Genomic DNA, 253,641 nt, shown 5'->3' on the forward strand with positions numbered 1-253,641 from the left:
TGCCTGTGGAGGGCCTTCTGCAAGGAATTGTGTCCATCTCATTCTCACCTTGGTAAGTCAAGCACAGCACTGCTGAACCACAGAGTGTGTGGTGTGTGGTTGGCCATTCCCACCTGGCATCTGGACCTTTCAAGCTGTTTCATCCTGTGCTCTTGCAGCACATGCTGGTATAGGCATGAAGATGGGTGGTCTTTGCTGCTGGGAGAGCAGCTACTGGGTCCAAAACGTAGGTCACTGCACACCAGACCTACAGTGTCAGAGGGCTTTGAGTCCACATGCTGTAGTTCTGCAGATCTGAGTCTAAGTGCTCCCAGAAACCTGAGCAGCAGAAGGCACTGGGCTGGTTTCTCCTTCCCTGCTTGCTGAGCTAGTAGCAACAGAGCCAATAAAGCTGAGTTCAGGGGGTGTAGGAGCTGCACCTCCTGTGAAACCTTATCAAGAACATCTCCTTTTGATGGAACTGAGTACCTCCTGTGCAGGTATAAGGGAGACCTTCTGCAGCATCCTTCTGCTTCAGGAACCGTGAAGGCTTTCCAGTGATGCATCTCAGGGGAGACCTGGTGATTGAGGCCACCTCCTAAAACAGGGCTCAGGCTTAAAGTGTGTTTGTGTGTGTACCCCATGAGTGGTGGGATGCTTTAGCTTGTGGGCTCTGCTGGGGATAAATCTGTCACACAGAGAAGCTTGTTAATGGCTTCCTCTCTCTGGCTTATTTATTACCTGGTGCCCCGTGGTGTGAATGGCTGCACTGATTCCAAGCAGGAGTTAACCAAACTGGGGCTACTTCCTAAAAATAGGAAAGGGGCAGGATGCTGGGGCCACAGAGGGAGGCTCTTACACAGGTGCTGGGCAGCTTTTTGTACTGGTGATGTTTGCCTTAGTTTCTAATTTTGATGCCTTTCTGCTGGAAGACTTCATTTAATGAGTAAATATCTGGGTTTATGTCAAGTTCCAACAGGCAGTGTTAAGATTCTTGCTGTCGCTGCTCAGTGCCAGCTCCTCTGAGGATGAGTTGGGTCCCTGCTGTACTTCATCCATAGCTTTGTGGGGTCTTCCTCCCAGAACACAAGCCCTGGGAGGCGTCAAGAGTAGCCATGATTCCCTGGAGTCCCAGCACACCATAGGGCTCTGCAGAGAGGAACCAGGCTGGAGAGCTGATCCTCCAACACAGGCTGCTGGAGAAGGTCAGTGATCTGCAAAGCCTGTCCTGGGCACCTTGCCACCCTTGCGTCACTGCTGATGTATGGCCATGACTGTCCCTAAGAACAGATGAGCTCAGCTCCCTGGCTCATCCCTCATCTTCCTGTCTACCCAGGGTCCAAACTGCAAAGTCTAGGTGGCTTCAGCCCATGGGGGCTGGTCCAGACAGCTAAGATGAGCACACTGTACTCCCCCAGACTGGCTCTGTGGCCCAGGACAACCAGCCCAGGGCATGGGTTGAAGCAGGATGCAGGCTGGCTTTAGAACAGGAGCTGAGGCTGCCCCGTGCCCTGTCCTGGACAGAGGAGGGCAGCTGCTGCTGCCTGTCACCCAGCAGTGTCCTGTTCCTGTCACTGCGTGGGGCACATCTCCATGCAGCAGCTGCCCCAGCCCTGCAGCTGGAGTTGCAGCAGTGCTGCAGTTGAAGTGCTGCTGTCAGCACATCCCTCCTGCCAGAGACAAAACCCTTGTGCTGATGGACTGGAAAGCACTGGATCAGGAGAGCTGGCCAGTTTCCCAGTAAGTGACTGTGTGCCTGTGGGACCCAGCTGTCCCCTGCTCAGCTCCCACCTGGTGAGTGGCAAACCCTGTCTCCCACGAGCGTGGGGATGAGCCTGCTTTGCTGTGAGATGGCCACCCACGGGTGAAATACCTGCTGGCTTCCAGAGCTACTTTCCTGAAGCACAGAGCACGAGTTTGGGTGCACAATTCCTGTCCTGACCAGTAGCCAACTGCACCTACCTGCGCCCTGACCACGGCGGGGGGGCTGGTTTAGCCCCCATGAGGGTACAGAGACACACTGGGGAGAGGACAGCAAAACAACAGACACCCTTCCCACACACAAAAAAAAAAAACCAAAACTGAAACCAAATCAAACAACAGCCCCCCCAAAAAAAACAAACATCAACTGGGGAGCTGTTAGTCAATTTGTGCTGCTGTTTTACCTACTGGACTGTGTGGAGGGCAGGGGGAGCTGATGCCAGGCTGTGCTTCTCCAGCACCGTGAGGAACCTGCCTCTCCCTGCAGCTATCTATCTTTTGAAGACACCTGAATTCCTGTCCCCGTGGCAAAGGAGGGAGCCCAAGCACTGCAGGACTTTAATCACAGTGAGAAGATCCACACAGGGAGAACTTGTCCTGCTAAATCCCTACACTGTTTGTGGGGGACAAGGAAGGGACACCCTTGGGGTGGGAGCCTGCACCAAAACGTGCCCCTTCCGTTTAGGCACAGCCAAACACCACATCTACGAAGGAGCCCTTTGTCATCAAATAAGGGGTCAGCAGGAGGTTCCCAGCGCAGGAAAACATCCTGGTTCTCTGTCCAGCCTGACTGTTAGAGTCTCCAATCTGCTCTGGAGCCTCACAGCGTGTGCACAGGTAGGGGTTAGGCTGCTTTGGATCTCTCAGCATGCTAGGGGCAGGGGGAGGTTGATCATATCCATGTTTGATTTGATGTCATAAGGGCTTACGCTGGAGCATTTCAGCTGCCTGGCTGCCAAAATGGCCCCATGGGGTTGCCGATGGGACCTGCCTGAGCCCCTTTTCTCCAGGGCTGAGTGAGAAGGGGCATAAAGCTGCACAGCAGCGTTGTAGCTCCCATGGGCACTCTTCAGTAGTCGCTTAAATTCCATCTCTGATCTCCCTACCCATTTGTTCCCTGTCGGCTGAAGCTCTGCTGCACCCTGTACCAGCTGCTGCAACCCTGCTCTGATGCCAAAGCTCCTCAGAAGCAAACTGCAAGAGGTCGATGGTCTGAAACCTTCTCTGTGCTCAAAAGCGGTTCTGAGAGCTGTGGCTCCTCCCAGGGTGACAATAAATCATTGCATCTAGAAAGGTTTGTGTGCAGGGCTGGGAGGGGGGAGGGAGAAGGAAGATCGGAGAGCAGAGCGGGGTGGTGCTGCCGGCTGGGCTGCACAACCTCCTCCCAGGCTGGGGGCCATGTAATGCCACGCATGGGGCAAGTGCTGGTCATCAGAGAAGCTCCAGGCACGGGACAAAGCATCCAAGGCACTGACGCTGCCTCCAGTGCTCAGGACTGGGTATGCTGGGAGGAGCAGCATGCTGAAGAAGGCAGCTGATGTCTGGGAGCAGGAGGGAGGATGGTGAAGTCTCAGCCCCAGTCCAGGGACCAGCGACCTGTCCTCAGGGCTGTCGCTTTAAATAACAAAAACCAACACCAGAGATGTGAACCCAGGGCAGCTTCTGGCCTTTATCCAAAAGCAGGAGGGGAAGCCAGGGAGCCAGCAGGTCCTCAGGTCAGGGTGAAACCAGAGGGGCACATAGGGAAGCTGGGACTATCCTCACCTCTGCCCCACCCACCCAGGGTGGCTGTGGAAGACAATCCATCCCTGCAGTTGTTTTTCCAGCTGAGCTAGTAGTAACTCCTGGCTCAGAGCATCCCCTGGACACACAGACAGGAGAAGACTGGGTGTCCCTGACAGACACCTTGTGGGGATGGGTGGTGGTGATGCTCCACTGAGGCCATGTCACCTTCCCTGGTCCTCACTGCACCACAGGAGTCGAGCTTTTTCCATGCTACAGCAGATCTGAGCTACTCAAAGACAGATTGTCAAACCTTGTCATTGTCTGGTATTTTCCCTCAGCCCCACCTCAGCTCACTGCCCTGCTGCTCTGCGGGGCTGGGACTGTTGGACCCTCCCTGGGAGTGACCCTCATGGTGTATCCCCCACAAGTGGCCTGCTCCCAGTTTCTCTCCCCAGGCCCTCGCTCTGGGGCTGCTGTTGTTGCTGCCTCAGCATGGGGCTGAGCCAGCCCAGCAGACAAAGCCCTGCTGGTTCTGCTGCAGCCTGGTGCATTAACACACTAATTATTAACTGCTATAAATCCTCCTTGTGAGGCTGAGCAGGAGCATCTCCTGTGCTAAAAATACACCAGCAAGGGAAGGAGGCACCAAAAACACAAGTGCCAGAGAAGCTTTTTTCATTTCTTAATATATTTCACGTTATTAATTGACGAGAAAAGTGCTTGCTGTGGGTATTAAGCAATTAAATCGCAGCTGCAGGCTGGAAATGCCAAATCGGGCACCATTTCCCCCAGATGCTGCTCCCTGTTTGGAGTGCAGCCTGCGCTGGCTGCCTGGGGTTGTGTCTTACCGGGGGGACTGAGGCGGTTTTGTGAAGAGGAGCACTTCCCCTGCTGGCCCTGCTGCAGCTCTGCCCCTAAACGCAGCTGGTGGAGGGCAGTGATGGAGCATAGAGACCAGTGAGGGTGTGGAGAGCACCGACTGGTGTAGGACAGTGGTGCTGTGCCATGCAGGGCACTGTGCAACCCCAAGAAGCCGCAGTAGGTGCCCCTCCAGCGCTGCTGCTGTGCGGAGGGGCAGGGACTGCCTGATGCTGTACGGGGACTCATCTGAAACCCAGAGTGACCCCCACCAGCTGCTGGGCCTGGTGGGGGATGGGATGGGGACAGAAACTCAAGGGCAGCTGTTTTAAACCTCTCAAAGCAGCCTCTCGGGGGTGCTGGGCAGGGCTGGAGCTGCTGCGCACAGCCCCAGGTCGTCTCGCCGGTAACCCGGACCGGCCGCACACAGGCTGCCGTCTGACCCCGGCTCCTGTTGGAAGGGGGGATCTGTTCTCAAACCTCAGCCTTCTCAGCGCTTCCGAACCGAGTCGCCAGTTCAGGCAAGGAAGGGGAAGCTCCTGCCCGCGGCTTGGGTGCGCCTCGTAAGGCTTCCGAGGCCGGGACACAGCCCCCGCAGGTAGGGCTCAGCGGGTGCCCAAGGGCAGCAGCAGGAGCCGGCGGGTCCCCGGGGGTGCCAGCTTGAAGCCAGCTAGAATGTTTTGGTGAGAAGAACTAGATTGCAGGCTGTGGGAGGGAAACAGTGGTGATGTCTGCTTCCCTCAGAAGTCTCTCTAAGGAGTTTGGGAAGAAGAAATGAAAACATTAGCTAACACTCTCGCCATTTCCACTCACTGCCTTGGGCTGCTGGCTGAGCTGCATCTCCCTAACACACCCTCCACTCACCTTTGCTTCTTAACCTCTTGGCCAAACCTCCATTCTTCCTTGGGACTGGGGTGAGGTTGAGAGGGGCAGGTGGGAGATGCAGGGCTGGTTGGGAGCCCCTCCTGGGGACTCAGGTTTCTGGGAGGGCTGCTGTGTTTCTGTATTACCTTTTACCTTGTCTATTTCTGTCTATACTGTAAATATCTGCTTGTGTATAGAGCCAAGCTGTAAATATAAGCTTCATTTATATTCCCAGAGCCGACTGAACCTAGTCTGGGTAATTTCCAAAGTGTGGGGGGGCAGGGAACACCCAAACCATCACAGCGGGGGAGGTGTCGGTGGGGGTCGCCGGCGCAGAGCTTCCCTGGCGCTCCCGCAGCCCCGCTCCGCGCTGCACGGTGCCATCTCCTGGCGGAACCTGGGAACTGCAGGGAGGAGAGCAGCGGGATGGAGTTGCAGGAGAGAGGAGCTGCAAGGGAGCTGCAGAAGAGCTTCAGGAGAAAGGAGCTGCAGAAAAGCTGCAGGAAAGAGAAGCTGCAGTGAAAGGCTTTCCTGCAAGACAAAAAGCACCAGTGGGGTGTACCCAGAGAGGGTCACTTCACCGTGAGCCATCGAATCATAGAATCATAGAATCAACCAGGTTGGAAGAGACCTCCAAGATCATCCAGTCCAACCTAGCACCCAGCCCTAGCCAGTCAACTAGACCATGGCACTAAGTGCCTCATCCAGGCTTTGCTTGAAGACCCCCAGGGACGGTGCCTCCACCACCTCCCTGGGCAGCCCATTCCAATGGGAAATCACTCTCTCTGTGAAGAACTTCTTCCTAACATCCAGCCTATACCTACCCTGGCACAACTTGAGACTGTGTCCCCTTGTTCTATTGCTGGTTGTCATCTCTCACCAGTGGGAATTTAAACCCCATGCAGTTACACTTCTCACCCCAAGAGATTTTGCTACCAAAGACACAGAAAATGCAAGTAAGGAGGTGGCCTCATGTTGCAGCTCAGCATGTTAAAAATGAAAGCTCAAAGCCTACTTGTTGAGAAGCTGTGGATACCCCATCCCTGGCCACATTCAAAGCCAGGTGGGATGGGGCTTTGAGCAGCCTGGTCTGATGATGTCTTTGCCCATGGCACAGGGCTAGATGTAGACAACTCTTAAGGTGCCTTCCAACCCACCCCATTCCACGACTGTTGCTGTGACCACCATTCAGACTGGCCCACCTCACAGGGGGCAGGGACAGAGTTAAGCCCAGTGTTAAGGGTTAACTCCTCCCAGGGGGTGGTCTGAACCTGATCCCAGGTGCAATGGTTAACCTCCTCCCACCTCCTGCTTTGTAATTCTGTAAAAGAGGAGGAACTTCTGTTTCTTCCTCCCTCTGCTCTGCTCCACCTGACCAGCACCCTGCTCCAGCTGCTCCTGCTTTGCCACATGGCCAGCCAGCCACGTGGAGGACCAACCACCTCCTCAATCTACCTCCATCTTGACATCAATCCGGTTTTGTATGTATTTTGTATTTTCTTTTTCCTTCCCTATACTTTTTTGTAACTCCTCTTACCTAAATATCATTTATTTGTTGTTAAAGTTTTCCTTTGAACTTCCAAATGGGAGCAAGACTATTCTTTGGGTGTTTTCTACCCTTTTTTACCCTTTCTTACTAAAACCTTTTGTACAGGGAGAAGGGAGAGGGAGAGGCATCCTAAAATATTTGTGCTTTGGGCTCTGGGAAGCTTAAACCAGGACAATACATAATTGGCACTCCACGTGTGGGGTTATAATATGAAATAATTATATTTAGACAAGATTTGGAAGTTAAAAATTGGATGTCTTAGCAGTTTTAATAATTCAGGCTTTTGGATGGCTCTTTTGGAGTTGGATATTCATAACCTACAACTACCTGAAGGGAGGCTGTAGCCAGGTGGGGGTTGGTCTCTTCTCCCAGGTAACCAGCAACAGAACAAGGGGACACAGTCTCAAGTTGTGCCAGGGGAAGTATGGGCTGGATGTTAGGAGGAAGTTGTTGCCAGAGTGATTGGCATTGGAATGGGCTGCCCAGGGAGGTGGTGGAGTCACCGTCCCTGGGGGTGTTGAAGCAAAGCCTGGATGAGGCACTCAGTGCCATGGTCTGGTTGAGTGGCTAGGGCTGGGTGCTAGGTTGGACTGGATGATCTTGGAGGTCTCTTCCAACCTGGTTGATTCTATGATCAAGTGGTCTGGATAGTAATTGAAATGATCCTTGACTGTTTCAAAGGGTTACCTGTGTGGTTGTACGTGTGTTAGTGAATTCTGCTGGGAATTTTTTCGGGTTTGGAAATCCATCTGATGTGTGGAATCACTCTGGAAATGAGAAAACCTCCAGGTGCAAACTTCTGGGGGGATAAATGGTATTTCCTAGCAGCGTGTGCATTGTGCTTACATGCAGTACGGGGAGGAATCCTCCCTATCTTAGCCTTGACCATGCGGCAGCCGCATACAGCAGTCGTGGGCCCTCAGCAGAGAAATCAGTAGTGGGGAGTTGGCATGCTCGGGAGCTGGCATTGCTGCCGGTGTGGGTGCAGCAGTGCTCAGACTGCCACTCGCAGCAGAGCTCCAGCCACGCTCGACTCCCCTTGCTGTGTACAGCGGCAACACGGCTCTGGCCACGGCGTGTCACTGCCCACGGCTGTTCCACGGCAGCCACACAAACCGCTGTCCCTACGCACTCCATCAATCAATCAATCTCTCTGGCTCCTGCCAGAAAGAGGCTACAGAAAATGGGCAGACCCCTCCCAGACTCCCAGGCTTGAGGTGAGGAGAAAGTTCTTCCCTGAGAGAGTCATTGGACACTGGAATGGGCTGCCCGGGGAGGTGGTGGAGTCACCGTCCCTGGAGCTGTTCAAGGCAGGACTGGACGTGGCACTTGGTGCCGTGGTCTGGCCTTGAGCTCTGTGGTAAAGGGTTGGACTTGATGATCTGTGAGGTCTCTTCCAACCCTGATGATACTGTGATACTGACTCGGATCCAGCTGCAGGCAGCTCTGGAGGAACAAGCACAGCCCAGCACCCCCCAGCTGATGGCAATGAATCTGATACTGAGGTAATCACAGGACACTACTATGCCTCGAAAGGACATCAGGCACACATGGCAGGATTAGGCAAGGGCAAATGGCCAGTTTCTATTGGCCTGGCTCTTGAGCTGCTGGGATGCAGGGGCAGAGACTGTGGAAATGGATCAGAGGGAAGCTAAGCAGCTGGGGAGGGGGGCGCCTCCAGGACTGAGAGGAGAATCACAGAATCAACCAGGTTGGAAGAGACCTCCAAGATCATCCAGTCCAACCTAGCACCCAGCCCTAGCCAGTCAACCAGACCATGGCACTGAGTGCCTCAGCCAGGCTTTGCTTCAACACCTCCAGGGAAGGTGACTCCACCACCTCCCTGGGCAGCCCATTCCAGGGCCAATTACTCTCCCTAGTGCATATTTCATTAAGAACGTTATCAGCTGTAAATGTTTCAAGGGAAAACAGTACCAAATGTTCCTTTAAAGCTACTCCTGTTAGTAAGCTCACTGAGTGCACAAGGCCTGTGGAGACTTTTGCAGAGAAAATTACTTGTGAAGCTCTGGCTTGCATGCATTTAAAGCTCTTTGGAGTCAATGTCTGCCTTTTTCTTCTGGTTTTGTAGACCACTTAGCCTTAGTAATCTAAACTTCATAACTTTGACATGGCCTTGCAAGATTACCTATGTACACGTGCAAAATGAACTGTTCACACAGTTGTAGTGATAAACAACAAACGCTGCCTTAAGGCAAGTCTACTTTTTATTTTGAGCTGTTTTTCCTATCTCTTACTCCCTCTGGAACAGATAGAATCAACAAGGTTGAAAGAGACCTCCAAAATCATCCAGTCCAAGATGTCTCCCAACCTTATCCAATCAACTAGACTATGGCACTAAGTGCCTCCTCCAGTCTTTTTTTGAACACCTCCAGAGATGACAACTCCATCACCTCCCTGGGCAGCCCAGTAATGGATTTAGACATAATGTAAATAAGGCATGAGTAGTCTAACACAAATGAGGAGGGATTGAGTAGGAAGATGAATCTGTAGACTGGAATACATCTTATGATGTGGGCGAGGTGCTGGAAAGCATAAAATCATGTATATGGCATAGAAATGATACCATATGTAACATCACCCTGACTGGTACAGCCTTAAGGAATGGAGACTTCTAACTGAGAGGAAAAATATGATGGGTTTCTTTGGGGAGCATATACAACTGGAATGGTAGTGAAAGTTGAAGAGCTTTGCTTTAACTTGGGGCTGTTTCTGTAGGCACACGCACCTAGAACCTGTGTACAACAACAAGAGATTTGCAGATGTCATCCTGTACGTTTTTGTGTTTTAAAAACAAAAGGTGCCCAAAAGCCTGCAGTGAGATCTTGAAAGACAAGGATGTAAGGGGGGAAAAAGCAGAACTCGTCAGTGCAGTGGAAAAGGGACTTAATTATCCTACAAGTATATCCGTTTTTCATCTGCATAAGTGATCCACTTCTCTTGGCCAAGGGCTCCCTCCTCTGGCCAGCCTGCTGCTCACCTCCACGCAGGATGGAGCGGGGCCAGGATGGCTAAGTCCTGGGCACAGCTTTGGGCTCTGCTGGAATGAACAGGTCGTTAGGATCACAGAGCCTCCCAGGTGAGGAGAAAGTTCTTCACTGAGAGAGTCATTGGACACTGGAATGGGCTGCCCGGGGAGGTGGTGGAGTCGCTGTCCCTGGGGCAGTTCAAGGCAGGATTGGACGTGGCACTTGGTGCCATGGTCTGGCCTTGAGCTCTGTGGTAAAGGGTTGGACTTGATGATCTGTGAGGTCTCTTCCAACCTTGGTGATACTGTGTGATATCAGTCCTGCATGGAAAGGGGCTGAGGAGAAAAAGGCATTATCCTCTTTCTTATACTGCTTTTGCAGCACGTAGCACAGAATGCCTGATCCAGGTATGGACTATTTACCCAGTAGTGATGGTGCCTAGCATGCATCAAAAAAAAACCAATGATCTCCCTTAAATGCACCTAATGCAATGTGGTTTGGCTCCAAGCATGTTTAATTCCAAGTGACAGGCTTTGGATTGTGCATGAATCCTCGACACAAAGGGTTAAACATTCAATCTGGTATAGTGTAGATAAGCAAGCATCACGTGGGCAACGTCACAGCAACTGCATGAACTATTAGATTTGCAGAAAATAAAAGAAAATAACCCCCAAACTAACAAAAAAACCAAAACCACAAGCAAGCAAACAACAAATAAACCCAAAAATGAATAAACAAAGGGCACAGAAACAAACATCACCAAAAAAACCCCACCAAACTCATAACCCCCTAAAACCAAAGGCTTTATCTTAACTCAAATCTTTCCACAAGTCTAGGTTAGAGCCTAGCCAGAAAGGGCCAAAATCAACTCATGTGGGCACACTTCATGTAATAATCACTTAGAACTATGACTGCTGTAGCAAGATTGCTGCACAGTGTTCTGTTGTCAGCTCCTCACTCAAAACATACCTGAAATAGGAAATTCAAGAAATAAGAGAAGGACAATAGCAAATCATAGAATCAACCAGACTGGAAGAGAACTCCAAGATCATCCAGTCCAACCTAGCACCCAGCCCTAGCCAGACAACCAGACCATGGCACTAAGTGCCTCATTCAGTTTTTTAGTTTAACACCTCCAGGGACAGTGGCTCCACCACCTCCCTGGGCAGCCCATTCCAATGCCAATCACTCTCTCTGCCAACAACTTCCTCCTAACATCCAGCCTAGACTTCCCCCAGCACAGCTTGAGACTGTGTCCCCTTGTTCTGTTGCTGGCTGCCTGGGAGAAGAGGCAAACCCCCACCTGGCTACAACCTCCCTTCAGGTAGTTGTAGACAGCAATGAGGTCCCCCCTAAGCCTCCTCTTCTCCAGGCTGCACACCCCCAGCTCCCTCAGCCTCTCCTCATAGGGTTTGTGCTCCAGGCCCTCACCAGCTTTGTTGCCCTTCTCTGGACACCTTCCAGCACCTCAACATCTTTCTTGAATTGAGGGGCCCAGAACTGGACACAGCACTCAAGGTGTGGCCTGACCAGTGCTGAGTACAGGGGCAGAATAACCTCCCTTGTCCTGCTGGCCACACTGTTCCTGATGCAGGCCAGGATGCCATTGGCTCTCTTGGCCACCTGGGCACACTGCTGGCTCATCTTCAGCTACTATCTACCAGTACCCCCAGGTCCCTTTCTTCCTGGCTGCTCTCCAGCCACTCTGTCCCCAGCCTGTAGCACTGCTTGAGGTTGTTGTATCCAAAGTCTTAATCTTTTAAGCCAGGCAGAATCAGTGTCATTCCCACAGGTATTGTCATGCTTTACTCAGGCTATGTCTGAAAGTTCAAAATTCCCCCCAGGAGCTAAGTAAACCATTTCTATCCCTTTCCCAGCCTGGACCTCAAATGGTACATTTTTTTGTGGCTGGAAATGCTGACCTGAAGGACATTTGCCTAGCATTACCCATCTTACCTAATTTTGCTTATATGTGTGGAGAAGTGCACTGTTTGCAAGGACTTTAATAGATATCCTTTTTCTTTTCATCTACTAATGTAATTTTTCCTAAAGGAGCATGAAGAAGACCTCTGAGAATCCACTAATTATTTGGCAAACATAGGGTGAAGGATGGGAGAGAGCTGAAAAAGGAGATTTTCATTAGATTCCAGAGACCTATTAGCAAATATGGCCATGAGCAAAGGTTACATAATAGATTAGAACAAGATTTCGTTGCATAAACGCTGTTACTGCATTTCAATCTGTCACAGAGTCAGCCCTGCAGATTATTGCAGCCAGAGCTAACCTAGAGCTTATAGTCCATCTTGCTAGACTGCCTTTGCTGCTGGGTACCCCTGAAATAGCCTTATTTCTTTGCTGTGGGGCTGCTCTGAAATCCCTGTCTTACTTTATAGGTCTTATTTATGCAAGCCTTATTTAACACACAGTGTGGTTGCTCTCAGTTTCTGTATGATTGGGAATGCCACCCTGGTACATTGGTCACATAATAGCTTGGTTTTGTTCCTTGGAGCTATATTCATTCAAAGTGCATGAGGGTCAGAAATGGTGCTCCCAGGATGAAGTGTTTTCCTCTTTTACAGTGTTTTCCCTGGTACTTTCCTCAGGTTGTGATGGTTTGGGTGTTACCCACACCCCCCTACACTCTGCAAACTCACCCAGACTAAACTCAGTGGCTCTGGAAATTGAATGAAGCTTTATATTTACAGCCTAGCACAATATACAAGCAGGTATTTACAATATATACAGCAGTACACAAGTTAAACGGTAAACACAGAAACACAACAGCCCTCCCAGAAACCTGAGTCCCCAGGAGGGGCTCCCAACCACCCTTCCACCTTCCTCCCACCCCTCTACCTTTCCTTAGATCTTGCCTTATGTTTAAGGTATTATGGAGTGTCAGCCAGGGGGCTTAGGAAGCAGATGGATTAATCACACAGAGGGTTAGGTTAGAGAGAGAAGTTCATCTCAAAGCCCAAACAGAGAGTGACTCTGTTATCTATGTTTATGTTCTTGTTCTTATGCATCTCAGCAGGCCTAGGAGTGAAGTAGACATTATTGTTTCCTTTTTGCAGCCTGTAATCTAATTCTTATCACCCTGTAATCTAATTCTTCTCACCAAAACATTCTAACTAGGCTCAAACTAGCTCACTGGTAGCCTACAACTACCTGAAGGGAGGCTGTAGCCAGGTAGGGTTGGTCTCTTCTCCCAGGCAACCAGCAATAGAACAAGGGGACACAGTCTCAAGTTGTGCTGGGGGAAGTCTAGGCTGGGTGTTAGGAGGAAGTTGTTGGCAGAGAGAGTGATTGGCATTGGAATGGGCTGCCCAGGAAGGTGGAGGAGTCACTGTCCCTGGGGGTGTTGAAGCAAAGCCTGGATGAGGCACTTGGTGCCATGGTCTATGACTGGCTAGGGCTGGGTGCTAGGTTGGACTGGATGATCTTGGAGGTCTCTTCCAAGCTGGTTGATTCTATGACACCATTTTCTCGATTGCCATCTGGGAACTCTGGCATCAAAGGTGAAGTTTCTCTTTAGATGTTTGACTCCCGTGAAGCAGAGCTAACGGTCTCTGCAGCAAGCTTTGATTGCAGCGCTCAGCCCTGGGCACCGGTTAGGATCTAGGAAAGCCTCTGATGCATTTGTTTCTATTTCTCAGCCAAAGAACGTTTTTTAACTGCACAGTTTGCAAGAGTACACTAAAAAGGTTCAGCCTGCAACGTGAGTGTGCTTCTGAGAACAGTTCAGATCAAAATGTAGTAATGCAGAACAGAATTGTTGGTGACTTCTCACAGTGTAGTGTTTTATAATCCTTTGTGCTGTGTTGGGGGTGGGGAAGAAGAGTTGGTTGGTTTGTCTCTGGGAGCAGGCCCTGAGAGCCCTTCAGACTTGCCTCCTTTGCAGTTGAGGGTAATGGAACACTAGACAGAAGCCTGGCAGTGAAATGCAGAGCAGAGCTAAATGTGTGATGAAATTCTGCACATGGCCCAAGCCCCTAGCACATTGTGCTAGTCTGAAGCAGGCTAGAACGTTTTGGTGACAAGAACTAGACCACAGGCTGTGAAAGGGAAACAGTGGTGATGTCTACTTCACTCATAGGCTTGCTGAGAGGTATAAGAACATAAGTCAAAACATTAGATAACACACTCTGCATCGCTCTCGCTGGGGCTGCTGGCTGAGCTGCATCTCTCTAACCTCACCCTCCGTTTTGGGCTAACCCACTTTGCTTCCTACCCCCCTGGCTGAGCCTCCATTCTTCCTTGGGACTGGGGTAAGGTTGAGAGGGGTAGGGGGAAGGTGAAGGGGTGGTTGAGAGCCCCTCCTGGGGACTCAGGTTTCTGGGAGGGCTGTTGTGTTTCTGTATTCCCTTTTACCTTGTCTATTTCTGTCTATACTGTAAATATCTGCTTGTGTATTGTGCCAGCTGTAAATATAAGCTGCATTCATATTTCCAGAGCTGGCTGAGTCTAGTCTGGGTGATTTCCAAAGTGTGTGTGTGGGGGGGGGGGGGGGGCAGGGAGCACCCAAACTATCACACACATGAAAGGCAGTTTAAAGCTACCCCAAACCTGGCTTGAAAGGTTATTTTTTGTGAACTGTTGTTCTGTTTTTTGCTCCTTGATGTTAAGCAACTGTAGAGGACAGGGGAGACATTCTGGTGGCTGTGCATGGGAGGAAATGAAACCTGGGAAAAGGAGAAGTGAGAGCAGAGTGCCCATGTGATAGCCACTTGATTTAAGATGAGATTTAAGGTCTCATGTCATGGCAGCCTTGGTTTATAACAAAGCATGCTTAAAAGAGGATATCTTTTTTGCATTCTGCATAATCAGCTGCTGGTCTGTTTGTTTGATAACACCACCAACAAAGTAATACTGCTGTGTAGAGATCTGCTAAGTCTCTGAAGTATGAGGGTGCTTATACCAGCAGGCAGCCTTGCAAACTGCCAAGGTAAAATAGAGCAAAAAGAACTGGTCTGCCTTGTTGAGGAAGCTGCTCCTAAATCCAAGCTGAAAAAAAGCAAGGAGTTGATGCAGCTCAGACCCCTCTGTTTTCACAGCATTAAAAAGCCTGGCAGCTTTCAGAAAGATCAATCCCACAACAAAGAGTACTAGGTCTGTGTTGCTTCTTGGGGGGGAAAAACTCATGTCAGGATTGTTAGAGATTCATTCCCAAGAAAGGTGAACGGAGATGACCTGGCAAATTTAATGGTGGCTCTGTGAAAGCAACAGATGTGATAAACCCACACAAATCATCTTCCTTGTCACAAGAAAACAAAATTGCAGAATAGAGGCTTATTCATAGACCATGCTTGCTCTAATTGGGCTAACCAGCAGTTATCTTCTCCCAGGCAGAAGCAGTCGTTGTGCTGGTCACTAGATATAAACACTCAAAGTGTCTAAAAGCTGTTTGGTTCTAAAAATAGACAGGCAGCTCCTCTGATTTGGTATATCCCTCATTAGATGTATAAAAGTAGGGGGAGTTCTGTTGATCTATCTTTGGTATATAATAGTGGAGTCGTTACAGAGCAAGGTTAGTGCTTTTAAACAGTGGCTTTCAGATGGGGGTGTTTAGCCTGGAGAAGAGGAGGCTCAGGGGGGACCTCATTGCTGTCTACAACTACCTGAAGTGAGGCTGTAGCCAGGTGGGGGTTGGTCTCTTCTTCCAGACAACCAGCAATAGAATAAGGGGACACAGTCTCAAGTTGTGCTGGGGGGAGATATAGGCTTGATATGAGGAGGAAGCTCATCAGAGAGTGATTTGCCATTGGAATGGGCTGATGGAGTTGCCATCCCTGAAGGTGTTCAAGAAAAGCCTGGATGAGGCACTTAGTGCCAAGGTGTAGTTGACTGGCTAGGGCTGGGTGCTAGGTTGGACTGGATGATCTTGGAAGTCTCTCCCAACCTGGTTGATTCTATGGTTCTCTTCCAACCTGGTTGATGCCATGATTCTCTGTGTTGTAGTACAATCTAGCAATAAGGATCTCTAGGGCAAGGGTTCAGTCTCAATTTTTGGAACACAGAGTGCTCCCTGCCTGAGATAAATAAACCACCCTGAGAACAAAGACTGGACCCCAGGCCCCTGTCCCCATATTGACTAATCACTAGAAAACATTGCCATGTTCTTTATTGCTTTCCCCCTCCTAATTAGCTACCTAAACACTACTTTGTGAGTCTAGTTCCTAGTCAGCAGTGGGAAGTTTGAGTATTTGAGATCATTTTCTCAGGTAACTGCTGGGCATGAGAAGATGTTCTGCAGTAGCAGATATCTTTAATAGGGTAAGCATTTATACAGAAAGAGCACTGCTTTCTGAAGCAGAGCATTGAAAACACCAGATGGATTCTCTCTGTAATTTATTGTGCTTATTTACAGCTGTTGTATGTTTAGGTATAATTTGATGCTTCTGTGGGTTTGTGTTGGGTATAGTAACAGAATTGCTTTCTTTCGAATGCTCTGTGCTAGAAATAATTGTGCTTTTTGGGTGTCAAATAGAAGGTGGTGGTCGGTTTTATGGGTTTAAATGGTCTTAAATGCATTTCATTTGAATCAGAGAATCAGCCAGGTTGGAAGAGACCTCCAGGATCATCCAGTCCATCCTAGCACCCAGCCCTAGCCACTCAACCAGACCATGGCACTAAGTGCCTCATCCAGGCTTGGCTTCAACACCTCCAGGGACAGTGACTCCACCACCTCCCTGGGCAGCCCATTCCAATGCCAATCACTCTCTCTGCCAACAACTTCCTCCTAACATCCAGCCTAGACTTCCCCCAGCACAACTTGAGACTGTGTCCCCTGGCTACAGCCTCCCTTCAGGTAGTTGTAGGCTACCAGTGTGCTAGTTTGAGCCTAGTTAGAATGTTTTGGTGAGAAGAATTAGATTACAGGCTGTGAAAAGGAAACAATAGTGATGTCTACTTCACTCCTAGGCTTGCTGAGATGCATAAGAACATAAACATAGATAACAGAGTCACTCTCTGTTTGGGCTTTGGGATCAACTTCTCTCTCTAACCTAACCTCAAGCATGTGTGAAAACCCTTGCTATGCTAACTCCTGTACTAGGCTGCCTGAAACTATTTTGGGTATCTGAACATGAGCACAAACTGAAAACATGGCACTGCATACAGAATGCTAATTCAGTAAGGGCTAGCAGTGCCCAAAGTGGAGAGCTTCTGGCTGGTTATAGGCATAGTAAAAGTTGGGTTTGATTATGGTGCATTAGTTAGCATCTTAAAGGCTGCTAAAGTGCTGTTGCTCTCCAGAAACCCTTGAAAATGCTTTACGGTGGAAATATCCAAGCCCTGATCCAAATTGACTGTGGCAGATGACATTCAGGCAAATGAGCAGTGTTACCCATGGCATGTTATTCCTGGAGGGCCCCATTATTGTTGGAGACCAGAACATATCCTAGAAGTGCATTAAGCTAAAATCACCCTGGCTGCAGGTGCAGTTTCACTGGCTTAAGTGGTTTTGAATCAACAGAGGGCAAGTATCACCCCTCCAGGGCTTGCTTAAAGAGCCCCCAGACAGATTTATGAGTCGACTGCAAGCAGCAGTGTTGTGAATCAGCTCAGAAAGGTGCTTCTAGCAGGGCACCCTCCCACCAGGAGCGCCTGAACCTCCTCAGAGTCTCAGTCTGTCAGCAGCAGAGCCCAGGAAGCTCAAGGAGTTCAGCAACTGCAGTCTGGGAAATGTCAAAGTCTCCTCCCTGACCACAGCATGAAAAGGTTGCTAGAAATGACAGCAGGCCAGGCAGTGCCAGAAAACAGTGCAAGGTTGTAAACAAGGAAAAGGAGCAAGATGAGGGCTCCAGTACAAGTTTTCAGATCTCAAGTGGAGGAACCAAGAGATCAAGATAGGTTTCTCACTCCATATCCTCTTCTGAAGATGGGTAGCTGGTTTGCCCAGAGAGGTGGTGGAGGCACCATCCCTTGAGGTCTTCAAGCAAAGCCTGGATGAGGCACTTAGTGCCATGGTCTGGTTGAGTGGCTAGGGCTGGGTGCTAGGTTGGACTGGATGATCTTGGAGGTCTCTTCCAACCTGGCTGATTCTCTGATTCTATGAAGTGCAGTTAGTGAATTTTGGGTTAGACAGAGGGCTCCTGGGGCAAGTTTGGAAGATGCATTTGAACAGAAGCATCATGCACCAAGCTGTTGCACAGCTACCCACTGGCACCCATGGAGCAATGCTGGGTTAGCTACAGGTGCCAGGGGTATGCCTCATCATGTCAGCCAAAGACCTTTTGTTGAAACAAGAAAAAAGCCAAATGCTATAGAGCTGCCCTCTTCTCTGCAGCATCATGGCAAGCCTGCATGGAGCCATTGTGGCTGTCAGGGAGTTCTCCTCCCCTTCTGCCCTGCTTGGAATCACCAGGTTAACTCAGATGGCTGGAAGCTGAGATGGAGTTGTATTTACAGCACATATTTACAAGCACATATACAGATATTTACAGTTACATACAAGTTAGATGTAATACAGAAGTCCAAAACCCCTCCCAATCAGCAAAACCACCCAGAAGGGCTCCCCCTTCTCCTTCCCACCCCATTTATCTCAGAAATAATAAATTAAAGCCTCGTTGAAGGCTTACATGATTAATCTGCAGAGAAAGGAGAGGAGAGATGCCAGAGCTGACAAGGGGGGCAGGTGGAAAATTATTAGATCAAGTTACATAGATTCAGGCAAATGAGTTAACAAAGCAAGCTGCAACCAGGCACAGACTGGGCTGCCCAGGGAGGTGGTGGAGTCACTGTCCTGGAGGTGTTCAGGAGAAGACTGGATGAGGCACTTGGTGCCATGGTCTGGTTGACTGGCTAGGGCTGGGTGCTAGGTTGGACTGGATGATCTTGGAGGTCTCTTCCAACCTGGTTCATTCTATGATGCAAGTCTCTTCTATGATGCAAGACTGAGGAACTTTGTTATTGTTTTGGCTTTATATATCTCTCAGCAATCTAATGGGTAATATAGACGTCATTATTACTTTCTTTTCACAGCTAATGAGCTAATTTCTCTCATTAAAATATTCCAATCAGCCTCACACCAGCACAGTCACCCATGAAGGATCTTGGTCTGTCAAGAATGCTGTTAAAATGCTCTGAAAGGGAGGGATTCAAAGACCTTCTCTGACTGGCTTTGCAGGAAGGATGCACAAGTGCCTACTCTGCTTCCTCACCTTAATCAATAGGGCAAGTGAAATACAAGAGCCAGAAAGCTGCTGCTGACTCCTGCATGGCTGTTAACTCCTGAAATGCCTCCTGACTTGGAGCCCAAGGGAGTGATTGCTCAGTGAGGGTGAGGGAGTGCATGTCTTAGGGACAAAGCCTGGAAGCACACAGACAATGACAGGTTTAGCAGCCCATTTTGAAGACTTGGGAATCAACCTCCTCTTCTGAAAAACCCTGGGAGAGGAGGCTTTTGGTGCCCATCTGCCAGCTGAACTAGACTTGATAGGAGGACACTAGGTGAAGAGTTAGAAGCAAAGTGACTGTTTTGTAGGAAAGTTATTAACTCATTCCTGAACAGAAAGAAACAGGACTTGAAAGGGTTGTGATGTTTTGGTGTTCTTCTCCTTCAGAGATCTGACCAGCCTGCCTGATGTGAAGCTTTAAATGGAAGGGAGGGGAATAGATCAGAAAGACATAGATAAAAGTGGCTTTCAACGCAGAGATAAGGAGCGGTGCTTGAGAAAGGACCAAGTGTTGCAGCTGGTAATGAGTGAAAGAGGAGATGCTGTATAGAAAGGAGCCACTGTGAATGAGGACAAGACTCTTGCTGTCCTTATCTGTCCTTGACATTCCCAGTGCACTATGGGTCATATCTGACAGCTTCAGGATGGGTCATATCTGACAGCTTCAGGGGACCCAGACACCTGTGTCCTTAAGGCAGTTTCTCTGCCATGGCAAGATGGGACCACAGATGCCCAACAGCAGCATCCTGCCAGTGCTCTCATGTGAGCCCCTCTGTCAAGCTGGGTGCAAGGGTTCCGTGCTACCATGTGTACAGTGAGAGACTGGCCACAGCCCCCTGCAACTTTTGGATCCCCCGTGTGGCACAGTAATACAGGGGTGCAGATGTTCCTTACATAGGTGGGCAGCTGTGAACCTAGAGGTGCTTGCACCAGGCTCATGAGGGAGGGCATGATTAGGAGTGCAGCTACCAGGGCGTGCGACTTGTAGGAGGACAGCCAGGACCAGAGCTGCAAGTACCCTGATGCTGATACATGGTTCTTGAAAGTCACTTTAGTTCAACTAAATCTGTTTTAGTCAGTGGAAGCAGGTTCTGCAAAACTCTGAGTAAGAGAAAATGGGTTGTAAATTGCTTCCCATCCTTGGCAAAGTAGGTAACTCTCCATAGCATACTGCTTCTGCCAGTTCTCCCTACTCAGCACACGCAAAACAAAACCAGTCTCACTTTTTCCAGTCTGTTGGGATGTCTTTGCTCCCATTTCATACTTATACAACGAAATCTGGGGGTCAGGGGGTGGGGGTGGTTTCTGATTGCTCTGGATGACCAGAACCAGTGACTGTTTCCTGCTGGTAATTTTGTATTTACACGAGGGTGGAAGCTGAACACATCCAGGGTGGCTTGGCCTGAGTGCTAATTCCTTTATATAGCTTTTATAATTTTTCTTTCCCCTTCACCATTTCTATTCCTCTCCCTCTTCTCCTCCTCTTCCTGCCCCTCTCTTCCTTCTCTCTCTGTGCATCCCTGGCAGCATTGCTAGCTCTGCACAGGCCCAGTTTCTCTAATCAGATGAAGCTGCAGGATTATCTCTCTCCCTCCCTGCTGGGCTCCATTTTATTTCCTCTCCAGACAAGGGGGCAGGCAGGAAGGGACGTCACATCTAGGCAGAGGAAGCCCCTCTCCCATTCCCCTGCCTTTGATGCTCTCTAGCAATCCCTCCTCCTTCCCCTTATATGCTCACCTTAGTGTCAACAGCATCAGACGGATCAAGGAGCCCAGGTCCTAAAGGAAATCTGAACTCCGTTTGCTTGCATTCTCCTCAGATTTCTGAGCATCTGTTTGAAGTACCCTCCAAGTCACTTGGACGGGGAAGCTGGATGTGCAACCTCTGAGTAAGGGCAAGGTAAGGACCACGGAAGTCCTGCATCACCCGTTTTCTCTCCTCCTGGAAGGACACCGAGTCCTCTCTTTTGCCAGCAGGTCTGTGAGAGTAACAAAGCAGATGAGGGGGACGGAGAGGAGCTGCAGAGAGACAGACCCAGGCTTCTGTAAGTGCTGTGCTGCGCTGGCAGCAGGGGGCTGATGGCTGGGCTGAAGAGCCCGGCAATTCAGAGCTTTCTCTTCTACTGAACTGATGGAAACGGTGGCTCCGAGCTTTCATTGGCATCGCCCCGGTTCTGTAGTTGTATTCTTTTGTGCTGGTGCCTTTCACCTCGATGTGCGTGCATGTGCCTTTTAGCCTTTCTGGAGTGTGGTTGGGAGCATTCCTTTGTGGAAGCAGAAGCCCCCAAAATCCCATTCATCTTATTGCTCTGCAACTTTGCAACCATGCTGCCTAATCACCTTTTCTGCCTGCGCTGGGGTTTCGCTACTAACAAAAACCAGACCGACAGGGGGAATTGTATCGCTTTAAATTGTTACCTCTTAAATACTAAGCTGCCAGAGAATGGTTCCCTTTTTTTTTCCCCCCCACCACGTGTGCATGTCTTCTTTAAATTCTTAAGTTAATATCCAAGAGAAGAGACAGGAATGAGTACTGTTTCAGTGCCTTCTGCAGGTTGGCTTTGTTTTGTGCTCTTGTTTCCTAGATCACTCACTATTTAGAAGGTCTAGCAAAAATCCTTCCCAAACCAACACATCTCTTTTACAAAGACAAAGGTTTTCTTTGGTTTGGCTTGCTGTTCTCTGAGTGTTTTCAATCAGAAGAGTGTTATGTGCGTATGTTGTAGTTTATAACCTCCTGTGAGCAATAGTAAGGATTTGTGCTGTTGCACCCCTAGATTTCAGGTATAGAAGTTGAAAAGGGAGGGGGAGAGCCAACAGTTATTTCTGTTTAGAGAACTCTAAGCGTGAAAGGTTATCTAACCATTGGACAAATACGTGCTGTAAGATCTTGATCTTGTGCATAAAGAAGATGGACCATATAAAGATCAAACTCTGCATCATTTCCAGTGACTCAAGCATCATAGCAATCATCTGATACAAAACTATTGCTGATTTCCTTGCACCAAGACATTAATTAAAGCTTGCAAGTAATTCCTTTTTCCTGTCTGCAGGACCTAGATTGCAGCTCAAAGACTTCTGCATTGAGTCTTTGTGTAAAAGAATTAGGTTTGGGGAAGGCTTTGGTTATAAAGCTGCAGCAGATGAGGATTTCATGTTTTGATGCTGTGGCTCAGTTACTCTGTTATGCACTCTTCTCTGATCATCCAGTTTGGCTGAATTTTACCATCCAGACACTTTAACTGTACTCTGGAGAGAGATGCAGTTTAGATAATCTGACAACTGGGTTGCATAAAGAGCAAGAGCAGTAAGCTGCATGTAGCCTTTTGAAGCCTGAGCTGGTTTATAATACCCAAAGTAATAATTGCCCATTAGATAACCAAATTCACAGTCTTTTATTCCATATTAAACCATACACATTCAAAATATACCTGAGAAATGAGAGTGTGTGAGGGAGAGTGAAACAGCTGGAAGTGGTTATTGATAATCATTATACTTCAGAAGTTTTTCCTTCTGTTAAGGGTAAAATTGAAGCAGCTTTAGGACACTATGTGGGCAGAGGTGTTTGCTGTACCAGTGAGATGTTGTTACACTTGTCTGAAGGCTTAGTTCTGTGCAGAAGAGGACCAAAATGCTCTTCCTTCTTCAGCAATTCTGGAGATTAAAGAGATTGGTTTCTCCATTCCTTTCCCCTGTAGTCAGTGCTGTAAAATGAGGCTGAAGTGTACAGGCAGGGATGGTCTCTTATATGTGCATATTGCACACTTAGACAGTTTGTAGGAGAATGCAGCCTGGGAAAGGTATTTTCAAGTGATATGTTAATGGGGTTAGTTCTCTCTGTTCTATAAAGGCCTTCCCAATTACTTGGAGGGAAAAAGCCAATCTTATTTTTGTTGTCACATGCCACAGTTTGATTGTTGCAAGTGACCCTCAAGTCACTTACTAAGACAAACAAATTCTGAGGCTTTGGCAGATGTATGCCACATGTCATTGCTGGCCCAACAACAGCAGTATAGCACGAATCAGAGACTGCAAATGATTTTACACTTTCCTTGTCAGCCTTGCACCTTTTTTTGCTTAGTTGATTGGTTTTTGGTTGCTTTCATTTGGCTGCAAATGATTTTACACTTTCCTTGTCAGCCTTGCACCTTTTTTTGGTTAGTTGGTTGGATTTTGGTTGCTTTCATTTGGCTGCAAATGATTTTACACTTTCCTTGTCAGCCTTGCACCTTTTTTTGTTTAGTTGGTTGGATTTTGGTTGTTTTCACTTGGTTGCAAATGATTTTACACTTTCCTTGTCAGCCTTGCACCTTTTGTTGGTTAGTTGATTGGGTTTTGGTTGCTTTCATTTGGCTGCAAATGATTTTACACTTTCCTTGTCAGCCTTGCACCTTTTTTGCTTGCTTGGTTGGTTTTTGGTTGCTTTCATTAGGCTGCAAATGATTTTACACTTTCCTTGTCAGCCTTGCACCTTTTTTGCTTGCTTGGTTGGTTTTTGGTTGCTTTCATTAGGCTGCAAATGATTTTACACTTTCCTTGTCAGCCTTGCACCTTTTTTTGGTTAGTTGATTGGGTTTTGGTTGTTTTCACTTCATTGCAAATGATTTTACACTTTCCTTGTCAGCCTTGCACCTTTTTTTTTGTTAGTTGGTTGGGTTTTGGTTGTTTTCATTTGGCTGCAAATGATTTTACACTTTCCTTGTCAGCCTTGCACCTTTTTTTTTTGTTTAGTTGGTTGTTTTTTGGCTGCTTTCATTTGGTTGGTTAAGCACCATAAAGTTAATGGCCTTTTGGTTAATTCCTGTAGCTTCCTTGTACAGTAGAAAGAGGTTTTTATCTGGTGTAAACTATCAATATGTATGCATTAACAGTGTCAGGCGTGAAAACACTTCCTTGGACTAATCAAATTCTGGAAGATTAGAGTCATCCAAACTCTGAATAGTATTTTCATTCCTTGAGGGAAGAGTTGGGGGTATGTCAGTGCTGAGAGAGATGTTTTCTAAGGGTCAAAAGAGGAGAATGAAAATGAACCTTGGAGTACAGGGGTCAGGAATATCTGTGCGTTGTTTATTATGAATGATGTGTAACTATTAATCTAACTTTATACGTAGGTATAGTTCACATGCCTGTTAAGAACTGTTTTGGGAAAGCAGCCTCTGACTCCTCAGTGGATGCTGGGAAAGGAGGTGATGGCTTTTGTTTTGCAAAAGCCATTAAAGTTCTTCTGAATGAAGTTCAACTCGGAGAAATCAGCACTAGAAACCACCCAACAAATCCCCTAAGGCATATATACCCAAAGCATGGGCGAAGGCACAGGCTTAAGTTCACACCAGCCCAGCCTTTGCTAATGCGGTGTTAAGTGTGAGCAATAAGCCCAATGAGTTCTATCCAAGTGTCATTCTGCACTGAAAAAGCATTGCTGGGAAGATCATCTTTCAGCTGGCCTGTCCCTGTGCTGTGTGCATCTTCCAAAGCTATTAATTCTTGCACAGTATTGGTTTCATGCAAACCAGAGAAAGGAGTGGGAGTAACTTTCTGTTTGCTGAATATTTGCTAATTAAGCTTTAGCAAGGGCACATCTGAGTGTGCAAATGGAGGGTAATGGGATTGAGCAGCTGTAAGAGCTTCCTTTGACTTGCAAAGCTTTACTCTAGTCGATGGTGCTTAAGGCTGACAGAACCCAGTTCATCTGAGCTGAACTGAAACATCTGACTTCATTTTCAGCTCAGACTAAGCAAAACTGGCATGATAATTGGAGAAATAATCATAGAATGGCCTGGGTTGGAAGGGACTTCTGAAGGTCACCTAGTCCAACCCTTTGCCCTGCAGTCAGCAAAGACATCCACAACTAGATCAGGTTGCTCAAAATGCAGTGAATGCAGGAAAGAAAACCCCCAACATTCTAACTGCCCTAAACTGGATATTATTTGTGTTTAGACTTAAAAAAACCCACCCAACCCACCCAACCAAAAACCCACCCAACCCCACAAAAAAAAACCCACCCAACCCAAACCCACCCAAACCCACCAAGAAACCCACAAAAAAACCCCCACCCAACCAATAAAACCACACTCCAAACAAACAAAACTCCTCAAACCCCTCAACAAACCCACAATGCTGGAGATACAACCATTGAGCAGCATCACAACATTCGTTTCATTAGTGGAAGCTGTACCTTTGACTGCAAAGAACCTACTGCTGTGCAGAGTTCAGGACTGAAGGAGGTGGCTAAGTACCTCTTGAAACAGTGTCAAAGAGAGAGATACAGGTCCTGTGGGCAAGATTTCATTCATTTCCAGTGCCCTCTATGCTTTTGTCGGTTTAATAACAAAAAAAAAAGTGCTAACTGGCTGGAAAGAAACTCTTGGAGTTCGCTGCTTGCCTCATCTATCACCTTGCCTGTAGAATCATCCTTCAGAAGTAGTCCTGGTTTACTTCATTTCAGTCAAAGGTACAGCTTCCACTAACGAAACGAATGTTGTGATGCTGCTAAATGGTTGGATCTCCAGCATTGTGGGTTTGTTGAGGGGTTTGGGGGTTTGAGGAGTTTTGTTTGGTTGGAGTGTGGTTTTATTGGTTGGGTGGGGTTTTTTTTTGGTGGGTTTGGGTTGGGTGGGGTTTTTTTTGTGGGGTTGGGTGGGTTTGGGTTGGGTGGGCTTTTGGTTGGGTTGATTTGGGTTGGGTGAGTTGTTTTGGTGGGTTTTTGGCGGGGTTGGGTGTTTTTTTTTTTTGGTGGGGTTGGGTGTTTTTTTTTTGGTGGGGTTGGGTGTTTTTTTTTTGGTGGGGTTGGGTGTTTTTTTTTGGTGGGGTTGGGTGGGTTGTTTTGGTGGGGTTGGGTGGGTTGTTTTGGTGGGGTTGGGTGGGTTGTTTTGGTGGGGTTGGGTGGGTTGTTTTGGTGTGGTTGGGTGTGTGGGGTTGGGGTTGGGTGGGTTGTTTTGGTGGGTTGGGGTTGGGTGGGTTGTTTTGGTGGGTTGGGGTTGGGTGGGTTGTTTTGGTGGGGTTGGGTGGGGGTTTTTGGTGGGTTTGGGTTGGGTGGGTTTTTTTGGTGGGTTTGGGTTGGGTGGTGTTTTGATTTGGTGGGCTTGGGTTGGGTGGGTTTTTTTGTTTGGTGGGTTTGGGTTGGGTGGCTTTTTGGTTTGGTGGGTTTTGGCTGAGCGGGGTTTTTTTTGGTTGGGTGTGGTGTTTGGTGGGGGATTTTTTTTTTGGTGGGTTTTGGTTGGTTGGGTGGCTTTTCTTTTTGTCTGATGGGTTTTGGTTGGGTGGGTTTGGTTTTTTTTTGTTTGGGTTTTGGATGGGGATTTTTTTTGTCTGGTTGGGTTTGTTTGTTTGTTGGGTGTTTTGAGGCTCAAGTTGAGAAACTATGAGAAAATTTCTGGCTGGCAACAAGAGATGAAAACAAACAATTAGGAAAACTATTAAAGAAAAACCACTGAACCATTTACTTTGAAAGGGACATTGGGAACTCACCAATTCCAACTCCCTGCTCAAAGCAGAGGTAGCTATGGGATCAGGTCAGATACCTTCAGATTCTGCCCACTTGGGTCATGAAATATGGTCAATCCAGTGTTTAAGAGGAAAGGAATTCCTCTAACAGACACTTAATTGTTTATAATCAGTATCTCACTGCTAGCAGTAAACAGCAGATGCTTAGGGTTACCCTTTAGCTGTCCATGTCATACAGGTGGGATCTCCTTCTCTGGTGATAACAGGAACCTGCATTATCTTGCAGGTCTTGAGTTTCTCCAGATTTGTACCTCAATATTGTGTGTTTATTCTTCATTTATTAGATTTGATACAGAAGCAGAGACTTCTGTAGTTCTCTTGGTTAATCTCAACCACAGAATGAAGGGAAGCTTCCTTGTGCACACAGACCAGGCTGCATAAACAATTTCTTGAGCAAGTTCTTCATATACTCAGATTCCACAAAACTTCCACAAGCTTTAGTCTGCTGCTCTGCTGTGTCTTGTTTTACCTCTCTGTAAAGTCTCTGATGTCAAACTATCTTTGGATAGTATCTTGTGACTGTCCTTTAGGCAAGCTCTAATGTTTATCTTCTCTAAGTCTACAGAGAGCTATAGTTGGGTAATGGGAATGTATAGCAATGCCATTAAACACAGTGGAGGGTCTTCTTTTTAGTCCCCTTCAATAGTCATTTGACTGTATGTGTGTAGCACCACTTCTCCCTCTTGGCAGAGATTCCCAGTCCGTCTCCAACTTAAATCTATACATAATAAAGACACCTTGCAGTGTGAACTGAAGGCTTCAGTTTGTCACAGAATCTCTCTGCCAGACAGATTTCCCTGAAAAATAAAACCTGAGTGCAGCACTGCAGGACAACATGAGCTGCACTTGTGACTGTGATGGTTTGGGTGTTCCCCACCCCTCCACACTTTGGAAATCACCCAGACTAGACTCAGCCAGCTCTGGAAATTGGATGCAGCTTATATTTACAGCTGAGCTCAATGTACAAGCAGAGATTTACAGTCTATACAGTTATAGACAGAAATAGACAAGGTAAAAGGTAATGCAGAAACACAACAGCCCTCCCAGAAACCTGAGTCCCCAGGAGGGGCTCCCAACTGCCCTTCCACCTTCTCCCACCCCTCTCAACCTTAGCCCAGTCCCAAGGAAGAATGGAAGTTTGGCCAGGGGGTTAGGAAGCAAAGTGGATTAATTAGACAGCAGAGAGGCTAGAGAGAAAAATGTAGCTTGGAGCTCCCAGGCAGAAGATGACAACTTCCCTTATCTATGTTTGGATTCTTGTTCTTGTACCTCTCAGCAAGCCTATGAGTGAAGTAGACCTCACCCTTGTTTCCCTTTCACAGCCTGTAATCTAGTTCTTCTCACCAAAACATCCTAGCTAACTTCAAACTAGCACAGTGACTTATAAAGTTGTGATGAGTCTACTTATGATAAGCAGTTGCTAGTTAATGTACTATGTATATATCTCTATATGGATATACATATATGCATGTTATTATCATACCCTTGAGATGGCCCACTCCCCTGAGCAGCCTATTCCAGTCTTTGATAACCTTTTTGGTAAAGAATTTTTTTCTTGATGTCCAACCTAAACCCTCCCTGGTGTAACTTTGTGCCATTTTCTAATAGCATTAACAACACAATGGCCAGAGACTCAAACTCATCTTTTCTTAGCTGTAAAGCAGTACCTGTAGCAGCACAAATTTCCCAGTTACCTCATGAAAACACCTAGACTTCACTTGGGAATATGTCCAGAGAAGGGCAACAAGGCTGGTGAGGGGCCTGGAACACAAACCCTATGAGGAGAGGCTGAGGGAGCTGGGGGTGTGCAGCCTGCAGAAGAGGAGGCTCAGGGGGGACCTCATTGCTGTCTACAACTACCTGAAGGGAGATTGTAGCCAGGTGGGGTTGGTCTCTTCTCCCAGGTAACCAGCAACAGAACAAGGGGACACAGTCTCAGGTTGTGCCAGGGGAGGTCTAGGCTGGATGTTAGGAGGAAGTTGTTGGCAGAGAGAGTGATTGGCATTGGAATGGGCTGCCCAGGGAGGTGGTGGAGTCACCATCCCTGGAGGTGTTCAAGCAAAGCCTGGATGAGGCACTTAGTGCCATGGTCTGGTTGACTGGCTAGGGCTGGGTGCTAGGTTGGACTGGATGATCTTGGAGGTCTCTTCCAACCTGGTTGATTCTATGATTCTATTCTATGTTTCTATGATCATGTGAATTAGAGGTACAATACATGCATATGACACCTGATTTGAGAAATCCTGTTAGTGCTAGGTTTATGTATTTGAAATCCTCAAGATTACTCATCCTCACTTGATGCTGAGAAGCTGGAGGAGGGAGTGCTTCAAACAGATGCATGGATAGTGTGTGAACTTCACCAGGGAGAGGAGTTCTCTGCAAGCTTAACAAGAGTTTTATGTAGAGATTCTCTATTTGGTTTGTTCCAAATGAAATATTAGAAAAGAAGAGCTAGAAAAGATTCTTCTCAATGCACTATAGTTAATGTTTCATTCTGGGGTTTCAGAGTGCTGTGCAGGCATGAATTAAGCTCTTGAATACCTACACTGGGGATTTCTACATCAAATCCCTGAATCACAAGTAAGTAAACTGAGTCACAGAGGGAATGACTTGCTCAAGGTCATACAGAGTGTCAGTAAGCATGAACAGAATTAGAAGGCAGTAATTTCTGCCCTTTCTGATTGTCAAGCAATTGCTTTTTATAAACTGGAAGTTAGTTTTCAGTCTGCAATCTAGAAATCAATCTTTTCCCTAGCCCTGCTGAGTTCAACTTCTGGAGGTAGATGGATTGCCTTTTTGAATCTTTGTCTTCTCCAGGGTTTTGTGTACAGTTCATAACCACTGCCATTTAAATAAAGAATTAATGTGCTGGGTTAGGAACTGGCTGGAGGGCCGGACCCAGAGAGTGGTGGTGAATGGAGCCACATCCAGCTGGCAGCTGTCACTAGTGGTGTCCCTCAGGGATCTGTACTGGGCCCCATCCTCTTTAACATCTTCATAGATGATCTGGATGAGGGCATGGAGTCAGTCATCAGCAAGTGTGCAGATGACACCAAGCTGGGGGCAGATGTGGCTGGGTTGGAGGGCAGAAGGGCTCTGCAGCGGGACCTTGACCGCCTGCACAGATGGGCAGAGTCCAATGGGATGGGGTTCAATAGCTCCAAGTGCTGGTGCTGCACTTTGGCCACAACAACCCCATGCAGAGATACAGGCTGGGGTGGGAGTGGCTGGAGAGCAGCCAGACAGAGAGGGATCTGGGGGTGCTGATTGATACCCGCCTGAACATGAGCCAGCAGTGTGCCCAGGTGGCCAAGAGAGCCAGTGGCATCCTGGCCTGCATCAGGAATGGTGTGGTCAGCAGGAGCAGGGAGGTCATTCTGCCCCTGTACTCTGCACTGGTTAGACCACACCTTGAGTGCTGTGTTCAGTTCTGGGCCCCCCAGTTTAGGAGGGACATTGAGATGCTTGAGCGTGTCCAGAGAAGGGCGACGAGGCTGGGGAGAGGCCTTGAGCACAGCCCTACGAGGAGAGGCTGAGGGAGCTGGGATTGGTTAGCCTGGAGAAGAGGAGGCTCAGGGGAGACCTTATTGCTGTCTACAACTACCTGAGGGGTGGTTGTGGCCAGGAGGAGGTTGCTCTCTTCTCTCAGGTGGCCAGCACCAGAACGAGAGGACACAGCCTCAGGCTGTGCCAGGGGAGATTTAGGCTGGAGGTGAGGAGAAAGTTCTTCACTGAGAGAGTCATTGGACACTGGAATGGGCTGCCCGGGGAGGTGGTGGAGTCGCCGTCCCTGGAGCTGTTCAAGGCAGGATTGGACGTGGCACTTGGTGCCATGGTCTGGCCTTGAGCTCTGTGGTAAAGGGTTGGACTTGATGATCTGTGAGGTCTCTTCCAACCCTGATGATACTGTGATACTGTGAACCTGGCAGCAGAACTAACAGTCTCATTTTGCTTAACTCTGTTCTGCTTAAACAGAAAGGCAATTCTACTAATGTAGCAGTTCTGGAGGCACACACTGTTCACTGTAAGCATGATTCTAGGTCACTGTTGCCTTCTGTCATAATATTGCTTGATTTTATTCATGTTTAAGCCCCAGCTGTTGGGAATAGCTGCTTACATGGCCACATCAGCATATTCTGTTTTAATGGAAATGTTTTAAGTCTTCTGACTGAAGACAAAAGTTTTCAAGAAGTGAGCTGTCTAATATTAACACTGAGCAACAAATATGACTGTGCAGCATCTCCTATTTTAGCTGTTTGGTACACTGTGGGCACCCTGTATGCTGGAATAGGGCTCTGTGCATGGAGGTACAGTGGGAGTAATGTTTTCCTTATAAGTTTGTTCTAAAATCTAAATCATGGAATCATAGAATCAACCAGGTTGGAAGAGACCTCCAAGATCATCCAGTCCAACCTAGCACCCAGCCCTAGCCACTCAACTAGACCATGGCACTAAGTGCCTCATCCAGGCTTTGCTTGAACACCTCCAGGGATGGTGACTCCACCACCTCCCTGGGCAGCCCACTCCAATGCCAATCACTCTCTCTGCCAATAACTTCCTCCTAACATCCAGCCTAGACCTGCCCTGGCACAACTTGAGACTGTGTCCCCTTGTTCTGTTGCTGCTTGCCTGGCAGAAGAGATCAACTCCCTCCTGGCTTAGGTTGGCCTAAGTTGGAAGGGACCCTAGAGATTGTCCTAAAAGATCATTGAGTTTTTGAGGCAAACAATTAAATACAGAGAAATGGTGAAGAGGACACATAGCTGAATCATGCAAGGTGTCAGGACTGCATCTCCTCACATGCTTCCCTTGTGATAGAGTGCACCCCTCTCTGGTTTCCCAATAATGTATTCACAGACCCATGTGAATTCTTCTGCCTGGGAATTCACCTGAACTTGTCATTTGTTTTCTTTGGTTCATCCTTCTCGGGCTTCTCCCTTGTAGCACTCTTCTTTTAGCATTTTTCCATTTCAGAATTTAGAGTTCCCAGTTCTTTGTTCCTGGCTGACTCTTCCCAGGGCTGTGTGCTGTCCCTTAAAAGTGAATGCTTGTCCCTCTTGCGTGACTTGTCTGATGCTGTTGGGATAACTGTGAGCAGAATGGCCTTGTCACCTCAAGGTGAATGCATCAGCAAATGTCTGAATCTGTTCTCTCTCTGACAAGGCCCTGTTGAGGTCTGTGATGGTCTGGGAGTTCCCAGCCTCCCCACGCTTTGGAAATCACCCAGACTAGACTCAGCCAGCTCTGGAAATTGAATGCAGCTTATATTTGCATCTTAGCTCAATATACAAGCAGATAGTTACAGCAGATACAGTTATGGACAGAAATAGACAAGGTGAAAGGTAATGCAGAAACACAACAGCCCTCCCAGAAACCTGAGTCCCCAGGAGGGGCTCCCAACTGCCCTTCCACCTTCTCCCACCCCTCTCAACCTTACCCCAGTCCCGTGGAAGAATGGAGGTTCGGCCAGGGGTTTAGAAAGCAAAGTGGATTAATCAGAGACAGCAGAGAGGCTAGAGAGAGAAATGCAGCTCAGCCATTTCCCCCTGAAGTACCTTATCTATGTTTGGATTCTTGTTCTTGTACCTCTCAGCAAGCCTATGAGTGAATTAGACCTCACCATTGTTTGTTTTTTCTCTTTCACAGCCTGTGATCTAATCCTTCTCACCAAAACATTCTACCTAGGCTCAAACTAGCACAAGATCACTACTAACTAGACTATTCATGACAACTCCAGCAACTGGAGGAAGAGGTCCTTAGCAAGGAGATAGGTGAAGTTCATTAATACATAGTAAAAAGGAGACTTTTTGCTTTACATCTTGTTGCCAATTAGTGCATAGAATCACAGAATCAACCAGGTTGGAAGAGACCTCCAAGATCATCCAGCCCAACCTAGCACCCAGCCCTAGGCAGTCAACTAGACCATGGCACTAAGTGCCTCATCCAGGCTTCTCTTGAAGACCTCAAGGGACGGTGCCTCCACCATCTCCATCTCTAGTGCAGAGATGTCTGTCCAGTGCTCTCTGCTCCTGATAGGGAGAAGACAATCATCTAGAGAAGCCAGGTAGATGAAGTGGCAATTAACAGAAATACAAGACAAGTCACCTGACATGTGATAAAACACACAGGATCTGTGCTTTTGCTGTGCAGCACACAGAGAGTCATAACTTTTCTGTTCTCATGTTTTCTAGCCTGGCCAATGTACTCCTCTTCCTACAAGTGGTTTATGGCCCTGGGGCCGTGCAGCGCTGTTCCCAGTGCTTCTAGTGATGCAGAGCTGAAAAACAACCCCATTCTTCCACATACACACAGTATGCCCTTGTCTGCTGTGTGTACCTGATGGTATTTGTAGGTCAGTCTGCCCCACAGATCTGTCTGACACTTATATGTCACAAAATATTTACAAGAGGGTGTATAGGGTTAACACTCCAGGGGGGGTGTAACCCTGAACCTGACCCTAGGGGTCTTGGCCCCTCCCCAGGGGTGGGCCACACTCCAGGTGATGGTTAGCCCACTTCCCCCACTTCCTGTGGTATAAAAGAGGAGCCCTTCCTGCTCCTCATCCTCTTTTGCCTTGGCTCCCTCTTGACACACACACACTGATACTGCATACCAGCACACCACGTGGCAGCCACGAGGCAGAGACACCATCACATTGCTCGGGTTGTATCCATCCCTTGTTGTATTTTGCTCTTTTCCCTTCCTTATCCTTTGTAAATTCCCCTACCTCCAATACCTTTTCTAAGTTATTGTTAAACTTTTCCTTTTTAACTTCCAAATCGAGTGAGATTGATTTATTTGGGTGTCCCTACCTTTCTCTCTCTCCCTGTCTTTTGGGAAAAGGAGGGGGAAGAGGGGAGGGCACTCTATAAATTCTATAAATTGTCATTGGGTCTATTAAATTTATTAGAGTCTCTGGGAACCTGCATTTGAACCCAAGACAGAGGGCATTAGCAGATTCAACTGAGCAAGACACAGTTAATTTACATTTCTATTCCAAAATCAAAAGACTAAAGATGGAGGGTGGATTAAAGGTTAAGTAATTGGGGTCTCAGCCTGGCTCTATAATAATATGGTTGCTTCAATAGACTTGTATTTATGGAATAAATACAAGTTCCCTGATGAGTGAAAACTTCTCCCTTACTGTAACTCCTCTATTTATTCCTTTCTCTTATACTTCACCAAAATAAAGTGACAATTAGTAACACCAAACCCCCCTAATCCCAGACACTTGAATCTCTAAGCTTTTTACCACGGCTAATCCTGTTTTGCCAATGCCTTCCAATTGGTTTGACTGCCCCCCAACCCAAAAGTAGATGTTAGTGATTATTCTTAATGGACTGTTTCAGAGGAGTTAGGGAGAGTCCATCAAGTCTCATAATGCTACCATGTTAATCTTTGTGTAAGCGCAAAACAGATCCTTCTTATCTTGTGCAAGTCTCCATGTGGGCAAGAAGGGAAAGACTTTTAGACATGACCATACACTATCTATGTTATTTTTTCCTGGCATAAGCCCTTTTAAACCAAGTACAGCTCTACAAGAAATTAATGTCTTATTAGATGATCTTTTTTATGTCATGTTACAGTGATAAATGCTTACCTTAGAGGTTCAGTCAAAGCTGTCATAAAGAAGACACATTGCTTAAAACAGCAGGCCTGAAAAGAACACAGCGTGGATATGCTGCACTACCTTTGGTACCCAAGGTAATTTGGCCATTTAGGCAAAGCTTTAGTTATTTCTCTGTATCCTGTCTTGTCCCAGGTAGGTGCCAGTGGTGTTTATGGCTAAGCGACAGCTGCTCCTGGGGTTGTAATTAAAGCTCTTCATTTTAATGGCTCTTGCCTTTTCAAACTTGGAACCGTGGTGTTGGCAGTAAGTTTAAACAGAGTTAAGAGCCACATATAGCATCTTTCTATTCAAATCAAGGTGTTAAGTTAATTGAAATCAAGCTACTCTCTTGAACACCTCTCTTGCCAGAGAGAGTGATTGGCATTGGAACAGGCTGCACAGGGAGGTGGTGGAGTCACCATCCCTGGAGGTGTTTAAAAGGAGGCTGGATGAGGCACTTAGTGCCCTGGTTTATTTAATTAGAAGGGTTGGGTGATGGGTTGGACTTGATGATCCTGGAGGCCTTTTCCAACCTGGTTAACCCTGTGATTCTTGTATAAAACATACATGTGTTTGTCTTGGAGTTCGGTGCCGCTGCAGAAATTCTGCACTTGTCTTATGAAGTGGCAGCAGAGTAATGCAAATGAAAGAGTGAGTCCTGGGCAAAGATCTGCTGTGAGTCCTTTGGAGAAGTGCTTGTGCTCATCATGGAGGGTCCTGGTGCTGAAATTGAAATCATCATCCAGAAATGTTGCTAGGGGTTCAGTCATCTAATTCTTCTGCAAAGCAAAGTAGGATGAAGAAACTGACTGCGACTATTACAGGTCTTACCGGTTCTTAAGAAGGAGGTCTTCAGTATGAGGGTGGTGAGGTTGTAATGTTCAGAAGTATAGGAAAAGTATTTTACTCAAATAGGTATATTGGAGATTCTGCATTGATTTAAGAGATTGTTGTTTGGAAATATCTTAGAAAACCTGCACCTGAGTACAGGAAAGCAAGTGGGAACTCAGAGGCAGATGTGCTGCTATGAATACACAGAAAATTGGTAGACAACTGCCCAGGGAGATTGTGGATGTCTCCTCCCTGAGGGTGTTCAAGGCCAGGTCAGATCTTGAGTGGTTGAATCTAATTGAGAGGTGTCCCTGCCTGTGGCAGAGAGGTTGGAGTAGATGATTTCTACAGAGAGGTTGGAGTAGATGATTTCTAAGGACCATTAGATCTCTCTAAAGATCTCTCTAAGGACCATTCCAGCCTAAGCCATTCTATGATTTGAGTGTTGAACATTACAGTTCTAAATAAAACCCAAAACACCAAAAGAAACCCCAACCAAACAAAAAAAACTAACAACCTAACAATTTTTGCTTTTGTCCCTTCCCAGATTCTGCAACTCACTTGTATTGTTCTATGTGTTAGGCAATCCATACTGTGCCACGGTATGTTTCCTTGCTGTAGTAACACAGCACTGCTCAAAGAGCACAGTCATGCTACTTGCTGAGTTATGGCACAGATCTGTGCTTGAGACAGAGAGTTGCCTTTCCCAAGACAAAGGATCCAGCAGTTCTGTTACTTTCATGGCACTTTGTAGTTTCTTTCTTTGCCTGTTGGAAGAAATGCAAGCATAGAATCATAGAATCAACCAGGTTGGAAGAGACCTCCAAGATCATCCAGTCCAACCTAGCACCCAGCCCTAGCCAGTCAACCAGACCATGGCACTAAGTGCCTCAGCCAGGCTTTGCTTGAACACCTCCAGGGACAGTGACTCCACCACCTCCCTGGGCAGCCCATTCCAATGCCAATCACTCTCTCTGCCAACAACTTCCTCCTAACATCCCCCACCACAACTTGAGACTGTGTCCCCTTGTTCTGTTGCTGCTTGCCTGGCAGAAGAGACCAACCCCCACTTAGCTACAATCTCCCTTCAGGTAGTTGTAGACAGCAATGAGGTCCCCCCTGAGCCTCCTCTTCTCCAGGCTGCACACCCCCAGCTCCCTCAGCCTCTCCTCATAGGGTTTGTGTTCCAGGCCCCTCACCAGCTTTGTTGCCCTTCTCTGGACACCTTCCAGCACCTCAACATCTCTCCTGAATGGAGGAGCCCAGAAATGGACACAGCACTCAAGGTGTGGCCTGACCAGTGCTGAGTACAGGGGCAGAATAACCTCCCTTGTCCTACTGGCCACACTGTTCCTGATGCAGGCCAGGATGCCATTGGCTCTCTTGGCCACCTGGGCACACTGCTGGATCATCTTCAGCTACTCTCTACCTGCACCCCCAGGTCCCTTTCTTCCTGGCTGCTCTCAGCCACTCAGTCCCCAGCCTGTAGTGCTGCTTGGGGTTGTTGTGGCCAAAGTGCAGAACCCTGCACTTGGCTTTGTTCAATCTCATCCCATTTGCCTCTGCCCACTCATGACTGGATTTCTTTTATAATTAACACACCATCTTATGTTAATATCCCATGGTCTAGCTGAGGATGTTGCTGCTGACTGCAACAGGGTTGGACTAGATGACCTTCAGAAGTCCCGTCCAACCCAGATTGTTCTATGACTGCTGCCCTCATCATGAAAACTGTTCTTTGGTTCATTAATGTCTTATATCACTCTTTTAAAGACTGCCAGTGCAGGAAAGAAAGCAATCCCTAGCAAATACACAGTGCAGGAGCTAAATATCATCATACTGAAACAGCACGTGGTGGTATTACACTACATGAAAGCTTGCTCTGTATACAGAAATGATGGCATGGAATTATTCCACTTTTTATCTACTTGTTGTCAAAACTGTAATTTAAAATTCATTCATGCAATACAAAAATGTTATTATTTTTTTAAATCATAGCTAATTTTCCAGTGAATCTCTTTCAATGGCTAACACACATGGTATTTAACAGCCCAGGACTACATTTACAAGTGTATTAAATAGGTCACAACTTTAATCATAAGTCATAACAAAATGCACATTTGTTGCTTTAAAGTAGTTCAGTGGAATTAGTGAAAGTAGCCTCGATCCCCTCATAAGCTATCTGAAGCTCAGCCAAAAATAGTGGATGTTAATTCCATTTCTATCCTAATCCTTTCTCTCCTTGTCTAACCATTTTCTGTATGTTCATAGCAGAGTATCTGCCTCGGCGTTCCCGCTTGCTTCCTTGTATTCAGGGGCAGGTTTTCTTTGATTGTTCCAAACAACAATCTCTTAAATCAATGCAGAATCTACACTATATGTATTTGAGTAAAATACTTTCCCTATACTTCTGAATATTGCTTTTTAAAAGGCAGAGTTAACCGAAGCAGTCATCTGCACCCAGCGTGCATTAAAAAGTTGTTCCAGGTCCATACGTCCCCATTAAGTCAGCTGTGTTGATAGCCATGTTTCACGTGGATAATCCATTCCTGAGTTAGCTGGTTTGCAAAATGCAATGGCATTGCATGACTGTAAAGCTAGAGGAGCTCCATCTTTTGAATTAGGGAGGTTTTGGACAGTTATCACACCATTCTCAGTACCATTTGCCCCGGCACCTTCCTGGTACGTGTGTTGGCGTTGCCTTTCATAGAATCATAGAATCAACCAGGTTGGAAGAGATCTCCAAGATCATCCAGCCCAACCGAGCACCCAGCCCCAGTCAGTCATCTAGACCATGGCACTAAGTGCCTCATCCAGGCTTTGCTTCAACACCTCCAGGGATGGTGACTCCACCACCTCCCTGGGCAGCCCATTCCAATGCCAATCACTCTCTCTGCCAACAACTTCCTCCTAACATCCAGCCTAGACCTCCCCCAGCACAACTTGAGACTGTGTCCCTTCTCAGAGTTCTGCAGTTGGATGCAGTCTGCACCAGCTGATGGCAGAAGGACAGCACCTATAGTGCATGTGCACACACTGCTGTCCCCCCTCTGCAGGGATGTCTATGTACAGGTAGGAATTCTTGTGTACCCCGGGGAACCACTGGCACCGTTGCTTGTGTGCAACCTTGAGCTCTGTGGTAAAGGGTTGGACTTGATGATCTATGAGGTCTCTTCCAACCTTGGTGATACTGTGAAATGTAGAGTCTGGGGAGGTGAGTGTGGGGTTACATGTCCTTTCCAAAGGGCATGAAGAAAGGCAGAGAAGAAGGGCACCACATGTACAGGTTTGCTCTGGGTTTGTGCCACTAGTGGGTTTGTGCTTCTGCAGAGGGTAGTGGTCTTCTGTTTCCTCCTTATCACGATGCTAGTGGTTGGTGTGGCTGGACTGATGATTTGATCTTGAGAGAGCTAATCTAGTTTAAGCAAAAAAATGATCAAAGTCAGCAAGTTGATGTAGTTTGCACAGCCTTGTGTCATCTCTAAAGGGATATGTTTGAAGCTTCCTTTCAACTGAGAACTCACACTTTGTGCCTGGAGATTTTCATTAGTAAATGTTGTTCAATCCTGGTGTGTGTGAGAGCCTTTGCAGGTGTTATCTTTTAAACGGATTAAATGGAAGATCTGCACCTTGCAGACAGCTATGCTCTGCTGTTTAATCCTATTGACTCCTTTGAACTCAACCTGGCAGGCTACGCCCACATGTGTAAGTGGCTGCAGGACAGAAGGTATGCTGGAGGAGAGAAGTGTTTCTAAACTGTCACTTCTCAAGTTCCTGCTTCTTTTCTCAGTGTTAATTGAGATCGTATGAGGGCTTTGGAAAAACACACAGAAATACCTTAATGGCCAATCCAGCAAGGAATGGGCACTTGTGACTGCAGCTGCACTCAGCAGTCCCTACGATCCAGGAATCTGAAATTCCACTCCTGAAGGAAAAGATGGGTTTGTGTTGCCTATAAATGCCACCAGCCTGTGGAGTCCCATAAGCTGATGGGTTTGTGTTGTCTACAGATGCCACCAGCCTGTGGAGTCCCATAAGCTGATGGGTTTGTGTTGCCTACAGATGCCACCAGCCTGTGGAGTCCCATAAGCTGATGGGTTTGTGTTGCCTACAGATGCCACCAGCCTGTGGAGTCCCATAAGCTGATGGGTTTGTGTTGCCTATAGATGCCACCAGCCTGTGGAGTCCCATAAGCTGATGGGTTTGTGTTGCCTATAAATGCCACCAGCCTGTGGAGTCCCATAAGCTGATGGGTTTGTGTTGCCTATAAATGCCACCAGCCTGTGGAGTCCCATAAGCTGATGGGTTTGTGTTGCCTACAGATGCCACCAGCCTGTGGAGTCCCATAAGCCAGAGAGGCAGTTTGGTATACAGAGCAGGCTTGGTTCAAGGGAAGTCTGTAGTGAGTTTAATTCTAACTGAACAGGCTCCCCAGGGAGGTCCTGGAGTTTCCTTCTCTGGAGACTTTCAGAACCTGTCTGGATGTGTTCTTCTGTGATCTGTGTTAGATAGTATTGTCCTGCTGCAGCAGGGGGGTTGGACTCAATGATCTCTTTGGGTCCCGTTCAACACCTAACATCCTATGATCAGTCCATGTGAAGGATGGGAAATTGCTTTTTGTCTGCATACAGTCCAAATCTGAGCAAACTTCACTGCTAGAGGATGCTGTTGCCAGTGGCAAGCCCCTATTACACAGCCCACAGTGAGAAGCTTCTCAAAGACCTGGTTGAAAACATGATTTCCTTTTTAATTGTCTTGTTCAATTTTATTTCATTGTGGAAACAGCCATGAGAAAATGGCAACCTGAACTTGCTGAAGTTAACAATGAAAATGAAATCACAGGTGTTTGCACTGATAGCTGCCTGGCCCAGCAGCAGAGCTCTTGGTTGGTGGATGGAACAAAAGGTGTACTCTTTATTTTGGTAGATGGCTCTCTGTATCCATAAATACCTTACTAGAAGGAATCACATGTTAAAAGCTTCTCACTGATAGGCTTGAATAGGCTGGAACACAAACCCTATGAGGAGAGGCTGAGGGAGCTGGGGGTGTTTAGCCTGGAGAAGAGGAGGCTCAGGGGGGACCTCATTGCTGTTTACAACTACCTGAAGGGAAGTTGCAGCCAGGCGGGGGTTGGTCTCTTCTCCCAGGCAAGCAGCAACAGAACAAGGGGACACAGCCTCAAGTTGTGCCAGGGGGAAGTCTAGGCTGGATGTTAGGAGGAAGTTGTTGGCAGAGAGAGTGATTGGCATTGGAATGGGCTGCCCAGGGAGGTGGTGGAGTCACCATCCCTGGAGGTGTTCAAGCAAAGCCTGGCTGAGGCACTTAGTGCCATGGTCTAGTTGACTGGCTAGGGCTGGGTGCTAGGTTGGACTGGATGATCTTGGAGGTCTCTTCCAACCTGGTTGATTCTATGATTCTATGAATGTGAGCCCTTGCAACCAGCAGCCTCTTGGTGTTATGAGTGAATGTCCCTATTACATTCACAGAGTGCTTTTGTCCACTTTTCTTGCTCCACATGTTTGTTTTTGTTTTGATGATACAGTTCACTGTGTTGTGAAGGCTTTTGTGAAGCTTTTGTGGAATTGTGAAAGTTTCTGATAGGAATCCCACTACTAGGCAGAGCTAAAGTAGATGCAGTAGAACTTGAGCTTAAATCAACAAATACATGCTTTAGATTTTTCTGTTCAGCAAAATGGGCTCTTCTAGGACAGGGATGTATTTATATATGTGTGTGTAGATAGATATAGGAGCATATCAACATAACTTTGTTGTACAACTGTTGCCAACTGACACCAAAGGTTTATGTGTATTCAATCCCTGGTGGTCTTCAAGCAAAGCCTGGATGAGGCACTTAGTGCCATGGTCTAGTTGATTGGTTAGGGCTGGGTGCTAGGTTGGACTGGATGATCTTGGAGGTCTCTTCCAACCTGGTTGATTCTATGATTCTATGATCTGTTTCAAGCAACAAAAATAGATCACTAAACCTGGTTAGATTGAAAAAAAATCTTCAGTTGCATCTTCTCTTAGATGTATAAGTGCTAACATAAATGTTAACATCACTTAGGACACTTTGGTAATCAACAGAAAGAGCTGCTTTCTAAGAGTAGAGGTGACTGGCTGAACTTAGAGCAAAGAACTGCAATACTTTCACTATTAGTGATCATCTTGTGAAATTAAATCCAAAGAAGCTTGTGGGGGTGGAGAAGGCATTGAAGTCACCTTTCAAATATGAGGGGCAGTGGTTTAGCAACTTCATCTGCCAGTTCCCTCAGGACCTTTGAGTAGATCTCATCAGGCCCCATGGATTTTTGCACGTTCAGATTCCTTAGGTGCTCATGAACATGGTCTTCTTCCAGTCCTTACTTTTGCCCTCTGGGACTTGGACATTGTGGTTGGAGTTCTTGCCATTGACAACTGAGGCAAAGAAGTCATTGAGCACCTCAGCCTTACCTGTATCCTTTGTCAGCAGCTCTCCATTTCCTTTCTAGAAGGGTCCCACATTCTCTTTAGCATTCTTTTTCTCACTAATATACTTGTAGAAGTTCTTCTTGTTCCCCTTGCTGTCCCTTGCCAGATTTAACTCCAACTGTGCTTTACCTTTCCTAACCTGAGCTCTGGTTGCACAAACAATTTCTTTGTATTCACCCCAGGTTCCCTGTCCTTGCTTCCACTCTCTGTGAGCTTTCTTCTTGCATCTAAGTGTGTCCAGGAGCTCTCTATTCATCCATGCAGGCCTCCTGGCATTCTTGCCTGCCTTCCTCTTTTTTGGGATGCATTGCTCCTGGGCCTGGAGGAGGTGATCCTTGAACTCTGACCAGTTTTCCTGGGCCCCTCTTTCTTCCACAGTGTTCTTCCATGGCACCCTACCAAGGAGATCCTTGGAGAGGTTGAAATCTGCTCTTCTGAAGTCCAGAGCAGTGAGTTTGCTATGCACCCTCCTTGAGGATCTTAAATTCTACTATTTCATGGTCACTACAGCCAAGGCTACCTTTCAGCTTCACTTCACTCACCAGCCCCTCCTTGTTGGTGAGGACTAAGTCCAGTGTACCACTTGGAGGAGGAAGTTATCATCAACACATTCCAGAAACCTCTTAGATTTCTGCTGTGTTGTCCTTCTGACAGATGTCAGGGTGGCTGAAGTCCCCCATGAGGACCAGAGCCTGTAAGCATGAAGCTTCTCCTATTTGCTTGTAAGGGGTCTCATCTGCTTCACCTTTCTGATCAGGAGGTCTGGAGCAGTCTCCTACTATGATATCACCTTCCCCTGCCTTCCCTTCAACCTTTACCCATAAGCTCTCTGGTTTTGCATTGCACATCCCCAGGTGGAGCTCCATGGACTCGAGTTTATCATTGCTGTAGAGGGCAACACCTCCTCCCCTTCTCCCCTGCCTGTCCCTCCTGGAGAGTCTATGCCCATCTATCCCCAGGCTCCAATCCTGAGCTCCATCCCTCCATGTCTCAGTGATGCCAATGACATCATAGCCCTGTAGGCTTGCACAGATTTGCAATTCTTCCTCTTTGGTCCCCATGCTCCTTGTGTTAGTGCAGAGGCATTTCAGTTGTGCCTTTATTGGAGCTGACTTACGGAGACTGATTTTCCCTTACCCTGTTCTTTGGGCACTCTTTTCTCAGTCTGTCCTTCAGCCCTAGGCTCAGATCCAACCTGTCCATGCTCAGGCACCTCTGTAGCTATCAACCTATCTCCATCCCTCATGTCATCACTACCATGTGATGTTTTCCTGTTGGCAGCTACTACCTGAAGTGGATCTGGCTCATTTCTGCAAGACTTCCACTGCGTTATTTTGCCCCCAGCATGCTTCTAGGCAGCAGGTTGAGAGCTCTAACTAGTCCCCCATTGCTCCCACACTGGTCTGTCCTCCTACAGCTTGCCACATGGAAATCTGATGACTCTATCCCCCTCCTTCACATCCCATTTAAAGCCCTGTCAACTAGCCCTGCAATCTCCTCCACAAAGACCTTCTTCCCCCTTTGAGAGAGGTACATCCCGTTTGGTGTCAACAGCCCTGGTGCTGTACAGATCATGCCACTGTCAAAGAACCCAAATTCATGGTGGTGACACCACCCTCGGAGCCATGTATTGAAAGACTGTGTGGCTGCTTAGTCTGATGTCTCTGCCATCGGTTGGACCAGCAGAAGACAGATGGTTTGTGCCCCTGAATCTTGTACCACTTATCCCAAGGCCCTGAAGTCTTTTTTGATTGTTCTAAGACAACCAGTCATCCTGTAATGATGATGTTGTTGTTGTTGTTATTGTTACAAAGTTGAAACAGAGAATGTTTTATCCCTCTGGAAAAAAACAAACCCACAAATAAAACCTAAAAACATCAAAACCAACCAAACAAAAACCCTAAACAACCCCAAGAACTTCAGTAAATCCTGAATCTAATTCAGGGAGGAACCCTTTGTGGAAACTGAAATGGAAACTGAGCTTTCTGAGTGCACAGACTGCAGTATAATGCTTTAAACCCCAAACATTTGAGAACTGTGAAAGCAAGAAGCCCAGGTAGAATGTCAAAAGCCACTGCTGTAGTTTCCAATGCATTTTATTTCCTTCTTAATTTGTTTCTTTTTTCCTTCTCCACCCTTTCTTGCAGATCTCTCTTTTTTGCCATGTCAGCTGACAGCCACCAACTCCACACTCATTCTTATGAGCACTCACAAAGTTCTACTTGTCATGGACTCTTGAATGTCAACAGTCACCCCTTGTCAAAGAGCTCCTCAAATCTGGCCTGTCCTGAGCAATCAAGTTTAGAAGAAAGGCAATGCAACAAACATGACCTGAAGAAAAGCCATAGTAGCACCATCTGCCATGCCTTGAGGAGCAAGAGTGATGCAAGCAAAGTGGCAAGTCCCGAATGGTCCTTCTCACAGCCTGAGATGATGGGACTTGGGTCAGTGGTCCAAACCATAAGTGACCAGTCAGCCAATGACAATTCACAGAGCAGAGCTAAGACTACAAACCATTTTCTTACCACTGAACAGTCCACAGCATCCTGGGAAGTGGAAGACACAAAAATGTGTGTAAAGAGCAGTACTGTGGAGAATATTTCTTCAGCCTGCACTGCTAGCCAGCAAAGCATGTGTAACATGGAAGAACCAGGAACTGCCCTTCAGAGAAGCCACTCAGACCTAACTTGCAGATGCAAGCAGCAGACTTGTGTCACTCATATAGAAACCAGTGCTACTCACTCCAGCTTGAGCATCCCCAGCTGCAGACATGGCCCACTAGGGGCTAGGATGTCTATCCAAACACAGAGACATGGGTCAGAAACAAATGAAAATCCATCTCATTACCAAAACCTTGTGACTCATTTCCCAGTTCTACCTGGAGACCAAAAAGTACCTACAACTAGCTTGGACAGCAGTAGTATTCCTCAAAACACTGCTGTTTACACCAATCCTGGAACATTTCATACTGCTGTTCTAGGACCCCACATGCCTGGAAATGATTTCTCAAGCAGAACAGTGTTCAGTCAAGCCACTGGGATCATTCACAGTGGTCTGACTTACGGTAATATTCCAAACTCTGCATACTCCCCCATGGCGATGACAGTCCATAACAGTTCTGCAGGGCCCTGTAATGCCAGGCAGGAGCCTTACCTGAAGGTAGATGCCACCATCCCTGCCTACTGCCATCCTTTGCCCATACCATCTATCCAACTTGTTCCACGGTTGGTGTGCTCAGTTAGTGAGTCAGGAAAAGAGCAGGCAACACCAGACTATTTTCATGCCTTTTCTGCTTCAGACATTCTGACATATCCTAAGCTGGTGTCTTCAGTCAGTGAATCAGGCCTGGATGCCAAGAGGGTCCTGAAGTGCTGCAGCACTCCTGGAGAACAATTGCAACATGTTCATCAGTGTTCTCAGCAGGAGAGAGTTCCTGCAGAAGCAAAGGCTGCCTGTGTTGTCTTTAGTAGCCAGCAAGACATAGCAACGACAACCAAGGATATGTGGACTATGACCTCTATGAATGATTTAACCAAAGGACTGAAACCAGCTCTTGAATGCAGAGATGCTGAGGTGCAAACTCTCCCAACCATGGAATGCAAGTCTGTGGCAACAAGCCCAGCAACTGCAGCAGAGGGGCACACACATGTGTTCCCAGAGGTCAGCCTAGAGCAAGGCTTGGAAGCTCCCAAATCTCCAGTACGGGAAGTGAGGTGGGATGACGAAGGAATGACATGGGAAGTGTATGGGGCATCTGTGGATCCAGAAGTCCTTGGGTTGGCAATTCAAAAACATCTTGAGATTCAAATAGAGCAATTCCAGACGGAGCCTGCCCAGCTGGCTGAGAAAAGTAACGAGGAGCCACCTTCTGATAAAACGGAGAAGAAGAGGCCATTCAGGACAATGATGCACTCCCTCAGATACCCAAGCTGCTGTGCTCGTTCCAGCACTGCAGTGGAGTGAGAACAGCTGTAGATGTAGGGCAGCTGTGCTGCTTTTAGACTGTGACTCTCATGGAACCACTCCTTCAGGATAAGTGGGAAAAGCAAGGAATAACCCATGGCTGGGCCATAGAACAGAGGGTGCAAAGTTGTAGCTACATCTGGGTGTGATTAATGTAGCACTTTTTTATTCTTCTGTCTTAATTTAAAAGCATATGGTAAAGGCTGAGACTCCTTTTCTAAATGATGCATCTTTTTAACATGATGATGGCTGTTCCCTGTGTTTGAATAACACAGGGTTAGAAAGCAAAGCTAGAAAATGCTCCTTAAAGCAAAGTTCTTATCTTTCAATCCCACTCCCTTGAATTGTGTTGGGAGTTATTTTACTGTTAGTTTATATTAATGCTGACTATAAGCCCACTTTAACTGTAGAGAAGACAAAGTAGTGCAGTGCTGCATGGCAAAGCATTTAAACATTTGTTATGCTACTCCAAACTTGTTTGGAGGTTCTGGCAACCAGCAACAGAACAAGGGGACACAGTTTCAACTTGTGCCAGGGGAGATCTAGGCTGGATGTTAGGAGGGAGTTGTTGGCAGAGAGAGTGATTGGCATTGGAATGGGCTGCCCAGGGAGGTGGTGGAGCTGCTGTCCCTGGAGGTGTTCATGAAAAGCCTGGATGAGGCACTTAGTGCCATGGTCTGGTTGACTGGATGACCTTGGAGGTCTCTTCCAACCTGGTTGATTCTATGTTCTATGAAGTAATTCCAGGACTGTTAAGCTGAACTCTTTCTTTTGCAAGGTGATGTACAGCTGCAGGATGCTCTGGCAACTTTCAAATTAGTTTGTAGCTATGATGAATTCTACTCTCAATGTCCAGAACTGATGTTTACCAAGAGATTGACACAAGTGTACAATATTACCAAAGATGACTCCTGTAACGTGAATTTTGCTTATTGAATGCTTGTTCTGCAGACGTGGGGGGGAAAAAAGGCTCTTCAGATTAGTCTGTTGCTCCATCACACTCTGCAAATCATAAGCAGATTTGGTTTGCTTGTACTTAAAGCAATTCCCAGTGAGTTCTTTTCATGTGCACCTGTCCTGAACCTTGGTTATTTTGTTGATGCATAAGCTATTTGGAAGTGTGTGCATGTAACCTCTGCTCCTCAAGTGTTCCCTGTCTGCTCTGACAGCAAGAACAACACAGTGTCTTCACCAGAGTACAGCTCTAAGGTTATTTGTTCCAAGTGCCTTGGTCAAATGGGCAGCTTAAAGAAGTCTTTTTTTTTTTTCCCCTCCAAAAAACAACTTTGCAAACAGCTTCACAGGGAGAAGTCTTTTCTGATACTGTAATGCAGCCCTGGTGCAGGGCCTGTTTGAAGTGAAAGATTTGTCAAGGAAGCTGAGACTATTTCCAGTGTCACCTGTGGCCTTTGGTTAATGTCTTGGAAAATACTTCTTGAGGAAACTAAGGATGTGCAATATTTCTGATGAGGAAAGAGGAGGAGGACACTGATTTCTGTCTCAGAGGAAAATGTGCAATGTCAGAGGACTCGTTGCTGTGGAATTATCCATTCTCCCTTTAAATGTGTGTGACCATGCTTTTGTAGTTGCTTTCTATTCCAGTAAGTTGGTGGGCTGTCTACATAACATTGACCTGGCATTTGTATTGTACATGAATAGGAGCCCCTAGTGCATAGAACAGCTTTAGAATCTCAGATAGAAAATCATAGAATCATCATAGAATGGCTCAGGTTGGAAGGGACTTTAGAGATAGTCTGCTCCAACCCTCCTGCTGCCATGGACAGGGACACCTCTCAAGTACACTCAGCTGCTCAAGGCTTCATTCAACCTAGCCTTGAACACTGCTAGGGAGGAGGCGTCTGCAGCCTCCTTGGGCAGCCTATGCCAGAGTCCCACCATCCTCATACTGAAGATCTTCTTCCTAAGAGCCAGTCTAACCTCCTTAAATAGAGAACCTGCTAGCTGGAATGTGCTGTGATGCGTTAATAGCATAGAGTAGTTCAAGATCAAATTGTCACTCCCAGACAAAGCAGAATTAAGCAGAGCTGGCTCCTCTGAAGCTTGGTTTGAGTTCAGGAGGCTTCATTCAGACCCTGGGACTTTGGCCTCAGTGAAGTCTGAACTCAAAATGCTTTTTATACAAACCAAGTGTGAAACCATTGGAATACAACGCCTTACTCAGGATGCCTCTACAGCTATGACCATTTAAATCTTGATATATTGATCCTAGATGTTAAGTTTCCTCTTATTACTAGAAGTAAAAAAGGTAATGAGTAACTAAAAAAACTGTTATTTAGCAAAACAGTTTCTACATGGACTTCTTTTATGATCCACAGTGTCATATGTTGGTTTCTTCCTCTCTTCAAACACTACACTTCAAGAATTTTAAGCACTATAATGGCCTAAAACCTTGTGTTTTCCATTAGCTTGTCCTTGGGTGTATGGGGGAATTAAAACAGTCAAACTAAAGCTTTAAAATAGCAACTGTACCTTGCTCCTGTGACCATCATAACCCATACTTTTAAGCTATTTGCCATGTGGAATAATCCTAGTTCTCCTTCCCACCGCCACTATCACAAGCATCCCTCCAAAACAAAACTCCTGCTTCTAGCAAGGTGATAAAACAGGACCAGTATCAAACTGGTCAGAAAGAGATAGTTTGCTGAAGGGACTCAAATAATAGTGCAAGGTCCCTTGAGTGCTGTGACTAAAAGCTGCAACAACTCATATTTCACAGAACTCTGGTGTGAATTACCTATCATTTATGCATTGGTATGGATTTGCTTCTGCAGTAGGAAACCCTGTGATTCCTGGATGAGAAAAATGCCAAGCAAGGGGAAAGGACACCTGTGAATTGCTGCTGAAGGAACACAGCTGCTCACTCATTACAGTCACTGTGAGTCGTCAGGATATTGACTGGAGTCACTGTTGGCAACAAAAGTAGTGTTTGTGTTTGGGGGTTTCCTCTGCTTTTAATAAGAATTAAAATTCAAGGTATATTAATGGAAACCTCAGGAAAAAAAAAACAACCCTAATGAACTAAGTACTCATCTGACTGTTAGCCACATGGATAAAATAAGTTGTTTCACTTGTAGGATGGATGCCCCTTTAAAAAAAAGGGGGGGACTTGGAATCACTTTGCAATTGGGTTCAAATATTTAAAAAGTAATTAAATGCAGTTGTTTGTATATTAAATATTCTTCACATTAGTGTTCTGTTCAAGTGTTACTCTTGTAAACGTGAGAATTCTGCCTCTGGTTTTTACTCTCTTCTGACTTAGGAAAATCCTAATCCAGATTTATACTTTTAAATAAAAATAAAGCAGAAGGAAAAGTTACACTAGATGTACAACTGAGTGATCAATGCTGAATGCAGATGCTTGCCAGGCTAGGGGGAAATCGGGGTGCATTGTTTTCTGGAGCCCATTTGCATTGCATGCCTCTGCTACCCAGTCTGACTGCTCAAGTGCAGCTTTGAGCTGATCAGCTGTGGGTTGCCTTTGGCACAAATCCTCAGTAAGGGCTGCACTGGCACACTGGGAGCTTGACTCCTTTGCCTCAGCAATCCTTCTTTCCCTTAAAATATGGAAACAGCCACCTAACAATGCAGTATTTTAGATGTATCTAATCCCTAGGCTATCACTAATGTCTCCAGAAGGCTTTATGGCTATGGGATTGGTCCCTGATGTCTCTAGAATGCTTTATGGCTATGGGATTGGTCCCTGATGTCTCCAGAAGGCTTTATGGCTATGGGATTGGTCACTAATGTCTCCAAAAGGCTTCATGGCTATGAGACTGGTCACTAATGTCTCCAGGAAGCTTTATGGCTATGGGATTGGTCATTAATGTCTCCAGAAGGCTTTATGGCTATGGGGTTGGTCACTAATGTCTCCAGAAGGCTTTATGGCTATGGGATTGGTCACTAATGTCTCCAGAAGGCTTTATGGCTATGGGGTTGGTCACTAATGTCTCCAGAAGGCTTTATGGCTATGGGATTGGTCACTAATGTCTCCAGAAGGCTTTATGGCTATGGGATTGGTCACTAATGTCTCCAGAAGGCTTTATGGCTATGGGACTGGTCACTAATGTCTCCAGAAGGCTTTATGGCTATGGGATTGGTCACTAATGTCTCCAGGAAGCTTTATGGCTATGGGATTGGTCATTAATGTCTCCAGAAGGCTTTATGGCTATGGGATTGGTCACTAATGTCTCCAGGAAGCTTTATGGCTATGGGATTGGTCATTAATGTCTCCAGAAGGCTTTATGGCTATGGGATTGGTCACTAATGTCTCCAGAAGGCTTTATGGCTATGGGGTTGGTCACTAATATCTCCAGAAGGCTTTATGGCTATGGGGTTGGTCACTAATGTCTCTAGAAGGATTTATGGCTATGGGGTTGGTCACTGATGTCTCCAGAAAGCTTTATGGCTATGGGATTGGTCACTAATTGTCTCCAGAAGGCTTTATGGCTATGGGGTTGGTCACTAATGTCTCTAGAAGGATTTATGGCTATGGGATTGGTAACAGGCTAAGTGGTTCAGCACAGGTTGAATGGAACTGATACTACCAACATGAGAATGATGATTAAATAGTGCTGAGAGAGAATTATAATAGTTAATTTCACCCTAAATAATTATATTGCTGCAGTAACAAAGGAGAAGTATCACCACATTTACTGTTACTATTTGTGGAGGAGAGGGCAAAACTGGCCAGATATTTGACACTGATTGATTTTATTATCATTGCTATGTTATAATTGGAGGTAATTTTTGACTGCAGAATTAAATACTGGAATAGATGATGTTCTCTCAATGTTTTAAAGAAAGCCTTTCCATAGTTAAATCGATTAAAATAAACAAATCAACAGGTTGCTTAGTGTCATATCAGGTTTTAAATCATGGTATTTATTTGTTTGGTCTTTTGAAAATACCAATTTGTTCTCAGAAATGGCTTTCTACAGTTGTGATTGTAATTGGTTGCCTAATGACTGGTGATTAGGTGGGAGTGCCACCTAACCTAAATTCCCTGGGGGCCCAGTGACACTGGGTAACAAACTTCCCAGTGATCCCTGCTTCTCCCAGGGCAATAAGGAGAGAGCAGCATGGATGGGGGTATGCATCTGAGGGGCTCTCCAAAGATAGCAGCTTTGGAGACAGAGGTGCTGTGGGCTCACTCTCTCCCCCAGTTCAGCCTGTAGTGTTTACAGACCATTTGTCTTTGGCCTTATGCTGCTGGTAGAGACCTTTTGGCTGCTGTACCCTGAATCATGAACTGTTTCTGTGAAGAATGGCCACAAATCTCACCCTTCATATACAAGTTTTGCCCTGTTCTGGAGTAAACCTCCCTGCCTTGCTGGTATAGCTTAGGAAATTGTGTTGTATAAGCTGAACCAAAAGACCTCACAGGACAGCACTGTTCCATGCCTGTCACTCTCTGAGACAGCAGTGACTGTAAATCACTCAAGGAAAATAGTAATCAGCTGTAACCAAAGATGTTTCAGGGGAAAAAAGCACCTCCACTACACAGACAGGGCAACTCATTTCTCCCTGATCACTTCTCTGTTTGCAGCCAGTAAGAAATAGTGGCAAGCTGGACTAATTGCATTATTGGATAGACATTTAGTCTTTTAAATCCAAAGCAGTAATGACCTGTCTGGAGATGTGCTGAGGTAAAACGCCTCCTGGAAAGATGTTACTGCCCTTTACAAATGGAGTAAGAGGAAATCATGTAGCTTTGCTCAGGAGAAGTAACATGCAGCCGGGCTGGAATAAAGCAGAACCTTGGAGCACAGATGCAGTGCAGGAACCCCAACCCCAAATAGCAAGCAGAGCCAGCTGCTTTCCAGACACTGCACTAACCCCCTCTCTCAGGAGCTTTTCCAACTGTGAAATTGCAATGTTAATACTTTGCTACCATCTGTTCCTTTCAGACATGCTGAGGTGATTAATTTGTCTTCTTAAGCCCCTTGAAATTGAAAGCAGTCTATTAGTGCTAAGTAATACAGTTAATTGGCAAGACAGAAAGAGTCAGCATATGGGTTTATGAGTTGGAAGTAAATAACTCTAATCAACTCCCACAGTACTAGTTAAACAACTTAGTGAAACTTGCTGTGTCAGTTACTTGTGTCCCCCTTCCAGGGGATGTTAGGACTCTGAGAGAAGTGAGTTTTGAATTCTAAGTTTTATTTCTTTTCCCTCAGTGCAGAACTATGGATCTGAATTGAAGAACTCAATGTCTCTGCTGAGCTTCCTTCCAAAGCTTTGTTATTTACACAGCTCACAAGGTCCATCTGACCCTCTGTGAATCGGAAGAACCTAAAGCCAGTGAGCTTGTGAGGAAGACTGAGTAGCTCAGGGCTCTAAGTGCTGCATACCTGCTGAGGGAGAGAGCTGGGGTGCTTTCTGATGATGTTATAGTCTGGGGCACCTTCCTCCCTTGCTCTTCTACAGGGGGCAGTTCTACAGAGCCATGTGCTTAACAAAGGGGAAGAGATGAGTAAGCTTTGTGGGTGATAAGGGTTGCTGAGAATGTTGTTCTTTTTCTTGTTGAAAAAGAAACTTGCAGCCAGCACCTCTGTCCAGTACTAAAATGAATGTGCTCCTTTTTCACCTCTGCAAGCCACAATGAGTACATCCATTTTTGGTAGGGCAGCACACCTGCCAGGTGCAAAACCAGCCCTGTGAAGTCATTCCTTCCTCTGGGAGCTCTCTCTCATGACTAAACACAGGGTTGGTTGTGGGTGTTAACTGCAGGGCTGTGTCAGTGAAGGGAACGGTGAGTATCCTTTTCCATGGTCACTTGGATGTCCAGCTTCCCTCTTTCTCCAGCTGTGGAAGTGCTGAGTCTTGAGCTGCCAGCCATCACGGGTATAAAGCCCCAATGCGTTCAGATAGCACAGTACTAAGCTGTAGCTTGTAAACCTTTAGAAGAATTAATCCTACCTAACATGTGACCTAAACATGTTATCCATCTTATTATCAGCCTTTCGATATACTTCAGTCCACCCCACTCAGAAAAAAATGTGAGGGAAGCTTAGAAAACAAAGGGGGGAAAGACCAGCAAGGAAATGGCACTGCAGCCCTCCACCCGCTTCCAGCCACCTCCTGCTGCCTCCGGGCAGAAAAGGCAACAAGAGCACCGGTGCGGTAGGTGGCTCAGCGGTGTAAGGACGGAAGGATTTGCATCCCTTGACACGGCGAATCTGGGTCAAGAGCTTTGGCGAAGCTCGACCGGCCAGGACCACCTCCGGCTCCGCCTGGTGCTCAGCGGCTGGTGCACAGCCAGGCAGTGCAGACCCACTGATTCTCCCTGCATGTTCTGCTCACTGCCTGCCTGCAGTTTACACAAAGGCAAAGGTGGGGCAACATTTCTCTGTGTAGTGAATCTTGCTGAACGCTCTTTTGTGCTTTCCAGCACAGCAGTGCTGAGCATCAGCGATTCGCAGTGCACAAAGCGCATCCAGGCTTGGGCGCTGTGGTCTGACCTGCAAGAGGCAGGAGCTGGCGTTTCTGGTCCTTCTTCCCTTGCCATAGACACAGTACCCTCAGTATCACAGTATTATCAGGGATGGAAGAGACCTCACAGATCATCAAGTCCAACCCTTTACCACAGAGCTCAAGGCCAGACCATGGCACCAAGTGCCACGTCCAATCCTGCCTTGAACAGCTCCAGGGACGGCGACTCCACCACCTCCCCGGGCAGCCCATTCCAGTGTCCAATGACTCTCTCAGTGAAGAACTTTCTCCTCACCTCCAGCCTAAATCTCCCCTGGCACAGCCTGAGGCTGTGTCCTCTTGTTCTGGTGCTGGCCACCTGAGAGAAGAGAGCAACCTCCCCCTGGCCACAACCGCCCCTCAGGTAGTTGTAGACAGCAATAAGGTCTCCCCTGAGCCTCCTCTTCTCCAGGCTAACCAATCCCAGCTCCCTCAGCCTCTCCTCGTAGGGCTGTGCTCAAGGCCTCTCCCCAGCCTCGTCGCCCTTCTCTGGACACGCTCAAGCATCTCAACGTCCCTTTTAAACTGGGGGGCCCAGAACTGAACACAGTACTCAAGGTGTGGTCTAACCAGGGCAGAGTACAGGGGCAGAATGACCTCCCTGCTCCTGCTGACCACAGCATTCCTGATGCAGGCCAGGATGCCACTGGCTCTCTTGGCCACCTGGGCACACTGCTGGCTCATGGTCAGGTGGGTATCAATCAGCACCCCCAGATCCCTCTCTGTCTGGCTGCTCTCCAGCCACTCCGACCCCAGCCTGTATCTCTGCATGGGGTTGTTGTGGCCAAAGTGCAGCACCCTGCACTTGGAGCTATTGAACCCCATCCCATTGGGCTCTGCCCATCTGTCCAGGTGGTCAAGGTCCCGCTGCAGAGCCCTTCTGCCCACCAACTCAGTCACATCTGCCCCCAGCTTGGTGTCATCTGCAAACTTGCTGACACACATAAAAAGCATTCATTCATCTCCTCTGACTGTCTTTTGCCATGGTTGTAGATAACTGCTTACCCTGCCTCTGGCACTGGCTGTAGCGCAAAGCGCTTCACCTCACACTGGGACTGAGCAGCAGTAGGAGGCAGGTTACAGGCTCTCTTGTGATCATGTTGTCTGGAAAACCCTACAAATACCATTTGCTCACAGAATCCAATCCTAGGAAAGCCTATACACAAATTTGAACTCAGCATGTGATGGGTCACGTTGTCATTTCTTCCTTGTTTCCATAATGATCTGAGTTTGCTAAATGTCATGGCTTTTTCAGCATCAGCCTCAGTCTAAGAGGAGAGCCAGGAGTTGCTTGGGCACCATGCTGCTCTAGCTGCTTTCTTAAAAAGGATCTTGGAAAAAGATGAGAAAAGTGGTTTTCAGAAAGCAGAAGAGATCTGTTTTGATGGTGTTATGCTTCCCGTACAACAACCCACTTCACATAAGTAAGAGCAATCTCTAGTTGTCAGATAGAATGGCTGTGGTGCTTTAAGCCTGCAGTGAGTTCGTTCCTGCTCCAATTTTAACTGGAATGTCTGTGTGTGTACACATATACGAGGGAGTTTTGACAAAGTTCACAGTGATCATAGGATGGTAGGGGTTTGGAAGGGACCCAAAGAGATCATGGAGTCCAACCCCCCTGCCAGAGCAGGACAATGCTATCTAACACAGATCACAGAGGAACACATCCAGACAGGCCCTGAAAGGCTCCAGAGAAGGGGACTCCATGACCTCCTTGGGGAGCCTGTGTCAGTGCTCTGGGACCCTTACAGTAAAGAAGTTCCCCCTTGTGTTGAGGCAGAACCTCTTTTGCTGCAACTTACACCCATTGCACACAGTCCAACCTAGCACCCAGCCCTAGCCACTCAACCAGACCATGGCACTAAATGCCTCATCCAGGCTTTGCTTCAGCACCTCCAGGGATGGTGACTCCACCACCTCCCTGGGCAGCCCATTCCAATGCCAATCACTCTCTCTGACAACAACTTCCTCCTAACATCCAGCCTAGACTTCCCCTGGCACAACTTGAGACTGTGTCCCCTTGTTCTGTTGCTGGTTGCCTGGGAGACCAACCCCCACCTGGCTACAGCCTGCCTTCAGGTAGTTGTAGGCAGCAATGAGGTCACCCCCGAGCCTCCTCTTCTCTAGGCTGCACACCCCCAGCTCCCTCAGCTTCTCACAAATGCTGGGCTCTCACTGCAGCCTATTGCTCCCAGGAGTAAGTTTTGCCTTTGGTTAGACTTCCTGGAGAAACTACAGAAAACCTTCTGGGAACCTCTTTAAATGAAAGATGCATGTGGAGTTAGATGTGATCTGTACTTCTGCTCCATGTGAAGTGGCACAGACTACAGGCAGGATGGATGAGTAGGCAGTAATTGTTCAAATTTTGCAGTAATAACTCCTTAAACTAGAGAAAATGCCAAAAAAATGAGTGTAGAGTGCAGAAAAAGGTTACTAAAGCATCCGTTTGCAGTCTATATATGAAACTGTGGGGAAGTTAATACATACTTAGCTTATTTGTGACATTGAGATAGCTCGATACAAAAAGCAATGATTTATGGTGAGTAAATGCAGCACAGAGAGCTCTGAAAATCCCTTGCAGGGAAGGGAACCTTGGATTTAAGCACAACTGACTGCTGCCCTGCTTGGCTTCTTGGGCACATTGGTGGCTGCAAGGTTGGCCTCCAGACATGGGCAGCACGAGGGAAGGCTGGAAATGGATCTGGCACGTAGCTGTGGGACTGAGTACCATGTCATGAGCTCCCTGGAAAAGGACCAAGGACAGACATCAGAGAGGATATGCAGGAGGGAGGACCATGAACATGGGTGGGTAGGGACTAGGAGCAAGCAGGATGAGAGGTAATGTCTTTAAGCTGGAAGAGGGGAAATTCAAACCAGATGTTAGGAAGAAGTTCGTTACAGTGAGGGTGGTGAGACACTGCAACAGGTTGCCCAGGGACGCTGTAGGTGCTCCCTCCCTGGAGGTGTTCAAGGCTAGATTGGATGGGACCTTGAGCGACCTGTTCTAGTGGGAGGTGTCCCTGACCATGGCAGGGGGCTGGAACTGGATGAGCTTTGAGGTCCCTTCCAACCTAAACCGTTCCATGATTTTAAGCACTGTGCAAACACCTGTAAATGGCAGCACTTCACAAATGCATTCTTGGAGGGGCTGGCTGGGTGACCCTAGCCAGCTGAAATCACGGGCAGCAGCAGTGCAGCCCACCCTTGCTGTCCTGCAGAGCCATCACTGGTTCCTCCTCCCAGCAGAGCATGGGGCAGGCATTAGGAACCGTTCTGCTGTGATTCACACCTGGGAAAAGACAAAACCAAAACAGGGACTGTGTAATGCCAAACCGAGCAGTGCACACTGCGAACTGTCCAGCGGGCATGAAAAACACCCAAACCGGTGCCTTGCCACACCCTCTGACACGCTCTCTGCTTCATCTTTCTCCCCTACGTTGCTCTTTTGCAGGCAGGGAGAGGGTGATCCGGTGTCGTCTGAGGGACCTGAACCGTGCTGCCGCGGGGGCTGCTGTGCTGGCCTTCCTGTGATTCACGGCTTTCGGCCTGCGGGTGGATCGCCATCCCCGCGCCTTGTTCTGTTCCGGTGCTGCCGGGCGTCACCGGCCCCCGAGGACGCGGGGAGTCCCTGCAGCCCTACCGGCCAGCCGCAGCCCTCCGCCGCCACTGCAGCGCCGACAGCCCCGCAGCACCTCCTCCGCTCCACCAGGGGGCGGCAGGCACAGCGTGGGGCAGAGCTCTCGCGAGAGCGGCGGTTGGCGGCCGGGCAGAGGCGCTGCGCGGAGGACGGAGCCGGCGACAGCGGCATCGCTGGGCTAAGGGCAGACATCGACGCCGGTAAGAGCTGCCTGGCAGAGACTGCCAGGGACTGTCGCCACGGGGTGTGCAGAGCGCCGGCAGCGACAGGTTTGAGGTCCCCCATGAGCCGGTGCGGGCCTGCGGCGGTTGCGCGCAGCAGCAGCAGCACCGGCCACGCGTTGTGTGCGCGCAGATTGCGCTGTCAGTTGTTGCGAAGGGCCTGTGGCCCTGCCTCAGGCTGCTCTGTGAGAAACTCCCGGCTGCTGGGGAGCTGAGGGCTGCCCTCGCATGTAAGGGCGCAGCGAGGCCGCGTTTCCGCGCATGAGTGCGGACGGACTCGCAGAGCCGGCAGAGCGGCGCCGGGCCTGACGTGCCCTATAATGCCGGCTGCAGGCGGTGCGAGGTGAGGCGTCCTGCAGCCCGGGCCGGCCTGGCATCCCTCTCTGGATGCGGCTCAGGAATAACCAGTCGAGCGTGAGCGGACACGGTAGTTAGGAAATTCTGTGGTAGAAGGCTAGCAGCGATGGAATACGCAGATATTGGGCTTTACTTCTCTCATTTTTTATCCCTGTGAGAAGTTAAGCTGTTGGCATTCCTGAGGTCTTCTCTCACTTTAATTGAAATTTGCTGTGTACAACTACCTGAGGGGAGGTTGTGGCCAGGAGGAGGTTGCTCTCTTCTCTCAGGTGGCCAGCACCAGAACAAGAGGACACAGCCTCAGGCTGCGCCAGGGGAGATTTAGGCTGGAGGTGAGGAGAAAGTTCTTCACTGAGAGAGTCATTGGACACTGGAATGGGCTGCCCGGGGAGGTGGTGGAGTCGCCGTCCCTGGAGCTGTTCAAGGCAGGACTGGACGTGGCACTTGGTGTCATGGTCTAGCCTTGAGCTCTGTGGTAAAGGGTTGGACTTGACGATTTATGAGGTCTCTTCCAACCTTGGTGATACTGTGATACTGTGAAAACGCAAAATCTTTGTGTACAGGTGTGCCTTTGAAAGGTTGCATAAGCAATAACAATCAGGGCTAGGAATAATCAGGAGTTGTGCACCATGCTTGCTAGAAGCTTGGAAAACGTTTATTGTCAGGTAATTAGTAAGCGATTTGAGCCGAAGCTTTCGGGGTTTTGTAAGGCGTTCTTCCAGTTTTAAACTCGGTATTTGTCGCAGAGATTAAAGGGAAACGCTGACGCTCCTGTGAAAAGTACCATTCATAACTCCGTGAGTGCATACTCGTGGATATACGAAGAGCGTGGGTGTGCTATCTTTGAGGCCATATACTTCAAGCAAAGCAAGGGATTTGTCAGTTGTTTTCCAAAAGGTTTTAAATGCTCAAGTCTGACAAATTGTTAAGTTGTAATGTAAAATCCCTGTTAAGATAACAATATGTCTCTTCTGCTCTGAGATATTTGTGTTGGTCGTGTATGTAATTAAGGCACAGTGATTTCAGGCCCTCATATTCAGATTTCTGTGGTTTTAAGCTGTGTGTCTGCTATACTTTAAAGAAAATAGTATTTTTAATTGATGGACTGAAATGATGATGAGACTTCTTGTCTCGGCTGCACTGGTGACTTCAGAACCCAGCTGTTGTGAAGACATCTCAGTGCATGTGCTTTGTGGTCTTTTCTGGGCCTAAAAGAGACTGAAAATGTAGTCGCAAACATTCAGGTCTGTGGCACAGATCCAGCGTGGTGCAAACAGGGAAAAAACACCCGAATTTTAGAAAGCTGATTACCTGGAACTTTTATTATCCCTTAAGATGCTGGTTTCATTTTCTGTCTTACTCAGAATTGTTAGAGATAATTTTTTTTTCTGCATGTGACTTAAGTTGGAGTAAAATAATCTCTCCCAGCAAAAGCTCTGTCTGCATGGCTACTGGCTCGTGATGTGGATGCTGTACTATATAAAATGCTTGTTATGTTTGGAAAGAAATGGACATTTCTGAGGTTCAACTTCTGTACTTACAGTACTTCACTCCCTGACCACAACTTCCACATACCGAATTTGGGACAGTTACTTAAGAGGAACTACTGTTTTTTGGTGGGGTGAAATGTAAATGAAGAGGGATTTCAGCTGAAACAAGCCAGCTGATGTAAAACCACACCAAGTCAGGTCAGAGAGAGCTCTGGAACATCTTTGTCCTGCCAACTGAAAGGCACTGTTCCTTATTTAGAGTCTGGTTTATGTGAAGTCTTGTACCTATCGGAAGGTTTTCTCCAGCAAAGGCCTGTCACAGCTATCTTCTGGAGGTTACCTGACACCCATTGGCAATGGAAAATAATTGTCTTCCCAAGTGGCTGTGGGGATGGTTGTGCCGAAAGTGAAAAGCTGGTAAAACCAGTTTTCTGCTGGCCTGCTAGCTAATTGTGTAGGCCAGGAAGAGTTGTCCCCTCCCTAGCCATGTAATATTTAATTAAAATCTAGATAAATTCGTTTTGTCCATTAATTTCTGATCTAACAAATAAAATCCCAAGACGAGAAATGCAGGGAGTTACACCTCAGGGGTGGAGTATGGGCAGCCTGTCTGAAGAGCACTAAGAGAAATAATATAGTGGCCAGGAGTCATGGGTGTAGGGTCTTCACAGTGACAGCTCTTCAGAGAGCCCTTTGGGTGCCAGTAGGAACAGCCAGAGATCTGCCTGCAAAGACTGTTAGTTATTTTGTGCTTAGGAACAAGAATATTATCTTCCTGCCTCGCTTGGGTGGTTCTTTTGGTTTCATAGCTCTCTCAATTATACTGATTGCATGCAGTCACGTGTATGTGCTTATGAAGGTATGGGAGCGAGAGCAGGTGTGATAAGAATTGTGTGTCCCTCCGGGAGCTAAATGAATCTGAGCGGTATATTACCGGAGGGGTTTCTGGGAGGTCGAAGGTACGGAGCTAGAGCCGGTCACCTCTCGGTGCCAGGTTTGCCTGCGGCCGGGGAGGGAAGGTTTAGATTTTCTGCTGTGCAGCTCCTTAGCCCTCCCTGACGCAGGAGCAGCAGGTGTCCTTTGCTGCCTTTTCCACACGAAGAAGGGGCATTGCCACACTTCTGAAGCTGGCAGAAGTAGCGGCTTTGTTGCAAAACTTTCTGGTTTTGCGGTTTCAACTGCCAGCGGGAGGCTACGAGGCCCTTGGCCTTTCACCGAGAGGGCGCAGGCAGCGAGCACAGGCAGGGTGGGCTGGATGTGCCTCGGGCTGCTCCTCGCCCTGCAGAGAGGTCCCCGGGCCCCGCCGGACGCTCCCGTTCCGAGCCTCCCCTCCCCCTGTGGCTGCCGACGTGCTGGCGCGGCCGCGCGCTGTGGCGGCGGGGCGGGGCGGGGCGCGGGCTGGCCGCACCGATAAGGCCTCGCTCTGGGCTGCACCGCGCCCGGCGTTCGACGCGGAGCCAGCAGCGGGGCTGCAGCAGCTGCACCTGGCCGTTTGAAAGCGCTCCGCAACTCGTCCTGCTGCCGGCGCCAGGCCCGGCATGAAAGCTGCTGCTGCCTAAGCGGGACGGTGCCGTTTGCTGCCTGCGCTCGGAAGTAAGTGCAAGTTCCGGTGCTGGGGAGGGCTGCGTCCCGTGGCTTGGTGTACCCGCGGCGTTGGGAGCAGCCCCATGGCACGCCAGCTGCCGAAAATGGTGGCTCTGCTGCTGCAACTATGCATTGTGTTGCAGAAGGAATTGTATTTTGTTACCGCTCAGCCTAAGCGTGTGATCTTGGGTACGTCCTGCGACCTGGAAATGTTTTGAGCTCCTAGTGCTATTTGAGGCAGTCGGGAGGCAAGGAAATAGGTGGTTGCTCCAATTGTTTCTGCTAGAGGCTTCTAGAAATGCAAAAAGGATGGATTTGCTCTCATCTTCAACCGTAATTCAAATTTTATTGGCGAATCTGTGACAAAGCATAAGAACAGCTGTTTCGCAAGAACTGACGGGCTGAAGGAATCCTTTCAGTGCAGTCTCTCTGTATGCATTTTGGAGAGACGTTGCAATCGTGAAAACAACGGCAAGTATTTGCAGAGGTCATTAAAGGCGCATATGCAAGTTTCTTAGAATTTGACAGCACCGGTATGGAGTTGCTAATACAAAATGTGAAAAAAATAGCATTTCTTTGGACACTGAGCCCGGTTCCCTGGTGGCATAGATTCAGAAAACACATAAATGATGACACAGCATACTTTAGGCTTTGCTTTCATGGATACACAGTGTAATGTCACTTTGATGAAACTCTTTTTAGGTACGTTATGAACTGTGAGGAAACATGGCAATGGCATTTAGCCCTTCAGACTTTGACTCATTTGTTATTTAAGAGTATAATGAATGAGATAATTTTTTAAAGTGTGGGGTTTTTTTAAAATTTGAGTATATGACAGCTTTTAATATATCTATTGTGCTTGTTTTCCTGAGTGGGTATATCTCTGCTTTTACATTAATACTTTTAGATTCCATCTGAGAGCTAGCACTTATATTTACCTGTAGGTTGTACATAATAGAGTTGACAAGATGACATCTAAGGGGCGCTGTGAAAAGAAAGCTTACTCTTTACGAAGCATTACTAGCAAGGTAAAGATCATGAAAATGTACACAACTGAACCTGTGAATGAATTAGAGTATGCAAGTACAAGGACAGAAACATCATTCATAGCACAGAATGAAGAATCACAGAATGGTGTATTTTGAATTGGTGTGCCCTAATATTATGTAGAACTAGCTTAATCTTAAAAAATAAGTTCAATTTCACATCTTGTGGTTGTGCTCTGTGCTTCCTAGAAGATGAGATGTTAGGGCATGGCTGGATTTGAGTTGTGTGCAGAGACTTGGGGTAGCTTTTGTATCTGCTCTATGTCTCGTGGTATGAATCACCTGGGAGGCTGGAACCACACAGTGTGGAGAGAACCAAGGGAGATGCAGCCTCTGCCATTGCCTTAGAGCAAACCTCGTTTGTTCCATCAGCATCCGTCAGTGAACCACTCTGGGCCCTGTGCTTTTTCAGATACTCAACTTTATGTATCTGTTAGGTTTTGGCTGTAGAAGGATTCTTTGAGTTGCAGTTTATATGGTCATGGGGCTTGGAAATTGCAGGCTAAATAGCCTCTCAGTAGTACAAGCTCCATGGTTGGCTTGTCATATTTAAAATACTGTTTTCAGTTCCTTCAGTGGGAGTGACAAAATTGATGGAATATTTAGATTTGCCCATATGTACATTTAAAATCTGCTGAGAATTTTCATGACTGCCATTGCTGAGGACTTGTTTTAAACAGAATTTTGCTGACTCTTTAGTTGGTGCCTCTGGATCCCCTGAAACTGATAGAATTGACATTTTTCAGTACAAAATAGCCACCAGTTAGAAAAATGCTTATGCCAATGCTTCCTGTTTTTACTAAAAATCCACATTTAGCTTTTTTTCCCCTTAGTTACAGAATTACTACCAGTAGAACTTCTGTAAAAATTTTGTATCTGAGCCTCTTTTACTTGAAGATGCACTGAAGCTAAGTTACTATAGTCATGCAAAAATAATGGGCAGCTGCCATAAGTTTTGGCCTTTGCAGCTTAGTATAGTGATCTGGGTATCAACACTTGTTTTTCCAGTTGGTCAAACTGTATTAGATTTTTTCTTTCCTGGGAGCCAGTTGATTTGCCTGCATTTGGAAAAAGGGTGACTGTAACACTCCCTGCTTCTTGTGGGACCATTCTTTCCCAGCTCCAGCAGAGCTGACTCAGTCCCTAGCTGCTGGCGTTTGCTGGCTGGACATAAAAGCCAGAGAAAGGTGAACGGCAGCAAAGCATTGCCTAAGCTCCTGTGGTTGAAGTTGTGCAAATTCTGTGGGCAGAAGCATTTGGGAGGTTGTTGTTCCTGGAGAAAGCTTTGTCTGTGTTTAGAAAACTAGTGTTGGTGTAGGGGTCTTAGGGTTGTTGTTTTTCTTTTTTTTTACCTTTATAGTGAAGTAGAGCAGATGGTTCTTCATATGATGCCCTTCCTCTTCCTTTAAAGAGGAATAGAAACTATTAAGAAATTTGTTTTTATTGTATTTCAGGAATACTTCAAGAATGAGTCCACCTCAAGATAGAAATAGATATTCCTGCAACAGCGAGCCTCTGGCAAAGTGCCTTCAAGCAAAGAAGGACTTGGAAACAGCTATATCTGGAATTGTCAAAGCAGAACAACAGATTAAAGAGAACTGGCGGGAGGTAATATATTCTGCTAAAAAATGTTTTAATAACTAACATGACTGGAATGACAGTTTCTGTTATTCCAGAGTACTTTCTAGTATGATGATAGTTTGAATTTTTCTAGAGACTTGCAGGCATCCTGCTATGTAGCTTGGTCATGCTGTTGATAAAGGTATTCCTGTATTACTAAGGCATGTATTAGGTATGCTGAATGTTCCGAAGCCATCAGCAGAAACGTCAGAATAGAGAGGTATTCCAAATAACGTTGCTCTTTGATACTTCTTTAAAGGAAGTCTTGGAAATTGCTTGAGTCATGTGGTGCTGTGGGTGACTTTGGTTAGTTTTTGAGAAATAAATTGCTCCAAAAATACCACTTATTTGTGACAAATGCTGTGTTGTAATGCTGTTGGAGTGCTTGCCCATGCTGTGTGACAGGCCTTTTACAAGTGCTGCACATTGCCTTGCAGGTAAAAGCGAAGATTCACAGCCACATAAGTCGCCACCTGGAATGCCTGCGCAGTCGCGAAGTTTGGCTGTTTGAGCAGGTAGATCTCATTCAGCAGCTGAAAGAGGAAGCATTGCAGCAGCAGGCACAGCAGCTCTACTGGGTAAGATTTGATTGTAAATGGTTGCAGTGGTATTTTGAAGTAAGCTTTGTCCTTGCAAGACAAGGAACAAAGCTTACTTATTTTCTCAATTTTAATCTCAGAAGCTGAAACAATAATGTGTTTTGCCTTCCATGCAGTATCTGGGACAATTCAATTGCCTTATTCATCAGCTGGAACGCTCCTATAGTAAGGAACTAGCAAACCAGATTTCAGTTTGCCTGGAGAGGTAAATACATTTACTGATGCAAGTTAAAACACTTGGTATTTATTTTTACTTAAGAATTTAATTTGATTTTTTCCTTCCAGTAGAACTAATAATAGATCTAACTCACTTTTTGTACATTTTGATTCATTCCTGGAAAGAAGATCTTTAAAGCAGTCTTTATCTTAGAAAAACAGAACTATAACAAGCAGGGGAGGTACTCCTTTGTGCTGATTATTTCAATTATTACTTCTTGATGGACAGCTAAGAAGGAGAAACTTGTGGTTTTTTTGGCTATTTAGGTTTTGTTTGTGGATAGACATCTCTTTATTTTTATGCAAGTATTAAAGGACTTTTTGTTACCTAATTCGTGCCAAGTCAGTCAGCTTGGGAGCCTTTTTATGAAATAATGGAGTGCTTCTCAAAACATGACAGATAAAGATTGTCTCTTGGATTTTTTCCTTCTTGTAACTATTTTTTGACTTTTTCAGGCTGGAAAGTCTTACTCTTAAACCAGAGGAGTCTTCTGTCCTGAATTTTGAGGCTGACACATCTTACCTTCGACAGGCAATTACCTCATTTGGTTCAATTAAAACAATGGTAAGTACCAAGGCTTTACTGGCCTGGAATACTTCGAAACCAAGTTTGGGGTTTGAGGCAGTAGTGCAATATATTCCAAATGGGATTTCTACTTTATAGCTTGACCAGATTTTATTACAAGTTATTTAATTTTAGCTATATAACATATAGTGGTTTATTGAGTGTAGTTCTGATTTTGACTGAGATTCAGTCTAGTTGCACATATTATTTTAACATACTGTGGCAGACACCAAGAGGGGTTTTTATTAGGCATTACTAGATATTAATCTTAAAGGAAGTGGACTGAAAGTAGTATTTTTATAGTAAAAGTTCATCTGTTGTTTTTAATGTTAAGAAAAGTGTTAGTCACAAAGAACTGACCACTTGTAATTGTGCTTTACTTTTGCTTTATTGTGGAATTCCTTGTAAAAACTGGAGAAAATTGAGATTTAAATGAACCTTTCCTTACAGCAGACCTCTGAGAGAGAGAATATTTCTCCCTGGTTCCCAGGGCAGAATTGTGCCCTAATGGACTGTGGACAGGTAAGATTAAGACTTGTATCTGTGAGTGTTTAATTGTATTAAGGAGAAAATGAGAACTCAGAGTCTGTTAGCTTGCTCTAGTAATGACTCCAGTTTGTTTACTAAGACCCATGACTAGCTAGTAACAGTCACTGTGGTGAGCATTAGTGATCTGATGTTCTAGCTGCTCCAGGAATAGATGTGTGAGAACATAGTATGAAAGTGAATTTGGAGCGTGACTGTCAGTCAGAATTGATGTTGTCAAGCCAGGACCTGAAACTATGTAGTTCCTTTTAATGCTGAAATTTATGGGAAATCTTTCAACAGAAACAGTGTCAGAGGGTAGCAGATTGTGGTCTGAGGGAGAGTTATGGCTGGTTTACACTTAGCAGAACTGTGCTTTGTACAAGTTTTCCCTTACTTGTCATCTGCGCTGTGAGAAATCTGGGCTCACAGAAGAATCCATCAGTGCAGTGACTTAGTCATACAGGAGGTTGAAGATAAACTAGTCCCTTCCAACAAAGAAGTATTTCTTTTGGTTCAGAAGTACTGATACAAGTTGAGTGCCTCTTCTGATGTTCACCACAGGTTGCCTCAGTAGTTAGGCTTTCTCATAACCAAGAACACTCTTTCTCAGCAGAAAACATTGTGTGGGACAGTGAGTGCCTCACTTGCTGACTGGTTACTTGGAAGCCGACCTGCAAGTGTTTGCCAGGCTCCGTATGTTCCCAGCACCAATCTTGAAGAGTGGGTTACACAGAAATGTGCGTCAGAGCCCAGCCAGGTAAGCTTTCCATGCACTAACTCAGGGGCAAACACAGGATCTGATGGCAGGTGGAATATAGTGGAGATTAAACCTTCTGTACTTCTATTTGCTCTGCCTCATGTTCAGCTAGTACTTTTTCACTTACTGTCAGAATGCTCCAACTGTGCCATTACTGAACACTGTCTTTTTGTGCTAATGGATGCTTTTCAATGTTTTTACCAGGATTTAAATTCTTCCAAAGTCTGTTATTTTGAGAAGGCCTGGGGAAATCTGAAAGATTTGGAAAACTGGCTCCTGCAGAACCAACAGCGTGATGTTGCAGGGCAGACAGACTCCCCTGCAGATAAGGACTCCACCTCGACTTTCAACTCATCCTTTTCTACTATAGAAAAGGTGGAGGAGTTGGAATCCCTTGGACAAGAAGAGATGGACCTTTCTGACTGGCTGCTCACTCCTGACACACAAAGTGGAAGTAGTGCCTCAGATGAGAGATGGAAGTATGAATTTAAACCTTTTAGGGAAGAATGTAATTGGAATGATTGGCTCCTCAAAGCTGAAACATGTTCCAGTTGTTGTGGCAGCCAGACCAAAAGTGTGGAAATTGAGAACCTGGGAAATCTGAAGTGCCTGAACGAGCATCTTGATGGGAAGAAGTCACCCACTACACCTGCTGTAAATACATGGCTTCTTCAGTACCCCCAGGTCCCATTTAAAGTAGATGATGTGTGCAAAGCTAATGAGTTGTGTGCCAGCTTTTCAGAATGTGTGTGTGATGAAAACTGTGGAAAAGAGGCTCTGTGTAAATGGCTCCTGAGGAAAGAAGGGAAGAATAAAAATGGAGTTTCAGTCGGCCAGAAAGATGCACCAAACCCTGAGTGTGAGAAGACAAAGTCTGCTGCCAGTAGCTGGCTTAACCCTGCACAGCAGCTCACAGGGGAACCCATTAGTGCGGAGAAAGCAGATTCCTCAGCAGAGATCTCAGAGCCTTTGAAAGTGTTGCTCGAAAGGCCTCTGACAAGCTGGCTAGCCAAGTCTGAGCACAAAGCAGAAAGCACAGAAGACAAGACAAGTAGAGAAAAAGCAGATACTAGCTTCAAGAGTCCTTTCCTAGACCTCTTGGCTCCATTCCATCTGCCCTTGAATGTAAACAGTTGGGTGTTGACTTCAAACCTAGAAAATGCTAATCCACCTCCAGCAGAGGATAAATGGCTCCTACGCAAGAAAGCGCAAGTGAGTATCAGTTTCCATTACAGCTCTAGAGCCAATGTGCCAGGTTTATTGTTTTACTGAATTTAATTCTGCCTTCTCAAGTCGTAGCTCTTGTGGATAATGTGGACAGTTTTTAGGTTTCTTAGCTCTTTTAATGGTTTCAGTGATTATTACTTAAGTAAACGAGGCCAGTGTTTAACACACAAGAAGTTGCTATGTTTTACTAAATGAAGAAAGCATTCAGCTCAGACTCAGAAGTCAGTTTCCTTTTGGAACACTTGACAGAATGTATTTATGTTTGGAGATCAGTAATTATGGTGACTTCTCTTTCAGGACTTTGGCCTTCCTACAGTGTGTGACCTTTTTGCCTGTATGAAACTCAATGGAGATAAAGAAAAATGGCTGTATCAGACTCCTTTACAGGTAGGATACACAGAATATGTTAGAACAGCTGAGCTGAAACACAACTTGGGGGTGCAGAATATAGATTCTGACAGCTAACTGTTGTTTTCCCAGACTTGTAATGTTTAACAGTGTCATGTTTACCTTTTTAACAACTTGGAACATTCTGCATTTTCATTCCTCTTGTGATCACAAGCCAAGGAGAATTATGTTCTTGAGTAAAGCACTCTTCAGCTGACAAACTTGCTAAAACCTTGGTAACTTCCAGTGTAGCTAGAATGTGCAATTAATGTCTTAAGTTCTCAGGCAGCTTCTTTCTTATCTCAGTCTTGTATTTACAGATGATGTCATGTTTTTCCTTTCTGCCAAGATAACTTGATCATTGTTTTGAAATCCATGGAAAAAATCCTTAGCAGGTGGACTTTAAACCCTAAAAGGCAAGACACTCGAGTTCTAAGAAGTGTTGTAGTATGTTTTTTTTTTCCCTTAGTCTCTTATACATGTCTTTTTTTATCTATATATAGAGAGAATTCTCTCTCTAAATTATTTGTTTTTAATTTGTCTAGATGTGAAGAACTGGAAGCACTGAAATTGTCCCCTTGCTGATCAATCGCACATTACGCTGAGTGACTGCAGCCAGCTGAATCCTTGTGTTTTGTGTTTGGCCATCTGCTTTTTCTTCTAAAATTATAACAAAAGGAAAGAATCTCATATAACAGAATTATGGTGCAGAAGATGCCTTTTTGTTATGATTAATTCTGAAATGTAAACCCACTGAACATAAGCAATCTGATACTATAGAGGTGTTAGTAAATTCCTATCTGTTATGGGACTATGTGAATCTTCTTTAATGGGTTGTCACTTAAAGTGCCAGTGCAAGTATAAAGCAAAAACTCTGGTGCTGTGAAGCATCCACCGTGGGAACTGGCTTCAGAAGTTGCTGTTCCTTTCAGCTGCTTTAACTTTGTCATGAGGTGGGTTCCAGCTTATTTGGATTGCAAGGCAACTTAGGCTGTATTTGGAAGCGATTTGCATCTTGTATTGGTGCGTCTCCCAGATGAGTATGTACAGTGCAGATGAATTCATGGGACCTGACATGTGACAGGGGAATTAGTAACTTAATTTTGAATGGAACTCTTTCAGGTTTTTGAGCCATTGAGAGAACAGTGTAGGTTTTTTTTATGCATCAGCAAATCAGATCCTACTGAGTCTCCAGCACTTCAAAAGTATTTGAATATCACTGAAAAAGCTGTAACATGGGTATATTTCTGCTAGTTGTACCTATATCATTCATAATGACCTCTTAATTGACTAAACCACTGGAAAGCAGGCATTGTAGCCACATAGTGTTTAAAGATAGTATTTGAGGAATCTGATGCCTTCTCATCGGGCTGATGTCATGCTGTTTAATGGGAAAACACTAACCAGGCAGACTGCGTGGCTCTCACTGATCCATTTGAAAGACATTTCATCTGTGAATTTTCATGCTGTTATGCATAGCAAAATGGACCCAAATGGCTCTGACCTCTAGAGCCGCAGGCATAACTGAGCAATACCACTTTAGTATTTTGAGCCTACAAGAAAGTGCTGAGATGTTAGATGGAAATGTGGATCCTGCCTGTCAGCTTGCATGAAAAACTGTGAAGTTCCTGGTGCAGCTTCTACTCACTCAAAAGAACCAATCTTAATGGGTATAAAAATACAGCTTCCTATTCTCCCCATTCCTGCAGCCTGCCTGGTAATAAAAGTGATTCCACTTCTTCACTATCTCTTAGAAACTGCCAGTCTCTAACCTAAGAATCACTTTGGAGCGTGAACACATTGCTGACAGAACCTGTGCATTTGGTTGAAAATGAGTTTTTAGTCTGAGTGACACACTGCATATATGGAACCACACCCTAAAAGTGCTTAACATCAGTGGACCACTTGAGGCTTTTGTTTTTGGGGTTCACTTTCCCCCTTGAACATGTCCTTGCTGCATGGGAAGACAGCACTGTGACTAACTCCATTAACAGCCTAATTTGATTAGCAGTTGAACTTGTTGGTGATTGATATGCAGCCCACCTCTTATAATTCCTTGTAGTCGTCATTGTGTGCTACTTTGTCAGTTCATTATGAGTCTTTACAACCTGGGGGTATGTATTCCTTTACTTACTCAACTGACTTGTTATCACTAATGGATATTTATGTAAAACATTTATTAGTATTTTCCATTAAAAACTAATTGCAACCAAAGGTGTGGTTTGTCTTCTTTGCAAGATGGTTAACAAAAAAATGCTGTGGCACTCTTGTCACATTACCTCCTGCCCTGCTTCCATCCCGGTGATAGATTCACACCTTTCATTTTGTTTCACCACAACCTACAGCTGGGTGGAGCCCCTCTGTCAAAGCCAGGGAGCCCTAGCACCAGGTATATTCGTAATGGGGAACTCGGCAGTTACTGCACTGTCACATACACCCTGAATACACAGTTGGTATGTAGAAGTCACCTGGCCTCTATAGATTTAGACAAAATTGTTTGTTTCTTATCACTCTTGAATACTTAAGGATTCATGGACTTTTGGTGGACTTCAGTACTCCCATGCCTGTAGAACATTTCAGCTCTGGTTGTCCAGTTGAGTTGAGATACTCTGGCTCTTCCAGATTTTGAGTATCTCTTGCCCCTCATGTTTTGTTCAGCCTTTGAGGATTTTCCATCCCTTTAAACTCCAGACTTACTTTACCATGAAGAGAACATTCTCACAAAGATAGTGTGCAGCTGGGCCTGGCAGCCTTTCAACAATGCAACAATGCGTGGGTGTGTTTACACAGTATTTCTAAGTGGACTGGCGTTAGAAGCAGCCACATGGAGATGTCCTGAACATGTATCCTGAATGTTTAGCTTCTAACTCCAGTGAAAAAGGTACTTCCAAGTCTTCCAAAGACGAAGAAGATAAGAGTAGCTGGAGCAGAGAATGCTATTCCTGGTTTCTCTGAACAACATTTACCCTTTTTTTTCCCCCTTTATCAGATTATACTGAGCAATGGGGTCCTCTCTAAAACAATTTAATTTCCTTCCTTCCCTGTGCAGCTAGAGCATTTAGCTCTCATTTCTTCCTCACCTATGTTTCTGTGACACACAAATCCTCCTAACTTCTGTACCAAGAAAGTGAAATGCTTTGTGGTCACGTATGTCTGGGTGAAGGTATGAAGCTCCACGGCGAATGTTGGGTGAGACTTGACAAACTGAGCACATGCCTGGTGAAGGCCTGTTACACTCAGTCCTTGAGAGCTGCTGTGAGCAGCAGGGGAAGGTGCCCCAGGCTCTGACCAGTGGAGAAAATAAAGGAGAAGGCTATGAACATTGGCTCCTTTTTTTTTTTTTGCCTTAACATACATTTTTCTCCCATTTTCAGAGGCAGCTTCTGCTGCACTGAGGAAGCTGGAGGTTAGTTACCTCAAGATAGGATTTTTCAGCCAATTCCTCAAACTGTCAGAGAAGTCACCTGCTGGCAGGGAATGGTGAAATTGCCTTTCTCTGTTTGAAAAGACTACACCAAAGCAGCTTGACAAGATTCAGAATGCTTTCCTTATACCTTTTCTCTCAGACTGCCTCACTTGCTGCCACAGCACAGGAAACTGTCTCAGCAACACTGACAGACAACTGGCACTGCAAGAGGAAGCATACTGCTCTTCAAGATGGCCAAGGTCTTCCATGCTCACATTTCTGAAACACTGCATGGGAGGTCTAGACCTTGCTTGCCAAATCCTATTTGTACCTTAAATTTACCCTTTTTTTTCCCCTACTGAATTTAGATACTGAATTTTCCCTACTGAATTTTGGTCACAGCTTTAAGTAGCAACTTCATACTGATTGTTTGCCATTAGACTATGAACACATTAAGTAGAGATCATGCACTGCTCCCTCCATGTTTGTATTTTGTATCTCAAGTTATGGATCACTCTATATATGAAGAGATTACGATTCAAAGCTTGTAATAGTCCTGGAAACACAGCTAGTTCTGAAAAATGCACTCAGCTGTACCCTGAAGCAGTTCCAGGAAATGTCAAGTTATTGCAGACTATGCAAAACTGTTTTAAGCCTAGCCTGAAGGTTGTGGCAACTTTCAACTTACAAAAAACTTGCTTCTACATTCCTCATTTAAGTGTACTGGAGATAAAGATATTTTAAAAGCTTCACAACTTGCCCATCTCAGAGATCCTGGATCATACTTCAAAGTCTCTAGAAAAACCTAAGATACATTACAAAGTTCCTGACAATTAAAAAGCAATCCTCAACCTCCAAAGCAACTGTTAGTCACTCATTCAACATTGCCAATCATGCAGGAATAGAAGTCCTATTAGCTTTGACCAAGAAAAATGGGTGAAGAGGAACTGACTGATGCCAGTGGGGAAAGAAAAAACTCAGTAATCAAGTGCATGCATTTTTCTGATGTCCCACATGCCAGCACTGAGCACATGATATCTAGGTCACCTTTCTGCAGCCTGTAGGGGACCTTTTCTTTGGTGGCACAGCCCTCAAGAACTGCATGATAGAAGGTCCATCTAACACCGTAACAGTAACACACAGCCCACTAAGGCAGTGGAAAGTAAGGCTTCACAAGTAGTACCTACAAAGCAGGTAAGAGAAGGCCTGATTTCTTTCCCTTACATCTAGTTAAGTGCTAGTGTAAAGCAGCTCCTCTGACGGGCTATCCAAGCAAAGGTAATTAACTTCAGGTGTGAAAGCTCGTTAGCTAGAGCACTTCCTCTATTAAAAGCCAGTCTCTGTAGTCATTTCCTCCTGAAGAGGCTTCTGAGCAACACTATTTCTTCTCAGAGGCAGGTAAGTGCTGCTGTTTTGTGTTTATTTTGTTGTGTGCAATGTTACCAAGAGTAGGGAGAACTCCAAGTAAGCTTCTCTTTTGCTTAAGCTGCCCATCCAACAGCAAGTTTCTTCTTTTTTCCTTGCCCTACCATCATGCTTTCCCAGACCTGTGTAATTATTTATCTCTTGTATTTATTTAAAGTCAAAGGAGTGAACTGTGATAGAGTAACTCAAAGTACTGAGCTAATTCATAACTTACCATTTAATTTATCTCCAAGCAATGCTTGGTGCATGGTTTAATTTTAAGACTGGGGAAGATGTAGGTTCATAGTTTGTTCTGTCAGAAACCTACAAACAGTGCTTGTGAGAAAAGGCCTGTTGCCAATGAAAACCCCTGTAATAAGCAATGAGAGTATTTATACTGTGTTGTTTCTAATGTTGGTGACATGAATTCTGAGATCCTGAAGCAGCCAAATGTTTTGACAATCTGCTGGCAACCATTCTGCAACAGAAACTGTACCCCTTCCAGAAACAACCAGCTCCTTACGTGTTACAGCAAATAAGGGAGTGGAGTCATACCCTGGTATGCCTCCCCATCATCTCACATCAAGAGGCAATCAGCCTGTTACTTCACTTCCCCTCACCTGCTAAGTCCCCCAGAATTTTATCCCATCAGTCCTTCAAAGCAAAAGTGTAACTAAGTCACTGGCTGCAGCACGCTTTTGGTTTGGCAGCAGCAGGAAGAGCAAAGCATATGAACGGCCATGCACAAGTACCACATCTTTTATTTAGGATGTCCCTTTTTACAGCTTACCCTGTGCTGCCAGAACAACATGCCCTGCCCTGTGCCAGCTGCCCCTTAAGGCTTCTGCTGCCCAGGTGATGTGTGTGGAAAGCCTGCAGTGCCTACCTAGCTCTGCAGACGCTGGCTTTGCTGCACAGCACTCCTCCTGTAGTGCATGCAGCCAAACAGGCTTGGCAGACAGCAGGTACAGCTATGTGATTTGAGCATGCCTTGCAGCTCTGGCTCAGAACTAGCTGGTGAGCATGTCAGGGAGATTCTATCTTGGTAGCCACTTGGCTCGCTTGCAGGTCCAACAAATATTGTTGCCTGTTCAGTGACTGGCTGGCAGGAAGGAAAGGGCCAGTCCAGCTATGTGGTGTCAAGAGGTTCCTCCCAGCATAGATTCCTTCAGTTTCAGACTAATGGCAAATAAAAAAGGAAGAGGCACCAGACAGGTCTCACGACTGATTTGATTGGTGACTAAGCAAGTGTGTCCTCTGCCGGTGCTGGCTGCCCTCTGCTCAGAGGGACTGCCGGGCCACAGAGCCCTTCATGTGCTCCCAGTTGTTATACAGAGCGTAGAGGCCGGTCAGCGTCAGGCCTGCGATACCACCACGAGCTATCCCACGCAAGCCACCTGAAAAAGAGAAGCAGATGAAAATCCATTCAAGTTACCTCTGAGGCAATACCAGGCTACAGAAACTTCTACACAGCTGTTCAAATCCAGAGGCATCTTAACAGAAGTTCTTTTTTCAGTAACTTTCCAGAAAGGATATTTGGGTTAGTTCTACCCTCCCCTCAAATCTGCTGCCAGGCTCAGGAAAGGTCACACCCAATCCTGATGCGACATCATTGGCAAGACTTCCTCTCAAACTAAGTTAGGACTGCTTCCCTGGTGAATCACTATGGAATACCTGAAGCAAAGATAGCTCTCCCCCAGCCCTGCTTTGTCTATTCCATCTGTCCTGAGCTCAGGTGTTTACAAGAAGATACCATCTCTTCCTGCTTTAAGAACTCAGTGCTGGGCCCAGTCCTGTTCAATATCTTTATTGATGACCTGGACGAGGGGATTGAGTCCAGCATCAGTAAGTTTGCAGATGACAGCAAGCTAGGAGCAAGTGTTGATCTGTTGGAAGGTAGGAGAGCCCTGCAGAGGGACCTGGACAGGCTGGATGGGTGGGCAGAGGCCAATGGGATGAGATTTAACAAGGCCAAGTGCAGGATTCTGCACTTTGGACACAACAACCCCAAGCAGCACTACAGGCTGGGGACTGAGTGGCTGGAGAGCAGTCAGGAGCAAAGGGACCTGGGGGTACTGATAGATAGTAAGCTGAAGATGAGCCAGCAGTGTGCCCAGGTGGCCAAGAGAGCCAATGGCATCCTGGCCTGCATCAGGAACAGTGTGGCCAGTAGGACAAGGGAGGTTATTCTGCCCCTGTACTCAGCACTGGTCAGACCACACCTTGAGTACTGTGTCCAGTTCTGGGCCCCTCAATTCAAGAAGGATGTTGAGGTGCTGGAACATGTCCAGAGAAGGGCAACAAAGCTGGTGAGGGGCCTGGAGCACAAATCCTATGAGGAGAGGTTGAGGGAGCTGGGCCTGTTTAGCCTGGAGAAGAGGAGGCTCAGGGGTGATCTTACTACTGTCTACAACTATCTGAAGGGGCATTGTAGCCAGGTGGGGGGTGGCCTCTTCTCCCAGGTAACCAGCAATAGAACAAGGGGACACAGTCTCAAGTTGTGCCAGGGTAGGTATAGGCTGGATGTCAGGAAGAAGTTCTTCACAGAGAGAGTGATTGGCATTGGAATGGGCTGCCCAGGGAGGTGGTGGAGGCACCGTCCCTGGGGGTTTTCAAGCAAAGCCTGGCTGAGGCACTTAGTGCCATGGTCTGGTTGATTGGCTAGGGCTGGGTGCTAGGTTGGACTGGATGAGCTTGGAGGTCTCTTCCAACTTGGTTGAGTCTATGATTCCTCCCTTTAGGATTTTTAGATGAGGAATAATAAAACAACAACATTTTTCAGTTATGGCAACTAGGTTTGAGGGTAAGGAGAAAGAGGAGGAAGGAAATAAGTAACACAACAGTAGCTGAAGTGGACATGACCTTGTGTGCCAGATTCATGAGGGCTATCATGAAGAACTTAACTACTGCTTTTATGTATTTTAAACATAATTGTAAACCTTTTTTAAAACAGAAGTAGCTGAAAGGGCTCAGCAGGCAAGAATTTACTATGGCATATGCTAAACTTTCTTCATTCTCACTACTGTTGATATTCAAAATAGTCATCTTGTAATGGCGAAAACTGAGGAACACAGGCAATTGGGAAAAAATTGTATTTTCTAATCTCTACTGCTCAGTCAAGACTTGAAGTTTCTGCATGTCATGAAGGGAAAGATACAAGGCAGACAGTGCACTTGGTTGAAGCTGGGAAGTCAGCATCCCAACTCCATTCCACCTATGCGAGGGTTGTGGTGTACAGGGACAGAAGTAGAGACTTCTGTTGCTTTTAGTAAAGAGCAAAATGTTTCTGTTCCTCTGTAGTAGAAAGTGTTTTGGCAAAGCTCCCAGAATGCATAAAAAATACACAGGAACTCCTGAGAATATAACCCACACCACTAGGAAAACTTTGCAGAATCGAAGTCAGTGATGTTTGTCAAACCCGCTGAAGCCAGTTAGATCATGTACAGTATATAGGACAAGGTCAGTTTCTGCTTACAGCTAGATAAAACCCGTCTGTTTTACTGGTAAAACTGACACTGGAATTCAGGTTCCTCAAACTTGAAAGGAAACACATCTCAGGAATCAGTGATTTCTTTTTTTTCCCCCTGTTCTTGTCATAAAGTTGTCTCACAGAGTTGATTGTAACGGGACAAGCAGCTGTTGGCGTCAGCTAGACTGACACTGCATTACTCATGGTGCAAGATTAAATTGATGTCTTTGGGGCTGTTAAACCTACTTGCACTGCCTAGGCACGTAATGAAACCAAGAAGCTGCAGAAGTGATAGCAGAAGTTGGACTTGGTACCAGAGGTCACATCCAGCCAGTTTCATTGCCAGACTGATGATTCAAGAGCTTTTTGGGATACAAGCCTAATGGGAGTTCACTGCCTTAAATGTTTGTAACTCCATACCTCAAAGGAAAGCCATATTGTTTATGCACCTATGTGCCTCAATTGGGATTTCTGAACACAAATGTAGGCTGCTTTGTTAATTAATCCTGAACTTGTTCCACGAAAGCCTTTTCAAAGGAATGGGTTGCAGCTGTGTACACTGAACTAACCACATCCAAGCAGTTTATGGCAAAATGCCACAAGTGAAATTTAAAAGGACCCTGTGCAAAACATGAAAATTGTAAATATTAACTCATTACTTTGGGGAAAAGTCAATACAATGTTAGAGAGCCTGACTTTCTATTGTTCATACTAGGAAGTAACTTCTCACAGAATAAACTCCCAAAGAGGGGTTCTAACTATTACAGCATACAGGAAAATGAACAAAAAGTGGAACAGCCTCTTTGAATGCAACACAGTACATAGCTGGGGCTATTTCTGTAGACTCTTCTCTCAGTCTTCAAATTCAGTGTCTCTCTTTCCCCTTTAAAACCTGTTCTTCCAATGGAAGGAAGTTAGGTTGAAGGTGATCAAGCCTGGTTCCACATTCTTTGAAGTTAGGATTTCATTGAATACCTGAGTCACTTAAAATGCTGTGCTGCTAAGACACACTACTCCTAATGCAAAACATGTTAATGTTTTCATGTGCTGAGGTCAGACAGGTGAGGATGGCAGCTCTGAAGTCACCTAAGTGCCAAACACAGGACATAAAGCAGGTTTCTCAGACAACTTAGGGACTTTGCTAAAGAAAATGTTTCACTGGAAGTCTGTCATGAACAGGAACTGAAGTTCTGCAGTTGGTATAGGTGCATTCCTGACTTGGAAAAAAGCCCCACAAGAATGAAATGTACAATAAAAGTTTCTTAACAGGTTCTAATGTACAATAAATGTTTCTTAACAGGTTCTCTATGTTCTGCAGAAAAAAAACTTTAGCAGCAGTTGCACCTGGTTTCTGATCTATACACAGTAATTACAAAGATAAGGTGAAAGAAAATGTTTCCCTGGTTAAACTTGCATTTGAGTGAACACCTCTAGGTCAGTGACAGGCATCAAATAGTAATGCACTGTAGAACACAGCCCAGTTGCTGGGCAGGAAATGTTAAGCCCTGTGAGAAGATTACCTTGTTCAAAACCCCTAGAGTTCTCCACTCCCACCCCAGCTGTGTTTGCATGATAGAACATATTCCCACCCTTCCTCTGCAATCACCCTCTGCAAGCCTTTGATACCAAGCCTGCCCTGACAAGCCCTGTACCTCGTATGGGCTGTAAGCCCCATAGCTCGTATGTCCAAATAAGATAACTCAAAGACCTAGCTGGCAGTCATTTCTGAAGCAGGTATTTTGAGATCAGGCAACTTGTGCAAGAGTTGAGAACTGCTATGGGTTTCCAAAGACATATCTGATGCTCTCTAAAGGAGCATTCAGCTGTCTGGCCTTAGCTGTTGAGTTCTTTGACAAGAGTGGAGCAGCTCTCCCTGTCCCTCTTCTTTGTATTTCAGATAGATTTCAGAGCATGCTATGCAATGACACATAGTAGTCTCATAGCACAGCTTTGCATTTCTTTGTGGTATGACCCACTTCCAATAGTGAGCTTGACTTGTACAATAGGTAGCACCATTATCTGTGCAGTGTAATAGAAGGGCAAAATCTCCCATTTAGGACTCTGATGTCTCTGTTTTCAGCATGTGTTACTTCTGCTGTCCTGGGGCTATTTTCTGGGATGTTTAAAGCATGTAGCAACCAACAGCAAATATTACAAATACCTTAACTGAAAACCCAGAGCCAAATGCTTATGCTAAACAAAAGAAGTGTAATAGTTGTGACCAGTGTTGTGTCTTCCAATCTCTCTGATGCATTCAGAATGCAAAGAGTTTCATATGCTTATGCTAAAAGAAGTGTAAGAGTTAAGTTGTGACCAGTGTTGTGTCTTCCAATCTCTCTGATGCATTCAGAATGCAAAGAGTTTTATATGCTTATGCTAAACAAAAGAAGTGTAAGAGTTAAGTTGTGACCAGTGTTGTGTCTTCCAATCTCTCTGATGCATTCAGAATGCAAAGAGTTTCTTTTCCTTTAGGACTTCCAAGAGAAAAACGTATCTTTAAACAACTTAAAGGGCTTGACTTCTCAAGTGTACAAGGCAACCTCAGTTACGCTCCAAATTCAAGCACAGTGGTGACTAACTGCAGACATTTGTCTGAACATCTCTGGGTGGTCCTATGTCAGTAGAAAATTGTTTCCTCCTGCTGCTCCAAAGGTATAATTTTACAGAATCTAAGTATGGACAAAGTATCTGGGTACAGAAATCACTGAGGAAATGGATAAAGCTTTTTTTGGAAACAATGTAGGCTGCAGAAAAGCAAGTTCCACTTTCAGACCACTGCAACTAAGACAGTACTGTGGTTGAAACACAGAAGCAACAAAACTCAAAACAGGGAAACTTTCCTGCAATGACTGCAGTGTGAAGGCTAAATGAGAAAAAACATAAGTTATTATTTAATGTACAAGATCAGAAGTATTAAAGCTGTTGGAATTACTTTGCAAACATTACTAAAATCCCCTATTTTTTCACTGAGTGAAAGCAGCAGCACATGACTGATGGAGGATTACTTCAGCTACTGTAAATGGCAGTAAGAACTCTGGAAATCCCTGCAGCTCTGCTTTCAGTGGCCACATGCATTCTTAGACACTAGTTCTCAAGTAACAAAGAAAGCCCTAACAAGCTATTACTTGTAGTGTTTTGCTTTAGTTTGTCCTATAGGTCTGTTAAGTTAAAAGCAGGTTTTGACACAGGTTCTTAATTTCTAAAATGCCTGATGGCTCTGAACTTCAAAGTTCAGAAGCAAATCCTTGTTTTTCATCAATGCACAAAATGTAAAGATCTCAGCAGTCTGAAAAAGCTCTTCTTCCACCCTGAAACAAGTGAAAAGCCCCTTCTGGCCCAATGGAAAACTGATTGGACATGAGGCAAAGAGGCATTTATAGCTCAGGAAATCATTAGCTCACACAACTTCTCTGAACTCCTACTCACTGAATTTCACAAACCTGATCTTTAGCTCTGGCCAGACTTTACTGCTAGCAATAAACCAGTTAGCTCTTCTTAATTCATATGTATCAACTTCGAGGTCTTACATTGACAAGCACTCCTTCAGCTACAACTAGCATGCAACTTCTTTCTCTTCAGTTGCACGCCATTTTATGCCCAATTATGTAACATCCTGTTGTGCAAAGCACATGAGACACCCTACCCAATATCGGGTTCCTACTGCACAGAACTACAGCAACAAAATAATGTCATGTGAGGTATTACTTTATTTTTGTTTCTGTTTTCCCTAATCTCAAAGGGGAAAAAAATCTAAGAAAAAGAGCATCTACAACCTGTGTAAGCCTCAGATAAAGAGGCAAAGGTTAACTTTTCTGTTTACTGAAGTCTCTCTCAGGAATTTTAATTAGCAATTAGCTGTTTTGCTGGGTCACACCGAAGTCCTACCTAGCTAAGTATCTTTTTCAATGAGTGATCAATCCTGCGTGTCTGAAGAGTGTAAGATCCTCAGCTGGCTATATCTTTGTGATGTAATGACTGGGAGGTGCCACTGCGGGAGTGCTGGATAAGATGACCTTTGAGGATCTCTTCCAAGCCAATGTAATCTGTGAACCATTTTCATGGTGGGAGGCTTGGAGAAGAGGAGACCGAGGGGTGACCTCATTAATGTTTATAAAGATGTGAAGGGCAAATGTTAGGAGGACAACATCTCAGTGATGTCCAGTGACAGGACAAGGGGCAATGGGTGCAAGCTGGAGTACAGGAGGTTAGGTTTAAGATATGTTGGTATTTGTGCTTCACATCTATGAGGAAAACCTTGGTATGGCATATTCTAATTCCTGTCTTTGACTGAAATGGAAGAAAAAAGAATGGTATCTTATTAAATAGAAACATAATTCCTGTGAACTTAGAATATTGGACTTCCTTTTAGCAAAACTCAAATGGGTCTAAGCTGCAACAACATCTGTACTCCATACACCATTGCCAAAGGAACACAAAGGGTTTTCTTTCATTCCTCGCTCAGCTTCTATGCAGAACACTCAGTCTAAGCTGTGAGTTGAAAACCCAACTTTCATTAAGTTGCAGGTCTAGTGTAACAAGTTGCTCATATTGCTAGATTTGGGCTAAAATTTAGTACAAAATCTTGGTACTAAATTCAATTTTGCATAAATGTGAGAATTAGAGATCACTTTGGAAGGGATCAGCTAGTGTGCTGTTTCTATGCCCCTCAGATTGGTGTTGTCTTTCAAACTCAATTCAATGTCTGTTAATCAAAGCCACACAGTATGCTGAGACAGATTTCAGCTAATAGTTGATTTTTTACAGCACATTAACAGCATTTGAATGGCTCTCAGGAGGACTATCAGAAGTCCTGGGGATTTCACTGCCTTAGTCACTTGCAATGCGGGAACTTTCAGGGACTAATATTATGCTTCCAGTTAATAGTGTGGCTGAGCTTCCACAGTCCTCACCTGCAGACTTTTTAATGCTCTTACATCTTATGTCTGTTCAATAGCCTTGCCCAAAAGTGCTCACAACCTAATAGCTTTAGAAGATGAGTATTTTGGAAAGCTTTTCATTTGACTGCTAGCATTTTGGTAAAGATTGACTCCACTAAAGGAACAAACTTTGAAAACTAGGACCATTTTGGGGGCAACAAATTACACCTTCAGAAAGTCTTCCCACTAGTTCCTGCCCATGCATCACCCTCAGCAAAGGTTCAATAACCTGCTTCAGAAATTCAATCTAGGCTTTGGAGTGTACCTAAGTGTATCTTGTCAGTACAAGGTTACTGATGTGATTCCTCCATCCTTGCTGTGCATAAAAAGAGAACTAGAAAGTAATTCATTAAAAACCTGCCACACTTTATACAGGTTCTTCTGAAATACATTCCTTATTTCTTTATAAATCAGGAAAGATGAAAGTGGGAAATCTGACTCAACAGCCCTGCCTCCAACCCTCTATCTACCCTTTCTGGATTACTGAACAGCCTTGAAGTGGCATGTTTGTGGCAGTCCCAAGCTGATGATCAAATATGGGGATTTAGAACAGTAATGCCCCTGATGGCTTTCAAGTATTCTGTTGTTTCTTAAATGCCATCACAACATCCAACCTGGCTGATTCTATGGCATTCACTGTAACCCAGGAAACCATTAAAACCTTGGTAAGTCACAGATATGAGCTGCTGATTTGCTTATGGTTTAAACATTTAAGACTTTTAAAGGTAACTATATCTTGATGTTGAGTAAAGGCATAACTTAGTGGGAAGTTTTACAGAGTTAGGAAAGGCACTCTGGGATAAGGTGGCAGGACAGGAAGAATGGGAGAAGCAACAGGAAGGACAAAGCACAAAATAAATAAAGGAAAGTAAGATTGGAATTGTGTTCTTCCAAGAGATGTGAACATTTTTCATTTTTAGAACTAATTCTTGACCTCTGAGCTCTACTGCACCACTCAATTTTCCTGTATATGGAGAGAAATATATTTGAGTTTCTGTGTGCTGCAGTTTGTATGTGTAAACCTCCCTGAAATACAATACTGTAATGAACGCAGACTTCACTAGGCTCACCTTTTATTGTCAGCTCAGCAGATCTTATGTTACCAAACAAGTCCCACTGTGCTCTGGTAAGAAAAGTGTAGTGTCAGACGACTGTGCATGTGACTGGAGACATGGTTGCATTATGCCAAAGAAAGGGATTAGTGATAATGCCAGCTTTATACTTCTGAAAGGTAAGGGAGAAGCTTCTGCTGCAGTGAGAGATGGTAGTTCTCCTGAATGATAACTCCCTACAGAAAAATGACTTCTATACTGCTACCCTAGACAGCTGCCACTGCCAATCTGGTATGTCACTCATGAAAGCTCAAGTAATTCATTACAAGAGAGCCAGGTGCACTTGCAAGGCTGAATGAATAAAGTGCTGCTTAAGAAAGCTGCTTAAGCCAATTATTTCTGGTTTCAATTAGTCTAGGCTAGAAGGAAAAAAAAGCCTCTTCAAACTGCTTTGCCCAATATATAAAGTTGGCCTCCAATAAACACCTTTAAGCCACTGAGGCCCAGTTGCACATTCAAAAGTACATTCTAGAATCATCTCCTCAGTAGAATAAGGTGACTCATGTAGGCAACCCCTTTTTCCAGGAGGAAAAAAGCCTCTTCAAACTGTTTTGCCCAGTATATAAAGTTGGCCTCCAGTAAACACCGTTAAGCCACTGAGGCCCAGTTAGACATTCAAAAGTACATTCTAGAAGCATCTCCTCAGTAGAATACAGGTGAATCATGAAGGCAACCCTTTAGTGGGGTACTCAAACCATGCTTTTTCCTGTCCTGATGTCAGTCTATGACATACTGTAGCTTTCCAGCATTTGAGCTTGGAATACGTGTTAGCAGGCATTTGGCTGATGAAGCTCAGACCCTCTCTTCTGCAAACAATTTGGTATGCAACAGCAAATTAACCTTAAATCCATGCTGTGCTCAAACAACATTGTTAGTTTTGACCACTATGCAAAGACTAGAGTCCTACTGCAAGATGTGTTTCACAAACAGCAAAGTATTAACACTGTAAATATATTTGTTTCTTTCTGGATACTTTAATGAATTTGTAAGATTGGTTTACCAAAATATTTTCCCTTAAGGGGAAAAAAACAAACCCCAGAACCCATGTTAAAGTTGAATTCCTGATTTCTCACTAATAAACCTTTACTTAGAACTTTTGCCTTACAATTTAGGGTTGCAGTGGATGAGTACCACTGCTTTATTTTTGCTTAGATAAGGTCATCCCACTTACCATTTCTAGTTATTGGTGCTTAACCTCAGAAATAGACAGCATTAGGCTTTTTCCTTTAAGGCATGATAATAATTGCAGTTAAGTGTCTTCTTTAAGATAACTGAATTGCATCTAGCAGATAACTGAGACCTATTAGATCAACATCCCCCTTGATATGTAGATGTTTTTCACACAGCCAAGACTACTTAAGGAAAATAAGCACTTAAAAAAAACCTATTTCAGCTAAATTCAATTGGATTCTTTCCAACTTGCACAGGAGTAATAATCATGAGAGCTAAATTATGTCTGATAAACAGTGAATAAATACTCAAATATTTACTCAGACATATTGTATCAAATACATGCTCAGCTCATTCTTAGCCATGTTTTTTAGGTATAGCGGGTATAAAATCAATAGTTGCTCAAGTCTATAAGTGAATGCAGGCAAATGGGATCTACCTTCCAAAATGGAAGGTGGTGATCAAGAGAATACACAGAACACTTGCAGAGGCCAATGGGATGAGATTTAACAACACAACAACCCCAAGCAGCGCTACAGGCTGGGGACAGAGTGGCTGGAGAGCAGCCAGGAAGAAAGGGATCGGGGGGTACTGATAGATAGTAGGCTGAAGATGAGGCAGTAGTGTGCCCAGGTGGCCAAGAGAGCCAATGGCATCCTGGCCTGCATCAGGAACAGTGTGGCCAGTAGGATGAGGGAGGTAATTCTTCCCCTGTACTCAGTACTGGTCAGGCCACACCTTGAGTGCTGTGTCCAGTTCTGGGCCTCTCAATTCAAGAGAGATGTTGAGGTGCTGGAATATGTCCAGAGAAGGGCAACAAAACTGGTGAGGGGCCTGGAACACAGACCCTATGAAGAGAGGCTGAGGGAGCTGGGGTTGTTTAGCCTGGAGAAGAGGAGGCTCAGGGGGGGACCTCATTGCTGTCTACAACTACCTGAAGGGAGGTTGTAGCCAGGTGGGGGGTGGCCTCTTCTCCCAGACAACCAGCAATAGAACAAGGGGACATAGTCTCAAGTTGTGCTGGGAGAAGTCTAGGCTGGATGTTAGGAGGAAGTTGTTGGCAGAGAGAGTGATTGGCATTGGAATGGGCTGCCCAGGGAGGTGGTGGAGTCACCATCCCTGGGGGTCTTCAAGCAAAGCCTGGATGAGGCATTTGGTGCCATGGTCTAAGTCAACTGGATAGGGCTGGGTGCTAGGTTGGACTGGATGCTCTTGGAGGTCTCTTCCAACTTGGTTGATTTTATGATTCCAAGAATATATGTTTTTATCTTGATGCAGACAAGCTATTGTCTGCTGCTTTGTGGAGCCACCAAAAAACTTACATTCTAGCCCCATGCTCCTAGTGTGCCACTTTTACACTGCCCATTTTCAGAGCAGGGAAGTAATTAGTAAAAGTAATGAGAATCCCAGTAACTAGGATAAAGCACAGGAAAAGGATAACTAGAAATATTTTGCTACTCTACCAGTGCTTTTGTATAGCATTCCTGTCAGGGTTCCAGCAGCTACGGTGTTCAGGTCATCTTCTGCACCTCTTGTTTTTTCAATGATGACTCCAAATGCACTGTAAAGTAGAGCTAGGGAAGAAAAATATATTTTAAAAAATCAAGTTAAAACTCCCATGCTCCGAGACACCAGGTTTAGAATCCAGGCTTTATGGAACTTTTTACACTATGCTCCTGAAGCACAGATTTTATGTTTTCAGAAGGGTATTAAAGGGGCAGGAATCCTCTGTCAAATCCTATCTTTGCTGTGTCTTTCTATTTCTATTTTACAACTATTTTTAGTTTCTCTTTGGTTAAAATGCAGCAATCTAATGACATTTAATACTGCCTCAAGACATGATAAACATAATGCACTGACTGAAACAAGATCATTTTGCTAGTTCAAATTTTGTGGTTTAACTTTAGACTAGTAGGTTTTATGCTATCTTCTGTGAATGGCATCAAACTGAACACCACCGTCTAAGTAGCAGGAAAGTTTGCTGCCCATTATGAGGGAGCTGAAAAGCAAGCACAGCATTCTGATCCTGCTGCAAGGGCTACATTCCCCTTAGGAATGACTACAAGATTCCTTGGGATTTGACATCAACAGCTGCTTCACCTCTACTTGTATTTGAAAACTTTATCCCTGGAGGGTCTTTTGCTTTGGTAGAACTTTGTGGACTGTCCAGGAAAGGACGAGAATTAAAAATGCAGGGGCTTTTAGTATGGATGCATATTTAATCTAAGCATTTTGATGAAGGGAGAATACACCTCCATCCTCACCCCTCATGACAAAATCATACTTGCTGCTGACAAAGAGCAGTAAAATGTGTCATTCTAAAGTGATGAAAATGCCATGCCACTTCAACTCATCCCTTGTCCTCCAAGTATTCAAAATCTTTACTTCTGCTAAGAAGCATGGAAATACTTCATATGCAGCCATATTAACATTGACAAGTTGACCAGTGCCATCTTTCCCCACTCAGCAGAGACAATAGTTATTTTACCTCACCTTAGTAGTAAGTAGTATTAACAATGAGGGGAGGGAAGAGCTGAATTCAGCCACATTTAAAAAGAATAGTTTAACACAGATACTGCTGCCTTTGTTCAGGAACAGTGACAAAAATTGTCAGTAGTGACAAGATGAATTATTGAAGTATGGACATAATGCACAAATAAAATAAGATGCAATACTTGTATCCTTGAAGAGAACTGCTCTGGTAGCTAGGACATGGCAGAGCTAAACAAAATCCCAAAGCATTTTTTTACTGGAATGCACAAACATTTTCTTGAGTAATCTTTCCTCAAACACAGCTGGAAAAACCTGTTAATGTGTTACTTAACCTGGAACCTTGAACTGCAGTGTCCTTGCATCTCAGTTTTCAGACATATTTTGATTAGATATGGAACAGAAAATAAGAAAGGGAATAGGGGGGTAGGGGGAACACACTCCACAAACCCCCAAAAAGCTTCCCACCATAAAACTCACTAGACAGCCCTTAGGAAAAGTGCCATTCTCGACGTAGTTGAATCCCATCTCTAACCATGGTCTCTACATTATGCCTTAAAAAATGATGTCTGAGTTAAAAGGCAAGCTAATCTACTACAAGTAAAACTGAAACAAAATGCAATAAATGCAACTTGGATTATGTTTGGATGCTTTTTTTTCAATATCTAAATGCACGTAGACTGAGTTATAACATGATATAATCTCTGTTTGAAGTACTGCTGATTTCTCTTCTACCCACTTTATGAGTTTCATTATCAGTCTTCAAAACAATTTAATCAGTTTTGTATTTCTCCTTCCAAAGTAACTGAGCACCCTTTGATCATTTAAGACTGGGGAGGGAAAAAGCCAAAGAGCTTGTATTCTCCAGGGCATTACCTATTCCAGTGACTTTAAAAAAATCACCTGAAGTTGTTTTTCTGTTGTGATTTTATCTCATGAGATTTGAGCAGAGAGGGGATTAGTTCTCATATATTTTTCCTCATACATCAGACTTTTGTTAATTTTCTTTTTATTTTTTTGTAACCCATATTAGTTATAAGCAATATTTAGATTTAAAGTGGACAGGATCAAATGTGATTTTTTTTCTAGCTAAGCTACCATCATAAAAGGACAAATATTTGTAGTCACTGTGACGTTTGTTTTAGAGAGAAATACTTTGGCTCTGACTGGAATAGACAGCAGGCTGCTCACATGAACACTGAGTCCCTTCTTGAATATTTCTGAAGTAACTTTAATAATATAATTATAAATTGTGAATTAACTTGAATTTCTTAACAAGTAGGCAGTACCTATATTTTTCAGTTATTCCTGTTATGTCACAGCTAGAGTTCTTGTTCATAACATACTAAAAATGTGGGGGTTAATTACAAGTGTCTGGCTACTTCTGGTTCAAATCTATTTTACCCTTCAATTTCCTTTTCAATCGCTGTTGTGTCCCAAAGAAATGCATTTTTTTTCTGAAGGATTCCATAATGAAAACTTAGAGAATACACTTTCCCATCAAACAGGTACCTCTTCAAACTCTTTTGCTTGCAAAATAATGACTTTACTTACCCAGAGATCCCAGAGTGTTAGCCCATAATGCTCCTTGTCTTGTCACCATATTTAGAATCCTGAAAAGGAGTTAAAAAGTTATTAAAACCTTTAGCTCTCTGTATTCATATTGAGGCAGTGTTAATGTTAGTAGGTGTAATGTGTTTATACTATACAAATGATTAATGAAACTGGAATAATGACCTAAAAGCTCTTCAAAACCAAACAGTAAAGAAAACCATACAGTTTGGTAATACATAATCTCCTCTACCACGCATACTACAAACAATACTGATGGCAAGTATTTAGTCAAGAAAATCGTCTTTCTTTTCAGATCAAACTTCCCTTCAAATGACTTTCTAACCCTAGATGATAAATATTCCTTACGTGGTGACTACACACATCTACCAAGAATGATTGATACACTTGTGCTGACTTGACCTGGTAAAAGACCTCCCAGAAAGTTAGTGTTCTTCTAGGAGATGGCCACAACACAAGGACCTTTTGTCAGGAAGCATGGTGATGCGTGAACAAATGGTGTGGGTATTAAAAGCAAGTCTGAGCCAAAGCAAGTCAGAAAAGAGGCAATCTTTTGAAAACCTTGCATCTGTTAAACTTAGCACCCAACAAAAGTGAAGTATCCTGAGTATCTCTGTGTGTATGCTTCCAGACTAGCACTAAAGAGTGAAAGCAAATCTTTAGTGGCTCTCAGAGAAGCACAGTGTCACTCCTTTTTGGCATAGTTGTCTCCAAAACGGTGACAACAGCAGCCAGAAGAAATGACTGATCTTTATCTCCCAGCAGTGTAACACTATCACAGACACAGTACTGTTCTGGACAGCTGACTACCACTGGAACATTGTTTATCATTTAAAGCAATGAAAGTGTCACACATTACATTTAGTCTGATTTGAGTTCTTTTTCCACTCTTACTTCCTTTTTCATATTTTTTTGTTAGGAGATACAAACACTAAACACTAACAAAAACCTTAATTTGTGAAAAGAGGAAACAAGCTCAAGAGGCTAAGGTATTGACAAACTTCCCCTAATTACAACCCTCATCCCCATTTTGTTAAAATGACATCAATTCTGAATTGATGAGGGAAAAGTAGTAACAACCAGGGCAACAGACAGTTGATGATAGGAGAATTAAAATTCATTTAACAAAAAGATATATTTATGTACATTAAGGATAAATTTGAAGGTACTCCAGGCGAGTTTCTTCCCTGCATCTGCTAAGAAAACACGATACTGTTTCAAGGTGATGACCTTCAAATGGCTTTTTCCCTTAAAGGGGGAGGACTAAGAGCCGTGTGTGCACTGACTGCCACCTGCTGGACTCGACTCAAAGGTTGCATTTAGCAACGCAGTTTCCTCTGACTCTGCTCTTTACGAATACGTTAAGATACAAATCTGCTAATCTATAATAACACTGTGGAAGAGTCACAATTATAGGGAAGAATATTTTGGTTCTATCTTTAATTCTAGAGGAGGTATGGAGGGGGACAATGAATACTAAAAGATGTTTTAAAAGGTGCAAAGATAAACTAATAGAAAATATTAATTTCCTCCTCTAAAATTGCCTTTTCCCAAAGTATTTTGGGGAAGTGAAAATGGTTTTCTCCAGTTATTTCACTCTTCTACTTCTGTTTCCTTTGCATGCACTTAAGTTTTCTTATAGTCATGTCTAAACTACTAATAATTCTAGAAGCATACTGCAAAAAAAAACCCGTGCTCTTCACTGAGTTCTTTGAAACAATCAGATAAACACGGGAGTGCTATGGGTGTTAGTGGACACTGCCATCCAGAATAACTTCCAGCATGCAGCTAAGCCATCTCTGATGTAAATCCAGGCAGGTCTAGCTTCTGCATTTTAATCTCTTCAGCAGTTTGAAATATTTGGGAAAGGAGAGAGAACTCACTCAGAAGTACGTGATAGCAAAAATAAAGCTCAAAGCCAACTATGCTCTTTCTGGACATATTTCAATGTATAAAAACACTCTTTTGACTTTGATATTTCTTAGAAATCTGCCTCAAAGTAGCAATTTACTCTCAAATCTTTAAGGTACCTCAGAGGACCTTAAAGGTACCTCAAGTGCCACTAAATGAAAAGCAAAAAGCTTAAACTGGCATTCATTATAACTAAAACCATTTCATAGCCTGATGAAGACTGTCATGCCCATTTGTCTCCACCAAAGACACTAAAATAGACCTATTTTTGCAGTATGTTCAGATCTAACCCTACAGAAAATGGATGAAACAGCTTAGTGGCTAAGGTGTGCTTCTTCATTTGAGATTGAACACTTACTGTACATTTCTAGGTTTTGACCATGCCATATTCTGTGTCTCCTTCAAGCCAAGTCGCAAACCATTCAGTGCACCAAATGCTGCCCCTAGATAGCATAATATCAGTTATTACTTTTAAAGAAGAAACAAAAACAGGCAGCACAATACTAGAAGCAAATACTGAGAACAGACTTTGGTGTACAGACTGAAGTTAAATAGCTGCTTAGGTAAAGCTAGATTGCAGAACAAGACATTTACAATCTCATTAACTGCTGCAGTACATAAATGTGGCAAACACAAAAACCACAACCACCTACCTGTCATACAACATCCTCCAATGGTAAAAAACGCCAGCTCAAACCTGCCTCGAGTTTTGTTAGCTCCTGTGGGCAAGATAAACTCATCTGTATCCTGGGGGAAAACAAAACAATTATTTTTGTATCTTCCAAAGTACTGCAAGTGCTTCTAAATCATAGAATCAGAGAATGGCCTGGGTTGGAAGGGATCTTAAAGATTGTCAGCTTCCAACCCCCCTGCCATGGGCAGGGACACCTTCTATTGGACCAGTGAATGCTTTCAGGGAGGAGGCATCCACAACCTCCCTGGGCAACCTGTTCCAGTGTCTCCCCACCCTTACATTAGCATGGCCTTACTTATGCAGGCCATACTATTTTTTAAAATTTTAATCCATATAATGAACTAAAGATAAGATAGATACAGCTGGTGTTTGTGAAGTGCTGTTGTGCACACTAGTACAAAATGAAATTATACTGTGTATTCTAGTGAAAGTGAAAAAAAGACTTCAAAAAGATAAACTGACCAAAGAGTGTTCTTCCTTAACTGTTCTGATGTATTATAAACTACATCAAGCAGCCAAGAAACTCATACAATGTGGGTATTGGTTGTTTTCTTTGTTTAGATAGAGGGGTTTATGGGTTTGGTTTTTTTTAATTACTATTTGCTTAATTACTTATTACATTTTGTAGCAACCATGAACACCCTGTAGCATTCACTATCACAAGACCACCAGCCTCATATTGTAAGAATGTCAAGAATCAGACTAACTTTTCCACTGCATTCTGAAAGCAGGAGTCCAGCATCAGTAAGTTTGCAGATGACACCAAGCTAGGAGCAGGTGTTGATATGTTGGAAGGTAGGAGAGCCCTGCAGAGGGACCTGGACAGGCTGGATGGGTGGGCAGAGGCCAATGGGATGAGACTGAACAAGGCCAAGTGCAGGGTTCTGCACTTTGGACACAACAACCCCAAGAAGCACTACAGGCTGGGAACAGAGTGGCTGGAGAGCAGCCAGGAGGAAAGGGACCTGGGGGTACTGATAGATAGTAGCTGAAAATGAGGCAGTAGTGTGCCCAGGTGGCCAAGAGAGCCAATGGCATCCTGACCTGCATCAGGAACAGTGTGGCCAGTAGGACAAGGGAGGTTATTCTGCCCCTGTACTCAGCACTGGTCAGACCACACCTTGAGTACTGTGTCCAGTTCTAGGCCCCTCAATTCAAGAAGGATGTTGAGGTGCTGGAAGGTGTCCAGAGAAGGGCAACAAAGCTGGTGAGGGGCCTGGAGCACAAATCCTATGAGGAGAGGTTGAGGGAGCTGGGCCTGTTTAGCCTGGGGAAGAGGAGGCTCAGGGGTGATCTTATTACTGTCTACAACTACCTGAAGGGGCATTGTAGCCAGGTGAGAGGTGGCCTCTTCTGCCAGGTAACCAGCAATAGAACAAGGGGACACAGTCTCAAGTTGTGCCAGGGTAGGTATAGGCTGGATATTAGGAAGAAGTTCTTCACAGAGAGAGTGATTGGCATTGGAATGGGCTGCCCAGGGAGGTGGTGGAGGCACCATCCCTGGGGGTCTTCAAGAAAAGACTGGATGAGGCACTTAGTGCCATGGTCTAGTTGATTGGATAGGGCTGGGTGATAGGTTGGACTGGATGATCTTGGAGGTCTCTTCCAACCTGGTTGATTCTATGATGTTTTTTTTAAGGACAGGAGACCTGCATACCTTCATAAAGCAGTTGTTAACAGCTAATCATTTAAGTTCTTGTATTCTAAAGTATTAACTGTAATACCCTGCTTAAGCAGGGTCATAGCTGTACATTTATCCTTGAATTTTCAGTAGCACAGAATGGTTAAGGATCTGCTGAGCCTGTTGCATGCAACCACCTTGCTTAAAGCAGGGTCATAGCTGTATATTTTTCCTTGAATTTTCACTGTCACAGAATGGTTAAGGATTTGCTGAGCTTGTTGCATGCAACCACCCTGCTTAAAGCAGGGTCATAGCTGTATATTTTTCCTTGGATTTTCAATATCACAGAATGGTTAGGGAATCTGCTGAGCATGTTGCATGCAACCACCTTGCTTAAAGCAGGGTCATAGCTGTGTATTTTTCCTTGAATTTTCACTGTCACAGAATGGTTAAGGATTTGCTGAGCCTGTTGCATGCAACAACCTTGCTTAAAGCAGGGTCATAGCTGTATATTTATCCTTGGATTTTCAGTACCACAGAATGGTTAAGGATCTGCTGAGCCTGTTGCATGCAACCACCCTGCTTAAAGCAGGATCACAGCTGTATATTTATCCTTGAATTTTCAGTATCACAGAATGCATGAAACAGGCTCAGCAGATTCTTAACCAACCACCCTGCTTAAAGCAGGGTCAGCTAGTGCTGGTTGCTCATGGCTGTAGCTGGGCTCTACAGATCTCCAAATGCTCACTAGTACTAAATATAAAGAACAGTGAAGTGTTACAATCAAAACTGTAGGCTCTGGTGTTGCATTAATAGGTGTCTTCAGCCCTAATTTATAGGATATTCACAATACTGATGATCATCCCTTCTCTTTTTAAAGCAAGTTTTGTTTGGCTGCTTTAAAAAATAGATACAAAAACTCCTGTTACATCATTTTTAATGCCAACCATCTTTCCAGTGATAGTGTACTACCTAAACAAGACAACTTCAGAGGGTATTTTCTAGAGGTCTAAAAATATCATTTTTTGACCACTCAACAGCAGGCAAGGTAATCACACCAGTGAGTCCACTTCAAATACAGGCATATATCCTGTGTTCTATCGTTATGGGAATGTTACATTATAAACCAGCTTCTACTGAAAGAGAAATACAAAAAATAGCCCCTAGAACTGCATTTAGAGCCTTCCACTTAGAAAAGTAGTGACACAGTGTTAATACAAAACAAAAGACACAAAGATTAGCAGATACAATTGTTGCCCCTCTGTGCTATTTCTACAAAATGTCATGTTCTTGCATGATAGAAGCCTTATGTGTAAAAATACACAGAAAATATTAACTAAAATTACTAAGGTACTGGATGAGGCACTTAGTGCCATGGTCTAGATGACTGGATAGGGCTGGGTGCTAGGTTGGACTGGATGCTCTTGGAGGTCTCTTCCAGCCTGGTTGATTCTATGATTCTTTAGGCTATAGTTAGTACTGCTGAGAAAGGAAAACATGATAGGACTTTAAATTACTTTCCTTATGGTGGCCTATGGGCCATCTTGTTACATCAAATAATATTAAGCTGTGCAAGTACAATAGCTATGTTATTCTGTAGAATAAAATGGAAAGATCTACTTCTTGATGACTTCCCTTCAGCTGGAAAATGCCATGGGGAAAGTAGTATGAAATTTGCTGCTGTTGTGATGACAGTACATATGATGACAAAGTCTGTATCAGGTCTAAGGTTTGGTTCAACACATGAGAAAACTGCACAAACTCACTACAATAGAGAAAGTTAACTCACTGAAAGAGTGGAGAATTTCTGGATGCCCTGACTGAAGTGGCTCAGTGAAGGGTGTGATAAATGCCAGAAATTGCAGCAAGGGTGCATTAGAATCATAGAATCAACCAGGTTGGAAAAGACCTCCAAGATCATCCAGGCCAACCTAGCACCCAGCCCTAGCCAGTCATCTAGACCATGGCACTAAGTGCCTCATGCAGGCTTTGCTTGAACACTTCTTCAATACTGGCAGGTTCTTATTGATACAACAGTGTGACTTATCCTCTAAATTTTCTTCTTCTAGATGCCATGGCACTGCAGGCTTTTATTTGGAACAAGACTGGAGGGAAAAAAGCGTTCCTTTCAACTGTTCATCACTTCAAGATACTGCACAGCAACACAGGATTTTTGAAGTCTTCATATATGACCACACAAACAATGGAACTGTGTTTAACACAATAATCTACCTTCTTACCTGTACTAGATATCTGGGGTCCAAGTTTAAATACGGGGACAAAGGGCTCATTCCAGTTACTGAAAAGAACAAAAGCAGCATACTTTAACAGTAATCTTCCTAGTACCAACTTCTCATCCCGCAAACGTCAGCAGGCAGCAGATCTCCTGCGCGGAGGCAGTGAAAATTCTGCCGTAAAGTTGCACAATTGATTAAAATACAGCACCGACACTCCCTGTCTGAGGGAAGCAGCTCGGAGGGGACCGATACGACGTCTCTGTAACCGGTAGCTGTCGCACCAGGGCACCACCGCCGAGCGGCCACCTGTAGGGAAGCTGTGTCTCTGCCCCTCCAACCACCCGGCAGCAGCAGCCAGAGGCCTCCCTGGCCTGGTTTCTCGACCGGTTTGGCCCTCTGCCCACGCCGTATCGTCCTGATTCCCGAGAGCGAAGCTGCCACCTCTGGGCCCTCAGAGCTCGGGCGCCCGGCCTGGCCTCGCTGACGGTAAGCGGAAACTGCCCTGCCCCCAATCCCCGCCACCAGGGTCGAGGGTGGTCGCCGCCACAGGCCCCGCCGGTCGCCCCTGCGCGCCAGTACTCACGCGGCACCCCGGACAGGTCGGCGTGCGAGTAGCCCATGCCGCCGGCGCCGAAGAGGCCGCCGAGGCCGCTGCCCTTGGAGTTGCTGCCGCCCTCCATGGCGCCGCCGGGCCCCGAGCCGGTCCTTCGCCGCGGCAACGACCTCCGCGCGACGCCGTAAAGCGCGCCGCGCTGCTTTCCGGCCCGCGCGCCCGCGTCCGGCGGGGGCGGGGCGTGTCGCCATGGTGAGGGGGGAGAGGCGGGCGGGAGCCATCTTGCTGCCAGCCGCGGCAGCCCCCGGCCCGCCGTGCGGGACGCGCCTCGGACCCGGCCCGGCTGCTCCTTCCTCGTCTCCTGCCGAGGGAGTGGCTGGCGGGACAACCCCGGTGCTGCGGGCCGGAGGATGCGGAGAGGCGGAGCTGCCGCCAGAGTCGCCGCCGCATCATCTTCGCGCCGTCCCCAAAGAGTGGCTGCCGCCTGGTCGCGGCGGCCGCTTGCGGGCCCGCGCGGCTGAGGCGGGCTGGGCGGGCGGAGGTGGTCCCGCTGAGGATGAGTGCGGGCTGCGGGCGGGATCCCCCTCGGAAGAGAGCCCGACCGAGCACCAGCAGCCCCGGCAGCGGCTCCCAGGGAGAACAGTCGCCGTCGCCGCCGCTCGGTCTCCGCCAAGAGGAGTCCGGGGGCAGCAGCTCCGGCGACGGCAACAGCCCAGCCACCGCCGTGGGGAACAAAGGTTTGTACCGGCTGGGGCTGGCCGTTCCCCGGACAGGTAGCGAGCGGCTGGGCGCAGAAGGGGCCTTGCTGGACATCTCTGTCGTGTCGATCCGTCCCACCTTCGGTGACTTGGGCGTTTTTTGGGTACCAAAGGACGGGATGGTTCTGTCTAAAAAGCTTGGGAGGGCTAAGCTTTCCCAGGTTGGGCTGCACCGCTGCTCGGTAGCCCCGCCGGGTCCCCCGCATTTGGGGGCTTGGCCATAGGCGGCTTGGCCGGGGGATTCGCCGAGCTGCGGTATCCCTCTGCTGTGCTGCCTCTGTTCGCGTGATACAGAGAGGTGTGCGTGGGGCACGTTTAATGTCGGGAGACGGCATGTGTCGGTGCACGTAGTCGTCCTGCAGCTGGCCTTCTGTGGCTGAAATCGTTGAATTCTCAGAGCCGGCGTGTGCTGTGTATCCGAGCCGGGCGCTATCGGACAGTGTTCGTTGCTTCCATTCGGAGTCGGCTTTAGATGCAGGATCGTTGTCCTCACTTTGTGTCTGATTCTTTACAAACTTTGAGTAACAGTGCAGCCATCCAAGGGAGGTGTGAGACCTAAAGGTAGCGTGTTTCGTGTGTGAAAGGAGAGATACTTGCTGCAAGAGAAATGAGATGAGGACCAGCCCGGTGTTGTGCCAGGCTGTCACTGTGGGGAGAACCGAAGATAAGGACGAGAACCCACGTGGACATGTGGCTGCTGGTCCTGTGGGCTCCCCCTCCTGATGTATAGCAAAGTTGCTTGCGAAGAGTTCCCTTTTGCTTTCCCCAGGTTGTTTTTATTCGGAGCTATCAAAGTAGCATTTTAGTGTACAGTGAAGTACCTATTTCAGGAACAGAAATAGGAAAGAAGAAATACAAACAGATTTGCTGTGGTCTTATAGAATCATAGAATCAACCAGGTTGGAAGAGACCTCCAAGATCATCCAGTCCAACCTATCACCCTGCCCTATCCAATCAACTAGACCATGGCACTAAGTGCCTCATCCAGTCTTTTCTTGAAGACCCCCAGGGGCGATGCCTCCGGTTGATAAATTAAATCTCGTTAACCAGTAACTAAGTGATAACTTTGAGGAGATAATATTTTGAAGCTAGATGTATGCCCTTTTACAATGTGACAAAGATTGCCTTGTATTTGTCACTGTTAGAGGAGTGGTTTATTTTATGGCAATAATTTGAGGAGTCTTGAGTAGAAATTTAGAGACCACTTAAAATTTATATTAGTCTGATTTTGTTGTTTATACTGAATATAAGCATAATTTGTCATTTTGTTATCTCATGAAGTCTTTTTACCTTTTCTTTAGCATAAGAGAGGTATTAGTAGCATTAACAAAAAATCATGTTGCTTACAGGGCTTAAATGACTAGTGAGATGTAAAAGTTCAGACTAAACCCATGCTGATGGTCTCATTTCTCTTTATTGCTAATGAAGAAGAATTTCATATTTCAAGAGGTAGTCAGCTGCCTTTAAAGAGATTTATTCATCCCATGTTTTGACATGTCTCCTCAGGTTTGTTTTTCTGGCTGTTTGATTCCCCTTATCTGTAGAAACCTTGGGTTAATTCTTCAAACATAAGGTGAAGTTTGGTGAACAGAACTACTAATATACTTCAGCTCAAGTGAATCTTTAGGAATATTTTTCTTTTTAGTTCATAAAGTCCATCAAGCTGTTTTGTCCAACTATTTTTGTCTGAAATGGGTGAAGCTGAACGTTTGAAAAACTGAATGGCTGAGTATGGCACCGGTATCCACGTGTTTTTCATCTAAATACAGCTTGGCTTTATTCTCTGGTGACCTGGTTTCAGGGTGGCACTTCTAGAGCCGAGTAGTTGTTGGGAGCAAATCAGAAAGAAGTGTCCTTCACATTTTGTTGCTGTATAGGAAAGCAAGCATTGATAGGATTTCAAATTGTTTGTGGTTGGAGTGCTAAAGAAAAAAATTTCTCAGCACTTGACACTTCCATCTTCAAGTTTCATATTTTATGGTAAGCAACATACAAATAAGGCTCTTAGGTGGGTCTGCTAAGACCCTTAGTTGCTTTGTGTTTTGGGGGGATTTTTGGTGTGTGTTTTTTACTGCTTTTTAAGTTATATTGCCTCTTCATTGGAAAATTCAGCAGAAGCCTTTCAAGGCTCAGTGGTGGTAAGGAGAGCCTTAAAGTTCAGGTTGTGGGGTTGTGTGTTTTTTTGTTTTTTTTTTTTAGCGTTTGTTGGTTTTTTTGTTTTTTTTTTTTTAGTTTAGAAATTCACTTTGTGTTTTCTTACCATATTTAAAAAAAAGCCATAAACAAAACCCCAACAACAACAACAACAGAAAAAAAGACCAAAACAATCACACCCCTGAAAACCAAAGAAAAAAAAACCCACACACCAAGCCTGACATTTATAAAGATTATTACGAAAACTACAGCTGCTGGCTGATACAAATTGAATATTGCATCACGTTTTAATAGCATTAGCGTTTGGATGCTCCCTATAGTAAAGATGATTACTTCAGTGAGATGTTATTATCTTCTTCCAGTACAAGTGATCTTATTCATAGGCAATTATGGTACAGTTTTATCACAGTGCGTGTAATAATGTAGTGAATTGTTATTTTTTTTCAGTTTGTAAACAAAGAACAATTACCAGTTGGCTGAAGAGTAAAGGACCTAAGGCAACTGAGTCCAAAAGGTAAAATGTATCACGTACCTATTAAAAAGTTGTATTATTTGAGTGGGCCTGTAATATCAGACTCTGTTCTTAGTCAACAGCTTTGCTTTTATTTTTTGACTTTGGACAGATTTTGGCTGATGGTTCTGCATTCAACTCACAATTCTGTTGTTAAGTTACAGACCAAAGTCTGGTTTTGGGTTGTCTGATTGGACTGATTGTAGTATAAGCATGTGTAGCTTGGTTCAGTTTAGGCTGGAGTTTGCAGATGCTCAAACATACATTCAGGTGATTTTGTGAAAGATGTTACAGAATTTTTACTGCTGAATAGAATCAGGTAAAATTTTATGTTTTCCACTAACTTGGTCTGTCAGGAACAAGTTTGCAAGACAGCATTAAACTGTCTGGTGCTGAAAAACACTGGATATTACTTTAATTGAAATAGTAAATGTGCTAGTTTATATTATATTGGTGTTTTTTAGTAAACAGAAATTGAAATCCATAGCAGAGCTAAAATACCTAGGAATATTTGTGATAATGATTAGTAGAGAAGTACGCAGGGAGCAATTGCATGCTCGCAGCTTTCAGTGAGGCAGAGATATTAAGAGGGTGCTCAAGGAGGGAATAATTTGGTTTAAGTTTCTCTTTGGAGTATTGCTTTTCTGTGCCCTCTTCCAGCCCTGCTGACAGATTACAGCCTAGTCAGTTTTAAGCAGGTGGTTAGTTGTGTAAACACTTCATGTGCCTTTCTGTTCTAGCTAACATCATAATTGTAGTGTGTTTGAATTTGAACACTCTCTTTGTGTGAGATTTGATTTCTCATCCTAAGCCGACAATGGATGTTGTCAATACCTTTAAGCAGTCGTTTATTGGGATTGCAGCAGTAACGTAACTTTCATTTTTCCACATCAAAATTTCCAGAGCAGGAGCAAATGCATAAGTGGGGATTTAATTATAATTGTGTAAATCAGTCTGAAGTCCTTTTATTTTCAAATAATCTTCCTTTGGGTGAATTTCTAAGCTATCATCTGTTCTGTAGCAGCAAATGCTATCTCCTCATACAGAGTGCTCTTTTAGAAGAGGATCTGTTATCATTCATGAAGGGAATTACTGCTTATAGAAGTAAGGAAATAATAGGATGTTATTGATACTGTGGACTACAGTGTTCTCTTCTGAAAGATGAATTTGGAATGGCCTCTGAGGGAATGGCTACAAACCCACTGATTGACTTCCTCAGTTTTTAGCTGGTTAAAATGAAAGTTAAGGAGGACTTCAGCAGGACTTCTAATTTTTTTTCATCTGGAAAAAATAACTAAATAATATCTTAATACTGTTTAGATTTGAAAATAAGGATCAGTGGGATAGATTTCTGGTGTTAGCAATTGATTCATCATCCTTTGGAGCCTTTAAGTGGAAATAGGATATTACTGAGCTACATTACCAATTGCAGTAGAACTTGTTGATCCTGGCAGTGTAGTGCTCATTTAGAGTATGATGGATAAAATTCTGTATTTTCCATTGTGTGCTTATAATAATTAATTTTTCTTATTTGCATATATATACACACAGACATTTTGTATGGAGCTCATGCAACTAACTCCTTTGCTTCTCTTCCACAGCTTACACAGCAAAATTAACAACAATACTGAAGCAAATTCCAAGATGACCTCCATTAAAAAAGAGACGTGTTGTGAACATGATGTGAAAAAGCCAGAGAATATTTGTCAGCAAAATTATTCAGAAATATCTGTGGAAGTTGGTGCAAAGTTTGTAAATTTGCCTCAGACAGACAACATATATACCTGGGAGGCTGTGGAAAAAGATCAGGTCTTAGAGACAGAGCCTATGGAAGGGATGCAGTCGGGAGACCTCTTTAAAAATGCCAACATTGATCAGATGCACAAAACTAGCAAGCAGGCTCTGAGAGGCTGTGAAGAAAGCAGTGACGTTTGGACTCAGAGGAAATTATCATCAGGACAGTCTTTGAAAATGGGAAATACAAAACTTTCTTCAAAAGACACAGAGACAGATGGACAGGCAGCTTCATGCAATTCACAGAAGCTGAAGAGTTGCAATTCTGTCTGTTTAATGGTCGAAAAAGAGGAAGGGGATGTAGTTCCAGAAAGTCCGCTTTCAGACACTGGTTGTGATGCTTGTGTATCAGATCTTGGAGACTGTGGGAAACTGAGCAAATGCCAGAGCAGTTCAGGGGATTCACCTGCTTTTGAGAAAGAAAGTGAACCAGAGTCACCAATGGATGTAGATAATTCTAAAAATAGCTGTCACGGGTCAGAGGCTGATGAAGAAACAAGTCCGTTTCTTGATGAGCGAGAAGAGATTAACATATCAAAACCCATAAACAAATCTTTCAGAATTCAGTATGGAGATGCTGAACTGGAGTCCAGAAGGTCACAATTTTCTGCTAAAGGCTGTAAAAGCTTTGAGGAAATAGATAATTCTGTTAAAGAGGATGCTTTGCATACAAAGCCACTTGGAATCTCTGCTGCCCCATCATCAGAATGCAAAGGTGCGAAACAGAGTGTGAAGAGAGACTCTAAAATCACCTCTCACTTCATGAGGATACCAAAAGTTGAGGACAAAAGGTAGCGTTCCATCTGCCTCTTTCATGCTTGAAAATTTCCACTTTGATAGCCCTTTGGAGACTGGGTCATGTAAGGAATTTTGCAAAATGTATGTTAAGACACAAACCCAACTTGGTAAGCTTGCAGTAGCTTATTTTTAATGGGATTATTTGGTGTGGTTTTTTAAAGTATCTTCTTAGTACAATTTTTTTCAAGTTGGGAACTAAAGATGCTGTAGGAAGCTGATTTTTATCTAAGAAGTGCTTTGAGACCATGAGATTTTTTAATGCATGGAAATGAATGGTGGTAAAGGAGTGCTTTGTGGAGTGTAGCTTTAGCATTCATTGCTTCATTCAGAATACTTGAGAAAACTGGTATTACCTTAGTTCTAGTTTCATCTCTCATAAATACTGGTTCTATTTGTTGAAATGTCAGTGCTACTATCACTTTGATTGAAACAAACATGAAAAAATCAGTTTTGAAAGCAGTTGTGGAGATGTGTTTGAGTGTGTTTTTTTCCAGGCTTTGCCTTTTTTCTCTTTTGGGAGAGAGAAGGATTCTTCTAGTGATTACATACTGGAGCAATGGATGTAGAAGCTCTGAGCATGACTCCACATGCTAGGCGTTTTGTAAGGACAAAAGCATAATCTCTGAAGAGCTTAGATTTCAGTGGGAGCTGAGAAAGTGAGTAAAAAGCAAAGGACTAAGCAGAAACAAGACGACTGTATACATGGCATAATTAGCAGTTACCTCAGCAGACTGAATCCCTTAAAGCAGGGCAACAAAGTAGTCCTTTCTGGCTGTGAGGAGCAAGGAAATTCAGACAGTAATAGAGGGTAGCTAACTAGTGTTGTGAACTTGCATTTGAGAAATCTTAAGTAGGCTGAAATTGGATTTAGAAAACCAAAAAAAAAGATAGTTCTTAGGATAAAAGGGATGCATTAAGATTTTGCTAAAGTATGGAAAAGGAAGTTAGTTTAAAATGTTGAGTTTAGGGAATATTCTTCTCACCAATTTAAATTAATTGTTATTGTAGCAAAGCAGCAGAGGTTGAGGCTTGTGTTTGTCAGTGCTAGAGTATCATGTTGCAATAAATCTGTATTCAAGAAAGGAAATGTGTAGCTGTGTAGATAGATGGAAATCCTAGCAGTAATTAGTAAGAGTGTGAAGCTGTAGAGAGATTATTTGTTCTTTTCTTTTTGGAACCTAAACAAGACAATGTAAAGGTTATAAACCTCAATACCATGTGAAATAGTGATATTGTCTATAATGCTTAAGGGGGCAATTAAAAAATCTTGAAGCTTTCCTCGGTTTTCATCAGATCAGGTCTATGGCAGATAATAAAGTGGCTCAGTTATTAACTTGTGGAGAAAGCAGCAGCAGTGCGTCAAATAGGTTTCAGTCATCAGTAACGCTGCGCCAGAGTTAGCCTTTGGCTCTCACAGTTGGCCTGTACAGTGTCATGCTGATGTGGATACACCATCTGTATGTCAGGGGCTGGGTTGGAGGCATTGTCTGCCTCCAGTCTGAAGGTACTGGCATATGCATAGACGCAGTGAACAGATTGGACAGCATCTTTTATCCAAGGATGGAGTAAGTTTGAAAAGGAAAATTCAGAGGTCTAATGAGTACCTCAAGGTGTAGACTTTGAACTTGTTTTGCATTTTACTCTGAGAACTTCCTCTTGCATGAGAAGCATCTCATACATTACATAAAAAAATACAGCAGGCTAAGATTTTTCTACCCCCATAACATCTCACATCTATGCAAATACCTTTGATTGTTAAAGAGGATTAATTCATCTGTTCTTGCATATATTTGGATTCTGCAAGCATGGTTGGTTATTTTGGTGGTTTTGATACTTGTAAAATTTTTACTTCCACTGCAAGTATTGTATGCCTGGCATGAAAAGTAGAACATTACTATGAAGACATGGTTAATAAGTGTCTCATTTCTTTGTTGAAGAAAAGCTGTGTGTGTCTGTGCATGCATACATTTGTTTTCTAACAACTGAGGAGGGGTTGTAAAGGGTATCTTGACAAATGTACACCAATGAGTCTCTGTCTTGTCCCTTTATAAACAGATCTTACTGGGAAAGAGCATGCTTCTGCAGAGGAAAATCTGCCTTGCTAATAAATTGCAGTTCTGTGAAGGTGTTTGTAAACCTTCAGGGAAGAGTTTGGATATACATGGAGTACTTGAATGTGTTGTGGAGGAGGGGAGGTGTTTGTTGTTGGAGGTTTCCCCCAAATAAAGCTTTAGCCTGAGATGACAGCAAAGGCCAGCAAATAAACTGTTAGAAACGTGAAGTTCTTATGGATGCCTTTGAGATCTTTCAGTGGAAATAAAATGTTTCAATGTTTGGTTTTTTTTAACAGAAAAGAGAAGTGTGAATATAAACCCCAGCGAACAGAAAGGAAGATTCCTAAATACACACCACCTCCTCTTCCAGCTAATAAGAAGTGGTTTGGGACACCAATTGAAGAGATGAGAAGAATGCCAATATGTGGGGCCCGACTTCCACACCTGCGACCTTCAGCCAATCATACTGTAACCATCAGAGTAAGAGAATTCAGTCTGTTACCTGAAATACAATTTCTTATTTAATTGTTCAGCAATGCAAAATGTCAAATACTAGTGTGATGATGTTAGCAGGTTATGAAAATCTTACTTTGCTGTTGCTTGTGAGCAGACTGGGACAAGTCTGAGGCTGAGGGAGCTGGGGTTGTTTAGCCTGGAGAAGAGGAGGCTCGGGGGTGACCTCATTGCTGCCTACAACTACCTGAAGGCAGGCTGTAGCCAGGTGGGGGTTGGTCTCCCAGGCAACCAACAACAGAACAAGGGGACACAGTCTCAAGCTGTGCTGGGGGAGGTCTAGGCTGGATGTTAGGAGGAAGTTGTTGGCAGAGAGAGTGATTGGCATTGGAATGGGCTGCCCAGGGAGGTGGTGGAGTCACCGACCCTGGAGGTGTTGAAGAAAAGCCTGGCTGAGGCACTTAGTGCCATGGTCTTAGTTGATTGGGTAGGGCTGGGTGCTAGGTTGGACTGGATGATCTTGGAGGTCTCTTCCAACCTGGTTGATTCTATGAAGTAGTTTTCCTGAAAATCTACATTTCTGATGCACAGAATTAGGACATTAAGATCCAGAAGAAAGGTAATTAAGATTTTACTGCCTGTTAGGGACAGATAATTTACTTTTGCATAGGTGTGTGTGCACTTCTGTATTGTAAACTGCAAATTCAAATATATATCTGCAGGTAAAATTTGTGCTTCACCATTTTAATGTTGTATTTTCGTTTTAATATTATTCTGTTTTGGGTTCAAGATATATAAAAGGCTCCAGATATTCAAAGATATAAAAAAGGCAGACAATGAAGAGGAGTTTCTAGCAGTTCTGCCACTGCATTTTAGAACAAAGCTGTTGTATGTGCCAGTAATCCTTTGGAGTGGTGTGCAGTCCAATTACTGTTGAAATCAAACATGTGACTAGAAACCTCTAGGGTCATGGGCATATTACAAACAAAAGAAAAATACATTAGGTTTAAATGCAAGCTCTAAGGGAACCACTGCTGCCAGAAGCTCGTGTAGCACAATGAGTCCTTAAGAACATAATGTTATTTATTTTTGCCTTTCTGTTATTCTGTGAAGTAAATTTGCAGTTGTATGATATCGATAATGGCCTCTTATACTCTTCAGTATTAGGTTAAAAAGTGTTCTTTCTGCATGCAATTATGGTTAGATTTGAAGCTCCATATTGAAAATATTTGGATGAAATTATATAGATATTTAAATTTATGAGTGAGGAAGTATTTAGCTAATAATTAGACAATAATTGCATGTATTACCTTTATTTTAGTGTGTTTCAAGAGATCCAGAGATAAGGTGGTGCTCTGGAGTAACAGAATGACAGGTGGATTTTCTTTCTAACTGAGCATCACGTGCATGTAAAACCAGTTTTCCCCTTTCCCAAAAGGGTGACTGTAGATGAGAGCTTTTTTAGGCTATGTTTTTGCTTACTTTCTATTTCTTCCATTTAGAAACTAGTCTGAGCTTTCCCTCTCTCTTTGCAACCCCTACCCTTCTATTACAGGTAGATCTTCTGAGGGAAGGAGAGGTGCCTAAACCCTTTCCAACTCATTACAAAGATTTGTGGGACAACAAACATGTTAAAATGCCCTGCTCAGAGCAAAATTTATACCCTGTAGAGGATGAGGTAAGATAAAGTATTTACTGTGTAAAGAAATTTCTTTACATGCGGGTGAGTTTTCACTTCACTGCGTCTGCTTATTGAGCAAACAGTGTGCATGGAGTCAAAAACTTGACTAGATTAACACGCTTGATCTGAAAAGCTGCATTCAGGCAGATTCTCTTTTTAACAGTAGTTATTCTGCCCAGCCATCGATTTAATGGTGTACACTTTTCTGGCTTTAACCTGGAGCAATTTGAGGTGGCAACAGATGTGAATGAATTTTTAACCATATTCTGATTAAAACATTCTGCTAGGCGTTGCTGATGGCTTGAGATGTATCAGTCTGTTGTTCGGCTAAAAATGGTAGAGAGGTTAGCATTGGCGCTGTGTGGTGTATTGATGTGGTACTTTTTTTGTCACTGCTTGAGACTTACCTAAAGGTACCCACAGAAGTACTTTAGAGTGATGTGAGTAAAACAAACCAGCCTTTGTGTAGTGAAGACTGTATAGTGACGATAATTTGGCTTGAATTTGCAGCTTCTGGGAAATACTCTTGGTCTTTTCACTTGTTAATTTTACAGATACGGTATAAAAGCAATTTCATGGATGTTGCAGAGACAAAGAATTGATAAGATCTTTGTTGCCAGTTGAGCAGCATGTGTGGCCTCTGCTTTTTGTGGTAGTCTCATAACTATCATTGTTGCTTGTGATGGGCAGTGTCTTAAACTTGGGTTGGCACAAGAATCGGCGGTAATATGCCTTTATAATTGCACACTTGCTCTTAGTATTACATTCGGATAAAATGGATTCAAATTTTGAGTTGCAGAGTTTATAAACTGGTCATGTTTCTTCTGCACCTTCCACTTTCTTCACAAGAAATGTACTGAACATTATTTGTCCTTCTTTAGATGGTGTGAGGAAGAGTGTTTTATATATATATATATATATGAAAAGCTCTTCATGCATTTCAGAATCCTTCAGTTGAAAAGCTGCTCTTAAGGAAGCAAAATACAGTGGATCAGAAATTGCAGAAATACTTAACAGCTACCCAAAATACTTTATTTGTAAAGGTTTTTAAAAGTGAGGAAAAATGTATTTTGAATAGAAATGGCAAGGAAAACAATTGCTAGTAAATATGTCTTTCTGTTTTGAATAACTGAAATCTGGCTTTTTGTTGGGCTTTTGTTTTAAAGAATGGAGATAGAACTGCTGGAAGTCGATGGGAACTAATCCAAACTGCCTTACTGAACAAATTTACTTGCTCACATGATTTGAAGGTAAGCTTGTAAATTTGAAATCAAGTCTATAGAATATATAGTCTTGATTGCGTTGAGCGTGTCCAGAGAAGGGCGTCGAGGCTGGGGAGAGGCCTCGAGCACAAGCCCTATGAGGAGAAGCTGAGGGAGCTGGGATTGTTTAGCCTGGAGAAGAGGAGGCTCAGGGGAGACCTTATTGCTGTCTACAACTACCTGAGGGGTGGTTGTGGCCAGGAGGAGGTTGCTCTCTTCTCTCAGGTGGCCAGCGCCAGAACGAGAGGACACAGCCTCAGGCTGCTCCAGGGGAAATTTAGGCTGGAGATGAGGAGAAAGTTCTTCACTGAGAGAGTCATTGGACACTGGAATGGGCTGCCCGGGGAGGTGGTGGAGTCGCCGTCCCTGGAGCTGTTCAAGGCAGGATTGGACATGGCACTTGGTGCCATGGTCTAGCCTTGAGCTCTGTGGTAAAGGGTTGGACTTGATGATCTGTGAGGTCTTTTCCAACCCTGATGATACTGTGAGTTGGAAGGGACCCTCAAAGCCCCCACAGTGAGCCCAGACACATCCAACTAGATCAGACTGCCCAGGACCACATTGTGTCTGATCTTGAATGTCTCCAGGGATGGGGCTCATTGTGTCCTGTTAGTGATTCTGTCTTAGTCTTATTTGTTTGATCACTTATTAAAAAGTAAATAGTAAAAAATCTGAGCTGTTTAAGAGGTTCCCTGATGAGTTAAGATTGTTGGTTAGTGAGTCTGAAACGTTACCACTGAATTCATTAGCTATTTTTAAAGTTCTCTCTACACAATTCTGTGTGTGCCCAGCAGTATCTGCTAGATTGTGGTAAATGTAGCATGTAGGCTTTTCCTGTAATCAAATGGGAAGACCATGCACAAGTGAGAGAGTTTGAAACAGTATTTGTTCACACCACTATACTCTGTTAAAATTGCAGCAGTTTAAGCTGCTGACAGAAGCCTGTAAATTTTGGGGAGTAATACTCTGTCAATAATTCTTACAGATCTTATTGGCTTTTAATTAATTTGTGATTTGGAGCACCTTGGAATTTCTATTTTTGTGAAGAATAATGTGATTTGGATTATACTTGAAAGGCAAGGAAGGAGGTGGATGCAAAAACTGGATAAACTGAATGAATAAATAGTGCTTCTCTAACAACTAATGCAACTTCCCTTGATAATGCTGTTATATTTGTTAGGTTTTTTTCCTTCTGAGTGTTTTCAAAGTGATTGTTATGAAGAGCCCATTTGATTATGTTGAGGTTCTTTAAGTTTGTAAACTGATAAAACTATATTGCTGAGATACTGTTCTATGTTTTGGGGTTTTTTTTGAAGACAGCAAGTGTGAGGTGGGGAATGTTTATGTTGTTAAGGCATGCTTGGGTCTGCCTATATATATTGTTTTGGGCTATGAGGAAAAACTTGTAGACTAAAGGTTACTCAATGCTAAACCTAAAATACAGGATTTAATATCATGGAGTCCCACCATATTAATTCAGTTGTATGGCTTTTTGTGGGCTGTGTGAGAGGTTTTTAGCCACTAGGTGGTACTGTTCCTTCAAAAAGGAAATTTAAATGTTTCCCTTCTTTCAGTAAGTATCTCCAGGCTTTATTTTGTTGTGTTCTTTCTCTAGGAGGCTATACTGAGATACAACATTGCTTATTCCAAGAAATGGGACTTCACTGCTCTTACCGACTTCTGTGAAAAGGTAAACCAGATTGATTTAAAATAGGAAGAACTGTAAAATAGAAGTAACTTCTTTGTCTATATGACTCAGTGCTTTTGGCTTTATTTCCCTTTTCAGTAGTAAAGGTTTTGCAGTCATCATCTATGTGGACAGTTACTTGGCTGGTACTTCAGCTGGAATGAGAATTACAGTTTAATAAATGAATTTATTTTAAACTTTAAGCAGGTAATGCAAGTGCTTCAGAAGCAACTAAGGCTACTGAAGTCAAGAAATGCATTTTCGCTGGTTTATGATAGTCAGATTAATTAATAAGTTAATATTTCCAGTATAAGAGCTTCTTAGTTTTGAAAGTGTTGCTCTTTATTTTCCCTCTTCAAACAACTTTGATTCTTATATTACAGTAGTGTTTGTATATATTATGATTTGCTGGGCTAGCAGTAAGATGGTGAATATAAGCTGTAGAGTCTTCCAAAGATTGAGATGGTTTATATGACTGCATGTTGCCTTCCTGGAGGAGGATGGAAAAGAAAAAATGATAGTAGATGACAAATGCATGTTAGACTATTGTTAATGTACATCCTGAATGACTATGCTAATGAAAGCAGAATCATATGATTCTATGGAAAAGAAAAACTGATAGTAGGTGAGAAATGCATGTTAGACTATTGTTAATGTACATCCTGAATGACTATACTAATTAAAGCAGTGTGGGAGATTAAATGAGATGTTGTATTTTTCTTCCACCAACTCAGAAGTGCTTTAAAACATGTGCTTGCTTTTTTGGGAGGGACTTGCTAAACTATATTAAGATTTGGTGTAAACTAAAGTTGATATGAAATCAATTTTTTTAGCTATATGTGTTTAAAATAGATGTCCACTTAGTTGATGTCATCTGAAGAAGTCTTCTAATGCCTGTTTTCATTGCATGCAGGGAACTGTTTTATACAATTGGCATTGTTTTGCATGCAACACAGTATAGTTATTGCTGACAGAAGGTTTCTATACAAATACCTCTGATATGATATTTGTTAGCCATGAGAGCTGATATGTTCACTCTTATTTGTCAACTTAATGCTTCTTCCTCTTGTCTGTGGGGTCTCTGTTTTTCAGATTGTCATGGCTGGATCATATAGGCTGTGGGCATTTGGCTTCTTTTCTTCTCTTGTACTAACCAGAATTAACTTGGCTGTTAACTGTTAAATTCTTTGAATTATTGGAATGTTTTAAAATGTAAGGAAACTGATTAAAAGCATGACATGTGAATGAACTAGATTGGCACTCTGTTGCTCTAAATGCAAATGAGCTTGTCCTGATGTGTTCATATTGTGCATCTGAGAGTTTGGAAGCTGTGAATGATTATATTTGATGATCATCAGCCAGGGAGAGTAACTAATATCAGCTGTTTCCAGGAAAGAGAAGAACGATAGGGAGATAAACTATGTGTTGGGCATCGATCTTTCACTGAGATTGAAAAGGCAATTTCTGTCACCTGAAAACGGTGATTTATTTGTGAGGTTGCTAGATGAAGGAAGGAGGGATTTTTCAAAATGTGGGCTTCAGAGCAAGCTGAAGAGTGTGCAGCATTATATTAAAAAAGGAACAGTGCAGCACTGTAAAACAGAGCTCACTATAGACCACAGAAGCAAAATCTTACTTTGTTTTTGTGTATTTACTGTATTTAATTTAGTGAACAGAACATGCAGAGAGGATACATTCTGAGGAGAGGTTTAAATCCTCACTATTAGCAAAGGATATGTGAACTCTTCAAGTTCTCTATATTAACAAGGCATCTGCTTTCAAAGAGTGTTTACTTAAGCAGTCTGCTCAAGTGAGCAGCTGTGGACTGTAAGGTTGAGTTCCTCTATGGCAATGGGCTAAACATACTAGCTGTAGTGAAATGTAGCTTTTGCAGTTACTGTATTTGGGAATTAATTACTTGAGTAATCAGTCCAAAGGGGAGGGGCAGCAGCTTAGCAGAGGGGGAGAAGTCACAGATAGTGTATTAAATGAAAAATACTAAAATAGTCCATGATCCTTAAATATGTATTTATATTATTGAGCATTACTGACTTCGAATACATTCTTAACTAGGAAATCTATGGTCTGATTTAGAAGCAGCAACCACAAATCTAACTGCATCTGTTTTATTGATTCATTTGAAGTATCTGCATTAATGTATTACTTAAGTCTGTGCTCGGTAAATTACGAAGTACCACTGTCGTTAATCTTCTGATTATGCACACAGTTCACCTTATCAGTCTTTTAAATGCTTTCAGCCCTACAATTGTGTTTCTTATTTTAGGTAGTTTCCTTCCAAACTTACACAATCCCAAAAAAACCATGATTTTTAAATCCTACTTGGAAGATTCAAATTAATTTCTCTGTAATAACATTAGGTACCCGTTTCTTGGACCTAAGTTTATCTTCCCAAAACAATATACCCTGATAATGCTCAGGCTGACCGTTTCTACAGTTGTCCAAAGTGTTGCCAGAAGAGGGAGCACTTAAAACATTCTTTCTAGTGCCAGTTAATGTGTAGAAGTTAAAGTCCTGTTTGTACAGCAAAGTGAATTTTGGAGCCTGGACTCTTTTTGGTTTTCCTTTAAAAAGTTCTTAGCACCCATCAGTAACGTTCATAAAGCTCTCTATAGCTTATTTTCTTTGCACTGACAGTTTGGTTGTCCTCTATGCAGTTTCCACAGTGTTCTATTGATTTGTTTTGCCATCTGTGTTAATATTGGCAAAAAGGCTTAGGATTTATTCAAGTTACTGCTTGGTGGATGAAAACTGTTACTGATAACATCTTTCTTCTTACTTGCAAAATGTCTTGTCACTTGAAAGTCATCTGTTCCAAAATGCATCTGTTTTCCCAGAACTTGCCTAGAAGCCAGATAGCAAAGAGTAAACAACAAGCAACAAAAGAAACATGAGGAAACTGCAACAAATGAAGCTGTCTTGGAACCCACAGTGTGTTGTAGATGAGGTTTATTTACATGAATGATGATAAGTTACGAATATATTACAGGCTTTTGATCAACAATGCTCCATACTGTAGTATTTCTTCTTTTTTCTTTGTTGTAGATTTGCTTTTCCACTTCCAGGCAAGACCAAATGATTTTGTTTTTCCAAGTGCACAAAATAAGTCTAGTGGGGTCTTTGAAGACTTATGTTTTAGACTAATCTCCAACAGCAGCAGCTTCTTTTAAAGGGAAAAGTAGGGCTTTATCTTTTAAGGCAGTCACACAATCTGCTGCATTAAATTTGGCCTCCTTGTTCTGGACATGCTTTGTTTTTTAGAGCTTAAGTATAATTCTTGTTAAGGTTGTTTTATGAGCTCTTCCTCTTAACTCTTGCATCTGTTCTGCTCTTTCAGGAACAGAGGACTGTTTATATCTGAAAATGACCTTGTGTGAGCGATGTGTAACTTTATTTAAAGGTGATCCTTCTAAACTCAGGTTTAGTTCCATACTGTACAAGAACTTAAGTCAGCAGGATTTATGTTGTGAAGCTTTAGGAACATTTGTAATACAGAACCTCTGTCATTAAAATCAGAGCTTTTGAGATGAACCAGTTAGTGATCAGCTTCACAACTTGGTTTTGTCCTTTACAGCAGAGTTGTATTGAACTGAGTTGTTCATTCCACTCTAAAACCTGTGAGTTTTAGCAGAAATATTTAAGTTAATAACATTTACTGAAAAAATGCTTAGAACAGATACTAAGTGATAAAAAGGAACTCTAGAGGCAGTGAAACAACAGTGGGTGCTTTTATTGCTTATGGTTTAATTTCAGTCTTCTAAAGGCCTTTGAAAACTGAAGAAATACAGGATTTTCATTATTTTAGTGCCAGAAAACAAATATATAATTCTCATATGTTTTTTCAGTCCTTGCAAGTAAAAGAAAAGTGTTGTATCTAGTGATCTGCTTTTGCTTCTTGCTGACTTCTGTTTCTTTTCTTTTTTATATACAAAGCAAAAAGGGAGAGACTCAAGCATGCCTAACTGTTGGCATTTTGAAATCCTCATACACTTGTTTAAAAAGCTACTTTGTGAAATAATGCCTGTATGCTATTCAGTGCTGAAAAGGATTAAATCAGTACTTGGATATGTCATTAGAAGAGAAACAGTAATCTGTAGGGTTTGTCATATATTGGAAATTGCAAGTAATCGAGATGTAAGTTTGATTGATCTCTTGAGATCAATCTTGAGGTTGAGGATCAATCTTGATCTCTTGAGGTTGGAGGTTAGGTAAATTTGTGTGGCATAGACAGTGATTGTCTCTGAGTTTCTGTGAGTCATCTGAGAAATAGATCATAATACATCTTGCAAATGTTCACATCTGTTAATATTTTTAACTGGACTACTTGAGCTTGATAATCTTGGTGGAGAGTTTGCGAAACAGAGGCGGTACAATGAAAGGAGTCAAATAGTGTAAAGGTATGTCATAGCTTTCATATGAGAAAACTTCCTCTTTTCATTTTAGTTAGAAATGAGGAATGGACATAACTATGTCTAAAATGAGTATTAAGAGGGGATGAAGAGAAAAGAAGTGTTCATTCTTCTGGTACAACAGTTAAGGGATGCCAGATAAGCAGATAAGGAGGCAAAAAGTAGTTACTAATCTAGATACTGAATAAAAGGCTGTGGAACTCCTTTGAGGGGATGTAGAGGATACTATGGCTTTAAACCAGATTTTGAAGGGATTTGGAGAAATTGCTGATAGATCCTGTTTACATCTACACAGATACTGTGGTGGACTAGAAGTTTCTGAAACTTCAAGTAAAATAGCATTGTCTGAAGGTACTGCCATTGACTTGCTTTTCTGGCTGTTAGACTTTTGTAAGCGTCTTTTGTTGATGGACTTTCATGAACTTCTATCCACTTTGTGTTATTATGACTTCCTGGCTGCAGGTAGAAGGTTGAAGTGGCCTTGTTATGCAGATGCAATTGTGGTGTAGTGCCATTATGACAAATTGTTGACAGGCATGAAGATCTATAAGCTAACCTCTTCTAGGAAAACAAAATTATAACAGTGATTTGACATTTGAAATGAAACTCACTTGAAGACACTTAAGCCTTTTGAAATTTGGGTTGGGTTTCTGGTTGTTTGGGGCTTTTTTCATTTGTCTTCCCCAGACTCTCTGCAGCATTTTAAACCCTTGATGCCTACTCATTTCAAATAGGGAGGCTTGAAGGGCATATGCTATTAGTATCTTTAGAAAGACAAGTCTTATTCTCCACTGCATAATACTTGGTTACCAACTGTTAGATTTAGTGTGGAAAAAAAAAAGCATGTGTATGTCTGCAGTGCCTATTTAAGGGCTTCTTCTGGTCTTTTTATCTTTTGGGAGAGCTCTTTGTAGCTGCCTATTTAATAAGCAAAATCTGCATATTTGCTCTTGATTCCCATACAAATTTACTGTTCTAGAAATCGTTTGCTGTTATGAAAGAAGCTGTGTATTTGATTTATTTTTTTTCCAATGAGGTTCAAAGAAATGTGATAATACTCCTTAAATGAAAAGAGACCAGTCTCTTCTCCACCCTATACTGAATTGCCGAGAGGAGCCCTCAGCATGAAGGAAAAGAATGTACCAGACCACTTTATCTGTGCCTCTTTTTTTTTCTTTCTCCAGTCAAGCATGTTTTCACTGGTGTTAGCCTCAAAACTAGCTGTTACCAGCCCTTTTTATTTAATGGCACAAAATATCAGCTTATTCTGAAGTCTGATAAAAAGCTGTGCAGTGATAAACCAAGATGGGTTATAAAACTGAAGGAATATATTGCTATTTTTATTCACCCTTTAGTTACAGTTTTACATGATTGAGAATTTGGGCTATTAAAAATGTTTGTCTCGAAATTACAGCTGTAAAATTAGTTTTGAAACAGGAGTGGAAAAGGAGTCCCACTTCTCCCTAATTCTTTCTGTTAAAATTTGTATGATCCTAATTTTGGTTGCGAGATCCTTTTAGAAGTCCAGAACAGTCAGGTTGTAATGCTTGCTGTCTGCTTTTACATACAAGTGTCTACTTGCTATAATTCAACACCTATTTTCAATAGAAGTAACTTATAAATACATAAATTTAGCAATATATAATATGCAAGGTAAATATGTAAGTAAATTTGTCTGTCAATACAACTTTTTGCATCTTCCTTAAATATTGCGTATCCATATACCCATATACCAAGTTTTTTGCTCTTCCTAAAGTCTGTTTTTTTTTAATTGAAAAATTTAATTACTGTACTATAATTTATTTTTTAATTTGCACAAACACTTAGTATTTGATTTTATTTGGGGGAGAGAGGTTGGCAATATTCATATAGATATGTGCACACACTTGAAGTGTTTTTTTTTTTTTTCCCTACAGCAGATGTTTTACTTGCACAGGTTATAGAATAAAAGAGAATATTCTTAAAGTGAGGAGTGGTGGAGCATATTACAATGAGTTTGTTAATCAGTGCTTAGAAATAATTAAAATGATGGAAGTTCTTCACAGAGAGAGTGATTTCCCACTGGAATGGGCTGCCCAGGGAGGTGGTGGAGGCACCGTCCCTGGAGGTCTTCAAGAAAAGACTGGATGAGGCACTTGGTGCCATGGTCTAGTTGACTGGATAGTGCTGGGTGATAGGTTGGACTGGATGATCTTGGAGGTCTCTTCCAACCTGGTTGATTCTATGATTCTAACTGAAGAACTTAATAAATGTATTATTGAGTTGCAGAATTTTGACATGAACCTAGTAAAACCTGAGATAACGTGTATGAAATACGCTCAGTGCATTTTTTTCCTGAACTGTAGTTTCTCATTTGACTTGTTGCCACAAAACATGTTAGCACATTTGACTTGATAGTTTCAGAAAACTTGTCAGATGCAAATAATTAAGTCAGAGCATATGAAATGTTTGAGAACTGGGCAGAGAAATCACATGCGAAAACCCTGACAGTTGTGTCTGCTTCTTTTCCAAGAGCTGATTTGAGTGAAATTATTAGCTGTCTTGCCAGTGAAACACTCTGCTTCACCTGAAAAACTTCAGACAACCACAGAACCACACAGCCTTTAAGCGTGTGTGTGGTCTTAACCTTAATAAGCTTAATTTAATAACCTTAAACTTAATAACCTTAACTTTTGGAAATTACTTGGACAATTTTGGAAATTATATTTCCTCTTTTTTTTTTTTTACTGTTATTTCTATTTTTCATCCAAAAAAGGACTAAAACTGCAACAGCTGAAGATGATATGGCTGTAGTATATAGGTAGTTGATTATGGTGGAAGTCTTGATTTTTTTCCCTCATTTGAAAAAGACCAAACAAGCTGCTTAAGAACACATTCTATTGTTAAATATCTTGGAAGATTTTTATGTTCTAATAAGGTTTCATTTCTCCTAGCAGATCCTATGAACCATGCCAGTCTTTCCTGTATGTTCTGTTGTGTTGACTGACCTGCTCAAAAAAATGATTGCTGTAATCAGTGATACTGAAATAGAAGGGATTTTTAAGTACCAAATTGTTCTGGTGACTGGGTTTTTGATAAATGATTTGTATAATTCTCTGGACAGTACTAACAGAAGTGAGCATTGTACAGAGATGTCAGCACTTCAAATGCAGGCTTTTAAGCAAGATACAGAATGTCCCAAGGCTGATAATAGCCTATCCATTGCTCCTTGGTGGATTTCATTTTAGTCCAGATGTTTTCAACTATTTTTTATTACATCAGATTAGCTTTTTTAAAATCTAAACTGAAAAGGTCTTTTGAGTGTGCCACGAAGGGTTTTCTTTTCATAGTAGCAGAAAGGAACTTATCTTCATGTTGAACAAAATGTGAGCTTTTCTGAGGTTAGGGGCAATGTACACATTGGAAACATTAGAAGCTGGGCACTGGAGAGGAGAAATAGCATTCATTGCTGAAGTACAGGCTTATTCTTGGTTTTCTGTACTTCCCCAGCAAAATAATATCTTTTGAGTGGTGTTTTGTAAGCATCATCACAACGACTGTTGCATCAGGCTGTTGACTCTGAATTACCAGGGAATGGACATATACACATAGCAAGCGTAGTTTTGTTTTAGAGTGCATCTTAAGTGTTTGTGGATTCTTAATGCTTTGAGACAATGTGAAGATATATCCTGAGGATCACTTCCATAATTTTTGAATATATTGAAAATATTTCTGTTTTAAAAATTAAGACAACAGTAAATATAAGTGTTTTGGTTTTAAAAGCCATCTTTTGATACTTAAGTATTTCATTTAGGGGGCAGAGAGCCAAAGAACAGAATTTTTTGCTTCCTTTTGTTGTGGTGGCCTTCCTTAGCTCAGTGCCTTTAGATTTTTGTTTTCTTCTATTCTGATGCAGTTAGAACTAATTGAACAAACAAACTAAAACCGACAAAACCCCCAAACAAACAAAAAAAAAAAGCCAACCATGACTGAAAAAACAGTAATAATTGGTCAAAGGTTTCAAGAGAAACACTATCTAAAAACAAATGTATATAGAAGTAGGGAGGTAATACAGATGCATTGATACTGTTAGGATGATACATAACTGAAGTATATTCTAACTATTCCTGATTTTTCTTCTGCTTTTTCATTTGAAAAACTGAGTTTGTTTTTGCTGCGTCCTTGTAGAGTTTCTTACTAGTTGCCATACATTCTTTAAAGGGCCAATTTGGCCAATATAATCTTAATTACTGGATATTTTTCTGAAGGTCTTGGATATTTTGAGTCTAGAATACTGACACTCAAGCAAAGAATAGTATAGATTTCTTATTTTTTATTTTACAATGCTGTTGTGTTATCCTTAGCTGATCATTCTCCCCTTCTGCCTATGCTTTACGTTGTTGGTAATGCTAAAGAAAATACAGCTTTGTCTCTCCAATCTTCTAGTGTCAAGGTTATCAGTTTCAGAAGTGTTTGGAAAAAAAATGTAGTTTTGAACATTTCTGCACTGAGGTACTTAGCAGGTGCTTTTAAAATCATAGTAGTAATAAACATTTTATTCACCAAGTACTGTGTGTAGAGAGGCAGAAGTTTTGAATGAATTTGAAAATGTTTGGTTTGACCCTTACTTTGTCAGTCAAATGGCAGATTTTTCTTTTTCATGTTATAGTCCTGCTGCAGAAACAAGGTCCTTACCTCCTCTGCTACTTCGTACTTAAAAAGTAACTCAAAAATACTTGGTTTCATCCCAGGTCTCTGCCACTGGCTTGGAAACCATTGTGATGCTTTCATTCACTAGGATCACTTTGCAAGACTGTACAGATAGTCTATTGGTGGCCTACATAGATTTGGAAGTAGATTTCACTCATTGACAAGGAAAATGCTGAAGATTTCCAGTATGCAGAAGTATAAACTGCACTTCTAAATACCTGAGGAAAAGATGGAAAAGTAAATAGACAATTTTCTCTTCAATTTTATTTAGAATCTTAAGGAGCTTTCAGAACTGTGATGGTTTGGGTGTTCCCCGCGCCCCCATGCTTTAGAAATCACCAGACTAGGCTCAGCTGGCTCTGGGAATATAAATGAAGCTATTTATTTACAGCTAGCACAATATACAAGCAGATATTTACGGTATATACAGTTATAGACAGAAATATACAAGGTAAAAGGTAATACAGAAACACAACTCCCTTCTCAGAAACCTGAGTCCCCAGGAGGGGCTCTCAACCACCCCTACACCTTCCCCCTACCCCTCTCAACCTTACTCCAGTCCCAAGGAAGAATGGAGGTTTGGCCAGGAGGTTAAGAAGCAAAGGTGAGTGGAGGGCATGTTAGAGAGATGCGGCTCAGCCAGCAGCCCAAGCCAGAGAGAGAGAAAATGGTGAGTGTTATCTAATGTTTTCATTTCTTGTTCAGCAAGACTCCTCAGCAAGACTTCTGAGGGAAGTAGACATCACCATTGTTTTCCTTTCACAGCCTATAATCTAGTTCTTCTCACCAGAACATTCTAGCTTGCTTCAAACTAGCACAGCACAATAACAAAGCTGCAGTTGTTAGGGATGATACACCTGAGAGATTGTACCAGAGTTGGATTGGCAGGAGATGTGAATGAGCCTTGGGGGGGGGGGGATAAACAAAAGTGAATTAACCTCTGCCTCGTAAGCTGTCTTCTCTTTTCCTTTTGAAGTGTCAAGTTTGTGGGTTTGATAAATGTCAGAAGCATTCTTTCTTTCAAATAAGACTATTCTCTGCATAATCCAGTGTTACGTGTTTTTTTGCTTCTTCCCTCTGAAGATTACTTTGTCCTTCCTTTGGTATCTAATCAGACAAGTGCTAAAGAAATAGATAGATTTGACAGCCAAACATGTTTCCTACTGAATTATTTTTTTAAGGAAATTAAAACATGCAGGTGAGAATATTGTTTCCTGAGGCTTTGGAAGCTCATTTACCTTAATGAGAGAGGTAGTCCACCCCTCCCTTTGCCTTTAGGTTTCGATCGTGTTTCTATGTGTGACAGACAGAGTCTGTTTTGACATAGGAGTACAAGTTAGTGGCCTGCAGGCTGGAGTCTATGCCTAGGTGTCAGATGCACTGATAGTTGTCTCACAGTGTGTCTAAGTATATCCAGATAAGCATAGGGTTTTGTGGTATGGTAAACATCTTTATTTTCAGAGTCACCTAATGAGAACTTGTTCAGTTGTTGAGTTGTTTTTTTCCTTGTGTCTGATTTGTTATTTTGGGGTGTTTGGGTGGGGTTTTTTTTGTTTGCTTGTTTTTTCTTTGTGTATTTGTTTGGGGTGGTGGTTGTTGCTGTTGGTTGGGGTATTTCTCCAGCTGTTCCAAGTAACAGGTTGAGAAAGTCTGGTTTTAATATTCTGTAAAATTTAAAAGCATTTAAGGCTTAGGGGCAGAAATAGTACAGGTTGGCAGTCTGAGATGGTTTATCTCCAGGTGAAAGTTTTCTGTCATAGACAGTGACCTAGTTGTTTTTGTAGTGCAGAGGAGTTCTAGTAGTGAACCTAGCCTTCACTGTGTTTAAATGTTACACTAACAGTATGCAAAAAACCCTTGCAACTCTAGTATGAGACAGAAAAGGAAGTTGGTACACGCTACTCTGGAAGGAAGAGAAAATGAAGACAACATTACTTAGTGCAATAAAAGAGCTTAAGTACACTTGAAGTTTTTGTGTTGTCATCTCAAAGGAAAGTCTCAGCCAAAATGGAACAGTGAGAAAGAAGCCTTAGGATGACTAAGAGGTTCTTCTGTGGAAGACACTTAAGAAAAAAAAAAGTGGGAAATGAAAACTGTTAACACTATTTAAAGGAAGCATTTGTTAACATTAGCCAAAAGCACCAAGATCTTTTGCAAGAGCACAATTGGATTCTTGCATCTTGTTTGAGAGTGAGATGTGAGGCTTTGGAAGGGAGATACAGTCTATGCATTGAATGCAAAAAAACCAAAACCACATTTTAAATGCCTGTGAGTAGAACAAGACTGCTAACAGTCTTAAAAAGAAATCAAGCCTTCAGACACAAGTTCCTGTTGTCCTTATTCCCCATTTTTTTTTCACCATTTTTTTTGCATTCCCTCTCCACCAAAATTGCAGAATTACAGACATTGATCAAAGTTTTTTTTGGACAATTTAAAGTTGTCTTGGACTTCAACAGGTTCCGCTTGTATATTGCTTGTGTGCAGCACTAAGTAAACCTTCTCTTTGAGAGTTGGTTTGTTTGTGTCTTTGTTATTTTTTTTCTTCAATTGCAGACTTGAAGGAGATTTAATAATGATGCTATGTCTAGTTAAGGCTTTATGTGCTCTTGTTTGTTATACCTCTATTTGCAAACGAGTTTTTCAGCTTGGAAGTATTCATGATGTGGATCTTGGTGCCCTGCAAAAATATGCAGAGCTTTGTTGTTGTTTTTTCCTAGTGGAGACAAGCTGAAGATAGTGAAGAAAGAAAAATAAAATAAGAATTAATTTACTGTGAATAGGGAACACAACAATTATGCAGTGTCTAATTTGTTAGGAAACTATAACCATATGATATCTTACATTAAAATAATTGGGAAAGCTGTTACTGGAAAACCAGTAACTGATGGTACAGAGCACTTTACAAACATAAACAGAAGCAAAATAATTCTAATAAAATGCATGATGCATTATGGCAGATGGGAAGGAAAAAAGAAGGTCTAAATCTATTAGAGTTAGGAAATGAAAGGCACAAGGTTGGAATAATGCACGCTAGTTTTCCCATTTATCCTTAAGAACCATATTGAGTTGTTGCCACAGGAGTTAATATGAAGAAATAAACTGAAACAAATTGAAAACACTAAGCCATTGCTGTCTTAGTGTGCTGGTTGCCTGCTGGTGTGATGATTCTACCCTCCTTTATGATAGAGCTGTCCAAACTTGTGTTCCCTGTGTACAGTTTGTTAGGTTTGATGAGCTGTCAGATTTAGATTTAAACTCTCCACCATCACTATCACCGCATGGTACCTCAGATTCTTTTTCTTAGGACTGTCAGGCGTACCCATTCGTTATGTGTTGGAGGACAGGTTTATGGTGACAAGAGGCCATTGCTTATGGTGTGTTTTAGTCAGGCCTCTTTGCTACAGTATAAACATTGATTTTGCAGAAGTGCAGTGCAAGTTTGGCCAAGAGCTCTTACTTCTGCTCCAGCTCGCTGAACCTTTTGCAGCTTATGAATTGGAGCCCTAAGTCATGTTCATTTAATCAGTCATTCCAGTGCAAATACTGATGGAACTGCCAAGTGATTTCTTGGGCAAAAGGCCAGTCATGTTTTGCAGCTCTGATTGCGTAGACTTTCCCTTAGGGCATAACCCTTGCTTTTTTTCATTCCTAAAGAGATATTTTTTGTTTGTTTTTTTGCCTGATTTGTGGACTATGAATAAAGTCAACAATCTGGTTTTGTTTTTAATTTCAAATCCTTAAGGAAGCTACAAAAGACACATAATGAGGAAAGGAGAAATGGACCAGTTTAAAAAGTAAATTGTTATGTTACATAATGTATTTTCCTTCATCAAAAATTGTTGAAAACAATTTAATATTTTGGAATTCTTGGAATTCTAAAACAAATGTGATTTGATTTTTTTAGAGCAGAAATAGAATCCTTTATCTTTGCATAGTTGCAGCATCGCAAATGACTATGCAGTTAATAGCACGTGATTGAATTGGGACATGTTCCTGTAGCAGGAGACTTACTTCAAAACAAAATGCTCAGGTGCCTTTTGTAACAATTTCATACTAGCTGGAATATTAGTGGGTTTTTTTTTAGTGAGAAGAGTTGCAACCGGTATCTGCCTTTATAGCCCATTGACAAGGAGTGTGACTGACCTACCACCCACCCTGCACACTGTGTGGCAATGAATGACCCTTTGATAGGCTGATTCAATTTAATGTAGAGAAAGACTAACCACCTCTAGTTATTTTCTTAGAGCATTAGTAAGCCAAAAGATCTCAGGAAATTATTGTATGAACATGGAAAGTGGTGAAATGCATTGGGTGTGTTTTCAGAGAGAAAGTATGAAACATCCCTCTTTCAGCAGCAGCAAATAAGTAGAATATGTACTGTGACTCTATCCTAGGTTTTACATCAGTACAAGTCACTGCTTCTTGAAGAAAGTCTCCTTCTAAATAAATTTTCACTCAGTTCTGTGACCAGGTATTTGTTCTCTGTGCTCTGGCTAGATTCTTCCAGGTTTACATTTGCATCGTGGGATGTCTGTCAGATGTAGCTATTATGTCAGCAATCCATGTTGTGGAATCCTTTTACTTCCCACAGTTGAGTGTACTTTTTTGCTGCTTTCCAAGTCTGAAGTCTGTCACAGATAAAACCAGATTCTGTGTTGCACTGAGCATAGCTAAGAATATGCAGTGACTGTGGTTGGTCTATAGAGGTGCAGGTAGGGTGACATGCTGGTTTGATGGTCAAGAGGATGAGGGCTAAGCATCCAGGCATTTGTGGGTGTTCTTTTTCACAGAAGCCTCATAGGTATGTTGCCTGTACTGGAACACACCATAGGCAGAAAGGGAAAGTTATGATTCTATCAATGTGGCCATGACTCAAGTTACTTTTTTCCCCCCAGAAACTTAAAGCAAGAAAGGATATAGATTTCTGGCCCACCTGAAGCCTCAAGATGGAAAGGAAAGGCACAGGACTGAGTAGTCCCCAAGTATTTTTGTGGAGAAAGTTTATTAGGAAGACAGGATTTGGAGGATTTTTGTTTAGTTTTTGGTTGCTTTTAAAAAAGGCAGCAAAACAGTTCTTAGGTTACTCACTGCAGCAGCTATGTTGTGAAGTTTTTGAGCTTGCAAACTATTGTGTGCTTCTCTGCAGTATTGAAAAGACCCTTGCCTAAGTGGGGTAGTATTCAAAACAGGGAAGCTTAAGCTGCTTGGTGGTTTGATTAGAGAATGATATATGATTAGGAATTTCTGGACAAGATCTGTGAACTTAACACTCTCAATGATCATAATAATGAAGTTATGGGATCCTTTAAGTGAATTAAGTTTTGAAAATGTAGTAAGGTTTCAAGCACCAAAAAATACTACTATTCCCACCTTACTTGTAATTTATGTGTAAGAATAATCTGAAGTCCAATGAGAACTCCTTGAGGATTTCAGTAGTGGAGGTCTGGGAAAACTCACGCACAGGAATAACAGAGGGAGAACATGTTCTGGTACAGTATTAGGAAGATAAGCAGTAGGAAAAGTCAGATTTAAAGTTCAGAAGTGAACCTCATAGTTACATGTTTTTGTTGGAGCTGAGCTCTGCAATGGCTGGTCCTGCTTCTGTTACGGGGAAAAAGAATGTCTCATACCATTATTGTATTATTTTCAAAGGAGCATAAAGGAAAGGTTGAAGTCTTGACAGCTGAGAGAAAGTCCACTGCCATAATGTGTCACCAGATAAGTGATACTGTATAGTCTGTGGCAGTCAGCAAAGCGTAGCAGCCACTATTTATATGTCAACTTTAAAAGAGAGGAAGTGTTACCCGAAGGGGAGAGAATATCAGAATTTGACAGCCTAGTAGACATCTGAGGTCAGATGTCATCTTTTGAATAGATTTAACTTACATATTCATTTTACCTATTGAGATCTGAAATTCCAGCCTTTAAATGCTCATTTTGTTACTTTATAGTGCTTAAAAACATTGTGCCTTAGAACAGAGCAAAGTTTCCTTCTAGAGCAGATGATGTTAAAGGTTAGATTTTCAGTATCTGACTTATACTGTGTAAATGCTTAGGAGCACATGCAGTCAAGAACAGGAAGTGCATCTTGTCCATCACTTCACCTTAAAAATAAAGTTGACTTTCAGTAATACGTTGTATATTACTTGGATTCATCCTCTGTTATATAAAATTAATTTCAAATTTCCATGACTACTTGTGTAAGTTTTGGGTTTAATTTGAAACTTTAAAGTTTGTTGCTGTGTCTCCATGAGCAGCATACATAATGCATGGGAAGTAGGTATTTGGTTTATTTTATGTTCCTCCCTCTCCTGCCATAAGTTTAGTCCTTTGAGTGTTTGTTTGTGTTTTTTTTCTTTATCTTCCTGAGTGCTCTTGTCCCTTTATACCGCTTGGAAAGGGAGGAAATAGAACAGAGATACTGTGCCCATGTAGCCAAGAGGGCCAATGGCATCCTGGCCTGGATCAGGAACAGTGTGGCCAGTAGGACAAGGGAGGTTATTCTGCCCCTGTACTCAGCACTGGTCAGGCCACACCTTGAGTCCTGTGTCCCGTTCTGGGCCCCTCAATTCAAGAGAGATGCTGAGGTGCTGGAATGAGTCCAGAGAAGGGCAACAAAGCTGGTGAGGGGCCTGGAACAGAAACCCTCTGAGGAGAGGCTGAGGGAGCTGGGGTTGTTTAGCCTGGAGAAGAGGAGGCTCAGGGAGGACCTCATTGCTGGCTACAACTACCTGAAGGGAGGTCATAGCCAGGTGGGGTTGGTCTCTTCTGCCAGGCAAGCAGCAACAGAACAAGGGGACACAGTCTCAAGTTGTGCCGGGGGAAGTCTAGGCTGGATATTAGGAGGAAGTTGTTGGCAGAGAGAGTGATTGGCATTGGAATGGGCTGCCCAGGGAGGTGGTAGAGTCACCATCCCTGGAGGTGTTCAAGAAAAGATTGGATGAGGCACTTAGTGCCATGGTCTTAGTTGATTGGATAGTGCTGGATGCTAGGTAGGACTGGATAATCTTGGAGGTCTCTTCCAACCTAATTGATTCTATGATTGCAAAAGAACAGAAGCTGTTAGTCTTCAAACAGGGTTTTCAGTTTGGCATTTGTTGGGGATAGTATGTTTTGAATCAGAGGCACCATATTTTCCTCTCCTCAAGAAAATTGCCAGTATTGTTTTTACATTCTGGTATCTGTGTGAAACTTTCCAATGAAGTTACAGTGAATTATAATACTGTGGTTATAGCACTAAAAGGGTCACTTTTGGCAGTTATTTAAGAGATTAAAATTGGTAATATCTTGATACTGTTTCAGCTGCTCTGTCTGCCGTTTTGTGTGAAATTCGTAGTAAATCAAATAATTTTATAACAGTTTTACTTGAAAAATAATTTTAAAGCCACAATTTCAGGGTTTTATTTTCATCTAGGAAACAGTAGAATGTAGTTGTCTCAAATACAGATTCTAAAATACAGGATGTAGGGGAAAGAGGGAGGCAGAAGACTGATCTTTGACCTTTGCCTTGTGTTCCCTAGCTGTAGTGTGTTCTCTACTGCTTTTTGCCTTAAGTGCAGCTTGCAAATCTAACAGCCAGTCAATCTGGCTCTTGGATCCCTAGATTAGGGGAGAACTGTACTCTATACAGGGAGATGCAGAGTGTGCTGTTCTCTCTCTGATCTTGCTTTAGCAATGTCAGGAAGGGAATTGAGAGTAAGACAAGAAAGGTTTTTTGATGTGACCTGGTCTTAACTATAAAAACTTCGAGAAGCCTTGTGAAACACTGCTGTACTTTTTTTAATGATCTCTCTTTCTCAGGAAGAATGTTAGAGCAGGTAGAGAAGGGCAGCTGAAATAGTCATAGGATCAGCTGTCTTGCAAGAAGACTGAAAAAATGTTAATTTGAGCATGTGGGACCAGGCAGGCTGTACTCTTCAATGTATGTAATCTGACAGCTGTAGTTCTTGAGGGAACATGGGAGTGAGGGAGGACGGCAGAAAATGGCCAGGCTTCCATGCTCTTTGCCCCGGGTCAGGGTGGATCCCTCCCCTGGTAGAATAAACTCACCACAACACAGGTATTTTTTTTTTTGAAGGCTGGGGAAAAATTAACTTGTATTTCTTATAGAGTAAGTATAACAGTAGAAAGAGAAATAAACTACTGGAGAAAAAACATATAACCTTAAGGAAGATGGGGAAGGGGTCAAGCGGCGGCGAAGCAGCAAAAGCAGCAGCAGCCAAAACAGCAGCCGGGGAAGACAGCAGGCAGGCGCAGCTCAAGCAGCAGAAGCCAGCAAGGAGAGGAAGATCACGCTGTGCTTCTAGACATAAAGGTCCTGATGCTCCAATGAAATTATATTAACTTATCCATTGTTGCCATTATATGGCCTATCCATGGAATGTTCACCTCTCCCCTATGTCTGAGCTAGAAAGTCAGCTCAAACTGCCGCGTTCTTGTATAGCATTTCCTGTTGCTGCTGCCAAGAACCACTGATCTGACTGTACAGTGCATTTCATATGTTGTTAACAGGAGAATGGCACAGGTACTTGTCTTGGACTATGACCTGAAGATGGAAGAAGTAAACTGTTCCGGTACTTTTGTGGTTAGGTAGTTAATTTTATCAGCTGTGGTCTTGATTTGTTGATTTGGAAAGAGTCAAATGATAATTTAGTTGAGGTTCCTGTATAGAGCATTTAGAGATGTTTTTTGAACTGCAACTTTTGGGAGTTGTTTCTGGATTTCAGTTAGTGAATTACAGTATCACAGTATCATCAGGGTTGGAAGAGACCTCACAGATCATCAAGTCCAACCCTAATTATTGCAAGGCGAAAGGCAGTGAGGTGCTACCATGAAAATGCTACAGTTTTACATCAATGTGATCCTGTTTTTTCTCTCCTGTCTTTTGGATTGGTTCTGTTTCCATAAACTTCTGTACAATCACTACTTCTGAGGTAAAAAGTATTTTTTTCTTTTGTTTTGTTTAACAGGTTCTTGAAGATGCAGAAGCTCAACATTTGTTCCAGTCCATTCTTCCTGATATGGTCAAGCTGGCACTCTGTCTCCCTGATATCTGCACCCAGGTAAGTAAACACTGCTGAGTGCTCTGTGCACTTTTTCTGCTAAGTAGCTAATGGCTAAGATCAAAAGATTGGCATCGTGTTACATTCTTAATAAAAGCTGTAGTTCTCACATTGAAGCCTAGGGAGCAAAATGGACAATGCACATCTTAAATGATGAACCTCTCACTGGATAAGGAATTGACTGGATGGTTGCAAACAAGAGTTGTGATCAAGGGCACAATGTCCATCTGGAGACCAGTGACAAGTGGCATCCCTCAGGGGTTAGTGCTGGGACCAGTGCTGATGCCTTTGTCAGCAATATGGACAGAGGAATCGAGTGCACTCTCAGCAAGTTTGCAGATGACGCCAAGGTGTGTGGCACATTTGACTTGCTAGAGGGCAGGGATGCCATCTAGAGAGATGTGTACAGGCTGGAGAGGTGAGCCCAGGCCAATCTCATGAAATTCAACAAGGCCAAGTGTAAGGTCCTGTACCTGGGTTGCCACAATCCCAAGCACAAATCCAGGCTGGGTGGTGAATGCCTGGGGAGCAGCCCTGAGGAGGTGGACATGGGGGGTCTTGGTTGATGAAAAGCTTAACATGAGCCAGCAGTTTGGACACGCAGCACAGACAGCCAACCGTGTCCTGGGCCACATCAAGAGGAGTGTGGCCAGCCAGGGTATAGGAGGTGATTCTCCCCCTTGACTCCGCTCTTGTCAGACCCCACCTGGAGTATTATGTGCAGCTCCAGAGCTCCCAACACAAGGACATCAAACTGTTGGAGCAAGTCCAGAGGAGGAACATGGAGATGATCAGAGGGCTGGAGCACCTCTCCTATGAGGACAGGCTACAAGAGTGGGACTCTTCAGCCTGGAGAAGAGAAGGCTTTGAGGAGACCTTATATTGGCCTTTCAGTTTCTGATGGGGGCCTACAGGAAGGCTGAGGAGGGACTTTTTATGAGGTCTTGTAATGACAGGATGAGGGGTAATGGGTTTAAACTGGAAGAGAGGAGGTTTAAACTAGATGTTCGGAGGAGGTTCTTTACAGTGAGGGTGGTGAGGCACTAAAACAGGTTGCCCAGGGAGGTTGTAGATACTCCCTTCCTGGGGGTGTTCAAGACCAGGTTGGATGTGGCCTTGAGCGACCTTTTCTAATGGGAGGTGTCCCTGCCCATGGCAGAGGGTTGGAACTGGATGATCTCCACACACCCCAACCCCATGATCTTAGCATGTAATTTAAAAGATTAAATGCTGTTAGAATGTAGTAAGGGGAAAATGCAGATCAGGAGGCTAAAGTCTGATAAAAGCAAAATTTTATAATCCTTCAGTTTTTCTGGGGGTGGTTTTTTGTATCACCTTCTGCAAACATTATCAGTGTTATTTCTTCAGATAAAAAGAAAGAAGGTTCCTAGCAAGTCACAAAATGGTGATCTGTGGTGCAACTTGCATGCTTCTTTGTAAAGTATAAAATGTGGTTATGGAAGTTGAAAGCATTCCTAAGCTATTGAAAGTGGAGGCTTCAGTTTTTAAGATTGCCCAGGATTTGCAACATACCATCTGTTTTCTCCCTCTCCTTTCCCCATGGTTTCGTTTGATAAGTTGTACTTTCTTGGTTTTTCATTTTATTATTGATTAGTAATCTGCAGTTTGTCAAGCAGACCTTTTCTGAATCGTTGTGAATGAACTGTTCTTAACTTTAATGGTGCAACTGATTAAAGGGTTCACCAGTGGCCTAAATTACTCTGGGTCTAACTTAACAAATGTAATTCTACACTTCTGTTCTTTTAAAATGAGTAAGCTAATTGCTTTTTTCTCTCTCCTGCCCCTCCCGCCCCCTCACTACTTTTGTTGGTAGCCAATACCTCTACTGAAACAAAAGATGAATCACTCCATCACTATGTCACAGGAGCAGATTGCTAGTTTTCTAGCCAATGCATTCTTCTGTACTTTTCCACGTCGCAATGCGAAGATGAAGTCTGAGTATTCTAGTTATCCAGACATTAACTTCAACAGGTATGGCACTAGAGAGTAAATGAAGCTGATAACCATTCAATTAAAGTATTATTGTTGTCATTTAGGATAGAAGCTCATTGTTTCTTTTGTGCTTCTGCCAGTAATTTCAGTAGTTTTATTTTTGCCTTTTCTGTCTACCCCTAAGCAACAAGAAAACTATGCAGTGATGTGAGAAAGGGTCTTGTGCATAGGAAGATATTCTTAATATTCCTTTTTTTTCCTTTTTTCATGCATGCACATACACAGACTTGCTCTTGCTGTGGTATAATTGGGCTGATACTGTTCCCTACCTCCTCATTAGCCATTCGTCTGTGAACAGTATATTTCAGTTTTGCTTCAAATGTTCAATATGTATTAGAAGGGCAGTGTTTTTCTGGACATGTTTTTGTTGTTGTTGTTGTTGTTTTTGTCAGCAGTGATGAACTGCACATGGGCTTGATCCTTTAGAATTTGTACAATCTCATTATCATTTTAAGACAGTTGTAGGACTGCATGTTAAACTAAACCTGTCCTTTTTATTACAAAAAGCCTAAAAAGGTTTCAAGACTGCAGTAAGAACTTGAAGATGTTCTAATCTCTAAACAAATACTTATTCTTTTTCCTCAAGGATAACTTACAGGTGAATTTGTTTAGGAATTTTTCTTCACATATTTATTTTCATTTTAAATGGGGGAAGAGAATGGACACTTCCTGATGCAGAATACTGTGGTTCACATGAACTTGTAGATTAGAAATGAGAGCTTGTCATCTTCCTAGATCAGCCTTAAGTTTATTAAATTGGAGCCTGGATGGATTATCCATCTAGAGGTTTTCTCATTCTTCACAGTTAACATATGCAATGTATATACTCTGACAGCTGAGTTGAAATACAAAACTACTGTTACCTGTGGTCCAGCACACTTGGTATGTGAGTCACAAAAGCTATGTTAAGCTAGAACTTCCCAGAACAAATTGTCAGGCATGTCAGTGTATTAATGATGGGTTTGGTATTTGCTGTCTTCAAGGGCTAGCACAAGTTTCTGTGTACTGTGTATCTCAGAACAGAGACCAGCATCACTGTCTTGGTGTCTGTTCTGACAGTGCCATGGATTATGAAGGAGCTGTGGGTGGGGGTTAATGTGCCATAGTTGTTTCCAGTGTTAGTTCATGAGACCCATCCACACATTAAAAGAGATTTGTGTTTAGAGCAGTGAAAGAGGGCAGTGGAATTCTGGAAAGAGTTCTGTTTGACTGGACTTGCTACACACTTCAGCTGACTCTTATGTAAGGTACCACTTTTAGTTGTAACTCTCACATAAACTTACATAGCTTCTTGTAAATGAAGCAGTGAAATTCTTACCAACTACAGAATAAAGTGATGTTAAATCACTGGTGTAAGTGCATATTCTTTGCCACGTACATTGCACAGCAATGTGAAGTCATAGTAGTGTAGTGTAATACTAGTGGTTAACTTGGGGCTTACTATTTTGAGCTACCTTTAAATAAAAAAGCTGTGTCAAATTATTAGATAAACAATTTCCTGATAGACACTTTAAAAACTGACCAGTATAAAGAACTAGCTATTCAATATTTCCTGCCTTACTCCAGTATGTCCTCCTTTGTTTTCTGACTTGGCTTCCCAGTGCTATCACTCATAATAAGTGTTGTTTGAAAGGGGCAGTACTGCAGACAACCTTCAGGGTTTCCTTTTGCTTTATGGATGAAGTAATGCTCTGCTCAACATTTAGTCACATAGGGTAGGAAGCCATTTTAATTTGTGTAAGTGCAAGAATATTATTGCCTAGCTGGAAAAAAAAGGAGTGAAGCTGGTTCTTGAGGATTCTTGAGCTGATCAGAAGGAAGGTCATTGTATGTGTTGGTATTCGAGTAAATCATCTGTGCTTTACTACTTCTGTCTGGTCTTGCCAGGTAATAGGAGAAAAAAACCTGAGCAGCCCTTTCTTGACATTGAAGCACTTAGTTTAATAGTATGTTGTGACACTGATGTTCTATTTTCATCATTGTGCTACAGACTGAAAGTCACCTGTGTGCAGTGAAATACTCTGTAATTAAATTAAATTCTTCCCTTTCATACTTGGCAAGGATGAGGCTGTTACAATTCTTAAGTCATTAATAATGTAATTCATGTAAAATGTAATTCATAAAATGGAATTGGTAGTTTAATTTTGAGAGCTGTATCATTAACCATAGTAGCAGATAGAATGGTATCTGTTCAGTGGACAACAGATCATAATAAATAGCATAAAATGTGGCATCTGTGCAAAATATCAAGATAAATTTAAGGAGTTATTTTTTTCTTTTTGATACCATTTTTATATAAAAGATGAGTATGGATTGGGCAGCTTTATGCAAAATACCCCATTACATTTTCTGTTTCCTTCCTCGTAGTGATGAATTTACCATGAAAACTGTGTGCTGTTCTAATGTAAAGCATAAATTGCACTGGCACTTCTGAGATTATCTCTGTTGGTTGCACAATTTAGTTTTCTTATGGTGTTGCTCATACTTAGTCTTTTTTGTGAATAGTTTGTAGTTTTGCATCACACTTTCACAAAAAGTAAAGATAAGACTGAACTATGCCTTCTTGCATTTCTTTTTTTACAAGATGCTGAAACAGATGCTATCTACTGGTCACAAATGGCATTGTGATGTGGAGGCTTTTTTCCCCCCAAGTTACAGAATCATAGAATATATTTGGTTGGAAAGGACTTTCAAGCTCATCTATTCTGACCTTTGACCCAGCATAAATTGTCAGACATCTATCTTCATACTACATGTAGGATTTGGCAGTTTAGGAAAGTATAAGGGGGGAAAAAACCCAACTTTTGCAGCCTTGAGTAAGTGTTCTGTTTCACTGAAAAAGAGCTTTGCTCTTGTGTCTTTGACTTGCCATAGATCTGTTGTTAGCTATTGTGTCAAGTTACAATGTAGTTAAACTGAAGGTACTGTGCATCTGTAATTGCTCCCATCAAAGCATTTGAGGTAGAATTCAGACTTACAGGCTTACAGAGTTGTTTTCAGTTGGAAGAGACCTCTAAGATTGAGTCCAACTGTTAACCTTAGACTACCTTGGCTGTTGAACTCCTTGTCTGTGTACAGCTTCTTAGGTCTTCTTTCTTGTCAGATGAATGTAAAACTCACCAGCTGTTTTTTTGTCAGCATGCCTTAAGCTTTTAATGAATCATAGAATCATGGAATGATTTTGTAAGGACTTGTCCAATTGCAAGTGGTTGCGACTTGGGCTTGGGCTTCTAAGTCATCCTCCATCCAATGGAATAGGCATACTCGGAGGGAGTACATCTAATGGGATAAGACTGGTAGATCTTTTGGCACACATAATAGTAGGTGCTCAGGTCTGGAACTGCCAGTATTCCACTGTGTCTGAATTTCTTTATGAAACAGACCTTTAAAGTAATTTGAAGTGATTGGAAATGAGGAGAAAAAAACACTAGTTAAGATGTATGTCTTTTGTGGAATGTATAATATATGAAAGGAAGTAGTTGAACTGTATAGTACATTCATGCAGGAGAATTGAAGTCTAATTTACCAGTAATGCAATTATCTTCATAAACAACATCAATTTTGCAACACTAATGAGTATTCTCTGGGGAATAAGTTATCTTATGACTTTGAGAGAACTTGTTTTGGACTGAGGAATGCATTGCTCTTCTGAAAAGTGGTTCTAGGTTTTCTGTTTGTAGACACTGATCCTGCAAAACTGTTCTATTATGCCTGCTTTTGGTATATGTTTTAGTTAGCTTGATGAAGGAATTTCTTCCATCTAAATTGACCATAAAATTACATTGCTCTGTTTTTTTCTTTATACAAATCTTAAACATCACTATATACTTAGAGATTAAGTTAAATGTGAGGGCATTGAGCAGTACAATGTTCTTAACTTTGAGATAATGACAGCTCATACCTGTGACACGTGACAGTCAATAAGATATTGCCTAGGAGGAGGTATTATTGAACAGATTGCTTTTCTCCTATTTGATATCCAGGGAATTCAACAGCTCTAAATTGCATCCTGTGCAAACAGGAAAGGAAGGCAGTTTTAATACAGAAAGATGAAATTCATGTACTCAAGGCATAAGTGGAGCAGAACTGAGGTTACTCTACCTGACTCATCTAAGTTTATGTTATGTTTTCCTATTTGGAGGTGTAAGATTGTTTCCTTTTGTGCTGTCAGATCATTAATTTGCCTGCCTTTTATCACTCTGGAAGGAAATTCTCATCTAGATTTTTCTGCTTTTGATTCATACAAAGTACAAGTTTCATTAATTGAAGTTTGTATGTTCTGAATAGCTTTACTTTTAGTACCCATTAAAAATATTTTTAATGGCTACAGGACTGTCTAGTACAGATTAAGGTTTTACATTGTATGTAAGAATTTCTCATTCAAGATTTGCTGAGATCTCTTTATCTTATATTTTTGTGGTAGTTTGGGAGTTTCCTGACCTCACATTCACCAGTCTGACTCAGCCATCTGGAACTTAAGGAATGAAGCTATATTTAGTGTGGCACAATTTACAAGCATATGTACACAATATATACAATATATTTACAACTATATACAATTATATAAAAGTAATACATAACTACAAAACCCCTCCTGAACAGCAGAACCACCCAGGGGGGCTTTCAAACTAACTCCTTTCCACCCCCACCCTTACATCAGAAGTCTTCTGTGCAGGGATGAGATCGTCAGATGAGGAGTTAGAAGCAGAATGATTTGTTTGAGTTATAGAGGTCCAGGTGGAGGAATTAGTGAAGCAAGCAACAGCCAGACAGAGACTGACTGACTTTGTTTCTTGGTTTTATATCTCTCAACAGAACAAATGAGTGATATAAACATCACTATTATTTTCTTTTCAAAGCCTATGATGTAATTTCTCTCATTAAAAGATTCCAGTTAGCCTCCATCCAGCACAACTAAGGAATTGATGTTTAAGTATTTAAGGTGTTTTGGTATTTGAGATTTTAAGTCTTGGGCAGTAGTCTTCAAGTTTCTTTGATCACACATACCTCTTGGCAAAAAAAGTTTTGAGCATGCAGCCCCATGATACATAGTTATTGACTTACAAAATACATACACATGCTCCTGTACTAATACATTACATTCTAAAACATGCACTGAAAAAGGTTGAGATTAAGATGGAATGAACAATATTTAGAAAATATTTATTATGTTATAAATGGTACAAAAATATTTTCTTCTTGCATCTTAGGGAATTGTCTTGCACACCCCCTGGGGTGCTTTGGAGATCAGAGTGAGTCTATGGTATTGCTATTTACAAAATGCAGGTGTGTAAGCAGGAATAAAGCACTTCATTTGACTTTGATAAGGGGAGTGTAAGTGATACCAATGAAATACTTGTGGCAGCTCCATTCGTTATGAAGAATCCTTGACCTGACACCAGTAGGAATTTTGTTCCATCTTTTTCATTCAAATGGAGCTTTTAGTCATATTTCTGGTTTCAAAGGCAGATAAATATTTCCATATGGGGGTAGGAAAACCTGGGATCATAGAATCATGGAATCAACCAGGTTGGAAGAGACCTCTGAGATCATCCAGTCCAACCTAGCACCCAGCCCTAGCCAGTCAACTAGACCATGGCACTAAGTGCCTCATCCAGTCTTTTCTTGAACACCTCCAGGAATGGTGACTCCACCACCTCCCTGGGCAGCCCATTCCAATGCCAATCACTCTCTCTGTGAAGAACTTCCTCCTAACATCCAGCCTATGTTTCCCCCAGCACAACTTGAGACTGTGTCCCCTTGTTCTGTTGCTGGTTGCCTTAGAGAAGAGTCTAACCCCCACCTGGCTACAACCTCCCTTCAGGTAGTTGTAGACAGCAATGAGGTCACCCCTGAATCTCCTCTTCTCCAGGCTAAACATATGAATTACACTTTAAAAACTCTTTTTTTCAACTCTAAGGTTTTAGGTAATATTAATGCAAAACACACAACTTCTTGTAATCATTATTGAAATAAGTATTTTTTCATATTTTTAATATTTTCTCATAAAGGCTCTCTCTTAATAACAACTGAATTAAGTGTCTGAATATGTGCTAGGAAAGAGTTTTAATTTAGCCAGACTGACTTCTAAGTTGGCTTTGTGTTTATACCACTGTTCTCACAACACCTTTTTCAGTGTTTTTAAATCTCTAATCTTGAATGCTTATCTCTGTAGAGGTCTTGCCTTTAGTTAGCATTGTCACTTGGAAGCCTGAGAACCAGAGCTAAATTTGCAGCTGTTTGTTGATCAGCTCTGCAAGCTTTCTTAGCTCCTGTGTCTGCTAAATTGAAGCCTGCTGCATGGCAGTGGGAACATCTTGTACATAATAAGACAGCTTACATATGCAGTTGCCAGTAATGTCTTAGTTACTTCAACTGAAAGTGGGCTTGCAGTGCTTTAGATTTGGTTTACAGTGCACTTCATTTAGATGAGTTCTTCATTTGGAATTAATGGGTTTTGGCTTTGAGTTCTTCTGTCAGGAAATAGATTATTTTGCTTCCACATTTTTTGGTGTTTTTTCTTTTATTTTTTTTTTTAGTGGGATGTGTCTCAGCTTGAAAAATGATTGTATTTAATATCATGGTCATGCTCTCATCTAGTTTTGCTCTTTATAATAGACACATTTACTTCAGAAGTAACATTTCTCATCATTTTGTCTAATTGATCATTTTTTAAGTAAAGTTGAAAGTAAGACTGTTCATAACTTTGCCATTTTATAGCCTCACTAAAATTAACAGCGCAGAACTGTTGCAAATATGCCTTGTGGTGCCTTCATAAAGATTTTTCTCTTGTGCATTTTCCACTTCTGACTTTTGTGTAGCTTGGTGGAAACCTTCAGAGCCATCAAATGTCATTGTGGTATCATTCTTGTGAAAATGTAAAAGAACATATGAAGCAATTAAACTCTGAGTGAATATCAATAACTCGAAGTAATTGGATATTATAAGGGTTTAATGCTAATTTGTAGCCCATTAAATTCTGTGGGAATTTTTCCACTGCTCTGATTGGCCTTTAAAACAAATTCCTAAAGTTGTGAAGCTCTTACACTTGAAACAGCTGAAGGCTTTGCACGGTCATTCAAATATACAAGTAATCTATTAGTGGTTTGTGCTAATTTATTTTGCATATATATGTGTCTAATGAAAAGCTTGTTTGCAAACAGCTGTCTTCAGTTTTCCACTAGCTTACTAGTAAATTAAATTCTAGGCACCAGTAACATGAAGCAAATCAAAACATTAATCCAAGACGTGGTTTCTTCAAACTGCCATAAATGGCTGTTCTTTTATGAGTGTACTCTGCTTTGGACAAACATCATTGGTGGTGGATTCGGTCCTAAAAGGTGTGCAGGGCTGATGTTGCCTGTTGCCTACTTTAGTTTCTAATAAGCATTTGAAAAAAAAAAGGAAGAAAATTATTTTCTTGTGTTTCAGATTGGATTATCTGAAAGTAGTATATATGTCATAGCTAAGAAATGCAAATACTGTGAGGAGCAGGATGATGTGAGCTCTTGAGCTAAGTGCTGTAAAAGATCTAATGCATGTAGCTTTTGGATACATACAGCTACTCTGTTAAAATACAGATGATTTTGAATGCCACCAGTAGTCATTTGCCCCTGTTGTACAGAGTCTCACGGCCAGAACTCCTGAAATTCTTTTGTGTTGCTCTTTTGTTTTTTGCCAATCTGTATAGGGCTGGAACTGAAATATGGATTTATTTTTTATTATTGTTATTGTTACAATTATATTGGTGTTTGGGGAGTATTTGTCTATTGCAAATTAAAAGATAGGCTAAATGCTAAAAGTATTTGGCTGAAATTGCCCACTTGACAGAGTGTATTTTGGTGAGTAATTGTAATGGATGAAACTGTTCATCTGCCTTTCCTGTTGCCTTTATCCCTGGTCTGATTTATTTCAGGCATATCTTTTCCAGATTTGTTTTTCTTCTGCCTTGTGTGCTAGTTATGCCAAATCCTGTGTTGCCCTCCTGAGCATTTACAACAGAAAGGAGATTTCAGTTTGATATAGAGAGGCATGATTTGACTGATAAACGAAGTAACCAGTTTGAAGGATTCATACCAAATGAGACATAGGTTAAATACAGTGTATTTAGGCAAGATGGGCTGCCCGGGGAGGTGGTGGAGTCGCCGTCTCTGGAGGTGTTCAAGAAAAGACTGGCTGAGGCATTTAGTGCCATGGTGTAGATGACTGGCTAGGGCTGGGTGCTAGGTTGGACTGGATGATCCTAGAGGCCTCTTCCAACCTGGTTGATTCTATGACTCTAAGATCTACAGACACACATCAACTCTTTCATGAACCCCTTATTAGCTGTAAAGCACAATGCCTTAATAGAACTTCTTGGTCCATTTCAAAGCACACTGTATAACCTTGAAGTTTTCCTTCTTAAATCCCTATTATTTTATTCAAAGAACAAAAAAATTTTCCTAAAACCTTTTCAACCTCTTTAAAATACAGGTTTTTTGATTAAATTGATCTCTTCAGCATGTGTACTTCACAAGCATTTTTTTATGCTGAGAAAATCTAGTTCACTTCACTACTAAAAGCTAAATGCAGCCAACAGCATTCTGGTTTTGAAGTCAGGTTGTCATTCCATTACACAGGAAAAGAATGAGTAATGTTGTGTCATTCCTTTATTAGAAGGGAATCCTACATCCTCAGGGCTTTTGCTGTTTTAGACCTCTTTTAGTGAACTTCCTACTCAAAGGATATTATTTCTGAAGCCGCCGCTGTTCTTCCTTCCAGATAAATTCCATTATGTGTTGCCAATAACAATGCCTTGTCACTTTGGAAATGAAATTAAGTAATGTGTGTTCAAGTTGCTGGAAGACAGATGATGCAGTGAAAGTATTTCAGCTAACCTTAAAAGAATACATTCACTTAATGGCTGAAAATAGGACAGTTCTTTTTAGTGCTTAGGTTTGTACAAATAAATGTTTGAATGCCAATAGTAGCCGAGTGGATGAAACAGTTTCTGTTGGGGATGGTTTTTTTTTCTTTAGAAATGCAGTGCAACTCTTGAAAGCAATTTGATTGTATTAATTTTTTTCAACTCGCTGAACTGGAAGTAGGGTAAGGCATTTGGATCTTGGAGTACTCAACATACATGTTTTCATCTTTTGGTCGCTTATTTTAACACAAGTCAGTCTGCTGCAAAGAAATCTGGCAGCTTCCCTGGATGTTCATAGTGGAATACAGATTTCTTGATAGTACAAATAACTCTGTGAGCTAGAGAACCTCTTAACTTCTTCAGAAATTTAGCCAGTAAATGAACTTGTTACTCCTAATGACTGTGTTACAGAGAGGCTGTCTAGAGAGTTCTTATCTTTAAATGCAAAGCTAATTGAAATATGGGCATCATAGTTAAAGCATCAAATCACAATTAGTCAGTAGCCTAATTACTATGCACTGTATCCCTGAAATCTAATTATTTTATTCCATTTCTTGTTTTTCAGATTGTTTGAAGGACGTTCACCAAGGAAGCCTGAGAAACTTAAGACCCTTTTCTGCTATTTTAGGAAAGTCACAGAAAAAAGTAATCCTTTTTCTTTTTCTCTGAACTACAAAGCAGATACATAAAAAAACTTAATCCCATTAAGTTTAGAAATAGCTATGCAGCATTATGATGAAAGTGTGTTACAAAAGCCAGCTTGCAAAGTACACCAATACTCGCTTCAATGTCATTTCTTATCATGTAGATGATGCATGCAGTTGGCATTTTTATTTAGAGCTTATTCTATGTCCTTTCTTCTGAGTTGTGTGTATATATATGAAGGGATGTGTATAATATTTATAGATGTATTTTCACTGCCTTTTTTAGATAGCTATAAAAATTGTATGTGCATAAATACATATGTATAAATACACATATGTCTGCTTGTAATGCATACATCTATTTACTGCATTGTGTCAGAGAGAGAATGTGGAGGAAACTTAAAATTGTATGTAGTCATTAATCACAGGCTTAAGGATTCTGAATCAAGCCTCCAACTTCCTGCAGTATGCATATTTAATCCTTTGACTATAATTTATATAGTTCTGGGGGATTTTCCCCTGCTCCTGTTGATATTTCTTCCAAACCAAAGCTGTTACATTTGCCCGGTTCAAATAAAACAAGTGATAGCAGGACACAAAGTATCCCAATTCTTCTAGGAGTTAGTGTGCTGTTTTCTCCAGTATGCCTAGTCAGGTCTACTGTTGTTCCTGTGAATTACAAATCTGCATAAGCTTTCAAAAACAGATTTATTTTTGTGAGAACTGCACCAGAGCTTGTCTATTGTATTTTGAGGAAGAAAGGTTTCACTGCAGTAGCATACCTCATATCTGCTGCAAGATCTTTATTACAGAGTTGGCTTTTTTTTGGAAGACTTTTTCTTTTACATGTCAAAATTTGACTATTGGCTTAATCTTCTCTCACAAGGGTTTGTTTTAAAAGGAGAACAGCTTTAGGCTATTAAATACAAAAAATCCCTTTACTTGGTTCAGTCCATCTTCAGTTCATCATTTTAATTCACCACAAATTAAATGCAGCAGCATCCTGTTTCAGCTATCAAACTTTCAGCAATGTGAATGTAAATCCTGGTCTATTTGTGGGACTGAGAAGAGATATAATGTGCTAGATTTTTTTTCTTTCATACTTGAGTGATAATGTTTTCATGGAAACCAAATCTTAAATTTATGCAGCTGTCCCTGACTCCCTGTTCTGTTTTGTTTGGTTTTGTTTTTGGAACATGCTTTATGAAACTACTATGTTAGATCTCTTAATGCTATAGCTGTGAATAATATCCAGTGAGATTCTTGAGTGCTCTTTTCTTGAGCTAAAAATTCTGTCATACCTTTAAGTTACCCCTTTTCTTTTTTTGTCCAAGGAATTGGTAAGATGGAAGTAACTTAGCTCTATAAATTTCTGTTATAATTTTGAAATGCTTTTTAGTGTAAATGGTAATTGAATTCCTTGTAGAGTAACACAGTGGAGACTATATGAGCTGAAGACTTTGTGTTCAGAAGGTCAATACTTAATTTGCAAAATACTGCCACTGACACCAGTGTTACTTTGTGAAAAAGTGCTTGGTTGCTGAAAGCTCTGCACATTTGTTTCCAAGAGCCAAGGAACTTGCTTCTTTTCCTCTAAACTTCCATAATTTGGAAGAAAAGCATAGGATCATTTAAAGCATTTGGAAGCATATGTTTGTGCTTTACAGACTGTTTTGAATGTTTTTCATAAGCCATCAAAGGAAACTTAAGCAAAGGAGTAAGTCCCAAATGAAATTTTTATTGGGATGACATCACCTTGTAGAAGGCTGATATATTTTCTTTCTATTACAAACACAATGCTTCTTAAATGATTTTTTTAGTATGACAAGTAGAAAAGATGATGATACATCCCTTCCTGCAATGACTAATGGCTTCTCTTTCTTGAGGGCAGTTTTTTCTCAGTTAGAATACAGTGAATTTCATTAGCATCTGGAGCACTGAAAACAGCTTGATTTGAAATACACTATCTCTGCATCTTTATTGGCTTTATTGAAGCTGCTGCTTCATCCATCCATAGGTTGAGTACTTTCTGTATTGCCTGTTGACATTGACCAGTAGTCATCTCTAAAGATTTGTCTTTTTTCTTTAAGTGGCAGAACATTTTACTTCAACTATTGAGTCTTTCTGTTAGTATTTGGAGTTCAAGGGAAAGTCACTTAAGAAATAGGTTTTTCTGGATCCAAAAAAGTACTCAAATATCCAAGGAGAAAAGGGAAGTGAATATTTTGGTCTGCATGTTACTTGTGTTAAATTTGAGCATGAGCTCAGAGAATGATTCAGAGCTGCTTTTGAGAAAAGTTAAGTACTTGTGTTTCTGCCAAGAATGATCTTGTAATTTTGAAAGCCTACCTCTTAAAATCACCTAAGAACTAAAGCTCCAGTAATTAATACATCTTCCTGTGGGGTTGGTTTGTCTGTAGAACCTACGGGACTGGTGACCTTTACAAGGCAATGTCTTCAGGAGTTTCCAGACTGGGAAAGGTAAGTCAAGTATCTGTTAGTGTAAGACATTTCTTCAATCAATGGTAATTGAATCCCATCCATATAGAATTGATTGTGTCTGAAAGTACTACAGAAAGCAGTGTTTGGTGTGAAGAAATACAGAGGGAAGTGGATGAACTGCCACAAGTTGAGTGCCCTGACTTTTCCAGTGTATATGTGTTTGCCTGTGAAGCCAACAAGCTTTAAGTGTAAAAACAGTAACACATCTTCAGTGTCTTTAAGTGCAGGAAAAAAAGAGAGAGATAATTTCAAAAGTTAGAGGAAAAAGTATGAGGTACGGTGATATTCAGGGAGAAAACACAAATGTTGCAGCTTCATTGCTGCTTATCAAGTAAATGTGGGACAAACTTCTGTGCAAAAGGTAAAATTTCCAGTGCAAATTTGAGATTTTTATGGTGAAAAAGACTGAGAAACTCCACTGTTTAAATGTTAAAATTTTAGAGGTTGTTTCTGAAAGGCTAATGCATTGTCTTTATCAGGGCCTTCTTTAAAAACATCTTCTGTTCACAGTAAGAAGTTTGGATTTGGATGGGTTTCCTTTTAAAATTTAAGTCTTTGTGAAAATTCTGTAATCACCATTTTTGTACAATATTTTTTCCTCAATGACAGATCTCAGAAAAAACTGTCCAGGTTGCATGTCACCTATGAAGGCACTATTGAAAGCAATGGACAAGGTATGCTACAGGTAAGGTTATGTAACCATAAACGTGGCTTAGTGTCATGTTTTTAGTCTACTTTTATGGTCTGCCAGCTTAAAAGTTATTTGTTTTTCCTCAATTGACTTCAATGACAGGATGTAAAAGAAACACCAAGATCAATTCTGTGGACAGTCTTAGTTCTGTCAATATTCCCCAGATCATCTAGGTTTGCACATGTACCTGGTACAGAAAGAGCTGACAGAAAATTGCATGGCCCGGACAGCCTCGGGTCATTTGGTTCAAACCAAGATCAAAATTGACAAGAGAAGAGTTTCAGGCTGTGGTCTTGATGAGTTGTCAAGGACTTCAGTTTATTTTTTTAAGAATATTTTTGTGCCCCAGACAGTGACCAGGTCAGTGGTTCAGGAGACTTTCTTGCTGCTGCCAGCACTACTGTTTTGGTCTGGGAGGCAGTCAACAAAAAGAAATTCATGAGGAGGATGTCCTGTCCATATCTATAGCATGACACACAGCTGAGTTTTCAAATTACTTGAGGTTTTTTTTTTTTCCTTTAATAAAACAAGCAAACAAAAAAGCCCAACTGAACAAAACAAAGCAACAAAAATCCCTGCCCTCCAGAGTTTATTTTAAGAAAGATAAAAGTACAACTTTTTTAGCCAGGAAAAATGGAAGAGGAGAGAGAATAGGAGGATTTTTTTTCTTTGCATTTTCCTCAAACTAAAGATGTTTTGTGACTTCATGAAGCTTAAGCAATGCAAATGTGCATTGAAATTATTTCAAGTTACCGTAACCTCAGGTGAGAGGAATTTGAATTATGCTTTTTTCTGTACTGTTTCTGTTGGAGTCTGTAAAAGCAAGTATTGCCTAGGATGTGACATTTTTCTTCCTGGCTATTTCAATTCTTATCAAACAAAACATCTCTGCTCAGATAAAGAGCACTAGCTCGAAGAGGGAGCAGGATGACCATGGCAGTGCAGGAGTTCACTGTGATCCCAGCCATAGCAGGCCAGGTCAGTGGCTGGGACAAGCAGAGCAGAAATGGTGACAGTGCTTTTTACTGATGTGCTGGTAGGTGATTAGTCTGGCCACCAAGGTAAATTCTAGATCTCCAGTCAGTAAGTGGCTATCAGCAGAAGCCAGTGCTGATCATGAACCCACCATCCATGGTATATCTGAGGCAACATCCAGGAGAAGAGTGTGTGTTTGTACAGGGGCTGGGGGTGATGATGGGGAGGCCCAAGGTAAGGCTACTCAGAACAGTTGAAGAGCATCTAGGGCCCTGACACACTGAGTGTTTAAGTAGTATTCATGTTACTTTTCTGTACCACAGTGAAGTTCAGCAACTCTTAAATAACTGAAGTGCGCTGGTGTTTCCAGGATGGACTTCAGGAATGCTTGCTTTTGTAGTGCCTGGGTTTTTGTGTGTTAGAGACTTGACTATGAGCCTTGAATTAATTTGTAATCTACACAGGTGTTCATGCCACCATAGCAGCGTTGTTCCCCTCCAGTAAATGTGCTCTTGTCAGCTATCTAAATAAAAATCAGTTAAGAAACTAATAGAATTTGAAAGATGAAGTGACTTTTTAAGCTTGCATGCTTATACAGCAGTTAGTTTCCATAAAGAATAATCACTTCATTGAACAGACCAAATCTTTTAAAAGCTGTTGTCTATATTAAAACCAGAATTTGCAAAAGATAGAGTTCAGAACTTTAGAGCAGAAACCTTGATGATTAGAATTACTTGCCTTGTTCAAGTGTGTTCCAAGGAGAACTCATAAGAGATTGTTTTAGGTACAGAACAACTGCTACTAGTATGATGTTGATCTAAAGAAGCTTCAGTGTGGACAGCTGAGGCAGGGTGGTTATGAGAGGACAATTTAATTCTTCAGTGTCCATAAAATACCAAAAGAATACTGTTGTTTGCTGTTTTCACCTTTCACATTTACTGAAATGTGTCTTATTCTTAAATGAAGAAAACCCATAAGAGTTTGATTTAAAGCATTTGATATGTAGAGCTTTATTTTGTCACGTAGTATCTCTCTTGTCTTTCATATTGTCTGAGAAGTAGAAAATTGGGAAAGGCATGCTGTTAATCTGACTCTGTCCTGCTGCTTGTATTTTTAAGTAGTAGCAATAGATGTCAACACAATTATTTACATTTTTACAGGACTTTATTTTCCATGGCAAATGAAAGGATTTTGTGGTGTTTGCTTATCTCAATCCTCCTGAATATATTTTTGTTAGGTTGATTTTGCAAACCGTTTTGTTGGAGGTGGTGTGACCGGGGCAGGACTAGTGCAAGAAGAAATTCGGTTTTTAATCAACCCAGAACTGATTGTATCGAGACTTATCACTGAAGTCTTGGATCACAATGAATGTCTCATCATCACAGGTTAGTCCTTGCAGAAAATGTTTCACATCTTATTCTGGTTTTATATGTAGAGAACGTACTTCAAGTTGAATTTTAGTATGTTTGTGTGCTGTAGGGATAAATAAGATGAAAGTGAGGCTTTTGACAAAGACCTTCCTTCTTCAGCTCACCTCTTAAGACCATAGGGCCACTGTTCAGAAGATTATTGTTTTGTGAAGGAAAAAAGTGACAGCAAGCAGACAGGCCTCTTGAGGGCTCAGTCTCTTCATACCTAGCTAAAGAATGCTGTTGGACAATACAGGTAAAAGCCACAAAGATTAGCTGTTAACTGATCCCAGCTATTAGCAGGTAATGCTTCTGTTGCGATAAAGCAGGCTTGGGTTTTTTTGTCCCATTTGTGCAATTGGTGAGCTTGAAAATTCTTGAGAAGAGGAAGTGTCTTCTAGTTACCAAAATGGGGAGAAAGTGGAGGAGGAGAAAGTCAGCATCCATTAAAGAGTAGAAAGTGAGGAAATGTTTCTTAAAGATTTTGATCTTTAAGTTATGAGCTTCTTTTTATGTTACATCTGAATTAGTTATAGGTTTGTAATTACCATGTCAAAAACTCAGTGCTTCTGCAGTATGTTGTTACATGGCTGTGTGGAGATGTGCTGTCTGTCCAGTGATTTGCTGACAGGTTTTTTTCCTTCCCTTTTTTTCCACCTCTGTCATAGAACTTGGAATGTTTTGTTATCCATTGGATCAAAACTGTTAGCATGCAAATGTCACTATTAATAAGTGGAGAGGAGAGGCCCAGATCATGCTGTGTCTCACTTCTGTACACAGGAACACAGCATTTTGTCATTATTGAGAAATAAAATGATGCTGTAATATTTTTTACTTTACTCTAAAGAACAGCTATAAATAAATAGTTAATTAGAGAGCTCATTTGAGCAAATACTGTAACAACTTACATATAGTTTTGTGTTTTTCACTCTGCAAGACAAAAAATGTTGGGTTTAGTTGCCTGAGTTGTCTCAACACTCACGAATTTGCACAGGCATTTCTTGGAAAAGCCCTTGGAAAGCATGTTTCTCTGACACAGTGGAAATCTGAGCTGATATCTTGGAAACCTTACTCCTTGAGCTATTCATTGTACCAGGCAGAGCATCTTTTGTTTGAAGTCTTACACTTGGTAATCTTTTTAAAAGCAATGTTTTGTTTTGTTTTACCTCCCTGCCAAAATGAATGTGTTTTCTGTGAAAACGTTTTGATCAGTTGGCTTCTGTGATTTGCCTTTTTTAAATATGAGTCAGAAATTTATAATTTGTGTATAACAATGTAATAAGATTAAGATATTGAGGTGCTGTTATGTGGATGAAGATGAAAACAGAGCACAGCTATCAGTCTGTGAAATAACTCGCTAGGAGAAAACGCTAAATGATGTTTCCCAAGACCTTCCATTCGCCCACAAAAAGTAGTGATCTGGCATGGACAAGGAAAGGTGAGGGTGATTTTTCACTGTAGCAAAACTCAGTTTTATTGAGTACTTTAGAGTGTTTTGCAATTAGTATTTGTGATGTGGGTGTGTTTTTCTCTAGTGGAAATGGCCATTCCATCATGTTCATTTCATCCCTGGAGCTCTTCTACCTCAGTTCTTTAGCCAAGTTTCTGCTGCATGTCAACAATCCTTGATAAATTACATTCTTGTGATGCATCTTGACTCAGCAGCCTAATGGGTTTAACTGTGCAGCTTGCATTTGCAGGAGAGTCTGAGAAATGGGGGAGAAATTAAATTTGTTACGATTGCACAGTATCTGGTTAAGATCACTGCTATAATGAATATGAAACTGGTCGTGCAAACAGTCAAGTTCTTCAACACAGACATCTTACCTCCAGAAATGTCAGCAGCAATGCCAGAGATTCCCACAGCTGCATTTCTGGTAGAGCTGCGAATAAGTGTCAGTGGCTTTCATTCTGTGTTTGTTTTTTGTTTGGTTTTCTATTTTTTGAGTTCACATTTACTCAGGCAGCATTAAGAGCAAATGGAGTTGTAATCTGTGTTTGCTTTAAATCTACAGAGTGAAACAGTGGCCAGTCTTGACTGCATCTTAGCAATGCATTTTCAGAGACTGCTAAGAGCATTACTTGCGCAGTAAATGAGATCAGATAATTGGTTCAGCGGAACATTTGCTTAGAGAAGAAAAATAGTTTTGCATCTGGGCTTAGCAGGCTGATTGTGCCATTTTCTGGAGAGCCAGAAGGCTCATGGTTCTGTAAGATCAAGATCAGAACAACTGATGACAACTTTCTCAAAGAATCTATTTTTGAATGATTCTTGTATATACTTTCTTTTGACTTTTTTAGGTTTTGTAGCTTGTATTTAAAGTTCTGATAGTTTGGCCTTTGTTCATCCACACCCTTTTTTTGTTTTGTTGTTCTTAAAGCAGATTAAAAAGATTGACCAGAAACGTTGGCATATGGAAGTTAGCCCCTACTGCTTCTGTTGTCCCATCAGTTGCAGCTTATATCCCAGTAATTCAGCAGGCACAAGTGCTTCCAGTTAGGTAACAGGTTTATGTCTGACAGATTTCCAGAGCTTCACTTATGAAAATCCATTGATTTTAATTAACTTTGGGTTTCTGGGACATGAGACCAGTTTGTGTGATTTTTCTGAGTTGCTGCTGTTATTTTTTTTGATACATATAGGTGTGTGTATCTTTTTGATTGTTTCCTGGTGCTGTGGTCATCAGACACTGCACTTCCATTGAAATTAATTAAAACAATGAACCTTGAAAAAGTCAGCGTAACAGTGAGGCTGTTATTTAATCTATCCTGTTACAAGAGCTTGATAACCTTTTCTTTCCACATGTTAGACATCAAAGGAAGTGCTTCCCTTTCAAAGCTGCTAGCTTATCCCCTACAGAGAGCTCTCAGAAAAGTCACATGCTTCCCTTGTCTGTCTGAATCACAGAACGGCTTAGGTTGGTAGGAACCTTCAAGAGCACCTACTCCAACCTCCCTGCCATAGTCAGGGACACCTCTCAACTAGACTCGATGAGTGAACTAGACTTAATGAGGCTCAAGGCCTCATCCAACCTATCCTTGAACACCACCAGGGAGGAGACATCCACAATTTCCCCAGGCCATGTATTCCAGAGTCTTTCCACCCTTGTACTGAAGAAATTCCTAAGATCCAGCCTTAAACCTATTCTCCCTCAGCTTCAAACCATTCCCTCTTGTCTTATTGCTTATAAAAGTCCCTCTCTAGCTTTTCTGTAGGATCCCTTCAGGTATTGGAAGGCAGCTCTGAGGTCCCTCCAGAACCTTCTCTTCTCAAGAACAGAACAACAACCCCAGCTCCTTCAGCCTATCCTTATAGAAGAGGTGTTCCAGCCCTTGAGTCATCTTTTTTTGTGGCCTCCTCTGGACTTGTGGATATATAAGCACGTTCTGCCATCACAATTTTAGGGACTAATTTTTTTCTTCCCTTTTTTTTTTCATTAACAGGAAAATTAATCACCAGTGAGGAATAGTTTTACCATATCACTAATTTTGCACACTGATATTTCAAAGTAGCTTAAAGTCATGTTTGTGTGCCCTCAGAATTGTTAATTATCTAGACAAATCTAAGGAAACGGTGAGTGAATAATAGGGCAGATGAGTTAAAGAAGCTGAGTTTAAAATGAGTTGAGTTTAAAAGTGAATAGTCCTGTTTCCAATTGTTTTATTTTCATTTTTGTTTAGAGGTGGAAGAACTTTGAGATTGAATTCAAGCATTTGTATTCTCAGCATAGCACTAATCTGTGTAATAGTTAGGCTTTTCTTTTGTCATAGTAATCAGATGTTTTCTGTTGTCATCTTACATGTCCTAAAATGCATTTTACACTTATAGGCATAGTTGGTGTCACTAAGGTGTTGCTTTGCAGTTCTCTTCTTACTCTTATTTTTCATAATTTGGGTGAGACTATTTTCAGCCCCCTACTTTTGAAGTTCAGCTGTTGCAAACTCAAAGCAGGGGGAGAAGTTGTGATTTTTATGAAGTGTTACTTCATGAGTATTTGTCTGAAGCATTTGTGCATCCCTAGGTTTTGAAGTAAGGTGTAAAATGACATAAAAGGCAGTCTTTTTAGAACAGTTCTGATCCTTACTCTGTTAAATGCTTTCTTGCTCTCCTAAACCTTTAGCCCAGGTGTTTGCTGTATTGTGATGAAGTAGGATTGCCACATCTTGAGTAGTAAAGTGCCTGTTATCCTTGTGTCTACAGTTAGAGACCTCAGAAAAAAACCTAAAGGCAGGCAAGCAAAATGCTGTTGACACAAAGGCTTTACAGTCTTTGTTAACCAGTTGTTAGCCAGTAAAATTTGAAAGATGATAGGCAGCTTGTTAAGAAGCTGTTGAACTTGAACATGGCAAAAGTGGGGGGGAAACTCTTACATACTGGATAGCGTACAGAGATCTGCACTTGTGATGTTCGCTGGTGGAAAAGAAGCTTCTGCTTGTTACAAGAAAATCTTCTGTGCTTGGTGTAGATATGAACCTTTATTTTCCATTGCTTCTGGCAGCTATGTATTTACTTGGAGAAGCAGTGAGTCCTAGAAGAGAGGTTTGTTAAATGAAAAATATGTACAGATTTTTGTGTGTAATATGGAATATAATTTGTTTCAGGTACTGAGCAGTACAGCGAGTATACAGGCTATGCAGAAACATACCGGTGGGCAAGAAGCCATGAAGATAAAACCCCAAGGTAAAGTTCCATATAAATATTTCAAGTGAAGGAGTATATAAATTTTATACATTTGAAAATTTGATGCTCTGAATATTTTCTAGTATTTGCCTTAATAGAGAATTTGACTGTTTGATCCTGCTGTTTTCAGTAGAGGCAACAAGTTAAGGGTGTTATCTGGTATTGTGGAGATACCTCAGGTGCCTCAATGCAGCTGATATGTGGCAAAATAAGAATTAATATCATGAATCTGTGCAGAAAGTGGTTGAATCACTGTCCCTGGAAGTGTTCAAGAAAAGGCTGGACGAGGTACTCAGTGCCATGGTTTAGTTGACCGTCTAGGGCTGGGTGCTAGGTTGGCCTGGATGATCTTGGAGGTCTTTTCCAACCTGGTTGATTCTGTGATTCTCTGAAAGCTCTGAGCTTGTGAATTTATTCAGCAGTGTTGTTACAGTGTATGCACAAAATTATTCACATGCTATAGAAGCATGCATACTGTCCTCTCATTTGAATGTTGGAGAAAGACAGATGGCCAAACTGCTATTCTTTGACCTTGCAACATTCTTAATGGACTTAATAAGTAGTGCTGCATAATTAGATTTGTTTCACATTTATGCCCAAAGTCTAGTCAGAGTATTTCTAGATTTATAGAGAGACTTATCTCATTTCTGATGCTGTTTTCATCCCTGACCCACTCTTTTGTTGTCTGTTGTGAGTTCAGCTTTTCTAGCTTCTAACAGAAATTCTGCAAGGAATTGTTTTGGATCATGATTAGATGGTTAGTATTAAACAACTAATGTCATCCTTATTTCTTCTTCCAATTTAGGGATGAATGGCAGCGACGCTACACGGAAATTGTTGCTATAGATGCATTTCACTTCAGACGTTTCCTCGATCAGTTTAGTCCAGAGAAAATTAGAAGAGAGCTCAACAAGGCCAGTAACTTCTTACAGTGGCCTGCAGTTGAATGTTTATATACCTTTCCAAATATTTATGTATTGTTATCTTCAACTAAGGAAGTCTTTGCTTACTTGTGTCTCTTAGAAAAAGGTCTACCTCAGGGTTTTGTTGTCCAATATTGCAGCAGGATTTTATCAGATGGAAAGACTGGAAGAGCTGTATTTTGTGTAACTTTCAAAAATCCAAACAAAATTTGGATATACATTTTGTTAACTCTCCCCTGTCCTTTTAAATCACCATTAAGCTCTCTTCCCATGATTGGCTCTGCTGTATCCTGCTTAGCCCTGTCAAGAGTTGGAGGAGCCACTCTGTAAGGTGGAGAAGGTGCCTTGTGTTTTAACATGGTGTCAGTTCATAAATACAGTCCCACTTGCTTTTCTTCCACCTTTCTTGTTTGTACTGAGGACACTGGGAGTTTATCTTTTCATCTATTGATGTTTTCTTTGATCAGCTTCAGCTAGTCATTTATGTCTTATCTTTATTTGCACAACAGTTGTAAGCCACAATGTATATGGTAGATCAGGTCAGTTTTAATCCTTAAAACAAAACTTCTTGACTGGCATTCAGAACAGCACACTTTCTACTAAATTCTTACTTTAGTCACTATCAGTATGTATTCAAAGTCCTTAACCTTGCTGTGTTAGCTGTGTGTATACAAAACTCTGCTGCTCCAGTTGCTATGGTCTTAAGAGTCTTAGTTATTAGTTGTCATGCTGAAGAGCTCTGACGAGGAAAGCTGTAACAGCCCTGGGCACTTTTGTCTCGTGTGTTCTCTCTAGTTTGAGCTCTTGTCCTTAAATAAGGTAGTTGAGTTTCAAGATAGCTCCCACCCCTTCGTCTCTGCCCTAGACTATATGCTACATAACATTTGGGAACCTGGGGTTATTTTTCCAAGCTGTGGCAGAGTTTTTCATGTTACTTGTTCTTGCTTTGCTGCTGCTCCTTTTCTTGAAGCTAAAGTGGTCTTTTCCCAGATCTTGAGGTTCTACTTTTTCAGTGACTAGTAATTGCCAGCAGTGAGCTGTTTATAGTTCTGAAGCCTTAGCTTTCAACCTGTACCAGTGTTTTCAAGGCCTTTGTTCTCATCCTATGGATAAAGGTTCTCTCCAAACAAGGTGCCTACTATCCATATCCAGCTCATACATCAAATTCTCCTAAGTTGAAAATGAGCCAGAATGAGGACCTTGCATGGGTAGCGTAAGGCATAAGCATTGAGAGGTCTGTGGAGTGTTACAGCAGTGGCAATGCTGGTTTGACTCGGCAGTTGAGTACAAGGAGACTTGCAGAGTTGCACTGTATTGATGTGTTTATATTTGGGTTCAAAACTTTGTAATGATAAAGTCTGCTTAGCATGTTTCTGTGTTATAGATGCAGCTGGCCTCTGCTTTGGCTAGAGTGTTGTAAATAAAGGGCATAATACTACTGCTGTTAGTCTCTTGCTTTCTGTAGTATGAGAGGCTGTAAAATAGTATAAGGAGGATTTTAAATAAAGACAAACATAAGGCTGTGTGTTGTTAATTCTCAGCTGGAAAGGGAGACAGAATATACCAGAAAGCTCCTTTTTCCCCCCTCCCTCTGAAATGATGTAGTGCTGAAGGAATAATTTAATTTAGTTGTAAAACCTTAGCATCTTGGCTAACATTTGTCAGCTTGTTTCTTCGTGGTTGGTAATGAAATGAGGCCTGAAAAAGATAGTAAATAAATTCACTGTAGTAGGGAATTGTAATTTTGTACTAAGATATTACTGAAGCTTATAGAATTTATAATCTGCCTACAATTTCCAATGTTGTAGATTAGATTTGATTTTTAAAATAAGTTATGCTAGGTCCACACTCCTACACAGTGTGTCAGTTTGGTTGATGTTGTTAGATAAGGGCTGACTGGTATTTAAAGAAAATGTTAAGCCTGAGAATTGTCTGCTTACTACAGTAAAATTTCATTAAATGTATTGGAGGCTCTCTAATATTTTAACAAATCAAATATCTTGGAATGTACTATGAGCTTTCTCAGCTTGGTTAAAAAATACTAACCCTAAGATTTTTCTGGGATGTAAACAAGTTGATGGAACAAGCTGCAGCTCTATTTTTGTTATGATTTAATAAAATCATGACTCAGTAAATGTAGTATATGTACATAGGCTTGGAAATACAAATACATCGTATATTAACAGACAGAGCCCAGTGTCCAGAGGTTCTTTTGTTTGCCTGTTATTCTGTTAGACATTAGGAAAGAAGTGAAACTGATTCTTCTTATAATTTTTTATTTGCTTATAAGCCTCTATGATTTCTCCTTTTTAAGATCCATTTGCCTTAAAGAACTGCATGTTCTCTGTTAGAGGCAGCTGTCTGAGGGTGACCTCTTGTTTCTCATTCAACCCATACTCAAAAAAATCAGATAATTGGATTAATATTGTCTAAAGACAGATGTTCAGGAAAGGGGCAGGGGGGGAAAGATTGTATTTGATTTCAGCATTTAGATATGTAGATATATGTGAGAGATGTCACTGTACCATCCTTGCTAGCCTCTTAAGATTAAATTGCCTAATAAAGACTGACTAGCAATATTTTTTCTAATTCAAACTTCACTTCCCAAATCCTAAGGAACAGCTGACTTAGAATTGGGCTTGCAATTCCTCTTGTAAATGTCATTAAGCCTGTTTTTGATAGCTATCAACTGAAAAAAGACAGCTTCATATTTGACAAGAATGGTGTCCCTAAGAATTACAGTATCAGAACACTTGTTTCCGGTGGTGTTAACTGAGAAGTATGGATCAGTTTCATATTAAAACAAGCCAATTGTGAACATCACAACTTCAAAACAATATGATACTATATATTTGAAGTTGTGGCCAACCTACAGATTGCACAGGAAGCTTTCATATTGCTGTATTTCCAGGTGAAACCTATATGAATATGGTGCATTTTAGTTGCTTTTAAAAAACTATTACTACTTTAATCTCTGCCTTTTATTTGCTGGGAAAAACTTTATCTATTACTCTCCCTTACTGCTGAAGTCCTTCCAAGCATTTGTTGACTTTCTTATTGTCCAATGAGACAGTTTTTGTTCTCTGTGTCCTGGTGAATTGAGAAATGCATGTCTACTAAGTGGAAGCTGAAAAGAAAATGGGATCCTGTTGCAACAGCAATCCATTTCCCTCACTGGGAGGATGGTATTTGAAGAATTATTGTCCACACAGCCGAAGTAGCTTACTTGGTCCATTCTGATGAGATGAAATCATCATTCTGATGAGATCAGAATGAAGCCATTGGTACTCCAGTCTGTACCAGACACTTGTACCATTTCAATGAATTCTTGTACTATTGAGAATTCTGAAGACCTGTCCTGGTTTTGTATGCAAGAAATCCTTTGCCTTTATTCAAGATTTCGTAGTGAATATCACACTTCTTCCTCCTGTCCTCATTTATTGCATTAGATCTGTATTCTGAAGTGGCATTTTGTATTTTATTTTCAGTCCTGAGGAATTTTGGTAATACTGGACACAGCAGTTCAGCTGTGATGTGTGCTAAATGGGTGCAAAAGCAACAAACATCATACAATCTGACTATCCTGGACAGTTTCCCATAGCTAAGTTAAAAGCCCTGGGAGTCAGCATCTGTATCTAATTTTGAACTTAGATTCAAGTACAGGAAAATTTTTGTTCCCTTAAATTCTTGAGTGGTTAACCTTAAATTTAAAGGGATACTAATGATATATTGGAAGAGTTTGAATTTGGTATTCCTAGAAGACAATGCTGATTTATTGTTTCATCTTATTGTTTGAATTTATTACACCAGATTGCTTGTCAACTTCGTGTTACAACTCTTGCAGGCATACTGTGGCTTCTCTCGACCCAGTGTTCCACCTCAACATCTCTCTGCAATAGCCACAGGAAACTGGGGATGTGGTGCCTTTGGAGGGGACTCCCGATTAAAAGGTAAGTTATGGTTGTTCACGAATGTCCAAATGACTCAGCTTAGATTTTGGCTTTTTTTAGCTTGCTTTGTTTGTTTAAGTACTTTGTTCTGGTTTGTATTTTTGTTCTGAGTTACAAATTTTAGCCAAGAACCAGAATAGTAAACTGAATCATTAGCTTTGATCTGTAGGCTGTGAGTAATGTGACCTTGAACAATAAAAATGCACCCTGTGTTTAGTGCTGCTTTGCGTTTGAGGTAAGTACGCAATGGAGAAATGCTGGATTTACAAGCACCCTTAGCACTGAGACCTTCAAAAGCATGGATGTGTGATACTAGTTCACAAAAGTTCTGTCAGATGACCTTTCTGGAGCAGTCTTTTTAGATTATGCCTAACTCTGCAAAGCCATTTAAAGTTCCTGGGGATTTGCAAGACTTGCTGGCAATACTTAATGTTTAGTTTTACTCCTAATATACTGCTGTATGCCAGAGAAGTTTTCAGTCACTTAGACATGCTTCCTTCTTTCCTGACTTGCCTGCTCTATTGCTCACATCCTTGTATTCTTTTATTTTTAATTAGAGTAGTTAATTATGCAGCAGACATCACATGCCTACATTCATTAAGACTTCCCCATCAAGTCAAGAACTGATGAATCCTGACATTTAAATTGTTATCCTGATCCATATAGCTCTAAGTAGAAATTTCCATTTTTACTGTTTTTCAGACATTTGGAGAGTATTTCATTTTTGCTTTTCCAAACAGCTTTAGGTAGTTACATGGAGACAAGCAATAATCAGGCTACCAACTTCATAAGTTTTCTTAATGTGTTTTATTCACTGAGCATCTCTTTATTTTTGCAATGCTCATTGATTTCCTGACAGTTGTTTTTTGACTTCCATTAGATAAAATGGGTTGCCAAGTGCAGATTGTCAGTATCAGAAGTTGTATGTGCTTCAAGATCTGGTCTCACTTATTAGGAAGGTTTAATAAATGGTTTGATTTGCATAAGGCTTCCTTGTGGATGTGAACTGTAATATCACATGCATAGTTTTTAAATGTATGATAAAAAGTATGGCTCATCCAATCTAAGTCATTACTTGCTCCTCACTGAATTTATAGTAAGGATTGCTCACTGCAATGCTTTTAGCTACTCTCCTCATCAATCAGAGCTCAAAACTGAAGCATGCTGACAAAGAGCCACCAGAGCTGAGTCCATTTGGTGAGGTGATCCGTAAGACAAGTCATAGATGTAGACGAAGAAATGAGCTGTGAGATGTGGTACTTTGAAACTTGAGTATGAGCCCCAGGCAGAACAGGAGTGTGTAAAGATTTGATCTTCCTCTCTGTTCAATTTCAATTCAATGTTACAGTTTAAGCTTTCATTTATTTATTTTTTCATCTGGTTTTGGATCAACTTTTTTTTTCCCAAAGGCTGCAAGAATTAACAATAGCAAGTTAAAGTGCTGCTGATGTTAGAAAAGTGTATTGAAATATGTGTGTACTCTTAAGTCTTCTCATTTTTCTGCTAAACCTTACAAAGATAGACATGGCTTTAAGTTGCACTTAAGTGACTCTTCTTGTAAACTCATCTGAAGTTCTTAGTTGTTGCTGAAAATCCAGCACTTGCTAAAGAGAATTAAATGACAGTGATGTGCCATGGGATATGCAGCTAGCTGTTCAGTAGGTGACACTTTTCTCTGTGCTAATGCTGACTAGAAACAAGGTGGGTTCAGGATTTTATTGTAAACCATGAGCTACAAAAGGAGTTACAGTAGTTTGTGATGTGTGCTTTTCTGTCAGAGTGGAGTTGCATTTGATGTGTGATAACCAGACATAGTCTTTTCCAGTTCACATACGTTCCCTACACAATCTGGGCCCCTCAGTACAGGAAGGATGTTGAGGTGCTGGAACATGTCCAGAGAAGGGCAACAAAGCTGGTGAGGGGCCTGGAGCACAAATCCTATGAGGAGAGGTTGAGGGAGCTGGGCCTGTTTAGCCTGGAGAAGAGGAGGCTCAGGGGTGATCTTGTTACTGTCTACAACTACCTGAAGGGGCATTGTAGCCAGGTGGGGGGTGGCCTCTTCTGCCAGGTAACCAGCAATAGAACAAGGGGACACAGTCTCAAGTTGTGCCAGGGGAGGTCTAGGCTGGATGTTAGGAAGAAGTTCTTCACAGAGAGAGTGATTGGCATTGGAATGGGCTGCCCAGGGAGGTGGTGGAGGCACCGTCCCTGGAGGTGTTCAAGAAAAGCTTGGATGAGGCACTTAGTGCCATGGTCTAGCTGACTGGATAGGGCTGGGTGCTAGGTTGGACTGGCTGATCTTGGAGGTCTCTTCCAACCTGGTTGATTCTATGATTCTAATCATAAGTGTTCTAGAATGCTGTATAGGGTTATTCTGGCAGCTTAATGGTTTCACTTCAGTATAAACAAATTTCTTGCACTAAAAAATAGTCTTTCACACTTCATAGGGTGTCATACATCTTTAATTTCAGAATATGTTTTAGAAGACTCTGATATTGTCAGTACTGTGCCTTTGTGGAACCCAAATGAATAGCTTCTGTTACCTACACAGGTTTGACAGTGTATTGCAATAATAAAACTATTTCCATGGTTGAAAATCTTAACTGTTTCCTGTAACAGTCTTAAATATACATGCTTATCCTTTCAGAAGTAGTATCTGGATCTGTAACAGAGGCTTCAGAACCACCAAAGTATTTGCTGTAATTGGATATAAGTGGATAAGCACCACAATGCATTATGATTTTTTTAATGGATTAAAGAAACGTGATTGTGTATAAAATACTGTTTCACTGAAGGTCATGGCTGATGCAGACACCAAAGGAACCAAAAAAAATCTAGCTTTGTAAATTCAAGACATAGTATGTGAAAAAAACAGATTCCAGCTAAATCAAGGCTATTTCAGAATGATTTTAGTATGAACTTAAAGACTTTCAATAATGAAAACAAAAGTTTCTGCAGCTGGGAGAAGTTGGAGGAAGTTGTCTTGCTTTCACAACCAGAGGGTGATTTAATAGTTACTAGCTGCAGAAACACCGTGGAGAAGTTGCTTCATTGAAAACACAAAGGAGATGATGGAGGCATCTCGCAACTATGTAAATGTAACTAAAAGTTGTGAGAAAGAGCTCTGTAGTTGAGTTAGTATTTGTATTTGAGAAAATAAAATTCCATAGGAAGGCTGCCATCAGCATTTAAAGACCCTTGTAGGATTGGTGGGAGACAGAGCAAGCACCTGCCTTGCATCATGTAAATATATGTGATATTGAGGTGCTGCTGTGATGATACTGCAGTTCTGATCTTACGCAGTAGTCAAGGGCTTGGGGAGGACTGGGTGTTCTGCCTTCTGTGCCACTGCTGTGCCTGCAGCAGTGGAATTCTGCTCTGCTTGCCCCAGCTCTGCCTCTACTGTCACTTCTCCTCCCTCTGCTTTCTGGATTTGAGCTGCACTGCCACAGCAGTTCAACAGCATGGAGTCCATGGTGAAAACAACCTTTCCACTTACTAAAAGGGACTAGAAATTGTAGGGCTTGTGAGGATAGCTGGGTCCCAGAGGGATTTGGGTAATGCTTCTGTCACTCTCGCTATGTCATAGAAGAAGGTATGACAGCATAGCCAATTGTTTCAGGTGTGAGTCTAGGAGAGTTAAATAGCATCACATCAGCTGGGTGCAAGGAGCAAGAGAGCCCTCATCCATCCAGTGCCCTGTACCCAGAGACTCCATTGCCTCAGCAGCATGGAAATTTCACATGCTATTATGTCATTAATGCCCAGAAGGTTGTGAGGCCTAATTCGTGACAGAAAATTTGACCCTTGGTTCATAAGATTTACCAGCAATTCAAAATAAACAGGAGGGAATTTTAATATATTCTGTAAACTGAAGCTGTACTGTTTGTTTGGAATGAATAATAAGAATCATTAGGTTCTATTCCCCTGTGCCAGCAAATTAGACCCTTTAAAAGCTGAACTACTGAAGCTTTACCAAATCTAGAGTTGCTTCAGTAGTTTAATTAACATATCATTCCCAGATTGAGATTAATTTCACATGTGAATGATGTCATTTATAATGTTAGCTGTGGGTTTGCAATAAAGGTTGGGCTTTTTTAGAGTGAAGAATGCAGTCTTTTATTAGATCTGTTGAAAAATGTTCAAGACAGTTGAGCTGAGCCATGATCAGCTTTCTATTTAGTTTCCACTAGTAGGTGGAAATGCAGTGCATGTGCTATTTTACTTAAAATTAATCTTTAAAAGGACAATATTAATCACATTTTAATTAACTCTGCTTACTGGGTAGAAAAAGGAAAGAATTAATATCAGAGCTGTACCCATAGGCTCTGAAATAAGACAAGTCACAATAGATTAAATATTTGCTGGGGTCCATTATTTGCCCTGTTCTAGCATTACCTGAAATGAAGATGTGATTGATTGCATGCATCTGTGACACTCCAGCCTCACAGTACTGCTTGGTGGAAAAGCTGTGCTGCTGTTAACAGTTTGGTGTTCTCTACAAGGGTTTTTCTTCTCCCCTTGCTTGTTCTTGGCTGCGTAGTCTGATGCCTTCCCTTGCATCAGCACTGGCCCTTAGCAAAGCCTTCATTCAGCCAGTTCCACTGCATATCTAGCAGAAAACAATTAGCTTTTATTGTTTGGTTGTATAACTTTTCTGCCAAGTTGCTGAATGGGATTGGCTCATTGAGATGTCTGATGATAACCAGAGAGCTGCAGAGCAGTCAGGAAGTGGGTGAAAAGGGAGAAAATGTAGCTGGACTAGAACTACTTTCTGCAGTTGCAGTGGGTCATGAGGTTGGCTTAGCTGGACCATTGTTCAATACTCTGGATGATTTCTCAAAATTAATCTTGAAAAATCTGTTTCCAAGATTGGAAATAAAACCAAGGATGCTTCCTTATGGTTAATGTTCAAAGTAGACTTTGCTTTTCTATTCACAGAATTTGGTATAAAGCTGAAAGTTAAATAACCTGAATTACACTTCTGGCATCACCACTCACTTTTGTAGGTCAGAATGAGACACCATATTCCATTCTGTTTACTTCTACAGGTAAGGTAGACACCTTAAATTGTGCAGTAAGAGGCTGCAGAACAATAGGTCCCTTAGAAGCTGCAAGTTGAGTTAGCTCTCGTTTTGTGTATCTAGTGTAAGAATTGGCTCCACTGCTTCTGAAGGGTGTCAGAGAATGGAAACTGAATTGCTTATGGATGTATTTTACCCCACTATTTGTGACTTGATGCAAGCAGCTTGAATTAGGATATGCTGTTGGATAATTAATGGCTGCATGCTGCTTAGGGACAGACAAGGACCCCAAACATCCCTTTGATTTTTATCACATTGCTTATCTGTAAAGAAAGAGTGGTTGTCACTAGTGACTCTAGCAGAGTTCTTCAGTGCTCAGAGCCATAATAGAGTCATAGGATGTTAGGGGTTGGGAGGGACCTCCAGGGATTATCGAGTCCAATTCTCCTGGCAAAGCAGGATCACTTAGGGCAGACCACACAGGAGTGCATCCAGGTGGGTTTTGAAAGTCTCTGGAGGAGAGAAGTGCACAGCCTCTCTGGGCAGCCTGATCCAAGGGTCTGTCACCTTCAGTAAAGATGTTTCTCCTTAGGTTGAGGTGAAACTTCCTGTATTCCAGCTTGCAACTGTTGTTCCTTGTCCTGTCGTCAGGTGCCACCAAAAAGAGACTTCATCTTGACATCCTCTCCTCAGATATATATAGACATTAGTAAGATCCCCTCTCAGCCTTCTCAAGACTAAACAGACCCAGTCCTCTCAACCTTTCTTCATAGGAGATATGTTCAAGTCCCCTTAATCATCTATGCATTCTCTCCAGTAGATCCATGTCTCTGGAAATAATACTTTATCAATTTTTCAAACTCCTTTGCAGTGTTCACCTGATAATGGGTGATAGGATTAGTTGCTGTAGCCTTTGTTTTAGTTTTCCCTTCAGCAAATCATTGTACCCTGTATTCATTTAAGTGATCCCTGGGGTTTTTTTGTTTTGTTATTTCAGCCTTAATACAGATACTGGCAGCTGCTGAAGCTGGACGTGATGTTGTTTACTTTACCTTTGGAGATGTGGAGCTGATGCGGGATATTTACAGCATGCACACTTTCCTCTGTGAGAAGGGCCAAACTATTGGTGAGCATAAAGAAATCTTGTGCAGCAGAGACTTAACTATCTCTGTAAGTGAAAGCTGTCCAATAAGAATTGCTCTCATCAAGTCCTGAACACAAGCAAGCAGGTGTCAGTTTGTTTATACCAGTTTCAGAGTGGGGAGCACTTCTGATTGAGGCTCAGCTGCATAATATTTGTCTGCTTGAAGACTTCTAGAATCCTTTTCTAATTCACTTGGGAGTTACACTCAGGAATTTGGAAAATAGATTTGGTACACAAAACTTTAAACTCTTTAAAAAGAGAAAATGTGCTTACACATTCTTGGTATAGATTTGTCTTAGTGATTCTGGCTTGATCCTGCAAGATGCAATCAGAGAGTGATTTGCCATTGGAATGGGCTGCCCAGGGAGGTGGTGGAGTCACCATCCTTGGAGGTGTTCAGGAAAGGACTGGATAAGGCATTTAGTGCCATGGTCTAGATGACTGGCTAGGGCTGGGTGTTAGGTTGGACTGGATGACCTTGGAGGTCTCTTCCAACCTGGTTGATTCTATGATTCTATAAGAAAAGCAGTGTATCCATTGCCTCATTATAATTGTTCAATGCCTTTACTTTCTGGCACAGAAACACAAGTCTAGATAATTGCAGTCTGTTTGTACATAATACTTAGGCTACCTGATATTCAGGTAGCTTATGCAGAAAGCCCAGGAGAAAGCTGTGAGAGCCCACCCTATATTCTGAACAAGCTTAGAAACAGTCATATTGCCCTTAAATAGTTGTCTACCTCCTCTTTCACTGCTCATTTAAAGACACATTCCTAGCCTCTGTCTTGGTGTGAGAATGCATTTCTGGTCATCATTTGCAACTGTGCAGTCCTTATATAACATGGTTTTAATGTTTTAATTTTATTTTTAAGGGGACATTTACAGGCTGTTACTGAGATATTACAATGAAGAATGCAGAAGCTGTTCTACTTCAGGACCAGATGTCAAGTTGTACTCTTTCATATACAACACCGTTGAGTCCTGTGCAGATTCTACTGATGATGATGAAGAAAAAGGGTTGTGCATTGAGGATTAAAATACATGTCTTTGATCAGAATATTGTTCATCTCCTCCCACTGGTCTATTGTGTGGATTGCTGGGTATAATGTATGAATTGGCTTAATTTAATATATATTGACTGCATTGGTAGTTACGTGTAACACCCAAAGAAAACCCACGCTGGAGACACAAGATTCTTTTGTTTTGATGGTTTCATGCATTAAAACTTTGTTCATATGTGTATAGAAAAAGATTTCTTTGGCCATCTGGCTTGCATTTTCTGCTCTCCTTTGCCTTTATTTTTGAAAGACTTTTCATGCAAGCTTAGTGCTGGAGAACAGGCAGTCGTGAAACTCCAGGGATCATTTTAGAGAGAAGCATTGGGATGATCATATTGAAAATTGTCATCATTTGATGACCTTCTTAAGACTGCCACAGTGTCTTCATTATTCTTACCAACGTTTTTATTCATGTAACTTTAAATATCCTGGTTTAAGTCTATTTTTTGTAACAAATGGTTGAAAGCTTCTAGAGGAGCTATAATGCGTTCCAGAGCTGCACTGTCTCTATCAAGTCAGACACAAAAGTTAGTATGAAGTAGGGAAACATCGAAATGTGGGAAACTGAGAAGTTTGACCAAAGTTAGAAGCAGAGGAAAATATTTTGACATGAAACTCCTCAGTGTCATTTCGTTGGTGCTATCTGTTACAATACTGAACAAGGTCTTAGGCATGTCAGTATAAGGGAAGTTTCCCTAGGTTCACTGTTGACAATATCATTTGAATTAAGGTCTGTTAGCTGTATTTATTTTGTCATATCAGTTTTTTACTGCAGTATGCATATATGTGAGTATAAGATCCCCATGGGATAACATGAGTGAGGGAATGGAAATCACATATCAGCAGGATGAAATTCTCTAGGCTATAGACAAGAGCATGAGCTCAATAGGAGTTTGCACCGTTGCTTTTTCAGGTGTGTGAACATTGCCAATGAAGAGAGGGCAAAAGATGTGTAAAACTCTGCTATTACTATCTCTGTGAATACCAAATTAGTCTTGTTGTAGTACATTAATAGTTTACACAAACCTGCAGATACATCTGTGATAGAACTTTTTTTCCAGGTCTACATACAATGAAAGATTTGTCTATTAGTGGTTTAAACACAGTTTAAGTCTGTGAGGGCTGCTGCAACCAGTTTTGCAATGCAAGTAAAAACCACAGCAGGAAACATAGTGAGCTGTGGCTCTAGCATCAACAAATGCTATGGGTTAGTGTCAGATAAAACCTCTCCAAATGCAACACAGTAATTAAATGCTGCTGGTAGTATGGCTTACAAAACGCTCACTTCTTGAGTTGCTGTGGTGGAAGCAATAGCAAAGAGTTTGGGTCATTTATAAACACCTCCAGAGTGCTGCATTTGCATTCATGTTGAATGACCAGATTGGAAGCATGGTGTTTGGATGGTGACAGACATAGCAGTTTGTTTCTTCCTCCTCCTGCCACCAGCAGTAGTTTTCTCTACCCTCATCTGTTAGGAGGAAAATATTTGGGATGGAATGTCAGGTGTTTTTCTGTGTTTGCAACTTTCACTTTCAGAGCTAGTGGAAATCTTTTTTCCTACTCCTAATGTGTCAGTTTTGGCTCACGTTCTGGCAAAAGAAATAACACTGTTTTCTGCTGAGCTCTCACTTGGCATTTAGGATCAACTATGATAATGCTTCTGGATGCATTGCTGCTGCTGAGAAATGTACCTTGTTAATTAAGACAAGTGATGGAAAACTGGTGCTATCTGCCAAACTTTCTTCACCTCAGTACTCAGGATTTCCTATAGAAAAGGTGAACAGAATTGATTCCTAAACTGGAAGGAATTATAGCAAAAAGCTTTAGGTGGCTAGATGTGACCTCCTCTTTACTGTAAGTAAATACATCTTCATTAGTGCAATATTTATTTTCATTGTGAGGGGAAGCGATTGGTCAGGTATGGAAATTGTACCAAAATAAGATGGCATAAAATTGTTCAGCTCTGGAAGCAGAAAGATATTTTTAGCTTTGAGAAGAATCTCTATAAAGATGATGTTATAGGGTATCCAGTTAAGAGAGTGTTTGCAGTGTCCAGTGTTTCCAGGACAATGCTAGTCATTTTATTCTGTCTGCATTTTCACTGATATCTGAGGATTTTCAGACATGGGGAAGAATGCCTTTTATTTGAGATTAGGATGTGTTTGCTATGCTTTTTATTTCCCCTCTGCATGGGCAGAAGAAAGGAAGATAATGATTCATTTTCTGTTTACTGTGTCACCTGAATGAGTGATATATCCTGCGTTCTACTGTGTGTCACTGAACTTGTAAAGGACAATGTCATAAGAACACTTGGAGGATAAATTCATTGTGGACAGGATGAAGATATTGTTTTTTTGGTTGCTCTAGGGAGGCATTTAAGCAAGTTAGCCTCAAGCTGTCAAATTCACAACGGTGTTACATTCCCATGACTTCTTAAATCAGTTTAGAGCTAAACTGCTCAGAATGCTGCAGGTGGAAGCAGGAATTTTGCATTGGCCCAGTATGTGTTCTACATCTTTCTTTTTCCCTCTACCACCATTTATAAACAACTTAACACATTAGCTGGAGATGCCTCTTGGTACTCTGTTTGAAGTAGCATGGAATGGAGATGCCAGTACAGCCTAGTAAGCTTCAGTTTCACTCTTCTAGAAACCTAGTTATGAAGCATTCCTTGGTGGGTTTTTTTGTTGGTGGTGGTTTTGTTTGTTTGGGGTTTTTTGAAAGGGAATTTATTACTTTAGGGCTGTTTGCTATATGATTTGAAATAAACTTCCTACCAAAACTTCTGTTTTATACTTTTTAGCAGCTAAATTGAACACTCAGTATGAAATAATGGCAGGCAGTCATGTAGATTGCAGTGTTGCCTCATAGTCAAGTTTGATATTGGAGCACTTCTGTTTATTTACAGCTCTTGCTGTAAATTCCTCAATTCTGAGGTGTTCTTATCTAATGATGAGTACCTATTAGTGTATATATTAATTTATAAACTGTTGGAAGTGTTCCTGACATTCTTCTGACCTTACAGTTTATGCACCATTACATCCTATTGATTTTTCTGGATCTGTATGCTGATGTTTACATAATTTTGTAGGAATACAATTAAAAAGCTGCAACTGAAGCAATATTGTGTGCTTTGTTTTGTGATAGACTTTCCAGGACAGTCTTTGAATGTACATGGCACTAGTACAGATAGTTCTATCAGTAAATCTAATTATTCAAGTATTTTGACACATAAAATGTAGCCAAGTAATTTATTCTTTCTGTACAGTATTGTAGTGGTTGCTCCCCTCTGGCATAGCAATGTAAAAGGCAATAACTACTATAAACTGGAAGGGTGTTAGGATGAACGTGGGATTTCATACAGGTGTGTGTGGCCATATGGAGATACTTTGATGTTAATTCCCAATTTGCTTTTGGTAAGCAAGTCAGTTGTTATTTTTTGAACTTCATAGAGAATATAAAACTGAATCAAAGTTAATAAAATCCTAAAAAGATGTAACTAATAGGTTGCATGTACTGTAAACACGAGACTGACGTTCTCCTGCCTGGTGCAGCCAGTGTTCTGTATGCTGGATCTCAGTTCATCCTCATGGTTTGCTGTTCCTGGTTTTACTTTTAATTCTTTTCATGCACATAGGCAAAATGGTAGTGCTCTCTGTAAGAGGTTGTTTGAGTTTTGGCTAGCCTAGAGATGACGGACTTGTAGCATGGTGACTGGTAGAGTAGGTTTGATGCCATTTGTGTTGTAGCCCATAAATTCCAGGTGATGTGGGAACGGGAAAGGTGCTCCCACTCTGCTGCTGCAGTGGGGAAGCAGCTGCCAGTTTGCTGTCCCAGGCTGTCACTCATCTAACCAGCAAACATCCTCAGGAATATGCTTTACTAATTCTTAGTAGGAGGTTGTGGAGATAAACTCCTTAGAGACCAAGCACAATTGCAAGGGCTGCTTTTCCCATTGTTCTCCACTGCAAGCCACTGGCGTCCCACCTATGTCATTACTTCGATGGAGAAGTCTCAGACAGCTGCATTTCACAGCTTTTGACATTGTATTCCAAACAGGCTGTCCCTTCTCAGCCTAAGCAGATTGCTGTGACAGGACAGACTTGGGGATACCCAGATAAGCTCTGTAAGGTTCACTGATGTATTTGTGTGTCAGCCAGTGTAGCGTTTCTCCTGGATAGATAGTGGGGGTTCTCTAGTAAAAATTGGCAAGAAGTCTCCTTTCCTTATTCTGTGCTACATTTTTAAGAGTGAGAACATCCATAAAATCATGGAAACTGCAAGCTGTCAGAAGTTGGTGGGTTTTAACTAAGAATTGAGTATTTATGATCTTGTTTTGTGCTAACAGCATTTCATGCTCATTTATCATTGCTTAAGTGAGTGTGACCTGAAAGCTGCATAGGAGGTATCTGTCACTGATAGCTCCATTACAGCAATGCCATCAATTTCTGCTTAACTGAGCTGTCAGCTGGGGTTACATTACAGGGTCCTGGTAAGTGGCACTTGGCAGGCAGTGAGAGGAAGCGCTGGTGTGTTCCAAGTCCTCTTGGTTAATGCTGTAGTACTCTTGCTATTCAGTGTGGGCAGGTGGATGTACACTGTGTGCTCTGCTTGCCAAGTGATACCCATACTGCAGAGCTTAAAGAAGCTGCTACAGAGTGCAGGTCAGCAATGCATAGTTAATCAGATGTAGACCTAAAAAGCACAGGACAATGCAACCTGTGAACAATAGAGATACTGCACTGTCTTTACAGTCTGTGTTTGGCTGATATCCCCAGTGTACATACTCCAGCCTTTAGATCTTTTGATCAAATGAAACAAAATCCCTCTCATCACCTACCTGTCCACCACCACCACCAAACACACAGGTTTTTGGTTGGTTGTTTTTGGTTTGGTTTTGGTTTGTTTTTTTTTTCAATGGGAAATTGAACAGGTGATGCTTAAAACCAGGAGGGTTTCTTGCTTAGTTTTTTTTGTTTGGAGTTTGTTTTGGTTTGAGGTTTTTGGGGTGCTTTTGTTTTGATGGGTTTTTTTTAGTGTCTAAGTTAAAGACTGATGTTCAGATTTTCAGAGCAATGGGATATGAGGGGATTTCTTTGAGTGTTTAATGGTAAAAGGCTCCCCAGTAAGATTGTGGAGTCTCTCTCTGGAGAGAGAAGACCTATCTGTATGCATTCATGTGCAACCTGCACTAGATTATTATATGGTCCTGCTGTGGCAGTGGGGGTGGACTCAGTCTCCACAGGTCCCTTCCAACCCCTAACATCCTGTGGTCCTGTGAAAAGTCTTATTAGGAGAAAAGCCCAAACTCCTCTTTCTGCCCGAGTAGTAATTGTTGGTTTGTGTAAGTCTCTTGAGGAACGTGTGTCATGTGCAGGTAACTATACCTACCTACCCTGTACAGAACTTTCCACAGCCACTGTCTGCCCTGGAAAGTTCAATTCACTGTCAGCTTGCCTTCTGCAACTGCCTTGAATTCTTATACCTACTAGAACTGCTTCCTTTCTTTCAATTCAAGTCATCAAAATGAGATTCTGCACAGATAATTCACAAAATAGCAAAAAAACCAAACCCAGGTTTGTCTTTGAAGCCCACTTTTGGAGTTACTGAGAAACAATGTAGTGCCACACAAGAAGCTACCAGTTTTAATGCAAGATGTAGGTGTCTGTATTAGCATTTAATCATTATCCCTGCATGAAACATTGGACTTAAGTTCCAAAGACTGGGGGTTTTTTTTGTAGGAAGGCAGTTAATGACAAATTGCAAACTGCTTGTCCTAAAGTATCTTTATGACATCACTTTTTGTCTGACCTTAGCTAAAGGCTGCTGACATGGCTGTTGGTTTTGCCTGGAATTAACAATGCTAGCTTTTGTGTAAACTCTATATTAGGACTAATGTCTGGAGTGTGTGAGAAACAAAACCACTGTAAATCTTGGCTGGATGTGCTCTGTAACGACTACTGAACATCTGACATCTACTTATCAGAGTGGGGGGAGTGTGTTAAGAGGCAAAAGGGGGAAACTGCAATCTTCCTGCTCAGTGTTTTCACCTTCCTTTTATGCTCATTTTATGTCAATAGGTAAAAAATTATTTGGGTTGTTGAAGAACAGTTACATTTTCAGAAATTGCCAGTAGTACCCTTCAAAACCAAACCAAAACAGTAAAACAAAGGCAGAATGGAAGGTGAACTTCAACATCTACGGGTTTATTAAAGGGATCTGTTACAGGCATGTTTAGGTTCTCTCAGCAATCATTATCAAGAGCAATTATAGGGGAGGTTTTTCTTCCAGTTAGCCTTTCTGTTCCAAGTTAGCACATCTCTGCAAAGAGGGCAGAAAATAGGGAGGCAATTTACTTTGGTTTCTGTGTTGCCATTTGGAGTGTTGCCACCTTCTACCTGTTGGGTGTATGAGTTTCTTTAGGTGCCTGTTCAGTGTTACTTTATTTGTGCACGACTGTCCTGTCTGGATGCTGATGGCAGTCTTGCTTTGCTTACAGGACTGAAAGGTGACTTAGGGGTTTGTTTCTTTGGTTTGGTTGCTTTTTGGTTGTGGGTTTGTGTTTTTTTTTCTTTCTGAAAACAGCAACACGAAATCTGACCATGTTGGGGTAAGTCATGTTCATTTTGGAGCTAGGTGAGGAAATGACAAACATGAGCACCTTCTATGGCTTGAATGTTGCCAATTTAGAATTGGGAGCAAGAAATGGATGGAAATTTTCTTCCTTAAGTTAAGTAGGTTTGCTTTGTGTAGCTGGAACACTAGAAAACAGGTTGTCACTGAAGTAGTTCCATCGGCTTGTGTCCAACGTTAATGTTTTGAGTAACTGAGTAACTACTGTCCCCTTATGTAATCTTCAAAGTGTGAAACTGTATCCATGCATAGAGAAGACAGCATCCCCTCTGACACCTCCGGGCTTCGCAGGATTGACAGGGCTAAAATGTGCTATAAAGGTCTCCTATCGCAGGAGTTTGATCTGTTCCACTCAAAAAGGAAATTCCTTAGCTCAATTCATCTGTTGTGCTGTTTCCACATCAGTTACCTGCAAAGGAACACTTTGGAAAGTTCAAAGTCTTCAACTGTGATGTTAGTGTGAATTAATCACTAGGCAAAAAACAGCTTTGTTTACTTCCATTTGAAAGCAGAGAAAACTAAATCAAATCCATTAAATCTGAAGCGTCTGCTTAAGATTTAGATGTAGTTTATGTCATCCACCTTAGAGATGCTTCAGAAGAACCCTCCTCCATAGCCTTATATCTGCAAGGACACTGTACCTGAGGGGGCATTGTAGCCAGGTGGGGGGTGGCCTCTTCTCCCAGGTAACCAGCAATAGAACAAGGGGACACAGTCTCAAGGTGTGCCAGGGTAGGTATAGGCTGGATATTAGGAAGAAGTTCTTCACAGAGAGAGTGATTTCCCATTGGAATGGGCTGCCCAGGGAGGTGGTGGAGTCACTGTCCCTGGGGGTCTTCAAGAAAAGCCTGGATGAGGCACTTAGTGCCATGGTCTGGTTGATTGGCTAGGGCTGGGTGCTAGGTTGGACTGGATGATCTTGGAGGTCTCTTCCAACCTGGTTGATTCTATGATTCTATGTGTATGGTGGGCTTTCAGCTAGAAGTCAGAGGGGAAGTGCTGAATCTGCTGATTGCTTCCATTCATCGAAGCATCTTGGCACACCAGATGCAATAAAGATATTGCATAAATCAAAGTGTTTCATCGTGGCACCAAAGTTAATTTTGCTGCAGTTTGAAGACCTACCTTTTCAAAATTAAATGTTAAGAAAATTGCTTCGAATAACTAAATCTTGTTATTGAATAATGACAAGATCTTCCCTAATGTACTAGGAATTGATTGAATCTATAACCAAAATGCCATGGAAATAAATTAAGGTAATTGTAAGTGTTTCACACACTTCTATATAAAAGGATAGGTCTTTTATAAAAAATTGTGTTTTCAAATCCAGAGCTAACTCTCTCTTGAAAATGCCTACATTGTAAGGTAATTATCTTGTTGTGGTTTCAAGTCATTATTTTGCCTGTTGCCTGAGGAATTTTACAGCATTGCAGTATTAATAAGATGCCAGGAGTACAAATTTCATAACTTAATCTCTGTCATAAATGGAACTCCTGTAAACAGAGTGGCATTTTCATTCATAATTACTTGACCTGCAGCAGATGTGGGTCACAAATGAAGGGATGTTTGAGCTTACACTCTGTAGAACTACAAAACTCTTTTGAGGAGAGGCCGAGAGAGCTGGGGTTGTTTAGCCTGGAGAAGAGGAGGCTCAGGGGGGACCTCATTGCTGTCTACAAGTACCTGAAGGGAGGCTGTAGCCAGGTGGGGGTTGGCCTCTTCTCCCAGGCAGCCAGCAACAGAACAAGGGGACACAGTCTCAAGTTGTGCCAGGAGAAGTCTAGGCTGGATGTTAGGAGGAAGTTGTTGTCAGAGAGAGTGATTGGCATTGGAATGGGCTGCCCAGGGAGGTGGTGGAGTCACTGTGCCTGGAAGTGTTCAAGCAAAGCCTGGATGAGGCACTTAGTGCCATGGTCTGGTTGACTGGATAGAGCTGAGGGCTAGGTTGGACTGGATGATCTTGGAGGTCTCTTCCAACCTGGTTGATTCTATGATTCTTTCTGAGGAGAGAAGTAAAAAAGAAGTAGAACTCCCCTGTGTTTTCTGGGCAAGGAATGAACATATCCTAAGTTTGAGAAAAGGAGGCTTCTAATTCTTCCATGCTGTAAATCTCAGGTAAGTGGCATTTAGATTTTACTGTTGGTGCTGACAATTCCCTGTGAATTCATGATAAAAAGAAGACAACTTCCACTCCTCCCTCACTGTGCCAACTGCACACACAAACCAGCAGCCAAACTCAACAGATTAAATTTAAAATGCAACAGAGATGGAGCTTTCTCTTTTAGTTCCCCCTCTCTAAAACTTGACCATTTGATTGCAGGAAATCATGAGCACTAGATGTTTTTAGTGCCAACTAAGTGCATCCTAAAGTCACCTGGCAGCATCTGGTGCTCTAAAACTTCTGACTGACTCTGTTTCTTAGAGTTTTTCAAGTCTGTCAGTTCTTGGCATGAGAGATGGAAAAAGATGAATCTACACCTTCTGTATGTCAGTTTGGAAGAGTTTTGTTACCCTGGCTGACAGCAGTAACCTCCTTTGCTCGCTAGGATAGATTTTGGGCCCAGCAGTCTGAAGGGTTTCAAGGCTAGTAAAATCCATGTTTACTTTAAGCAAGCCTCAAATCTTGATTACCTGTGACCTTCAGACAGCCTTAAAAAGTTAATAGACTACTTTGAGATTGGTTTCTGCTATGGTTCAGTAAAAGGTCCTGACTGGTCTGTGTAAAACTGTACCCCTGATAAATGTTTAATCTTTGGTCAATATCATGCATTTATATACTTATGTGAGCAGGGGAAGAAAATTCACATGGCAATGACCTGACAGCTATGTCTCTTCAGCAATTAAATCCAGCCTCAGTTCTAATCTCTAGCAGTGTTTGGACAATGTTTTATTGAATGATGTGCAGGGAAATGTATGGATCTCAATGGCCAGCAACTCAAAATCACACAAGTAACACCAGGTATTTGCAGCCCTCTGAATAGGCTGAAACATAACACAGGCAGCAGCTGCTGACTAAAGTATCCTTATGTTGTCTTTAGAACATCCCCAGCGGGGGGGAATTTTCTAAGAGTGGGCCAAGGGAAAGAAGAAGCCAGGAGGAGGTGAGTGACCTGTATGGATCCCCTGCTCAAACAGTCTCTGGTAGACACAGCCAGCACCATTTCCTTACCAAAGTGAAAGACCCAAGTGCCACAAACCCAGACCTGGTGGGTAAAAGCCATCTGTGTGTTGTCCCATGCTTGAGAAGGTGTTCGTTTCTTGCAAAAGCCTCTTTGTTTACTGAACTGCTTGCTTTATATATTGTTCTGGTCTGATTGCCTCACTGCTGCCTTGCTCCTCAGCAGTGTCTAGCCAATGATCTCAGCCTCATACCAAAAGGTTCACCCTGTCTGCAGGAGGAATCATAATTCAGCTTCCAGCTGCTCCTGCTAAGCCTCTCACATACGGGAGTGCCTGTGGTGACAATATGAGCCAGCTACACTTAGTGGCTTTAGAGTATTGAGTGAACTGTCAGCTTCAAACTCATTTACTTAAGACTCGTGCTAATCATAGTCCCTAAAGTGATGTGCAACCTGTGCTCCTTCCCTTGCTACAATGTGCAAGGGTGGTAATGAGAGAAGACCGTGATTTGCTGGCTGGATTGAGTAAGAAATGACAGGTAAGATTTATTTCTCGCTTTCCAAGCACCTTTACAGAGTTTTCAATTTTTTCTCTTTAATTGGCTTCAGTGACAGCCTTCCACAGGCACTGTGCACATCTGGGGGAATGGGTCTATGCAGGAAAGGGCCTGTTTGTTAGGGCATTTCTGTAATTGCCTTAGGCTGCTGTAGCAATAGCACTAAAAAGCCAAACCTAGCATCATTACAGTCCAAAAGTCATCTCACTGTGGGTTCTGCCTTTCATTTAATGATGTTGTTCTTTATATAGTGAACTGGGTGTTGAAGGTGATATTATGATTAATCAGACTAGGATTTCCTGCATTTCAAAATGCATTAAAATGGGGCTGTAGCAATACTACACCATCTAGGCATCCATTGGTAACTGGTCTGCAGAGAAGGCTAGAAAGTTGGACACAGCTATGGTGCTGTGTCCTGAGCATCACAGCTGCGTCATGTTAATAAACATTAATCATAGAATCATAGCATAGCCTCGGTTGGAAGGGACCTTAGAGATCATCCACTCCAACCTCCCCATCATGGGCAGGGACACCTCTCAACTAGGCTTGGCTGCTCTAAGCTTCATCCAGCCTGGCCTTGAACACTCTCAGGGCGGAGACATCCACATCCTCCCTGGGCCATCTAGCCCAGAGTCTCACCACCTTTGTACTGAAGAGCTTCTTCCTAAGATCCAGTCTAAACCTACTTTCCCTCAGCTTAAAACTATTGCCTCCTGTCTTATTGCTAGACACCCTTAGGGAAGTCCCTCTCCAGCCTTCCTGTAAGATCTTTTCAGGTATTGGAAGGCAGCTCTAAGGTCCTCCTGGACATCAATGGGACTCTGTAAAATAGGAGGAGCTGTGCAATTTGACAGGCTGAACTGCACAGCAATCTACTCTGAAAGGCATTTATTATAGCAATGTATTCCAAGTTGATAAAACAAGCACAAAACAATGTGCTGGGGTTAAGTTTGGGGTGAGCTGTTGCATTTTTTTTGGTGAAAATCTTTTCAGTGATACAGTGGCTGCAAAAGGAGTGACAGCCCACATGAAGTATGAACAGTAAGCTCACCAGGAAACTCACCTTGGTAAGTCAGGTGCTCAGGCTATTTTCTGCACAGTAAAATACAGGCAAGAAAAATTCAGGGACGCTCTAGATCTGTTTCAGCTGTGAACAAGAATCATTCTCCAGTATTGTCCAGCTGTGTCTAGCACTGTGAATGCAATGTTTCCAAATAGCCACCATCAGGAAAACAAGACATTACTGTTGCTCTGTGTGTAAGAGATTTTGTTATTTACAGCCCAGCTCTGAGCCTTTGGATATTTTACATTAACAGGTCCCCTTGGCTCAGGCAATCAGAGGAGAAAAGGCTGGGGGCTGCAAGAGGAAAATGTTAGAAAGAAATGATGAATTTTGAACTGTACAAAAAGTTTGGAGATCAGCCTCAAAGGATCCCATTAAAAAACAGGTATGGTGCCAGAACAGAAGTAAACAGAAAAGCCTGTTCAGCTCTTGCAGAACAACTTGGTAGCGACAGTGCATCTAAGGCAACTCTAAGTTTGAGGCACAACATGATGTTGATTAGTGCAAATAAACCTCTTCAAGAGTCACCTCTCAGCAATTGCAATCACACACTGCCTCTGCAGCTTCATTAGCAAACCCTGCTCCCAGGGAGAGCTACAAATCTCAGATACTCCAGAAGTTTTAACTGATGGAGAACTGTCTTGCCTTGTTTATTTTCTTCCAAATGAATGAAGTGGGACAGTAATTACACATTCCTTCACCAGGATAAATAGCATTAGAAATCAAAATAGATCCTCTTAAAGAAAACACAGCCAGTGGTAGAGAATAAGAGATGAGGATAATTTTCCAGTTGACTATGATGAAGTCAGGTACTTTGATATCAATTTTTTTTTTCACCTAAAGGGACAATCTTGGGGGAAAAAAAAAAGCAGTGAGTTTTAAATGCAGCTAAAAGAAAGCTATCACAAATAAAGACTGGTTTTCTGCTTTTGTGAGGATTGTCTCCTGAAACACCTGAAAATATTGATAAGAATTTCCTAGGAGTTTTCCCCTAAACCATGGGTGAAATAGGGAAAAAAAATTGTTCTTGATTAGGAGAAGGGAAGTTGGCAGTGCTTCCTTCATCATCAACATACCCATATGTTGGCAGGCATTTTTGCGGTGCCAGTAGTGGTCTGCTTCTACAGTTAGTGGGAAGACTTCTTGTTGTTTCCCTCGTGGAGGTACTAATTCTCTTTAAAATACCAGGACAAATTGAGTGTAGTGCTCTTGCTAATTTTACCATGAATTCATTCTTTGGCAGCTATAATAAATGCTGCATGCCAGAGTTCCTCCTTGTCCTATTTCTCATATTCAAAGGAGGTATGTGCTGTCATTCTTTGTTTACTCTGAGATCAGAAAACTAATTATAGCAACAGTTGCTTCTGTTTTTGTAGTTGCAGTGGGCTAATTTATTAGGAAAGACCTGTGACACAGGCAGGCAGAAGCTGTGTCTTCCTGATTTTCATTTAGCTTTGTTGTGTAGATTGTCTCTAACAGATCTGTGGCCAAGTCACTTCAAAACTGGGGGAAGTCTAGGCTGGATGTTAGGAGGAAGTTGTTGGCAGAGAGAGTGATTGGCATTGGAATGGGCTGCCCAGGGAGGTGGTGGAGTCACCATCCCTGGAGGTGTTCAAGCAAAGCCTGGATGAGGCACTTAGTGCCATTGTCTGGTTGACTGGCTAGGGCTGGGTGCTAGGTTGGACTGGATGATCCTGGAGGTCTCTTCCAACCTGGTTGATTCTATGATTCTATGGTGTTCTTGGACTTCCAATAACAGGCTGTCCTTCTAAGCTACTCTTTTCACCAGAGCAACACAGCCCTAATTTTTAGAATAGAGAGTAGTTAAAACCAAGTTAGATGCTATCCACATAAAACTATCAAGATTAGTTTGTCTGTTGACCAAATAACAAGTGCATGTTTAACCTTACATCTGACATGATCTATTGTGAAATTGGTATGAATTACAGACACTTCAGTCACCTCTGAAGGAAATCTGGAGGTCATCCAAGACAACTCCTGCCCAAAGCTGAATCAGCACTGGAGTCAGAACAGTTTGTTCAGGGCTTTGTCCAGTTGGCTCTTGAAATCTCAGGGATGGAGCATGCACCCCTGTTCCACCATCTCTCATTCTCCTGTCATGCAGCATTGTGAGAAGCCTGGCTCTGATGCATGTATTCCTACTGATCCCTCCCAGGTTCTCCCTGCAGATGACAAAAGAGCAGCAATTGCTTTCCTCCAACTACTTGGCTGTACTTCCATTGGCACTACCCAGCAAGCTATCAGCTTTTCTCACTGCCTCACTTTTAACCAACCCAAGAAGCAGCGCAAAGCTGGAACCAAAGTTTCTGCCCCCCAGACATCCAGCAGCTCATCTTTTACCATGGGAAGTTTATTCTGTGAAGTCAAGGATCTTACTGGCCTGTGGCACAAGAAGCCAAGGTTTCAGTAAGCAAAGAGAATGGAAATGAAGCCACATGAACTTCCCCATATAAATGTAGAGGTGTCAGAGCTAACTCAATAGAGTTTTCCCATGTAGGACTGGGTAAGGAGAAAAGCCTGATGAACAACACCAGTGTCAAAACCAAACATGGAATCAGAGAATCAACCAGGCTGGAAGAGACCTCCAAGATCATCCAGTCCAACCTAGCACCCAGCCCTAGCCAGTCAACTAGACCATGGCACTAAGTGCCTCATCCAGGCTTTGCTTGAACACCTCCAGGGATGGTGACTCCACCACCTCCCTGGGCAGCCCATTCCAATGCAAATCACTCTCAGAGGAAGTGCCTGCCAAATAACTTCAGGATATTTGGAGAGGGCTGTGGAGAAGATGGAGAAATGTTGTGCAACAGACTGATATAAATTCCAGCTTGAAGAGTAAATGTCATTACCCTGCTACTTCTTACAGCAATTGTAAGGGTTTCTCAGCAGTTACTTGAAATGCCTGCCTAGGATATGCAGCAACTCCCCAGAATTCCACTTTTGAAAACAGACAGGATCACTCATTGGAGCTCTTTTGTCTAGGATGGTCTAAGTACTTTAAATCTTGACTTTAAATATTAGACAAGTCTAACAACCAGAACCCTGTAGGATATTGGCTGTGTTTATCGTTACGCTCGGAGCAAGAGGATGTTCCACCATTTCCTAAGTGCTTTGCTTTAAGAAGAGATGGTACTTCAGATTTGAACCTCTACTAGCTTGTAGTCTTCATGCCTAATAAACACACTGAAAAACAAAGTAAAATGGAGTTTGTGTGCTTGACTTAAGAGAACTTCTGATAAACACTGTTTCTAGTAGAAGTATATTGCCAATAACAATGATGATTTACCCAAAATACATAAATGTATCTATCTCAGGAGGGGAAGCTATTAATGAGATTGTTCTTCTATGAATAATTCTGTATCCAGACCACCTCCTATGAGGTTACCCTTTGAAGAAACAAGCCTATTGAGAAGTCACGCTGTGTTAGAGGGAGAGTTCTGTGAAGCAATTAACCACAGGAACCTCAGTGCTGATTGCAAGTAGCTGCTGATCCAGCAAGGCAAACTGATGTACCAGAGGAGGCAAGGCAGCAGAGTCATGCAGTATTATAGTGTGGAACAAATGATGGGTCACATTGTGCCCTCAGTGGGCAATATGGTGTGTTTCTAAAAACACTTTGGTTCTAGTTTTGTTAAGATGCATTTTGCTATATTCAGATAGGTTGGTTCTGGGTTTGTTGCTCATGCCTGAGTTAAGACATAAAAGAGGCAGAAATAAGCAAGAGAGCTTGTCAGATTAACACTGACATGTTACAGAAAATGAGGATAAATACAAATATAAATCACAGTGAGGTGGTGTGTCTTTGAGCACAATGGAAAATGTCACATCTGACTTTGATTCCAGAGGTCCTGGGTCAGACATTTTATCCAGTGCAAAAGTCTAAGATATACCATTTTTTTTTCAGCACAGAGCTGGCGTGAGAATGACACTAAGCTTTGTGCCTGCTATCAAGTGCTATTTTTCTAAGTCTTCATTCCACTGATGGACTTTCATTCCTGCCAGTTTCAAGGTATAATAGTTTAGCAGGAAGCAAATCTAGTGCATGCACCTTCCTTTGGCTGGTGGGTGGGAAAGGCAAGTATGCAAATGGACACATAAATGGCAGGTAAATGTGAAGGATAGTTGGAAATTTCAAGAACTAGAATAATGAGAAAATACCTGATGGGGCTCACTGGACAGCAAACAGGTGAACAGCAAAATGGCTCAGGAGTCACAGACTGCTGGAAAGTGACACTAGACAGAGGAAAGCCAGCAGCAGTAATGGAATTCCTTACTACAGTAAGAACTGGTTGGGCAGACACCAAAAGCTGAGTGGAGAGATGAGAGGGAAATCCACCTACAATAAATACTTGAGAATGTGGGAGATGCTCCAAAGCACAACAAACCAGAATTTTGCTGTTTCAAGCACACAAACTTCCATTGTATGAAGAATTAAATAAAAAAAAGGAGGGGGGGGGGGGGGGGGAAGGAGTGGAAGGAGGGAAAGAAAAGTAGCCATAAATGTGCAGTTGGATAAAGGCTTCAGGGAACAACATAAACACTTAAAACATATTGTGGTATCTTAGTGTCTATCCAAGCATATTTATCCTCTTCACTGCAATGGTATTCAAACATTTGACATGTGGGTTTCCCTCTGAAGCAGAGGGGAGGTCTGTTTGTCCTCACTGTAATTTTTAATGGAATTTATGTTCAGTCAGCATAACATGATTGCTCTAAAGATGGCTTCTGTCTGCTCATAACAAGGTTAAAATTCAATTAGTAGCTGTAGCATCTGACAATCTTTCACCACTTGCCAGAAGGCTCAACCAACATCTGGCTAGCTGCGAGTAACCAGTTCGGTACACACGCTGTTTTAAAGTGCTGATGGGCTCTCCCAGCCACTGTGGTGGTCACCTTTCCTGGCAGCACCCTCTCTGGAACAGGCTGTCCTGTGTTGTTTCCATCTGCCATTTCACTGTACAATCCTCTCCCTGCACTAAATACCGTATCACAAAAATCTTGACACGAAATTATGCCTACCTTCGCTTTGCGGTATTTAAGTGTTCTCCAAAGATGTGTCCCTGCTAGGAAAATGCTGAGATGGTAAGAAGGGTTTTGATTTATCCAGGTGAAGATTTTAGAATCATAGAATCAACCAGGTTGGAAGAGACCTCCAAGATCATCCAGTCCAACCTAGCACCCAGCCCTAGCCAGTCAACCAGACCATGGCACTAAGTGCCTCATCCAGGCTTTGCTTGAACACCTCCAGGGATGGTGACTCCACCACCTCCCTGGGCAGCACATTCCAATGCCAATCACTCTCTCTGACAACTTCCTCCTAACATCCAGCCTGTACTTCCCCTGGCACAGCTTGAGAGTGTGTCCCCTTGTTCTGTTGCTGGTTGCCTGAGAGTAGAGACCAAGCCCACCTGGCTACAACCTCCCTTCAGGTAGCTGTAGACAGCACTGAGGTCCCCCCTGAGCCTCCTCTTCTCCAGACTGCACACCCCCAGCTCCTTCAGCCTCTCCTCATAGGGTTTGTGTTCCAGACTCCTCACCAGACAAAATTAATTTTACTCTAATAAACAACTGTAGTAACCAGCAAGTCTTATGAAAATCTTTGGGACCATTAGGTGACAAAGGCCCAGGTGAAGTCTGTCGTATTCCATCCTGAGGTCTTTACTATCCATTTCTGCCCACCTGACCCTGACAAACTAATTTTTGCCATATATCCTCAGTGAAAAACGAACTGCATCTTTCTCTCCTCCTTCCTTCTATGGTGTGCTCAGTTGTCCCAGTATTTGTAACTCAGTATTTACCCAGAAAATCATCCAACAGCAGTGTTTATGTAATGTGTCAATATTTGCCTGCAGTACCAGCTTTAGTGTCTGTACAGGTGATTGACCTGGGTTCTGTGTGCTATGTAACTTGATTAAGAGCAGGTCAACAACAAAGATGTCATGTTCTGAATTATTACAGAGAATAGACAAACGTTTGTGATTTGAAGGCATCCGGGAGAAGAGGCTTGGAAGATGTAAATAAAAGTTCAGTCAGCAAAGAAACTCTTGAAATTGTATTGTCTTGCTTAACCTAGGACAGTACCACACTCAAAAACATGTACAACTTTTGGTGAGAAAGCTAAGTGTCCTTGGAAGGATTCACACCACCTTTATGAAACTTCCCATCATCCCTATACAAGGAGGTGTGTGAACAACTTGTTGTTTAGGTCTGTTTTCCCTCCATGTTCCCTTCACAGCTGTTCACCTGATCAGTGCTATTGCTTATATTTTTAATGGATCACCAAAGGACTTTCCACATATGGATGAAGTTTCATGCTGTCTCCTACCATTACTATCAAGTGCAATTCTACAACTACCTGAAGGGAGGCTGTAGCCAGGTGGGGTTGGCCTCTTCTCCCAGGCAGCCAGCAACAGAACGAGGGGACACAGTCTCAAGCTGTGCCGGGGAAAATATAGGCTGGATGTTAGGAGGAAGTTGTTGGCAGAGAGAGTGATTGGCATTGGAATGGGCTGCCCAGGGAGGTGGTGGAGTCACCGTCCCTGGAGGTGTTCAAGCAAAGCCTGGATGAGGCACTTAGTGCCATGGTCTGGTTGAGTGGCTAGGGCTGGGTGCTAGGTTGGACTGGATGATCTTGGAGGTCTCTTCCAACCTGGTTGATTCTATGATTCTATGAATTACTTTCTTTGTGCTGGTATGCTTGTTGGCCTGAAAATTAATGTGAGGAAGCTGCAGCACACTGTCTTCAAGGCTGGGATAATCTCTAACCTCCCCACGATGCCTCACATAGTGCAGCTGCAGAAGTGCCTGCTTCTAGCACTAGTTTTCTTGACAATCTGCCAGAAAACTTGCAGATGTGTGTTCATTTCAGCCTGTTTTCCTTCCTGACAGGTAGATCTCCTATGGTTGGTGGCCCTACCGCTATCTAAGTGAAACTGCCTGAGTAAATGCCTAGGTTATAATGACACTGTTTGTGTTAGGGTTGAATATGCTGCATTGGTGTTCTCATGAGGACCATCGGTCAGGAGCTTTAACGGTGTGAAAGTGGTTACTTCATATCAATGACACATGCCTTGCTGGGGGACTAGATCCTTGAAGAGGAGCCAAAAGAACCTGGCCATTACCAAAAGTTCCCACCAAAGACAGAGGCTGTTACAAGCCACCAAGATATCAATGCCTACAGAATGAAGAACTTGTCAACAGCAGAAACCTTTATAGGCAAACCGTAAAGATGTAAACCCGTTGTAACTCACGTTCCTAATGAGTGAACTTTGCTCATGAAGGTATTATTATGACACATGCCCCTCCCGGTGCTGAGGGGCCCCTTGCCTGCAAGGCCACCATCCCTCAGAGCACACCTTCTGATGGCAGATGCCACGGCTTTCACTGACGATGCTAAAAACCACAAACACAAGCTCTGTGCTTGGAAGAGATCTCTAAGATCACCAGGTCCAGCCCTTACCTAACTCTAACAGAGACGCACGGGTCGGAGGGGTGTGAAACGCTGTCACTGGGTCGAGCCGGCTGCGTGCAGCGCCGCCTGAGTGCAAACCAGAGCCCAGTACGACACCGCGGCTCCGTCTGCATGTTGGCTGCCGCACGTTGCTTTCGGGGCGGCAGGCGCAGAGGGTGACGCTGCCCGCTGGCTAGGAGAGGCGCTCGGCTCGGCGGCGGCGCTCCACCGGGGCCGCCCCAGCCGCCTCGCACCCCGGGCTTGGCGCCGCGGCCGCGGCGTGGGCAGGGGGCGTGGCCTCGGGCGCGGCTCGCGGGCCCGTTTCCCGCCCCGGCCTGAGCGCGCGCCGCAACGCCGCGAGCCCGGCGCGCGCCTCCGGTGACGCAGGTAGCGGTCCCCGCCCCGCCGCCTCCCCGCTCCCCCGGCGCGGCCTGTGCTCCGCGCTGCCGCTGTCCGCACAGGTCTGTAAGCGCCGGCGGCGGGCGGGGGGGCGGTGGCGGGGCCTGGCGTCGCGTTCAGGCCGGACCCGCCTCGGCTCGGCTCGGGGGCGGCAGGCAGCGGGCGGCGTGGCGAAGCCAGGCCCGGCCCAGTCTGGCCCGTGCGACCGTGATGGGCGGTGGGAGTCACCTGCGGAGGCTGCTCCCTGAGGGTGTCAGGGGTCGCGCCGCAGGGCTGGGCGAGGCCAGGCCTCGGAGTACGGCCTCCGGTGGGGCTCGGGGCTCGGGGACTTGCCTGGTCCAGTCGCCAGTTAAACCTCAATCCCGTCGTGTGTGGCAGCACCTTGACAAGGTTGCGCGGTACGGCCTCTAGGAGCGGCCAAGGTGAAGAGGACACTGGTGGTGCAAGGTTTGGCCAGATGACTGTGGGATGGTGTGACCTTGTCTTACGAGCAGGGGCAGAAGAGTAAAACCGATGCCTTCCATGTGTGTGCCCCAGCTCTTTTACCACGTTTTGGTAGCCTGCAGCCTATGGTGATGTTTGGTATCTATGTTTGGTACCCACTGATGGTGGTTGTTTTGAGGAGAGAGTGAAATACTTGGGTCTCCATTGCCCAAGACTTCCAGTGCGTGCCTTGTGAATGCTTCCTCCAGGTCAGCCTTCTGGATGGAGAATTCTATGTATATTCTTTATCAAGGATGGCATATCTGTGCTGGAAGGAAAAGGAACAACATGGGTATACATATTCTTGAAGTAGTCTTATTTGATGCAAATATTCCATGCCTTTCTAATTTCAGTTATCTGTGACTGACCTTTGCAGATACTTTATTATCCTCATCTGTTTTTTTCACCTGTCAGCCTCAGTTTATTAGTTATTAAATTTTAAGAAAAGCTTTAGAAGTGAGTTGTATGTGGAATATAAGAGAAAATTACCATGACAGTGGGTGAAGAAGTGTTTATGTGAAATATGGAGCAGACATTTTAATGATTGTTTCTGCAGCATATAAAGAACATCTGCTAACATTGGTAGCTGCACATCAGGTGTGTTAAGAAACTCAGTAAAGGTACTGGCAGTACCAGGAGAATATGGATTCATATTACATTAGCCTATGCAATTTATTTCTATTAAAGTGATCTTGGAAAAGCTGGGTAAACACCTTGCTATCAGAAGTGTCTTGCTGTCTCTTTTTCATATGCTTCTATTACCCTTTAGAAGCTTGGGTAGTATAATTCATGAGAGAGTCCATGACATTAGGTCACTTCTGGAGTTACCCCAACGTAAGAGCTAGTTAGTAGCTTGAGACACACATGCTGTTCTGCAGAACAGCTGCAGAATTTTTGAGCTGCTTAAGGCTTTAATTTACTTCTGTCATTTTAAGAGTGCTTTGGTGCATTAAATATCAGGTTGTTCTTTTGGTTCACTGCTTCTTTCTTATTTTTGACCTCCGGTTGAGATTTAATTAATATCTTCGTTTAGGTTGCTGTTAGCTCAGCTTGAATCCTTGACAATCAGTTTTAATTTCAGGATTGATTCAAGAAACATAGTGGAGTGGAACAATCCTAACTATTTCTGACTTCTGCCTGCTATCCTGTGTGTTGATTTTTGACTGACAGTCTCAAGGCTGAGTGGGCTGGAATGGTCTGTGATCATGCTGGTGGTCTCCGATTCATTTAGCTGCTGACAGCTGACATCTGTGCTGAAGAGTGGTGTGTGCAAAATGAAATACTAGGAAGAAGTCCGTTTTGTTGAGTCAGGTTAAACTGTAACCAAAATCAAAGTATACAGTTGGTGACCTCATTTTGAAATTTAAATACAGTTGGAGAGAAATGACTGGTGCCACTTGAGACCTCCTTATTTCTGTTGCATATTATGCCATTCGCAGCCATTTTCAATTGATCCGTTTTCAGTTCTCTAATACTGCATCCAGTTCTGGTGTCCCTGTCATAAGAATCATAGAATTGATCAGGTTGGAAGAGACCTTCAAGATCATCCAGTCCAACCTAGCACCCAGCCCTATCCACTCAACTAGACCATGGCACTGAGTGCCTCATCCAATCTTTTCTTGAATACCTCCAGGGATGGAAACTCCACCACCTCCCTGGGCAGCCCATTCCAATGCCAAATCACTCTCTTGCTGTGAAGAACTTCCTCCTAACATCTAGCCTGTACCTCCCCCGGCACAACTTGAGACTGTGTTCCCTTGTTCTATTGCTGGTTGCCTGAGAGAAGAGACTAACCCCCAGCTGGCTACAACCTCCCTTCAGGTAGTTGTAGACAGCAATGAGGTCCCCTCTGAGCATCCTCTTCTACAGGCTGCACACCCCCAGCTCCCTCAGCCTCTCCTCATAGGATTTGTGTTCCAGGCCTTTCACCAGATTTGTTGCCCTTCTCTGGAGACACACAGCTATTGAAATGAGTCCAGAGGAGTGCCACAAAGATGATCCAAGAGCTGGAACACCTGTGCTGTGAGGATACACTGAGGGAGTTGGGGTTGTTCAGCCTAGTAAAGAAGACTTTGATCTACATTTGTTCTTTTTATTCTGAAGGTGAGCTTTGATTCCTGTTGCAAAAGCTGGAGCTGATGGTGCTCAGCATTCCCAAGATTCAGCCTGTATTGTTCTCCTCAGTGCGTTAAAAATCACAGGGAATCTGCTGTCCTTGTTAAAAAGCTCCTGAGAGGTGGTTGGAAAGACAAGATAAGTATTACTAGTTAGGAAAGCAAACTAAACTGAGATAATTTTCATCATAGCACTATTTAGCTGAAAGCAAATGTCAATGTCATTACTTGACTAACATGTCTAATTATTTTGTCGTCTTGTTATTCAGGACATAGATGTGAAATAGAAGGCCTTTTTTCAACTACTACTTTTTTTGGTTGATGCAGTTCACTGAAGCTGTCTCAGCTTGGCTTGGTAAAAGGCTGCAGCTTTCTACAGCTGAGAGACACAGTTAGCTACCAGAAGCTTCTCTCTAGAGAAGTCACTGATTAGCAGACCATTTGTTCTTAGGGAACTGAGGCTATGGGAACATGCAATCTAATTGGTATCATGATTGCCTCAGGAAACCAGGATGATGTTACCAGTACAGAAGCTGTGAGGTGAGCTGATAGCTGTGGAGAAGGAGAAGCGATCCTTCCACTGCTGTAAATGTAGCTCTGCAGTCAGCCATGGAGTGGCCTCTTTCTGGAATGGGCTGCCCAGGAAGGTAGTGGAGTCACCATCCCTGGAGGTGTTCAAGAAAAGCCTGGAAGAAGCACTTAGTGCCGTGGTCTAGTTGAGTGGCTAGGGCTGGGTGCTAGGTTGGACTGGATGATCTTGGAGGTCTCTTCCAACCTGGTTGATTTTATGATTCAAACGTAGGCCTGAGTTTTGTTGAAGAGCAGTCTAGCCGTAAACTTCAGTTTTCACTGCGAGGCTGAACTGATATCTGTAGTTCCTTGGCTCTTGTCCTGATTAGGTTTGTTTTTTTCTTATTAACAGACTTGTATCTTCAGTCTAATAAACAGTCATGAGTCATCTGAAGTTGTTTGCGGCTGCAGTGAAGTGGCATGGCTTTAAACTTCTGGAAAAGCAAGATATAGCCAGAAGGGTCTTTTTACCTAGGCAGCGGTATGTTTCGTCAGGAAGCTCAGAACCATTCCTGAGTGGGAGCAACTCAAATTATGTGGAGGAAATGTATTATGCATGGCTTGAAAACCCTAAGAGTGTACATAAGGTAAGTCTAAGAGTCTAAAACTTAACTGTAAGTAGTAATGTTAGGTTAAGAGTGGAATCGATTTTTTTTCTTTTAACCTTGTTTTATAAGAAGTCCAGAAGAGAGTCTTAAATGAAGTGAAAGATGTGAAACTCATTTCCCATATATTGATTGTTGTAAGAGGTACTATTGCAGCTCAGAGTTGAGAGGAGCCACAGGCATGGTGAGGTAAGCAGAAGCAATGAGAAAACCAGACCAGAAACAGAAAGCTATTCAGAACTGTCAGTGTCCTCCATGGAAGTGCTGTTCATGTAGTCTGTTATTAGTTGCATCTGGAAGAAGACTCAAAAATAAAATGCTTTCTAAATATATTACATTACAGTAAGGTCATATCAGAGGGTATGTTACATTTCAATAGTATGTATTGACTTTGGTACTTCTAAACTGTTTAAAGATGATGAATGCTCAGTTCCCTTTAGGTAGATGTGGTAATTGAAATCTTAAAATTGTAATCTCATATTGTCAGATACAAACCTTCTTAAGTATCTGAAAAAATATTTTGTTCTGTCTCTCTCCCTGTCTGTCCAGGTGACATATTTATTTGGCCTACTTTTTACTTTAAATCTATTGCCCAAATGCTTTCATGTAGGCAAAATGCAGACTTATTTTTTAACAAGCATTTAGCTGACAAGGATGGCTCTCATGGTGATACATGTAGAGTAACTTAAGAAGCTGGTGAGAAGTCTGATAAATTCTGAGACAGACAGGTTATTTTCAAGGCATGTAATGTAAATCGTCCTCAAACCATTTGCCAAATTGGTTGCATGTTCCTTTACTCTTGAGGCACATACATAAAAATGTCACTTAGAAGTTTTTGCTCTGAGTCCAGTCATCTGTCTACATTTTGAGGAAGTGAGATGTGTTAAGGAAAATAGAAAAAGAGACCAGCAAAAACAGTTTTTTAGCTGTTTTGGTTTCTCTTCGGATGTTGTGGATGTTGAGCATGAATTTAATCCTTGTGGAAGGTGATGTATGCAATTACAACTCTGAAGACTGAATGTTGTCCACATAGCAGATAGATCCAAAGTCTTTTGTGTTATTCTTTGACTTGGAACCAAAAAGACCTTCTCCAGGGATGGTTCCTTCTCTCATCCCATCTAGCTTTGATTCCTTGTTGTGTAACTGCCAGCCAGAGTTCCACCCGGCATAAAGCAGGGTAGCAGGTTGCGTGTGTGGATGCATTGAATTAACTTCTGAGAAGTCCTCATGATGTTATTAATCCTTTGCTTTGATGACAAAGAAGGGATGAACTCATGCATAAGGACTGTGTGGTGACTTTGTGGTGTCATCTTGCTTTCACTTTTTTGTATGTTACATTGACTCATGACAATCTTCTTTAAGAAGAGAGACATTTATTATTCAGACCCTTTTCAGTGGAGTGAATGTTGTTGTTGTGCAGTCCTGCAAACTTCTAAGGGTGCATAAACCTCTGCCAGTTGATGCAAGCCTTACGCGTTTTGATGCAGGAAGCGGCCCGGCCCTGGCCGTGTTGCTGACTGGCCCCGACCCTGGCCATGGTGCTGACCGACCTCGGCCCTCCAGGCCAATGGTGCCCTCTCAATGCCTAGACAAAGAACGAAGGCTTCTGTTCAGCATAGACCAGGTCGTTCTTTTTGCTGATATTTGGGACTATGCAGGAAATCATGCTCGAAGACTATCCACCTTGTCTTGCAGTTCAGGCGCAGCTGAGTAATGCATCATGAGGAGGTGATGCAGTTTTTAGGTTGAACAGCAACCAATCATTCAGCAGGAGTGAGTTGACAGAGGAACATAAATATGCTGGTGGAGTAGGGTGTGGCCTAGGATGTGGATTCTGGTAATTCAAGATGCATTTTAAAAATGGTGAATCACTTTCCCTGCTAACTATATGTAATATACTTAACAATAATGTACTGATGTAAATTCACTGTATGCCTGGTTTATGAGGCTTAAAATAATGAGATTGCATATTATTTTATGTGGTTACTTTACAACTATTTTAAACTGAATAGTAAGACTTTTCACATCCTATGAAAAAAGGGGAAGACAGTGATCCCAACTAATTTTATTTTGGTTTAATCATCAGTTTAATTTTTGCTTCCTTGAAAACAATCTCATTTCACCATCTGAAATTTGTAAATAACCATATTTTTCTTGCCTGTTTTTTTTTAGCAGGTTAAAAAATGATGAGATTTGAACTCAGCTTGTTTCCTATTAAAATAGAGAAAAAATCATAGTGTAATTTCATGACAGTAGACAAGTTGTGATTTTGCCTTTGTGCTACAGAAACTGGTGGAAGTATAGGAAAATAATGTCAAGAGACATCAATAGATTTTGTGGTGTTAGTTGTTATATTTTTAATAATTGGAATCTCTCTGCAGGCTGCTCATATTTCATTGATTTAGCCAGTATGTGTTGCATGGTTGTGCAGGACATTTGTGCCAGTTTGTGCTAGGTATTTAGACATTGCATTCTGTTTCTTCTTTTTTCTGTTCTTATTTTTCTTCATGTTTCTCCTTGGATATATCCTTATAAGAAGGGATGTGCCTCCTCCTAGATGATAAGATGGAGAAGGTTTATTTCTCCTGGGGTTTAAAAATTGTACTCTCTTCACTTTTACTTAGAAACTCCAATTAAACACGACTCCTCAAATTGTTAGCCCCTTGGAAAAATTTGATTGGATATGTCTTCCCATGTCTGCTTATTTGAAAGCTGTATGAATGTATGCAGCATGAATAGTTTTGGGGGTTTTTGTAAGAATCTCTCTTTTCCTTAAATACCATAGTTGCATATAAAGGAGTGTGCATACACACACACATATGTGTGTGTATGTGTATATATATATAAAAGCTCACACATAGGTATGTGTATGTATATATATGTATGTGTGTGAGCTTTTATTCTTTGTGCAAATCCATTTCTGATGATTTTTCACTTCTCATTGAATTTCCTATCGTTAGAGCAGCCAAACAACAATCAGTATAAAATGATGTGGGTTCTGAAAAAGGCATCATTATTTCTCCTTGAAGGATAGTGTCAGGGCCATAGATCATAAGGGAGAAGCTTGACAAGGTTCAGTTATTACTATCACAAGATTAATTACAAAACTGCATGGTTGGATGTTGAGTACATAATGCCTGCCATGTTGTCCTGTATACAGCTGAGTGTGTAATCACTTCCTTGGTTTATGTACTGGGAAAAAGTGTGGAGTTTTGGTCTGGTTTTACTCTAAAAAAATATATTTTTGTTTTATTTTATTTTTCATGATGTAGCTTTACTGTCCTCATTGCAATTGATAAATACTGTGATGTCATTAGAAGAGAAACCATCAAGATAACTAATATGTTACTTGTTGTTCCAAGTGCCACACTGTTTATTATGTGAGAGTAAAATATTGCCACTGAATCACTTGGATTATATTATATTACTTGAGAAAATAATGGTTAACTACAATATAGATTTGCTAACAGAAAAAAAAGAGACTGTATCATGTATCACTAATATAGCTGTAGCTATTTTTTTTTAAACATATATATTTTTCTGTTACAAATTTGCTCTACCATTTTCTAATGGTAACTTTCCTAATTTATTTGAGAACCTGCGGATTCTCTGTGAGACAGGCTGGTCTTTTCTCTGTGCAGTCACATGGCTAATGCTGTTGCCAAAGACTGACATTGATACACAGGACTTGAAGGCTATAATCTGGTATCAATCTTGAAAGACACTACAGAAATTTGTAAAGGCTTTGATGGATGTGCATCTAGAAAAAACTAATTTTCAGTAGCCAAATGATGTATTTTCCCTCCCCTCTGATTAAATGTCAAGCCTGCCCAACAAATCAATAAGTTAAAAAATGTGATAGAAAAGAATAGTGTGGGTTCCTTCTGCCCCAGCTGGCTGCATCTTCAGATGTAAACATTTTGAAAGTATTTCTTTGCGTTTGTGAGTTTGCATGAAGAAAGAATCTTGTGCTGATTCTCCTTAAACAGAAAGATTATTGGTTGAATTGATTTGGATTCTGTTAGCAACTACCTCAGCAGAGCACTTGTCTAAAAACATACTCACTTTTTTGTGGGTCTGTGCTGTGATAACTTTTACATCCAAATGAAAAGTTTTGGATTCAACAAAGGAATAATTAATATTATTATCATCATTCAATGATTATAATGGTGTCAGACAAAGTGAGGAAGGAACCTTAATATAAGCAAAGCATATTCTCTAGTAAAACTTTGAATACCAGATGTCAGATTTGTTATGGATCCAAAAGTGTGTTTAGAATTTCCTTATTTAGTGAAAATTAATAACTGTGTATTACCAAAATAATTCCTCCAGTCCAATTAGCCTTAGTCATAACTTGAAGGGATTGTATATGTTTTTCATTGTCTGAGATCTGCAAATTCTATATGGGTGTAGAATGACAATATTATTCTTGGTACAGAGCAAGGAGGTGTTTAGCAAGAATACCAGAGGAAATACAGTAATGGAGTCTTGCAGACCATTTATAGAATGTTGTGTGCAGTCAGACTTCTGATCTCAGCATGGCTAGCAAGGTGGTAAGTGTAATGAAGGGGTAACTAATTAATGCAAGATTATTTTTTCCCAAAATTAATATAGTTTATTAATTTTGATTTTCAAAACTCTCGCCACTCCCTACCACTAATTTTTAATAATAATCAGTTCTGCAGCAGTTATAGAAATGTTATACAGATAATGACATAGGATCTAAAAATAACTAGCAAAAATATATAAACGTTAATTCAACTGGAAGATTCTTGTGGTCAATGTACTGCTTGTAGTCGGTATGCCACGTGCCCACTAGATGGACTCAAGGAGCTCTTTTCTTCTTATGGCAGAAGGCTATGGTGAATTACAAGAGACTTTAAGTATTTACTCACAAAATATCTCCTGACTTGTGGGGCTAGCTGCAGCTTCAAATAGTACCCAAATGTGTTCAGGGAATTCTGTTACTGTCTTGTCAGCCACTGAGACTTCTGATACTTCCCAGGCTTCCCAGGCTGCTGGGGAAAGGAGGCAGAAAATCTCTGACCTTATCTTGGCTCCTCTGGACAATCTGTGTATCTCCAGGACTTCTCGTCTTGGCAGGAGACTTTCAGGGTGTCTTGTGATGTGCAGTCGTAGCACAATGTCATGCTGGCTATGCAGGCTGATCGCATGGAGGCATTTTCAGCCTGTTCCTGGTAAACTCGAGGCAATGGAGTTTCCAGGCAGTTCAGGAGAGCTAACTTAGAGCTTAGCGAAGCATAATGCTGCAGAAGACAATAGCAAAATCATTGCCAGAACAGAGAGCAATAGCAGCAGGCAGCAGCAGGCTCAAATACAACAGCAGAGCATGTGGTGTTACCTGCTCATCTCTTTAAAGTTTTGTGATAACTTCCTTTCTTTCCTGAGTTACCCAAACTGAGAACAGCATTTTTTTAACCTTTTGTTATCTTTAGTGGAAATGGTAAGCTAAGCACAGGTATTGATTAACTCCTGCTAGTGCAGGCTTTCTTCTTTGTTGTATATAAGCATCTCAGATGGTTTATCCCATCCTGTTGCTGTCATTGGCATCCATATATCTAATAGCATTCTAACCTGGGACAGTGATTACCTCATCAGAATGGAAACAGTGCATGAAAAGCAGATGTGGACATAAGTAGAGGTGTCTTGTGTAAAAGTGCAAGTAGGAATAAAAGGGTCCTTTGTTTCTGAAATATGTATTCTTTAATGTTAGACTTGCACTTAAAACCAGGTCCGTCATTTCTTTCCTAGTAAAGTAACCTAAGCTAGTGAGGAAAGAATCTTAGACCAAGCACCTCACTCAGAAAAGCTGTAATTGCTTTTAAACAGTTTCTTCAACAGAGATCCTTAAGGACTGATTCTGATTTAGCATATTCAGTGTCTTGAAATATCATAAATTTTTTTAAGTACTATTAAAGGAATGAATGAATTTAATTTACTAAGATTTTCATTTTTATAGGTTTCATACCTCTTTACCAGCAGCATAATATCACACCCATTAAGTTGCCTGAGTAGAGATCACAGTTAAAAAAGGCTTTGTGAATGAATTATGTACGAAGATGCTTTGCACTCATGTGCTGGAGAGATTTCCACCGAGCAAGCTCAGTGTAAGAAATGAGATGAAAAGGTTTCTGTGTAAATGAAACCCACATTTGCTAGCAAGATGTGGATGTATCAGCCCTCTCTTTTTGCTGGCACTTGGTGGTGTTGAGTACTATAGTGTAATGAGGTATCATTTGCAGCTTGAAAGAGCTGCTTTTGGTTGAGACTTTGGTTTGAGGTGACACATTTTCCTCCTTCTTTCCTTCTCTGTACACATGTCCAGTCCTGGGATTTGTTTTTCCGAAATGCCAGTGCTGGCCAAGCACATGATAGCAGTGTGCCAGATCAGCTCGAGAAAAAGGCCTCGTTTCTTCAGAGCCACGGCCTGGCCCAGACGCCGGGTAAAGCTGAAAAACTTGTTGAAGATCATCTTGCTGTGCAGTCTTTGATACGAGCATACCAAGTAAGTGTACTTTGGGGTAGGTGTGGGAGGGTCTTTCGCTTGAAAATAACTTTTTTTTCCTTCCTTTTTATGATGTTTGTCTCTGGTTTTAACTCTTGCCTGTTGTGTTACATCTGTTCCAAAGTGTCTTCAACTAGATAGTCTTCTTCCCTGCCTCAGTGTCTAAACACTGAGGTCCTGAGTTCAGACTGGGATGCTCTTCTGGCTAAGCAAATTTAGGATTCAGATTACACACAGCCCTGATGCTGGTCATCTAACTTAAAGCAGAAGCTCTTTATTAAAATAGTAGTTTTCCAAAGGCAGCATGAATCTATTGAGCTTTGCCAATTTATTGGGAGCAGGAGCCAAACATGATCTTGGAGGTCTCTTCCAACCTGGTTGATTCTATGATTCTATGCCAAAGCTTAGCCTTTTACTATTCTTTTTCCTCACTTGACTGTATGATTCGTGTGTGTGTCTCTGATTCAGTTGGTTGCTTGACCAAATCAGAAAACTAAGTTACCCAAAATAGTTTTGCTTCATATAAAAGGAATTCTCCTAACTATATTGGCAGTGAAATAAAAACTTTTACCACTCTTCAACAGCAAACTTTTCCATGATTCAAATATGTCTTTATCTCTGGTAAAGTTTCCATTATAGTTCTAAAGGTGACTACCTATCTTTAAGTTAGTTGCCTTCTCATATATCTAGCATGAATTTTAAATCCCTGATTTGAGCAGGATTATAGTTAAAAAGAAGAGAAAAAATGAATTAACCTGAATTTGAGTTTTGTGAGACTGATCAAATTATATCTAATTTCCTTTTTGGAATTTGGAAATAACACAGTGAGTTTACTTAGGTGCTTTCTAAATATAAAACAAGTTTAAACATTTTTGTTTGGACTTGTGTTTAATGTCTTAATTTTACTAAAAGACAAACCCAATGTGAAACAAATACAACCCCCCTAAACGTGTAGGACTGTGTTAAGTAGAATACTCCAGTTTGATTTTTAAATTGAATTTTTTTGACTTTTCTGGTAATAAATGTGCAACTTCCCAAGATCTTTGCTACAGTTTGACTTGAACCACATTGGTTCTGCCCTGCACTAAGTATTCTAACTATTTTTTTGCTGTTATTGGAGGAATAAAAGAGAAACTTCTCTTCAGAACTTTTCTTTTTCCTGTACATACCACATTGTCACCATTGATTCAGATATGAACCATGTTATTCCAGCTGTTGAAGAGGTGTTGTGGAAGAATAGAAAGGTTTGTGAAAATAAAGAATATACAAAATATGCTTAGAATTATCTGTCTAGAAAATGACCATTTCAGTCCATTTCCTCTTGCTGGCTGAAAAAAGATGTTGAAGAATTAGAAATAAACAGAGAATGTTGGGCTGCTTTGACACTTTTTACTTGAAAATAGTTTGGGGATTGCCATTTTTCTCCCTGCATTTGAAAGAGTGATGGAAGAGAAATTTTTGTGTACATGGCACACACCCATGTGTCTGTGTCAAACACGATTACCTAAGGCTACTGACTGTTTTTAAAAGGTACTTAGTACCCTCTAAATTCAGCGTTGAAGGGATACAATCAATTTGTGACCTTCCTTTGCCTGATAATGAAATGAAGTGGAGAAGGATACAGAATTTTCATTCCTCAAACCTGTCAGTATTTTATGGTTTTTGTGGTACACTGCTTTGTGATCTGTTGAGCTGGTCATATGAAAAGGCAGTTAATCTGTTGCTTTTTCTAATGAAGAGCACTGGACACACTGAGAAAAGGCTTTCCAGTGAAATGTGTGTGCTTAACAAAAATGAGTCCAGATAAAATAGTTTCACAAGTTCTTTTTTTATAATGTAGTATGGTATTTTTGCATCTCTGTCTGGTTTCAGATAGTCTGAACTTGCATTCAGTCAATTTTATGGCAATTTTGGAAGATTATCCCTGCATGTATTTCCAGAGTTGATCTCTGATTTTTACAATTGCTGCTATTTCCAGTATCCAGTAAAAGTTGTTTAAAAAATAACTTGATTTTGAGGAAAATACTACTTTTCAGTTAAAGACCAAACTGTTCCTGGAATGTAATATGGCTTAATACTTCAATGACTCGCTTTTCTGGGTTTTTGTGTTCCTTGGTAATCATTTTCCTACTAATATGGCAGAGCAGATATAGCATAGGGAGCTGAATTCTTTCCTGTTGATGACACTTGAAACAGAACTGTTTGCTTAGTTCCAGTCAAATAGACTTTGTGGTGCTGTAAACAATGAGGTGACACAGACGTTGCTGTGGACATCATTTGGCCTGTCAGAGTTTTATTACTGGTGATTTGTGAGATGCAAAGAATCTCTGGGGCCAAGTTGAATTTAAATGGCTGGTGGTTCTAAAGATGGTGTGTTTCTGTTTGCTTCTGAGTGGAAAGCATTGTGATATGAACTCCCCTGCAAACGTAGAACATTTGAATAGTGCCTTTACAAGGCACTATTACAATTGTACTTTATTACACTGTGATCCAATTGCTAATACTGCATTTGAAGATTTTGGTTTTCAGAGACAATTAAGATACTAGTAGAGTGAATGAAACTCTATCTAGGTGATGTGAATTTGTCTTAGAAAATAAAAATATGGAGAAAATACTCATCTATAAATAGCTAATAATGAGCTAATTTGGTATATGAGCATCACACACAAGGGGCATTATATTGCAAAAAATGGGGTTTATTTGGAGCTCTATCAAATCAATTAGTTGTTTCTTCCATAGCAATGCTAAATTGATGTTAGTTTATAGCAATTTGCAGCATGCATTAAGACCAGTCATATTGGTAACTTAAAGCTGACTATATTTCCCATTGATTTCTGTTCTTTGATGTCTTGAATGCCAGTTTTATCATAGATTCATTCATGAAATTGTGGGGATTAAAAAAAAATGCTCTCTGTTGTGGAGCAGAGCTCATGAAGAATGATCTCTCCGCTTGCAATAGAAATTTGTTCTACACCAATCTGTTTTAGGCCAATAATCCTGTATTTTAATATTGTGCAGGTACATAAAGGAAGATGCAGGCAAAAGTATGACATGGCTGAGTTAGCAAAGGATAGCATTTATAGACCAGTCATAGTTTCTTAGTTTTACCCAGAGATTGAGAGTGCAGTCTTGAGTAGTTTACTTCAGTGTAATTCCAGTTCAGGTTTTGTTTCAGACAAAAGAAAGGTTATGTTCTGATGTATGTTTTTATACAGGTAGTATACACATCTGGAGATAGTGTTGATTTCCTGTTTTTACAGGAGAACTTGAGAAATATGACCCTCTTGTGACATTAGTGGTGTTGACTTGTTTTACTTTGTGCTGATACATGTCAAGTGGAGAAGTATCAGTGACTTTCTCTAGCATCTGGCTTCTTTTAGTGTGATTTCATTTTTCTCTCACTTTGCTTTTTTAGATCCGTGGTCATCATGTGGCTCAGCTGGATCCCCTTGGAATTCTGGATGCAGACTTAGATTCTTTTGTTCCGTCTGACTTAATCACTACAATCGATAAACTTGGTGTGTATGTTGTATGCTTTGTTATCTGCAATGGTTGTTTGTCTCTCGTCTCACTGGCCTGAGGAGATTTAATAAGACATTTGAGGGAAGTTTGCCTTTTTTGCTTGCTGGCATCACAACAATTTCTTTGAGCATCTATAAGGACGCTTACATTTCAGGATGGTGGAATTTGTACTCTGAGATCACAGATGGAATTCTTGTGAATTCACCTCCTGATGAATGGTGATTATAAACACTTTATAAAACCCCCAAATTTTATGGCTTTGAACCCCACCAGAAACTGATACTAATTGATTCTGGTAACCTGAATTATGCCATTGTGCTTGATACCTTTTTTGACAGAAGGCTAATCAACAGAAAAAAAACAAGCAATAAGCATAATGCTGGGTAGAGGACTTTATGGTAAATTTCATGTCAGATTTCAATTCTTACTCTTTCTGTATATCTTAAAGAACTCTGTTTGAAGTTACTAGAAGATCACACAGGAAGTGCAGAATTTTTGACTTGAGTCTGCAATCCAACAGTGATAATACTAGCTTAATGCTGGAAGAGTATAATACACTAGAGTCTGCTTTTGCAAAGGTTGTTCTGGTTTCTAAGAGGGCATGGCTTTGAGAAATTGCACTGATCAATTTCTTTGCACTTCTGCTTGAGTGAAAAAGCATCAGATTGATTTTTCTCTACTCTTCAATCTACCTGGTTTGTTTGAAAAGTGGCTTTCTACTTGATAAAGACACGAAAGCAATTTTTCTTTGGTATGTAGGGAAGCTTTTTGGACCAGATATAAACCAGTGCAAGTATTAGTTAAAACATATTCAGCTTGATTTTAGTGTAAGTGCATCTACTTACTTTTTGCTGCTATGTTTTCCATTCCCGGTGCTAGGGAAAGAATCAGTTTTGATCCTTGGTCATATAAAGGCAGTGGAGTGCTTAAGACTGTAAATAGAGATGCTTGCACAAATCAGGGATTTGCTTTGAAACCTGTCAACTTTAATTAAAGGAAAGTACCTACTGGAAAATACGTTAGACATTTACTGAGTACATATAATTTGTTTGGAGCGTGGGTGGTTGCTAACATGTCAGGTCAAATTTGACCTTTGCAGATCGTTTAGTACAAAGTGTTGTCACTGGTCAGAAGGCATCATTAGCGTAGGAAAAAATATGCTAGACCTCTGAGTGACGTGGGATGTGGTTGCTAACATGTCAGGTCAAATTTCTTGACCTCTGTAGATAGTTTAGTACAAAGTGTTGTGACTGGTCAGAAGGCATCATTAGCATAGGAAAGGCATGCTAGACCTCTGAGTGACATGGCATGTGTCTGAGTGTGTAACTGAGGTGCTTTATATGTTTGTATGGGGAAGCAAAATTTCCAGCCTAATCCTGACACAGCAAAAAGAAGAGAATCTCACATGTTGTCTGTCCTTGAATGTTTGAGGCAGGAAACTCAGGAAAGGTCTTTGGTACTATGGAAAATATTTCAGTGTCTGATTTTTCCTGTGCATGTTGCTTGTCCTGCCTTCTGTTTTTTTTCTTTGAGAGGCCTTTTGGTAAGAAGTTTCTTCTGTGGATTTTTTCTAAAAATGCAGCCAGTCACAGATGTCACCTGAGGCATCTTAGTGGCTTTCAGGAACTCTTGGATTTGAATAGGGTTGTATCTCTTCAAACGGGAGCAGGTGTTTCAGTGGTACTGCTGTATGAAGCAGAGATGCTCTGTGTGTGCCTGAATCTGTCCTGTGCGTCTTCTGGTTATTGCATGACAGGATATGGAGAGCCTGTCAAGTCTGAGTGACCCTCCCCTCCCCCCCAAAAAAACCCTCACAAGCATTCAACGCCAGAAAACTCCACACCACGTAAAAACAAAGCACTGCTTTGTTTCAAGTGACACTACAGCCCCTGTCATTTCCTGTGGCCCTCCTGCCTTGCCATTTTTTTTCTTCTTTTCAGAAAGTTTTTTTTTGTTATCATCATAGAAAACCAGAATCAATTTAGTGCTGGAAACACCTGTTATAGTACCAAGCAGGGGAAATAGTGGTACACACTTTTCTTGGTCACTCAAAGTTTGACATTGTAGTAATTATTTAATTATTAATTTAAAACCTTAATTAAAAAAATATTATTTTAAACCTACAAAATATATTTTTTTACTAAGTGTCATATAGTAAAAGTGATGGCAGCACAGTCCTGTGTCCTGACTTGAACTCTAAATGCCAACTCATTGTTTCATTGTTACATTGCTTGTTAGTTTTCATCTAAAGAAAATTCATTTAGCAGGGAATTTTTTAATTTAATTTTTTTTTGTTATGGTCACTGGACCCCAGGCAGCCTCCAACCACCACATCTTCCACCAGCCCTTCTCTATTTGTGAACAGCAGGTCAAACAGGGCTGCACCCCTGGTAGGCTCATGGAACAGCTGAGATAAGAAATGGTCCTCCAAACGCTCTAGGAACTTTCTAGCTGGTGCCATAAATCCATCTCCCTTTCACATTCCCTTATAGCCTTTAGCCTTTCCACTTCATCCTTCAGTTCAGCCACTAGGTTAAGTAGGGCATTGATCTGCTCACACCTAATGCAGGCATTGTCTCTGCCACCCTTAACTTCAAATGCCTGGCTCCAACACTCATCACAGCCACTTGCCTGGATGCCTGCATGCTTACGGGTGGGCTCTGTGTGGGTGCCCACAGTTTTACAAGTAACCTTTGACCAAGTTTTCACTGTGTCTCACTTCCTTTGAGGAACTGACAGCAGTTGATTTGGTGTGGGGTTTTTCTGTTTATTTGTTTTGGTTTGGTTTTTGAGAGAGTGATTTGCCATTGGAATGGGCTGCCCAGGGAGGTGGTGGAGTCACTGTCCACAGAGGTCTTCAAGAAAAGACTGGACGAGGCACTTAGTGCCATGGTCTGGTTGATTGGATAGGGCTGGGTGCTAGGTTGGCCTGGATGATCTTGGAGGTCTTTTCCAACCTGCTTGATTCTATGATTATACATCTATTTCAAATAGTGGCTAGAGATAACTTTGAAGTTCTACCAGAGTGTTTGCCCTGCATTACACTGAACATTTTCAGTATTTTCTCTTTGTCTATTAATGTTGTACAGATTAACCATCCAACTGGTTCTGTTTGCAAAAAAAGTGATTCCTTTTGTGCTTGTTCACAGGATATTAGGGGTTGAAAGGGATCCAAGGAGATCATTGAGTCCAAAATCATGCTCATGATAGAGCAAGGAAGAAATCTCAGTTGTTAGTTATTTTGCTGACTAACGAAGCACAAAATCTAATATGGAGAACTGATGTCAAATATGCTATTATAGTAAAATACAAGAACATTTGAGTGCTGTTCTGTCTGACCATTAAGAAAAAGAATGGTTTGGTACTTCTAATCAAACAATAACTATTGAATTACAGTACTTCTTGTAAGAATACAGACTAAGGTGCATTGTATTAGTGGATGCCTCCAAAATATTCATGCTTTCAGTTTTTAATCTGATACTTCCCTTCTTAATACTGCTTTATTAAACTTAATTTGTGATGGTTTGAAAACCAGTAACTGGTTCCCTGTATTTTGTCTGTCCTACTTCACAAACTGATAATACATATGTTGTAGGGTTTTATGGCTTGCATGAATCAGATTTGGACAAAGTCTTTCAGCTGCCTACAACCACCTTCATTGGAGGAAATGAGAACAGTCTTTCTTTACGAGAGATCATCAAACGGCTGGAGGTCAGTGGAATGACTTTTCATGTGTGATTGCATTCATAGAAACAGGGCAACTTTTTACAGTTGTCAGTCACAAAAAAACCCCAATTTCTCAGTTATTAGTAGAGTATGTAAAGAATTTAAATGACATAAATGATGCCCCTTGCATTGTTTCTAGAGAAGGCAGCACTGTTAGTTTCATTGTCTGGATATTTGCAATACACAGATTGAGTATAAAAGAGGTGAATATGGTAGGATACAAGTTCAGGTCCTAATTCTGTAAAGACCAGATGCTGCTTAAGATGAGTAGAGCCTTTAGAAGTTGTCTTTTAAGTGTGCTACCATAGATAAAACACCTTGCATGCAGTAGTCATTGATGTGTAGTTGTTGCTTGCAGAGCCCTAGCTATAGTGAGACTTCTACTTGAGTGAAAATATGAAGGTTAGATACCAAATTCATGAAAGAGCAGCTGTAGCTTATGGGTAGCCATGGTCCAAAATAATTTCTCTAGAGTTTCATGCTCTGACAGGTGATATAATTATGCTCTGTGAAGTAATTGAAGCTAAAATAATTTAAATAAAAAATAATTTTAAGGACTAAATATGATTAAAGTGGAACTCCAAATACCAAAGAACAAGCAGGAGTAGTAAAGTATTGGATACTCCTGCTGGCATCCAGAGTTTTGGAGTACTGAAATTGTGGAGATTTCTGTTGCATGATAGTGAAGTCTCTTGGAGTAAAAAGGACTAAGAGTGAAGAAATATTGTAAAGGATGAAATATGGAACTGATTTACATGAATATGAAGTAATTACTTAGCATATAAGAATCTATGGCTTTGACATGTTTCAAGTGTGAGAGAGTGTGTAGACTCATGTTTGCCTATTACATCAGCTTAGCTGAAGCTTGTCAAGTTTTTAAGTCACATCTCTATTGTCCCTTTGAGCTCTATGTTTGCCCTTTAGTTTTTGCACTTCTGGCATGTCTGTGCAGTGATTTTTTTTTTTTTAAAGAGATAATTCTTAAAATTGTAATGTGCAAATAAATGGCCAAAATCAATAGCAAAATACAAAGGCCTCGAGGCACTGGTTTGTGCTGAGGAGAAATAACCCTCTGGTTTCCATTGTCTCTCCAGAGTCTTGTCTTTTTTCAAACAGAGGTTAACATTAAATTCATTGTTAGAGGCAGTAGAGGGCACATAGTATGTATTCAGAATGGTTTTCTTCACAAACTGACAGTGAGTCTTACTTCCGTTGGCTTGTATTTTGAACACAGTTTTCTGGTGAAATACTCTCTTTAAGGTGAGAAAAAGAAGAAAAAGGCACAACAAGGTGAAATTTGTAAAGTGCTTTTGCATTTTTCCTTGTCCTTTCTCTACTCTCAGCTGCTTGGATTCTGTTTCAGATTTCCAGCTTCCTTAGATGTGACAGTTATCAGATAATTGGCATGAGGTTTCCTAGCAGTCTTCTCATTGTCTTTATTGCTGGATTTCAGGTGACATTTTAAAAAGTCAGGGTAAATTTTGATAAATGACTTGAAATCTTTGCTAGTGCATCTGAAGAGAAGACCCAATTCCACCTGTAAGAACAGTAGTTAGGTGAAATATGCCAGTCAGTTTAAGACAGCTTTACTGACCTACTTTGAATGTATTACCAAATGAGAATCTTCCAGATTCAAACTTTTGAAACGTTACTTTGTAGAGAAAGCTTCTTGAGACAAAACTTAAGATTCAGCCAAATATTTTATTTGCCTTTAGAACTACTGTAGGGAAGATGTAGTGGAAGAGGAAGAAGACCATAAACTGCTCAGAAAATACAATTAAATGTTTCTTCATGTCCTATTAACTCCTAAAGCTTCTGTGTTGGTGTTTTCCCATTGTAGAATACCTACTGCCAACACATTGGCTTGGAGTTTATGTTCATCAATGACGTGGAGCAGTGCCAGTGGATCCGTCAGAAGTTTGAGACACCAGGAGTTATGAAGTTTACTAACGAGGAAAAAAGGACTTTGTTGGCAAGGCTGGTGCGCTCAATGAGGTGTGTGGTGCTGCAAAAGTGCTCTCTGACTGCTGGGTGGAAAATGGTGTAGTCTGTAAACTGCTGAGATGGGGGGAAGATTCTAAGGGAAATCTGGAATACAGGTGGGTGTAGCTAACCTGGCTCTGACATTGAAGGAGAGTTGCACGCTGCGAGGTTTGGCAGGTCTGTGGAGTGACTCTTAGTTTTCTGTTTTCTTAAGGTAGGTTGTGTTCTGTAACTCTTATGCAGCCTTTACTGGTGGCCTATCTGGCACTGGTTTTTTTGGCTAGTAGACATAAACTGGGAAAAGAATTCTTTCGGTGGACTGGTAATGTGCATTTCTGATTAAGATTTGTAACCTCTTTCAGAAAATAGGTCTCAGACAACATTAGATACTGATCATAGAATCAACCAGGTTGGAAGAGACCTGCAAGATCATCCAGTCCAACCTAGCACCCAGCCCTAGCCAGTCAACTAGATCATGGCACTAAGTGCCTCATCCAGTCTTCTCCTGAAGACCTACAGGGATGGTGACTCCACCACCTCCCTGGGCAGCCCATTCCAATGCCAATCACTTTCTCTGCCAACAACTTCCTCCTAACATCCAGCCTAGACTTCCCCCGGCACAACTTGAGACTGTGTCCCCTTGTTCTATTGCTGGTTGCCTGGGAGAAGAGACCAACCCCCACCTGGCTGCAACCTCCCTTCAGGGAGTTGTAGACAGCAATGAGTCCCCCTTGAGCCTCCTCTTCTCCAGGCTAAACACCCCCAGCTCTCTCAGCCTCTCCTCACAGGATTTGTGTTCCAGGCCCCTCACCAGCTTTGTCGCCCTTCTCTGGACTCGTTCTAGCACCTCAACATCTCTCTTGAATTGATCTTTTGTTCTATTTTTTACTGTGCATCTTTTTGTTAACACATGAACAAAGGAAGCCATGCTAAGGTGCTAAATTTTGGGGTAAGATATAAAATGGAGATGAGATGTAAATTGAGGTGAGATGCTAAATTTTGGGGTGAGATGCTAAATTGATGTAAGATGTGTCCCTGCCCATGGCAGGGGGGTTGGAACTGGATGATCCTTGTGGTCCCTTCCACGCCTGACTGATTCTATGCTATGTTGACATGAGCCTTGACTTTCTGGGATGCTAACAGTCTTTGAAAGCTATGCCAAGATGGCTGGATTTGAGATGCATAATGTGATTTCAGGTCCTGCTTTTGCACTTTTCCTTTTGAGGTATGCCAAGATGTGCTGTGACCTTGCAGCAGGAATTTTGGTCTACTACTCTGTAGTATGTGAAAGCACATTTGGAAACAGCTTATTGACTGCTTCTGTTGTGACTCTCTATGGAAATACTGGTATACCAGAGAGTGAATTACCCTCTCACCTCTAGAACAACACTTTCTTCTCAGGCACATGATTTATTCCAGTTCTTATAATCTGAAAAAGTTTGCATATCCTTTGAAAAACAGAGATTTAAAAAAAAAAAAATTTAAAGTAACCTTTTTTGTCCAAAAAGTTCAAAATGAAGTGTTCATTGGAGGTGTTGGAGTATACTTTTGCCAGGTGCTTTGTGTGTCAATATTAGAGCAAGGCTGTTGATGGGCAACTCTTCCTTTCACTGCTTTTAGGAGTTTAAACAGGTAAATGTCATCATTCTAAGTGAGGAATCAGTTATTAGTGGGTTATATCTGTGTTACAAGTCAAGGCACTGCACAGATGATGTAACAAATGCAGTTGTATTCATTAAGATGTATTTTCTTTGCTTTTTACTTCTCCAAGCTTTACAACATCTAATCCTTTCAATGTTTGTTAAAAGATAATTTTTAACTGCTTACCTTGCCTCTGACCCAAATGCATTAAAGTAAGAAAGGACATAGAGCTGCCAACAATTGACATCTTTCTCCTGCTGAAGCTGAGGCAGAGATATTGGTGTCCTAGCTCTTGGCACTTTACCAGCAGTTAGTCACACAGTCCAAGGACCCCTGACGTTGAATAAAACCTGTGAAACAGGTGTGCTATCTGCTGTGGTTTTCTGCAAGTATTTTTGCTTCTGTTTTCTCCAGTCCATGGAAGAGACTTCTTTTACTCTGTCTTCCCACTGGTCAGCATCGTGCTGGTTTGAGGCTAGTTGGAATATTTCACTGAAAGAAATTAAATCCTTAGCTGTGAGAAGAAAAAAAAAAACCAACAGTAACCTATATCCCTCATTCTTCTGCTGAGAAGTGCAACTATTCAAGATCTAGATAAGACACTTGCTTCTCACACACTTCTCAGTTAGCTCGTAGTTCCTTCCTTCTCTCTGGCGGGTCTGTGTGGTTACCTCTGCCTTAACTCTTTAATCTGACCTAACCCTTTTTCCTCTAACCTCCTCGTAGTCTTTTTAGACATCTCACCTCAGATCTCTCCAGATTTATCACATGAGATATACATGGGTTGGTATGGTTGTTTCTGAAGGGAGGGAAAGAGGAGACAGGGAGTGGAGGAGGTTTGGGTTGGGAGCCCTCCTGGCAATCTGGTTTTCTGGGGGATATATTATGTTTCTGTATTACTTTTAACTTGTATATAACTACATCTATTGTGTGTATATATATATGCCTTTAAATTGTGATAAGCTGTAATTATAGCTTCTTTCCTTAACTTCCAGCTGGCTGAGTCTAGTCTAGGTGATTTCATTGTGTGGGAGTGCTGGTAACTCCCAAACCATCACAAGCATACATTTTGTGTACGTGGGAATGAGCAGAGTTTAACTTGGAAAGTGATTTTTTGTCCAAGGTGAAGATTCTTTTTCCCGTCTGAATTGTGCAAAGTCCTAGTAATTACTTCTCAGATGGAAGAGAAAGAAGACTTAATTCTCTCCTCTCTCTGCCTCCCTGAGTGTGACTTATTTCCAGAGGCTTAAAACCACCTATTCACAGATATTTTTAGAAGTGTAACGTACTTTTGCTGGAAATCATCTTCTAGCAAATAAGTATCTGCTATATTGTTCTAATAAAAACACTCTGTCCTGTTTTCTTTGGTTTCTTCTCATTAAAGATTTGAAGACTTCCTTGCTCGCAAGTGGTCTTCTGAAAAGAGGTTTGGGTTGGAAGGATGTGAAGTAATGATTCCTGCACTTAAAACCATCATTGATAAATCCAGTGAAATGGGAATTGAATATGTTATAATGGGAATGCCTCACAGGTAATGTCAATGGAAATCCCTTGACAAATGGGCTTGTTTCAGATTCTAGAAGAACCTGGAGTAGCAAAGAGTCAGCCACAGCAAGCAATGGGAATAGAGAAATGTAACAAATAGTTGTCAGTGAGAGACTATAGGCTTCACAGATAAATGTGAAACTCATTTCAGTCTACTTTGAAGCCTCAAGCAAATGTGCCAGTAGCTATGGTATCTATTTCATTGCATAGAGTTCAGAATCGACAGAATTTAACAAGGCAATATCAAACCTGCACTCTGCTCTAATTAATTATTAATGCAATTACAATAACACTGCTAGAGAGCTGCAGAATTCATTGCTTGTACTTAGATAACTATGTTTTATAAAATATCTGGGAATGCATTGCAGGAACTGGGCCATGGGAAGAGAAGGGTAGAAGGGTTTCAGGTTCAGTAATTTGAAGCGAACTTTGTACTTGCAGATTTCATGCTGATTATCTGTTCTATGCTGTGGACTGTGTTACTACTGCTTTTGATGTGTAACTGTGTTTGGAATTTTCGTAGAGGTAGGCTGAATGTATTGGCTAATGTAATCCGAAAAGAGCTGGAGCAGATCTTCTGTCAGTTCGATCCCAAACTTGAAGCTGCTGATGAGGTAAGATGCTTCTTCGATAGATAGCTATAGAGAAGTCAATACTGAAGGTAGTTTTTAGTTTGGTCATGGTGTGCTAGTTTGAAGCTAGCTAGAATGTTTTTGGTGAGAAGGACTAGATTACAGGCTGTGAAAGGAAAACAAGGGTGATGTCTACTTCCCTCATTGGCTTGCTGAGATGTATAAGAACAAAAATCCAAACATAGATAAGGGAGTCCTTCTCCTGCTGGTGAGCTCCAAGCTGCATCTCTCTTAACTGCACCCTCCGTTTGTTTGACTAATCCACTTTGTTTCCCAACCCCCTGGCTGAACCTCCATTCTTCCTTGGGACTGGGGTAAGGTTGAGAGGGATAGGGGGAAGGTGAAGGGGTGGTTGAGAGCCCCTCCTGGGGACTCAGATTTCTGGGAGGGCTGTTGTGTTTCTGTATTACCTTTTACCTTGTCTATTTCTGTCTATAACTGTAAATATCTGCTTGTGTATTGTGCTAAGCTGTAAATATAAGCTTCATTCAATTTCCAGAACCAGCTGAGTCTAGTCTGGGTGATTTTGAAAGTGTGGAGGGGCAGGGAACACCCAAACCATCACACATGGTTATTTCAAAACCAGCATTATCAGTTGCTGAAATGCATTATCTTCTTTTCTAGTTTGAGGAATATGATTCAGTGAAATTTCTTAATTTAAAGATTATACTATACCTCTAATATGCAGCAAGAGTCTCAGGAGTGATTGTAGAGAAGTAAGTTCCAGATCATTTGACTAAGTTTGTAATCTCTAAGTATCCTTCTTTGTTTTATATAAATGAGAATCAGTGTTTTGTATATTAGATAGTGATGCCAAGATAATAAATAGGAACAGCATTCTGGTTTGAAATTAGTGTCAAACCCATAGAGCATACTGATGTACTGTTAGCTGGGTGTTGTTTTAGACCTAATCAACTGGTTACAGCTGGTATGAATGACTGAATCATGACTGCATTTTGCATGTTAGGGATCTGGGGATGTAAAATATCATCTGGGAATGTACCATGAGAGGATCAACCGAGCAACAAACAAGAAAATCACTCTGTCGCTAATGGCTAATCCTTCTCACTTGGAAGCAGTTGATCCTGTTGTGCAAGGCAAAACAAAAGCTGAACAGTTTTATCGAGGGGATACTGCAGGGAAAAAGGTAAAGATTGTTTAAAATAGTAACTCTTGCTGGTAGCTTTTCATATTATTTTCATTAAAACTAGTTTACTTGTAGTTCTGTATCACAGTTTTCCTGAAACTCTTCCTTCTTCATGATAGGAACATATCACTTGTTGAACTGAGTAAGGTTTTTGACTTGGTACCTCAAGGGTAAATTCAGGAAGCAGGCTTAAAACTTTCATTTGTGAACTTTCATGCTGAGAAACCCATGGTTCTTGTAAAGATACAGTCTTTTTTGATAGACTCTGTAGAAATACAGAGAGAATTCTAAACTGCAGTTTGGCTTTCTAATGTATCTGTGGATATTTGTTTGTAATCCTTCCACTTAGGTTATGTCCATATTATTACATGGGGATGCTGCCTTTGCAGGACAAGGAGTGGTTTATGAAACATTTCATCTCAGTGACCTCCCATCCTACACCACGAATGGCACTATACATGTTGTGGTCAACAATCAGGTAACAAATAGAGCATTTTCCAAACAACTGATCTGCTGAATAGTTGCTAGTGTTTGTTCTTAGCTAGATGCATGGTCCCTTCTATTAGAATGCTTAGGCTGTTTCTGAAAATGATCATAGTATCTAGCAACTCTAAGTGCATGATATTTTATCACCATGTCATAACACTTAATTGGGTAAGTTTTGCTTTTAAAAGAAGCTAGCTACCCAAAATGTAAAGCTGATCCTACTACTGTGTAAATGACTATTAAATGAAAACCTCAAGCATTCAAAACAAAGTAGAAGGAGATGACCAAACTATTGTAATGGAATTTTCTGGAATTTTTAGATTGGCTTCACCACAGACCCCCGTATGGCCCGTTCATCTCCATATCCTACTGATGTTGCTCGTGTTGTCAATGCTCCTATTTTTCATGTGAATGCTGATGACCCTGAAGCAGTGATGTATGTGTGCAATGTAGCTGCAGAGTGGCGAAACACATTCAATAAAGATGTGGTGGTCGACTTGGTAAGTCTTGGTTTCCTTAACTTCTCATTTGTGTATTATGTGTTACTCTCTGTGGCTTAGATGACTTAGTCAAGAAACATTATTTTAATGGCCTTTAGTTTCTTCATTTAAAAAACCCAACCAACTAACAAGCTCATAAGAAGCCATGAATAATTTTATACCATAAACTTCTCAAAGTTTCTATAAAACCATGAAAAGGAAAACTAGCAAATGAAATGTTTCCATATCAACGAAACAAATCTTTCCCTTTGTAGGTTTGTTACCGTAGGAGAGGGCACAATGAAATGGATGAGCCCATGTTCACCCAGCCTCTAATGTACAAGCAGATTCATAAGCAGATGCCAGTACTGAAGAAGTATGCTGACAAACTGATTGCAGATGGAACTGTTACACTGCAAGAGTTCGAGGTACATATCAACAGGGTTAAGGGAACTGAAGAAGATGTCAGTAAGACGGCACATCTATCACCATATGCTGTCTACTTGAAAATGTTTCTTTCATTATTGCAATGTCTTCACCCTTTACCACTTCCTGATTCAATTGGTTTTAGTTTTCATGTAAAATACATCATATTGTTGTAACAAGAGGAATGAAAGTATTGTGCAGTAATTAAAACATACTGCACAGAAAAAAACCTGCTTCGGTTCTGAGATTTGTAAAACATTATCAGATGTGAAATGGAGGCATTTGTCAGCTGTTCTTCATCTCTAGAATCTTGATTCAGCAGTAAGACAGTATGCAAATGCTCACAATGATTACTGTATTGTATCCAGCAATAATGCAAGAAAATCAATGGAACCTTTTTATTTTCTTGCAATAATTCAACTAAATGCAGAGGTCATTTGAAATACTCCAAAAGGATGAAGTGTAGAGTCTGGTGGCTGTGTTAAGCTGGTTAGACCTTTGCCTTCTTTTTTTTTTAACATGAGCATGTAGAATGTAGGTGCAAGAAAAGGGCTTTTGAGAAGGTGTGGCTGACTATGGATCAACTCAGTACTGCAGATACCAAACAAGCAGTTTGCGTTAGGTGCATTCTGTTACCTGCATGAATGGTCACAGCTTGGACAGAACTAGCTACCCTGAATCATTGTAAGAGAACAGTGGTAGGGTCTTTGGTATCTGGATTCAGGATCCAGATAATGAGCTCAACATTGCTGTTAATTACTTTGAAGATTAGCTAGCTCAGTAACTTCAGTGTGGTTTTGGAAGGAAATGTAGATATTGTAGAGACATTCTGCCTCCACGGAATATGACTTTGTTGCCATCTGATATGGCCAGAATCACTGAATCACATAGAATCACAGAGTTGTCAGGGTTGGAAGGAACTTCAAGGATCATCTAGTTCCAAGCCCTCTGCCTGGCCAGGGACACTTTCCACTAGATCAGGAGAGTCTTAGCTAGACTCTTCTAAGCAGAGTAGTTTTCTGGGATGCTCTTTTCTAGTTTTCAGTGGCTTCTGTAGCCAGAAGCATGGGTAGTGATCTTATCAGTATAACTGTAAAATATATTTGATATTTCAGTTCTTTCTTTCTCTAGAGTAATTGTTACAACTTCAACTCTCCTCTGTAACACATATACAATAAATGAAATACTGTGTTTAAAGTGGATAAACATATTTCTAGAAGGCAATTTGATCCTAGATAAAACACAATTGTTTCCATAATTGTAATTAAATTTTCTTCAGGAGTTAAACAACTTTTTATCATGCTGAATGATGTGTGTCTTCTATAAGGTACAAGGGTGTTATGTGATCTGTTTTAAAAAGAAAGTTTTTGTTCTACAGGAAGAAATTGCAAAATATGATAGAATATGTGAAGAAGCATATGCGAGATCTAAGGATAATAAAATCCTTCATATCAAGCATTGGCTTGATTCACCTTGGCCTGGTAAGAAGTGTCCTGTCACTTATTCTAGTGTTAATGTTACTGTGTTTTTGTTTTGGGTCTGTATTCTAGGACACTTAAATGTTATTTATCAGACAGTTTTCCTATGAATTACAATACATGACCTTTGGTTTATCTCTCTTAATAGTAAAAAATCATACTGCCACATCAACTTCAAATAGTTGCTTTTCTTAAAACGCATGCAAAGTAAGGTGTGACTTTGAAAAAGACTTTTTTTGAGGGCCTGAGGTGCCATATGCCTTTTATTGGCTGACTCTGTCTACATGGTTGGAGTTAATAGAGAGTTGAAATCAGATCATTGTGTACCTGTAAGATCAAGTTCTGTTGTCATACAGACAATGAAAATGATTGTGACTCTCAGTGAAGGGAGAACTACTAGATTTAGGCTCCTGCTTAGAATGTCTTTTAAGAGTTGTGAATTGTAGCTAGTGTAATTATCTCTTAATCAGTCCTTGAACGTGTCACCAAATCTTTTATTTCCAGGATTCTTTAATATGGATGGAGAACCCAAGAGCATGTCTTGTCCTCCAACTGGCATTTCAGAAGACCTTCTGACTCACATTGGCAATGTAGCTAGTTCGGTGCCAGTCAAAGACTTCAAAATACATGCAGGTCAGTTTTGTTTCTCCTACTGCCTACATTTCTTGCTCAGGTTTTGTATTCCTGCACAGGAATTGGACTGTTTCCCAAAAAGCAAAATGTCTGTGACTTTTATTTTCACTCTTCCACGCTATGGGCAAGGAGAATGTGACAGTTAAGGTCCTGCTGCTTGTTCTCAGTGTAATGTTATTTCAGTTTTCACTTCTGTTTCCTGCCGTATTAAAATAGATTTTCCTCTGAGAGTGGTGAAGGTGGTTAATAACTCCTCTCAGTCTTCAAGTCCTTGTGGAACATGCTCCCTCTCTGCAGCATGTTTATGGGCCTTGCTGGGCACTAAGGTGTAAGGTGCCCTTTTCAGGAAGCACTATTAATGTTTTTTCAAATACTAAAGCTAGTGACATCCATTTAAGACTTTCCACTCAGGGTTATAGCTTCATGTTTTCAGACCTGGCAATATAGCTTATATACTATGAGTTCAGTTGTAGTACAGCTGAATGGAGTTTGTGGGCAAACAGAGACTTAACTGTTTAGTGTTGATGATAGCACAAATCTAGTGTTTTCTCAAAGTCTTGGCTTTTGGTCCAAAGAGATTAAATTCTGTGTTTGGCATCTCTTACAATAAGAAGTTAAGTGTGCCTTTCTCACTGGGGAGTCCTGACACTGTAAGAGTTCTGAGTCAATTCTTTTACTCCTTATGTCGAAGCCTGGCAACTCTGCAGGGAGCAATAACAAGTTAATTCCATGGAGAAACATGGAGACAATATGTTTAGGGTTCTGTTTTATTTTGTTGGCATGTAGAGAATGTACTTAGAATTGAGAGAAAGCTTTTTTCTGTTTAAAATCTCTAGCTATTTCTTCTCCAGAGTGGAATTGTTACAAGAAATGGTGCTAGGACATTCCCAGTTATCAGTTGCAACCTTGTTGAGCAGGTACAATTAAATGCTAAACTTAAAAACTTCCTACATATTTGTATAGTTAGACACCAATAAATTTAGAATTATAGTCAGGCAATAACATTTAATATTAGACATTCTAATTAAAAAGGTAAGGTGCTCTGTCATGAGTAACTTGATTAGGGACTGGCATCAAGCAGCACTTGCCAGTATATAATACAGATTTATGGTTCAAAGCAAACTGCTCTGCAGGATTCCTGTATGCAGTTCAAAAATCCATGAGAGAGAAAAATGTGGGAGAATTATGAGAAGAGTCCCTTTGAAATACTTTGTCCTTCCACTGGAACAAAATGCTGAATATCTTTCAGTCTGTCAAAAAATATTGAAAGGTGGTTTTGTTTTATTGAACGTTTAGTATATTCTAAAGAGAACATTTTAAATATTTGGCTGTCTTTTTTACTTAAAATGCAGTAAGTTTGATGATAATAGTTTTATGGGGAAAGAAAGTAGGGTAATTTTGAGGAAAAGTAACAAAGGGAAATATGGGGACCAAAAGCCCAAGTAGAACAGCTTACCAAAAGCCTCAACCTCAGAATCACAGAATTGTTTAAGTTGGAAGAGTCCTTTAAAATCATCAAGTCCAACTGTTAACTCAGTACTGCCAAGTCCACCACTAAACCATGTCCCTGAGAACCACATCTACACTGAGAGATGTGGATCTTGGAAAAGAGAAGACTGTGAGGGGATCTTATTAACATTTAAAAATATCTGAAAAATGGAGGTTATGAGGTTGGGGCTGGGTGTTTTTAGTGACGGCCAGTGATAGAACAAGGAGCAGCAGGTATGCACTAGAACAAAGGAGGTTTCGGTTGCATTTAAGGAGAATCTACTTTGATGTGCCAGAACCCTGGAGGAGGCTGTAGGAAGGTTGTAGAGTCTCCTGCTCTTCAGACTTAAAAAATCCACTTGGGCATATTCCTGCACAACCTGATCTAGGGATGACTGCTTTAGCAAAGGAGTTGGACTAGGTGATAGCCACAAGTCCCTTCCCACCCTTATCATTCTGTCATTCTGCATGATTAGGAAAAAAATCTTCCCTGAAAGGGTTGCCAAGCCCTGGAACAGGCAGCCCAGGGCAGTGAATTTCAAACTGTGTAGATGCATCAGTGCAAATGTGAAAATGAGGTGGTGTCAAGTGACACTAGGCTTACACACTCGAAGCTGGAAGCACCTATGTGCGCTGTTGAAATTTTATACCTTTTAAAAGTCAGTGTTGTAACTTGTGTTTTGGCTTACCAAGTTACATGATCTTCATTGCAAAATATCAGCTGTTGGTTACCAACTGAAAATCATGCTGGCAGCTGCTACAATTTCCTATTTATATGATATTCATAGTATTGATTAATCTGGACTGTCTCACTGTGTAACATCTCCAGAAGTCAAATAAGATGAATTCCAAGGAAAAAAAATGAGAAAGAAAAAATAAGGAACCAAATAGCTCATATTTTCAGTCTCTTATAAAACAATACTTTGTGTTAAAAGGAGTGAAAATGAGTCTCTACAAAGAAGTTTTTCATGAGTCTTTGCAGTTGTCGTTGGTGGTGTCTGACACTGGCAATCCTATTTTCTTCTGTTCAATATCTTTATTGATGATCTGGATGAGGGGATTGAGTCCAGCATCAGTAAGATTGCAGATGACACCAAGCTAGGAGCAGGTGTGGATCTGTTGGAAGGTAGGAGAGCCCTGCAGAGGGAACTAGACAGGCTGGATGGGTGGGCAGAGGCCAACGGGATGAGATTTAACAAGGCCAAGTGCAGGGTTCTGCACTTTGGCCACAACAACCCCAAGCAGTGCTACAGGCTGGGGACAGAGTGGCTGGAGAGCAGCCAGGAGGAAAGGGACCTGGGGGTACTGGTGGATAGTAGGCTGAAGATGAGGCAGCAGTGTGCCCAGGTGGCCAAGAGAGCCAATGGCATCCTGGCCTGCATCAGGAACAGTGTGGCCAGTAGGACGAGGGAGGTTATTCTTCCCCTGTACTCAGCACTGGTCAGGCCACACCTTGAGTGCTGTGTCCATTTCTGGGCCCCTCAGTTCAAGAGAGATGTTGAGGTGCTGGAACGTGTCCAGAGAAGGGCGACGAAGCTGGTGAGGGGCCTGGAGCACAGCCCTATGAAAAGAGGCTGAGGGAGCTGGGGATGTTTAACCTGGAGAAGAGGAGGCTCAGGGGGGACCTCATTGCTGTCTACAACTACCTGAAGGGAGGCTGTAGCCAGGTGGGGGTTGGTCTCTTCTGCCAGGCAACCAGCAACAGAACAAGGGGACTGTTGTGGAGGCAAGAATTAATGTGTGGCCGAGTCAGGAATTTATACAAAAATAGTTATTTTATTTTCCCAAAAACCCACCCCCAAAACTATATATACAAAGATTACTTTAGTTTAATTAGCAGATTGAATTGCATGAGAATTACCTACAGGGATACCATCAGTAATCTGACTATTGTGGAAATCAGAAGTTGGAAAAGGCTTTAGCTATTAATTAATAGCGGTTTTCTTACTAATAAACTTGAGCCAAAATAACTCACGATCAGGCTTCCTCGTGCGGTCTGCCTCTGTCGTTCCCTTTTCAGCAGTCGCAGGTGGATCGTTAAAGGTCGTTAGGCTTACAAAGGATGTCAATGGCTGTAGCCGTTCTTTGAGGCTTTTTGTATTTAGCTTAGGCGAGAGAGGAGTGGGGGAGAAGTCTCAGGCAGGCAGGCACGAACGTCCAGGCAGGGACGAACCCCAAGGCAGGAACCCCCAAAGGTGGGAAGCCTCCCAATTTATACCCTCGCTAGACAAAGGGCAGAATTACCACACCTTAGGCGTGAAAGTGCACAGCCAATCCCAGCCAGATCCCAGCGCGGGCACTGCACGGGGCACTCCTCGTGTGGGCAGGACCCCTTTGCTCACCCCCTTCACGGCTGCGGGGCAGGCGAGGCAGGGGGAGAACCAGGTGGCTTTCCCTCTCCCCCCGAGGTCACAGCAGGAGAGGAACTTAGGGGTACACAGGACTCCAGGACAGGGACACAGTCTCAAGTTGTGCTGGGTGAAGTATTGGCTGGATGTTAGGAGGAAGTTGTTGGCAGAGAGAGCGATTGGCATTGGAATGGGCTGCCCAGGGAGGTGGTGGAGTCACCATCCCTGGAGGTGTTTAAAAGGAGACTGGATGAGGCACTTAGTGCCATGGTCTAGTTGAGTGGCTAGGGCTGGGTGCTAGGTTGGACTGGATGATCTTGGAGATCTCTTCCAATCTGGTTGATTCTATGATTGTGATGTAAACCATGAACATTATATGATCCTTTACCTAGGAAACAAGTTAGTTTAATTCAGTTGTAGAAGGACAGTTTGTAGACCCTCTTAGCATCTGAGTTTAACTTTGCCGTTGGGGAATGGTAGTGATGAATGTGATGTGAATATGAAATCTCTCTGTTGTTCGTTTGTTGTTTCTGATCTTTATTCCAATGTAGGACTGTCTCGGATTTTGAGAGCTCGCTTGGAAATGACCAAGAACAGGGTTGTTGACTGGGCCTTAGCAGAATACATGGCTTTTGGCTCTTTTCTGAAAGAAGGCATCCATGTCCGACTAAGTGGACAGGATGTGGAGAGGGGCACTTTTAGGTGAGTATTGAGATAACTGTTAAATACTGTCCCATACTTAAAGAAGGACCTTTGCATTTTTCAAGCAGTATGGCCATCTCCAGGGAAAAGGAAGTTGAGGCTGTACAGCCTCAATCAGTGTTATAGATTCTAGCAGTCAAGAGTAATCAAACCTCCTGTGTCTCTGTAAACAGCATTTTGAGGAATTGTACTTAAGGTAGAAAAAGTGTTCTTAAATACTTTATTCCTATTTTTGTTGAAAAGCAGAAATGATTTTTTTCCTGCTTTTTCACTATAAATTCAGCTGCAATCCATCTAAGTGCTGAGAAGTAAAAGGACAGACTTTGCTGCCATCAGTTCTAAAGTCTTTAAATACCATTTCAGTGGTTGCTGTTTAGATCTTGAGTATCTGGTGTCCAGGGATCTGGCAGGTTGGAAAGGCTTTTTAATGTGAAATAAGGTGCTCTGTACCAAAGATTTTAATGACTAAAGAGCATGAATGAATGCAGAATCTGATCACTTGTTAAAATATGTACAGTTCTGCTGCCTTACCCAATTCTCTATGGAGTAAAATGCTGACGTATTTAGTTGAAGCCTGTGGTGCAAAGCCCATTGCTGGGAATGAACGAATGAGTAGATGCACTACGCTTCACTGCAAATTCTAGAAGGAAAGAGAGATAAATCCTGGTGCCTGTCTTCTCTGGTACAGTGCTCTGTTTCTGTGCTGAGCTTCATTCTGTATCCAGTCTTCTGAGTTTTCTTAATTTTGATTGCATACCAGTGGCAGTGTAGCAAAATCCCTTGGACAAGCCCTGAAAACAAAACTGAAAGTAGGGACATTTTTCCCCCTCTCCAGCCTGATTTCTCATTCTTCTTGATTTCAGTATCGTGGTCTTGTAAAGTGGTGAGCATCTCCTAGGTGAAGAACACACATGCTCTGTGTTTAGCAATCTCTTTCAGATGAGCATTAGTCATGTCTAGTATGTATCTATAGACTTGTCTTGAAAATCTTAAGTCTCTAGACCCAGTTCTGTCACTGGTGGAAGAGGATTTTCCAGAGCTGTCATCCAGATTTTCTTGATGTTGAAGTTCAAAATAATTATATTCACAGCACTATAGAGGACAAAATTAAAACCAGGTTCAGATAAAAAGCTATTCAAAGACTAGCTAAGGATTCCTGTGCCATCTGTTCTTAATTATTCATTCTTTTAGAAAAGGGGTAAAAAGGCATTCAAATAAATTGTTGTGGAGCTCAGACCTGAAGCTGTTACTACAGATATTTGATTTATAGTATCTTTGTTCTGTTTTGCCAGTAGATTTTTGAGTTTGCCTGGTGGGATCTTTGGAATACTATCCTATGTTGTGATCCTGAATTTTTGTTAAGAATGTGATAGGGCAGTTGGACAATAAAGAATGCCTCAGAGCTGAGGAAGTCAGAGAATATTCATTTGCTCTGTTAAACAGAAAGGAATGCTATAGAAATGTGTAAGTTAGCTTATTATAGTGGACTGAGGCTCATTTTGTCAGAGGAACAAGCAGCACAGTTATCTCGTGGTACAAGCATATCTAGGAGATGCTGCAGTTCTCAGTAAAGCTACTCCTTTTGTTTAGCTGTGGGTTGCTTTGTCATAGTAGCTGTGAGCAATTTCCCTGACAACTGAAGCCATTTGCAAACGCTTTTGCATTTGTATTGCAAAACCACAATGCAAACACATAGAATCATAGAATCACACAGGTTGGAAGAGACCTCCAAGATCATCCAGTCCAACCAAGCACCCAGCCCTAGCCAGTCAACTAGACCATGGCACTAAGTGCCTCAGCCAGGCTTTGCTTCAACACCTCCAGGGAAGGTGACTCCACAACCACCCTGGGCAGCCCATTCCAATGCAAATCACTCTCTCTGGCAAGAACTTCCTCCTAACATCCAGCCTATGCTTCCCCCAGCACAACTTGAGGCTGTGTCCCCTTGTTCTGTTGCTGGTTGCCTGGCAGAGGAGACCAACCCCCACCTGGCTACAGCCTCCCTCTATATTAAGAAGACCCTTCTGAACTCCCCAAAACCACTGAAGTACATAATGTCTTGTATCTCTGGTGCTGATTGAAGAAGGAATGTCAGCTCGAGTTTGGGAAGAACTGAAAACAGAGCATTGCCATCGTGGAAACAACACAGTGCTAGTGCTTTTGTTCTTTTGGAGCTTCTGAAATGCTGTCTAGAAGACAGCACTCTGAGTGACAGCTTTTCTTCCTGTTTCAGCACTCAACATCATAGACAAAAGCTAGTTAAAGCTGCAGATAAGACTAGGCCTCTCCCTTAAGGCATACTCTAGAGCAGGGAAGGAAAGGGGAGGAGAGACTTGGTTCTGTACTGGTTTGGTGTCAGTAATCCTGACAGTTGTGCAACAGCAACATTTATCTTGTATGTCTTTTTTATTTTTTGCTTTTTTGCTGTCTGTGCTTGTTGTCATCACCTTTTGCTAAGGTAACACAAAACTTAGTTCTCTAGAAGCTTATCACCTAGTTAGGCCTTCAGTCTTTGACTGAATGCTGAATATAAAATGACAGTGGCAACAATTATTTCTATCTAACAGCTGTCTGGTGTGTGTATATTCCTCTTTCTAGCTATTTCCCTTCTTGTGCTGTTCTTCAAAGATTCTGTCTTTTCCTGGTCTTATATGATTGACTTCTAAACAAATTTGAGAGCTCTTTTGCTAGCATTCATTATAGCAAAGTTCTGGAAATACAGAAAGATTCAGTCTTCAGTTCAGTGTTGGCAGCTATACAGCACACGGTACTTGCTGCCACTATAGTAATCACTGTCCTTCTGTTAGCAGTTATGAAGCTAGACATATTGGTGTGATTCACTCAGTTAGGCTGCTCAGGGATTTAATGGATTGCAGTAATTACTTTAGTCATCTCTGGCTTGGTAGTGTTCCTCGGTGCCCCATTCTAATGCTGATTAATGGTGTTCTAGAGAACTGTAAATGGTGCATGTGAGTGGAAATAGCAGAGGATACAACTGCTCTTAAGTCTTAGTGCTGAGATTAGATACAATTTTTGCATAAAAAAACAAAAGTTGTTTAATGAAAAGAGGGATAGAATTTGCCAAAGAGGCAGAGTGAAATATCTTTAGTAAAAAAAACTGTCCTTGTATTTTCTTTTTACTTTAAATCAGTCTATTTTATAGCAACAACTTCCACACCTACTGCCCTACTCCCTCAGTTCTACCAGTGATGAGGTGTTTTTCTGAGTGTTTAGAGAGCAACCCTAGATAGTCAGTGAAAGTCCTTAGAGGGCAGCAATTGTGTTTAGACATGTGATTGTATTGCTAAGTTGCAACCAAACCAGGATGTGTAAAGCAAAGATAACTGTGTTGCTTTCTAGAACATAGCTTTGATGATTTATCTTTGAATACAGCACTGTTAAAGCCTGAAGTTAATCTTAACTAATCAGTTTCTTTCAACAACTCTTTGCAGCCATCGTCATCATGTCCTTCATGATCAAGAAGTTGATAAGAGAACTTGTGTTCCCATGAATCACCTCTGGGAGCAGCAGGCTCCCTATACTGTGTGCAACAGCTCGCTTTCCGAATATGGTGTCCTAGGTATGTCTTGGGGTAACTACCTGAATGATCTACTTGTGTTTTTAATTGGTCTCAAACAAGATGTAGGAAATGATGACTGCTAATTAACAGGATATTTTTTCCTAGATTTTACTGTAAAGTGGTTAAGCCTTCTGGCTGTAAAACTTCACTTTGTTACTTCAATTTTCCAAAACCATTCAAACAAAAAGATGTCTCCTTCTGCTAGTGACATATAATAATAATAATAATAATAATAATAATAATGAACAAACACTGCCTTTTTTTTTTTTTTTTTTTGTATTTTGACATTATCACAATTGTATCATTGAGCTACAGGAACTTGTCCAGACAAGGGCAACAAAGCTGGTGAGGGGCCTGGAGCACAAGCCCTATGAGGAGAGGCTGAGGGAGCTGGGGTTGTTTAGCCTGGAGAAGAGGAGGCTCAGGGGTGACCTCACTGCTGTCTACAACTACCTGAAAGGAGGCTGTAGCCAGGTGGGGTTGGTCTCTTCTTCCAGGCAACCAGCAACAGAACAAGGAGACACAGCCTCAAGCTGTGCCAGAGGAGCTATAGGTTGGATATTAGAAGGAAGTTCTTCACAGAGAAAGTGATTCACCATTGGAATGGGCTGCCCAGGGAGGTGGTGGAGTCACTGTTCCTGAAGGTGTTCAAGAAAAAACTGGACGAGGTACTTAGTGCCATGGTCTGGTTGACTGGATAGGGCTGGGTGCTAGGTTGGGCTGGGTGATCTTGGAGGTCTCTTCAAACCTGGCTCATTCTATGATTCTATAACATTTTTAATCAGGTTAGAGCTAAGAATTGCAGAACAGGGTCTAAAAAAACCAATCAAAATTCATAGAATTATAGAACAATTTGGGTTGAAAGGGACCTCAAAGATCATCTAGTTCCACCTGCTCTGCCGTAGGCAGGGACATCTTCCACTAGACTAGGTTGCTCAAGGCCTCATCCAGCCTGACCTTCCTCCCACCCCCTATAAAAAGTAGTTCTATCAAGAGATTCAATGAAGTTACTTTATCCATTTGCCTTGTATTGTCTTCTTATCATGAAGGGTCTTTAAGAAATTGCTGTCACATAACCTTTAAGCCAAACTCCTGGCTTGGTTTTCTTTTTCCTACAGTGTATTATGACAGATCTCAATTTTAACATATATTTTGGGTTTAACATATTATAAGAAAATGAGAGGGGAAAACTTCTTCTGGATGTGTGTTTGGGTTTGAGTTCTGTTTCTTTAATTTTTGAATGTGTAGCTTGCAGCATCAGGGGTATGAATGTGCAGGTTTCGGTGTGTTTGCAGTGCAAAACTTTCAGCACTCTTCAAATGGTACACCTGTTTGTTTAGGCTGCTTAGAATCTGTTGTACTTCAGAACTGGGAACTCAGAGACTGAACTAGCTTTTAGTAGAAAAGTCACAGAATATGCTGGCCTTGGTCTCAGTAGTATTCAATAGGAAATGGCATAGTCATGACTGAAGATTAATTTCAGAGAATAATGTAATGGTAAAAGAAGCAGAGGTCAGTAAGAAAGAGAATGTGGAAAAAAGATGTATATAGAGGATGATGAGGGGGACAGGAGAGCATGGCTCATGAGAGGCTGAGGGACCTGGGGCTTTTTAGTCTGGAGAAAAGAAGACTTAGAGGGGATTTGATAAATGTTTATAAGTATCTGAAGGCTGCCAGGAGGGGGGGGACAGGCTCTGCTCACTGCTCCCTGGGTTAGGACAAGGAGCAATGGGTATGAGTTGCAGCAAAAGAGGTTCTGCCTCAACACAAGGGGGAACTTCTTCACTGTAGGGGTCCCAGAGCACTGGAACAGGCTCCCCAGGGAGGTCGTGGAGTGTCCTTCTCTGGAGCCTTTCAAGGCCTGTCTGGATGTGTTCCTCTGTGACCTGTGTTAGCATTGTCCTGCTCTGGCAGGGGGTTTGGACTCGATGATCTCTTTGGGTCCCTTCCAACCCCTAACATCCTGTGATCCTACATATGAAACAGATATGAAAAACTCTTTCTTTCAGTGCTGGCATCTCTTAAGCAAGCATCCCTACATTTTACAGTTTTGGGATTCACCTGATGTTATCCATCTGTTGTAGTTGATCTTTGCAGTGCTGGAACACACATGTAATGTTTTTTCAAAAGGCAAGCAAAATTTTGTCAACAAAATCAGGGACACTTCATAATATGGATATAAAAATCCACCCTGTCCTTCTCTGAACTGCTGTTCTGGATGCATATTTCAAGAAAACAGATTCTTGTTAGTGATAGCATTAATCTTAGTGAATTATTTTTGATACTGGGCAGACATTGTACCTTCAGCCACAGAGAATGGATAACCTCACTCTGATATGATGAGGGTGGCAACACAAAACAAATACATCTAATAATTTATCAAGAATGTTATTGATTCTATAGATAAATAATGAAATACTGTTTCATCTCTATTTCAGAGCTAGTGTGAAGGAAAAAGATGAAGCATTGTAGTAGGTGTGATGGCAATTGATAGCTGCTTGCTTCACAGTTCCAGAAACATTGGACATAGTGTGACTATCACAGAGTCATTTTTACATATGCTACATAGTACCTATTGCTCATAATATTATAATTAAAAGTGTATAAAACTGCATAGTTAGAGCTGAGATTTTTGGGGTATTTTTCTTAGCTCTGTATCAACAAGTGTGGAGTCCTGCATCTGGGGAGGAATAACAAACTCCCACCAGTACAGGTTGGGAGGTGATCTGCTGGAAAGCAGCCCTGTTAACCTAACAAGTTACCCATGGCACAGCAATGTGCCCTTGTGGCCAAGAAGGCCAATGGGATCCTGGGGTCAATTAGGAGGAGTGTGCCCAGCAGATCAAGGGAGGTTCTCCTTCCCCTCTGCTCTGCCCTGGAGAGACCTCATCTTGAATATTGTGTTCAGTTTTGGGCTACCCAGTTTAGGAGGGACAGGGATCTGCTGGAGAGGGTCCAGCAGAGGGCTATGAGGAGGATTAGGGGACAGGAGAGCATGGCTGATGAGGAGAGGCTGAGGGAGCTGGGGCTGCTTAATCTGGAGAAAAGAAGACTGAGAGGGGATTTGGTAAATGTTTATAAGTATCTGAAGGCTGCCAGGAGGGGGGGGACAGGCTCTGCTCACTGCTCCCTGGGATAGGACAAGGAGCAATGGGTATGAGTTGCAGCAAAAGAGGTTTTGCCTCAACACAAGTGGGAACGTTACTGTAAGGGTCCCAGAGCACTGGCACAGGCTCCCCAGGGAGGTTGTGGAGTCTCCTTCTCTGGAGCCTTTCAAGGCCTGTCTGGATGTGTTCCTCTGTGATCTGTGTTAGATAGGATTGTCCTGCTCTGGCAGGGGGGCTGGACTCGATGATCTCCTTGGGTCCCTTCCAACCCCTAACATCCTATGATCCTATGAACTGGTGTGAACAGAAATTTGTATAAACTTTAGATAGGTCTGGGCAAGGGAGAAGGTTTAAAAACAATGGGCATAGATAAAAGGCAAGAATTTAACTTGTCTCAAAGTTCCTGTTGTTTCTCACAGTGTGGTCTGCCCTTTCTTGGGCCTGTTTACAGCACTGATGTGAATTTTATGGGTAAATGAGTCATAGGTTTCTGGGCTTGTGGTTTTTTACATTCAAATAACTTATGCAAATGTGAAAGTGACAAATGTCTGGATATGGTTGGAACCTAATTTTGTTCCAGAAATTTCACCTCCATAGATTTAAGAAGCCTACTGTTGAAATGGTATGAAGGGCAATTCTTATTGCCTCAATACTGGTCTATAAAAAATTAGCTGAGTTCTCTTTCTTTCTCTTTCTGGGTCTCATCCTCCTCACTATTGCTCTTCCACCTTCTCCAACAACAAAAATGTGAATGTTGCTATAATAATTTTCATTGAATATAATCAATAGGGCAAAATATGGACATGTTCATGTACAGAAATGGTACTCTTCATTTCAGTGTAATTCTGCTTCAGCAGATGTGATGATGTATTCTTCAGTATTACTATTGATATTTTCAGCTGTTGAGATCTTTAAATCCCTTATATCTGAGATGTTTTCTAACAGCAAAGGAGATTAAATTGATAGAAATAGTTGACAAGTGATCTTTTGTTTTATTTATTTCACTAAAAATACCATTTGTCTACACTGAAACAATTTTATAATTAAGTTTACTCTTCCTTGCTAGCTTTTATATCTCAACCTTGTGCTAATTTGAGGCTAACTGAAATATTCTAGTGAAAGAAATTAGGTTATAGCTTATGAAAAGGAAGCAGTGGTGATGTCTACTCATGGGCTTGCTGAGATGAATAGAAACAAGAACACAAAACATAGATAACACAGTCACGGTGGCTCTCTGTCGCAGCTGGTGCCTATACTTTTCTCCCTGGCTTGCTTTCTGTGTAACTGATCTGTCTGCTTTCTAACCCCCCCTGGCTCATCTTCCAAACTCACCTTGCACATAAGGCAAACTCTGGGATAAGGTAGAGAGGTGGAAAGGGGGTGGAAGGGTGGTTGGGAGCCCCTCCTGGGGACTCTGGGGGTACTGTGTTTCTGTATTACTCTTTAACTTGCATATTTCTGTCTATAGCTGTATGTATTGTAACTATCTGCTTGTCTATTGTGCTAAGCTGTAAATATAGAGCTTCATTCTTTCATTTCCAGCTGGCTGAGTCTAGTCTGGGTGATTTCATAGGAGTGGGGGAAGCAGGTAACACCCAAACTGTCACAATCCTTTTCCAACATGTTTACTGTCATGGAGAAGGAGTGTTGGGATAAGCAGCTGTGCACAAACATGTCTCTTCTAGTTAAGTATCTCAGTCAAAGAGTAGCTATTAGAATTGGTAGCAGTTGGATGGTGACATCAGTGGATCTCATTTGTAGTACATGCAAGAATAAATGAATATTTGTGGTTCAAAGAGTTGATTCTTTAGGAGTAGCAAACCCTTCTCCCCCCAGCATTTTTTTCTAACTACTGTTCCACCTATGTAAGTCTGTTAGAAGGAAGAGTTTGGGCTTTGCACTCTAAATTATGTGTGTGGGAGGATTGTGTGCTTAGGTTTCTTGCTTAACATGGCACACATCTATCTAACTTTTCTCATTCTGACATTAAATCCTTGTACTGATGAACTATAAGAATTAATTAACATTCATGCCTTGTCACTTTGAAATGATATTGAATTAAGCTGTAGCCTTACTTATGTTAATAGAAGAAGCTACAGTTCTCAGGACAAGCATGAAAAGTGCTGTGAGGAAAACCACAGTGTAATATGCTGTGTAAGCTGCCATTTTGCTTGAGGAGACCTCTTTCTCTGCCAGAGTGACAAAAGAACAGTAAGGGAGCACAGCAGGAACTGGACTAATGGAAACAGAAGGATTTCATCTAGGGACCTTAATGAACTTCTGCAATTAAAACATTAGTTTTGCAACCTTAGTCAAGTGCTGTCTATTTTTCTTTTCTCTCTCCCCTCACTTTGAAAGTTTACCAGAGTGCTGTGCTGTGTCCTGGCCTCCTCTGCCCTGATGTGCAGCTTGCCCGGTGTTCAGGAGCTGGCTGGTGGCCCTCCACCACCCACGGGGTGTGCAGATTCTTTACCTGCCATTCTTCTAAAGCCAGGTCTTGCAGCCTGCTTGTCTTGGCATTGGATTTCCTCAGACTTGAACCTGCTGTGTTTCTAATTCTTAAAACTCACCAAGTTTGCACTCATTTTTAAGAAATGTTTCATTCTTCTCTCTGCAGACACAATAGAAGTTTGCAGTTCTTGTCTTTGCAGACACAATAGAAGTTTGCAGTTCTTGTCTTTTCAGACACAATAGAAGTTTGCAAGGTCACTGCTGCAGTTTTTTTAATCATTGACTCTAAAGTTAAGCCCTCATGAGTGGCCTTGGTAGGAACCTGCTCTCCTGCAGTTCATGTCTCATTTCTAGAACTGTGGAATCTCTCTAGCTTCAGTCACCTTCCCTGAGCTTGACTCATCTGGTGCCCAAGCAAATCCCTTTCAGAAAAGCACCTCACCAACTCCTCAGTTGTTCACCTTGCATCTGTGTAGATGTCCTTCCATAAACTATTTCTTAAGTGTGTTTTTAATGTTGCAGTTCTGATCCTGCTCTTCACAGATGATTTTCTCCACATGCAGGTAGGAGCAGTAATTCTTGACAGACTCCCTAGCAAATGCTGTAATTGATGGGAAAATAGGTTTAATGTTAGGAATCCTCATTGTCGTTTGCCATGTGGAAAATGGGTTCTGGTATACCAAAGATGGATATACCACAGATGCTTGTTCCATGAAATAGTATTTTCAGCAGAATTAATTTCTTGATATTAATCAGAATATAGGTTGCATTTGGATGTATTTTTGTCACCATCAAGAAAGCTTGCAAAGAGTTGTCTGCGTTAGGATCGCAGCTTTCAATGCAGCTTCACCTGGGACATTGTCAGCTTGTGGAGATTATCAGCATGAAGTGGGCAACATAGAAGCATAGAATGGTTTAGGTTGGAAGGGACCTCAAAGATCATCTAGTTCCAACCCCTGCCATAGGCAGAGACACCTCCCACTAGAACAGGTTGCTCAAGGCCTTATCCAACCTGACCTTGAACACCTCCAGAGAAGGAGCATCCACAACATGATAGGAAATGAAATATTGGATTCTTTTTTCCATATGAATTTTTCAGTGACTTTGGTCTATGAAACACAATTCTCTGTGTCCTCTGACCAAATGTTAAATATGCACAGACCACCATACTCTTGGAAAAGCACTCTCATTATTGATGCATCCATGTGGTCAAGACCTCAGTTCCTGTTCCTCTGAAAAGGAGACTACCCCATCTTTACAGAGGACAGCATATGCTCAAATAAGTTTTGCACATATTGCATATTTTCTCAACCATGTCACCCAATCAGTAGAAATGGTCTCTTAATGCTTGTGTAAAATGAGAATGGAATTCCAGCCTGTCTAGGGAAATCTGTTTTTCAGATACCTTTGGGAACATGCATTGAAGGAGTTGTGTAGATTTTTCCACTGCTTGCATTGTGCTGAAAACAATAGAATCACAGAAATAAGGAGGATGGAAATGTAGAATGTGTTTTGAAACAAAGGCAGCTAAGGCCAAAAGAATGGTCATCAAAAGCTGTCCTCTTTGCTAGTGCACTGTCATGATGACTCACAGACAAAAGGCTGTCTGTCTGACTTGGCAGTCTCCTTATAGTGTCTGTCTTTGTAGCTGCCTTTTAGCATGAATACGAGCATCTGCTGGAGTCATCAAAGGACTGGTCAAAGTTCAGCAGTCCAAAAGCCAAATGACCAAAAGATTTCTTGCCATGGATGGTAAACAAAAAGCTGTATTGGAACTACCAAGGAGTAGAATATGAAAATATACTATAAAACAATACATACAACTATTTTCTATGTGAGTGCTTGATTTCATTTGAAGGTCTTGTTGCTTTTTCTCTGCCTTCCTTCCAGGAAAGATTCTATACTGACATTTACTGAAAAGCTTGTTCATGGAGCAGAAGAAATAAATCCTCTAGTCCAAATTTAGCTGTAATTGTAGAGTTAAGCAATTTCAGTTTCATACCTGGATGATCGATGTCAAAACTTGATGTCAAGTGTTGGAAGGCTGTTTTTGTAGTTCATGTTTTGTGAGGGTTTTCCTTGTCAAACTGGACAAGTTTAAACTTCTGTATGTTCTTAGGTCTCAATTGTACAAGGTGGAAATGTGGCTTGTCTTTTTTCCTCCCTGCACTGCAGTTTGACAGTAAAACTTTCAGGGAAGGAATTATTTGTGTATGTTTGTGGTATCCAGCACATAAAGACCTCAATCTCAGCACAGAGCTCTGAGTATCTCTCTGACAGTGAACATAAAGTAAAAGTTGACCAAAAAAACCAAAAAAAAGGACAAAGGTGACTGAATCAGTTTGATCCTGAAATTGTCCTTCATAGCTAATCTTGTACTGGTAACATTGAAGTAACTCATATGCTGTATGTGGCACAAGTTGTTCTTTGCTGTCTTATGATATATTATTTTCTTTTAATATCCAGAATCCTAGGGCATCTTAAAGGTATTTTAGCTATTTTTCTATCATTGCTTACATATTTTTTTTAGTATTATCATTGAACTAATTCTCTTATCCACTGCATTCCACAAAGGGAGGCTCTCCTAGAGGCACTGCAGCCTCAAGTCATCAGGGTATAAATTACAAATGATAGGTAGATGATAGCTGTCAGCTATCACTTGCTGGTGACCCTGTAGCACTAGCCTTCTGTATGTGGAGAATGTCAAGATGGTAAGCTCATCTACTCCAGGAAGCCTGAGATTCCTGAAGTTCCTGAAAGTTAATTAGAATAGTTCTGTAGTGGATTTGGTTAGTCAGAAATTACAGTTCCAGTGACTTTGGGTTTTGTCATGGCTACAAAACAATTTGCTGGAGTTTACTAAATAGTGGTGGTCACAAAGCAGTATGGGGTTTTACTGATACTCAATGTTTAGGAGACACATTAAGTACCTGGTTTATGACAGTACTTGGGCTCATAGTCACCTCTGGGTCTAGGAGATAGTATCTGCAACACCAAGCTGAGTTCAGTGTAGATAATGGTAGCAGGATGGGACTCTTTGCAACTTGGGTTACATGTGCACATCTTAAAGAAGCTGGAAAGAGGTAACAAATCTCTTATCAGTCTGTTAGCTCACTGAGATTTCTTAGTCTTGCCATTACTCAGGAAAGAGTTACAACTCTTTGTAGCTTTCTGATTAAAATTCTCCAACAGCAAAGCTAGTTGTTCTGCTGGGACAGCATTCAGTGAGAGTCTTCCCATGTTGTACTTCTGTATTTGAAAGCAGATCTTTACAGTCTGTGCAGAACTTAAAAACTTCATCATGAAACATATTTATCCATCAAATATTTATCCTTCATGTGTGCTACTCTCAGGTTTTCCTCAGTCAGAACCTCTACCTCCAGAGCAGTGCTAGACTGCACTGTTTTTTACTGAGAGCTTTAACTTCTTTGGTTTTAATATTTCCAAACTATAAGTGTAGAATATGAGTACAGGTATTTGCTCAGCTGTATTGAAGTGTCAAAGGGAAAAATATGATCAAAAATCAAATATGTTTATTATTAGACACATTTAGGTGCTCGCTATGGAATGTGATATAGAAAAATACCTTCAATCTGAGCATGGTCGTTAAACTGAGACAGGTACATTGCATGTAGCTAACTTCATGTTCTGACTGTGTGTTTCACATTCTGCTCCATATGGAGTGGATGAATTTACAGTTCAAACAGCACAAGTTCAAGGAAATTTCTGTGCTTATCTGTCACTCTGAAACACCTGAAGTCTTTAGCACACAGTGGAGAGAATTGTTTTCATTAGCTGAAGTAGTGATGTCAGCCCCATGAAAACCACTTCTGGCCTCCTCCCTGCTAGTGAGGCAAAGACCCAAAGGGTCATTAACTCTTCAAAGAAAAGTTATGTACCCAAGTCCCAGATGTGTCTTCTGTGCCTCTGTTATGCTCAAGCTTTTTTGAAGATCTGAAGACTCTGATGCTGATAATGATATTTTTGTTCAGTACCTGCATGTGACATGGGAGTAAAAAAAGACAGTGTTTTATAGGGCTAAACAAGTAATGAAATTAACAAGCAGCTTCTTGAACCAGTAATGAGCTATGAGTTTTTACAGCAAAAAATGCTACCTGCCCCAGTGAGCTCTTGGAAAGCTGTCACACAAAAGTCTGAGCTGAGGGAGGGGGTTCTGTTGTTAGTTCTAAAATGCCCAGGTGTTGGAATAGTAATATCAAATGTAGTGATTTTGTAGAGTTGTTTGAATATTATGCAGTGGAATACAAGTATTTAAATGTTTGAGGAAAAGTCTGAAGGTTTGGGGTCAGGATTGGAAAAGTATAACTTGCTAATCTTTCCAGATGGAAATGGTGCTACTGAAAACTGCAAGCTTTGTAATAGCCACAAAAATCCAGTTCATGTTCTCAGTTTGGGTTTATTTCCTTTTTTTATGAGAAGTTAACAATTCTCAGCCTGTTTCTTTTCTAATTCTCCTACTTGTTTGGTTCTCAGGTTTTGAACTTGGCTTTGCTATGGCAAGTCCCAATGCCTTGGTGTGCTGGGAGGCCCAGTTTGGTGACTTCCACAATACGGCACAGTGCATAATAGACCAGTTCATCAGCTCCGGCCAGACCAAGTGGGTTCGTCACAATGGGATTGTCCTGCTCTTGCCTCATGGAATGGAAGGAATGGTGAGAGCTGCTGGCTGGCATGTGTGGGAAGGAAATGCTGACTACTGTGCAGCTGTAAAAGCCAAAGATACCTTGGGGATCCAATGGTGATAAGAAGCCAGTGTGGAGAAGGCATTGCTTAGCATGCTGGACCGCTTCAGTGCTGCAGAAATGAGCGTGGTTAGCTTGATTGGTGAGAATCAAAGAAACCCTGAGAAACAGTTCTTGAATTCTTAGCTTTGTGTCCTTCTTAGTGGCATGTGCCATATTTTCCTCATTTCTTTTCCCTTTCCCCACTCCTCTCTTTTTTTGTATCTTTGCCTGGGACACTGCCTTCTTTCCCTAGAACGACAGATTCATAATGTACAGGCAGAAAGTGTCTAGCAGTATGTGCTTGATTTTGAGTGAAGTATGTCTGTGTAAAATCTGCCCTAAATTCTCTTACATTGAAATTGCATGAAACAGCTTTAAAACTTGTTAAAAATCATTGCTATTGGATGACTGATGTAACAAGACATTTTCCCCTTGCTGAAAAGGAAAATATGTACATTAATTGTTGCTTCTTCTCTTCTGGTGGCTAGTTGAAGGAGCTAGACAGTGTCTTTGAGGTAAAGGGCATGGGCACACTCTGGAATGTTGTGTATCAAGTTTTATGTTTTATATTATACCAACACTAGCATTGTTCTTCAAATCTTGTAAATTATAATGAACATTGTGTCAAGCTAGGTTAATTTTCTCCTTTTCAGCTAGATTAGTATTCTTGAATTGATGCAGGTACATTTCTAGTTTGCTCCTCAATTCAAGAGAGATGTTGAGGTGCTGGAACGTATCCAGACATGGGTGACGAAGCTGGTGAAAGGCCTGGAACACAAACCTTATGAGGAGAGGCTGAGGGAGCTGAGGGTGTTTAGCCTGCAGAAGAGGAGGCTCAGGGGGGACCTCATTGCTGTCTACAACTACCTGAAGGGAGGCTGTAGCCAGGTGGGGGTTGGTCTCTTCTGCCAGGCAATCAGCAACAGAACAAGGGGACACAGTCTCAAGTTGTGCCAGGGGAAGTATAGGCTGGATGTTAGGAGGGAGTTGTTGGCAGAGAGAGTGATTGGCATTGGAATGGGCTGCCCAGGGAGGTGGTGGAGTCACCATCCCTGGAGGTGTTCAAGCAAAACCTGGCTGGGGCACTTAGTGCCATGGTCTAGTTGACTGGCTAGGGCTGGGTGCTAGGTTGGACTGGATGATCTTGGAGGTCTCTTCCAACCTGGCTGATTCTATGATTCTATTAAGAAAAGTATAGTATGTGCCACAGTAGCAATCTCCATTGGTAGAAATGCTCTAGATCCTTTCACTACAAATGGTGTCATTTCCATTCTCACAAACAGATTGTTTATTTGCATTCCATTATAATCCTGTCCAGATACACTGGGGTGCATTCATATCCTAGAGTGGCTTTTCATACTCATTTGTGTGTGAAGAACAGAGGGTCTTCTGCAGTTCACAAGCATTGTGATAAATTGATTTTTCACATGAATCCTGAGGAACAGCCTGAGTGTGCCCTCAGCAGGAGATGTGGTCCTCTGCAGAAAAGCACTCTGAAGGAAGCTAATTATCTGCTATTTACAATACAGTTAATCTTTCTGTTCTCTTAGCCGCTTGGGAGCTCAGATTTGCCCAGATACTCTGAAACATGCTTATTTTGCTGCTAGTGTCATATGTTTCTGGACTGTTTAAGAATTCCCCTAGGATGTGGCAATCCCCTATCTTCCCAGAGGAGTTTTCCGTTATGGGAGCATTATTTTCTCTCTAACTACAGTGTTAGGGACAGAATGATTTGGGGAGGGATTCGTAATGGAATATGGATCCCTTCACCTCTAGGTCATGCATTCACAGGCAGGTTGGCTGTGATTGAAAGACTCTGCTGCCTAATGATTCCTTGGGGAGTCATCTGAAAGTAGCTAATGGATTTGGTATAGGTCTCACTGGATAGGTGGTCACAGTCGAAATACACTGTCCCCCATCCCACGCAGCAGTTGCTGGCAATCTGACTGGAGGTGTCAGCAGAGAAATCAAAGATGGATGTGAACATTGAGGCTCTGGACTGAGGTTTTGCTGGGGCACTGTATGTGTGTATGGTAGGGAAGGCTGGCCTGCCTCTTCTGAAACCATTTGCTAGTAACATCTGTTTCCAATGTGCTTGTGAAGCGCTGTGTTTGGACATGTACACGTGGTACTTGGTGTGGGATTTGATGTGCAGCAAGATGTATGCAGCATCAGCACTGCAATACTGGACTGTTTACTGCGCACTGCCGTTTTGTGTGGCTTTGCTTCTTGTTCTCAAGCCTTTACCTGTCTGTGACCACATGATCTGGCACCTCAAAAGTGGAGACAGACTTCGTGACAAGAGTGATTACATAAGGCATGGTTCTTGACTGTTTTACTCCTTTGTTGCCAGTGGAGTGTTTTTTTCCTTTGAATTTCTGTAGTTGATGGACTAGAGTGAATCATGGAATGGTTTGGGTTAGAAGGGACCTTGAAGGTCATCTTAATTCCAACACCCCTGCTATGGGCAGGAACACTTTCCACTAGACCAGATCCTTGCAACTTTTGTTCCCATCCTTTGCACTCTGGAATCTTGCAGAGCCCTGCACTTGGAATCAGGGATGATGATGTGTTGAATCAAGGTGGATTACTAGCTGTCAAAATCATGGGTGATTTTGGAGAAGATATGTTAAAGTTTCAGTAGAGGAAATGATAGTGAGAGGCAGCCATATAAAGGAAAAAACTCTTTGTGAACATTGTTAGCTTAGGAGCCATGGAGAGATTTGAGGGGTGTGACTGTCTTTAGGTTAAAATACTTTGCAGCTGTCTCTAAAATTAAAGTCCTTCCCAACAGTAACTGTTTCTTGAACGAGCAAAGGCTGCCAGCATGAGCAATAAATAAAAAAGCACACCACGCTCTCATGCTTTGCACAGCTTTCTCTCATCATCCTTTATGAACGAGGACATGAGAGACAAGATAACAGACTCTGGTACACTCCTTGTTCCTGATACTGTTTGTGATCAGCATGCCTGTTTTGCTAGTGTTAGATGTAGCTAACACTGTGCACTACTACTTACCTTGGGTACTGCTAGTGAGACAGTGGATGTGTGTTCAGTACTTGGACAGAATATGAAATACATTTTGAGGAGGCAGAAATTAACCATAGGTTCATCTAGAAGTTCAGGTGTACTTGGAATTTGATCCATTTTAGCTGAAGCATTCACCTTGGTTATTTTGTCCTGTACTGAATAGTGAACAACAGTTGGAGAGAGATCCTGAGTCTGCTTCTGTTGCTAATGCAGCAAAGATAGTCAACAGTTAACTTTGTGTTTGTTCTATTCAGCATGCAAGTGTGGTTTGGTCCAAAGAAGTGAGAGTCACTACAGTCATTTCTCCTGCTCTGTTTTGCCCTGTGTCAGTGGGGATCCATGCCTACATAGATCTACTGCCCTTTCACTAGTCTTTATTGTGCAGCTGCACTGAGGCTAGAAATTGCATCCAGTTGGTAAAAGCACTGGAAATCCCCGTGAAATGGCATGCAATCTCCTTTGAAACACAAAGAATGCCTGTGCTGTGTCCTCCCTTTTCACTGCTGCTGCTGTTGATGGTTTTGGCTGGGCGGGGTACATAGGCAGTGAGTGGCCTAGACTGGTATCTGATGGCTTTTTGATACTCTTAAATGATTTGGCTTTTTAATACTCTTTAAAATGATTCCTTACCCAGGGTCCAGAGCATTCATCAGCCAGACCTGAGAGGTTTCTGCAGATGAGCAATGATGATTCTGATGCTTATCCAGTAAGTAGATTTGCCAAAGGCTGTGTCCTTTCTTTTTATCACACTTTGCAGTTCAGATGTACTTTTCCTAACAAGCATCCTGTGAACTAGGTATAGTTTGTTAAGATTTAGCTTCAAGACATGGGGGAACATTAACTTGATCCCAGTTAAAGTAATGGGAGCATGCAGTATGTGCTGCTTCATTGCAAAGCTGAGGTGATTCCTGGTAGCATGATCATTTTATGGCTACTCCTCAGGGCCAGTGATTCTGCATGCTTATATTGCTGTATGTACTGCAAGTAGGTATCTCTAGCTAATTCTAAAGGAGACCAAGTGAGATTACTCCTGACTTCTTGCATTGGAGCTAGAATGTGCTGCTGGGAGCATAATAATAAGCAACTTCCACATTTTATTTAGCTAAGACATTCCTACATTGGCCATTCATTTCTAGAGATAAAGTACAGGATAAAGGGCATCCAGTTTCCCACTGCAGATTTTCTACAAAGCACTGCTGTACACTGAGAAGGCCACAAATTAAAACCAGAAAATGATTGTTTCAGTTGTTGTCAGACTTTGTTACTCTTGGAACAATAGTTCTTCCTTGCCTAAAAGTGATTTTTGTCAGTGTAATGGCAGAATAAAGACCTGTTTGACTACATTTAAGTACTGTAAATTGCACATAATAAGCAAGCTATACATTTTATCATAGAAAGGAGCTACTTAAACCATGGACCAGGGAACTGTTAGATGCTGTAATAATCTGTAATGAGATTATTGTACCTATACATACATATACTTGTATATGTATAGGTACATTACTGTACCTATACATACATATATCCCCAAGCTGCGTCAGGGGAAATTTAGGCTGGAGGTGAGGAGAAAGTTCTTCACTGAGAGAGTCATTGGACACTGGAATGGGCTGCCCGGGGAGGTGGTGGAGTCACCGTCCCTAGGGCTGTTCAAGGCAAGATTGGACGTGGCACTTGGTGCCATGGTCTAGCCTTGAGCTCTGTGGTAAAGGGTTGGATTTGATGATCTATGAGGTCTCTTCCAACCTTGTTGATACTGTGATATACTTAATATATGAGTACATAGACATCTGAAATACATGTATTTAAATAATAAGAGGACAGGACACCTACCAAGAACTAGAGGGAGAAGAGGAGAGAAAGAGAGTTAACAACACATCTTTTAAAAATGAATTCTAGTTTCAAAATTCTTTCTATTTTGTGACTCCCACCCAAGTCCTAGTCCTCCTCGTCTTTCCTTCCTGGATTTCTCAGCCTTATGAAATTAGTGGAAGATTTTTGCATTGATTTGCATACATTTTTAGGAAGTAGGAACAGAAGATAATGATTTGTGGGAATGCTTCCCTAGTTAATAGTACAGTCTCAACAGAGAGCTGCTAAGGGGACACAGTCTCAAGTTGTGCCGGGGGAAGTACAGGCTGGATGTTAGGAGGAAGTTCTTGACAACAGAGAGAGTGATTGGCATTGGAATGGGCTGCCCAGGGAGGTGGTGGAGTCGCCGTCGCTGGAGGTGTTCAAGCAAAGCCTGGATGAGGCACTTAGTGCCATGGTCTGGTTGAGTGGCTAGGGCTGGGTGCTAGGTTGGACTGGATGATCTTGGAGGTCTCTTCCAACCTGGTTGATTCTATGGTTCTGTGAATTAAGGTTTTTGAGGAAGGGAGTTAGTGAAAGTCAGAAATAGAGGAATGGCTTTCAAGGCCCCTGTTTCTTTTTTTTTTCCTGAGCTTTTAGACATTTTTCTGATGCCTTTAATGTCTCTCTCAGGAGTTCAGTGAGCAGTTTGAAGTTTCCCAGCTGTATGAGTGCAACTGGATTGTGGTGAATTGTTCAACTCCAGCCAATTACTTTCATGTCCTCAGAAGACAGATCTTGCTGCCATTCAGGAAACCGGTAAACCCTCTGTAATGGACTTGACTATTCGTGGTGTATTAACCCTCACACAGAGAGAGGTGTTTGTTTACATGTCACATGCTGCTGAAAATAACAAGGTGAAAACCTTATCTGAACACAGATGAAGTCACTGATTTATTGGAATGAAATGCAGATCTGACTTGCTACAATTCTAAACCTTGATTTTTTCAGCTTTACTTCCTTCTGGCTGTACAGACCTTAAGATGAACTTGTCCAGACACTATGTAGCTAAACAGGTTGCATAATTATATGCTGCATGTCTAATTACTGGAACTTCAGAGAGCTAAGGTACAGCTGTTGGATGATTTACAGGTTTATGGCCTGTGGTTTGATTTTTTTTGTTTTTATTTTTTGTTCTCAAAAAGAAATACAAGCAGTTGGGTTTTTTTGAGAACCTTTAATGGGAGTGAATGTGATAGTTTGGGTGTTACCCTCCCCCCGACATTGGAAATCATCCAGACGAGACTCAGCCAGCTCTGGAAATTTGATTGAAGCTTATATTTACAGCTTAACTCAATATCCAAGCAGATATTTACAGTATATACAGTTATAGACAGAAATAGACAAGGTAAAAGGTAACACGAAACACAACAGCCCTCCCAGAAACCTGAGTCCCCAGGAGGGGCTCCCAACTGCCCTTCCACCTTCTCCCACCCCTCTCAACCTTACCCCAGACGTTGCCCTGTGCCCCAAGGAAGAATGGAGGATTGGCCAGGGGAGTTAGGAGGCAAAGTGGATTAATTGGAGAGACAGAGGGTGAGGTTAGAGAGAAATACAGCTCACAGCCCAGACGAAGAGTGACTCCCTTATCTGTGTTTGCATTCTTGCTCTTATATGTCTCAGCAAGCCTATGAGTGAAGTAGACATCACCACTGTTTCCTTTTCCCAACCTGTAATCTAGTTCTTCTCACCAAAACTTTCTAGCTAGCTTCAAACTAGCACAATCCACCCCTGTCTATTACACTCAGAGTATTGCTGAGAACTGATCTAATCTAATCCAATATTTACACTAATGAATATCACAAGTTCAGTTCACACTTCATTCCAGCTATCTCAGATGTAAGTGATTCAAAAGCTCAGAAAACAGCAAACTGTCTCCTCACAGATGAGACAAGAACAGGAACTCCCTGATGACATTAGGTTTGTGCTCACATACTGTAGATTCTCTTGTAGATTCCTTCCTTGGCCACCGATGGTACCTAGAACAGAAAACTCCTAACAGCTTGTATTAGCTACCCAAATATTTTGACTAATTTTGAAACTTCCTATTCTTTCCAAACAAGAAAAAAACTTTGTTGTTCACATTAATCTGATCTTTAACATATTCAGCCCATGGGTTTTGTATGAACAGTGTTACAAATGTTGTGCGTAATAACGTAGATAAAGCAGCTCCTGAGTATTTGAAACTATTGTGTCTTACAGCTAATTGTTTTGACACCCAAGTCACTGCTGAGGCATCCAGAAGCTAAATCCAGTTTTGATGAAATGGTGTCTGGTAGGTCACTTTAAAGTACTATGGACAAATAATTAGCTATACCAAGTCACACGTCAGTCTCTCAAGAAGAGAGTGTGCTCTGGAGTGTTTGTGTTTTCCTTTCATGTAGTAACTGTGGAATTGTTCTAGTGAGATCTATCATGGACTTATGCTGAGAAGTCTACTTTCAAGTGTGAATCCTTAATTTCAACAGGCTTCTCTTGTAAATAACTGTTCACCTTAAAGGCAGTGGAAGGTGCATTTCTCTCTCTTCAGGGCTATTCCACTCAGCTGGAAATTCTCTGCACTCTTTCTCTTTGCATAAGAATTGAGTTGTCCTTCACACTGCCCCCACCACAGATGTGAGGGGTAGGTTATCATCATCACACTCTGCCCATTTGGAAACATCAGCAGCCCATTTCTTTTTACACTACTTGCTTCTGGGACTGCCGTGATCTGAAGTGAGATCAGTTGAGTTCAGAGCTGTGGTTGTCACCCTAGCTGTTGCTGGCCTGCCATCCAGCACCAAGAGGTACGCAGTGATTGCAGAAGTAACAGCAAAAGCTGGAGTAATTGGTCTTGCCATGCATTGTTTAGAAGGTGTTAGAGTGGCATAAGGAAATGCAATGAAATGTGGTGAAGGAGTTATTGAAGTGATAGTTCAGATACTGAGCTGGCCAGTATCCAGCTCTGGTGGGTGGCTTGACTGCTGTCAGAAAGGAGCAACTTCATTTTCTGAAGAGCAAGTTACAGTGTATAAATATGCTTCAATATTGCATTGTCTCCTTTTTGTAGCTAAGTTTGCTTCTTAAGCAAAAGCATTTGCTGGTTTTGGTTACTGTTTAGAAGCTTTGTGCAATGAGCTCGATTAGAAATTCCATAGGTGCTTTGTCTTGGAAGTCCCCTCTGCTTCAGGCTAACCCTCAGTAGTGGACAAACTGCAAATTAACGTTGAATTCTGACATACTTTCACTTTCCTTCTAAAGAGGACAGCAAATAGTAAAGCACTGCTGACTCTCAGCTAAAATTTTGCTCTGTGTTTAATGTAAGGCTGAGAAAGGGAGGAAGACTGACTCCAGCTGACTCGATGAAGCGCAGATTCAGTCTTTTGTTAACAAATCCTGCTGTTCAGTGAGACCAGGATAATTCTGACATAAAATGAGTTCCTCTCTCATGTTTGTGCTGCTGCTTTTCTCCCCCAAGATAAATGGTTCAAACAGGAGCTTATTCTCCTGGTAAGTGGGTGTGCTGATTCAGACTGGAAGGTCACGGCAGTTGTCTGCTACCTTGGAATTGGTTAATGTGGGAATAGTTCTAATCAATCATATAAGAGAGCAAGGAAAAGGATCTTGTCGACCATCAAGTCCCTCTTCCAGTTTTTTGTATCTCAAGCAAATTGTTCTTCTGGGAAATGCTATCACAGGGGAAAAAGAGATTTAGCAGTGAGGATATGCACCTGAAATGGTATCTTTTTATATGCATGGCTCAGTACTATTCTGATTTTTCCTGTATCTAATGCCATTTTAGCTCTTAAATAGAGGTTTAAACCATACAGATACATGGCACTAATTTGTGTGCTCGTTTAAATACTTCTGCAGTGGGCAGACTTAGTAACATTATGAATATATCTTGTACATTATATAAAAATGTGTTAAAATTCTATAAAGCTATATTAATGTCATGTGCTTGAAAGAAGAAACAGTATTTCAGGTAATTCCCTGAAGCAAACCTTTGACCTTTTGACCTACTCAGTCAGTTTAAAATTAAACATGTACCATACAACACAAAGCTAAAGAAGAATCCACTGTTAATGTTTCGTCCATTCAGTGTGAAATGCAATCTGTTAACTGCTTGAAACTAAACTGCTTAAAGTCGCTTAGGCAGAATTACTGGTCTGAAAAGTAGGAACAGAGAGACAGCAGAACCCTGTGACCAATGCAACCTGCTGCTTGCTCAGTAAAGGATTATTCATTTGGCTGCTTTATTACAATGTCTGTTTCTAGGAGCACTTTTCTAACCTGTGCTGTAACTAGGTACCACCTTCCAACGGGTGATTCCTGAGAATGGGCTGGCAGCTCAAGCACCACATGAAGTCAAGCGAGTGATTTTCTGCACTGGAAAAGTATACTATGATCTTGTGAAGGAGAGAAAAAATCAAGACCTGGAGAAACAAGTAGCTATAACCAGACTTGAACAGGTAAGCTCTCTGATTCTCAAGAGACAGAATCTCTGAGGAGACTCACCAAGAAGTTTCTATGCTTCGAAATAGATATCACTTGCCAAATGTGATGGTTTGGGTGTTACCTGCCCCCCACACGTTGGAAATCACCCAGACTAGACTCAGACGGCTCTGGAAATATGAATGCAGCTTATATTTACAGATAGCACAATATACAAGCAGATATTTACAGTCTATACAGTTATAGACAGAAATAGACAAGGTAAAAGGTAATACAGAAACACAACAGCCCTCCCAGAAACCTGAGTCCCCAGGAGGGGCTCCCAACCACCCCTTCACTTTCCCCCTACCCCTCTCAATCTTACCCCAGTCCCAAGGAAGAGTGGAGGTTCAGCCAGGGGGTTAGGAAGCAAAGTGGATCAGTCAGAGAAATGGAGGGTGAGGTTAGAGAGAGAGATGCAGCTCGGAGCTCCCCAGTAGGAGAAGTACCTTATCTATGTTTTGATTCTTCTACATCTCAGCAAGCCAATGAGTGAGGCAGACATCAGCCTTATTTTCCTTCCACAGCCTATAATGTAGTTCTTCTCACCAAAACATTCTAGCTAGGCTCAAACTAGCACGCCAAAAAAAGAAAGGTAATAGCTTTTTTATAGCACTTTGTGTCTTACAAGACATTATCTGACCTTTCATGGCCTTGTGGAGAAAGAACACCTCAATAGTATACTGGACAATGAGATCCAGAAAGCTTGATGACTTTTGCAGAACAATGGAACAAAATGAAGGTTACAGTGTGATGGCAGCTTACATTTGTCTATTTGCTTTGCTATGTTTATGTGTCATGAATATTACACTTTACAACTATACTGTCATTCACAAAGCTACTGTCACAGGTACTTTGCTAGAAAAAACTAGGAATGTAGGAGATTTGGACTGTGACCTACTACTGTATGCACTAGTGCCACTGTGAAATATGTGTGTATTCACTTCTGACAGCATGAAATCAATTCAAAACCACACAAGTCACTTGAAAGAATAAATAGCAGTTACAACCGGTATTGGTTACTTGCAATGTTGGTTGTAATACCTGATAGGTAAAAGGCTTTGCTACCATGGGCTAGCACCACGTAAGGGAAAACTTTGCCATTTATTACCCTCTCTTTCCAGATCTCACCATTCCCTTTTGACTTGCTGAAAGAAGAACTTGAGAAGTACCCAGGTGCTGATCTAGTTTGGTGTCAGGAGGAACACAAAAACAGTGGCTATTACGACTACGTCAAACCTCGCTTCCGCACGATTGTGAACCACACTCGACCTATATGGTATGAGCCTTGTTTTAAAGAACTGCTCTGTCTCCTGGCCTGGTTTGTTTACTGCTAAATTTGTTTGGCTTGGGGGTGGGGTGGGTTTTTTTTTTTTGCTTTTAAATCTGTTATTGATCCAAGGATGTTATTCATGGGCAAGTCAAGTTCTTCACGAATCAAAACCTGTGTGGTTGGGTTCTTGGGTGAAGGAGGGAAGAGTCCAGGTGACAATTTCTCAGATACATCATGCACATCTTGCTACTCCTTGTAATTCTAAAAGAAAATCAGTAGCAATTAGCTCTGCCTTTATTGCACAGCATTTAGCTCTCATGCATTTTTCTTCCTTCTTGTCAGTCTTTTTTAAGAATTCCACTCCAATGATTAATTTTCTGGAGGAAACAGTTATTGTAACAGCTCAGTTCAGGTACCTTTGCACTCATTTTGGGTGACTGACTCTCAGATCTGCCCGTGCAGCTGTTGGAGGAACGAGAGTCTTCATTGCCAAAAGCAAGTTACCTAATTATGAGACAGTGTAACTGGGAGGAACGGGGGAGAAAACACAGCTTAATATTGATGGAAGGGAGAAAGGAGGAGGAAGCTGTCCAGAAGATATAACTGATGGTGCAACTTAGATTGATTTTTATTTAAGAAAGATTGATGATTAAATGTCAAAATCTGCCAAGCATGCCTGAATGCATTTAGCAGCACGTTCTCATGCAAGCTAGTGTCAAAATAGTCTCTCTTCTTACCTCATTTGTCTGCCCAATTCTTTTTGTCACAAAGGTATGTTGGTCGAGAGCCAGCTGCTGCAGCTGCCACAGGCAACAAGAACACGCATCTGGTGTCACTCAGAAGGTTCTTGGATACAGCTTTCAATCTGGAGGCCTTTGAGGGAAAGACTTTCTAACTGCAGGGTACCGCCTCATCTCTAACAAGCAGTCTCTCAAATGACTGCATCCAAAAGAGGAAAGAAGTAGAAAAAATTCTGGAAATGATGTATTTTTGCTTTACCTTATAAAATGATTCATCAGCTGATTTCATTCATTGGCATCTTGCTCCCCAGTGTGTAAGGAATAAAATAATTCCAACATGCTTCCATCATTTTTTGTCACTCGTCTGTTTATACTGGAACCTCTTTGGCACAAGGACAGTCTCCTATCCAAGGATGCAGTGTCTAGCTCAGTGAGGCTTCAGTCTCAGTCCGTGGACGCTGTGCAGTTACTGTAAGTAATGCAAGTATGGACAGCATGGTAGTTATGCCCAACCTTGAGAAATAAGAGAGTACATTTAGGAGCCACTAAGGAAACAAGGTGCACTGTCACCTGGAAAATGATTGACAGTTATTTCTAGTTATATTGGAGAGCAGTAATGAAACCAAAAAGGAAAGCTGATGGATGACTTTGGTAGAGAAATGTGCTGGCTGTGGTGGTTGGAAGGACATGGAAGGCCTGGTGATGTAAAGAGGAGGCTGGAAGTAGGGAGTTGGATTACACAGTTGCTAAACTATGGGTGATAACAAAAGTTGTGTGGACCACTTACATGAAAGGTGGAAGAGGGTGGTGAAGGCAGAAATAAAAAGGACCAAAAAAAGGTTTGTTGGGATAATTGAGGAGGGAAGAAGTCTACACAAGACCACAGCTGACAGAGCAGTGGGTGATCAGCAGAATTCAGCATTAAATGACTTTAAAAAGTCACAGCACCACTTGCTCCCACTCCCTGGGCTGCCTGCTTGGATGCTCTGTGGCATTAGCAACTGTATGGTCCTGTGAACATCTTCGTTTTGGATGAACGTCTTTCCCTCACCAAATTACTGGGTTCTGCTTTTCTTTGACCTGCTAACACTTGTAAAAAGATTGTGTTTGGATGAGAAATCTGTGTTAGTGCAACAAGTATGGTTCTCTGGGTTCTCTACTTTGTCCAATGCTAATCCCTGCCTCTCATTTCCTTGCTGCTATATATTCACCTCTGAAGTGGCAATTCCCAATTTAGTCACTCTTTTTATGTTAAGAGAAAGGGTGGGCTAGCAACAGTTGCTGACTGACCAAAGGCACATGCTGTGGTTTTCTATCAGTACTAGTAGTTTTTCTTTCTTTAGTCCCTTGTGTTTACTTGTCAATTAGGGTATCAGTTTCCATGCACTTTCAATACAGACATAAAAGTAAACTGCCTCAAGAGCTGGCTGTGTGTTAAACAACTGATGTGCAGCAGGTGCTAGAGGGGAGAGAACAGCAGGGGTTATTTCTTTTTCCAGGAGATAGTGCTCTGCATCCTGGGAGGCACTGCACAGCAGGGTGGTCACTGAGTGTCACCACCTGTGCTTCCTCCACGGTGCTAGAAGAGAGGTGGGCACTGCTTTCCTCTCCACTCTTAATAATATTAAGAACCAATGTTGAGAGAGGTCTGTTTGCTTCTGCCCCAGAAGAACCTGGGTCTGGGTGAACTTTGTGACCTCAGGTTTCTGCAACACTACTTTCTATGTAGTAGCAGGAGACTTCTTTCTGATGGCTGGCAGAGGGAACAGCTAATTAAAAGGCTAAGTAGTGTAGTAGACACAGAGGAACGGCTACGCATGTGTTGAAGCAGGAAGCAGTAACTAGCAGCAAGAGGTCCCTGTGTCCCTTGCAGCGCCTGGAGTTGTCTGCTGAGCAATCACTTTGGTGCACTGTAACAAGTGACAGAAAAACGTAGATGAGACTTCACTTCCATCTCCAGCTCCCTGTGCTGAGTATGCTCCTGGCACATACTTGCGTTCTGGGCAGTCTGTTTCACCCTGCTGCTTCTGTATAGGCTGTGACATCACAAGGCCTGACAGCTTCTGCCTTATTCTAAAGGTCAAGCCTGGAGACAATACAACAGCTTAAAAAATGAATCCTTCTGTCAGGTGTGGTAGGATAAAATAGCTGGTCAAGGTACTTGAGACCAGATTCAGAACAAACTTCATCTCATGTTCGTGAAACTGGGTAGTATCCTTTTAAAATCAGGCTGGTCGCCTTGGGCTTCTTCTCTAATGGAAACTTTGAAGCTAATTCAGGCTTTTTGAAACCTAACGAACTTGGGAAGTACTGCAGTTGACAGCAGCAAGTACTGTTTCCTGTCCATTTCTATAGCTCAGAACATTAAGCTGATAAGCAATAACAATCACCCAAAGTATTCTAATGCTTTTCTAAAACGCTTGTTTCTGTGGCAGGAATTGAGTGCAGCTAAACACCGCTGGCACCAATTACTGTATTCTCAGTGTGCATAAGGCAGGGCAGTGCTGCCTGAAATATGATCAATACATTTACACCACAGTATATGCAGAAGTAGAAACCAAAATTAACATAGACATGTAAGTGATTAATGGCAGGTTTCCATTTTCATCGTGTATCACAGATTGTGGCATAGTAGTTGCATAAAAATTCCATTAAAGAATGTAAAAAGAAAAAAATGAATAAAAAATAGATGAGAACCAAATTCTCTGTTCTGGTTGTTCTTTTTGACAGGTTTCGCTCCGAGGGCTGCTATTAGCATCCCATTCATTAAGAGTACTAAGGCAGCTCATTTCTCTGGGTTTGTTTTTTTGCTTGTTCCCTCAGTAGTGGCTTATTTCAAGGTAGTAGCACTTGAGGGAGGGAGACAGCATTTGGGTTAGAAAAAGAGCTACTTAAAACGGCTGGGTTAAAAGTAGTACTAGCATTGAGGTTATAGCAGAATATTTTGGGTTGTTCTCTTTTTTTTAACAAGTGAACATTTCTGTTCTAAGCTGATTTATTTAAGATACTGGAACTAGACTGGAATTAACTTCTCTAATTTCTAAATATTGGAATTAAACATTTTGGCTCAGCATCTGTTGCTGATGAATTACTTCTCCTGTTGCCTACACTTTTCAGACAATAAATATTCAAAAGCCATGTACCTTTATGGTTTAAACCTCTATTTAAGAGCTAAAATGGCATTAGATACAAGAAAAATCAGAATGGTACTGAGCCATATGTATAAAAAGACACCATTTCAGGTGCATATCCTCACTGCTAAATATCTTTTCCCCCTGTGATAGCACTTCCTAGAAGAACAATTTGCTTGGGATACAAGAAACTGGAAGAGGGACTTGATGGTCTACAAGAAACTGGAAGAGGGACTTGATGGTCTACAAGAACTTCTGTGATTAGTTCAGTGCATTCAGTATGTTTTAGTTTCACTGGCAGCTCCTCAGGTGGGACTGGGCTGTGGAATGCCATGGTGGGGCTATCAGGGCACTTCTCAGAGCACCTGTCAGGCTCAAGAATTATCCAGCACAAATGACCACTTAATTATGCCTGATGAGATTGGCCTGTGTGGGGATGGGCAAGTGAAGGCGAGGTCTGGCTGGTTAAAGCCAAGGTCTCATCTGGCCTGTCTCCATCATCTTTGCCATTGCCCCTGAGAAATGTCACCTTGTTTTCCCAGAATGGAGGGCTGCAGCTGGGCTCTTGAGCACTCATAGTGGGGCAGAGGGTCCCTGCATGGCCCCTGTGGGACACTGCTGCCTGTTTATGCCAACTGAAGGACTCCAGTTACAGAATTTAACCATGGAGGAGGCTCAAAAGGAGGGCTGCAGACTCCCAGCTGCTTCTGCTATGGATGGGCAGGTAAGAAACCTGACTAGAGGGAGCTGGTAGGGGGTCCTTGTCCTGGAATAAGGGGAATGCAATCCTTCAAATTGTTATCAGAGCATCTGAGGACTCTCAGACTTAGAGAAAAACCCAGCGTGTCTGTGGATTTCTGATGCGAGGCAATGGCAAATACTGCTTGGGATGTAGCAGACTGCCACTTGCAATGCAAGTGCAGTGAGCTCTGTTAGGAAAAGGGGAAACAAGGCTTTGAGTGCAAGCTGGTAGAGAAATGCAGGTCTGTGTATTGCTTTTTAAAAAACAACAACAACAAAAGAAACCCCTTAAAAATCAGCTCCCCTTTTGAGAGGGAGGTGAAAAGTAACCTGCCTTTTGCCAGGCTGCAGTCATCACCCTCTGCTGGGATGGAGAGATACGGGCTTGCTTCTCTCTCTGTGTCTCACGGACAGCATTGCAGCTTTGGAGCTTCAATTAGTACCTATCACACAGCCCTTCTGTGCTGGTGAAAGCATGAGCCTATAGCACACCAAAACACTTTTGCAGGTGAGGGTTCTTTTGTTACTGAGTAGGATAACTTCATTGTGACACTTTAAAGAGCAAAAGGTATTCAAAAGGTCTCTTCCAACCTGGTTGATTCTATGATTCTATGAAAATTTCTGTTAGCTGTGATCAAAAAGTTTTACATGGGTTTTTTTATTTCTCCTTGTTCTCTTTGGTCATTTAGTAGTTGTACATAGTCCAATTGTGCAGCAATAGGAGTCCTGATTTGACAGGCTCAGCTGATTCAGATTTATGTAGAACAAGGACAGAGACTAAGTGGGTACATTTTCTTAACCATGAATGTAAGAAAGCAGGAAACAGTGTGCAGACTGAAATAGAAATGGAACACACTTGGAAGAAGGGAACACATGAATGTTGCCTCTTTTCTAATGTCTGCTTTTTTTAGGCTGTTGAAACCACCTCTGATTTTACATATTTCTCAGCTTGTGCCTTTTCTTAATGCCTTTGTTTATAATGTAGCCCATGATCTGAAAGGACTAAAAGAAGAAAAGGAAATTTCTTCAGGAAAAAAAGAGTATTTTTAACAGATTGGCTTTGGTTGAAAATGTTTCATATTTCATAGATTTCTTCAGAGATTTTAATTATTAATAAGTGTACCCAGGCAGTTCCTTTGTGATCTTTAAGTGATGCAGTCATTAATGGCAAATGGAGCTCTAATTTGTTTGGAGGGGAAAACAACTGTAGTCATCACTAAAGATGCTGCTTGAAACACTGGAATATAATTTCTGTGGCAGAAATCTTTCCTTCCTATTCAATAGCCCACAAATTCACTGAGACTTTCACAAAGGAGCAGAGAGACACTCTCTGCCTGTGTCACACCCAGCCAGCTTTATATCCTCATGCCCTTCAGGAGGAGAGAGTGTGCTCAGACGGTCACACATGAATCTCTGCATGAGAGCTCAGCTTGGCTCTTGGTTACTTTCTTTGGATGGACACCAGACATGATCAGTACAATGGTTTTGTTTCAGTGGTGGTTTTGATGACCACATTTGAGCTGGCTTTGCAGTGGTCTAACAGCTGTCTGCACAGGGTCTGGACTAACAGGCAGCAATGTTTAATCATAGAATCATAGAATCAACAAGGTTGGAAGAGACCTCCAAGATCATCCAGTCCAACCTAGCACCCAGCCCTAACCAATCAACCAGACCATGGCACTAAGTGCCTCATCCAGTCTTTTCTTGAAGACCCCCAGGGACGGTGCCTCCACCACCTCCCTGGGCAGCCCATTCCAATGCCAATCACTCTCTCTGTGAAGAACTTCCTCCTAATATCCAACCTATACCTACCCTGGCACAACTTGAGACTTCTCCCTGTACTTGTGATGCTAGCTGGAGCAAAGGAAAAAGTGTAGGACAGTATCAAAAAGTGCCTGAAAACACTCTACTGGTATCCTATGCTCTAGTTCTTCTCTCCAGTCTCCCACAATGACCTTACCTAGGTTGTGAGGTTACTCCTGCAGCGATGCCTTCAGTAGTCCAGGAAAGCTCACATCTGTAGTAAGAAATTCCACAGGACAGGCCATGAAGTATATATGAACCATTGCTGTGTGGTGGCCAGGACTTTGCAAAGCTAAACTTAATTAGTAAAAACAATGTTTGAAGAAAAAGAATGTTCTATGTTTCCCTGCATTTGAAGAAGGAGTATATTTCCCAGCTGAGTGTCTCCACAGCTGTGGATAAAATAAAGAGGATAAAATAATCTAATACAGAACATGAGAAAATGACTGTACACAATTCCCTGTGACTAGAAATAAATGTTTAACAAACTACTCCCAACAGGCTTGTTAAAGATGAAATATTTATTACTATATGTTAATTGCAGGGTTTAAGCAGTACTTAAGTAATTTAAAGGGATTGGCTTCATCTTGCTGTCAAGAATTTTATGTGATTAAATCCTCCTCCATCAGTAGTTCTTTGTGCTAGAGTGGTTTGCAGAAACATATCCTTAACCAAACGATGTTTGCAATGTTGATTGTGTTGTATAGGATGAAAGATGGACTTTTTTTTTTGGGTGAATTTTATGGCCCATGCAAAATCCAATTCCATCAGAATCAGTGTTTTCATATGTAGACCAAAACAATAGCTTTTGAAGTCTAGAAAAAGCTGATTAAGATAGTTAACTATATGTTACTCCTGGGATATTGGTCTCTGACACTAACTGTGAGTTTTAAATTGTCTGTGTATACTTTTTAGGGGGGCTCAATATACTCAGGATCACAGGGTGTTAGGGGTTGGAAGGGACCCAAAGACATCATCGAGTCCAGCCCCCCTGCCAGAGCAGGACAATGCTATCTAACACAGATCACAGAGGAACACATCCAGACAGGCCTTGAAAGGCTCCAGAGAAGGAGACTCCACAACCTCCCTGGGGAGCCTGTGCCAGTGCTCTGGGACCCTTACACTAAAGAAGTTCCCCCTTGTGTTGAGGCAGAACCTCTTTTGCTGCAACTTACACCCATTGCTCCTTGTCCTATCCCAGGGAGCAGAGCCTGTCCCCCCTCTCCTGGCAGCCATCAGATACTTACAACATTTATCAAATGCCCTCTCAGTCTTCTTTTCTTCAGACTGAAAAACCCCAGCTCCCTCAGCCTCTCCTCATCAGCCATGCCCTCCTGTCCCCTAATCCTCCTCATAGTCCTCTGCTGGACCCTCTCCAGCTGATCCCTGTCTCTGCTAAACTGGGGAGCCCAAAACTGAACACAATATTCAAGACGAGGTGTCACCAGGGCAGAGTAGAGGGGGAGGAGAACCTCCCTTGATCTGCTGGACACACTGCTCCTATTACACCCCAGGATCCCATTGGGCTTCTTGGCCACAAGGGCACATTGCTGTGCCATGGGTAACTTGTTAGCCACCAGGACCCCCAGGTCCCTCTCCACAGGGCTGCCTTCCAGCAGATCACCTCCCAGCCTGTGCTGGTGCAGTTTGTTATTCCTCCCCAGGTGCAGGACTCTGCACTTGTCCTTGTTGAACTTCATCTGGTTCCTCTGTGCCCAGCTCTCCAGTCTGCCCAGGTCTCTCTGGATGGCTGCACAGCCTTCAGCTGGATCAGCCAAGCCTCCCAGCTTGGTGTCGTCAGCAAACTTGCTGAGCAGCCACTCTGTGCCTTCATCAATGTCATTGCCATTAAGTCTTCTTCCTTCCCCTGAACTGCTTAAGATATCTGAAAACCCCATAAATATTTAACCCTAACCCCCAATGAGCCTACCCTAAGTTGTATTGCTAGAGGATAATGCCTGTGCTGTTTTGTGCCAGCATACTTTGCACATAAACACTGTGAGGAAAATGTTTGGTTTATCAGGACTTCAAACTATTGACAAAACTCCCTTGCCTTGCACTTGATGAAGAGCTGAAGCTTTGTGTTGCTTAGGGACTCTTCACTGCAAAACCCCACAGCCTGCTCAGAAGAAAGATAAACAGAAATAAAGCCAGTTAATCTCCAGTGATTGTAAACGCTTCCTAGTTACACTCCTCGGTAATTAACTTCTCCTGTGATGTGCTCATTTAATAGATACCTGGTCATATGTGACCATGTTTATTTAATGTGCTCTGCAATATTTATACCACAATGCACTCTTGGCATCATAGAGCAGACACCCTTATTTACACACATTCTGAAGCTCTTGCTTAGCCAAAACTCTACAGGCTTCAGGAAAACACATCTGAGTATGCACATCAATATATGACTGCACATAAATAGCTTCTGCTGGGACTGTCAGTGCAAAAACCCAAACCACTAATATTTTTCTTTCAGTGTTGCTGTTCTGATGTTTATATGCATTTAAAAATCTAAGGACATGCTGTGAGAAGTGTGATTTAAACAGAAAAGTGTAATTAAGTTCCTTTTCCTTGGTCTGTGTCTCAGGTCTCTCACTTGACTTAGCAAAAAAAACCCCCAACCCTGTGTTTTTCATGATGACCACAATATTGTGCAGCTCGTGAGCTCAGAAGATTTGTGCAGAACTTTTAAGGTTGTAGTACCTGTCTCTGTAGCAAAGTCCAAAGTGAACAGAGATCTCTGTAGCATTCTGTTCTCCAGAACTAGCCTGTGACAAAGACCATCAATTTATAATGTTTCTGGCTATAATTTGTGTGACCTTGGTGGACACTTCCCTGAGTACAGTTGTTCACATACATGTGTATATGTAGAATCATAGAATCAACCAGGTTGGAAGAGACCTCCAAGATCATCCAGGCCAACCTAGCACCCAGCTGTATCCACTCAACCAGACCATGGCACTAAGTGCCTCATCCAGGCTTTGCTTCAACACCTCCAGGGATGGAGGTAATATTTATGTGTCTGAATAGTCTCTGCACGTGGGTGGGTGCAGAGCAGCCCTGTCTTTTCTTAAAACTGCCTTAGAAAATTGATCCAAGCTGCAAGTTGTAGCAAGTAAATAGCCACATTTCAAATTCACCTTAAATCAGCAATGCATCTTGTCTCTCACTTGAATGAGTCTATGCTGATTATGAGTCTTGTCAATGTGTGCCTTGACAGAGCCTGTGCCTCGAAGAACCTGGCATTCTATGTCTGGGAATAATTTGGATCTTTTCTTCCAACTCCTGAGTAGTTGTGTGGAGTGACTTCCTTCCTGTGCACCACTTTCATCTCCACAGAAGGGCTCTGCAGGTTTTATTTGATCAGGCTGGCCACCATAAAACTGTACATCTATCCTAGCAATAGCTGTACCGCCTTTGCTTTAGGCTTCTGAGAATCAACTACTTGAAAATTAAGTGGCTGCTGTCTTTAATATAACAATGTAGGAGGGACAGACCTACAGGTCCTGTAAGGAGAAATGACTTCTTGTAATCTGTGGCTTGTGCAGCCACTGGGAGGGGTGGCTGAGATCAAAACCTTCCTGTTTGCTGCGAACCTGAAGAGCGTGCCAGTGGTGTGCTGGACAATGCAAGCTTGCTCCTTTCAAAGTGTGCTCCTCATGAGGAATAAGCTTCATCTCTTTTAATGTTATTTGAAACACTAAAAACTACCTGAACCAGGAGCCCAGAGGTCCTATAGTTTCTATTTAGTAGAGCTCCGAGTTGCTCTGTGGAGCTGCCCCTCTCCAGCAGTTCTAGAGGTAGCCTAGGGCAAGCCAGCTCCTAAGCTAAATGCTTCAACAAAGTGCCTGCAGTTAAAGGTGACCAACTTGGTTTTTGGAGGTGCATTCTGCAAGTGAGTGGACCGGGTGCCACACAACCATGGTGTTGTGCAGCCTGTGCTTGGTGCAGTTGTTTTAATCTCTTTTTTTTAACTTACCAAGTGTTAATTTGTTTCTTGCTAGTTGAGATTCGTTCTATTTTCCCTCCCCATTTGAAGAATTTACTGGAAAAAAAGACTGATTCTTTTCTTTTTTGGAGCCATTTGCAAAACATAAGGAAACACACAAGATAAAGCTTAATCTTCTTATGAGAGACTGTTACTCTAAAAGGCAAACTATTTGAGTTATATTGTGTTATTGCACCATTAGTACCATTTGACTGCCAACCGTGCAGCAGCAGGACTCCAATCAACGGGAGCCTTTGTGTGTTTTCCATGGCAAACAGTGCCAAGGATAGGAGGGAGAGAGGCTCTTAATGGTACCATTTTTTCAGTGATTAATAATACTTGAGATCCATTTCAGTGATCAGAAATGTGTCTTAATGAGACAATTAGTCAAGCCATAAAAGCTGCACAGCAATTTAGTTGGTGTTACTACTGGAATAATTTGCTGCTGCTTTTTTTTTCTTTCTCCTGGTTTGACTTTATCACAATAGTCTGGATGAAAGTCGCTGTAGAGAGGACTTTCAGCCTAGGTTCAGTTTTCAAATGGTCATGATTATCTATGGAGCAGATAATCCCCTTAAAAATGCAGGAGACTTTGAAGAAAAAAAGTGATTATTTCGTATGCAAAAAAAGTAAATGCCTTTGTCCAGGTGGGTACTACAGTGCCTTCAAACATCCAGCTGCCTGCTAGTGCCATAGCAACTAATCACAGGCAGCGTTTGGGGCACGGGTACCAAATTGAAAGGGCTACTTCAAATTTGTGTTTCTTTTTCCCTCTGTAACAAAAGCAGGTCCTGAGATCTCTCAATGTATTCTAGCTGGCCTTGCTCAAAATGTCTGATGAAACCAAACTTTTCTCTTACTGCCACATTAAAAGTCTCTTCTCACCTGCTTCTAGCTTTTTATAATCTGGTCATATTACTCTAAAGCAGCAGTTCTCAAGCCACATGTGTCCTGAAGTTTGCTGCTTCCCTCACAGACTTGAAGGCAGTATCACAGTATCATCAGGGTTGGAAGAGACCTCACAGATCATCCAGTCCAACCCTTTACCACAGAGCTCAAGGCTAGACCATGGCACCAAGTGCCACGTCCAACCCTGCCTTGAAGTGCTTGTGCTCCTCAAAGCTTGTCTGTATTTGTTCCTGTTAAATGCACTGATCTATTATGGCTTACTGTCTCCCTACAAAACTGCTATCATTTGACTGGGAGGTATGTCAGAAATGTCTTCAGTGATGCTACAGAGAGCACTGAGCACAGCAAAACTAGAACTAGTTACACTGGTGAGTCGATCTGCCTGGAACATCTTCACTGGTGTTCACAGACTTTCATGCTCAAGAGGCCTAGGGAATTCAGTTCTCTTTTTCTGGAAGTAAATTCTGCCCAGAACTAACATCATGTAAACTATCTTAGTCTAATTAATTTGCCTTTAACTAAGAGGCCAATAAACAATCTACTGGTGGCACAGAAAGCCATTGGTTGGCGTTCCACTAACAAATGTACTAGGGTGGGTTTTTTAAAGCCCCTCCCTGTGCTGGAGGTTGGAGCTGGGTTGTGGTGCAGGACAGACTGCTCAGTAGTTACAAGGGCAGTTTCACAGTGAGTTGTGAACAGCTGTTAGGGGCAGGAGTAGAGCCAGAGAGATGCTGAAACCTCAGTGTGCTCTCTGCATGCATGTCTGCTACAGAAAATGCATTTGTTATCTGTGCTAACCTGAATTGTATTGATCTTCACAACAGGGTTCAGTCTGAGTGGCCTCACTTTCTAATCCTGTTAAATCAGAGTTGTAGAAAGCAAAAATATTTCAGTCACATAAAATGGCAATGCAGTTTCTGCTTTGCTTGAATTTGACTCTATTTTCTTACTAAAGAATACTGTTTTAGTGCCTCTGTCACCTCTAGGTTGTTGGAAAGGGACTGTATTTGGACACAGCAAAAGCATCACTTTGACAGCACTTTTGTGTTGGATCACCATCACTGTTTGCAGTTTGGTTATGTGCAACTGCAGCAATCTCCGTGCAGATTATATCTGATAGGAGAAACTGAGTAAGAGGATTTCTGTCTTTGATTTTATACTGGGCAGCCAATCTCTCCTGCAGCCACGCTACAGACTGCAGCTTTGCTACCTGGTGTTCACATCTCTCCATTAGGAAGCAAAGATTAACCACTTCTTTCTTTCATAACTAACTATAGCCCAAACTGAAAACTGCTCAGGGTACCAGCATTCTGGAGTATGATAATTTGCAAACTGCTCAACTTATCTGAGTCAGAAGTGGTTTTGACATGAACTTGTATCCTGTTGCATATCAGGAGCAAAAAAGGAGCATCACATTCTAGTTACTGTGTGTGTGTGTCAGGGGGTGTGATGTGGTGGTGGAAGTGAAGAGGAAAAGCCAGCATTACTTTTGAGACATCTGGGATACCATTTGGTGTAACGCCCAGGTAGCTTTTATCCTGCCCTTATGGCAATGCCAACTTCTTTCTCTTTGTGCCTTCGTACTGTATCTAACGTTCCACAGGACATTTTCTGGCCCAGAGAAAATACAGAACTGACATGTGTGCATGAATATGTATGGATTGATCATCAGCCATGAATGACTCTGAAATTATTACCTTTGAGACAGAGAACTTTCTAAAAGCTGAGAGAATGAAAGATTCAAGAATTTCATTGTTCTCTTAATTAAAATCAAATTATTAGAACGTAGCTGTACCTGAATTTGTAATGCTCAAGATGGTGTGCTGGTTTGAGGCTAACAATGGTGATGTCTACTTCACTCACAGGTTCACTGAGACATATACAAACAAGAACTCAAAGATAAGACAAAGAGTGTCTCTATCTGTTGGAGCCGGTGCCTATGTTTTCTCTCTGGGTTTTTGCAGCTGTGTAACCCAACTAATCATTTTGCTTCTAACTCCCCTTGCTGATCAAACTCACCTTGCACATAAGGCAGAATCTGGGATAAGGTAGAGGGGTGGGAAGAAGGTGAAGGGTGTTTGGGAGCCCCTCCTGGAGCCTGTGATTTCAGAGAGGAGTGTTGTGTCTCTGTATTACTTTTAACTTGTATATTTCTGTATATAGCTGTAAATATTGTGATGTATTGCAAATACCTGCTTGTATTTTGTGTTAAGCCCTGCATATAAAGCTTCATTCCTTAACTTCCAGCTGAGTCTAGTCTGGTTGACTGCATAAGAATGGAGGGGCAGGTAACTCCCAAACCATCACAGGTGGTAACTGTTCCTGGAAAAAGTGGTATACTTCTATTTGTTTGACACATGGGTGTAACAAGTGAGATTATCCAGAGATCCATTAAGAGATTTAGAAGTGTGAAGAACCAACTGTATCCTAAAATTCCTAATGCTTTTGTAATTCAAGTAAATTGTCTGACAGAAAACCAAGGTAAAAGGCAACATGTCTCTGCAAATCAGTAAGCATTTAACACTGCTTTTCTGGCTTCTTCCCACAGTGGATCCAACCAGCCATCACCGCCTAAAGAAGCAAAGCACAACTTAAAAAGCTCATGCAAGTAAATTTGTTCTTATTGTACATTTTTATTTCTTATTTTCCCATTTCTATCCCTTTGCATTCTCCCTCACAGCACTTGGACCCAGCTTGGTTCTGCCCTGGTCAGCTGTATAATCAGCTTTGATTCAGCTTTGGTATGGTTTTGAAACAGAGCCAAAGGTGAATGCAGCAATGCACATGATTCAACCCTGAATGGTGCCCTCCCAGTATGTCCTCAGTTCCTAAACCATCTTCTCTTCCTGACTGTGGCCTTAAAACTGCCTCAAATATAAAGGTGTGCAGAGCTTGGAAGTATGAATGTTGACAGAACATGGATAGTTTATGCCTTAGGATGCATTTATTTCTAAATGTATGTTCTTTCAGCAAGACACTGCCATGAGTACAACTCTGTGCTTACCAAAATCCAGGTAATTGATGTTGCAGTGGAATACAGTCTCCCCTTTGACCACTAGCTGGACAGCTGGAGAAGGGCAAAGAACCAGTGGCCAGTACTGTATTTGCTTGGTTTCCTGTGAGCTCTGGAAGGCAAGGAGCAAAAACCAGTGTTGTACTTAAGTACCTTACAAAACTCCTCACAAACCCTATCAGATTTGATCTCTGTCCTCACTATTATTACATTAATGGATCTCATTTGAATGAAGCCTCCACCCTCTGTCATTCTAGTGGTAAAAGGCAAGAAATTATGTACTTGTACTTGTATTTGCTATTAACTGCCACAGCAGCTGCAAGAAATGCAATGCATTTACTCATTAAGTACCACAGAATTAAGACTACATTCTAAAGAAATCTCACACAACTGTTAAGGTGGTGCTACAGAACAGCTGGAACAGTAAGTGCACAACCTTGATAACCCAATTGTTCACTGACGCATAATTCATTCTGCTTCTGCTGAAGGACCTCAGGACTTTTAAAGACTCAAGATTTTGTGAAGCTGAGAATCAAACCAGAAGGGACAAAATCCTCTCCTGACCTACATATTTGTTTAGATGAACTAGGTGATTTGGGGGTTTATTACAGTGCATTGTTTAGTGTTGTGAATTAATCAGAACTGGGGAAATAAGAGAACTGCTGATGTCAATCCAGCAACACAGAAGGCTGTGTACTTCTGCCTGGGCTCTCACAGATTTAATTCTTTATTATTTGTTAATTAATCCTGTTTTGTTGACTTGTAAAAGAAGGCAGAAGCAGATTTCTGTACAGCCAGACATTGAGGGTCTCACCTTTTCAGGCTTTTATCAGCTATGTGGTCATGTATTGACCAATATGTGTCAGTTATTTTGGCTGGCAGGCAGAGGTACCACTTCTGTCCTGGCTCTGCTGTAGCTGTATGACTTCCAAGGGCTGGTTGTGACACTTGTGACACCTGTTTGCAGCATTGCAATTCAGCTAATTCAAAAAACCACAGAAAATGGCCGAGGAAGGAGTCCGGTTCATAAGGCACCACCATTTCAGCTTCTGCTGGTTTGTCATCCTCATTAGCTCTCCCTGCTCTCTAGGAGCACTAATGGCAGTCTCTGACAACTAACACACATTTATGAAAGGCAGCCAAGGGCGTAGAGATGTCATCTCTCTCAGCTAAGTTAAAAAACTCCAAACCCTCACTGGCTTCCCTAGGTCTCTCAGTTCATGTCAGGTCCAGCACAGTGACTTAGCAACCCCAGTGGGAGAACTTGAGTGAACTGTTGGTAGGCTGCAGATTGCATTATCTCATGCTCTTCCTAAGCCTTTGGTGGCACCTAAATCATGATTTGTCTGATCTAAAGCCTTCATAATCACAAAATATTACTTAGCTGGATACTTTAGCACACACACACATACAATCTGATTTGTCTTGCAAACCTTAGATTAACTCAGCTAGGTAGAAATTTTCATTATGTGTTCTATTGGAGCTGGAAAGCATTAGAACAGAAGAAAACTGTGGCTTGTTCCCTCAGAAACAGAAAGTAGACTCCATCAATCCCTTATTCGTGACGAATCAGACTCAATGGTCTTTAGGGTCTTTTCCAACTGAAGCATATCTATGATTCACTGCAATTTTAGGCAGGGGTAGTAAACCTCTGCAACAATGGCTCCCTCGCTAGTTCAGTTCTGGGCCCCCCAGTTTAGGAGGGACATTGAGATGCTTGGGCGTGTCCAGAGAAGGGCGACGAGGCTGGGGAGAGGCCTTGAGCACAGCCCTACGAGGAGAGGCTGAGGGAGCTGGGATTGGTTAGCCTGGAGAAGAGGAGGCTCAGGGGTGACCTTATTGCTGTCTACAACTACCTGAGGGGAGGTTGTGGCCAGGAGGAGGTTGCTCTCTTCTCTCAGGTGGCCAGCACCAGAACAAGAGGACACAGCCTCAGGCTGCGCCAGGGGAGATTTAGGCTGGAGGTGAGGAGAAAGTTCTTCCCTGAGAGAGTCATTGGACACTGGAATGGGCTGCCCGGGGAGGTGGTGGAGTCGCCGTCCCTGGGGCTGTTCAAGGCAGGACTGGACGTGGCACTTGGTGCCATGGTCTGGCCTTGAGCTCTGTGGTAAGGGGTTGGACTTGATGATCTGTGAGGTCTCTTCCAACCTTGGTGATACTGTGATACCCCGAAGCAGTGCTGGACTGCTAGAATTGCAGCGAGGTCACTTCGAGCCCTGCAGCAACACTGCGGGCCGCGCTAAGCCCTGGCCGGCTTCAGGCCGAAGGCTGCCCGCTGGAGCCCGGCTGCGCGTCCGGGAAGTGCCGGCTGGGCTCCCCGGCACGGTGCCCCGCAGGGTCCCGGCTGCCTGCCCCCTGCGCTGTCTCAGTTGCTGCCAGCTGCTATAAAGCGGATGTGCTTGTGCAGCTTTATAGCTCAATTTGAGCTTGAACTTTCATCTTTGATTTAGGAGCTTATTTCAAACTGTGGTTTCAGTGGGGTTTGTGTCGTTTCAGACGAAAAATATACACACGCTGTGCCACAAGCTTATTTCAGCAAACCTGGGAGCGTCTGTGCTTTCAGAGGCGTGTCTTTCCTGTCACTTAGGGAAAGCAATCGCTAGAGCTTCCCCGTGCAGCCCCCTTGGCTGCGCCACGTCGAGACCCTGCTCGGGAGGGGGCGGCCCCAGAGCAACCGCAGGCCTCCAGCTGCGCCTCGCTCGCTGCGGGGCCGAGTTCTGCCCGCCGCGGGGCCGACTTCCGCCCGCCGCACCTCCCCTCCGCCCGCCGCACCTCCCCTCCGCCCGCTGCCAGGCGCCGCAGGGGCGGCACTGCCCGCGCCGCGCACGCCGCTGCCGTGGGCAGGAGCTGTGGGGAAGAGCCGTCCCCCTCCCCGTCCGCTCCTGCGAGGGGCCCTGCCTGCGCCGGGGGCAGGGAGAGCCTCCGGCAGGCTCCCTAGCGGCAGGTGTGCGGCCGGCACAAAGAGGCGACAAGGGCGCTCCTCGCGAAGTTTTTATTTGCGGAACTCCTCCTCTGCAAAGGTACCAGGGAGCACATCAGGTCATACGCAGTGAGTGTCGGCGGGCGCATACGTTTCAGTAGAGCACAAAACATCACATATGCTATAAATACACATTTACATCTGTCATAGATCTATGTTATAAAAATAAACGCGTCACTAAAACATTTTCGTTTGCCACAACTCGCCAGAAGTTCAGCTCTCTTGTCACAACCATGCCCTGCTGAAGTACGCATCACACGGGGGCTCTTTTACAGCGCTGTGAGGAGTGAGGTCAGATTCTTAGACCCTTAAACCAGCGCCGTTTTGAAGCCAGGTCTCTTTTGCTTTAGTTTAGTGAATATAGCAGTTCACAAAACCAGGCTTTTTAATGTCTGTATCCCACTACTGCGTGTATGTGGGTGTACATCTATGGAGCGAGTGAAACAACTGCTGCCTCAAAACTCTCTTCCAGGGGATTTGCCCCGCTGAGAGGACTCATTAAATCATTGCCACTTGTTACATTAACATAAGTTTCCTTAGTCTGGCAATCAAGATGTTCTCCCTTTCTATAATGAATAATCTATTCCATAGTTTTTCTAGCTGGAAGCATTTTACAAGCTTCATATTTGCTTGCCATTGGTCTGGGTGATCTTGGAGGTCTCTTCCAACCTGGTTGATTCTGTGATTCTGCGTGCACAGGTTGTGTACTTTTAAACTTCGGAAGAGAACTTCATTTGTATAATACAGATAATTTAAAATAAGTACCTAAGACAGCAATATATTTCCTGAAATCCTTAATAGATGCAACTGCAGCATAAAATCGTACCACAAAGGTGTAGGGGATTTTGTTAACTCAGAAGCAGCACAGTTCCTTATGAAGCTCCTGCTGGCAAACCAAGAATTCTGTAATGCCTTGTGCCATGAAATTTATCCACCTGAAATTTTATCAGGGCTCTCCAATTTAAATGTATCTAACCTGAATCTGAAGTTCCTTGACCAAAGTCAGGTGCTTTGTTGAAGCTAATTTTAGTGCAGGTTAAGCATAAAACTAAGGTTAAACATGTAAGGTGTGCCTTACTCTGGAGGTACTGAGTTCTTTGAAGTTGCACAGTTCAGGTATTCAGGCTGAACACTAAAACCTGATCAGTATGGAATGGCTATCTAAATAATTAGAAAGTATGGGTAGAGATTTGTTTCTTCCTTGAGTAAAAATACAGTATCAGTATTTTCTACC

At 42.3% G+C, this 253,641-nt stretch overlaps 5 protein-coding genes and 1 non-coding gene across 14 annotated transcripts; 4 read left to right on the top strand and 2 right to left on the bottom strand.

The window, feature by feature from the left end:
- The first annotated feature begins 4,839 nt into the window (after positions 1–4,839).
- Positions 4,840–45,866, top strand: GPRIN2 (G protein regulated inducer of neurite outgrowth 2). Of its 4 annotated transcripts, XR_010302608.1 has the most exons (4): positions 6,582–6,668; positions 20,716–20,795; positions 20,873–20,940; positions 24,007–24,172. XR_010302608.1 is itself a non-coding variant. In XM_064145374.1 (3 exons), the coding sequence occupies exon 3, from the start codon at positions 43,470–43,472 to the stop codon at positions 45,267–45,269; it is 1,800 nt and encodes a 599-aa protein (XP_064001444.1). In that variant the 5' UTR covers positions 6,582–6,668; positions 20,716–20,795; positions 43,454–43,469; the 3' UTR covers positions 45,270–45,866. The 4 variants fall into 4 exon arrangements, 3 of the variants coding, with proteins under 3 accessions (XP_064001445.1, XP_064001443.1, XP_064001444.1); XM_064145374.1 differs by lacking the exons at positions 20,873–20,940; positions 24,007–24,172 and adding an exon at positions 43,454–45,866; XM_064145375.1 differs by lacking the exons at positions 6,582–6,668; positions 20,716–20,795; positions 20,873–20,940; positions 24,007–24,172 and adding exons at positions 4,840–4,921; positions 43,454–45,866.
- Positions 45,867–56,491: 10,625 nt separating this feature from the next.
- NCOA4 (nuclear receptor coactivator 4) lies at positions 56,492–69,208 on the top strand. 5 transcript variants are annotated; one of them, XM_064145382.1, is made up of 10 exons: positions 56,492–56,597; positions 62,550–62,703; positions 63,153–63,293; positions 63,431–63,519; positions 63,987–64,095; positions 64,546–64,617; positions 65,234–65,380; positions 65,585–66,592; positions 66,905–66,994; positions 67,540–69,208. In XM_064145382.1, exons 2-10 carry the CDS (start codon positions 62,563–62,565, stop codon positions 67,543–67,545), a joined length of 1,803 nt encoding a protein of 600 aa, XP_064001452.1. In that variant the 5' UTR covers positions 56,492–56,597; positions 62,550–62,562; the 3' UTR covers positions 67,546–69,208. The 5 variants fall into 5 exon arrangements, with proteins under 5 accessions (XP_064001452.1, XP_064001449.1, XP_064001450.1 ...); XM_064145379.1 differs by having other exon boundaries at positions 56,516–56,597; positions 65,237–65,380; XM_064145380.1 differs by having other exon boundaries at positions 56,516–56,597; positions 64,549–64,617.
- Positions 69,209–72,547: 3,339 nt separating this feature from the next.
- LOC135176341 (mitochondrial import inner membrane translocase subunit Tim23) lies at positions 72,548–93,761 on the bottom strand. Its single transcript, XM_064145384.1, has 7 exons — positions 93,601–93,761; positions 93,021–93,079; positions 89,119–89,212; positions 88,824–88,908; positions 86,537–86,595; positions 83,956–84,066; positions 72,548–73,201 (listed from the first exon to the last, which is right to left on the bottom strand). Exons 1-7 carry the CDS (start codon positions 93,695–93,697, stop codon positions 73,086–73,088), a joined length of 621 nt encoding a protein of 206 aa, XP_064001454.1. The 5' UTR covers positions 93,698–93,761; the 3' UTR covers positions 72,548–73,085.
- LOC135176587 (small nucleolar RNA SNORA74) lies at positions 87,171–87,371 on the bottom strand. Its single transcript, XR_010302745.1, has one exon. It is a non-coding gene; the product is annotated as a small nucleolar RNA SNORA74 (small nucleolar RNA).
- On the top strand, positions 93,439–161,937 carry PARG (poly(ADP-ribose) glycohydrolase). 2 transcript variants are annotated; one of them, XM_064145378.1, is made up of 18 exons: positions 93,439–93,503; positions 96,930–96,996; positions 98,595–99,578; positions 101,936–102,119; positions 103,648–103,770; positions 104,940–105,023; positions 106,651–106,725; positions 124,808–124,900; positions 126,735–126,892; positions 136,384–136,463; positions 138,883–138,943; positions 139,574–139,649; positions 141,868–142,015; positions 146,642–146,720; positions 147,526–147,634; positions 151,488–151,593; positions 157,615–157,743; positions 158,634–161,937. In XM_064145378.1, the coding sequence occupies exons 3-18, from the start codon at positions 98,638–98,640 to the stop codon at positions 158,795–158,797; spliced, it is 2,610 nt and encodes an 869-aa protein (XP_064001448.1). In that variant the 5' UTR covers positions 93,439–93,503; positions 96,930–96,996; positions 98,595–98,637; the 3' UTR covers positions 158,798–161,937. The 2 variants fall into 2 exon arrangements, with proteins under 2 accessions (XP_064001448.1, XP_064001446.1); XM_064145376.1 differs by lacking the exon at positions 93,439–93,503 and adding an exon at positions 93,692–94,307.
- Positions 161,938–178,023: 16,086 nt separating this feature from the next.
- On the top strand, positions 178,024–236,191 carry OGDHL (oxoglutarate dehydrogenase L). The gene is made up of 23 exons (XM_064145385.1): positions 178,024–178,123; positions 181,581–181,815; positions 188,180–188,359; positions 191,775–191,877; positions 195,477–195,592; positions 197,448–197,602; positions 200,616–200,762; positions 201,300–201,390; positions 202,376–202,555; positions 202,905–203,033; positions 203,362–203,541; positions 203,796–203,948; positions 205,325–205,427; positions 205,929–206,057; positions 210,445–210,595; positions 214,048–214,175; positions 224,228–224,406; positions 228,143–228,214; positions 229,990–230,115; positions 231,559–231,631; positions 233,644–233,807; positions 234,954–235,108; positions 235,874–236,191. The coding sequence occupies exons 2-23, from the start codon at positions 181,609–181,611 to the stop codon at positions 235,995–235,997; spliced, it is 3,045 nt and encodes a 1,014-aa protein (XP_064001455.1). The 5' UTR covers positions 178,024–178,123; positions 181,581–181,608; the 3' UTR covers positions 235,998–236,191.
- Positions 236,192–253,641: the final 17,450 nt, after the last annotated feature.

The sequence above is a fragment of the Pogoniulus pusillus genome, chromosome 6, assembly GCF_015220805.1.
Source record: "Pogoniulus pusillus isolate bPogPus1 chromosome 6, bPogPus1.pri, whole genome shotgun sequence".
In the NCBI taxonomy this organism is placed as follows: domain Eukaryota; kingdom Metazoa; phylum Chordata; class Aves; order Piciformes; family Lybiidae; genus Pogoniulus; species Pogoniulus pusillus.

Bases quoted from the DNA above. Each gene is read 5' to 3' on its own strand.
- GPRIN2 (XM_064145373.1), top strand. From the start codon at position 6,598: ATGGCCAGCCAGCCACGTGGAGGACCAACCACCTCCTCAATCTACCTC. The intron at 6,669-43,453 runs GTATGTATTTTG...CCTTTCTTGCAG, and splicing joins CTTGACATCAATCCGGTTTT to ATCTCTCTTTTTTGCCATGT.
- NCOA4 (XM_064145382.1), top strand. From the start codon at position 62,563: ATGAGTCCACCTCAAGATAGAAATAGATATTCCTGCAACAGCGAGCCT. The intron at 63,294-63,430 runs GTAAGATTTGAT...CCTTCCATGCAG, and splicing joins AGGCACAGCAGCTCTACTGG to TATCTGGGACAATTCAATTG. The intron at 64,618-65,233 runs GTAAGATTAAGA...ACTCTTTCTCAG, and splicing joins CCCTAATGGACTGTGGACAG to CAGAAAACATTGTGTGGGAC.
- LOC135176341 (XM_064145384.1), bottom strand. From the start codon at position 93,697: ATGGAGGGCGGCAGCAACTCCAAGGGCAGCGGCCTCGGCGGCCTCTTC. The intron at 84,067-86,536 runs GTAAGTAAAGTC...TTTCTTCCCTAG, and splicing joins TAACACTCTGGGATCTCTGG to CTCTACTTTACAGTGCATTT. The intron at 73,202-83,955 runs GTAGAGTAGCAA...TCTCTTTTTCAG, and splicing joins AATGCTATACAAAAGCACTG to GTGGCTTGCGTGGGATAGCT.
- PARG (XM_064145376.1), top strand. From the start codon at position 94,127: ATGAGTGCGGGCTGCGGGCGGGATCCCCCTCGGAAGAGAGCCCGACCG. The intron at 136,464-138,882 runs GTAATCCTTTTT...GTTTGTCTGTAG, and splicing joins TAGGAAAGTCACAGAAAAAA to AACCTACGGGACTGGTGACC. The intron at 138,944-139,573 runs GTAAGTCAAGTA...CCTCAATGACAG, and splicing joins GAGTTTCCAGACTGGGAAAG to ATCTCAGAAAAAACTGTCCA.
- OGDHL (XM_064145385.1), top strand. From the start codon at position 181,609: ATGAGTCATCTGAAGTTGTTTGCGGCTGCAGTGAAGTGGCATGGCTTT. The intron at 203,034-203,361 runs GTAACAAATAGA...TGGAATTTTTAG, and splicing joins ATGTTGTGGTCAACAATCAG to ATTGGCTTCACCACAGACCC. The intron at 205,428-205,928 runs GTAAGAAGTGTC...TTTTATTTCCAG, and splicing joins GCTTGATTCACCTTGGCCTG to GATTCTTTAATATGGATGGA.